Consider the following 281,650-nt stretch of genomic DNA (forward strand, 5'->3'; position numbering starts at 1 on the left):
TACACAAAAACTTGTTCATAATGTGACTAACAGCATTATTCATAATAGCCAAATGGCAGAAGGAACCCAATATCTATGAATTAATGAATGAATAAACAAAAGGGGTCAAGCCATACAATGGAATATTACTCAGCCATTAAAAGGAGAGTAGTATTGATGCCAGCCTACAACATGGATGAACCTTGAAAACATTATGCTAAAAGAAAGAAGCCAGTCACAAAAGACCACATATTACATGATTTCATTTATATGAAATGTCCAGATTAGGCAAATCTGTAAAGAAATCTATAAATGAGAAAGTAGATTAGTGGTTATCTAGGGCTTGCCAGGATGGTATGGAGGGCTCTGGGGTAACAGAGGGTCTGGGGTTTTTTTGGGGGGGTGATAAAAGTGTTCTAAAATTGATTGTGATGATTGCACAGGTGTTTAAAATTATTGTATTATACACTGTTTAAATGGGTGAATCATACGGTTTGTAAATTATATTTCAATAAGCTGATACAAAAATAAGAAAAAATAAAGATCTACGGAGTGAATGTGCCAAAAGAAGTGTACAAGTTACTAACAAAATGCCAAGTGTGGTTAACTGAGTGGTGGAAGGAAGGAACATTTGATTTTCTTTTTGCTTATCTGTCCGTTTTACAAATTTTTCTATAAGTGAACTTAACCGAGTAACGAGAGGCAGGGGAGAAACAGTGCTGAAAGGCACCCTGTCTGGAGTCAGACTGCCTGGGTCCGGCCTCTGCTAGCCCTTACCAGCTACAAATACTGCAGCAATCCCCTTACCTCCTTCCTGCCCCAGCTGTCCCACTTGTAAATTCAGGACTGGAGTGCTTCAGGGGATGGTCCTGAAGGCTGAGTCAACCATCTCTACCTGCCCAGAACATGGAATAGAGCCTGGCACACAGTACAGAAAAGGCACCACTTATCATTATTAAGACTGAATCGATAAAATGGATAAATGTTCATAAAAATGACACATAGATTCCCTCTACCAAGTCCCTGGAAAGCACTGTTCCAGGGGCTGAGAGTTCCACCAGGTTGCTCTCCATCTCCTTGGAGATTACAGCCTGCACCTGCCTAAACTTCCCACTCCTGCTTCTGTATCTTCTGCCCTTTGATGCTTCCTTCTGGGCTGCAGCTTCCCCATCAGCCTGAAAGCTCACAGAGGAAGCGGCTGACTTCACTTATTTGCCGTCTGCAAGGAGACACCGCTGCCCTCTTCCCAGTTTTCTAGCCAGAATCTTGGAGTCACTCGGGACACGGCCATCCTCGTCCCCCCACTTCCCATTTCCCATGGCCGGTCAATCCCATCTCCTGAACAGCTCCTGAGTGCACCTGTGTCCCCTCAGCCTCTCTCTCCCAGAGAAGCAGCCAGCCCGCCTCTCACATGGACTTGTACACCTGCTGCTGACTGACTGCTGTCCTGCCTCCTCTGCACTCACTTTGGAAGTGATGTCTTTCCAAACGCACTCGGGAGACAAGGGTGCCAGCCCTCAAAGGGAAACCGGCCGTGTTTCCAGAGCAGCCAGGCCCACCACGGCCCAGCCCTTTAGCTGCCTGCTACCTAGACCCACGTGTATTCTTCACAAAAGAGGACCTGCTTTTTCATAACAAAGCCCCTCCCCGTTGTCCCGGTGGAGACATCCCATCTCACCCAGTTAAAACATCCTGTTCAGTTCAGGAGCTCTGGGAGCTGCCGGGGAGGCTGGCAGCCCATGACTGAGTGACAAATACGACATTCAGTATAGAGGAGAAAAAGCGAATGGGAAAACCACAACCAATATTCAAGTTTTCAAAAGCAGAGCAGGGAAAATGAGGCACACTTATCCCTCAGAGGAGCCGAGATTTCCTGCCCAGACTTGGAAGGAGTGCCTTGGTGACCCACCCTCACGAGCCACGCCTCCTCTACGGGGTCTGTCCATTCCTGCCTCCGTGGCCACCTGAGCCATCCACGGTGCAGGGCACCCCTCCCCGGGCCAGGTCTCAGCAGCCCTGTGACTATCCACTTGATGAGGGGTGAGACTCAAGGATTTCCTCGGGGTTGAACGCCTACATCCCTTGTTTCCTAGGCTTGAAGTGAAGGTGGTGGTGTGATTCTCTAATAAACTCAGCCGAGTTTCAAAATTTAATGTTCTATCAGTTCTGGCTAGTAATCAAAACCAGCCAGTCAACAACAACAAACTGTCACTGGGTAGTATGCTTGGATCCAGAACTGAGCTTTCTGTTGCCTAGCAACAGAATTCAGGGCTCTGCTCATCCCCATCCGCAGTTTCCATCTCGGTCTCTCACGGGGCCTCCAGGAACCACCGGTGTCTGCCCCTGCCTCTGGGCTGCACCCTAGCTGTGCCACTGTGATCAGATCAGGATCATCGGCCTCTGGGCAGGAGGCCCCAGTCTTGTCTCTTTTCCCACCTCCTTACCCCTTCCGGCCTCACTGTGTTTCCGACTCTCCATGTCCCTGGATTCTGAGTCATAAGCACCAAGGACTCCATTATTCTTCCTCTCTCTGGTAAAAGTTTTCAGTACACGGCATGAACTAGTCGATCCACTCCGACTTCCTAAAGTTTTCCACCTGACAAAGATTCTTTGCTCGAGCAATCTTTAGTCAGGCTCCAGAACCTTCTCTAGGCCCTACTTCCTTGTAGGATCCACTTTTAGCAAGAACGCTGCTAAGTCTGTTTATTCAGAACCACCGCCCCCATACCTGACCAGGCTCCTTACCCTCCCCCCGCTCCCCCAGGTGACCTCTGACCACCTGGCCTGCCTGCAGCAAGAATCCTGTTGGGTCGGCTTTGCCAGAAGCACCACCGCCCCCTCCCCCCCACCCCCGCCAACCCCTGATGTTTCCTCTTAGTCATTTTGCATCCACTGACTCTCACCTGCTCCTTGGCCATAAATGTCCACTCACCCATGCGGCAGGCAGGGTAGAGCCCTGTCTGTTTCCCCCACTGCAACATCCTATCCCAGTGGTCCCTGTACACATCATGATGGTCCTGAATAAAGTCTGCCTTACCGTCTTCAACAAGTGTCACTGGATTTTCTTTTTTTTAATACATGTCAAGCTCCTGACATTGCGGCCACAAAAGTCTCCTGGCCTGAGTTTCAGGATGAAGGAGACTCTTTCATTTCAGCGTGTCCCCTCCCTCTGCTCAGAGCACCCTCCCCAACCATCCACCGTCACCATCTCCTGCATGCTTCGCAGGACAGCCCCGATTTATCCTCCCAAGCTCAACACAGACCACATGTCTCTATAGAACAGTGTTTGTCAAGCAAAGAAAATTACAGTAAACAAAATTATTGGGTGGGCAACCAGCGCTTTATGAAATGAATTAGGATAGAATCGAACATATCAGAGAGTATTGAGGGTGTAAGTATTGTTCTGTGAAATTTTCAAGTGTTTGTGTGCCTGTGTGTGTGTGTGTGTGTGTGTGTGTCTTAAGGATGGCACCAAAAATGTTTGAAGACCACTGGAAGCTTCCCTGGGACGCCCTTATGGAACCCCACAACCTGATTTGGGCCAACTCTCCTCTCCTCTGCCCCAGCGGGCTCTCTAACGGCCCTCCCCCCTTCACAGCACTGGCCACACTGCCCTGTAGTGGCTGGTTTCCTAAATAAGCCACACATCTCCAGGGGACAGAAAGTGCATGCCTGGTCCACTTTCCCTCTTCCAGCACCTGGCATCTCGTAGGTGCTCAGTAAATTGACGTTGAGTAAATGAATGTCCAGAGCAGGAGTTCAGAATGCACAGGATGAAATGCAAGGTGTAACATTTTTACAAGGTACATCCTTTTAACAGGATGAAAGGCTGAAATCAAATGAATGAATTGTGAAGGTGATGCAGGCATCCACGGTGGCTCCATGTACTCCGGTTGAGGGGCCCCTCCCTGAGCCAGAGGCAGAGGAGACAAGGGGTCCTGCCCTCGTGCCCGCCCACCCCCGCCCCGGTTTTCAGGGGCCCAGGTTCTGCAGCACCTCCCTGCCAGCCAAGGGAGACGGGCAGCTGCAGTTGGGAAGACACTGAGACGGGAAGTCAGAGGATTGTAATTAAACAGGACCAGAAAATTTATGAAGAAAATCAGCCTGGATACAACCATATTACAACACCAGCCCTGCCCAAGCCCCTGGCCAAGGCGCCCACGGAGCCGACCCCTGGGTCCAGACGGACCACCTGGCCTGAGTCTTCTGCTCTCTGCGTGCTCGGCTCCCGCACTGTGTGTGTGTGTGTGCGTATATGCACGTATGTTGTGTGTGTGGTGTAAATGTGTGTATATGCTGTGTGCACGTGTGTTGTGATGTGCACGTGTGCGTGCTCCTGGGAGAGCCGTCCCCTCACGGCAGGCTCCCTGGTCCCTCAGGGGCCTCCCCAGCCAGGACTCAGGCGAAAGGAGGGGCGTGAGTGACCTTCTTCCATCTCTGCTTCTCCCAGCTATTCAATCAGCGCCCAGGCCCTCTAGTGGCTCCTGAGAAAGGGTCCCCAGCTCCAACAGGACCTCATGGGTCCCCAGCTCCCCTTCCTCATGCAGAACCCGGAAGACCCCCTGAATTGGGAAGGATGCGTTTCTATGGCGTGTCCACGAATCGGCAGGGAGGCAGTGCTCAGGTGGACGGTGCGTCTGGGCACCGCAGGGTCAGAGCCTCCCTGGCCCCCGGGTAGCTGGACCATCAGGTCAGCACCTGGACTTGGGAGCTTGTCTTGCTGAGGGGACAGGAGAGGGAGGAGTGGGGATGGGGAAAGTGACCTCAAAGGATGCATCTTCTCCATCCTCGGCATTAACACAGGAGACCAGTCCCGGGTGGGGAATTTAGAGACACAAGACTGGAGCCTTGTGAATGGTGCGCACGGAGAGGCTCACCAAGGCCAGGACAGTAGGCAGAGGTGGAGGCGCTGCAGAGGGGCCGAGGACAGGGCTCCAGGGACGTGTTTCCTGGCCTGGCAGTGCCCGGCCTGGGGAAAGGAGCAGCCTTTCCTGGGTGTTCAGCTGACTCTGCGCGGGTCCAAGGCTGTGCCCTCCAGGGGTTTGAGGATGCCAACAAAAAACCCAGAACAGGGATGACAAGGCCCATCCGGGGAAAGGGTCTAAAGCCCCCTATACTTGGAATAAACTCCGGTACCCCCAGCCCAGGCAAGGTCTGGGACCCAGCGTTGCAGGCAGGGGCGGGGAAAGGATGTGGGCGCCGAGGGCCTGCGGGCCACACGGCCCCAGTCCACAAACTTCACGCTGGCCGGCCCGTCCTCCCCGAGAGGTGCCCAGGCCGCGGGCGCGCCGGGCCGTCTCTGTCGCCATCCAGAGGCGCGGTTCCGGCGCTTCGTCCGCTCCGCCGCCGGCCTCCCCAGCCAGCACCGGGGCCCCCGCGGGGCCCCCGCGGCGCCGGGCACGCGCATCGGGCGCGCGCCGAGCCCGGGCGCGCAGCGACGCCCAGAGCGGCAGGGCCGGCGTCCCCGGGCTCGGCGGGCGCGGGCGCGGGCGCGGGAGCGGCGCGGGGCGGGCCGGCGCAGGGCGCAGTGGGCCGGAGCCCGGGCGCGGCGGCGGCGGCGGCGGCGGCGGCGGCGGCGGAGGATGGCGCGCGCGGGGCCCGCACGTGGAGGCCGGCGCGGGGGCGCGGGCAGGGCCGGCTGCTGAGACGCGCTGCTGCCCCCCGCGCGGGCGCCGCGGCTTCAATGGCGCCATCGCCCAGGACCAGCAGCCGGCAAGATGCGACCGCCCTGCCCAGCATGTCCTCAACTTTTTGGGCGTTCATGATCCTGGCCAGCCTGCTCATCGCCTACTGCAGTGAGTACCGCGCGGCCCGGGTCCTCGGCCGGCCCTCCGGTCCCGGCCCCGGCCCCCGTTCCCCGTTTCCGGGCCGCGGCTCCGGCGGGGGCGCCCCGCGGGCCGCCCGTAGTCCGTGCGGAGTTGCGAGCTCGGGGCGCGCCGTCACCCGGGTCCCCGCCGGCCCTGCGCTGGGCCGGGAGGGCGAGGGGCCGGCACTTCGGAGGCCGGCGCCACCGCTGAGCCTCCCTTCTCCGACTCCGGGGCAGGGCCCGGGCGCCAGGCCCCGGGTGGCGCGGCGCGTCCCTGCGCGGCGATGCCCGCGGCTGCCCGGCGTGCCGCCGCCACTCCCGGCCCAGGCCCGCGATCCGAGCCGAGCCGGCGGCTTCCCGGCCGAGCCGAGCCGCGCGCTCCGGAGGCGGCGGCAGGTCCGGGGCGGGCGGGCAGCGCTGCCTGGGCTGTCGGTGGAGCGCCTTGCCCTGAGCTTTCCGCTGGCGACACTCCGGCGGGGGACGTGCGGGGGGACGCGGCGGCCGAGTGCGGAGCGGGGCGCGTGGGGCAGGAGCGGGGCTCGGGCTAGGACGCGCGGCTGGAGCTTCTGCCTTCCCGGGAAGCAGGCTCGCCGGCGCTTTCCTAAAAAAGAGAAGTGAGGGCTGGGGTGCCCGGAGAGGACTCGCCGCTTCCGCCGGCATTTCGCGAGTAGGGTCCGGGGACCCGAGCCGGTGAACCAGTGGGTCTGGCGCGGGGCCACGGGCTCGGGGCTGGGGTGGCGCGGGCTGGTGGGCGCCCGGGGCACAGGCTGGGGGCTGGGGGACCGGGAGCAGGTCGGGGTCTGCCTGGGTGTGTCGGGGTGGGCTGCGCCCGGGGCACAGGCTGGGGGCTGGGGGAATGGAGGCTGGTGGGACGCTGGGCACAGCCTAGGGACTGCGGTGGGGGTGGATGGTCAATGCTCCGGACACGGGTTCGCGGCTGGTTGTGTGGGTGGGGAGTGGTCAGCGTCCCGGGCACAGGCTCCGGGCCGGGATGGCGCGGGCTGGTGGGCTCCCCCGCCGACCGCCTGGCACAGGGTTCGGGTCCCTTCCCATCCCAGCGGGAGGAAAGGACGGGCGCTGAGGAACACCTGTCATGGAGAATTGCCATGGGCGATGGAAAAATATGGATTCTTTACAAAAAAAAAAAAAAGAGCGAGAGAGAGAGGGAGAGAGAGGCCGGCGCGGAGCCTCTCTCCTCGCAGCCCTCGGCCTCCTAGCTCCCAGCCCGAGAGCCTTCGCTCTCTCCAAAATGGGACCGCGGCGGGCCATGGAGACGCGGGGCGCGCGCGGTCGCGGAGTCCTGGGACAGCCCAGCACCCCGCATCCTCCCGGAACGGCGGGGGAAACCCGGTGCTCAGAGCAGGAGTCGGGCTGCTGGTCTCAGCCGGGTTGTGCACTTCGCTGCAGTTGCTGGCGACGCGTGGGGACGCGTGGGGAGGGGTCTCCGAGCGGGAAGATTCCCCGTGGGGCCGGGCTCACCCAGGAGGTGTCATTTAAATGCACTTCCTGGTGGCAGCACGGGAGGGGGGCTCATCCAGCAGTGTGTGGTAAGGGGATTGTTGTGCCCCAAGTCCCCAGGCTGCTGTCCCTCCCCGCCTCTGGCGACAACATCCTTGGCGCCAAGGTGAGAACCCGGCAACAACAGGCTGGCTAGGGAGGCAGCCCTCCGGGTACAGAGAGGAGTAACTGCTAATTGTTGTTAAGTACATGACACCTCCGCCCTGCCCCGTGGCTTCAACACTTCCCACCCCAGGTGCGCCAGCCAGGGCCTTCCTCTCTCACCTTCTGTGTGCAGTCTCTGCTCACTCCACACCCCCCCCCGCCCCCCCCCCCCCACCACCCAGCACCTCCTGAACATGAAGGGGGACCCGCTGTGTCTGTCCTGACACTCACACCTTTGCCAGACTGCTGCCTGCTCCCACTGGCGGTCCGGGCCTGCTCGCTGCTCAGACACTTGGTGAGACCCGAGATCCCACTGGACACTCAGGCTGCTTTGCGGAGGCCTCCCTGGCATTCTGGAAACAGCTCTCCCACCAGGACGAGGACATTTGGTAAAAAAAAAACAAAAAACGTCTTATCCAGAATGGCAGAAATCATTAATAGCAGAAGCTTGGGTTGACCACATTTTTATGGTTGTTTCCATCTCCATGGAATGGAATAACTGACAATAAGATAACGTTTCTGGACACACCCCGTTACACCAGAAAGGCACTTGGAGAAATTAAAACATTTCACTAAAATACAAAATAGACATTTGCTCTTGGAGGAATTAAAACACTGCACTAAGATACGAAATAGACATAATAATAATTGATAGCTTGGAACATCAGTCCTAGAGAAAAAAACACTTCTTTTTTTTAGAATTGATAAAGCAAATAAAATGCAAATGGAACAGTTCCTGTGATTTCATTCTCTTTTCCAATATATCTGGGATGAAGAAGAATAGTTAACATCCGTGTCTGTAAATTGTTTTTGTTATCAGTAAGGATTTTTATAACCCAAAATGTTTTTGTGTTTTGGAGCAGATCTATTCGTATCATTAGTTAGGGAGACTGATAAGCGTCATACAGGATTCAGTTATCCTGCCTATTAAATCTGTGCATTTCTCTGCAGCACAAAAGGTGTTCACTTACTGGCGCTGCTAGAAGAAGACTGGAATCTTTCTTGGCCTCGTTTTCGGTTAGGGGCGTTCTACTGTTCTTGGCCCCCTGAAAGCCCTCCCTTCTTTGCCGCCTGCTGAGATTCATATTTAAGGAGATGGGCTCCACCCTCTGGCTGGAGAAAGACCTGCAGTCCACCAATTAAGTTAGTTGCTATAGTGACACAGCCTTGTCATTTTTCTCCTATTGGGGAACAATTGTCAGGAGAAACAGAAAGAGGAAGGGGGCCCTTGATGGCTTTCTTTAGAGATGCAGACTCCACCTCTGTGTACGTTCCCATTACAGCAGGGATGGACGCTTGGTAAAGACTTATCCTGGGGAGGTGATGAGCTCCGATGAGAAAATTGAAACTCTCCTTCTTTCTGGTCTGGGGAAACCTCTGTCCTCATGGCTTGGAAAACGCTGATTTAGATCGTCTTCCCCTTAGCATATCTGGAGAGGAGAGTTCTGCCTCGACCTGGTTCTTGGATGGAGTGGGACAGCTCTGGCGAAACCAGAGTGATTTGCCTGTGTGCTGTGCTCAGCCCCGAGACCCCGAAGATGCAGTCTATTGTGCTGGCTTACAACATACTGGCTGTAATAACTGTGAGGGAGGTGGAGAGAATGATGAGCTAGTGGCTGCCTTAGGACACTAAGCCTTGACTTGACACTTGTGCGCGGTGTTTAATTCGAAGTCGGAGAAGGCTACGCTTTCACGTAGATTGCACGTCTCCTATTTGGACGGTCTTGGTGGTCAGGTGCTCCTGGCATGTAAACGGTGGGTGGGAGGAAAGTCTTATATTTTAAAGTACCAGGGAGCAGGGTGCGAGAGGCAATGTGACTCTGTTTTTGACTTTTTTTTTTTTCAAATAAATCTCATCAAAAGTGAATGGTAGCTTTCAGTTAAATCTCATGTAATAGTCCTCATGCAACTACGAGAAGAAATTACAAACAACTTCTGAATTGTTTTTTTAATCCATTAGAATACTAAAGAAGCGTAGGCTTTCTGATGCTGCATTTTCCTTATAAATACAATTTATTGCATATTTAAGAGAGATTAGAATATGCCACTTTCCTGCTGTTCAAATTTGATTTCTGGGGTTTTCCAGGAGGTGAAATTGGAAATACTGGAAACTTAATGAAGTGATGACATTCAGAAGTTTATATCTCATCCTTTTTTTCTTTTTTCTCCTACTGTGTTTTTTATTTGATGAATTTCTGGCCGGAGAAGATGTGCTGTGTGTTTCTTTCAACTACATAAAGATAGGTTGCCTGTTCGTGGGATTTGTATTAGTGGAACTCCGCGCCCAGGGATCGGCGAGCTGGGGGAGGTTATGCCCCTGGAAGCCAGCCAGACTGATTGGTGCTCCCCCCAGCCCCCGACACCACCAGGAGGGGCCACGCCCTCCAGGACTCCCCTGGCACCTCACTCTTTGCAGCGAGGCCAGAGGACAGCGCCCCCCAAACAGGGGCTGTGTGCCACAACTCAGCTGGCCGAGTCTTCGGCACCAGGCGTCTGGGCTGAATTCCGCCCTGGAATTTCTCGCTCAGGACCTGCCACTTGACATCCCCGGGAGGAAATATGGAGATCAGCTTTTGTGGCATGAAGTATTTTCAGGTGACTTTTATGGGCGTGATTACGGGAAAATGTTATGATAATGTGGCGCGAGAAATGGGAAGAAAAGCAAAACATTAAAATCCGCATTTCTTTATATAGCTTCGCAGCTGCGCTGATTTACACGGGCTCATTTTTGCATTAAAATGTGGTGCTCTGGAGTTAATGACCTCTACAGAACGCCACCTGTCACCCAGAGCCGTGGGTGCCGGCCGAGTGCTGGGGAGGAGGTTGGTTGAGGAGGAGGATGTGGGTCAGGGTTCCTGCGTGAGAGGGATCGATCAGATGCTGGTCGCAGAGGGGGCTGGCCGCTGGATCTGCTGGATTTTATTTGTTTGGGGGATTGTCACTGGCTGTCCTCTCTGGCCGGGGCTGGCACATGGGGCTGAGAGTGCCTGGTGCTGTCCCCTTCTGCAGGCAGCCTTGCACGCCATCCGTGAACCCCAGAGCCGAGCTCGGGCTGCCCCAGGGCTCCCACGGCTTCTGGGACGCGTCCAGCAATGGCCTGCTCCCCCTTCCATGTCCCCCTCCCCACGGTTTCCAGATCTGGGCCCTGGAGTGGCGCTAACTGAAGCTCCCAGCAGGCAGCACAAGCTGTCTGATGGCTGGGCTTTCCAGAAACGGCTCGGCAGCTGGCAGCAGATCTGGGCAAGCCGCCCCATCTCTCCTTCACCCCGCAGACGTGGTGGAGGGCTCCCGCAGGCTTTGTAACGTTTACTTATTTATTCCAATGGCTGGCAGGAGTCGAGTGTGGAATCACTTTTGTCTCCAACTAGGCCGGCGGGACTCCTCCGGCATCCCCTGGTCCTCGTGGCTCTCGGGAGGCCCAGCTCCAAGTTGGCGTGCCTGCGGCGTCCTTGGGAATGGTGGGTCTAGGCCTGGTGGGACAGTGGCCGCTTGGTGAGATGTCCCCTGGGGAAGACCCCACTCACTTCACAATGTTCCCGCCTCCCGGTCCTGGGCCCTGGTGTGTCACCTGCTGTGCAGTCGGCCTCCCCCGTGGAGGGGCTGGCCTCTGTGGGGTCCCACCTGGGGACCTGGCCCTCCTTCTAAGTGTGCTGGAGGCAAGAGCGGTGGAGAGCCGGCCCCTGGCGTCGTGCCTCAGCTTGTTCGTATGATGAGGAATTAGGAAGCGTGGGGACACAGAGATGGGCAAGACCGTGGCCTCCTGGGCTTGCGTCCCAGTGGGGGGCTGGACGGTCAGCACAAAGCAAAGGCAGTAGAGGACGGGGCACCCAGCTGGGCCCGGCACCCTGTTCTGCTGGGGTCCTTGCCTGCCTTCTCTCAGGTCACCGCCTGCCCCAAACTCTCGGCCCAGGGTCTGGCCCTGAATCCCCTTCCACCCCTGGAGCCTCCTCTTGCCCTGCCTGGCCTTCGCCAGGGCCTCTGCATTGCAGGGCAGCCTCCAGCTCTCTCCCTGTGCCCAGCCTCCTGTGATTCCTTCTCCAGAACACACCTAGCCATCCTCCAGGTCTGTCTTCCCCACCGTCACCCGAGTCCCTCCTGCATACATCAGCATTGTCCTCGGTGGCCCCTCTGCCTCCAGGCTGGCCGACGGGAGATCCCCACGCACGGCTTCCCTTAGAATGGAGCCGGCACCAGTCCTCTCCTCCCCATCTCGCCACCTCCCCGCTCACGTCACTCTGGGCCTCACAAAGCCGATCTTTCCTGCCCCAGTGGCCCTCTCCATCCCTCTGTGCTGGCCTGGCAGAGTTCAGCCTGGGGCCGGCACCCCAGGGCTCCCTTCGTGGGAATGTGATGTGTGTGCCCGTTCTCTTGTGCATGCCCTGGTCTTACTCACTTCGATAGCCCGCTGTCCGCGGTGTCCCTCGCACGGTAACTCACCACAGTGCTGCTGAATGCAGCGAGGGAACCCTGAGCTGGACTGGTCTCCAGAACATGCCCTGACCCCAGTGTTGGAGAACTCCTCTTCCAGGAAGCCTCCCCTGAATACACTGCTTCCTTTCCCTCTCCAGCGCTCTGTGTGTTCATCTGGATGCCGGCTGTCATGGCTCTGGGCCTTCGGGCATCGACTGCCCCATTCTCTGAGAAAACACTCCTTGATCCTGGCGCCCTGGGCAGTGAGCTGTGACCGGGGCGGGGCTGAAGGTCTGGGGCCTAAGGACTTGGGGCGCCCCGAAGGTCTGGGGGCAAGGCCTAAGGGCTAGGGGTGGGGCTGAGGGTCTGGGTGTGGCCAAAGGACTGGGGGCAGGGCCGGAGAGATGTATTCTGAAAATTGAAGTTGTTGGATCCAGAGCATAAAATCTGGTTCTAACACCATCTGATTGAAAAGGAGAAAAAAGAAAAATGTGTGGGATCTCAGTGAAACGTTCACTGTTTTCAAAGTGTCCTTGGTAGGCTTTCACACTGCCAGAGTGGAGAGCTCTCCAGACCCTCCCGTCAGCCTCACCTCCTTTCCTTAGCTTCTACTTCATCCTTATTTTCCTTGAATACTTACTTTCTCATGACATCCCTGGGGTTTCTTCCCCGTAGCACCGTGGACGTTTGGCCCGGGTTGCTCTCCAGGGTGGACTTTCCTCATGGTGGGGTGTTGGGCAACCTCCGTGGCCACCACCCGCTCGGTGCCAGTAGTCTCCACCCCCCCCCGGGGTGATAACCAAGCCCTTGCTGTGTGTCCCCTGGGGGTAGAATCACCCCCATCCTTGGGACCTCTGATTTAGTTTGTGGGTCCGCAGTCCACAGGCTTATTCTGGCGTTTCCTGGTTTTGTTGAATCGGGACTCTGGTCCTAGGGCTCAGTGCCAGCAGCGTGACAACCTCATGACCGCATCTGTAGCCGAACAGCCAGCACAGGGGTGTGAGGACATTCAGCCGGTCGCCTTCTCCGGCAGGTGCATCTCCCCGGTCGTGCCCAGACGGGCTGGGCCGTGGGAAAGGCTGTCTGCTGGGAGGGGACAGTGTCTCCCCACGCTTCTGTCTCCAGAGCTTGGAACCAGCCTTAGGGCTTGAGGTTGGTCTCAGACTCTTCTCCACATCCTGATTTCTCCATATCTCACATGTAACTTTATTGCTGATGGTGATAAAGCCATTTAGAGGCAATAAAACATTCCTGATCCACGGGGACAGGGGAGCCCACTACCTGTCTGCCATCTACCCACTGGCTTGACGATACTCGCCTTTTCAAGAGGCGTGATTTCGGAGATTTCTGTCTAGAGCCCATTGGAACAAATTCATAAACGCCATTCCCTCCAAAAGTTCTGCTGCGCTTGGCGGGACCTTGGCTGCCTGGAAGCTGCCTTTACTCAGTCCTTTTTGGGGGACGCCAGGGCCTGCTGCCTGTATCCCTGATGGGGCTCCGCCAGGCTCTTTCTGTTCCAGCCTGTGCCCGCCAGCCTTGTCACTGGGCCCTGGCTGGGCCCTAGGAGCCCCTGCATGGTGCCCGGGGTCAGCAGGCCCGTGCTGGCAGGGGGAGCATGCAGAGCCCCTATGCCTCAGGATGTGCCCCTGCCCACCCCCCTCCCCAACAGGCAGTGTGTTCTAGTCCCCAGGCAGCCGGTTGCCGCCTTCCTTCGGGAGCCCTACCCCATCGCCATCCTCATGCCATCTGTGACCGTGGGGCGGCAGGGAGCAGCCCCCCAGCGCACGGGCACGGCACGTGCTGCTGTGTATGTGGGTGCAGCGCGTGAAGATGCACATCCCACTGTATCAGGCAGCACTCCTGCACACGCACACCTGTGCGGGTCTCCCCGCAGCCCCCAGCCCCGGCCTGCATGTTGCTTTTCAGTCTCAGACTCGCGTGTCATGAGCCAAAGCCATTGATGGCCCCGCCGGAGTCCTAGGCCCGGGAGACCCCAGGTGGTGAGGCCAGGGTGGGGCGGGGATGGGGGTGGTTGGAGACTTGACTCTCCCTAGAGCTTTTCCTCGCCGGTTCCTTTTTAACCAGGAAGTGGGATGCACAGATGTGGCCTGGCGGCTTCCTTGGAGGATACAGGCCTGGGGACCACGCACTGAAGAGCGGGAGGGGACAGAGCTCAGGGCTCCCCTCCCAGTGCCAGCTGCTTCCGCTTCCCTGTCCCTTCGTGCCGTGTCCCTGTTTTTGTGCACGCACGTGTGTACACACGCCACAGACACGTATCCCTTCTGATTTGGGGCCTCAGTCTCTGCACCTGAGAGACTCCCTCAGCGTGGGCCTCTGCAGGGCAGGGCCCCCAGCACGGCACCCCTGGTTTACTGATGGCTCCAGAATGGTTTTCCAAAAGAACAGACAGAATTGAGTCCCTGCAGAGACGGGAGTGGGGTGGCCAGGGCCCTGAACTTTTCAGGACACCCCCGTCCCCAAGTTGTCCCCACCTGCCTTGTCTTGGTGTCTTGAATGTCCAGCAAGAGGGGCTGATTAATGCAGCTGGGCAGGCTCTCCCGGTGTCCTTGCTGACGGCCTCTGATGGGCCGCTTTCTCCTAAGTTCTGTTCGGAGGGTTTCACCTGATGTTTAGGAAAGTCAATACCAGCATTACGAACGTCTCTGAGCTTACCTCCTTGTTACTAAAATCCACCGATGATGAGGTGACAGCGGAGTCTTCCTGGCCTGCTTGACCGGACCGTGAACAAGTCGGCTGGAGCCGGGCTAGGCCATGGTCTCCTGCTGTCAGGTATCCGGGTGACATCGGGGGGCAGGGCGTTGCTAGTTTTCCAAGACCTGACTCGCATCTGATTTTAACTGAGCGTTGAGGAAGGCAGTTTTAAAGCACACCCATTGCCTGAAGCCTTGTGGTTCGGGGAGGGGTATCTGGACAGTTCTCTGGAGGGCTTTCCTATCAGGACGTCGCACGCTTAAAATGCTAATGTCTCCACGCCGCCCTGAATGCCATTGGTTGCAGGGGAGAGGCCTCTCTCTGGCTCTCTTTCTAAATTATTTTTCTCCATAGCAGTTCCATTACCTAACAGCACTTCCCCGGGTATAGCTGAATGCCATTAATGGGTTGATAGGACTCGTGTTAATCAATTGATGCTAATTTATGGTCTGCGCTGCAGTGGCTGAAGGAGGCCAGCCACGGAGCCACGCTGGGTCTTCCGTGCATTTCCCTGTGTCTCTTTTCTTCCCCGGCTCGTGTTGGGCCCTGTGGCCGTAGGAGTGAACCCTGCAGGGAGGCAGAGGCTGGCCCTCTGGGCTGTGTGTCGGAGGACCTGTCGCATCCATGTTTGCAAGCTGGAGAGGAGAGGTCTCTCTGCTCCCTCAGCGTGGGAGAGCAGGGCCGTCTAGGGAGACGTTCACCTTGAGATGACTGCGGGGGTGGCACGTGTTTCCAGAACTCACTGGGCTCTGGAAACACGCGACTGAGTCGGGCCAGCTGTGTCGGGAGCCACTGCATTGTGACCCCCGGAGACCTTTGCTCTGGCGTCCTGGTCGGCCCAAACAACATGCATTCCACACATGAAAAATTGTCAGGACCCAGACCTCGAAGCAGGTGTGTGTTAATGAACTTGGGGAGGTTTCTGAACCCCCCACCACAGTGAGACATGAGCTCTCAAGCTAAGGAAACAGCAAAACTTCTCACCATCAGCATCTGGGACACTGGACGTGGGCACCAAGGGCTTCTGAAACCTTCTGGCAGGCTTAGGCCTTGTGGGACACAGGCCACTGTGGCAACCCACGTGCTTCTTTACAAGGACTTTGATTTAGTCAAAATCAGTGTCCGTGGTCAACAGAAATGCGTTTGCTGGATGTGGTCAGAGTTCAGTCTGTTTGAGCTCCGGCTTCATCTTAAGGTTCCAGCATGAAAAAGGAACAGATTTTAAAGACAGGAGCAGCAGAAGCCCACGCGGTACAGCCGGGTGGCCGAGCGCCCCCTCCAGCTCCGAAGCCCAGTGCGTGTGGGAAGGATGCAGACTTCACTGGACGCTGTCGTCGTGGAGATCTTGCAAGATGCTCCCGTCACCCTCACTGTCTCAGGTGGTCAGGAGGTTTCTGTCTGTTAGACCCTGGGAAGTGGGCAGGATACCCAGAGGCCTCTGGCCACTCAGCATGTCAGCCCCACCCCTGTGACCTGGAGGATGTGGGGTGGTGAGCCTGCGGGCGGGGCCGGGACCCTCGGGGAAGAGGCTTCCTGCACACAGGCCGGGCCTGGGACCTTCCTCCCAGTGTCACGCCAGGCCTGGGTTTGCCCCCTCAAACCTGATACCCGGTTTGCTCAAGCTCTATTCTTGAGGCCAGCAATGGGGTGGGACACTTCTGAGAAACAGGGGAGCCGATTCTGTGCCATGGAGCAGACGTGACACATACTGGAGTGTCCCTAGTGGGAGTCTGCGGGGCCTGGAAGGTTCCCTGGGGCGGGCCAGGCCACCTGTGACTACGGACACTCCACACAGCCTTGTCCACGGCCGGAGCCAGGCGGGACGCCGCTCTGGCTTTGGATGCCCAGAGCCTTCACCGGTCAGGTTCCCATCAGGGCGGCCGAAGCCTTAGCACATCCTCTGCTGGGACTCAGGTGGACGCCGTGTGGGAGGGTCAGGAGCCAGCCCAGGCCCTGCAGGGCTTCGTGGCCTTGGACTCAGGGCCCTCCAGGCCAGCGTTTGCTGAGCGTGGCCACATGTGGGAGGGCCCAGGCCTTGTTCCTGTGACGTGTGCGCACCTGGAAGGTGGGGACGTCTCCATTCACAGGAGCTCCCCCAGAATTGGGGGGCTGTGGGCCTGCCAGCTCCACGCCGTGTGGCCCTGCGTTCACCCAGGGATGGGAGCCCCTCTGGGGCAGGACCTGGGCCTCCCGTTGTCAGCTTGGCCCCGTCGGCTGGGTCAGGGCTGTGAGTAGCAGGTGCCGCGGATGGGTTAACCCAGGATTACTGCTGCTGTCAGCCATTTACACATGTGTATGAAAAAGGCTCTGATGCTGATTTGGCTGACAGGGTGGGGTGGATACGGGGTGGCCTGCCCGTTCGACCCTGACTTGGAAGACTACCTCTGGCAAGTGTTTTTACCTGGGTGGTGGAAGGGCCTTTAGCAACTTTCGAATCCACTAAGGTTCCAAAAGGAGACAGATCGTCCAGGCCACGGGGTCCTTGTGGCCAGCGCCTTGTTTTCCTGCCCAACTATAACCCAGACGAAGGCCTTGTTTGCCCCAGGAGTCTCCCCTCTGCGGCGCCTCTCGCTCCTGTTCCACCACGAGCCCCCACGTCGTTCTGGAATCCTGCCTCCAGGGTCCCGATTGAAGCCCCCATATTCCCCAGCCCTGGCAGACTGCCCCTCTCGGGGCTTCGGTGACCGCAGCTGGATCTGCTGCCCAGACAGGCATGTGCTGTCACCCCGGGGCCTGTCCACGCAGTGATGCTTCCCTGTCCTTGCGGACCATCCTTGGAGAGGTGGGCGCTGGCCCTGCTATGTCGCTCAGCTACAGTCCTGGTGGATGGACATCCTGCCAGGCGCCCAGCAAACTGTCCCGCTTGCTCCTAGATCTTCACGGCAACCCTCCCAACTCAGTGTTTGTTTTCTCTTCATTGTAGAGGGAAGTGAGGCTCAGGGAAGGCCGGGGACGCGCCCAGGGTTCCTGGTGGGAGAGGTGGCAACAAAGCCGGGCTGTCTTCTGGGGCCCCAGCCTGGTCCTGAGGGGTTTGGGAGGCTTGGAGAGGAGACCCGTGATGGAACTTGCAGCCAGCCTTGGGGGCAGCAGGGGATGGTCCAGACACCACGCCAAGAGGGGCAGGTGGGTCTTGGACTTCAGGGTCTGGACAAGTTGGGGGAGCCTACGGATGACATATCTGCTGTTTCCAAGTTAAGTTCCAATCGCAGCTTTAAAAAGAGAGGGGAGAGAGAGGGGACGGGGGAGGGAAGGAGGAGAGGAGGAGGGGGGAGGGAAGGAGGTGGGGAAGGGAAGGAGGGGACGGGGGAGAGAAAGAGGTACCGTCACAGGGTGGGGCTCCCGAATGGAATCTCAGAGGCCACTGCAGGGGTCCCTTCAGCTGGCAGGGTGCGGCCAAGGGTCTGCACTGGGGAGACTTTGGGTGCTTGGGTGCCTTCCATACCCCACCCCACCCAAGCCTCCTTGTGAGCTCTCTGGGCAGGGTGCTTGTGGACACTGTCCCCCACTGTGGGCGTGTCTGCCTGCAGGTGGGGCTCACATTATTTGCCTTTGGGATTGAACCAGTTGCATCCAGAATGCTCCAGTGCTCAGGAACCCACACAAAAGCCTGTAGCCCTCCCAGAGAGGACGTTTCTTTTTTTTTTTTTTTTAAGTTTTGTTTCAGTGACTTATTCTTTTTTTTAATCTTTCTTTTTTTTTTTTGACTGCATTGGGTCTTCACTGCTGCACGCGGGCTTTCTCCAGTTGCAGCGAACGAGCAGGGGCTACTCTTCATTATGGTGCACGGGCTTCTCATTGCGGTGGCTTCTCTTGCTGTGGAGCGCAGGCTCTAGGCCCACGGGCTTCAGCAGTTGTGGTTTGTGGGCTCTAGAGTGCAGGCTCAGTAGTTGTGGCACACGGGCTTAGTTGCTCTGCGGCATGTGGGATCTTCCCGGACCAGGGCTCGAACCCATGTCCCCTGCATTGGCAGGCGGATTCTTAACCACTGCGCCACAGGGAAGTCCCCGAGAGGACATTTCTTGAACCACTGCTGGGTGCCAGTCAGGTGCCAGGCACTTCTCGTACTTTGTGACATTGAGTCTTCTCAGCAGGAGATGGGATATATGATTCCCTTTTTATAGAAGAAGAAACTGAGGGTCTCAGAGGCCCACAGTGTCTCCCTGTCTTCCCCAAGTCTGATGAGCTGGGATTTGAACATGGCTGCTGGCCTCTTCAGCTCTGGATCTTGCCATTAACCTTGTGAAACACGTCCTGCCCCATGGGGGTGTGGAATCGGGTGGTCACCATCTGGCTGACCAGGGCTGTGCCATGCAGAGCACTGCCAGCAGGCTACAGTGATGTCTGTCTGGGGACTGAGGAAGAACATTTACCCAAAGGCATCCAGACAGCCTTGGCAGTTGGCACTATGTCTACAGAAACGTCATCCTAAGCACACCCAGTGCAGACCGTTGCCACTGCCCATGGGTCAGGGTCCGTGAGACCACTGTCAGATTCAGAAAAGCTGTGACAGTCTCGGGGATGGTTTGTTAGACTGAAAGGAGATTAAATTGGCAAAAGGGAAAGGTTCACGGAGACACAGTCTCCAGGAGACACCAGGCATGAGCTCCAGGCCCCAGGGGGTGGCACAGATGGCACTTAGTTCCCCAGTGAGGACATGTGACTGCCTGTGGAGTGTCACCGAGCAGGGGCGCACTCCCAAGCCCTGGGGCCCAAGGTGGTTATTGGGGGTCACTTGGTGGGTAGGCTCCAGTCCCCTAGACCCAAACCAGGAAGAAATAGAAAATATGAACTGACCAATTGCCAGTAATGAAATTGAATAAGTAATTTTAAAACTTCCAACAAACAAAAGTCCAGGACCAGATGGCTCCACAGGTAAATTCTACCAAACATTTAGAGAAGAGTTAACACCTATCCTTCTGAAGCTATTCCAAAAATTTGCAGAGGAAGGAACACTTTCCGAACTCATTCTGTGAGGCCAGCATCACCCTGATACCAAAACCAGACAAAGATATCACACACAAAAGAGAAAATTACAGGCCAATATGATGAACATATTTGCAAAAATCCTCAACAAAATACTAGCAAACCAACTCCAACAATACAATAAAAGGATCATACACCACGGTCAAGTGGGATTTATTCCAGGGATGCAAACATTTTTCAATATCCACAAATCGATCAATGTGATACACCACATTAACAAATTGAATAAATAAAAACCATATGGTCATCTCAATAGATGTAGAAAAAGCTTTTGATAAAATTTAACATCTATTTATGATAAAAACTCTCCAGAAAGCAGGCTTAGAGGGAACTTACCTCAACATAATAAAGGCCATAAATGACAAACCCACAGCCAAAATCATACTCAATGGTGAAAAGCTGAAAGCACTTCCTCTAAGATCAGGAATAAGACAAGAATGCCCACACTCACCACTTTTATTCAACATAGTTTTGGAGGTCCTAGCCACAGCAATCAGAGAAGAAAAAGAAAAGGAATCCAAATTGGAAAAGAAGTTAAACTGTCACTGTTTGCAGATGGCACAATACATAGAAAATCCTAAAGATGCTACCAGAAAATGACTAGAGCTCATCAATGAATTTGGTAAAGTTTCAGGTTACAAAATTAATATACAGAAATCCGTTGCATTTCTATACACTAACAATTAAGTACCAGAAAAAGAAATTAAGGAAGCAATCCCATTTACCATTGAACCAAAAAGAATAAAATACCTAGGAATAAACCTACCTAAGGAGGCAAAAGACCTGTGCTGGGAAAACTATAAGATGCTGATGAAAGAAATTGAAGATGACACAAACAGATGGAAAGATATACTGTGTTCTTGGATTGGAAGAATTAATATTGTTAAGATGACCATACTACTCAAGGCAGCCTCCAGATTCAGTGCAATCCCTCTCAAATTACCAATGGAAGTTTTCACAGAACTAGAACAAATAATTTTAAAATTTGTATGGAAACACAAAAGACCCCAAATAGCCAAAACAATCTTGAGAAAAAAGAACAGAGCTGGAGGAATCACCCTCCCTGACTTCAGACTACAGTCAAAGCTACAGTCATCAAAACAGCATGGTACTCGCACAAAAACAGACACATAGATCAGTGGAACAGGATAGAGAGCCCAGAAATAAACCCACATACTTATGGTCAACTTATGACAAAGGAGGCAAGAATATACAGTGGAGAAAAGATAGTCTCTTCAATAAGTGGTGCTGAGAACACTGGACAGCTACATGTAAAAAAAATGAAACTAGAACGTTCTCTACATCATATACAAATGTAAACTCAAAAAGGATCGAACACCTAAATGTAAGACTGGATACTGTAAAACTCCTAGAGGAAAACATAGGCAGAACACTGTGACATAAATCACAGCAAGATCTCTTTGGATCCGTCTCCTAAAGTAAAGGAAATAAAAGCAAAAATAAACAAATGGGACCTAATTAAACCTAAAAGCTTTTGTACAGCAAAGGAAACCATTGACAAAATGAAAAAGCAACCTACTGACAGGGAGAAAATATTTGCAAATGATATGATCAATAAGGGATTAATATCCAACATATATAAACAGCTCCTACAACTCAACATCAAAAAAACAACTTGATTAAAAAATGGGAAGAAGAACTGAATAGACATTTTTCCAAAGAGGAAATGCAGACGGTCAACAGGCAAATGAAAAGATACTCAACATCACTAATCATCAGGGAAACTCAAATCAAAACCAAAATGAGATATCACCTCACACCTGTCAGAATGGCTAACATCAAAAAGAACACAAATAACAGTTGTTGGCGAGGATGTGAAGAAAAGGGAACCCTGGTACACTGTTGGTGTGAATGTAAATTTGTGCAGCCACTATGCAAAACGGTGTGGAGGTTTCTCAAAAAACTAAAAATAGAACTACCATATGACCCAGCAATCCCAATCCTGGGTATATATCTGAAAAAAAAAAAAAAAACAACACACTTATTCAAAAAGATACATGTACCCTAATATTCATAGGAGCATTATTTACAATTGCCAAGGTATGGAAGCATCTTAAGTGTCTATCAATAGACCAAGGGATAAAGAAGATGTGGTATATTTATACATAATGAAATACTACTCAGCCATAAAAATGAATGAAATGTTGTCATTTGCAGCAACATGGATGGACTTGGAGGGTACTATGTTAAGTGAAATAAGTCAGACGGAGAAAGACAAATACTGTATTATATCACTTTTATGTGGAGTCTAAAAAAAACCCAACATATAGAGAATATAAAGAACAAACTAATGGTTACCAATGGGGTGAGGGAAGGGGGAGGGGGCACTACAGTGCTGGGGGGTGTGGGAGGTACAAACCATTGGGTATAAGATAAGCTCAAGGACGTATTGTGCAACACGGGGAATAGAGCCAATGTTTTGTAATAACTGTAAATGGAATGTAACCCTTAAAATTGTATAAACAAAGAAGAAAATCCTCAGTCCGTAGGGACCATCCTCCCCTGACCTGGGTGTAGGGGGTGTTGCCATGTGTGTCCTGGCCAGCACAGGGACTGCTGTCATCTGTTGTGGGGTGACACGCAGCACTTTTAAGGGTAGCCAGGACCCTAAAATTCACAGGGCAGGGCTGATCTGGGAGCCAGAGGTGCAGAGTCTTGGGAACTGGGGGCAGCCGGGGCCACCCCAGAGGGGGCGAGCTGGTCAGCAGGTAGCCTCGGGGCTTGTGCTGTGCTTGGTGCTACACGGGGCCCCATCACCCCTCTGGGTGCTTTTGTTTTGCACCTGTGGAGGGCCTGGCCTCTCGGGCCAACCTGGCCGGGGGTGGCTCAGGCTTCCAGGAGGTGGGATGGTTCTCCTCGCTGGTGCCTTCCAGGGTCCAGCCCTCCTGGGCTCCTTTAGCCACCAGAGACCTGCCCACCCTGGGAGGCAGTTGACAAAGCCCTGAGCACCTTCCTTTTGGAAAATGCCCTTCATTCAGCAACACCTGGATCTGCAGAGAAGCCATTTCATTGTCAATTTTGATTTTACAAAACACACTTGCAGAGACTGAGTCAAACGCAGTGCTTGCCTCCCGGGACAGAGGGAGCTCTGCCCTTCCAGCCCCTTCGCTGGTCCAGCCGGACCCCTGAAGCTCCGAAGGGCCCTTGCCTGAGGCTGGCTCGTGCAGGCCTGCGTGTGGGTGTTGCGGACTCCTCACGTGGCCGGTGGGGACGGCCCCTCCCCGTGCACACATCCAGGGGCTGGTCTGCTGGGTGGGGGGGGGGAAGGGGAAGCCTGCTTCTGTGTGCCCTCTCCTCCAGGGCTCTGTGGGGTCTCCCCAAGCTGGGTGGGTCCCCTCACTCCTTGAATGCTGCTCAGGGCAGGGAGAGGGGCGTCTGCTGGGCGTCCCCAGGCTGCAGCTGGTGATGGATGTGACGGGTCCCCGGGGCACAGCGTGGCAGGCAGGCAGCGAGGAGCCAGCCCAGGGATGCTGGCCACGGCGCAGGTGGGACGTGGAGAAGGTGACTGGGGGCCCACGTTGCACACATGCCTGCATCTGTTGGCCAAGGAGGCAAGGTGACTAGAGCCCCCTCCCCTCAACTCCCTCTCACTGTCACAGCCTCACTCCAGCCAGGAAATAACCCCCTTCTGCTCTGCTCCCGGAGACAGGTGGTAATTTTAAAGGAAGACTTTAACAAAAAATTAAAGGAAAATAACAAAGTCCGAAATGAGGACAATACCAACACCTAGACGGTTCGTAGAGAGTGTGTGTGTGTGTGTGTGTGTGTGTGCGTGCGTGGGTACGCGCACAAGTGTACGTTCGAACATAACTCCTCTCAATGTGCTTTTCTTCCCTCGTGGTGGGTCATCAGGGCTCAGCATCCATTACAGACACGAGGACCAGAGGCTTCCCGAGGCCAGACATCAGCTTGGGGCCTCAGAGCAGAGCTCGGCCGAGAGAGGCCGAGGCCCTGACCGGGCCTGACTCTGGAGCCACGTTCACGCTGTCGCTGTGCTGGGGCATCTGGCTTTGGCCGGTCTCTGCAATCTCTGGCGCCGCCTCTGCCCCGGGGGCCACGTGTGTCCTATGCGTGGCGCCCTTTAGTCTTGTTGGGGACTCGCTGTGCAGACAGTTTCCGTCTGTCTACTGGCTTCCTCCCCAGGGACGCTAGGGAGGTGTCAGGCGGGGATGCTTGGTCCAGGCGGCCTTGGTGTGGACACGGGCTCACGGCTGCCGGGTGGGACGGGACAGAGGGAAGACCCAGCCCTCCTTCCTTTCCCTTCCCTTTTGTGAGGCTCAGGTCTCCTGTGGGAACCTGCTGCATCTTGGACGCTCCTTGTTGGCCGGTGGTTACAGCCGGCCTCAGCGTCTTCCCTGCGTCCCAGGAGTGGAATCCAGTGCGGACCACCAAGTCGCTGCCTGTCTGTGCGCACAGGCTCCAGACGGAACGAACACATGCCCTTCTGAAGTTCCAAATTGCAGAATTTTCATCTCAATTAATGTAACAATAAGTTTGGAAAGGTGGCAGTCGTTATTGGAAAATTAAATGACACCTTCTTGGCGTCTCACGTTGGTGAGAAGGCCAACTGATTATTTTTATATTACAATCCCCAGGCATTGTCAAATTGATTAATAAATACGCTAAAATCCCGTTACCTCTTAATACGTTTAATTTGGGTAGTTGGGGATAACTTTCCTATGACTCTTGAGTGTGGGCTCTCTGGGCGTCAACGGTGTGCACGTGAGCTGGCGTGGCAGCCATCTGTCGTCTCGCAGAAACGCACTGGAGCCGAGGGGACAGTTCTGTCAGTTACCTTTCCGTGGACATGGCTCAGGGTCTCGAGGCTGCCTGGGGAGGGCCTCTTGGATCTCCCCAGGTCGTTTCTGTGCTGGGCAGAGCTAGAGCCTGCAGGGCCAGTCCCCTCACCTGTCAGCCAGGTGACTCATTCCAGCTGAGAATCACCGGCCCAGACAGGGGAGCTCCTGAAATTGAGCACAGAGCTTAGCTCTGAGCTTCCTGGCAGACAAGGCAAAAAGGGAAAATCCACTGGGTGTAAGGCTCTCAGTGTCCATTAAGGGCTCATCTCAGAAGGTTGAAATGACACCAACAGGACTACTGACTCTGGGCCGTCACTCTGGCTGTCCTGGCATCTCGACGAATCACCTTCAACCTCCAAAACCAGGCAAGGTAGGCACCGTCATTTCCATTTTTAGGGTGGAACCCGAGAGGCCCAGACCTCCCACGCGGCAGGGTGGACATGACCCTGAGAGAGGGGCCGGGCCCTCCCAGGGTGGGGAGCAGTGGTGCAGAGCTGCTCTGGGTCGGTGAGACCCCAGCACAGGGCCAGCAGTGGGAACTTCGTGGGGCTGGACCTGCCAGGCTGCAGCTTCGTGTCCTGCAAAGTGGGGCTTTGGGGTGCTGGTCTTGCCTGAGCCCTGCCCGCTGACCCCTTCCCCGGTCATCTCCACCTCTCCCTCCTCTGGCACCTTGGCCTCGGACCAGTGGACCTCAGCTCCCCCCACCCGTCCTCTCCCGCCTTCTCGTGCAGGCGTCACGCCCGCTTTCCCGTGGCTCTGTTCCCTCCTTTCCCAGGATCGCACTTGTCAAAGTCGCCATCACAGTTGCCAACGGTGAGGTCTTCTGAGGCCTCGTGGCGCCGGGGGCCCTGCTCATGTAGCCCCTCCCCGTCTCCTCGCCCCCAGGCTGGTCCTGGCCTGTGTCCTGCCCGCCTCATTCCTCTGGGGATGGTCTCTCTGTCGTCTGTTCAGGGAGCGCTGCTCACCCCCTGCCAGGCACTGGCTTCCGGCCTGACGGGAGAAGCGAATCCGGGGCCACCTGAGGCCTCCATCAGCCTGTGGGCAGGAGTCCATCCTCCAGGGGTCTGAACGCAGAGACCCCTCCCTGCCCAGGGCGACCCTGGCAGCCGTCCTGCCAGCGCCCAGCCTCACACGCCCAGTCCCCCTCCAGGCCCACCACCCGCACCCCCCGCCGCGTCCTCGGCCACCAGAGCCTTGACCCCCGCCATCGGGTCGAGGAGAGAGGACGAGGTGAGATGCGGCCCCAGCAGCTGCCGCAATCAGCCCGGCGAGTTCCGTCATTAACTCGGCGGCACGCTACCCGAGGACTAATTAAACCAGATGGCGGTAAAACCCGAGCGGAGGCACAGAGACGTTTTTACATTTAAGTTGATCAAAATTAGGTGGAACGGCATATGCTGGTGGAGATGAAGAATGTTTTAAGTACATATTAACGGCTCTTCTGAACGCCCTTCCTGGTGATCTCAGCACAGATCTCTCCTCTCGCGCCGCTTAGTTCTGGCTGCTCCCGTTCTCCTGGTGCCGAAACCTCGGGGCCCCTTGGTTTGGGTTTCATTTAAGCCAGCAGCGTATATGGTGCAGACGTCACCGCTGTGGGTGGCATTCTGGCTGAGGGGACGGACACCGACCCCCAACCCTCATCGGGAGCCGGTGGGCATTTCCCGGCCGGGGCCCAGGGACCCCGCAGATGACCATCTCCATGGCGACGTGCTGACCACTTGGACCGCGTGTCGGGCATCCCTGTGCACTTACGTTGCCCTGTTTTGTGCCCTGGCTGGGGGCCTTTGGGCTCAGGCACTGCTGATGCCCGGCCAAGGATGGAGGGGAGGCCGCCCCCCGCCGGAGGCTAGTGCTGTCTGGGGGGATGGTGGCTGCAGCCCCGGCCAGGCCCCTGCTGAGCCCCCCGCCCAGTGCAGCCCCAGGGATTGCGCCCCGGTGCGCAGGGGGTGTGGTGGGCGGGGCCTTGGGGGCTCCGGGGAAGTGCGCACTCCTTGTCCAGACCTGATCTCCGGGCCGGGGCGCCTCACTCCTGCTTTTTCAGGGAGAGCCTGTCTGCTCCGACAGCCCTTCTAAAAGTTTTCTTGTTTTATTTTTTTTTTGAGGTGAAACTCACATAACAAAACTAACCATTTTTAAGTGTGCCTTTTGTCGGCATTTAGCAGGTTCACAGTGTCCTACAACCGCTGTCACCATCACGTTCTCATCTTCATCACCCCAAGAGGAAACCCCAGATGCATTAAAGCATCACTGCCTGTCACCCCCTCCGCCCACCCCAGAAACCCCCAGACTCACAACCTTTGTGAAGCAAAGGCCCAGAGACCCCTCAGTTCCTCTCAGGTAGAGGTTCACGGGAAGGAAAACAAAGATCCTGGCTTCGTCCCGGCTGCCGGGCTCCCCAGACGTGCCTGACCTTGGGAGAAACTCCTGGGCACGGTGGTGCTGGGGACATTCAACAGGCCGGTGTCACATCGGCGTGGCAGCCCCCCCCGGGGGGGTGAGCACGGGCTGCCCGCGGGCGGCAGGCGCGCGGTAGAAGCATCCCTCCACTGTACCCGCCCCTGGGCCCCGGAGCTGGCACGGAGGCTCTGCCTGGCTGGCGAGCCCAGCACACTGACATCCGGGCCTTCTGCCCGAGGGCTTGGCTCTGCGCCACCTGGGGGCCCTGAATTGTGTCCTGGTGGAAAGCAGCCCCTCGCCAGGGAGCAGCAGACCCTGGGCTCCCGCTGCCTGGACACCTGGCTCCCTTCACCTGGTGGCAGCAGTGTGACCGGAGACGTGATTCCCGGGACCAGGGTCCTCTGCCGCAGCCAGCCTGGGGGGGCCAGGCCGGCCTCCCTCCCCGGCCTCTCCTCCCTGCCCATCTTCTCTGGGCAGGCACGGTGGGGGTGAAGTCCTGGCAAAGCCCACTCTGTTTTCCAGTCCAGTGGTGCCCACATGTGACAGCCCAGGGGACAGTGCCCATGAAAAGCCCCTTTGTCTGGTCGGGCTAATTAAGAAATAGCAGCAGGCCTCAAAAGGGGCCCAGGCCCAGGTCCTCTCTGGACATCAGCCAGGGTCCCGAGGGGCTGGACAGGCACGTCCAGGAGTTGAGTGGGATTCAAGGAAGACCTTCCAGGCCCAGCCGAGCGTCCTACCACCCCCGGGGGGCCTCTAGGCCGCAGTCAGCATGCTGCCCCTCTGAGTCTGGGAAGCTGACGTGGTCCTGGGAACAGGCCCAGGATCTGAGGCTGCTGCTTCGTCTGTGCTGGGAGCCCAGGCAGGGCACGGCGTCTGAGGCTCCACTCTCTTCTCTGTGAAACAGGGCAGACTCACTGCTGAGTCCACAGGGCAGAGGCTGCAGAGGCCGAGGCTGCTTCCAGGCCCTGGCTGAGCACACCAAGGCCCGGGTCCCCAAACGGGGACGCCATCTCCGCACCGGCTGCAGGGTCGTCTGAAGTGGCACCTGGCGTGCCGTCCCCCTGCCCACCTGGGCGTCCTTCACGCTCCCGTCTGCACAGCCAGTGTGCCCCCAGGGACAGGGACCGGAGACTCCATGCAAGGCTCACACGGGATCCGTGACGGTTGCTGGGCTCCCACCTCCTGCCGTGTCGTTTGGGAGCAGCAGGGCGGTGCCCAGCACGGAGGGCCGGCCCAGGGAGCCCCACTGTGCTCGCCCCGCTCCAATCATGGCCAAAGCTGAGGATGAGCTGACAGGTTCTGATTTGCTTCAAGACGAAAGACTTCCAACCTCAGAGAATCCGACGGATGCCGCACGGGCTCTGGCGTTTGGGCCCCATGACCCACAGACTCACGGAAGCTGGTCCAGGTCTTGGCGTGGACATGCAGTGATGGGACCAGGCGAGCTGCTCGGCCTCTGGGGCCTCGGTTTACTGGTCTGTGTAATGGGAGCAGGAACCCCGGAACACCCACCCCCGAGGCTCGTTGCCTGGCCTCAGCAGGTTGACGTAGGTGAGTGAGGGCCTCACAACGCCCCCTCCCACCTGAATGGCAGCTCAGCCGTATCCCCATCAACTCCATCACCACCAGTAACGGTACCAGACACGGGTTCCCGGTGGGGATGCCTGGCTGTGGACGGGATGGCCCTGGGACCCCTCCTGCCCGACAGGCATCCTGCATGTCCCCACGAGGTCCCGCCTGGGAACTCCTACACCTTCGAGGGTCCTCCGGAGGCTGGCTGAGCTGGGCGAGGGTGGCCAGTGTGTAGATGAATGAGAAGACCGAGGCTCCCAGTAGAAAATGATTACCCCGGGGCACCATAATGCTGAGGGGTGTCCTGCCCAGTGTCCCCCAAGCGCTGTGTGGACGGTCACTCTGAGTCGGGCAGGGGTCCTCACCTCCTTCCCTGGAGCAGTTTTCCCCCGCACGGAAGCCGAACCTGTTCCCACGTCTGCAAGGCAGGCCAGGAGGGTGCCCGTGACGGCCCGGACCTTGTGCACGCAACAGGCTCTTAGGGGCTGACCCCAAGCACAGAGCTTTAGGGTAGTTTAAATTTGAAAATTAACATGAAATCAAAAGAGACAGAGTAATTTTTCATTCTGCTTGAAAGGTTATTTGCTTTCTCAACCGATGCTTAGTGCACCGATACATGATGTCAAAAGGTAAATGATTTTAAACCAGATTCAATTTAAATTTCATTACATATTTGTAGGAGATAGAGGCTCCAAGCATCCCTCGCCTTCTCTTGGAGGATCTTTCACTTTTAATAACTGTGGTGCCTAATGCCCTAATCTGTTTATTATGCAATCACGTAGCAGGGGTGATTCTTCTCATGCTCCCCAGAAACCCCCTCGAGTGTCTGTGAAACAGGCCTGCGTCTCGAAGGGCAGCTGTGCAGGGGACTGAGCACAGCCTGGCAGTCCCAGGGGAGGCAGGCTGGAGACCCCTGTCCCAGGAGCCGCTCGACCCAAACATGGTGTGACCACAGGCAAGCAGCACCCTTCTAAGCTCTGTCTCCCCGTCTGCAACGTGGACCGTTGAGTGGCTGAACTCCCGTGACAGTAAGGACAAGGGCCAGGCTCCAAGTGTCCTGCCAGGGTCTGGTCTTGGCTCGACCACGTAGCAGCTGTGCAACCTTGGACCAGTTGCTCAGCCTGTCTGGGCATGCTCTCCTCCCTGACACAGAGATTACCACTCTTATAGGCGGAGTAGCATGCTCTAAAAAATTCACATCTACCCGGGACCTCAAAACGTGACCGTATTTGGAAATAGGGTGTTTGCAGATGGAGTTGTTAAGATGCAGTCATACTGGAGAAGGGTGGCCCTAAACCCAGTGACTGGGGTCCTTAGAAAAAGCGGAGTGGACACAGAGACACAGGGAGAAGCCACATGACAGCTGAGGCAGAGATGAGAGTGATGCCTTTACAAGCCATGGGACGCCAAGGATGCTGGCAAACACCACAAGCCAGGGGAGAGGCCGCAGGAGGAACCAGCTTTGCCGACCCCCTGATCTCACGTGAGAGGGTGAACGTCCGCTGTGTCGTCTGGGGCACCCGTGGCAGCTGCCCCAGGGGCAGATGCACACGCCTGGGGCCGGTGTGAGGGTGCCCTGAGCACGTGCTACTGCGCGTGTGGCCGGGAGACCAGGCCTGGCCCCAGGCAGCATCATGGATGCTTTGGCTGCATCCGTGTTCCGTTTTCCCGACTCACCATCTCCATCCCCTCCTGCGCACGGCCACGGCCGGTCACAGCTCTGCTCTGAGTGCCTGCCCCACATCTGAATGCCGGGCAGCAGGACACGGGGCAGGGCATGCCAGCAAGCACAGTTCGTGTTCTGGTCGGTGGAGTGACCGCCCGCACCGCGTCCTGGAGGGTGAGACGGCACGTCATGAGGACGTGTCTGGGATGGGACACCAGCATGGCTGGGAAAGAGGGAACCAGAGCCAGAGCGTCTACCTCTGGGAGTGCTGCTTATCCCTGGAGATGAAACTGTGATTTGAGGCTGATCCCGCGGGCGGACCTGAAGCGACACAGGGCTTCACTGCCGGATGTGGGTGGCTGGACAGGCTCGGGAGGGCGCCTGGGCTGGAGCACGGAGATGGGAGAGCCTGGTGGGCTGGGGTGTGCCAACATGTCCGGGCCCCACTGACCACCCTGGCCTCAGCCAGCCGGGGGCCCCGCCCTGAGCTTCGTCTGGGGAGTGAGCTGCGGGAATGGTCTCTTCAGATGGCCCAGGGCTGCTGAGTGACCGCAGGGGGAGGCCCAGCTGCAGGGCTGCACAGAGCTTTCTGGGCGGCCAGGGAGAAGTGGGCAGGACGCAGCTCAAAGGAGCATACAGACGCCCTGGGTCTGGACGTTTCCCTCAGCACCGGCCTGCCTTTGCTGCATCGGATCCCAAAGGCCAGGGCAGACCCCAGGGCGGGGCTGGGCTGGGCCTGCAGAGCGGTGTGGGAGGAGCGGTCCACACTCTCAGCATGCAGCCCCGCCCCCAGTGCTGGAAGAACCCGGCGGGGTTGGGGGTTGAGGACCCTACACTCACATCTGTTTGTGGGGGAACGTGAGTGTGGATGGAATTTTCTTTGGAAATTAATTGCCTGCTGAACTCTCCCCGCCTCGGCTGCAACAGTGCAGGATCCAGGGCGTGGAAACAAGGGCTGTAGATGGGTTTTCTTTGGCCCATTCCACCGATTCCTGCCTTCTCGCCATCCTCTGGCTTTATTTACCTGGGCACTTTTAGAAAGTAATGTTAGTGCGTCTCAGGAACTCTTTTCCCTGATTTGGGCTTGTTTTATTTTGCAACATCAAACAGTGAGGAATAGGAATGGAAGGTTCCAGATCAAGGCCTGCGGGGCCCCCCGGGGTTAAGCGTGCAGACTCCCCCCGAGCTTGTCTTCACCCGACGCCAGACTCCATTCCCTCTGCCTCTGTCTCCTGTTTTCTCTCCTGTTCTGCGGTGCTAATGGTATCGTTTGTTCCCGGTGCCACGTAAAAAAAGCACAAGATAATCACCCAGGCATTAGTCATCATTAAGTTGAAGATAAAAACAAAGCTATTCTGAAGCTCTGTTTCCAGGATGGGTGTTGTGTCTTCGATGAACGGAGTTTATTTGTTACACACGTGGGGTTTCGGGGATCCAGGGCGGCCCCGCGGGGTCGAGGGGGAGCCAGTGTGGCTGCGTGGCCCTGGACCGTCCGGCCTGGAGGTAGACGGGTGAGGAGGTAAAATTGCCGCTTGGAACTGCCCCGGCGGTATTGGGTTTGTCGTTAAGCGGCGCATTCATTGCTGGGTGGCCTTGGCCTGCATCTGTGAACTCGGGATGGCGTTAGAGGCCCCTCCTCGACAGCTGCTGGGAAGAGGGTCCATGTTTGCTCCACCCTCTGTCCTTGTGCTCCGAGCAAAGCGGGGCCGTGAGCTTGGCCTCAGAGGGGACTGGGACCCATCTGGAGGGAAACTCGGTTCCAGAAACGGGGCCCAGGCTGCGCAGGGGCAGGGGCCGATCTGAGTCTTCCTTGGCGCCTGTCACTGGCTGCCGCCTTCCTTAGGAAGGAGCAGGCATCTGACCAGCATTGGTGTCAACGCCGGAGTTTAGGCTTTCGCACGAAGAAACGGGGGTGAGCAGCCCAGAGCCGACGCGGGGCTGACGGGGTTAAGAAGACAAGACCCGACCGTCCCTCACGTCTGTCTCGGGGTCGGTCGGTGCAGGCAGCCCCCCCTACCCCCCAGGCCACTGGAGCCGCTCCGTCCTTGAGCCGTCTGGGTTTCCAGTTCCCTGTCTTGGTGGTCAGCTTCCAACAGCACGGGCTCTGGCCGATGACACTCCACAGTCCCTTCTCCATTTGCTGAAATGATGCTTCTGGGGCTTGTGGGGGACCTGGGGGGCGGGTAGGGCCCAGCCACGCCAGGCGGGTGAGCCCACATCTGCCTGGGCGCGTCACCCCTCCAAGTCCCAGGGAAGGTGAGATGCTCGGGGACGCTCAGAGGTGCACAGAGGGCAGGAGGGCGCCCTGGAAACCAAGTCCGTCCTGCTGGGCTGTCCTGCCTTGGACTCCGTGTCCACTCATTGTGGGTGACCTGGTGGAGTTCAGGGGGCATCTTCTAGTCACCCCAGGTGGTTTCGTGGCAGTGAGACCAGAGCAAGCAGGGGGGCCGGTGAGGCAGGAAGTGCCCTTCAGTGACCCCTGGGGCCCGCCTGGCGTCCAGCCTGTCCTAGGGGATGGACAGCAGGGCTGTCTCGGGCCACCAGGAGCAGCCTGAGGTGGCTCAGGTGCCAGAGACCCCCGGAGGGGCTGGAGGACACGGGTCACTTCCTTCCAGAAGGAGACCTAGAGCTGGCAGGTCCTCACAGAGGATGGCTGGGGCTGGACGTGACAGCCTAGGGGCAGCGCTTCAGCCCCTGAACCGCAGGTCTCCCCAGAGCTGAGATCCCCAGCTCGAGGGTCTCCGTCTAGTTCTCTGAAGCTCATGCTCCGGAACTCCTCTGGGCCTGGTTGACCCAACACAGGCCCGGGGTCCAGTTGTCCTGGGACAACAGTGGCCGTGGCCAGGGGTCTCCTATGAGCCGCAGGCCAGCACAGCCGGGAAAGTGACTGCGGCCTAGGGCAACGGGTGGGCTCATTCAGGGTGGGGCTTAGAGCCTGCAGGTTTCAGGTAGGAGGGGTCTGAGCACCTCCGCAGGGAGCACCGATGGCTTTAGGCCCGTTTCCGGCCCTGTGCTCAGGCAGTGGTGTCTGGAAGGCAGTCACTGAAGACTCACCAGCTGACAACGCACTAGCGCTGTGGTGGGGATGAAGGAACCTGTGACTTAGTGAGTTAAAACGGCTCGTGTTGAAGGCGGGGCTGGCGAGGGGTCCGGATGGAGAGGGTGATGGAGCACCTGGGCCCAGGCCGGGCTTGCATGGTGGACCCCGGTTGGGGACTCACTCACCCCGGCCGGGCCGTGATGCCCACGTGTGGTCCCGTGGCCCAGCCCTCAGCCGTCCCCCGGGGGAGTCTCAGGGGTGCAGCCCCTGCCCCCTTCCCCAGCCCACCTGTGGGAGGCACAGGGCATCAGCCTTTGCACCGAACATCTTTCCGTAGATGAAAAGATGGCCTCTCTCCCTGTCTCTCTCCCCCTCTCTGTCTCTCTGTCCCTCTGTCTCTCTCATCATCATCACCATTGTCACCCACAGCACCCAGAGTCTTTCCGTCCAGGGATCTTGGCCCGTAGACTTCAGGAGAACCCGACAAATTCAGTCCCTCCCTCCCCCTCCCAGGAGTCCCTCCTCTGCAGGCTCTAGGAGCCGCTCAGCCCAGCATTTCTCAAACTGTGGCTCATGACCCTCTCTTGATGTTGAATCAACCTGGTGGGCCGGGATCATCTTTAATAATGTAAAATATTTACCCAGAATCAGACTCCCTCTTGTGGCCTGCAGCTCTGTGAGGTTTGGCCCACGCATAGGTCTTTGTGGAGACCACGAACGGGACACAGAGGGCGCCCCCCCACCCCAGAGCATTCCCCGGGGAGGCCTCTGCGCAGGTGCACTGACCACTGATCTGTCCTTGGTTCCCACGGCTTGCCTTTTCCGTGACCCACGTCATGCCATCTGCGCGGCCGCTGCCCCACTGAGCGTAACTGTGGGAGGTCAGTGCACCTGCGCAGAGGGCACGCCTCTCTCTGCCCAAGGAGGTTCCGCGTGGGTGCCTGGACTGTTCGCCCACCGCAGGGCATCTAGCTGCCTCCACTCGGGGCGATTGGAATGAGCTGCTGCGAACCTTCGTGTGCAGGGTTTTGCGGGCACACACACTGCCGTTTCTCCAGGGGTCCGGCTCTCTGCTGTGCACTGGCCTCGGGCGGGGGCGGGGCACAGGGCTGCAAGTACAGGGCCCAGAAGGGCCGGGGGCGCCAGCTCTCAGGGTTTCCCTGGACACCCGGAATATGGCCGCTTCCCGTGTTTGAGCCGCCGTGTTCCTTCAAACCTGGTTTCCTTTGAGACGTGGATGCTGTAGGGTCTGCCTGGGAGGGAGGACAGAGTTTGTGCGCTTGAGTCGTGAGCGGGGAGCTGGGGGGGGGGGGCGGCGAGTGGGATCACAGCTCCCTAATAAACAAGATACGAGCGGGAACTCAAGGGGGGCCGAGTCCCATGTGACCTGAGGCTCTCCTGGGACTGGGCCACGTTGTCCATGGAGATGCTCGTTCCACAGATGATTCTGGAGCTCTGTCCGCGTGCCCGCCCGGGGGTCCAGGGGTAATCACAGATTAGAGGTGGGCAGCTCATGGGTGTCCTGGGCCGGGCATCGCCGTGACCTGCCTCTGCCCTTCCCCTCTGAACCCCTCTCCTTCTTCCTGCTTCTCTGTACCCGGCACCCTCTAGCCTGGGGTCCCCTCTGCCCTCCGCCGTGGACCGCCCCCTTATGCCCTCCTTCCAGCACTCGGATCCCCCCACCCCGCCCACCAGGACTCCCAGCTGCTTCCTGCCGCCCTGCCCTCACCATGCTTCTCCTCCCCAGAACTGCTCACACGCTCACATCTGGAATCGGGCACCGCACGCGCTTTCTCTGAAGATCAGAAATACGTGAAAGCTTTGAGGGCCCCACAGTGTCTGGCACAGCTTCTCCGCTCGGCCGCATAGCTGAGGGGTCGCCCAGCAGATGAGCCTCGCTGCTGTTAGGCACGGAGTCGTGGCCCCAGAGCTCAGGGTGGGACCTTATTTGGCAGGAGGGCCCTGGCAGGTGTGACTGGTCAAGATGAGGCCACGGTGGAGCCGGCGGGGCCCTCATCCAGGGCGACCGGTGTCCTTATGAGAACTCCGTGTGGCAGGGCTGTCACTCCCACGGGCCGGTGTCGGGGGACGTGAAGGTAGAGGCTGGTCGGGAACAGCCAGATGGCCAGCGAGCCCCGGAGCTGGGAGAGGGGTCTGGAAAATATGCTCCCTCACAGCCTCGGAAGGAGCCAGCTGGCCGACACCTTGATCTCGGGTTTCCAGAACTGGGACAGGGCACACGCCTGTTGATTAAGCTGCACGGTCTGTGGGGCGGGGTTAGGGCGACCGCAGGAAACGAGTACCTCCTGCATTTGAGATCAGCTGCCGCGGGATCCCCTCTGATCGGAGAGCAGAGCACCCAGTCTCTCGAGCGTGGCCCTGGACAAGCTGCCTTCCGCTGGCCTCCGTCCACCCGTCCATCCAGCCCCACAGACCGGGAAACCGCAGCCCCCACACCTGGGCCCTGCCGGGCGCCCTGACACCTCCACGGGTTGTTTCCGGTGGGTGACTCTGCCCCGTCTGCCCTGCTGTGGGAAGGGCTGACCCTGACCCTCCACCCGGAGCCCCCCCCGGCAGTGGGCTTGGTGCCAGTCTGCAGGGGTGAGTGGAGAAGGGCTCGGGGCACAGGGATGCAATCCGAGTCAGCACCCCGAGAGCCACGAGGCAGGGCCTGGGGAGCAGAGACAGGGCTGGGGGTCAGCACAGACCGAGGACCGGGGGGGGCACGTAGAGCAGAGGGGTCACGGGCGGAAGGCAGGAGGCGGCCAGAGCCACTCCCTGACCGGCCAGAAATCAGCAAGACAGGAGGGACATTCACGCCTGCAACGCACGACACGGTGCACACCCGTGCGGGCACAGACACGACGCACGTGCACGCGCCATGCACGTACCCATCCTGACCTTTACCCTCCACACACACACACACACACGGGAGGTGAAGCTGGCAGTGGAGACCTGGCATCCAGCCACCTTGGCCAGAGGCACAGCCGCCAGCTGCCACCTGTTTTGTTTGTCCACTTGACCTGCAAGCCCCCGGCAGCCTCCCGACGTTGGTGGATGGAGAGCTGCCTTTCAGCTTTTGGAGGTTCCCACACACCTTTCCTCAGGTGGGGGGGACTGTCTTTTGGGGGCTCCTTGCCCCCTGAGGTCTCAGCGGGTGACCCGGCCTCAGAAGCAGAAACCTTCCCGCTCGGGGTGGATGCAGACATTTTAAAACCACAACTCGTTTTCCTTTACTGTGCTTGTGGCGCGCCGCGTCCTTGGGTTAATGACACGGCATTCCGTAAGTTTTCCTGCCTCCTGAGCCCATGCCGGCCGTCAGCTAGGTCCTCCTGAGGGTGCGTGTTCTGGCTGAGTTCAGATCACAGTCGGACGGACGAGGGCACCAGGCCACCCCAGTGGAGCCCTGGGGCAGGCACGCCTGGCTGCCGGCCTTGGAGGTTTTCGGGGACCCCTGCACCGGCCTTCCTGTGGCTTCCCAGGTGACCGGGACACCGGCTGTGTGTGCACCAGTGGGGAGGTCCCTGCACCCTTGCCAGGATCCTAGGGCAGCTCCCGCCGCAGGGCCCTTGTATGTAGGGACGACTGACTCCAAAGTCCTCCGTGGGCAGAGTGGAAGGAGGTGCAGCGGCCAAGCCTTCTGAGAGCTGCCGCTTGCAGCCCCACCTGGGGGTGGCTGTGCAGAGCCCGTGAGCCCCCGGACCCCGATCCCTGAGCTTTTGTCCCAAGGAAAGGAACGGGCCTCTGAGCGCCACTCGCTCCCATTAACCCTGTGCGTGCCAGCTTTGCACAGCGGACTGTGTAGGGCGCCCGCTGCGCGGGAGCTCCCGGGGAGTATCTCCCATTGTTCCTCCTTCCTGGTCCCCGCGGGAGGAGACGATGTCCCGTGAATGCATTTGCATGTTGATCATGCTGCCATTATGTATCTCAGAGTTTTTATCGTGAGAAGAATGAGATAAATCATGTTGGTATATACTGAATAGACTTTAAAAGATTGCAAGATGGCACTTTCATTGGAAGAGGGGAATTCGTTTAAAACTATGCTGTCAAAATATGTTGTTCTAAATGCTGAGTTGATGGTTCTTTTGTGTTGCTTTGTCTCTTGAATGTGTCATCAGAAAAAATTAACAACGACATCAACTGGGAGATGGGCTGCGCGCCACTGAAAGGGGGACGTTGAGTTGTCCTTGTAATTTTTTTAAAACGGTTTCTTTGCCTTTAAATATTATATGTCACGTGATGAAGGCCCATCATAACTTTGGTGTTCATTTTGTGAAAGTCAGGTGTGTGTGTTTGGAGAACTCAGAGGTGAGATGCTGCGAAGGGGCAGGCGGGCCCCAGGGCCCCTCCCAGCCTCCGCGCCAGCCTCCCTCCTGCTCCGCAGCGTGGGCCCGGGTCCAGCCCTGGGGGAACCTGGGCCCCGGGCTGGGCTGTGCTGCCGACTTGCCCTGCTGACTCTCATCCGAGAGCCCTGTGTTTCGGAGCCCAGCCAAGTCCTACCTCTGAGGACACAAGCGCGGACGAGTGGATGCGTGTGTGTTACGTGGAGACAGATGTGTGTCTGCATCAGTTGGTGAACCGGCGAATGGATGAATGGATGAATGAATCAGTGAAGGTGGGGCCGCCGGGGGAGCTGTGGCCTCCGGCCTGGGGGTCCCCAGGAGCCGTTGTGGGCAGACATATTCTTTCCGAAAAAGCTCCATGGAGCGCCCGCTCTTCCAGTGTCGGGCTCCACAGCAGAGGACAGAGCTCCCTGCTCCATCCCATCGTGGCTGCTTTCACCCAGAATCTTCTCCTGGGAAGATCCCAGGATCCCAGAGGCCGAGGGGGTCCCAGAGCAGGGAGGGCGGCGCGCAGACCCGGGCCGGGGCTCCAAGCAGAGGTGGGATGGCTGCTCCCAGCAGCCCACAGGCCATCCCTTCTGCCTGGAGGATTGGCCACCCTGGCCTTGGACCCCAGAACCTTCCAGAAGGCAGACCAGGGCCTGGCTCAGGGAAGAGGGGCAGGCAGAGATGGTGTCCAGGCAGGAGGTGAGGGCCTTCCACCAGGCTGGACCATGTGAGTTGGGATTCTCAATCCCAGTGCAGCCACGGGTTGGGTGAGGGGTGCGGGGCAGAGCCGTGGGTGAGGCCAGGGTGATGGCCCACCTCACGGTGAGACTGCACGGGGCGCATGGGGGAGGACCCTGGAAGGAAGCGCGGCCAGGGTGAGCGGGCGTCTAGGACGAACTGGGCCGGCTTCCACGCGTGGCTGGCCACCAGGCAGGGGAGCCACAGCCCCCTCTGGTGTCGGTGGCCCTGCCGCCACCTCGGTCGCCGTGGAGACCTGAGGGGGAGGCGGGGCTGCGCCCGCACTCCTGCAGCGGCAGCAGTGCCGCGAGGCTCCTCTGCCCGTGCCGTCCACGTGCACGCGGCCCGCCTGAGCAGCACGCGGTGGAGAGCCGTGTGCACGCCCCGCGCTGTGCCCTCCTGAGGAGACGTGGGCCCGGGCGTCACCTGGTCCAACCTGCTGCCGTATTACAGAGAGAAGCTGAGGACCAGGGCAGGCTCCGGGGCGGCAGGGGCCTCCCGTCTCCTCCCCCTGCTCACAGGTGGGGCGGGAAACCCACAGGGCCCTCGGCTGGCGCCTCTTCTCCAGCCGGCGTGCTGCTCCTGGGACGGGGTGACCTTGGAGGTCCTGAGCAGGTGCACTCACGGGACAGTTGCTCGGGTCCCATCACTGCGTCAGGTGCCCTGGACCTGCGGCTTCTCCCCTGTCCCCAGGGGTCAGAGCGGGACTTCCCGCCGGCCGCTGTGCAGGGGCAAGGGGACGAGCCTGCCGAGGGCCCGGACGCTAAGCCCTCGACTTTGCACTTGAGCGCACCAGGCTGCCAGGAACACTTGGGCACAGAAGGGGGTGAGCACCCCCAGGCTGTCCAGGCCTGCCCGAGGACTCATGTCCCCTGGGGAGACCCGGGGGCGACGGAGCCTGCAGAAGAGGAGACCAGGGGCCCCCAGTCCCGGGAAGGAGCCCGTCCGTCTGCCGGGCAGGCAGAGCAAGGCCGCACAGCGGCGGGCCGGCCGGTGGCCTGTGGCGGGCAGCCCTCTGGTCCTGCGAGCCTGCAGGCCAGGCTCCACAGCTGTCGCTGTCCCCCAGGCGGAGTGGATGCCCCTCCCCTGGAGGCCGGCCCAGGCCTGCCTGCACCCCTCCCCTCCTGCCTGTCCCCTGAGGCCCCTCCTGTCATGCCCTCTGCTCCCTATGAAGAGGAGGGTCCCAGAAAGGCTGTAAGCTCGGCCCCGCGGGGCTTTTCCACGAGGAGCTGCTGCCAGCGCCCCAGCCTGGGCACTGGGGGCAGAGCTCCAGGAGGCTCGCAGGATAGAAACCAAATCCTCAAGTACTTACATCCCTTTGCCTCGTGGCCCCTTTCGGGCCGTGGGCTGTCCCGGCGGCTCCTGTGGGGGGCTCGTCTCTGGGTAGGGCTTCCCCTGGGAAACAGGTGCTGCGTTTTCTCAGGAGACCATGTCTCTCTCTCCAGCCCCACGCTGGGCACATGCTCACAGGCACTGCTTGTGTTTTCCAGGACAGTCTCTTTGGGGTTTCAGTTTCCGGGGTTAAAGGGATGACTTTGGGGCCAAGGCGACGATTATGCATGAAGTGCCACTGGCTGGTGCAGGGAAGGGGGGCCGGAGACTGCGCTCTGCCCTGAAGGAGCGTGAGTGGCAGACAATAAAATCTACATCCTCATTCACAGGCTGGCGGTCACAGGGGCCCCCCGCTCAGTGGCTCAGCCTGATGCCAGCGGGTTTCAGTTCCCTTCCCAGCCCAGAGAGGGTCACAGGGCCCATGGCCAAGGCAGCCCCAGGGACCCTCTCATGCCGTCTGGTGAGGCTGTGAGGCCGCCATCCAACGTGGTCCCCGCAGAAGGGGGCGGAGCCAAGGAGGACGCGTGGGCGAGGAGGGGCAGCGGGCAGAGCCACATGCCCTCTACTCACACTCCTTCCCCCAGAATGACTCCCAGGTCCAGCTCCGCTCAAGGCTGGCTGGGAAACGTGGTTGTCCCGTGCGTCCAGAGGAAGCTGTCTGACCTTGGAGAAGGCGGTGCTGTTTCTCCACCTGCCAGGGAGGAGGGGGAGGCAGGCGCGAAGATGCTGACCCCGCCCTTCGGTCTGTGAGTCTCCCCTCCCCCATCCCAGGCAGCCCCTCCCCCGCCCCTGGGCTGCTGGGTGTGGGGCTCCCACCCCCTGAGCGTGTGTCCCGGGCAGAGACACCGCTGGCCAGTCTCCAGGGCCTGGTGGAGCTGATGGGGGGGGGTGGGTAAGGGCAGAAGAACCTTTCTCATGGAATGTTCTGGTTCTGATTGTGCGTGTGTGTGTATGTGCATAACTCCTGAGAAGATGGGACGTTTCTATAGGATCGTGTGACAATGACAGGCCTACTCTACCTGCATATGACTCAGAAAAGTGTCTTCTACACACACATACATATTCCGCGTTATCTAACATGTGCGTATGGGGGTGGGTGGGTGTAGAAGATACACATTTATGGGTCCTGTGCACGTATAATAAGAGCAAAGCGCATGGGGCCACCTTTGTGTGCAGATGAACCCTCTGACCTCGGTGCCACCTGGGTGTGTGTACATCACAGACGTGTGTCAGAGACACACACGCAAAGGCTGCTTGATTGCATCGTGTGTGAGTGCGTGCTGACCCCCACACACACACACAGCAGGGGCCACACGTGTGCACACACGTGCACACACCCTGCTGGGGAGGGAGGCCCCCTGCTCTCTGATCCACGCCACGAGGCTGACCCTGGACCGGCAGCGTTTTGCAGCATCCGGTGGTGTTTTCTCTTGACACTCGGCAGAGGCAGTGTCCATAGGTGGGTGCAGGCCTGTGTCTGTGTATCCGCCACACCCCTGTGCACACACACCCGCGCACGGACCTGGACCCCCCGGCTCAGGGCAGGCGGGCAGCCCAGGCTTTGTTGGGACGCACAGAGGAGCCTTGTCCATCCCAGGGCTTTCCCTTCCTCGAGCCAGGAAACAAGCGGTTTCCTTTGTTCGCCTGCAAGTTCAGGTCCACGACAGGGTAGCCTGCCCAGCAGCTGTCCTCGTGGCGCTGACGGCGTGTCAGCCCAGGGAGCCCCCGGTGACGGCGCGCCTGCCCGCGAACAGACACAGAGCCCGCGTGCACCAGCGTGACACGCTGGCAGGGATCTGTGGCCGGGCTTGCTGCGCCCAGCACTTTACTGGAGGAACATGACTCCAGCCTGGTTATCAACATGTGACCTTTTGAAAACCTGCCGAGGAGTTGTTAACTTTGGGTTTCCATGGCAACAGCGTCCTGTCCTCAGTGACGGCCGCTGCCTGAGTGGGTGAACGTGGCCAGGGGAGCGGGGAGCAGAGCCGGGGGCTTGCTGGTTCTGAGAAGTTCCTCATGCCAGTGTCAAGGCTGGGGAGTCAGGACAGGGTGGCAGAGGCTTGGCGCCCTTCCACATCCCAAACGATAGATCATTCGGTGAGTCTTGGGCACAGTGGGCGAGGCCCACGAGGGCAGGCTTGCTGGGGGCAGGGAGCGGAGATGAGGACGGTCACAGCGGCGTCTTTGTGGACGCCCCGTGGTTTCCGGGCAGCACACAGATGTCATTGTCACCTACTGCGTGGCACTTCTGCCTGTGGCCAGCTTTTATATTTCCAGGGAGCTAAGAATGGACTTTACAGTCTCTTTTTCAAATATTTATTTATTTATTTATTTATTTATTTATTTATGGCTGCGTTGGGTCTTCTTTGCTGCACGCGGGCTTTCTCTAATTGCGGCAAGCGGGGGCTACTCTTTGTTGCGGTGCGCGGGCTTCTCATTGCGGTGGCTTCTCTTGTTGTGGCTCACGGGCTCTAGAGTGCAGGCTCAGTAGTTGTGGCGCATGGGCTTAGTTGCTCCACGGCATGTGGGATCTTCCCAGACCTGGGCTCGAACTCGTGTCCCCTGCATTGGCAGACGTATTCTTAACCACTGTGCCACCAGGGAAGTCCAGGTTTTACATTCTTAAAGGGTTATTACCACAACAAAAAAGAAAAATGTGTGAAGCAACAGGGACGGTGTGTGGCCTGCACAGCCTGACTCCTGGTTTTAGGGTGGCCTCTAGGTGCCATGGAGACTAGCCAGTGGGGTCCACAAAGAGAGTTCCTTCATGTTTATCTCCTCCTTTTTTATGTCTCTTTTTTTAGTGTATGTTCCGTGAAGTGTGCAGTAGACTCAAATGCTCAGGCATGTATAAATACACATTTTGGGGGACACACTCATTTTGGGAAACTGATCAGATGCCAGTGCCCAGAGGTTTGGAGAGTCCTGGGCTGAAGCAGCAGCTCCGATCAGGCCAGGCCGGATTCCACTGAGATAAGCACCCCGGGGCCTTCTGTAACCTGCCAAGTAATTGCTGTTTTCAGACGCTGCTTTCTTGGTGCGTAATGACATTTCTCTGTCTCACGGCGGATGCCGGCTCTATGGTAATGAAGGCAAGGCCTTGGAGAGGTGGCCAGAAAGACCCCAGTGGGCCCCCAAATTGGTTTATTTGCCAGGTAATCAGAGGCAACTAGGCGCCATAATAGGACACGGGCTCTTGTGTAGACTGTGCGCGGTCGGGCCCCCACGGGACGGGCCTGGCGGGACGAGCAAGGGCGCGTGGCCTCCCTCCAAAGTGCTGCTGCAGTTTCCCAGGCAAGAAAAGCTATTTGATTTCCCTTTGGGCACCTGGTCTGAAACAAAGAGAATTATTATGCTGACTTTTCCTAAAGACAGAGTTACGTTGAGATGGGTGTAGTTTGTCAATGCAGCTTTTCTTTCCCATCTTCTGCTTTTTCGTTTCGAGCCAGCACAGCGTTTATGAAGGATGCGAGCGCGTTAGGCAGCAGTAAGGAATGAAGGGTGACGAGCATTCTGGGGAGGCGGCACAGCGCGTGGTTCCGTGCCGACTGCCAGGCTGTCTGGGCCTGGTCTCGCCATCCCTGTCGCCGTGACATTGGCAGAGGTTCCCTGTCGGTGCCAGTGCTCCTGTAAAGCCTGGGGCACCAGCACCCATGGCCTCACCAGCCAGCACTGGAGCCCCTGGTCCATGGAGGGGAAGCCAGAAGCAAATAAATTACGGGGCAGATACATCCGGCGGCTGCATCCCTTCAAAGAATTGCGACAGTGGAGCTTGACGATGGCAGGGGAGCTGCAGAGGGCGGGTGGTCAGGGAGGGCCGCTCCCCGTAGGTGACAGTTTAGTGAGCACTGGATGACGAGAAGCCAGGAGTGGGCTTCCATGGGGACACGGCGAAGTCCTAAACACTCAGTGAGCCCGGGAGCAAGTTCATGGAGAGAGGCAGCTTCCGAGGTCCCAGATCCTGCATCTTCCGGCCAGAAAAACACACGGACATCAAGCAAAATTCTGGGTCCCTGCACACAGCCCCGTAGAGCACGGGGCATTGGATCTCTGGGTCCCTGTGCACACATCCCAGGAGGAGATGGGCAGGGACCCCCTGTCACTGTGTAGCCAGGGGTGCGGGCAGGCAGTCCTGGGGCCAAGGGGGCAAGAGAGGGCTTTGGTTTGGTTCCATGGGTGACGGAACCTCTGGAGGAACACAGTCTGATTCAGCCCACTGAAGGCTCCCGTGGCTGCTGGCGATCGTGGATTGGGGGGTGGGGAGTGGAACGTGGGCCACTGGGGAGGCAGAGGAAACAGGGCAGATGGCGGTGTTTGGGTTGGGGAGAAGGGGGCCCTGCTGGGTCCGTGCCACCTCATCCCAACCCTGCTTAGGGCAGTGTGATGCCCGTTGGAGCTGAACCCTAGGAGGTCGTAGCATCTGAGACGTTATGGGTCACAGGTGACAACGAGCTTAACTCAAACCGGCTTAAACAGCAAAGGGGCCATTGGCTCCTGGCATGGGGGGAGCGTCCAAGTCCAGAGGCAGATGGGCTGCTGGTACCCCTGCCCCTCTCAGGTGACTCTCTCGTGGCTCCAACGAGCTTGCCAGACGCAGCCAGGGCTGTGCCTTCCCTCCCAGCACTGGGCCCGGACCTGGGGAGGCCGGGGTGTGTCCTGGCTGGACCAGCGAGGGACACAAACCCAGTCCTGAACCTCGGACTGAGGGTGGGAAATGGAGGAGGCTGATGGGCTGAAGATGGTAGGGCCGCCCCCGGGGATGGACCAGCTGCCCTGGACCATGGCTGCCCGGGCAGGGGGATGGCCGCAGTGGGAAACCTGTAGACACCAGGAGGGGCTGGGGAGGTAGACGCTGCCTGACAGAGTCCCTTTCCTGGGGTGCCCCATGTGGCCTCAAACATGCCCTTTTTTCTTTCCATGAATCCAAGCCTTGATGTGCTTGCTTTCAGCTCTCTCTCAAGTTACTGTGCTAAAATAATCTCATAATTCACCAATTATTCCTTCTTTACAAAATGGTGTTATTCAGAATTTAGTCACTAATGTCTGTGAACACGTGGCCTTGGTTCCAGCTTCCCTCCGACGTTTGGACGAAGATTTGTGGCACTCGGGGTATGGGTTTGCTCGGTGTTTGCTGTCGGACCATTTTTCATCACCAGTAATAAAAGCAGCCATTTATTAAAGGCCGGCCAGGTAGTGCCGGGCCGGACGGGTGATTTATCTGTGGATGTGAAGCTCTGGTCCTCAAAAGAACCCTGGAGAGCATCTCCCATGGGGAAAGAGGGACCTAGAGCTGAGGGATGTGCCCAAGGACCCTCAGCCAGGGAGACGCGGGGGCACTGGTCAGGCCCCAGCGTATGCGGCCCATCTGCACCCCTTCCCCCGCCGGCGCTTCCTGGGGTGGGTGCACAGGGACACGGACCCTGCCCGTGCTTCCTGGGGTGTGTGCAGGGACCCAGGGATCCCATTACCCTGTGCCTTATGGGTGTATATGCAGAGACCCAGAATTTTGCTTGAGGTCTTTGTGTTTTTCTGGCCTGAAGATGCAGGATCCGGGACCTTGGAGGCTGCGTTTGTCCATGAAGACACCCCATGTTTGATCCAGGCCTGTCCCGTCTCTGGCCCAGGTGTAAAGTCTGGCAGATTGTCTGGTCCACATGGTCACACTTACCTGTCGGCCACAGGGACTGTGGGTGGCTCCCCTCTGTGCTGTGAGGATGGAGGGTCCCTGGAGGCGGCCTGTGCTGGGGGCTCAGCTCGCCCCTCGTCCTGGCCCCGGGCTCTGGACCCTTCACGGTGGGGCTCTGCTCCAAGCCTAGGGACAAGTGGCCGGCCAGGCCTGCAGCCCTGCCAGCTCTGGGCTTAGGGAGCTGCTCCCTGTGCCTTGGGCAGCCCGGTGGGGCCCACGGCCCCGGGTTCACAGGCTGCGAAGCGTCCCCCGGCTCAGCCCTGCTTGTTCAGGTTGCCTGAGTGTCCGTCCCGTCCCCACTGTCTCCAGCTGTCTCCGGTGGTCTTGGGCGCTGTGTGGGCTTCCCGGGGCCTCTGTAACAGAGCACCGCAAACGGGGTGGCTTCAGACAGCAGACGTTTACTGCCCCACTGTCAGAGAAGAGGCCAGAAGCCTGAGAGGCAGGGCTGGTTTCCCCGAGGAGGAGTCGGTTCTCTCCCAGCTTCTGGGGGCTCCTTGGCCTGTGGCTGCATTGCTCCCACCTCTGCCGCCGTCCTCACAGGGGCAGCTCTGCCTCTGCGTCTCTCAGTGGATCCGGGTCCCAGCCCGCTCTGCGGAGGCTTCATCTTCACTGATTATGTCTGCAACAGCCTGATATCCAAATAAGGACATTTGGGCTCTGGAGGTTTCTGAGGGTCCGGACTTGAACATCTCTCTTGTAGGGGATACAGTTCAACCCATAAAGGTAGGCTGACGTCTCTGCACCCCAGTTTCCTCATCCAGCACCGCCCTTTCTGGCTGTTGGGAGGTGACGTAGGTGCATTTTGGAAGGTGGCATCTATTATTTTCAGACAAAGCTGACCCGCCTGGTGGTTAATATCAACCCAGTGTGACCGGGGGACGGTGTCTGGGCCCTGCTTCCCACCCCCGCAGGGTGCGGGGTGTCCCTATGCGCAGACCAGGGAAGCAGCTGCTTTCCCAGCAACCCCACTGCCAGGAACTCAGTGGGACCCTGGCCTCAGGGCATGGAGGTGAGGGTGGTCCTGGGGGGGTCTGTGATGCTCTGGGCCAGGAGGGGAGGAGAGAGGTCAGGACGGCCTCGGGAGGGGAAAGGGCCTGGAGGGACACGGAGGGGGGAGGCTCGGCCTTGCTCCAGGGAGGGTGGACGTTCCCTTCCTCCAGTCCCTTCCCCTCTAGGAGAGGACAGCCCCACCACATGGAGCTAGGCTCGCGTGCAAGGGCTAGATGGAGGGGCTGCGGGAACTACGGGCCGGGAGCAGGGAGGGGGCAGAGCCCCACCCTGACCTCTGACGTGGGGCTGCTGGGAGCGCTGTGTGGACGGCACGTCTCCGTCCTGCTTTGCAGGGCGCACAGGAGTGACCCTGTGCCCGCCACCGTGCATCCCTGCCTGGGAGGCAAGCAGGTGGCGGCGCGTCCGCAGACCCAGCGCCCGCGAGCCTCCGGTGAGCGGCTCCACCTCTCAAGCCCAGGCCTGGCCCTGGCACCCACCCGTGTCTACTCTTTCCAGGGAAGCGATCGGGGTCACGTCTACCTGTTTTTGATCCCTCCTTCGGCTCTACTGCACGTTAGGATTTTGAACGGTGTTAACTCTGATTACCAAATACCAAATACCAAATTTCATCAGTCAAGACACGCACCCTCCCCAGAGCGGGAGGTCGGGCCCGAGTCATTTTTTGCAATAACATTTGTGGAACGTAAAGACAAAATGTTCATAAAAGGATCATAAAATGTAATCCTGGCTGTGAAGCCGGCCTGAGTGGACGGGAGGTGACCTTTCCAGTTACTCTGGAGGAAATGTCACCCAGGAGAGCGGGCGGTGGGGTCTGATGTCCGAGGAGAGACTTCCTGCCGGGCGAGCCCCGACCTGAGGCCACCCTGCCAGACGCTGCCTCTGTGACTGAGAGACGTCTGGACGAGGACAGAATCTGTGCTACGAACAGGGAGTCTGGCACTCCGGGTGCAGCCCGCCCGCCTCTCTGCCCTTCCCATCACTGGCCGGCTGTGTTCCTGCCTTCCTGGGGGGACGGTGGCCCCGTCTGGGCAGAGCCCCTGACTCCAAGGTCTGGGCCAGGCGGGGTTTACTCAGACCCTGCCCTCGGTTGGGGGCTAGACAGGCAGGATCTGGGCCAGGAGGGTGGCTTCCCTCCAGACGTGTCCTGGCTAATGAGACCACCCCCCCCCCCGCACCGCCAGGAGAGGTTGGAGTGGCCCCCGGGACTCCAGCCGACCTGGAGCTGCAGGGAAACGGGGCCGAATGTCACAGTGGGAGCCGCTCCCTTAGCAACTAGGCAGGGCTCACCTGAGATGCCAGGACCTGACACTTGAGAGGGCTGGGATCTGGCCAGCCGTGGCCTGTGGACACTGGGAGGCCCTGCCCAGGTGGCCCACACCAGGGGACATCCGACGGTGGTGGCGTGGCCAGTAAGGGGGAGTCTCCTACAGGAAGGGCTCCCCGAGGGTCCCGAGACGTACCTAGCACCTCCGGGTCCCCGACTTTCCCCAGACCTCCGGCCCTGGCCCCGACAGCCGCTTCCATACTTCACCCTGGGGGACCCGTCAGGGCTGGGGGGGCACCCCCCGCACCCCCGCCCACTTTTCTGGAGGGTTTGCCGGGGACTCCATCGGCCCTCAGAGGAGGTGACATCTGAGCGGGCAGCGTTTCATTGAAATACGCAGACCTCTGCGCCGACTGCTGATGCGGGCTTTGCGCGAACGAGCGGCAGCGCAGGGGTGAGGGTGCACTCGGCGTTCATCGCGTTAGCAGCGCACCAGCTTCCTCCAGGGCTGCAGAGAGCGGGCCCAGCTGTGCTTCCGCCATGGCTGCATCTCTACCCACTTCCCTTAGAGCTCTGACTGGCACGAAGCCCCCGCGTGGAGGATTCGCCACGTCCGTGTGCGTCCCACACTTTGGGTTGTCGCGTGCCTTGTGCAGATGAGAAGGCCCGTGGCCCCGTCGCCCCTCCGGGCCTTGGGGAGGCCTGCGCGTCCAAAGCCCTGGGTTCCCGCTTTTATGGCCACCGGGGCGGCATCGAGCAGCCCAGACGGGGCGAGTCTGGGGTCTCAGGTTGAAATCCAGGTGAGAGAGGGCTCTGGGGGTGTCTGGGAGGAGGTCAGGCACAGAGCTGATAGCCCAAAGCTCCCCCCACCCTCCCCCCGGCCCTAAAGGGTTCATGAGCGGAGTGAACGGATGGAGGTTAGAGGCTCACTTTCAACTGGCACCAGCTGCCCCGACCGTGACATCTCCTCTGAGTGGGTGCAGCCCGCCCAGCCCCCAGCGGGTCAGACGGCAGAGAAAAGACTCCCAGAAGCGATGACTCGCCACCTCCAGACTTATTCCTGAACACTTGGGTTCCACAAGAGTTTTCAAGTCCTAAGGATCTGTTATGTTTTCCGGACGTGCCATCCTTTCTCTCTCCACCCTCGTCCCCGCCTTTCCATCTGCGCGCTGACCCCCATCACCCTACACACAACCACAGCCATGGCCACGGCCACCACTTTGCTTAAGGCCTGTGGGTTGCAGGGTTCTCAGGGATGGTACTCTTGATCTCCCCCTGCCCTCCTGTGCAAGCGTCCTGGCAGCCCTGCCTCGGCGCCTGCAGATTCCTCCCTGGCTCACTGCGGTTTATTCTCACTGGTGTCACTTAACTCCGTGACTAGAGTGGGACACCCGAGAGGACAGCAGCCCTGAGTCCCTGAGGCCCAGTGGTCAGCCCAGTGGCCAGAGCACAGCGCACAGTAGGTGCTCAATGCGTGTTGGTGGAGCTGCAGGGCTCGGGCAGCCCCGGCCGTGCCTCTCAGTCTCTGGAGCCAGCTTGGGTATCACGGACGCCCCTGTGCTGACGCTGGCAGAGGGTCAGGGGTTCACAGTCTCCCCCGCTCCCCAGAGGTCTCCCGGAGACACAGGGCCGACACCCAGGACTGATCACGCACCGGAACCGGGGGGGGCTGCTAGGGACGCAGGGGGCCAGGCAGGTAGCTGTGCAGAGAGCTGCCACTGGGCGAGGAGATCTGGCTGGGCCTGCAGAGGAGCGGGGGGAGCTGCAGGGGCCAGAGCCCCACCCAGGCTGCTGTGCTGGCCCCCGAAAGAGCCCAGAGCACCATCCTCGCTGCCTGTCCCTGTTAGAGGTGCTTTGTCCCGGGATGCCAGCCCAAATCCGGCCGGGCCGAGGCCCGCAGTGTCTGCTGAACGGGTGGGTGAGTGGGTGCCCCGTGTCATGTGCTGAATTGGGGGAGGGTGGCTCCTGGTCTGTGGGCCAGCAGGTCCTACCCTAGGGAGCCGTTCCCGAGGCTCCTGGAAGCCTGGCCAGTGTGAGGGTGGGGAGAGCATGTGCCACCCTGGGGCACCAGGGCAGACCTGGGCCCTCTGTCAGTCCCTGGAGCAGCCCAGGTGGGCACCTGGAGGAGCCAGGGCTGCAGATGCAGCAGGGAGGGAGGAGGGCTGGCCCGGGCAGCCTGGGGAGGACTGTCCACACCCCATGGGCCAGTGGGCCGGGCTCCCTCCTGCCTCTCCCCCTCTGGCCTCAGCGCTTCCTCTGCACCTGTGTATCCTCTGCTCAGGCGTCCGTCCTTGGTCCTCACTGACAGCCCCTCTGCTCAGCATCAGGGTGCTTTCTTTCCTCATTCTGTGCTCACCTGTCCCAGGTTGTGGGTGCTCCAGCCAGGCGTGCAAAGTGGTTCACTCACAACCCCTTGTGGTGCACATGGACGGCCCCTGGAGACCCCTCTGCACCCACCGCCCACCCTCGGAGCTCTCGGAGGAAGAGGCACCTGGGATGAGATCCTTCCCGCCTGGGGCATCCTACAGGCCCGGGAGGGGAAGGGGAGCCACGCGGTCTCTTGTTCTGGTTCCTTAGGCCCGTCCGTGGGCCGCAGGGCCATGCTCATTGCCCAAAGCCCGGCGAGCAGCGTGCCCATCCCCCAACCGGAGGCTTCTCTGTGGTTCTGAAAGACCCCCCAGCAGTGCCGGTGTCAGGCTGGCTGGTTCCAGAACCCTGCGGCCCTGGAGGCTCCCAGGAAGCCCCCAGCCTCATGGGGGAGGGCTGGGGCTGCCTGCAGCGGGCTGTTCCAACCAACAGCTCACGAAGGCTACAAATAGCCAGTTGGCCAGACTCAATCTTCGTCTTGTTTCAGAAGTTTGTTTTTCCAGACTCTGTCCAAGTCTGTTTTAATCCACCAAAAGAGGAGCTAAGTTTGATAAATAAAAGAAGATTAAAAATGGTAGAGAAAAATGTGTTTTTCCCCCAGCTCCCAGGAGAGGACTGCCAAAATTGAGGCGTAGAAACAAAAACAGAAATGATCAAAGCGTCTGATGGTATCTCTATCTTCAAATGAAAAGGCAGTGAGTCCCCCAGCCGAGCCCCTTGCGGCCTGGGAGCCACCTCGCCTCCTGCACTTCGTGCCGGTCGGGATGGGGTCCCCCTTCCTCTGCTGGGCGGGACTTGAGGGGTCCCCGAGATGTTCGTGGGAGGTTGGGCGCCATGGTTTGGACCTGTCAGGGGAGACCTTGGGTTTGGGGTCCCCCATGTCCCAGCCCTCCCCTTGGTGTCCCAGGTCTTTGCCTTTTGAGACATGCCCGTGACATTCAGGGTGCTGAGATGTCAGCCCTGGACAGAAGTGCAATGGTAGGGGGGGGGCGGGTGGGCAGAGGGGACGTTGAACTTGGCCCTGGTCACTCAGCTGCACCTGGGTGGTGCGGAGAACTTTGCTTCAGTGATCACAGTGGAGGTGGCAGCAACCTTCCTCCGGAGGCTCAGTGTCACCTGGCAGCCCCGCCTGCCACTTCACAGTACCACCTCCTAGAACCTTCATGACCTCTTCTAAGCGGGTGGTTCTCACAGTGGGGCCTTGGCCTCGCCTGGGAGCCAGTTAGAAAAGCAGATTCTGGGCCCATCCCAGACCCCCTGAATCGGAGACTCCCAGGTGGGACTCGTTCCATCTTTCTCCAGGGGGTCTGATGCACGTGCACGTTTGAAAGCCGCTGCTCGGCAGTGGATAATGTGCCCCCCACCCCGTTTTCTAAGTGGGGAGAATTGAGGACGTTGATATTTGACGTCTAACTCACTTGCCTGACATCTGACGTCTCGTCAGTGACAGAAACAGGAGTGAGATCTGTCTGCTGGTCCAGAGCCGAACCAGACGCCCCTCGCTATGGGCCACACCCACACCACGTGCTCTCCCTTCTGGATCCTTCCATGTCCTAGGACAGGTGGGGACCCTGAAGTCCCCAGTCCCAGGGATGACGTGGCCACTGGGGCTGCGACTGGAAGGGCGGCTTCCAAGTTGAGGAGGTGTCAATAGCGGCCACTGGAGGTTTCCCCGAACCCACCGGCGCTCCTGGGATGTTGATCCCTGGCAGGCGTGCTCTTGCTTTTAGTCAAAAGTATTGAGGAAGATGTTGGGGATTTAGCTAAGTCTCTGGAGAAGATGTGAAACGCCACTTGCTTCCCCACTCTCCCTGCCTCCCTCCCTCCCCCACCTCCCGCCATGGACAGTAAGCTGACCATTCTTCAGGTCAGCCGAGTTCGATGCTCAGCCAGCCTACTTTCGAAATGAAGGGCCTGCTCCAGTTAGCTGCTGCCATGCAGTGCTGTGTAACAAGCCGGCCGCTCAGTGGCTCCGTGTGGCAGGCAGGGGTCCGTGGGTCAGCTGGGTAGCTCTGGCTATGGGTCTGGGGCCAGCTACAGCAGGGCTAGCCTAGACCCAGACCCGGGCTTCAAGACAGGGCTGTGGATCCCCTGGGGTTCTGCTGGTCTCAGCAGGTTGGGCCCAGGGTTCTGGGCTGCTCTGCGCGTGAAGCACCAGGGCCCAACCTCGGAGGCCCACGCCGGGCCCCTGGTCACTCCTGCCCCTGCCCGTCACTACATCCCACTGGCTAAAGCAGGCCACGCAGGGTGCGGGTGTTCCCCCCACCATCCCTCACTGTCCTCATGTCCTTGCTCCTCTGTCCAGTACCCCGGAAGGCCTGTTGTACAGCAGGTGTTTAATGCAGGTCTGGCTGCTTGCTGGCCTGCAGTCAGTTGTTTTCACTGAATTCATTGTCTTTCTGGGAATGTGATTATATGATGCCATCACACCCAGGCTGAGGCTTTTGGCCAAAGAGACCTTCTTTATAGAAATCAAATTGACCCAAAGAAGAGTTTTGAAATGTAAAATGTAAATTCATTGGCATGAAATGGCACTGTCTGTCTCGTCGTAAATTGTCTCCGAAATGGAAATACGAAGAGCAGACACGCAGCCCTCCTTTCCCGACTAGAACTGGTCTAACTCTTTCAGACAAATGCAGGATCCATCATCCATTCCTCTCCCTCTGAGACTCACTGCTGAGTTGTCTGGGATTGGCGGAGGTTCCGCCCTTGCAGCCGGGCCTGATATCGAAGCCCACACGCCAGCATGTGGGCACCCCGGGGACCATCAGTGATGCCGGGAACAGTGTGAACCTTGGGTGGGTGCGTCCCTCCTTGTCCCAGAGCTTGAGGTGGACTTCTAGTTCCAGATGCACGCTAATCCTGAACTTGTGGTGCCGCAGTGATTCTGCATGCATTTCAGAGAGGGGCCCTCATTTGAATTTAAATCTTATTCATCGTATTCACGCGGTGGCATTTGGAGAAGGGGACCCGCAGCCATACCAAGCAGGCTACAGGAACTCAACCAACATGGTGCCACCGAGGGCTCGGGCTGGCTCTTGTCCAGTGTGTCCTCTCTTCTGGAAGTGACAGCCTCTGACCGGGCATTCCTGGGGAGGGATGTGGCAGGAGCAGGGCCAGGCACGGGCAGCTCTGGGGCCACTGCCTGGTATCGGGATCTGTCTCTGGCCCTCACTGCCCATGTGGCCTTGAGAAGTGGACCAGCTGCAGGTCCCCTGCCCAGGTGTAAGAACTGGACTCAACCGCAGACTGGCAGGGCCAAGCCCACTGCTGGCCGCTCAGGCTCTGACCTGGACGCTCCCTGGCGGCTCAGTCTGCACCAGGCGCGGGTCCAAGTGGCTTACGTGCAGTGACTCATTCATGGCTGCAACGCCCCATGAGGTGCTATCATGGTCCCGTTTCTCCCAAGGAGGAACGGAGCCACAGAGTGTTGAAATACCCCGAGCACTTGGCCCACTGATCTCAGAAGCCGGGCACTTCGGTGCCAACGCTGTGAGGTTGCCCACGGGGCCCACTGCTGCTGGGGCAGCGACTTCTCTGGACCTCCCTGCCTTCCCTGTCACCACACACACAGCAGTGGGAACCACACGCTTGGAGTTATGTGCCAGCCTCATGTCCTCTTCCGAACGGCTCAAGGGCCTCCCCAAGCAAGGCTGCGTCCCCAGGGCCAGCATAGGACCTGGCACTTAGTAGGGGCTCGGCCAGCCTGGGGTGAGTGAAAGACCCGGGTGCTTCCTGATGTCAGGAGTGGATGCTTCTCCACGTGGTGTCCTGTGGTCCAAGCCCCAGGAGGCCAGAACCCCCCAGAGAACTGTTGGAATAAAGGAGAGCCATCTCAGCCCGAGGAGACCTCCCCGAGTGTCCGCTCCCCCTCCGGGTAGGCTGCAGGAACGGAACCCTCAGAAAACTCACGCTGTCTCTCACTAGCCTGGGAGTCCCGGAATCAGGACTTCAGACTTTCCAGTCCAAGCTGTCAGAAAAGCTCTGGCCTGAGTGTGCCCTAGCGGACAGAAGCAGACGCCTCTGTGGGCTGCTCCAATCGCAGGCAGCGACCGTGGGGCCAGAGCAGCCTCAACTGCCATTTCTGGATTGACTGATGGCCAGCCCGCCCATGCTGAATGGGAGGATGCCAGGCCGTGCCAAGGGAGGGCATGATCGATTTTGGCTTTTTGTAGCAGGGCACACACACACACACATACCATGGGGCAAGGGGTGGGGGGAGAGGAAGTGGTAGACAAGAGGGCCACGGTGGGTTGGTGATGGTGTCCAGGGATGGCGCACGTTTATCTCGTGCAGCCACCAATCGTCTCGTCTTAGATGCCTGATAGGCTCTCTTGAGAAGGGTTCTGGAATCTTCTGGGCCTGGTAGGAGATGGATTAGCGATGTCTGCCGTGGGCACAGGCCGGGGGAATCACCTGGGAGCCTTTGCTCTTTCAGGGCAGCAGGCAGGTGGGTCCAGGATCCAGGACAGCACCCTGGAGTCAGGATGAGGTTGGCAAGGCCGCGTGGCGTGCAGGTTTTGACCTCTGAGAGCTGGGAGCTGCCCAGTGGCCCAGCCGAGTGGAGGGATCAGGTCTGGGGCGAAAGTCACGGGAAGGTTGAGCGTCAGCCCTGGCTCTTTCCCCACCATCCGCAGTGCTGAGGCCAGGCGGTGTTGGGTGTTGGGTGTTTTCCATCTGTCCACGCTCTTCCTCGTCCTGGACTGAGGGGAACGACGTGGGTGCGGCGCTAGCCCGTCTGCCCTGGTGGGATAAGGGGGCCTTGGCGGGGAGGCCTTGGGGAGGACGCGGGGCGCCACCAGTCCCTTCCCGCTTTCTGCTGAGCTCCGGGTCAGCAGCTGAGGTCTGGGCTCTCCCGTCCTCCTGCTCTAGTGGAAGGAGAAATGCATCTGATGAAGTGACCCACCGGGGAGACTTCCCCTTCTGACTTACACACTCAGCTGGAAAGGAGGGTCTTACCCCAAGGAGACCCACCCCGATCGTCCCTCACAGTCCCAACACCTTTTGGACTTGGATGCCTCGGGCCCTCCGTGTGGATGGAGGCCTTGACGGGGCCCTGGAGCCTGGACCACTGGGTCCTGGTCCAGGGCCCTCTGCTTTGATGGGAACACCTTCTCTGGCTTTCTCCCTCCTGGGACTGAAGCAGGATCTTCCAGACCAATGTGTGTCCAGAACCGGCAGACTCACTTCTGTTTGTGCAGAAAATTGCTGTTGTTGAAAACGGTCCCTCAAGTCTTAGCCGGTGTTCCTGCCTCGGGCCTTCGTGAGGTGGGTCCCCACGTGCATTGCTGGCCTACTGTCCCCTGCGGCCACTGGTGCTGCTCTGGGTCCCTGTACAGTGTCATTCTAAGCCCTCCACACCCCGGATGCAGGGGTCTCGGCGAGTAGAAGTTGCCCCCTCTGGCTTGAGGGCCTCCCAGTGGAAGGACAGCCTTCCCCTCTCCTCTCAGCCCCAGGGACAGGCAGGGGACAGTCCAGTGTGGGGTTTCCCAGATGGAGGAGCAGCTGAAGGCCGCCCCCCCAAGAGGTGGGGCAGGTGACAGCAAACTCACTGGTTTTCTAAGCACGCGCTGGGTGGACGAGCCCATCAAGAATTCCGTTCCAGAACTCCTTGATATTTGACTTAAAGTTCAGCTCTAAATATAGACCCACTGGGCTACGTCACCACGTGTTGTCTCTGGGCGTGTGTGTGTGATCACGTGCGTGGTGTAGTAGCAGGCAGGCAGTGCTCGTGCATCTTTCTTACATGCGTTCTGCAGCATCTTACACGGAGAGAGACACCCGCGTCAGAGGCCCCAGGGACAGGACCCTCCCCCGTGTGCGTGTGGCCCTTCTGAAGATGCTGGTCCAGCAGAGCCAGGCCACTGCCCTGCCGGCTCCCCAGGCTGGAGCGACCCCGCCCCAGCCGACCCCACCCACCTCTGCTCAGGTGGAAGCTGTCGGGGCAGAGTTGCAGGATCAGGGGCTTCTGGGCCAGTCGAGGACATTGGAGTGGACGGTGAGTGGACCGTAGTTAAGAACACGAGGCCCCTGTGGGAAGGCGGCGCCACTTGAGGAAACTTCGGAGGAAACAAAACCCTCTGACTGTCTAGCTGACCGCCGAATGGGGTCATCGGGGCAGGGAGGGTTCTCGTGGCCGAAGCCCTCAAGGGCCGTGTGTCCGGGGGCTGCGTGCCGGACGCCGTGCCAAGAGTGCCCGCTCGTCTCTGTCCCATCCTGGGAGGGTCCCCGAGAGGGCCAGCCCACGCTTCCTCCATCCATCGAGGGGCCTCCGGCTCACAGGCCTCCCCAGGGCCACGGCTAGGACCCTGCACTGCCCGGGGCACCTGGCCTGTGCTCTGTGCATCTGAGGTTGGTCTGGGCCGGTGGGGGGCCCGGAGCCCTGTGGGCTGCTCCCCAAGTTCCCGCAGCTGGGAACCGGGGGCTCCAGGGGTTCACCGGCTCTTCGTGACTCTTCTCGCCACCTTCAGGTCCCAGCGGGGCCACCTGGGATGCTCTCTGCCACCAGGTGGGGGACGCAGAGGCCAGCCAGGCCAGTGCAGCCTCCTGCGGTGGGGGGGGGCAGTGTCCTGGCAGGGCTGGGCTGGTACTGGGGGCCACCAGCTGCCCTGAGGGCTGAGTTGAGGCCAGGTCATTCTCTGCCCTCACGGCCATCTTGGTGTCCAGGACAGTCCACCTGGGGACACTGGGGGACACTGCCTGGTGCCGCAGGGGCGGGGGTGTGAAGTGGGCCCTGCTGTTGAAGTGGAGGCGTGGTCCCGGAAACGGGGCCTGGCTGTCCCCCCTGTTCAGGACCTGAGGCTTTACCGCGTGAGGTCTCAGTCGCTGGAGGCCCAGCTCAGGGGGTGGGGGCAGGTTGAGAGGGTCGGCTTGCTTCAGCTTCAGGACCGTGCTGGGGGCCGGGAGAGACATCGGTGGGTGTGAGCTGCCTCGTGGTGCTCCTTGTGTCCACCCAGGGCTGGGACGCACCAGGAACCCCCTCTCCTGGGACAGCGGTGTCTGGAGAGCGGCCACGTACAGGCTGGCCAGTCTCGGGGTGCTCTGACCTCGACTCCTCAGAAGTCCGTGTCCTCCCTGCTCTCCGCCCCCGACGAAGGCTGGACTTCCCGGGCCCCTCAGCTCCACGTCTGGCACTGGGGGACCCCTCCGTGCTGGGTCTCAGTGCCCCACTCTGTCGCCCCAGGTCAGGGCAAGGCCTTAACACCCCTTCGGCTCCTAGGACAGATTTGGGCGCACACGGCGTCCCCTTTAATGTTTGCCGCCTGCCAAGGGCTCCTCGGGCCCCGCGGTGCTGATGGTCAGAGACCCTGCAGGGAGGCACAGTGCCCGGCCTCTGCTCCCGGGAAGGCCCGCTTGGGGCTCCTGCGTCATCGTGGGCCGCTGGGGTCACAGGTCCCCACCCCAGAGACCCCCCATTAGGCCAGGCTCTCGAACAGCTCAGGATCCCGAGTTCTGGCTGGGTGCTGGGGCTGGGGGCTGGGCACAGGGACCTGCTGGCCCCAGGCCTGGGAGACGGTGGCACAGAGCTGAGGGCCCTTCGGGGATGGAGGGGCCCGGGGTGCAGCCGGCGGGTCAGCCGCCCTTCCTGTCCAGCCAGATGGGAAACAGTTTTGGCTTGGCAGTCCACAGCCCCCATCCAGCTGCTTCCCTCTGCCGGAAGGGAGCTGGAGCTTCCCAGTACCCGTTAACCTTTATTTACAAGAACCGGCCGTGGCCCAGTGGGGGGCGGGAGGGGACGGGTGCATTAAATTCCGGTACAGAAGCACCTGAGGGGCCGGTGTGGCCGCAGGGAGGGGCCAGTCAGCTCATTCCAGGGGCTGCCGGGGGTTCCACCGAGGTGACCGCATCGCTGGGTCTGGAGAAGGGAATGCAATGGGGAGATTTTTTAAAATCTGAAAATCAGATCGCATGGTTTTCCACCGAACTGTGTTGATTTAACTGAGTCGGTTGGAAATTAACTGAACTCAGCTTGGCCTTCTACAGAGGAAGGCAGGTGTAGGTGAGCTTTGGGCCCCAAACTCAGCCCCTGCCCAGGGGTGCCTTCATGGACAAGCCTACCGGGGTCTTCCTGATTCTGCGTCTATATGACCGCAGCCCTGATGCCCCAGGGCTCTCTCTGTCCCACCCGGCCAGCCTGGGATCAGCTGGTCCTTTGCAAGGCGTCACCCTGTGACCGGAATCTCTCCATTCCTGAACACCTGTTCACAGTGGACCCCGTCCTGGGCCCTGTCCCTTTGCCTGGTCCTTGCCCTGTATGGGGACTTGCCTCTCAGCCTGGTGCCTGGAGCCCGCGGTGCCCGGCTCAGGGCATAATCGGGAAGCTCACTTTCACCTCTTCTCTGTGCTCTGAGTGGCGGGCAGAGTGGGACACGCCCTCAGGAGGGTCTCCTGTAGATTAACTCGGCTTACTTGATTCATTGATTTTGTCAAGGGTCCGTTTACCACGCTGACAACTGGAAAAACCTTAAATAAATATTTAGTGTGCACAGTGGGGTCTGCCGGGCTCCTGGGGAAGAGATGGAGTAGCCACAAGGCACCCTCTTGGGTCCACCCCCCGGGCTCGGCCCTGAGGGAAGAGGCTGAGAACTGGGGTCCTGGGGCCTGGTGCCCAAGGTCGGCCCGCGCCCCCTGCCGCGGGGAGGCTGCCGGTCCTGCGTTGCTGCTCAGGGCTGCCCTTCATGCCTCCTTCACTCATTCACGTGTTCACTTAACATCCCCGAGAACCTAGTCTGCCAGGCCCTGTGCTGGGACAGGAGAGATGTGCAGAGCCGCTATGGGTGGAGACCGCCAGGCTGCAGGTGTGTCAGGGGGGGACAGTAGTCAGGCAGACGGGGAGAGGAGACCCCGAGGGGACTGGCCTGGACCGCAGTGCATCCTTCTCTGCTCAGGCATCCTGGATCAGAGGCATCTCAGGGTCATGGCACCTGGCCGAGAGCTTGGCGCTTAGCAGGTGGCAGTGCCTGTAGGTGGACACACGTAACCTGCCCGGCTCCCGGTTCCTTTCCTGCCGGGTGGGGACAGTCATGTTCTCCAGGCCTCTGTCCTCCGAACGTGAGCATTGGGGGGGATGGGGAAAAAGCCCCAATATGGGGCACGCAGTGTGCTCCCCTTGTTTGGTGCCCCAGAGCTGGTCCTTATCCTCCGGGCGCTGCTCAGAGGTACCCCCGGGGGGCTGGGAGGGACCTTTGAAGAGTCGGGAAGAGGCTCATCTTCCAGATATTCTGAAAGGGCCGCCCGCCAGGTCTCGTCTCTGGGGAAGGTGCCCGGGAGCGTGGGCTACGTCTTTGAAGGGGCAGAAGTTTGACGAGTTTAGTTTAGTTCATCACTTTTTCCATTAATAAAAATTAGGATAGGAAAGAAATTATCGTAATCCAACATTGACAATGAAGCTTTCCCATTTACTTCTCTTTCTGGGAGGGTTTTTTTTTTTAATCAAAATGATTTATGATGAATACAGTGCATATTAAAACTTTTAACCTGGTACCTTCCTAAGTTAAAAATGTTCCCTACGTATTACATTTTTAATCACATGAGTTAATTACTCTTTAGGGAGGCTTTGGCAATTCTGGGAAGGAGAGTATTACGGAATTCAAAGAATGAGACTGAAACTGTCATTTTAATGAGAATGCAAATGAGAATTGTTAAGGTTCAGTGAAGGTCACAGCGGCTTAATCATCAAATTATTATGGCCATTTATTGCCAGTAACAAATGAATATTAAAAGCTATTGTCTTAACAGATTAGACCTCCAAATTATTGTTATTTCAAACTTTCCCAGGTGTTTGGGGTATGATTTAAGAATTATTAAATGCTGGGATCCCCTTCACACCTAGAAACCCCTCCGGCATGTGTTCATTTTCACAAAGAGGTGGGCGCATCTGTCCCCAAATGTCAGAGTTTTCGGGATGGGCTCAGCGGAGACGCTGCGGGCAGGCGTGTCATCCACCGGTGGTCCTGCCGCCTCTCAGGGGTGGCTCCTCTGTGTCCGAGGAGGCTGCTGGACAGTGCTGTTGGGGAGTGGGCCCCAGGGGGGCCATGTGGCAGTCGAGGCCAGGACTCAGGGTCAGCGGGTGTGGAGGCAGGGGGACGCTCAGGTAGCCGCCAGCATCAGAGGGAGCGGGAGGGGATGGGGGACCCCCCGTCGTGGGACCCGAGCCCTTGGGCAGCCTGTCGCCTTCCGCTCACTGCTGGCACAGCCCAGGGCGTGGCGCCTGGCACATGGCGGGCGGGGTGGGGCCTCTGTGAGTGTCTGAGGGTGGAATGCAGGCTGGTGGCACGGGGTGACTGTGGGGTCAGTACTGTTCGTGGCCCTGCGGTGTGGCTGGCTTCCTGGGCACCTGCCCCTTCTCATCCCGCCCGCATAGGTGGTTCACCCCTGCTGTGAGGTCAGAGCAGCCCCCTCTGCTCCAGCAGTGCCAGGGGCCCAGACCCTCTCCTTCTGGGGCCTTGGGGTATTGCTCCGAGGCAGGGGGCATCACCTCTAGCTCACCCCCATGGCCTTGTCTCGCATATTTACCTTCATGCAGCGGAAGTTCGAGGGCATCTGTGTCTTCAGAAGGACGGAGGGAGGAAAGGAGACAGGCAGAAGGGAATAGTTAACCCCGGAAGTGCCCGGGGGCCCTGGAGCACCCCCAGGCTGTGGGCACCCAGTGGACTGAGGCCTCCTGCAGCCAGGTGACCCCCTCTCCAAAGGGCTTTGAGGAGGGGTGACCTTTGCTGGGGGCACCTTGTCTGAGCCCCTCCCCCGTAGCTGAGGAGGCAGGGGTTGGGGCTGCAGGAGACCTGCCCGAGGGCCCAAGGCTGAGGGCCCGGGGTGATGTCCATCTCTCCAGGAGCAGCGCACCCAGACCGAGGCCTCTGGACGGCCAGTGGGGCTGGTCTGAGACGCCTCCCCCACCCCCAGACCGGACCTGCACGCTCCTTGCCCGAGAGCTCTTCAAGCTGGGTGTCCCGCTGCCTGGGACTCGTGTCCTGGCTAAGACCTCAATCTCTGAAGGAGGCCCCTGGACGGCCAGTGGGGCTGGTCTGAGACGCCTCCCCCACCCCCAGACCGGACCTCCACGCTCCTTGCCCGAGAGCTCTCCAAGCTGGGTGTCCCGGTGCCTGGGACTCGTGTCCTGGCTAAGACCTCAATCTCTGAAGGAGGCCCCTGGACGGCCAGTGGGGCTGGTCTGAGACGCCTCCCCCACCCCCAGACCGGACCTCCACTCTCCTTGCCCGAGAGCTCTCCAAGCTGGGTGTCCCGCTGCCTGGGACTCGTGTCCCGCTGCCTGGGACTCGTGTCCTGGCTAAGACCTCAATCTCTGAAGGAGGCCCCTGGACGGCCAGTGGGGCTGGTCTGAGACGCCTCCCCCACCCCCAGACCGGACCTCCACGCTCCTTGCCCGAGAGCTCTCCAAGCTGGGTGTCCCGCTGCCTGGGACTCGTGTCCTGGCTAAGACCTCAATCTCTGAAGGAGGCCCCTGGACGGCCAGTGGGGCTGGTCTGAGACGCCTCCCCCACCCCCAGACCGGACCTCCACTCTCCTTGCCCGAGAGCTCTCCAAGCTGGGTGTCCCGCTGCCTGGGACTCGTGTCCTGGCTAAGACCTCAATCTCTGAAGGAGGCCCCTGGACGGCCAGTGGGGCTGGTCTGAGACGCCCCTCACCTACCCCCAGACCGGACCTCCACTCTCCTTGCCCGAGAGCTCTCCAAGCTGGGTGTCCCGCTGCCTGGGACTCGTGTCCTGGCTAAGACCTCAATCTCTGAAGGAGGCCCCTGGACGGCCAGTGGGGCTGGTCTGAGACGCCTCCCCCACCCCCAGACCGGACCTGCACGCTCCTTGCCCGAGAGCTCTTCAAGCTGGGTGTCCCGCTGCCTGGGACTCGTGTCCTGGCTAAGACCTCAATCTCTGAAGGAGGCCCCTGGACGGCCAGTGGGGCTGGTCTGAGACGCCTCCCCCACCCCCAGACCGGACCTCCACTCTCCTTGCCCGAGAGCTCTCCAAGCTGGGTGTCCCGGTGCCTGGGACTCGTGTCCTGGCTAAGACCTCAATCTCTGAAGGAGGCCCCTGGACGGCCAGTGGGGCTGGTCTGAGACGCCTCCCCCACCCCCAGACCGGACCTCCACTCTCCTTGCCCGAGAGCTCTCCAAGCTGGGTGTCCCGCTGCCTGGGACTCGTGTCCCGCTGCCTGGGACTCGTGTCCTGGCTAAGACCTCAATCTCTGAAGGAGGCCCCTGGACGGCCAGTGGGGCTGGTCTGAGACGCCCCTCACCTACCCCCAGACCGGACCTCCACTCTCCTTGCCCGAGAGCTCTCCAAGCTGGGTGTCCCGCTGCCTGGGACTCGTGTCCTGGCTAAGACCTCAATCTCTGAAGGAGGCCCCTGGACGGCCAGTGGGGCTGGTCTGAGACGCCTCCCCCACCCCCAGACCGGACCTCCACGCTCCTTGCCCGAGAGCTCTCCAAGCTGGGTGTCCCGGTGCCTGGGACTCGTGTCCTGGCTAAGACCTCAATCTCTGAAGGAGGCCCCTGGACGGCCAGTGGGGCTGGTCTGAGACGCCTCCCCCACCCCCAGACCGGACCTCCACTCTCCTTGCCCGAGAGCTCTCCAAGCTGGGTGTCCCGCTGCCTGGGACTCGTGTCCCGCTGCCTGGGACTCGTGTCCTGGCTAAGACCTCAATCTCTGAAGGAGGCCCCTGGACGGCCAGTGGGGCTGGTCTGAGACGCCTCCCCCACCCCCAGACCGGACCTCCACGCTCCTTGCCCGAGAGCTCTCCAAGCTGGGTGTCCCGCTGCCTGGGACTCGTGTCCTGGCTAAGACCTCAATCTCTGAAGGAGGCCCCTGGACGGCCAGTGGGGCTGGTCTGAGACGCCTCCCCCACCCCCAGACCGGACCTCCACTCTCCTTGCCCGAGAGCTCTCCAAGCTGGGTGTCCCGCTGCCTGGGACTCGTGTCCTGGCTAAGACCTCAATCTCTGAAGGAGGCCCCTGGACGGCCAGTGGGGCTGGTCTGAGACGCCCCTCACCTACCCCCAGACCGGACCTCCACTCTCCTTGCCCGAGAGCTCTCCAAGCTGGGTGTCCCGCTGCCTGGGACTCGTGTCCCGCTGCCTGGGACTCGTGTCCTGGCTAAGACCTCAATCTCTGAAGGAGGCCCCTGGACGGCCAGTGGGGCTGGTCTGAGACGCCTCCCCCACCCCCAGACCGGACCTCCACTCTCCTTGCCCGAGAGCTCTCCAAGCTGGGTGTCCCGCTGCCTGGGACTCGTGTCCTGGCTAAGACCTCAATCTCTGAAGGAGGCCCCTGGACGGCCAGTGGGGCTGGTCTGAGACGCCCCTCACCTACCCCCAGACCGGACCTCCACTCTCCTTGCCCGAGAGCTCTCCAAGCTGGGTGTCCCGCTGCCTGGGACTCGTGTCCCGCTGCCTGGGACTCGTGTCCTGGCTAAGACCTCAATCTCTGAAGGAGGCCCCTGGACGGCCAGTGGGGCTGGTCTGAGACGCCTCCCCCACCCCCAGACCGGACCTCCACTCTCCTTGCCCGAGAGCTCTCCAAGCTGGGTGTCCCGCTGCCTGGGACTCGTGTCCTGGCTAAGACCTCAATCTCTGAAGGAGGCCCCTGGACGGCCAGTGGGGCTGGTCTGAGACGCCCCTCACCTACCCCCAGACCGGACCTCCACTCTCCTTGCCCGAGAGCTCTCCAAGCTGGGTGTCCCGCTGCCTGGGACTCGTGTCCTGGCTAAGACCTCAATCTCTGAAGGCTGTCCCTCGGGGCAATCAGATGTGTTGGTAGTTTAGAAAGGGTGACCTAGGGGACCTCCCATGGGAACCTGGGAGTGGCACAGAGGGAAGTCTTGGGCAGAGGAAATGAGTCTATCTTGGCCAGTGGGGGAGCTTCAAGGGGCCTGGGGGAAGAGGTGGGGTCCCTCGGAGGACGTGCTCCCCAGCCCTTGCCCCCAGACCCCCGTCCCTTGGCTGCATGGAGGTTGGTGGGAGCCGGCCAGCCCCTCCCACGGAGCAGCCCCCTGGGGTTTGGTGGGGCAGCGTGGCTATCTGTGCGTCTCGCGTCTCGATCCCGCGTACCACAGGGAGAAGTAATTAAATGTAATAGATGCTGAGGCTTCCGAAATTACATTATTTAGGAGCTGCAGCTTGCACACATACACACACATGCTAAGCTGCGGATAATTTATAGATTTATTTAAATCGGCCTCTGCCATCTGTATTCATCCGGGGAGGGATGCGTCCCAGGCAGGCCCACGCTGGGACACCTTTGGTTTGTGAGCGGAAAGCTGGGAATCCTGAGAGGGGCCAGGGCAGCAGGGCATGCGGGGACCACAGGGCTGGATCCCCAGCGGGTGTGATGGGGCTGTGACCCTGGACCCCTGGGTGCTGCTCCCTCAGATGGCCAGGAGGGGTGCAGCGGGTGGACAGGGACGCAGGTCCCTCGGAGGTGCTCCCGGTGGGGGTGGATCCCCAGTGAGAAGAGCCACAGGGGCACGGGGGCACCTGCCCTCTCCTGGTCGGGCTGCAGCCGGGCCCCTTGCTGGTCCCGGCTCCGTGTGCAGCCGCAGGGGCCTCGCGTTAGGATCTGACAGGAAGCATCTCGGGCAGCTGGTTCTCAGCCTCCGTCCTCTGCCCACATCCCACCTCTGGGTGCTGGTCACTGCCCGGAAGCAGCCACAGGCCCTAAAAGGACGCACCCAGCTTCCTGCGGCCCAGACACCGGTTAGCTTCCAAACCTGGCATGTGGGTCTCCCTTCTGAGCAGCCAGCCCAGGCACGTGCGGCTAATGGGGGTGCAGCCACGGCCTCCCCTGGACCTCACAGCTGGCCCTGGACCACAATATCAGTCTGTGCTGCCGGAGACCTCTCCTGGCGCCAGGCAGACAGCGTCTGAGTCTGAGGGTCCTGCCCAGCTTTGAAGTAGGGGGGTCTTTGCTGCGAAGGCCGTGGTCATCCCTCTCTGTTGATGGGGGCCTGGGGGTGAGGGCAGCGTGGGCCGGGGGCTCGGTACCCCCTTTGGCCCCATGGCTGGTTGCTCACAGGCAGTTTCTGGGCTCCTATTATGCCTGCTTGCTCCCCAGAACGTGCTAAAAGGATGCAGTGCCAGCAGCCCCGCCCCCCGGGGGGGGCGTCTCCATCTCCTGCCCCTCCTCCCCTGCTCGCCCTCTGCCAGCTGTGTGGGGTCAGCACCTCATCTCACCCCATGGCACCTGCCATCTCTTCCCTAAGCCCTGATGCTGGACGGAGCCTTGGGCCCTGCCGTGCCGCCTGTTAGATCACGAGCTCTTTCCTCGGGGGCCGGATCAGCTGTGTCCCCACCCAGCCGCTGCAGCCATCAGGTGCTCTGTAGGCATGGGGGAAGGGCTGAGCAGTGCAGAGAAGCCGGGGAGCTCCCGGGCCAGCCTGCAGGGCGTGGGGTGCAGGGTGTGGGGTACTGGAAGGAACCCTGCATGCCTGGAGCCTGGGGCTTCTTTGAGAACCAGATCCTCTGGACAAAAAGGCTGGTGCGTGTTTGCTGTAACGTCCCCATTCTGAGGGTCTCTAGATGGGGAGACTGGTGTGAGAGAGACCCCTGATGCCTCGGGAGAAACCTGGGGTCCCAGACTCAAGTTGTGACTTAAAATCTCATAAAACAGCCAAAACCCGTTAGGAGTGTCTCCCTCTGGAGGTGGCCATGGGGAATTCTGCACATGCTGTCAGCAGCAGAAGGGGAGAGGGGAGTGTCTGTGGGGGGCTGTCGTGTGGCGCTGGCCCCCTGGGTCGTCCCTGTGCATCCCACATGGGCCCTGGGAAGCGGGGCCCAGTTTATCTGGAGGCCTTTTACCCGGTGAGGGCGGAGCTGGCCCAGAGCCTGTTCTGACTGTCCCCCTGGGGAGCGCCATTCTGAGGACTCTGCCTGGCCACCTCCTGACCCCGCTCTGTCCTGCGCACCTGCCTTATGGGGGAACAGTCAGCGGGGAGGCCAGGCCTGGACCCACATCCTCCTGTTGAATCCTCACTGTGACCTTGCAGAGCGACCTTTCCCGCCCGTGGGCACTAGGGGAGCTCTGAGCACGGCCAGCGCCTTCCTGGAGCGAGTCCTGGGGATGGAGGGGCTCTCTCATGGGCCTGAGGAAGGCCACGGGGACCAGAAAACTGGGACGGAGTTAGGGAGGCCCAGCGGGCTTGGAGGGAGCCGTCAGTCCCACCTGTCCTGGGGGAGCGGGTCTGGGAGAGGCTTCCTTCCACCGAGCATGCGACACCGGCTCACAGGGTCATGCACGCACTCCCTGCTCTGTCCTGGGGAAAAGCAGAGGATGACACAGTGAACCGGTTCTCTGACGGAGGGAGACAGCACATGCAGAGCCGGTGTGGCACCTGCACCCACGGTCACAGGGACCAGGGGCGAGCGCCCAGGTGTGGGGTCCGGGCCAGGTGACGACAGCAGAAGTGACATGGGAGGTGTGTCGCGGGCTGACTCTGTCCCCCAGACTCATGCGTGGAAGCCCTAATCCCCCAGCACCTCAGTTGGAGATGGGTCTTTACAGAGGCGATTAAGGTAAAATGAGGTCACAGGGGTGACCTCAGTCCCACAGGACTGGTGTCCTTATTAGAGGAGATTAGGGCACAGACTCACACACAGGGATGACCATGTGAGGACACGGGGAGAGGACGGCGTCTACAGCCCAGGAGAGAGGCCTTGGGAGAAACCAGCCCTGAGACACCTGGATCTCAGATTCTAGCCTCTACAACTGGGAGACAGTAAGTGTCTGTGGTTTATGCCACCCCATCTGGCCCGTGGCGCCCGAATGGGAGAGTCGCCCCCCACGCCCCCAGCAGAGGTGCCCCTCCTCTAACCTGCCCAGGGCAGAGGGCGGAGGGAGGGCCACCTGCCCATCGGAAGGATCAGCACAAGATCCTGGGGGACGGGGAAGGCGACGGGAACGCCCAGACGGACGGTGGCCGGGCGGCGCCAGTTCATTCTCGCCTCGCGCCACCTTCCCACCATCCCAATAAGGTCATTATTGCGTTTTCGCTTTCTGTGGCTGCATTGTAATGTGAGCTTATGTTCACTTTGCTGGGAGCTGGCAAACCGTCGTCTGCTTCTCCGCAGCACGCACTCATTTGCTACTTGCCCTGGGTGTTTCTTAAAGTCGCGCATTTTCCACCCAGACAAATTAAATCTCCGTTTGAAGGCGTCCGTCTCCGGAGCTGACATCATGTGAGTTAATAGCCATTGCATCTCTCAGGGTGCTGGAGCTGGGATCATCTGCATCTTCAAGCAGCCGATTACTTACAGGGACGCAGCCTCAAAGCCAATAATGAAGTTATCAGGTGGAGTCAGGGCCCATATGGGTTTTTTGCCACTGTCCTGCCAGGGCCAGTTTGAGGGTACCCTTTGGGAGCAGTGGCGGCTGGGGAGAAGTCTCTCTTGGTTCCTGTGTGTCTTAATCCATGTGGCCGACCAGGACATGTGTCCTGAGCGTGGTCAGCATGCAGCCACTGGGAGACAGGAACTTGGAGATGGGGTCCAGGAGCCGCAGGCAGGCGAGCCCCAGCGGGCATGCGGACTGGACACTGACGACCGAGGTGTGAGCAGGTGCATTTGGAGGGCTGGCCACTCAGGAGGCCCAGAGAGACCCTGAATGCCTTGTGAGCCAGAGTGACGGGAGAAGCGTGGTCCACCTGCGGGCATCCACTCGCGGCCACCAGGGCTCCAAGGGAGGGCGTGTGAATAGATGCTCAGTGCTGAGTATACAATTAGCAGGTGTTGTATATGGACTGAATCATGTCCCCAAATTCATAGGCTGCAGCCCTAACCCCCAGTGTGATGGCGCTGGGAGGTGATTAGGTCACAAAGTGGGGCCCCCACAGGAGGACTAAGGGAGAAAGAAGACGGCCGTCTGCAGCCGCAGGAGACCCAGGAGGAGAACTGTCTCCAGAAACGGAGCCAGCAGTGCCTGGATCTTGGATGTCCTGTCTCCAGAGCTGTGAGAAATGAAGGTCTGCTGCTTCAGCCTCTGTCTGTGCTATTTGTCCCGCAGCCCGGCTAACCAGGGCAGCGGAAACTCTGTTACCCGACGTGGGCCCCCAGCAGCGGGTCTGCTCTGAAGCCGATGAGGATGGAGGGCTGCCGGGGAGGCTTTGAGGAGGGTTGTCCTGATAGCCCGCGGGCGAGCGGGTGACCGGCCCTCAGAGCCTCTGCGACCCCTCCCCCCCAGCCCCTCCTGACCGTGGCCTTCCCATGGCCTTGTGGTGTCTGCCCCCGTCTCTGTGGCAGGACGGAGCCGTGCCAGGAGTGGGGGCCCAAGGAAGGCGCTGTCCTCTTCTCACTCCCAGGTCCTCAGGGCCTCTTGCTGTGGCCCCCGCAGACCACAGATGGGTCTTCTGGGGCCGACAACTTGGGGAAGGCTGACTTGTCCAGGGAACCGGGGCTGGTCTGAGCTGAGCCTTCAGGAGGAGTAAGGAGCCCCGGGCAGGGTCCGGGCGAGGGCCCAGCGTGAGCAGGGCTGTGGATGTGTGTGTGGGTGCGGTGCGACCAGAGCCCTGGGGGTGACAGAAGCGAGGTCCCGAGGAGGGGGCTGGCTGGAGGGGGCACAGTGCCTCGGGGCTTCAGGAGGTACGCAGCGTCTCAGCCTCGCAGAGGAGCGTCTGGGCAGCAGCCGACGGCCACCGTCTTCTTTCCTGGGACGCTGAGGCTTCCAGGCCACAGTGCCTTTGCAGTCAAGATGCAGGAACTGTGTCCCCGTGGGAGGGGCGTCCCCATCGTCTCAGCAGGAAGCCATGTCTGTAATCCTGACCCCGTCGCTTCCTGGGGCCGTGTCGCCGTGAGCCTCTGGGCTGGTGCCAGGCCGGCTTCTCAGCATCTGACCCGTGGGGACCCCGACAGAGCACCTGTGTTCTCATCCACAGCCCCCAGTCCCCGGAGGCCACGGCCGGGTGCCCAGGAGCCCAGAGGGACGGGCGCATCAGCAGAGCAGGGGCGGAGGCCTAGGGGAGAGTCGGAGCCTGGCATGGACACCAGGCCCTCATCATGCAGCAGAAAGCACACCTGAGACCCGAGGTGGCCGTGGAAGCCGTGCTGGCAGCTGGCCGTTCCCAGTGGTTCCTGGGTGCACAGATTCCATGCTGTGCCTGCCCCTGCGTCCCCAGGGGAAGGTCCGTGTTGTGGGGAAAACTGGGCTCCTGTGGGCGTGGCCATCGCAGGGCCCTGCTTCTCAAGCTTGGAATGGCCGTCGGGTGTGGGGTCCTGGGGTCCCGGGGACGGGAGGAGGGGACGGGAGGAGCGCGTGTGATGATGACAGGGGACACCTCGCCCGCCTGTCGCATCAGGAAAGCCGTCCTGCCAGCGTGGCCCCAGGGCTGCCGGCCTGACCGGGTCACGAGGGTCCGCCTTCTCCTGCTCTGTGCTTCTACGGGCAGTTTGTGCCGCTCGGTGCCTGGCCGGGCGCACCCGCCACGGGCGCGCAGAGCATCCGTCCCCTTTTAAAGGCGGGAACGACACAACACTCGGAGAGCGGAGCCCTTCCCTTCTGTGTGGCTGCGGCAGCTTCCTCCCCTGGATCCCTGTGGTCAGACAGCCGGCTGGATCCCTGTGGCCCCGAGGCCGGATGCGGGAATCTTCTCTCTGCTCTGTGGACCGTGAGGCTGATCCGGAAGTGAGCTGGGGCTGCTGGTGTCAGCACCCAGCGGGCAGCAGTGGGTGGGTTTCTACTGCATTTAGGTGAAAAATGCACCCTAACTCTTGGTGCCTTGTCTGCCCAGGCCCTCAAGGGCACCCATGTTGTCATTTATGGCCTTGTTCTGGTTCATGACCACGGTTTTCAAGGCCCACCTTGGGTCTCAGGTGTGCTTTCCGCTGTGTGAAGAGGTCCCGGTGTCCGTGCCGGAGGGCTCTCCGCTGGGCCTCCGCCGCCGCTCTGCTGATGTGCCGCCCCTCTGGGCTCCTGGGCACCCGGCCGTGGCCTCCGGGGACTGGGGGCCGTGGATGAGAACATGTGAGCTTTGTCGGTTTATAAACCTGACGCTTTATAAAAAGTTTACACCCACTTTCTTTTTCACTCCTGTCAGTAGCTTGCAGGTTGGCCGGGCCGAGATGATGGACTTTTGTTATTACCGAGGTGACACCAAGGCCCAGCGTTCCTGCTGGGGGCCTGGGAGGACCTCAGGCTGGGCTTCAGTGAACGGCCTCTGGGGGTCCCGCCCTGAACAGCCTCCGTTTCTTTTCATCAGGGATTAGTGATAGTAACTACCTCTTAGGGCCGAGGCAGGGACTGGATCAGCTCCGGGCACACAGGAAGCGCCCAGTAAAGGTCAGCAAGTCACTCACGCTGCCACTATTGTTAATATCCCCAAATCCTCACTCCCAAGTCCCTTTCTGGAAAGTGGGGTGCGTGGGATACTCCCCAGCAGCACTGTGGACCCCACAGGGTGGCCCGTGCCTCTGGTGGGGTGGCCACATCTCAGTGGGAAGCCTGGCCTCCCCCAAAGGGCGGGCATCACACCCGAGGAGGGGTGGCCTGCACCCTGGATGGGGAACCCCAGGGCCAGGTCAGAGCCTCGAGGACCATGGTGCCCCCATTTCCGGTTCTTCCCCAGCAGGCGTGTGTCTGGTCACTGGCGGTCAGCACAGGGCCTGACCCCTTCTCCACAGGGAGAGGGGTCACTCGCAAGATTTGCAGAATTCCCCAAACCCACTGGGGCCACGCCCAAGGGCGGATGCTGCCTTTCTCTTCCTCTCCTGACCCGGGGGCCCCTCTGTATAGGGAGTGGTGCCGGGGGTGGGGCCCTGGGTGGACCCCAGGCCAGCACCTGGGACAGCTCCATGCCCAGCTCCATGCCCACCTCCAGGCCCGATGCTGGGCTGGATCTGGCCTCCTGCTCCCCTGAAGCCAACCCACAGCCCCTGACCTTCAGCACTTTCTCTGACATTTAGCAAACAGTGCCAGCTGCCACCTCCTTCTCGGATTCTCAGCCGGGCCTTTGCGTGGACCCCGTGAGGATTCCTGCAGAAGAGTGGCCGATCCTCGCCCTGGGGCTCATTTGTGCATTTCTCCAGAGGGAATGGCCTTGGGCATTTAGGCTGGAAGGACAAAGGGATAGTGTCCTGAGTCTTGAACGGTCTGTCTGGCCTCGCCAGCAGCTTGGGGGGGTGAGCACCGAACTCTTGAGGGGACGGGAGAAGCTGGCCCAGACATCTGAGTCCCTGGATGCAGGACGGTGGGCGGTGATGCTCCCAGCGTCTCCTTCTGGGAGGTCTGGTCCCCGGAGGCAGCCTGCACCTCTGCTCAGGTGAGGAGCTCTTGCTGCCCTGGCGGGTCAGCGCATGCCCGGAAGGAGCTGCTCCCGGGAGTGAGGGATGCCTGGCTCCCTCCACCTCTTGCCCCCACTACTGGAGCGGGCCTCACCCACAGCAGGAGTGGCCGCCCTCCAAGGAGCAGTGGTCACGGCGCATTTGGTCTTGCTTCCAGCTCACCGAGCAGGGTTGCGTCAGTATCGGCTCTTGGATGGACAGCTTCTGCAGGTCCGGGAGGCTGAGATCAGGAGGCCCGGGGGGAGGTGCTGGGTGGCGTCCTGACTGCCCTGCCGTGAGCGAAGGCTGCTCTCCCACCCACCTGTCTAAGGCAGTGCCCCCAGGACCACGTCGGGCTCCTTCCCTAGGACTGTCCCTCCTGAGCCCAGCCACTCTGGGAGGGCGGCGCAGACTGCTCCCCAGCTGTTCTCTTTAGAAGTGGTGCCCTGGATGGCAAGGGTGCCTCGGCCTGGGCTCCCCAAAGCAGCCCGAGACGAGGCCGGGCCTGCAGGTGGTGTTTGGGAGCGAGCGGAGGGAATGGCTGTGAGGACGGGATTCGGGAGTCGGGAGGGCGGGCAGTGAATGGTGCGGGGAGGGTGGTCTCAAGTCCCCGCTGTGGGCAGCTGGGCTCTGCCCTGGTGCGAGCAGAGGAAGGCTGCCCACAGGAGAATAAGCAGAGACTGTTACCCAGAGACTGGGGCATGGCGGGGGGCTGGGGAGGCAGCTGTACCGGAGAACAGAGGCCGGGTTCCAGGTGCCTGGCAGAGGCTGGGCCTGGGGAGGCTGGGCCGCCGACCAGAGCGAGGCGTCCCTGTGACTCGTTAAGGGCATGTTTGGCTCCTCCCGGGTGGTCCTACTTTGGGATCAGGGAAAGAAACAAGGGAAGCTGGGGGGTCACTGCCCACATGCTGAGCGTCTGGGCTGATAGCTGTAGGGTGGGCTGGGGGTCAGAGTTCCGTCGTCACATGTGGTCTGGCTAGTGTCCGTACAATGCCACCTGCCTCCTAGTGGCTGGGGCAGGACGGATGACAGGGGTTGGGGCCTGTGGTGGCGAGATGGGGGTGGAGCAGGAACCACAGCCTGCCAGCCTGGAGCTTCCCTGGGGGACGCTGGCCATGGTCAGGGGCGGGTGGGAGGCTGGCTGGAGCCCCTGGAGGGCCCACAGCCTCAGGCTTGGGGTGGGCCTGGGAACATGTGAGGGCCCACTCAAGGCCAAGTGCTGGGCAGGGGCTTGGGGCCCGAGAACACACAGTGGGCATGGCCCTCCTCGGGTGCCGGCGCGGGGGACAGGCGAGCTCTCCCAGATGTGGATGGTAGAACAGGAAACACAGATGTCCCCAGATCCGGTTCCTATTACAACAGCAGCTGTGGGGAAGCCTCCGGTTCTAGCTTGAAAAGCACAAGATGCTCAATCCTAGCGGCATTTACAGAAATGTTCAAAAGGCTGGGGCGCCAGTCTTTCACCGTTTCTGGCTCTGCTTGGCTCAACCTGGCTTTCTTTGCCTGCTTCGAGCAGAATCTGGCATTTTTCTCCCTCAGATGGAGGCCTTGCAATGTCTGCATAGAAGGCTCGTTATTCTCAGGTCTTAGCTTTGGGAAGTCCTCTGCCACGTTAGACCTCCATCTTGCCACCCACCCAGCCCCCTGTTCAGCCATCAGGAAGCCCCTGTTGGCCCCAATCACAGCATGTGCCTCATGGGGCTGGGATTGCCCAGGAACAGCGTCCGTTCCCTCCAGGCACAGGCTTAGAAGAATGGGTCTGGGTCTTTTTCCCTCCTGAATGCTCCTTGCCTGGACCAGAGCTAGGCATGGGTAGGGGATGGATGTATGTACAACTGGGTGGATAGAAGGATGGAAAGATATATCGATGGATGGATGGGTGGACGGGTAGATGGATGGATGGATGAATAGATGTATGATGGATGTACAGATGGATGAATAGATGATGGATGGATGTACAGTTGGGTAGATAGAGGGAAAGATGGATAGGTGGATGGATGGATAATGAATGAAGGATGGATGGATGGATAATGAATCATGGATGGGTAGATGGATAGATAGACGGATGAATACATGTGTGGATGGATGGATGGATGTACAAATGGGTAGTTAGAAGGAAAGATGGATAGGTGGATGGATGGATGGATGGATAATGAATCATGGATGGGTGGATGGATAGATAGACAGATGAATACACGTGTGGATGGATGGATGGATGTACAAATGGGGAGTTAGAAGGAAAGATGGATAGGTGGATGGATGGATGGATGGATGGATGGATGGATGGATGGATGGATAATGAATGAAGGATGGATGGATGGATAATGAATCATGGATGGGTGGATGGATAGATAGACAGATGAATACATGTGTGGATGGATGGATGGATGTACAAATGGGTAGTTAGAAGGAAAGATGGATAGGTAGATGGATAGATGTGTGGACGGATGGATGGATGGATGGGTGGGTGGGTGGATGGATAATGAATGATGTATGGGTGGGTGGATGGCTGCATGGACAAATGGATGGACGGATGGATGGATGGGTGGGAGGACAGGTGGAGGGATCATGAGTGGATAAAGAGATGGATGATGGATGGTGGACTAATGGATGTACAGATGGATGATGGATGGGTGAAGAGATGAAGTAGCTCTGAGAATGGTATAGCCTCTTTGGGTAGCGAGGACTGGCAGGTGGACCCAGCCCTTCCTTGCCTGACTCTAGGCAGACCCTGCGCTCCCTGAGCCTCCGTTTCCTCAGAAGCAAGTGGGAGCCTCTGCCTCAGGAGGTCTCTGTGAGGACCACCTGTGACGAGCAGTGCAGGGCAGGGCTCCAGCCATGATCACAGCCCGGTGCTTGTGCCCAGGGGCCGCCCTGCCTGCTCTACTGCTCACCGCAGTGGTCTGGGGGCTCATGCTTGATGACACAGTGGGTCTAGTTCCTTCTTTTCCCTCTGCCCCACGGTGTCCCCTCCCATGGTTCGGCGGCAGCCATCACCCTGCCCCGTAGGAAGGGGCTCCCGTTGTCTCGAAGGTTTTGCTACAAAGAAGCTGCTCTGAGTCACGTGTGAAGGGCTTTGTTCTACGCCTGCAACCTGCTCTGGGCATATTCTGAGGACGTGACTTTCAGATTTAGGGTTGGGACATCTTGAATTTGACTATATTTCCTCAAGGACTCTTCAACAGGAAATCACTGTTTTTAAACAACACCAGAATCACCATGTTTGCTTCGCAGAGGGGCAGGTGAACCGTCACTTGGGTGATATGAGCCGGCTGCACGCATCCTGCCCTTCGCTGCCCCCGAGGCCCGCAGGAGGGCAGCGTGTACACAGCTGTTTCAGGGACTGGGGGCACCAGGAGCCCACCGCGGGCAGTGGTTCCCTCCCAGGCTCCTTAGGAGACACTCCGAGCAAATGGGAGGTATCAAGTTCACCTAAAGTGCGAGCGTGTGATTTACTGCTTGATTTCACAGGGGAGGGCAGGGCAGCCGCGGTTGGGGCAGAGAGCTGCACAGGTGCTGCTGCGCGGGTGGGCTGGCGGAGCAGGCGAGCTGGCCAGGTGAGGGGGAGCCGCCAGCCCCCAGGAGGCCGGCCTGGGGCGGCATGTGTGCTCCTCCATGAAGCCCTCGCTCCCCTTCCCCACCCCTCACTCAGTCCTCACCCGGGCGTCACACCCTCTGGGCGGGCGAGGTCCTCAGGGTGCAAAGCTCCCAGACGCAGCCCTGCTCCCTTGGAGGCCCGGGCCATGGCTGTCGGGGTACGGGCGGGGACGGGGTGCCAGGAGGTGGGTTCAGCACGTGGCTCCTGCCTGAACCTGACCGGATGGCGAGCTCCAGAAACCGGCAAGGTGGTCCCAGAGCAGGGAGACGAGGGCTCAGCATGGGCAGCTGTGAGTGCCAGGCAGGGCGGTTCGGCACCGGCTGGTGGGTTTTGCTGAGATCATCACCTTTCTTTTCTGGGGGTGCTGGAGGGGCCCGCAGGAGAAGTGAGAGCGAAAGAGCAAACGCTCCCTGCCGTGCGGGTCTGTCTGCGTCTGAGGCTGACCCTCCCTCTGGCCTCAGACTTCCTGAAGCACAGCTGGTGGCGAGAGAATCTGACCCGCACTCCCACCCCCAGCCCCAGCCTCAGCGTTCCGGTCCCCCTCCCTCCACTAGCGGCCTTCCCGTACACCGCCTCCTCCATCTCCTCCCGGGCATCTGCCCTGCTCCCTCCTTCTGCTCTAGAGAGAGGAGAGAGACGGTCTGGAGCTCACTCCCCCGACCCCAGCTCTGGGTGTAAAGGGCTAATGGCGGAGTGAGCCCTGCCAGGGAATCTGCCTGTACCCTTTACACAGAATCAAAACTTGAGCGCAAAGATTCCGTTGTGGGGGTGACTCCGGACAAGGGCTGCCTGGCACGTCTTGCTAGGGCTGCCACACGATGAGCCCCACCCCCAGACCTCCCTGCCCCTTCCATGCGTGCAGAGGGAACGGAGGGAAGAAGACGTTGCTGGGGGCCACCTCTGTGCAGTGCCCGCTGCCTGATTAGCTCCGGTTCAAGTCCTGAGCTCTCATGAGGGATCGAGGGACACAGGGGCTAACAGCTGGCCAGCAGTCACACTGCCGGCCAGGGCTGAGTTGGGCCTGGGGTTGTGGCCCTCCCAGCCAGAGCCCTAGCCCTTTTCTTAACCTCAGGCCACTGCTGGCTGCTGGTTGGACCCCTTCCCCTGGCCCCATCGCCCTCTCTGATCTCCTTCAACCGTGCAGCAGTGCTAGGGACCCACCCTCCTGCTCTCGGGGATGGGGCCAGGGGTGGCTCCGTGTATCCTGAACCCCCAGTCAGCCTGAAGGAGAGGCAGCCTGGGCGCGCGGTCCATCCCCGCTTGACCCCCGGGTGCATGACTAAGTGGGCACTGATAACAGACAGCCCTGCCCTCAGCGCTCAGCTTTCCCACCTGTGGGATGGGGACCCTTGCTGCTGTGTGCAGAGCACTTAGCGCAGTCCGAGGACATGGTGGTGAGGACTCAGGGCGGGGCAGCTACTCAGGGAGGGGTCGTCGTGGGAGATCAGCGGGCCTGTGGCCGAGCTCCGTGGATGCACGGACATCTGCTCAGAGGATTGTGGGGACTTGCAGTCCTAGGCGTTCCTGGCAACCACAGGCCCTGGCCCAGCCCGATGCCTGAAGTGATGCCTGTGGGTGATGGGGGCCTGCAGTCACGGGCGGGGGGGCACAAGCGCGACGCAAGCAGGACCCCACCTCGGGCACACATGGACCCGGCTTCCGCGCAGGATCTAGAGCTCCAGGAGGTGGGCTCAGACCGGGCTGCAGGATGACAGAGCTGGCTGTCCTGTCAATTCTCAGGTGCTGGGAGAGTGGCCTGGGAGCTGCCAGCACCCGCCAGGGTGGCCGGGGGGGCGTCCTTTCCTCGTTGACCCTCTGCCCGGTAAGCCCTCTGCTGAGGTCTCCCCTCCCTCCCTGGCACCTCCTGGAACCCACCCCAGATCTTTTCTCAACCGACCCTCTCTGGACCCAAGAGATGTCGTCTGGTGTCTCAGCCTCAAAAGTCCCCATAGGGAGGCCCTCACGTTGTCCCCCCCCCTCCCCGGTCTCCTCCATCAATTCCAGACCCTGCCTCTGCCCACTCCCATCTCCCCTTAGATTCCTATAGTTGGCCCCAAACTGAGCTTGTCTGAAACCAAACACTCCACCCGGTCCCGACAGCCAGCCCCTCACACGTCTGCTCCCCAGTATCCAGGCCTCCTGTGGATCTTTCCGTAACCATCTCTAAACCACTGCCCGTGTGTGACCACTTCCGAGTGACTCCCCCATGGGATCCCCGCTCGTCTGGATTATCGGTGACCTGAGCGGCCTCCCTGCATCCTCCCTGGTGAGCCGATGGCCTCTTCTCTTTAGGACACCCACCCTGGTCCCATTCGAGCTTTGCTGTGGTTCAGCCGTGAGCACAGAGGCCTGTGGATTCGGCAGCACGATGGCCGAGCCTGGGATTCCTGAGAGTGGCCCTTCCTCTGCGCCCTATCCTTGCTAACCTTCCCCATTTCACCCCTTGCCCCTTCTATGGGCTCTTGGCCAATTCAGGTAACCATGCAATTTGAGCATCACAGTGTGGTCTGGGTGCCCTTCTGTTTTGTGGCCTCTGGGATGGCTTGTCTGGGGGTGAAGCTGGAACCTTCCAAGGACACTAGGACCATGGCGGGGAGGCAATCAAGCTCAGGGTTTCCTTTGTGAGCAGGCTGGCCCAGCCCTCCTGTCCTGGGTACGTGTCTGCAGCTCCCAGGGAACCTCTCCTCTGTGTTTCCCAGTGTCAGGCCCTGCTTACTTGTCACATTAATTAATTGTTCTTGCTGACGGGGGGCCAGGTCCTCTAAAGTGACCTGCACATGCAGGCTCATCCATGTAAATGGTGGTGGTCACTTTCCAGCCGCCCCCACAGCCCTTGCTTTGATCCCAGTGAGGGTGAGGCCCGCAGCTCTGGGGGCTGCCCTCCAGGCCTGTTCTCCTCGCCCGTACCCAGGAAGAGGCAGAGCTATGGCCCAGTGTTCTGGTCTTTCCCAGGGCATCTGCAGCCCCCAAGGCTGCACTGGATTTGCCCCAGGTCTGGATCCCCAACTCCTCCCCCTCGTGGCTTCCTGTGCCTGAGGCCTCCACGAGGCTGCAGTTTCCTTGTCTGGCATGCTCACCAGCAAATCGGTCCTCTCTGAGAACCCTAGACTCAAGTCCCCTGGCCCCTAATCCTGCCAGCTGGGTCCCCACCTGCTGCATCTTCCTGGTCCTCCCCCATCCTGGGACACACCACTGATTCTCTTCCACTTGGGTGACTTCTCCCTATCAGCCAAGGCCAACACTCCTACCCCTTCTGCTGTCATGGCCTTTGGTTGTTAGAATGTGACACTTATTTAAAAGCATAGCTGTGACAGTCTTAATTTTGTTTGTATCTTTATCTTTCTAGATAAATATCACTGCCTCATTCTCTTCAACAAGTGCAGACTATTACATTATATGGACAAAACACAATTTATTTACAGTATTTTTATGATACTAGGTTTTCTCAAATCACAGAGCTTAAATGACACATGTTAGAAAAAAAATCAAATAACAAATGAGGGTTCAAAATGAAAAGCAAGATTCTGCCTCTGTCTTCCCCACACCCTGACCTTTTCCCCAGAGACAAAACTGTTCATCATCTGGTCCTTCCTACTGTAAATTTTATTTATTTATTTTTACCCAGTGTTGTGGCTGTAAGTGCTGACTTAAATGTTTATTCCTTGACCCACCACCTCTGATCAGCCTGGTCAGGGCCTCAGCACCCCTCACTCTGAGCTGGAAGAAAGCAGAAGGCCTTCTTCAACACCATACCTTCCTTTGTTCCACATAATTTTTAAAAAAAATCAAGGTTTAAGAATGTATATTTATCTTTCTACTATAAACACTTTTCTGCGCTTTGTCTACTTGTGGATTTAAAAAACTTATAAAGAAATCAATGGCATTTACAATACTACTGCATAAATATTGTTCAGCAAAGATACTGGATTTGTGACCAGAACTCTGAAGAAAGAGATATAACATTTTACAGTGAAGGTTTTACCGGTGGAAGATTCTTCCAAGTGTGAGGGCCTAATGTGTTTTTAAGCACATTCTTTACAGCTTATTTCATTTCTGAAGAGTCAAAGATGCTAGATTTTCTTTTATCCCATATTCCCACATCTGATTCCTTGATTCCTTTCTCTGCTGGAGTGTCACTCCAGGTCAACTTTTGTCTCGGGTGCATGGCCAGTCAACTGAACTCTTGTGTGCCCTTAAATGGGAAACTGTGTTGGCAGTCTAGCTGGGTATAAAATTCTAGATGCTGAAACTTTTCCCTTTAGCACCCAGTGACCTGCTCCAGTGTCTTCTAGAAGCCGTGTTGCTAATGGAAACCCTGGCGTCTCTATCTGTTTCTGACTTCACAAAACACACCATATTGGTTCTTTTTATTCTGCCAGCTTCTCAGAGTTTCTTGCATTTCTTGGGTCTCGGTCTGTCTGTTCAACCTACTCTGAGTCTGGGGGCTGCAATCCGAGTATGTGTGTTCAGTTGTCTGAGTTTTCTCCTCTGTGTTGCATTTTTCCTCCTCCTTTAGAATTTCTATAAGTGAAAGTTCGACACCCAGGATATGCCCTGCATGTTTCAATTTTTACCAACCTTCCCATCTCTCTCTCCATGTGCTCTCTGCCTGGGAAGTGTCCTTTACTTTCCACACACCCCTGTTTCCAGTCATGCCCATTTTACTCCTCAGGGCATCCCCTGGAGCCTAAAATCGGTTAGTCCTGTTGATTCCCAAGACTTTCTTCTTGTTCTCCTGTTTCCCTTTTTTTTTCATGGTACCTTATTTTTTTTTACTGGTGCCACATTCTCTCAAATTTCTTTGAGAAAGATGTTATTTAGAATTATTATTATTACTTTACTTTTCCCTGAGTCATTACTGATTTCTGCCTCCTAAGGGTTAAGTGTTAGAGTATACCTGTCCTGGGTCTTCCTTCTCTTCCTGTAAACACCTGGTGGCCCTGCCTGCCAGGTCCTCTCTGTACAGGAATAAAGGTTGATGTGAGTACAGGCACTGGTCAGTGTGAGTCACCCTTGTCCTGGGTAGCAGCAGGCTTCTTGCTTAACCAGGAGAGTTGACCGTAGGTTCTCTGGGAACAGGCAGGGTGTATGGACAGATGGGCATCCCTGGAAGAAACAGGGGAGCTGGTGGAGAAGCAAGGTCCCAGGCTACCCTGATGCTGGCTGGCTATAACCTGGGGATATTTGTCCACCTCCCCCCTGGGGGACGGTCCTGCCTCTGACCTCCGTCCCTGCCTCTGACCTCCGTCCCTGCTTTCTGTGGATGGCCAAAGATCTCCACTCTGCCCTGCTCTGTCTCTCTCCTGCTCTCACTTTCTCAGGAGACCAGGAGACTCCAGGCCTTGTTTGTGCCAGAGGCCTTTTTGGCAATCTGGTGAGGCCTGTGAAACATTTCTCAGAACACCATAAAAATATATAAGATTACTAAGGAAACCAATTATATCGAAATGTAATTTCAAATGTTGGGAAACCTATTTTGATACAGTAATATGTTTGCTTCTTTATTAAAACATTACATAAAAATGTCTGGCGGTGGGACAACCATAATTTGAAGTCAGGGTGATATTTCAAGCTGTCTGCAAGAGCTGTAATGTGGTATGAAGATTCCTGCAATTTCTGGTAGTGACAAAATCACAGTTACACCTAAACTCTTGTGAGCCTGCATGCTCACTTGGAGGGAGTGTCAAACTTCAGTTAAAGACACATTAAACAAAAGGCACATTTGCCCCATCTGGTCCTTACTTCCAGCCCTCTGGGGACTGTCCCCAGGCAGAAGACCCCTCTCTTTTTGGACAGCATTCTTCTGGCTCTAGCCTCAGCTAAACCTGCCTGACAGCAGCTGTCTCCACGATGCCCCCCGTGAGCACCTGGCCTGTACCTCTTGGAGGCATTGCCTTCCCTCTGGAGTCACAGGTGCTGATGCTGGAGGACCTGGACCTCCTTCCAACATCTCCGGCTGCAGCCCCTCCTCTTCTCTCCAGCAACTGGCCCCAAGACTCCCCACCCTTCCTGGCCTGCAGATTGTCCTCATTTTGATTCCCGACACCATTATGGCTTTATTATTTTTTTTAAGCATCTCTCTAATCAGACCCTGGGTGTCCCCTCCCGAGGTATGTGCGGTACTCACTCTGCCATCTTAAACTCACTTCCCAGCGGCACCGTGGGCCTCCATGGTGTGCACAGTTAACCCACTCCTGTGGGCACCGACCACGGGGCCCCCCGGTTGTCACCTGTTACCTCTTCTAAGGGCACAAGCTATGCCACACACGTTTCCTTGCAGAAGGTCTCAGAGCCGGAGGAGGACGCTCGGGTCCCCACGGCACAGCACCTCCTGCTGCACTTGTTGAAAATAAATTTACACCACGTTTCTCCTTACAAACTTTCTTTTCTTAATTCCCTTTCTAGAAGGCTCCTCCAAATGGTTAGTTTGTTTGTAAAAGTTCCCCTGGGGAATTTAGAATACTTTAAATTTTCAAAATTTCAAGTCATAGGCACCGGATCAGGGCCCAGTGGATGTCAGAGGCTGGCCTTGTTTCCTGCTTGAGGCCCCTTTGGGGTCCTGGATATGCGTGTGTCATAAGCACTGGGTGACCCTTAAGCCTTCTGAGGAGGAGAGCTCTGCACCAGGTGAGGACTGAACGCCAGTGACCTTGGTGGAGGTCAGGCTCTGTTGCGTCAGGAAGGGGGGCTCTTCAGAGGCTGCTGCAGGTGGGGTTTCCTACAAAGTGGCTGGGGGTGAAGGCCAAGGACCAGGGTCAGGCTGTTACAGGACATGGGGCTCTGAGGGGCTGTGCAAGGGGAGAGAGCCCCCCACCAGGGCAGGGCCTGAGCTGCACGGCCTGTCTGAGGCTACGGCCCCTTCTCCAGGTGGGGTCTCAGACCCGGCGTTCCCGTCTCGCGGACTTGATGCAGCTGGAGTGTGGGATTGCTTCTGGGGTGGCCTCCCCTCTGAGCTGGGGCTGGCACAGCACCTCAGGCCAGGCAAGCTTGGAACTGGTCCTGGAGGACTTGGTGTCAGTGTCCCCAGGTGTACACGGAGGGCCTTGACCTGTCTGACCTCTAGGAGCCCTCCCAGGACCGGCCTCTTTCCCTTCCTGGCACGGAAATGTCTGTGCAGGAAGGAAGCAGCTTTCATGTGCACCCCTGGGCCTGCTCTCCAGGCCTGACGCTCACCAGGACCCTCTGAGGGTGGGTCCCGTCCTGTCCTTGTCCTCCACCCACCCCACACGGTGGGGTTAGGTTCACCCAGAGGCTCCCACCCTCACCCCCAGCCAAAGCTCTTTGCTGGGCATTTGGAATTGAATTGGAAATTCAATGCAGGAAAAAACTGCCTTGAGGCCTAGATACTGGCCTCTGGGGCGACTCTAAACAGGACCCAGATGCCCCAGCTCTGGGGCTCAGGGATGGTGAGGAAAGTCGGCTGCAAGCGAATACCGGACCTTCCCAGAGGCCGGAGGAGGCCGGGCCAGGAAGGGGCCCGCTGTTGCACGGGGAGGCGCCCCGGGCACTGACTGTGCGCCCACGCACGCGGGGCGGGCCGCTGGCCTGGAGGATGGCACAGACTAGGGCCGGCATGTGGAGCGAGCGTGTTTCCAGGCCGAGGTGCCGTTTTTTTCAGAAGCCCCCGCGGGTCAGTCCCGGGCAGTGGCGACGCCTGGGCCGGGTTCCCCTGCCTCCTGGGGCCGTAGGGCGCGGGGGGCTGGGCGCACCGGAGGCCGCGCGATACCCGCTCCGGCCCCCGCCGCGGCCGCCTCTGCAGTGAGGCCCCTGCGCGCCTAGGTGGAGCCCGACCCGCGGTTTTCGGCCGGACCGGCCTCGCCTGACCCGCCGGCGCGCCAGGCGGGGGCGCTGCAGGGCGGCGGGGGTCCCCCGGGTCCCCTCCGCGGCCCAGTACGCATCGGCGGCTCGGCGGGCCGGGCGGAGCGCAGAGGGCGGCGGGCGCGGGCCGGAGTCCGAGCGCCGCGCTGCCCCTCCCGCCGCCTCCCCAGAAGGGCCGAGCTGAGAGGGCAGTGGGCACGCGCCGAGGGCCGGAGCGGCGGCATCCCGTGGGCGAGGCGCGCATTCTCGCCGGCCCCACCTGTCGGCGCGGGCGCCACCGGTCCCGGCCCCGGCCCCCGGCAACGCCAGCCGGGCGGGCGGCCCGCGGGAGCGCCGGCCCGGTCTCAACCGGCCACCGCGGCGGAGGCGCGAGCTCCCGGAGCGCGGAGGCCGGCACCGTCCGAGGGCGACCGGGCCGCGCAAGTTCCCTCCCTGCGGGCTGGGCCCGGCCGCGCGGGCCCCGGCGGCGGCGATGGTGCGGCGGCCCCGCGCCCTGCGCGCAGCCCTGGCCCCGCGCCCGGTTTTCCGAGGCGGCGGCGCGGCCCCCTGAGCCCCGGGCCGGAGCGAGCGCGGCGGCGGCGGCTTTGGAGAGGAAGGCGACGCCGGGCAGCGGCGGGAGGCGACAGGCGGCCAGCGGCCGGGCCGTTGCGCAATCTGCGGCCCGCCGTCCGGGCCCTGCCGGCGGCGCGGCTCCGGGGGCGACGGCGGGGCTGATTCATGGGGCCGCGGCGGCCGTCCCCCCGCGCCCGGGCCCCCGGCTCCCCGCAGCCCGCGATGGTGGCCGGGCGGCCGCCGCGGCCAGAGCCTCGGTGCTAACCTCCCCGCCCCGCGCCCCCGCCCGCCCCCTCCCCGCGCCCCCGCCCGCTCCCCTCCCCGCGCCCCCGCCCGCTCCCCTCCCCCTGCCCAAAAAGACACAGCCCGGCTCCCGGAGCGGCGCCTCCAGTCGCGGCGGAGCGCGGCGTTGGCGCGGATGGAGGGCGCGAGCGGGCGGCCGCGGCGGCTGCACCCAGCGGGGCGCTGATGCGGCGCCTGGACCTTCGCTGCTCGACTAGGGGGGCGTCGGCCGAGTGGGCACTCCGCGATGCAGCTCTTGAAGGCGCTCTGGGCACTCGCGGGGGCCGCGCTCTGCTGCTTCCTCGTCCTGGTGATCCACGCGCAGTTCCTGAAAGAAGGTAATTGTCCCCCGCGCGCCTGGCTTCCAGCACGTTCCGCCGCCACCGCCGCCGCTCTCGGCCCGGCCAGCCTGGCGCTACTGCGGGGCCCGGGCGGCCGGCCGGCGCGGATCCCGCCGCTCCGCTCACATCGGGGGTCCGAGGTGGCGCGCGGCGGGGTTTTGGCGCGGCGGCCTCGGTGGCTCTCGCGCCGCCGGGGCTCCGGCCCGTTCCCGGGCTGCTGTGCCGTCCCCTGCCCCGCACGGCTCGTTGGCAGCGGCGCCCGGCCGCTCTCCGCGGGCCTTCGGTAGATGGCACCCGCGCTCCACGCTGGCGTGCCTGACTCGGGGCCCGGGCGCCGGGAGCCCAGGGCGAGGCCTGCGCGCCCGCATCCCGCTCTCCACGCCGCCTTCCGGACGAGTCCAGGACCCGCGGCCTCTGGGAGCAGGGACTTTACAGCCAGAGCGCCTGGCCCCGCACCAAGTCCGGCCCCCCCTGTCCTCCCGGTGCCTGCTTGAGAGCGGGGCTCTCTTTAGGATCCCGTTCTTGGGACTTGGTTGAGTCGTGCAAGTTAATAGTGGGACCAGCGTAGCTGGAGGAATCTGTGGGAGGGGTAGCCCTGCCCCAGGGTTCCAGGGCAGGAATACACGGGCTGGTATGGTCGTGGTCGGTGGGTGCCCGAGTACCCAGGGCACTCCTGGAAACCTCCTGGCTCTAAGGCCAGCTCTCCTGGAGGAGGGCTACCCTGGTGCACTGTGGGCTCAGCCTGGCTGGCCTTTGTGGAACAGCCGACCTAGGCACTCACGGCCCAGGCAACACCCACTGCCTGCCTGCAGCTAGCAGTGCCCTTGCCCGCAGGCACCTCGCCCCCAGCGCTGCCTAGTGCTGCCTCTGGCCGTCAGGGAACACCAGCCGAGCTCAGAGCTGGTGTGGCCCGTAGTGTGGGCAGATGCTCATTAGCTTGGGGCTCTTACAAAGGAAGGGCTTGCAACATTCAGCTGCTTCTCTGACTAGTTAATGAGCTGCCTCTGGCTTCCTGGGGAAGCAGGTAGGTGTAGGAGGCCAGCCTTGGTCCGTCACCTGCTCTGTTGGCCTGGTGTCCTTTTCCTTCCCTTGATTTTGACTCAAGGCCCTGAAGGGAGAGGGGACTGTCCCAGGGGCTGCTGCAGGCCTGGCCTACCCTGAGAGGGCCTGGTGAGTTTCCGCTGAGCTGGAGGCCAGCCGTCCACCACCGACCGGCTTGCTGACTTGCCTCAGGAGAGGGCAGTTCTGCTGGGGGTGGGTGGTCCCCCGGGGCTGGAAGGCCTCCCAAGGGCTGATCTTGGCTGTGTCCTCTGCCAAGTGGCCGGGGGTCCCTGCACAGCTGGGCCTTCTTGGGCCACAGTCCCTCACCCTTCCCTCCCACTGATCTTTCCTCTCGGGGGGAATTCATTTTGAAAGGGGGACTCCTGTTTTCACTGCTTCTAAGGTCGAAAGGGCCTGGCTCTGTGGGAGTTCCTGTGATGAGGGGGATCTTCCATGATTTTAAAGCTGCCTTCGTAAGAGAGTGAAGCTCTGATAGCCTGGGGCTGGGCCGTTCCCTTCTGCTTGCCTGCTGGGAGCTGACAGGTCCTGCTGTCTTTACAGGGCACTGCCGTCCTCCTGAGGCCCCGCGTCTTAAGGTCAAGACGAACGTTTTGTTGAAGAGAAAAGAGTGTTTATCTCTTGGATTCGAAGAATCTGGGTGTGGGGCGGGTCGGTGTTTTAGAGACTGGGCTTGCTGTGAGAGGGTGGTGTTTTCTGTGGATGGGTTACTGGAGAGCCCTGCACCGAAACCTCAGCGTTTACTCTGGAGGGGCCAGAGGCTTATCAATGTTCTTGAAGACGGTGTGGAGACAGGAAGGTGGGGCATGGGGCCAGGAGCAGATACGCGTTCTGGAGGTGCTCAGGGGAAGTTTGAGGGTTTGCACAACCTTCTAGGATTCTTGGAAGTGCCGTTTGTCCACCCTGAAATGTCACGTCCTTGCTTCCCGGGATGGGGTCCACCCTGCAACGTCACGTACTTGCTTTCTGGGATGGAGTGCCCTTTGCTCCATCCCTCTGAAAGGTCATCCCTGTCCTCTCTGAGCTGCCCTTCCCGCCCTTTGGGGTCAGGAGCCCCGGGCAGGCGCTGGGAGGGTGGCGGGCCCACCCTGGATGCAGGGGAGACACAGGCCCTTCCCAGCTGGAGGCTGCAGGTTCCAGGCCACTTCCTTCCAGTGGTGTGCTGGCCAGCGGGAGGGAGGGAGGGAGGGAGGGAGCGAGGCGGGCGGACGGACAATTGTGACTTGTTGTCTGTGGATGAGTGGGAAAGTGCTGTTTAAATAGCCATTTCCCTGAATCAGGTTTTTTCAGAGGTGAAGAATGAGGGACCCAGGGAACCGTTTATCCACACTTTGCCTTTTGTGCGGAGATGCGGGTCACCCCGTGGCTAATCCGTCCCCCTCTGGCCAGTCTGTCTCCCAGTGTTGGTGAAGATGAATAGGGCTGTGGATGAGAGAGAGGCGTATTGTGGTCCCTAGTTGCAGCCTTGGCTGGGCCGGTCTTTGTGAGAGCATCCTGCCCGCCGCATCGGGCCTGGCCTGGGCGGCTGGAGGGCTGGTGAGAAAGGCCCCGGTCATGGCCACGACCACGGCGTGGGGTGTGGGAGCTCAGGGACCAGGGTAGCTCCTTCTCCTGCTCGCCGCTCGGGACACCCTGACCCTCCTCTGGAAAGCCAGAGCCGTCTTTTGCTTCTGGATGTAGCCTGACATGCCCTGTGCTTGTGAACTACAGTCAAGGTGGTGGGGGGAGGTGCAGTCTGGGGAACCGGATTTCAAATAGCCTCTTAATCGCGTTTGGGGGCAGAGCATCGGCGTGGTGGTGCACTGGGAGAGGGCAGAGGGGAGACACCCTTTTCTCTCCCTAATGACACTTGGTCTCAGAACATAGCCTTAAGGAAACGGCCAGAATTAGAAAAAATATTTTCCATCTCCCTCTACCAAAGACTTTAAGATATTTTTCTCCCAGCCTTTCAGTTACTGCATAGATTAAAGCTTTCACATTGCTGCTGATGTAACAAGAGCAGTAGCTAGCTACTCTACAGAGAGGCAGGGAGATGGGCCATTTGGCTTTTTCCTGGAGGTGAGGACCTGAGGTCTGTCTGCCTCCTTCACTCCTTTTGGGGGCAGGGGAGCCTGGGAGGTGGGTGGGTGTGTTATTCACAGCCTTCGCGTGTTCCTATTGGGAACGTGTTTCGGGAGACGAGCATGTGTGTCTGGCTGCCCTTGCAGGGGACCCGGCCTCGATTCCAGAGGTCCTTTCTCAGTCGCCACTGCTTTCTGAATTGGACAGCTGCTCTGAGGGCCAACTGTTGAGCAAACAGGATTCGACTTTTATTTAGTTAGTTAGCTCTTCATTCTGGAAGTGAAGCGGAATTCTGGGACCCGGCGGCTGGGAAGGAGCACGCTTAACCAAGTAAAGTCCCTTCACGGTCTTCTGTTAATTGTCACGGCTCTGCGCGCTGGTCATTAATTGCTGTAGTCGTTACGAGATCAGTAGTTAGTACAGTGTTACTGTGTACTGTGTCTGTTACAGCTGTGAGTTTACTTTAAGACGTGGACAGAGGTCTTAGGACTGACATAGCAGAGTTCCTGGCACCTTGGAGTCCATCGGAAATATTTGTTGGATCCAAAGATCATCCCAGTTGTAACACGTATGGGGGTCCCAGGGGCACAAGCGGGCAGGTGCGTGCGGGCCGCCCACTGTGGGTTGGGAAGGGCTGTGGACGCCACGTCAAGCTTCTGAGAATGGGAGCAGTTTTGGGGCCCAGGCTGCACCCAGATCGTTCTCAGAAGCTGTGAGAGCGGAGGAGGGTCGGGGACAGATGCTTGGGGCCTGCGTTCCGGATGCTTCCGGCCACCCACCCAGACCTCCCTGCCGGCTGTGGGGTGCCCAGCCTGAGTCTCTGGGCCGCGTGCGGAGGGACCTGATCAGGCTTCCTCCCCTGCCCCCCAGCAGGGTTTATTTGCGAGGCCAGGTGAGTGGGGCTGGCTGCCGGGGAGGCGGGGTGGCATCGAAAAGGCGTGGAAAATAGCCCAGCTCCTTTATCATCGTTTACTCCCGTTTCCGTGTGACGAAGGATCTACATAAAACCCACACTCACCGTAATGGGAGCCTCGTTGCTGAGTGCCTGACAGCCGCAAAAGTGAAAGCAGAAAGGGGCTGGACACAGAGGTGACTGTTCAGGCGTGAGGGGACCCTGCGGCGTGGCCCGGCTGCTGTCACACTCCCCAGGGCCTGGGCACACGCGTGCACACTCAGGAGGGCCGCTGTTAGCCTGACGCCCCCGCCGCAGCTCTGGAAGTTCCTCAGGCCCCGCCTGGCTTCCGTCCCGAGGGCGCTGGGGAGCCGTGCAGGGGACCACGTGAGTACCAGCTCGGGGGTCTGACACCAGGGTGTCTGCGCGTCCTGGGGACGCAGCCCTGTGCAGGGCACCAGCAGAGAGGGGGCAGTGGGGCGGCCAGGTCCCCTCCCTGGTGGAGAGCCGCCAGGGCCTGGAGGAGGCGGGTCGTGGTGGGTCTCTGGCGATGCATGGAACACTGCTGACGTTTCCTATGTGTGAGTGTGTGCGTGGATATGGTGACGTTCGCTAAACTCTCACGTGCGTTATACGTGATGCCCTTCGGCACGTGAAGTAGGTGAGATACGTTGGGAACTTGATCTAGAATCGATCCAGTGAACTTGATCTAGAATCAGGGAGCCGTCCCTGTATCCCTGCACTTACACGTCAGTAAATAGTTACAGGAAATGCATGGAGTATAATATGAACCTATGTAATGTATAATGTAAAGTATGTAATTATGCATCTGTGTGTAACACGTGCTGTTGTTCACACACACATTTAATAAGTGGATTCAGGGCTCCTTTGAGATGCATGTTGATGACTCCTGCAGTCACTGCCCTACTGTAGTGGTGACCAGCTTGCCCTCCTGTGACTTTTTCCTTTAATCTTTCCTTTCATCAAGTCTGTTCCTGTGTGCACACACAGGCACACACACGTGTAACATACAGACATGTAAACACACGCACACATGGACAGGCACACAGGCGTGAATGGACACACACACACGCACACAGACACACGCACCCCCGTGTGATGCAGCCCCCAGCCTGGAGGCGGGCAGCAGAGGGTGAGGCCTCCACCTCCGCTTCTTGGCCCCTGCTGTCCTGTCCCTGCACCCGACACCCTGTGGGGTGCCTTCCAGAGCGGCCACGTGCTGTTCTGTATTTTCACAGATGAAGCAAGCGAGGCCCGGCGAAGTCCAAGGACAGGCCCAGGTCACAGAGGTCAAGGGGACATGGGCCGATGTGTGGGCTCACTTTTTCTCTGCTTGGACCCGGGGGCAAGTGGCAGCCCGGTCTCACATCCATCTCCCTTCACACATCCTGATGCCTGCCTCGCCGACTCAGCGCCTGGCCTGTGGCTCACACGTACTTGTGCAGATGGCCTGTGGAATTAGGAAGCCGGTGGTAGTGTGATATCAGGCAAGTCACTGGGCCACCAGGACCCTCAGTCGCCTCCTCGGCAGGATGGAAAGAATCGTAGAAACTGATGCTCTGGGTGGTCGTGACGTGGACGGACGGGCCACTCCACCCAGACTCGCTTAGCTGAGAAGGACGTTCGCTGATCTCGGGTGGAATCTCCGCCAGGGTCTCAAGCCTCGGCCTGGGTCCACCCGCCACTCCCTGCCCCTCGGAGATGCCTCCTCCAGCTGACTCAGCCTGGGAGGCCTCGGCTGTGGCCGCCAGCGCTTTCTGGGACGCTGGGTCCTGGCTCCAGGGAGTCCCAGGGGAAGGGCAGGGCCCTCCGGCCGTCCCTCCCCACCGAGGGCTCTGACTGCCGGCCTAGCCTGTGCTCTCTCTCTGAGCGGAGTGGCGGGCTCTTCAGAGCCATCTCCGCAGAGAGGGCCTCCCAAAAAGGAAGGGGAGCACAGGACAGCTGGAGGGGTGGGGGACAAGCCCAGCTGCTGCAGGGCCCCTCTGGGACCCATCAGACTGAGGGTCTGGGCCGTGTTCCTGGGGGAGATGGCCCAGGAAAGAGACAGAAGCAGGCCTGGGCCCTGAGAGCCCGGTGGGTGGGGGTGGCCGGGGGCCTGCGGGGGTTTGGAGGGCCCTGACCAGGCTTGACTGGAGCCCTGCCCTCCCTGCGGATTTCCCATCTCCAGGTGGCCCTGGAGAGTCAGGGGCAGGAAGGCTGGGACCTGGCCACTTCCTCTGCGTTACCTAGGCCTGAGGGCGGGATGACTGCAGTGCCGGCGTGGGGCTGAGGCGCTGTCCGCACGGGTGGCCCACAGCTGCGGGGAGCGGGGGCTCACCGGGCCTCCGCTGAGCTGGCAGCAGAGGGGCTGGCGGTGGAGGGATGTTGCTCTCGGCCGACCCCGTTCCCCAGCCGTGACCCGGGTGGCAAGAAGGACCAGCCCCTTCCTTCCAGGCACTGGTGTGTCTTTGTGTGGGTGAAGGGCTGGGGGGCTGGACGCGGGACCAGCCCTCTGGAGGGGCTTGGGCACGCGTTTGCAGGTGGGGAGCAGGGTGGGTATCCCCCAGAAAAGCCTGGCTTTGCTGGATTGTCCTCTTCCTGCAGTCCACACGGCGGGCGGGTGCTTCTGCCACTGGCTGCCCACGATGCCCAGACAGCCCAGGGCGGAAGCCGGGCCACGTGCTCGGTTGCCCTGTCCGGCGGTGTCTCCGAGGCCGCCCTGCGTGCACCCTGCCATGCCCAGCTTGTGTGACCTTGACGGTGTCCACGGTGATTTCCATACGGTCCTCCGTGGATCACGTCTCCCCTTTGTCCAGACACAACTTTTCAGGGAGCGGGAGGGAGGCCGGCCCTGTGCCCCAGCCCCTCTGGCCCCCGGGGGAGCTCAGGGGGCACTGCCCAGACTACCTCCATGTTCCGTTTCAGCATGAATGTCCCACATGTCCTTTGGAGAAAGCAGGTCACAGACTCAGATCACTGCTCCGGGGACCTGAGTGGGGCATCATGGCTGAGACCCCAGCCCCGTGGATGGAGTCACATGGCTGGCCAGGCCAGCCCTCGGGGTGTGGGTGCATCTGGTGGTCCTCACGACCCACCCTTGGGGGTGGGCAACCCCGGGTCCGGCCTTTCCCGTCCACAGGTCCATGTTTATTTGCTCCCCTTCCCTCATCCCAGTGGCACGTGCGAGTCTAATTCTCCTGAGAAGGTGGAGCCTGATGGGTCGAATGAAAATCCTGCAGGTGGGATGTGACCTTTGGCGTCCAGGCCAAGATGCTCTCGGTGGCTGAGACTGGGGCTGGGAGAAGCTGGACAGTCTCGGGCCTTCCCAGGGGCAGGATGGGACGGTCAGGGCGGTGCCTCTCCAGCCGCGTGCTGGCCGCCTCGAGGGCAGCTGTGACCCAGGGACACTCAAGTGGCGCCTCGGGCAGGCTTTGGGGGAGCACAGCCGGTGCTGGAAGGGCCACTGTGGCCTTCACTGCACTGACCTCCGTGGACTTCTGGTCAGTGATGGCTTGGGCCTTGGAGGGCCTGGGGTGGTCACCCCGAGGGCAGCCCCGGAGGCCTTGGTCCATCAGCTCATGGCCCTGGTGGGTACCTCGGGCACCGGCTCCCTGGCTTGGGGGGCAATCCAAGGTCTCGGGCAGGGTGGGTGCCATCCTCAACATTGACCGTCGGCCCCTGTGTTCCCCACCCTGCATTGGACTTGGGGTGAGACCACAGGGATTGAGCTGTGACCTCTGGGTGCCAGTGGCTGGCTCTGGGCTCTGGTCTCCTGGTGTGACAGCAGGGGCCTGCAGGGGCCTGAGGCTGGACCTGCCGAGGGCGGCCCCCTCTGCCGCCAGCCCCCTGCCCCCAGGGCCCCTGGTTTGGGCATGAGGCTGTGTTCTGGAAGGCTCCAGGCTCAGGCAAGCATGCTGCCCTCTGGGACTCTCCCCGAGGACCCTGCCGAAGCCCCAGGCCGAACACACACGTCCACCCTTGGCCCTGTGTTCTCCCCCACGATTCGGAGGAGGGTGTGCAGCCTTTAAAACACACACTCTTTTCAAAGTCAGCTTGTGCCTAGAGAAGGTGGATTTTATTAGCCAATTACCTCTCTTCTTCTCTGATCACAGGAGCAGCCGAGCAGGCCCTCTGATGCGCTTCACTGACGTAGTAGCCCAGACCTCCCTGATAAATAGCCGTGCTTTGCAAACCCACACGCTCCTCCTGAGCCCTCCTTCCCCAGGGAGCTCCTGCGCAGCAACAGCTCCTGGGGCCAGTTACCTGGGTGACAACCTTGCTAGACACACCCACACAGTGGGGTGCACGTATTGAGCGCCTGCTGTATGCCAGGCACAGGCTGTGTGCTGGGGCTGGCGGGTCCGGTGGGACCATAATATGTGACGAGCAGAGCAGAAGCTCCAGTGTGTGCCCTTTGAGAAATCCACAGCTGAGGGGTCGAGTGGTGGCCCCCTAAGGACAGGTCCACGCAGAACCTGTGGACGTGGCCAAATTCAGAAGCAGGGTCTTTGCAGGTGTAATGAAGGTCAGATTCTCCAGATGAGATTGTCCTGGATCCAGGTCTGCCCTCTATCCAAGGACAAGTGTCCTTAGAAGAGATGCAGGGAGAGGCCACGTGAAGATGGAGGCAGAGACAGGTGATGTGGCCACAAGCCCAGGGAGGCTCGCAGCCTCCAGAGGCTGCAGGAAGTGGGCAGAGCCCTCCCCCAGAGCCTCCAGAGAGAGCATGACCCTGCCCACACCTTGACCTTGAACCTCTGGCTTCCAGGACTGGGGAGAATGAATTTCTGTGGTTTGCGATCATTTTTACGGTGACCACAGGAAACCGACAGGCCACACAGGGGTGATGGAGGGAGCACCGGCCAGGAGGAGCTGAATCACGTGTGCCAGGGGTGCAGGGGGTCTCACCTCCACCTTCTGTCCCAAGGAGGCCTGGACGGGCAGGTGCTCCATCAGCGTTCCAGCAAAGATACGGTTTCCCACCTGGCACCTGGACCCACGGGTGTGATGGCCACTGAGTTTCAGGTTGAAGCAGAAGCCGAGTCCCCCGGCAGTGGGGCTGGGGGGGGGTGGCCCGGAAGTTCTCAATGCGCCTCCGTCCATAAATCAGCGTTTCCCAAAGCCAGGGCACGTACGTTGTGCATACGAGATGGCTTTATTTGGGCTTGGTGGGCATTTTTCATTTTCATGGTCGTGCGTATCTTTTTATGGTTACCTTCTATTTACGGCCGTGGCTCTGGCTTCCCACGTACAGGAGAAGGACAGTTCCCTTCCAGCTGCACGGGGACATTCTGTGTGGTGGGTTGCGGTGGAGATGCTGAGCTGCTAGGATGCATGTTTATTGAGCACCTACTGAGTGCCTGCCCCGGCGAACAGGCTGAGCCAAGGAGCAGGGCGCGGGAGGCTGGGGCACGGGTCTGAGGCTGTGCAGGCAGCAGGGGCTCCGGAATGTTGTGCAGGCACGTGGGGGTCATCGCAGGCCTGCGCTCCAGGAATGGCGGTCACTTCCTCGGTGTCCAGGCCAGCTGAGGACGAAGGGGCCTCCCTCAGATGCGGGACGTGGACTCCACGGTGGACCCGGTAATGGAGAGGTGGGAGGTCAGCTTCCTGGGGCTGCCGTTACAAAGGACCGTGACCAGGGGCGGGGGGTGGGGCTTGAAGAACAGACATGTATTGTCTTCTCCTTCTGGAGGCCAGAAGTCCAGGTCAGGACGTTGCAGGGTGGGTTCCTTCCAGGCCTCTTTCCTGCCTTTGGTGGCTCCAAACAACCCTGACTTTCCTGGGCTTGTGGCCCCATCACTCTGGTCCCTGCCTGCTGTCACGTGTCGTTCTCCCTCTGTCTCAAATCTTCCTCTCTTTTATCAGGACACTGGTCCTTGGATTTAGGCCCCACCCAGATCCAGATGATTTCATCTTGAGAGCCTTCACTATATCTGCAAGGACATTTATTCCAGATAAAACCACGTTCTGAGGTTCTGGGTAGACCCATCTTTGGGGTCCACTGTTCCCGCTCACCCCGTGGTGGGGTGGAAGAGGATGCGCCCCTGTGCCTGGGCACTAACACCATCACCAGGGCCAGAGATCTTGCAGATCTTAGAGCAACAAGCACCAGCCGCCTTCCAGTCTGGGTCTTGCCTGTGTTTTGGGTTCTCCCGGGGGCTGGGGGCCAGTTCAGTTTGTAGGAGTGTGGGGTGGAGCAGGGCTTCCTCCCCCCTGAACCCTGTTGCTCCCTGATGGAAGGGGCAGCCCTGGGAGACCCCTGCATCCTGCATTTGGAGGTCCTGTTGTCCCACCCACACTGTCCCGGCTGTCTGCAGGCTGAGCTAACTGCACAGGTCCAGGACGCTGCCTCTGCTTGTGGACGGCACGTGTCCATCTGAAAGTTATTTGTTTTTTTCTTTTCTGTCTTTCTTTTTGTAAAGAAATTTGTGAAAGCCACTTTGGCATTTGTGTCTGGCCTCCCCCAAGGCCTGTTGGATTCCAGTTGGAATAGTCTGTTGCCAACTTAACGGTTACCCAGCTCGTTATCAGAAATGTGTTTGTAACGTTTATTCTTTTTATTCCCAAGTCATCCTAATGTGTTGACTCACGTTGGTTGAACCTCACGTATTTCTTCTTTTCGTGAAGTGTGTGGCTTGACGATGAGAGCAAAATGCAAGATTCTGGGTATTGAGTTAATTTCCCACTGTGGCTGGGAAGGTGTAGGCAGGAAAGAGGGGGTGCTTTCCCTGAGGAACCTTCTAGAATGGAAGGCGGTTCCTCTTGGGTGGAAAGCACCGTTAGAGCCAGAGATTCGGGGAGCAGGAGAGCGGCCCCCAGGCCCCATTGCAGGCCTGCTCCCCTGGCCTCTCGTCGGAGGGCATCTGACGCGGCCACCCACCTGGAGGGTGGCCCGTGACGCCTCGAGGTTTGGCCGTGCGGCGGGGGAGGGCGCAGAGGTGTTGCGAGGTCCTGAGGGCGGCCTCGCTGTGGACAGAGGCCTCTTGCTGGTTTGGGGAGGGGACAGGGACACAAGAGGTGGCCATGGGGAGGTCCAGGTGAGGGGGAGCCAGCGTGGTCCCAGGCGCTGGAATCAGAAGGCGGGGGACAGACCAAGAGCGCCTGGAGGTGGCCTGCTGGGCCAGGGGCCTCCCTGTGCCCTTGGCGGACATGGCAGCTCCCACGCCTGTGCTGCAAGGTGAGGGGTCGTCTCCCTGGGTGCTGGAGCCTTGCCCACTCGCATGAGGCTCCCCAGAGGTCAGAGGTGAAGAGGGCGAGGCGGCTGAAGGGGGCTGGGGGCTTGGTGAAGCCGTGAGTGGGCGTTGTCCCCCGCAGGCGTGTTTCTCGCTGGCAGGATGGCCCGGGACATGCCACCCTCGGTCTCAAAAAGGACACCCTTTCCCCGGGAGCACAGCCGAGCCTCAGTGGCCGGTAGCTCCCTTCAGCTGCTGGAGAAGTGACCGGCGGTGTGGCGCTGCACGTGGTCCGGGAATAGCTGGTGTCTGCCTGCACACGTGGCGGGGGCTCCCTGGGAGGTGGGGGTGCTGCCCGGGGAGTCTGTGAGTCCTGAGCCGACATCCTTCCAGGGACCAGCTCATCCCGTCCCATCAGCCACTGGCCCCCTCCCCCCATCCTAGGTGACAGTCCTGGGAGCCCGTGGTCTCTCGGTGCAGTCTGGGCTCTCCTCCTCACCGTCTATGACCTTGAGACTTGTGTTCTTCGTGCCTGGACCGGAGGGCGGCGGGGGGCAGTGGTGGGGGGCGGGGGGGGCGGTTAGGACAGCAGGTGCCGCTAGAGCATCCCTTGGCTTTCGGACAGCGCGTGTGGGTGAGGCTGCCCTTCCATCCTGCCCGGGCCCGGGGTCATGCCTCCTGCCTCCCAGCCGCTGACTTGGGCTGAAGGTCCTCGACACAGCTGTGGGCAGGCGGGCTGGTCTCTGGGCAGCTTCTTCCCGCCTTCCCGTCCTGTCCTCGTGTGGATGCACTTCGGGTGCCGAAAGGCCGGGCTCGGCCCCCGGGGCTCGGGGGCGTGGGAGCGCCAGTGTCAACAGAATTTCCTGGAAAACTTAGCGGTCGACACAGCGAAGGGAGCATTCGTGGTGCTCCCCCGACGCCCATATGTTTTCTGGGACTGAACTTGGGAGGTTCCAGGGGAGGCCGTGGGACTCGCTGGGCGGGGCCCCTGGGGCTGATCACGTGTGAAGTCTGGTCCATGTGTATGGAGATCCAGCCCTTGACGTCCTGGACGCAGGGGCTTCCTCGGAGCTTGCTGAGTGAGGGGAGACGGGACAGTCGAGTTGCCTGCAGCCGCGGGAGGGGGAGTCCACATGGACCCAGGTAGGAGCCAGAGTGGGCCCAGGTGGCTGGTCCCCAGAGCGTGCAGATCGTCACCGGCGGAATTTCCCGGAGTGACTCCGTGTGCACAGGCCGCCGGCCTGGGCCCACACTCGTGTCACGGGCAGGCCTTGGGGTTTGTTTGTAAAAGGAGACTCAGACTCAGAACTGCTGGAGATGGAGGTGCTGGGAAAGCGGCTGGTGTGACCACTTCCTTGTACGGGGGGGACACTGAGGCCCGGTGGGAGAGAGACTTGCCCAAGGCCGCGTGGGGCTCAGTGAATGACGTCGGCAGAGGTCAGGGAAATGGATTTCAGGTGGGGAGATGGGTCTGGCCGAAGGCTTACAGGGGCCATCCCTCCACAGAACGGGTGCGGGCTCTGAGCCGAGCAGGCTGGTGGCCTGCGCAGGTGGGCTGATGGGGCTGGTGGGGGGCCTGGGGCCTGCAGGGCTGAGTCTGGCTAGTTATTAAGTCGAGAGAAACATTCCATCTGACCCTCTGATCAGCCTCCCAAGTGACCATGTGGGACCAACTGCTGGAAGCGGCACTTTTATTCCCAGACCTCCCCCCTCCCCGCCGCCCCGCACCATCTCCAGGGCGGCGTGCTCTGCAAGCTGGGGGTCTGACCACAGGGCGCCATGGAATCCTCGCCACCAGCCAGCCCAGCACTGGCCAGCTGTGGCCGTGGCCTTGCCCTCCTGGGCCTCCCCTTACCAGTCTGTAAAGTCGGGGTGCTCCTGGCCGCCCTGTCCCCGGCTGCGATACGGTGATGAAGGGCCCCAAGGTTGTGAGGAGGGGGCGTGGGCAGCACATAGCACGGTGCCCGCACCTCAGTAGCCCTCTGTCCACGAGGCTATTATTTTTAGCTATTTTTGTTATTTTTCTTGTCTACTCAAGACATGGCTCTTTTAAAGAGCCATGATTTCCTAGGAGGCTGATTATGACAAATGCCAGAAAACAGAGGCATCTTACCAACCACTGTGCGGGGGCCTGCAGACCCTCCCAGGCCCTCGAAGCTGTGCTTTCTCCATCCAGGGAGTGATGTCTGTGTCTCTCGGGGACTCACAGGGACGACCCTGGGGGTCTGGGGGCTGCTCTTGGCCGGCAGAGCTGCCCCAGCCTCGGGGTGCAGCCAGGACCCGGCCAGGCTTGGGGCCGTGGGTTGCCCAGGAGCTGGCAGACCTCTGTGTGTCTGACCCCCTCAAGAGGGCTGATGAGATGGGCTGGGAGCACCCGAGGGGGCCTTGCGGGCCGTACACACGCGGGCAACCTCTTGGTTTGCTCCCAGAGCCGAGCACGTGTCGATCTGAATACACGCCGGTGCCTGGGGTCACGTGGCTCCTCACGGTAGTCAGGGGCTCCTGTGTGGGTCCCCCATTCCCATCAGCCACCTGCTGATGGGCAGTGTAGTGTAGGTGGCGGACAGTGCAGCGTGGATGGCCAGGCAGACGGAGCCCTCGGCCTGGAGCTCTGGCCCCTGAGACCGTGGAAACGTGCTCCAGCTGGTCACCGAGCCTCGGGGTGGAGCTGGCGTGTGGGCCGAGTCCCCTCCCGTGCGCGTCTGTGTTCTGCACACAGGAGCCCTTTGGACCCCGGCCTGAGGGTGATCGCTCGTCCGTAGGAGACTCTCGGCTGGAAGACTGTCCGGATTAGCTGTCCCCACGGCCCTGGGCGCACAAAGCCACACATCAGCGAGTCTGGAATTAAGTGTTCCTTGAGCCCCGTGACCCAGTGAGCGGTGAGCCCGAGTCGCACTCGGAGTTGGGGCTCCGAGCGTATTTGCAGCTGTGCAACCGCGTCTCCAGGCTTCACTGCCCCGCCCACAGAGGGGTCCTCCTTCCGCCTTCCTGTCTGGGGGGTGTGGTACAACCCTGGGGTCTTGCAAGGAGACCGGCTCCAACTCAGGGGGGCTCCCTGTCCCCCAAGCGGTTGCCCCCAGGCTCCTCTGTTTCTCCGGCCCCCAGGGTAGCGGTGGTCACAGTCGTGCTAACAGCTCCAGCTGGCATATGCCGGGAGCGAGGGCAGCTGATGGCGCGGGGCCGACCGGCCGCACAGAAGAAGCTGGGGAGATGGATGCATTTTGTTCTGAGGATCAAGAGGTCCCCGCTGGCAGGAATGAGGTCCTCCAGGGCAGGGGAGCTGGAAGCTGCTCTCCAGGCCAAATCCAGACAAGCAGGGGCCGCAGAGACCGCGGCAGTGTGTCCTGGGCAAGAGGAGCCGGGCGGGGGGCTCCGCATCGCTGCCATGGACCCCTGGGAGCCCAGCGAGAACCCCCCCCACCCCTTGTTGGTTAATTAGTGTCTGCAGGGCCCCTAACCTCGCCAGACACTAATCCTTTAAGAACAGAGACCATCCTCAACAACAGCTGAGTTCCAAGCCGAATACATTAAAACTTCTCCTGCGCGCTATCTGTAGCCTTACTAAGTGGCAAGATTATGCCAAAAAAAAAATCGTTAAGTTTGATAATGCAACTTTCCGTGAGGTTCCTACAGAACGTTCATTATCTCCCATTCGGCTCTGTTTAAGCTCGATTGCAGGGGAATTAATGGTATTACTGTTTAAATCTTAACTTTCGTGTTAAGAAAGCATCTTCCAAAGCTTTTGAAATGTATCTTGAAAGCAGTGCCTGGTTTCCTGGGTTTAACAAGGGAGTGAGTGCGAGGGGTTTCAAAGCCCGCTAATCTGTAGATATTTTGGTCGTGTGCCAGTAGATTTTTTTCATCTCATTAAAAAAAAAAAAAAAAGGTGTTGTTTTCCTGAAAGTTACTGAGATAAAGTTGTTTCAGAGGCCAGGGGATGTGGAGACGACATGGCGGGATGTGGAGACGACATGGCCTCAGAGGGCCCAGGCCTGCCTTCCTAGCTGGTCACCGAGGGCCAGGTCTGGCACTGGGCTGTGGGGACACAGCCGGGGAGGAGGGGACAGCAGCCTCGCTGGCTCCCTTCAAAGGCGTGTTCCAGATGTGCATGCACAGATGAATGCCTAAACGAGATCTCTACTTAGGAGGGGGCATTACTCAGCTTTCAAGAGGAAGGAAATCCTGACGCCTGGTACAACACAGATGAACCTTGAGAACATGATGCTCAGTGAAACAAGCCAGACACAAAAGAACTAATTCTGTCTGATTCCACCGACACTGGGTCCCCAGAGACGTCAAATCCCTAGAGACAGACAGTAGATGGTGAGGGCCACGGGCTGAGGGGGTGGGGAGGAGGGTTTGATGGGGACAGAGTCAGTTTGGGAAGATGAGAAAGTTCTGGAGATGGATGGTGAGGATGGTTGTACAGCAATGTGAAGGGACTTCCTGCCGGTGACCTGTGCACTTAAAAATGGTTAAAATGGTAAATTTTATGTCAGGTGTATTTTACCACGATAAAAAAATTAAAGCACGTTCTTCATTGTGTCAAAGGGTAAGAACCATGTAGTTTTATTGCCACTTTAAAAAATTACGTGTCTGCTTTTTAAAAGGGCAGTTTTAGGGTTGGTGGAGATTTGAGCAGATAGCGTGGGACCCCCATACACCCCTTGCCACCCCAGTGTCCCCGTTTCTCACCTCACGTGGGGGGGGGGTGCCTGTCACAGGTGATGAGCTAACATCCATGCATTATGCTTTTTTTTTTAAATTTATTTATTTTATTTATTTATTTTTGGCTGCATTGGGTCTTCGCTGCTGCGTGTGGGCTTCCTCTAGTCGTGGTGAGCGGGGGCTACTCTTCGTTGCGGTGCACTGGCTTCTCATTGCAGCGGCTTCTCTTGTTGCGGAGCACGGGCTCTAGGCACGCGGGCTTCGGTAGTTGTGGCTCGTTGGCTCAGTAGTTGTGGCTCATGGGCTCTAGAGCGCAGGCTCAGTAGTTGTGGAGCACGGGCTTAGTTGTTCCACGGCATGTGGGATCTTCCCGGACCAGGACGTGAACCTGTGTCCCCTGCATTGGCAGGCGGATTCTTAACCACTGCGCCACCAGGGAAGCCCCCATGCATTATTCTTAACCAGAGACTGCAGTTCTCATCGGGGTTCCGTCTTGCTGGCATACATTCTGTGGTCCTGACAGGTGTACAGTGACCTGCATCCACTGCTGTGTGTCATCCAGGGCAGTTTCCCCTGCGCTTGTCAGCTGTCATCTTCTCATTCTGACCACGAGCCGTCAGGCCGCAGCCCTGCGTGCCCAGGGCTCCCCACGCCTCCCGTGCAGCCATGGTTACAGATGCACCACCAGCCTGGACCGGGAAGCCGGGGTCCTGCTTCAGCCTTGGATCTGATATGACCGAGAGCAGGTTACCCCAAAAAGCTGCTGCCACGTTGGCGACCAAGTGCCTCGGGGACTGAGCGTGGGCTCCCCTTGCCCTGGCACTGGCCATGAGCCTGGGGTCCCCTGGGGTGGGGACAGGAGGGGACTCCCGGCCGCACCTCTTCGGTCCCCAGACTGTGGTCTCCGTTGCCCTGCTTTGCGGTGTGGCTTTTATGACACAGAACAAGATACAACTGAGATGCCAGCATGTTATTTTATAATCTTTTTTTTTCTTTAACACCAAAAAGTGGTGCTCACGTAACTTTGTCCCCTTGTGAAGCACCAGTAACAGACCCACCTCTCTCGGAAGGAGAGGATGCCCCTCCCCTCCCCTCTGCTTCTCCACCCAGAGCTTCTCCCACCGCCTGCTGGTCCCCAGCCCCGTGCCCCCCCATCGCTGCCTCCGTCCCCTGGGCTGGTGGAGGCTCTGCCCCGCTTTCTCTGTGGTCCACATAGGAGGGAAAGCCACCAGGTGGCTCATTCGGCCCCTGGACCCCCAGCATCCTTGCTCGAAAACCCCTCTCCCCATCACAGATCAGGCAGAGTGAGGCGGGGCCCACCCTCCGCCCTTGTGGGTGAGTCAGGGGTCTCCAGGGAGCAGAGCCAGCTGGGCGTGTGCAGAGAGAGAGGGGTCATGTGACAGTGGAGACTTGGTAAACCCAAATCTGATGGGGGAGGCCGGCAGGCTGGAGGCCCCAGGAAGAGCCAATGCTGCCATGGAGTCTGACGGCGTCTGGAGACAGAGCCCCCTCGTAGCCGGAGGAGGTCACGCTCTGTTCTGCTCCGGCCTTCAGCCAACTGGGTGAGGCCCACCCACATGATGGAGAGTAATCTGCTTTACTCCTTAACCTGTTGGAATGTTCACCTCATCCCCAGGACACTCTCACAGAACCATGGGCACTCCTGTTTGATCAGATCTCTGGGCACAGTGGCCCAGCCAGGTTGACACTAAAATCCACCATTGTGGGACGTTACGTTCAAGGTGGCAGTGGGGAGGGGTGTGTGTGACAGCACCAGTTGTGCAAATGGTTTGGGGCTGAGGGTGGCCATCCCTGAAGGAGCACCTCTTCCTGGTGCTGGAGGGTTCAGTCAGCACCTGGAGCAGTGGCCATCCCGGCGACCTGGTGGCAGGCTTGTCCTTGGGCAGGTGTGCAGGATGCCGTCAGGGCAGGCTAGCAGGTGTCAGGGGTCAGCAGGTGTCAGGGGTCAGCAGGTGTCAGGGCCCGGCAGGGCTCAGGGACAGGTGATCCTGGGCTTCTGGGCACTGCTGATGACACCCAGCCTGTGGACTGAGAGTTTGATGGCTGGGTGCCCCTTGAAAGCCCAGGAGAGGGGAGTGGTCTGGCGGGCGGCTCTAGACCCTGCACCCGCCAGGACGGCATGCTCAGCAGGTGGTCCCCGGAGGTGTCCGTCTTCCAGGGGACGGAGCCCCCGCGGCCGCCTGGTGTAGATGCACCGTGTCTGCTCCTTCTCGGGGCTGTTGTTCTTTCGGGGGGGCCATCCTGTCATCGAGGCTGAGCAGCCCTAGCCCCGACCCTCAGGGCCGGTGGCAGCCTCTCACCAATCTTCAGGCGTTGCCTGAGCTGCCCTGCTCACCTCTCCAGGCTAAGAACCTCTGCCTGTGTGTGCAGGGAGCCCACGGTCCAGAGCGCAGGTGGGACGCTCGCCCGCTGGCCATCAGGCCTTGCTCTCCTGCGGCCCGCGCTGGAGGCTCTCCCTCTGTCGCCTGATCTTCCTCGTTTTGGGGTGGCCCTGTTGTGCCCCGTTTCTGCCGGAACTCGAGACTCCAGCTAAGATAAAACAGCAGTGGACACGTGCCCCACCTTGGTAACTATGCGACACCCCTGGGGAGTGAGCGGGGGACCAGGGGGCCTGGTGAGGGCAGTCTTCGGACAGCCCAGAGCCGGGGGAGCCGGTGGGCTGTGTGTAGGGTCATGGGGCCCCCGGGGAGGTGGTGGCCCAGGGTGGGGTCCCAGCAGGACCAGCAAGTGGGGCCCCGGGCACTCACCACCGAGCTTCAGAGCAGAGGCCGCTCGAAGGCTCTGGGAGGTGAACGGGGCTGTTGGCAGCCGTGTGGCCACGTTTGTCCTGCCCAGCGAGGCACGTTCACTCTTGGTTTTAACCTTTTTAAAGTGCACGTGTGTGTGTGTGTGTGTACACGTGTGCATGCATCTCTTTACTGTGGTGTGTGTATACACATGTACATGCATCTCTTTACTATGGTGTGTGTGTGCATGTGTGTGTGTACACGTGTGCATGCATCTCTTTACTATGGTGTGTGTGCGTGTGCGTGTGTGTACACGTGTGCATGCATCTCTTTACTATGGTGTGTGTGTGCATGTGTGTGTGTACACGTGTGCATGCATCTCTTTACTATGGTGTGTGCATGTGTGTGTGTACACGTGTGCATGCATCTCTTTCCTATGGGGTGTGTGTGTGTGTGTGTGTGTGTGTGTGTGTGTGAGAGCAGGTGATTTACTGGTGTAGGTAACGCCTTCACGTCGCACAGGGTTCGGAGGAAGGGCTGCCAGGCTGTGCCCTCGAGGTGCCCAAGCTTGATGCAGGGTGCACCGGGACGGAAGGCACAGAGCTGACCCATACCAGCTCGCAGGCGTGCTGGCCTCTCTGTTCTCCTGGGTGGGAGGTTTCGTTTCCTAAAAAATAGCTTTTATGACAGTTTTCGTTCTTGGCTCCGGCCTCTCTCGCGGTTCTTCCTGTAGCCGGGCGGCCTGCCTGAGCAGCAGCAGGGGAGACCCGGAGGGGCTCGGGGCATGGAGGACCCCGGCTCCGTGTCTGGCGTCTCAGGACATGGCGGGGCATGGGGGCGCCCAGGCAGATGGCCGCAGTCTCACCAGTTGTTGCCTCTTCCAACAAGCGATTTTTACCGTAATGACTCAGCTTCCCAGATGGTCAGCGATGGGCTCGCCTGCCAGGAAGTGGGGCCCTCGGCCATAGTGATGGACGGTCTACAGATGTCACTTTGGGAGAATGCGTTGTGGGGCGGGATATCTCAAGGCCAGGCCCCTCTGCCTCTGGGCTGCTGGGGTCACAGAAGTCCAGAGGTCACCCAGCTTTGGGGGTCCTTGGCTGAGTAGGGGATCTGCTGTCAGTCAGGGTCATGATACAGTGTGGATGTGCCCAAGGGCATCCCTGGGGTGCACAGGAAAGTCCCGGCACCTTCCATCTGTCTTCTCAGTGAAGGCACCGGGACACTGACCTGCTGTGGCACCTGGTCCTGTAGGTTGAGGCCCTGGGGACTGGGCACCTGTCTGGCACCAACAGCCGTCCACATCCGTGTGGTGCCCGCTGGGCGCTCCTCGGTGGCGAGCTGCTCAGGGTTGTCATGGAGACTGCATCTGGGGCCGGAGGAGGATTTGGCTGTGGAGCCTTGGGGCCTGGGATGGGTGGCTTCCAGGCAGAGGTCCCCTTCTTCTCCCCTCCTGCTCCCCTCTGTGCTGACAGCATGCCGGGCACAGCACTGTGAGCTGGGGCCTGTCCAGCGGGGACACTGTGAGCCCCCTGCCCTAGGGTGGCACGCGAGTGAAGCGTGGAGGGAAGGCCGGGTGGGGAAGCGGTACACCTGTGAGGAGACAGGTGGGGCTACAGGCAAGGGTGGAGGCAGGCCATTTGGGGGAGAGAGGGGCAGAGAGCAGACCCGTGAGGGAGGAGAGACCCAGTGGCACCCGGCTAAGCCAGTAAGTGCATGTCTGTGGTGGTGGTGGTGGTGATGGTGGTGGTGATGATGGTGGAGGTGGTGATTGTGATGACAGTGATGGTGGAGGTGATGGTTGTGGTGGTGATGGTGATGATGGTGATGGTGGTGATGGTGATGATGGTGATGGTGGTGATGATGATGATGGTGATGATGGTGATGATGATGGTGGTGATGATATGATGGTGATGATGATGATGGTGGTGGTGATGGTGGTGATGATGGTGATGATGATGATGATGATGGTGATGGTGGTGATGATGGTGGTGATGATGATGGTGATGATGGTGATGATGATGATGGTGATGATGATATTGATGATGACAGTGATGGTGGAGGTAATGGTTGTGGTGGTGATGGTGATGATGATGATGATGACGATGGTGATGATGATACTGATGATGACAATGATGGTGATGGTGGTGGTAACGATGACAGAGGTGGTGATTGTGATGACAATGGTGGTAGTGATGGTGATGATGATGGTGGTGGGAACCAATCTCTGTTTCGGTGTCTTACATCCACCACCTCCTCTAGCCCTAACAGCCCTCGTAGGTTGAAGGCAGGTATTACCTCCATTTTACACGTGAGATTTTTGAGATTTTAGAGGTGACCCAACACAAGTGACCTGGCAGACCTCAAATGTAAACTCGAGACTGACTGATTCCAGAAATGGGCCCTGCCTTTCTCACTCCAAGGCACACAATGGAAATAATTACAATCTGTTTGTTTAGTTGACCTGAGTAGCAAGAGAGGCTGCTGGCGTCTGGAGCCCTGAGGGCTGAGGGGTCAGTATCCAGGCATGGCTCTTCTGGCCCCTGCCCACAGCTGGGGGTGAGCATTGCTAACCCAGGGCTGAAGGTGCCCATGGGGTCAGGCCTAGGGAGCCCCGAGTCCCACATGGCTCGGGTTCTGGGTTCACAGCCCTGGGCAGTGTGACAGGGTGGCCTCCCTCCAAAGGAGGATGTTGGGCTCTGCATATGGAGGACAGGACAAGGTGGTGATTGGGGGGGACTCAGCCCTGTGAGCCCAGTGAGTCTTTACAAGGTCAGACCTTAGGAGACCTCAGAGCTCCTGCCCTGCTGGGTGACGTCTGGGCCGCCCCAGATCACCCAGGTGGTGACTGGGGGGGACTCAGCCCTGTGAGCCCAGCGAGTCTTTACAGGGTCAGACCTTAGGAGGCCTCAGAGCTCTTGCCCTGCTGGGTGACGTCTGGGTGGCCTCAGATCACCCTTTGCAGACTCAGCTGCAGATCCCCGGGCTCAGCTTCTGGGACATGTGTGCCCTCTGGTCTCGAGGGTACTTGCACCCAGAAATCCCACCTCAGGGAATTTGTCCTGGGACACACGGAGAGCTATCCTGGGATCTGACGAAATTGTGTGGGGAGGGACTGGGGAGCTTGTCCCGGGGCAGATGGAGAGGGTCGCCCGACATCTCCAATGTGGAGAGTACCCCCAGCCACCGAGGTGGGAACATCAGTGATACTTTCAAAAATGAAGAAAAGCAGGCTTACACTGTACGTACAATGCTCCCACAGTTACCCTGGAGTTCCGTGTTTATAAACATAGGTGTTTATGTGAGACAGACAGAGAGGAAACACCGGGGTGAGCATGTGCTGGAGAGCTCACCTTGGCGGCTTCCCTGGGTGGTGCGGTTTTCCATGAAATTTGTTTTCTCTTTTCTCCGATGTTCTTGTTTTCATATAAAAATCCCATTTACTTTTATGTGCAAAAGCACATCATTAAAAAGCACATCAGCTGCTGCCTGTGCTCTGGGGTTGGCCATCGAGTTCCCAAGGGGAGGGTCACCCCTCCGCCCTGCCTCTTACCTGTGCACCTGAGCGGATGCAGACACATGTGGGGGCACGGCGATTATTTACTGCTCTGGACCGATGCTGGGCTCGTGCATGAGCCCTGGCTGTGACCCAGGCGTCCCCGTGGCCTGAGGCACACGCAGTCCCCACTGGTGGCGTCTCCCCAGGCAGACAGAACCCAGGTCCTGCATCCCTTCTACGGAGGTTGTTTGATGCCACCCCTGTGCCCTGAGGGTGCCAGGATGTGGATGCAAGCTTGGGGACCCACACGGTGGCCCCTCGCCCAGGCACGCTGGTCCAGGTGCACACTGAGGTGGGATGTGGTGTCAGGCGTGGAGCAAGTGGCTGTGTCATGGGGGCAGGTGTCCACACGGGGCCTGCCCATCTCGGAGGCCAGACCACCTGTTCGGCTGCTGCACTCCATGTCCTGAGCGCCCCAGGGCCAGCTCGGCCCCCATCGGGCAGCTCTGCCTTCCACCCGCCTTCCCCACAGGCTGCCTGCTCCAGTGCCCCAGCCAGGCCGGCGCGTCCTTCCAGATCCCCTGCCATCCTCCTCCTCTCCTCCGGACCTGGGCTCTGTCATCTCCCGCGGCAAGGGCAGCCTCTCCCCAGCCCACCCGTCCTGGCCCTTTTAGATGTAAGGGTCCCTTGAGAGTCTGATGCAGGAGGGCCCCTTCTTCAACACAGTGTGGGCCATCTGTAGAGCCCATCATTAGTGGGTCTTAAAACGGGAGGAAATTCTGACACGTGGTTGAGCCTGGAGGACAGCACGCGCAGGGAATAAGCCAGACACAGAAGGACAGATACTGTGATTCCACTCGTGTGAGGTCCCTGGAGCCGTCAGAGCCACAGACACAGAAGGTAGACAGCGGGGCCGGGGTCTGGGGGAGGGGGAGGGGGAGTCAGTGTGTAATGGGGGCAGGGTTTCCGCTTGGGAGGATGAGAAAGTTCTGGGGGTGATGGTGAATGGTCTCAGTGCTGCTGAGCCGTGTACTTAACATGGTTGAGAAAGTGGCGTTTGTTACGGGCATTTTACCAGAATAAAAACTAACCAACTAGCTAGAGGAGGGGCCTCTCCCCAGAGAGGCACGCCCGTGTGCCCGCAGACCCATGGGTGCACGGGGTCCCCTCAGCCCCCCAAGCCTTCCTCCCGCTAGTGGGGTACAGCAGGCCCCTCTCAGCTTCGGGGGGGCCCTGGGTGGCTGTGGGGTGACGGTGGGTCCTCCCTGCCTGTGAACCCGGAGGCTCCCCGTGGGGTCTGCGTGCCCCGGTGACCCAGCCTCCCCGCACCTCGGCGGGCGCCACCGTGAGGCCCACGGGCCCGAGTCCTAGATGCTGGCCTGAGGTGATGCTGCCTGGACGGCAGGTGCCCCGGGCTGGGGTGAGGGGGGCGGAGAGCCCCAGACGCACTCCCAGCCCCGGGGGGCTGCGTCTAGGGGTCCTGGGGGCGCTAGTTAGTTGTGTTCTTTGCCGGGAGCAGATGCTGGGCAGGAACGTCGTGAGCCTTGTAGTCCGTCCTGATTCACCCGTGCCCTGCAGAGGACGAGGCGGGCGCATTTTAGAGCAGCGTTCTCTGGGGGGCCTGTCCTGGGACGGGGCCCTTTCCTGCGTGTGTGTGTGTGTGTGTTTGTGTGGAGGGGGGCCGATGGCGCTGCTGTGAGTTGTGTGACAGAGCGCAGGGCAGGGCTCCCTCTCCAGAAGCCCTCCAGCCTTTCCGTGCTCGTGTGACTCAAGGCGGGACCTCCCTCGGGCAGATGGAAGGCGCCCAGCGCCCAGGGCTCTGGGCCTGACAGCCCAGCTTCCCGCGCTCTGGGTGCGGGGGCCCAGAGCCACAGCTGCGTGAGTATCACAGCCTCTGAGCCTGGACCTGGTTTCAACGCTCCTTGGAGTGGCGCTGGCAGGCACTTGTTGTCCTGGGGAGAGTGGATTCAGATCCCTGGGGATGCTGGAGAGCGCTGGTAAGCCCCCAGCTGCTGTCACCGGTGTCAGGTCCTCTCCTCTTGAAGCAGCACTTACAGAGCGCAGTGATGGGTATGGGGCTGCAGGCAGCTAATGCCTCCTGCGCGGGAGGTGCCTTCCCGTGCGGAGGCCAAGGCTGTGAGGGTGGATGCTCTGCCCCTCCCCCTCGCAACACGGGCACCGTGGGAGGGCCTCCTGCCCGGCACACCCAGGGGCCCCAGGAAGGGTGGCCCCGGCCAGGGCATTTCCGGGCTGGACACGGAGGCCCCGCTGGGTCAAGGGAACATGAATACACGTCCTCGCTTGCCCCGCGGTGAGCACAGGTGCCCGCCGCCCATCCCCGTCCTTGGGTGGCAGCAGGTGCAGGTCAGGGCTCCCGGGTGCCTCCCGCCCTCCTGGACTTTGGAGGCCTCCTGGGGCAGCCCCACGTGCCGCTCACCACTGCAGTGGTCACTTCTTCTCTGTCCAATAAAAACGCAGCTTCTCCAGCAAAAGCCTGAGGTCTTCTTCTCAGACTCTGGGTTTGAGTCATAGATGGATGGCAGGTACCTCCTCCACGGAGACCCTCTCCCCAGGGGCTGGACCTTTGCACATCTGGTTTTACAGATCGCTGAAGCAGGAACACAGGCGCTAGCAGCACAGAGCTGATCTGGGTTTGGGGCCGGGATGGCGGGCTTCCTGGTGGAGGTGACGTCCAAGCTGATCCAGAAAGAGGAGCAGAGAACCAATAGGCCCAATGCAGTGAGGCCACGAGGCAGAGGGTCTAGCTGACATCAGGGCAGCGTCGCTTCCAAACAGGTGGGCACTGGAGACCTGCTGGGGTTGGGTAGCCCCTTGAGCAGCGAACTTGACGGCGCCCCCCCGCCGTCCTTCAGAAAAAAACAAGGTGTCCGGCGGGGGTTCCTGGAAAGAGGGGCACTTGTTGATGGCTCGTGTGTGACCCCCAGCACAGACAAGACTTCGAGTGCCGTTGTCGGAAAATTATAAACCCACCACCAGGAATGCGGAAGCGCCCTCAGTAAATCCTGCTGCGTTGAGGGGCGTCGGCTTGACGGGCATCGGAGGCAAGGGCATCCCTGAAAGGGAGCAGGAGCTGCAGGCCGCCCCCCTGCCCCCCAGGAGCGCGGCCAAGGCCGCGAGGGTGGACCCTCCATGCGGGGCTCCTGAGATAAGAACTGTTGTTTACACCTTGAAATGTTTGAACACACTTAAAGAGAATAGCTCATGAAATTCAAATCACAGCGTCCATAAATGAAGCTCTGGGTGGGGGGGCACCCCACATCCGTCTGTCTGTGATTTTTCTGGGCCGCACGGTCTGCAGGGAGCAGCTGCCAGGGGGGCCCGTGGCTGCAGGGTCAAGGACCTTTGCCATCTTTGCTCCAGGAAAGGCCTTCGGGTCCCCAAGCCAAGGTGGTGATGACTCAACGTGCGGAAAGGGACGTCACTGAAGGGAGGACGGCCTCAGCATCATCAGCCACCTTGGAGCCTGCGTTTGCGGAGTCTGGGGAGGGCCGAGCGGCACTCGCTCTGTAATGCAGGCACAGGTGTCGGTCCGTCTGATACCCAAGAGCACAGCTGGCTGCAGCCATGACGAGGCCAGGGGGCCTGGCAGGGGGACGGGGAGCGAGGCCAGCTCTGGTCCTGTGCTGATCCGTGACGCCCGCCCCGTGACCTTGGCCAGCTGCCCCACCCCTGGGTCCCCCGTGTGGGTCCTTATGAGGGGGTCAGGGAGGTCAGAGAGAAAGTAGGAGGCGTGATGGCAGAGGCAGAGGTCTGACTTTAGTGAGGAAGGGGCGGGAGCCTCCAGAAGCTGGGAAGCCAGGGGCACGACCCCCGGAAGCTGCCCACCCTGACCTGAGCCCCGCAGGCCCCCGTCAGTGTCTGGGGCTGGGCGCTGCTCTCTGCGTTGCTGGAGACCAGCCCGTCGGAGGTGACGTCTGTTGCAGGAGCCGCAGGCAGTTCCTAAGAGGCCTGCAGGTGCGCCCGACCTGGGCCCGCACCCGCCCTGCCAGCTCACTGCCGTCGCCCCTCAGGCTGAGTGACCGTGAGAGCAGCTGGGGGACGGCACTGTGCAGCATGGCGGCCCCCCCCCGACCTCAGAAGGGAGGCTGGCGTTCAGGGAACACCCCCCAGGACGGGCTGCGTGGTCAGAGCCCGCCCCATTCCCTGCTGAGCGTCTGCGGTGCGTGTCCATCGACACCGTACCTGGGGTCATGCGGGCCTGTGGGAAGGGCACGTCCTGGGCCGGCCCACTCAAGGGGGGGGTGCCCTGCCCTGAGCACCTGGTGAGTGATCACCTCGCCCCAGTGTCCTGAGAGCCCCACCCCGTGGGTGCTGTTTCTGCCCATTTCTCAGGTAGGGAAACCGAGGCAGAGCCAGGATTCGAACCCAGGGAGTCTGGCCTGCACGCATAACCTCCAGGCTGCGTGGAAGCAGACGTGGCGGAGGGAGCCTCGGTGTTTCTTCTGACAGGGGGCTCAGAGTGGGAGTGGGCTTCCTCTGCCGGCCTCGGCACTACCCCCACCACATGGGCCCAGAGCAGCTTTCCCAGGCCTGAGACGCACTTTGCGAGCGGGCACCGTGTCCACGCGTGGCGCTCCGTGTCGCGTTCCCGTTCGCATGTCTTCACATTTACTTCTGCAGCGTCGATTGAATTAGAAAAGGCCATCCGTGTACTTTTGAGACAAGAGGCCTCGTAAATACTTTATTGGAACAAGCTCAGGATTTACTTGCTCATAAAGATACCCTGGACGGCTCTGCCCGGTGCTGGGTAATTGATCGGCCGGCTTAATGTTCGTCGTTGGCAATCAGACTGCTCGGGCGCGTGGCAGCGTGGGGAGCTGGACCACGTGGGCTCTGAGGCCCATCCAGAGCCCTGGTTGGCGAGGGGGGCGTCCTGGCCCCTTTGCTTGCGAAGCTCCTTCACACCCGTCCTGTCCCCCGGCCCCTGCCCGTGAGGGCGGTGGGCTTGGAGTTGCCCAGTGAGCTGCTGTGCTGATCTTTGCGGAGCAAAGGAGTGATGGATGGGATGGACGAACACGTGAGCTGCTCGACTTCCCGAGGCAGTGATCTTCCTTCGGCCTCAGCATCCTCACCCCTAGTGAGAGCTGGGACTTTCTGGCCCATGTTCTTCCTAGATCCAGCCCTGGCACGAGCCCTGGGAGCCCCGGACTCTGTGTTGGAGGCACCGTCTCTCCCACAGTTGCTGGCCAGGTGCACCCAGGGGTGCAGGACGCAGCTGGACCCCAGAGGCCTAGGCCCCCCATTCAGGGAGGACTTTGGTGACCTAGGCTGACCCTCACTTTACAATTCGGGGGCTGATGGTTGCACAGGGGCCGGCAGCCCCAGCGTCCACCTGAGCGGTCGCACCAGGACGGAGATACGGCCTCAGCACCAGCCCGGCTGCACACTGCGGGGGGGGCGCCCTCTGTCTCCGAGGTCAAAATGCACTTCCCGTGTCTCTGAGCTGCACACACCCAAGTCCCAGGCTCTGGGCACTACAACCTGGGTGTTTGTGGGGTGCAGAGCTGCAGGCGTCTTATTGAAATGCCAATGTCAAATCCAACAGGAAAGGAAGAAAGGAAAGGAAGGGACGTGAGCCTGAGTTGGGGGCGGCCAGGCTGGAGGATGGAAGGAGAGAAGCTTCCCGTCCCATCTCCGACCGCAGCATTGCTGCCCTTGACTGCTTCCTCTTCTCTTGCCCTGTGCCTGCACCCAGCCCTGGAGACTGGATCTCGTCCCATGACTGATGGCTCAGGCTACCCGAAGAGCCGGACATCTGGGGCCTGAGCCCAGCGCCCAGGTTCCAGAAGGTTCTGTCCAGTGGGTCCAGATCAGCCTTCCAGGCCCTGCCGCAAGCTCCACCCTTGCTTTTCTGAAGTGCCGCCCGGCCCCTGCTGCAGGGGTTCTCGGCCACCGATGCTCCTCACCCGGCACTGCAGGGGGTCAGTGCACGTAGGTTGGCGGCTCCTCTGGCGAGTGCCCACAGTGGACCTTGGGCTCCCTAGGGTGTGGGAGCCGAGGGTGCCAGAAGGAGCACTAGAAAAGGTCTGGACCATGGCACCTTCACGCAGTCATTCAACAAACCCTCATCAGCCCTGTGTCCGGAGCTGGGATGGAGAATCATGGCCTCTGCTGAGGGCAGGGCCTTGCGGGCAGACCTCCCAACCTCCCCATACTGCTTACCACATGGAGCCCCACAACGGAGCCTGGGTGAGCAGGGTAGGCCTTCTTCTGATTGACTGATGAGCCGTCCAGGGGTCCTGCCTCTGCAGGGCTGGGGCCCCCTGGCCACCTGAGCTATGACCGCTGATGGCCACGTGGTCCTGGCAGCCTGTGGGTCTTCTCTGAGGAGCGGTGCTGGGTAGTGGGGATGGGGGGCGCCCCTGCCCCACATCCCCCCTTTACTCCCAGACCCCCCCAGCCAAATGCGGCCCCCACCCTTGGTGGCCTCGCAGGGAGCCAGCCCATCCTCTGCCCGTACGGCCCCAGGCCTCCAGCCCATGACGCTCATGAGCCCTTGTTATAAAGGGTGAGGAAGTCTTTATTTGGGACTATTGTAACAGGGGAGCGTGAACTCAGGTCCTGTGCAGTGAGGAGGGAGTGGGAGGGAGTGGGTGGAAACTCGCTAAGAGGAACAGTTAGGTACCAGGGGTGGGGAGGAGTCCAGATAAACTGGCTTAGCAGGATTCTTTGCCCAAACTGGGCTCAGCAGGCCAAGGCCAAGGTCTGGAGCAGAAGAGGTCTCAGTGGAACCTGACCTAAGTTTGGGCAAGGAAGGAGTCATCGCATGCCGTGGTGCCTGCGAGGCTGTGGATGCTTGGGGAAGGATGCAGTCCTAGGAGGCTTCCTGGAGGAGGTGGTATGAATGCAGGGCAGCTGCTGCAAGGTGGCTGGGGGAACTCCCACTAGAGCTGTCCCCTTTGACCTTGACAGAAGCCCTGATGGAGGTGGGCAGGATCCGCACGCTGTTCACCTGCTCCCTCGGGGCCTGTCACTCTCACTTAGTCGTGGCATGTATCTCATGGGTGCCATGCTTTGACCAGAAGGTGCATGAATCACGTCGCCGGGGGTGGCTGGGTAAAGAGAACAAGGTTGTTCTCGCTGAGTGAAAGGCTGACCTCAAAATCCCAGGACTCAGCATATTCCTCAGGAAGCCTGGAGACAGGTGTGTGTGTCGGGGGTGGGGACAGACCAGCAAGGCCAGCATGACCCATTTCCCACATCAGATGCCGGCCCGGCCTCCGAGAGCGTCTGAGGGCTCCTCAGCATACGCGCCATAGGGGCTTAATGTCCTTCGTCATTTCCATAGGTATTTTAATAGAACTCGTTTTTTAAGTATTAGATTTACGGAAGAGTTGTGGAGATAGTTCAGAAAGTTCCCATGTATCTTGTGTGCACTTTTCTCTGTTATTAACATCTTAGGATAGTTTGGGGCATTTGTTACAGTGAAGGAACCACTATCGTATGTCATCATTAGCCAAAGTCCACATGTGCTCAGACTTCCTTAGCCTTTACCTCGCATCCCTTTGCTGTCCAGGACCCCACTTCACAGTTTGACATCCTGTCTCCTTGGGCTCCTCCCAGCTGACAGTTTCGCGGCTTTTGATGATCTTGACAGTTTGGGGGAGCGGGTCACATGTTTTGTAGAAGGCCTTCTATTAGGTTTTGTCTGATGTTTTCCTCACGATTAGACTGGGTTGTGGGTTTGGGGGAAGGTGAGGTAACAGTCCTGTCCCATCACATCAGGGCTCACGCTGTCGGCGTGACTGATCGCTGTGACGCTGACCTTGGTCACCTGGCTGAGGCTTCTCCCTCTGAGGTTCCTCTTTTTCCTCCCCGTCTTCCTGTTCTCTTTGGGAGGAAGTCACTCTGCACAGCCCAGGACTCAGGAGTGGGGAGTCACGCCCACCCCCTCGAGGTCGGGCAGTGCACCTACGTTCATTATAGGGGATTCTTCAGCCCTGGAAATGTGCACCTGCTCCCCAGATGTTAACTGACCCTGTCACCTCCGTGTGTCAGCGTGGGCTCACAGGCTCTCATACCTGGTTTTGCGTCATGTACCTGGTTATTCACCTGTTTAGCTTTGGCCCCTGGGAGCTCTTGTGTGCCTTTGACACCCCCTCCCCAACCGGTGATTTTGTTTGTCTTTTGAGCACTTTCTTCCTTCTTGGCAGTACAAGATGCTCCAGGCTATATCTTTCCTGCCCAATCCTGAAATAAGCCATTTCTCCAAGGAGTCCTGGTTCCTTTAGGGGACAGTGGAGTTAGAGAACAAAATCGGGGTGCTGGGTGCCCTTGTTGCTCCTGGGCCCTCTCCACTGACAGCCAGGAAATACCTGTGTGCACTCACCTGTGTACATGCACATCTGTAGGTAACCACCTGCCTCTGCCTTAGGCTGAGCGTGCCTTCAGCTCTGAGCCGTCACCATCTGGACCATCCCGGCCTCCTCCCCTTGCGGGTCTAACCCCGCTAACCCGAGGCAACACCGAGGGCCTGGCTCCATCATCCACCTTTACCTAATCGTTGGTTCAGGGGTAGATGTGTGGCAGAGTCACAGTTGTCCTTCTGTATCCCACGGGAATGACTCCAACAGCCGGGGACAGAGCTATGTGCACCCCCCCTGGTGCCTTTGTTCCCCCAGACTCCACCATTTCCATGGTGACATAGGGCAGCGCCTTCCCCCCACCTCTTCCACTGAGGTGGGGTCACACATTTCCAACAGGTTAGATGCTCCTGATGCCGTCTGAACACCTTCTGGAGATCCCCCCAGCCTCCTAAATGACTTGCTTGTGTACATTAAGGGTCACTCTGTGTTGTGAAGTGATGCTGGTTCTGAGAAATGCATAATGCTATGTATTCTCCTTCACAGTATCACCCAGAAGAGTTTTACTGGCCCGAAGTTCCCCTGTGCTCTCCTCTCCCTCCCTCCCTCCCTCCCTCCCTTCTCCTGCTCTCCTGTCCCCTCCTGTTTCCTGTCCTCTCTTCCCCAAACCCCTGGCAACCACTGATCTTTTAACTGTCTCTGTGGCGTTGTCTTTTCCAGAATGTCCCATAGTTGGAACCATACAGAATGTAGCCTTCTCACATTGGGTGTCTTTGCTAGGTAATATGCATTTAGGGCTCCTCCATGTGGTTTTGAGTTCAGTAGCTCATTTCTTTCCAGTACCAAGTAATATTCCATTGTCTTGATGGACCAGTTTGTTTATTTACTCACTGCTAAAGGACATCTTGGTTGCTTCCAGTTTGGGGTGATTATGAGTAAAAAGCTACTGTAAACATTCCTGTGTAGTTTGTGTGTGTGTGTGTGTGTACATAAGCTTTCAAATAAATAAGGGTAAATACCTAGAAGCATGATTTCTGGCTCGTAAGAGTATGTTTAGTTTTGTAAGAAACTGACAGTCTTCCAAAGTGGCTGCACCATCCTGCATCCCTACCTGTAATGGGTGAGAGTTCCTGCCGCTCTACGTCCTCACCAGCATTTGGCGTAATGTTTGTGTCTCAGATTTTGGCCTTTCTATTAGGTGTGCATGGTATCTCATTGTTGCTTTAATTTGAAATTTCTTGATGAGAAGTGATGTTGAGTATTTTTTCATATCTTATTTGCCATTTTGGGGGAGGAGTCTATTCAGATCGTTTCCCCATTTTTCAGTTGGGTTGTTTGTTTCCTTAGTGTGGAATTTTCAGTGTTCGTGTACAGTTTGGATGCAAGTCCTTTGTCAGATGTGTGGTTTGTAAATATTTTCTCCTATCTGTGGCTTGTGCATTCATTCTCTCTTTTGAGAATGGAAGTTTTTAGTGTTACCAGTGCCAAGTTTATCAATTTTTGTCTTTCCTGGATCGTGCTTTCCGTGTCCAATCTATCTAACAACTCAGGTCCCATAGATTCTCCTGTTTTCTTCCAGAAGTTTTACATTGTTGTGTTTATTTGGATCCCATTTAAGCTTGTTTTCGTGGAGGGTGGAAAGTCCGAGTCCGGATGCACTTTTCACGTGTGGGATTCCAGTTTTTCCAGCAGTTTTTGTGGGAAGACGATCTTTCCTCCACAGGGTCACCTTTGCTCCTTCATCGGGGACTGGTGGCCCCTGGGGGCTCCTGTCTGCCTTGTACGGCGTGGGGCTAAGCTCCTTCAGCGCAGACAGCACCAGCCAGCCCTCTGAGGCAGTGACCCCACCAACCCCGTGCTTCCTGCAATCCACAACGATGCACCTTGAAACAGGGAAACAGGACTTTGCAGTCAGCACCTTGGCCTGGGCTCCACCGCGCCTGCCTAAAAAAGCGCACCAGAGCAAGTCAGACTGTGGTTGGGCTCTTCTGAACCACCCTGGGTCTCCCGAGCCTGGGGCCTCCCAGGATGGGGTCGTGGGCGGCAGGACTGTCAGGACAGCTTCTCCATCACCCGGTCCTGCAGGGGGCTCATGCCGGGCAGCTGGCAGTCCCAGGCAGAGGCGGCTTCCGTGTGCCCCAGGGGTGGTGAAATGGCCTTTGTCTACCTGTGTCAGCGCGGGCGGGGCCAGAGGCTGCCCTGTGTCCCCGTGGTACTGCTGACGGTGTCCCCTGAGATGGTTAGGACATCCGGCCCGCTGGGTATCCCACCCCACTTTCCACGAGCTCACAGAGGTGCCATATTACCCTCGGGAGTAAGCTGCAGAATCAGAATTCCATCTTTGTTGTCTGAGACCCTCTGTCTGGGCTTATCCCACCTGGGAGGACTACACCCTGGGTCTTGCTGAGGCAGGACCCCAGAGGCCAGCCCTGTCCCACTCTAACTGGCGAGGAGGCTGCAGGTGAGGGAGGGGGTGCCCAAGGGAGCCCATGGGGTACAGGGTAGGGAGGCTGCCCAGGCCGAGCCCAGGCCGGGAAACCGAGGCTCTTGAGACGGTGGGCACCTCGGCCGGGCCGGAGCCTATGGTCCCTGGAGGCTGGGCTGGGATGGGCACGGGGGCAGGAAGTGACTGCCACCGGGCTCGGTCCGGCCTGAAGGTCCTGGCGGGGTCAGAGGGGTCAAGGTCGGCCTGGGAGGTGACACCCAGCTGGGACGACGGGGAGGGGACACTTGTCAGCACAGGTTACCACGTTCTACTTCACATCCACCCAGGCGAGGCTCATCGGGATGCCAGGCAGGCTGGTCGCTGCCCCACTGGACCCCCGTCTGCTGGGGTGTCAGCGGGGAACCCCCAGCCCAGCAGGCCCCCCTCGGCCTGCAGCCCTTCCCCCCACTGCGTGGGTCCTCGCCCTGACCCTGCCCACCCGGCCCCCGTCCAGGGGACGGCTCCTTGCCCACAGCCACCAAGGCCATCAGCCTCCTCCAGGTGCCCTGGCCAGCCAGGGAGGGCGGGATGGTGCCTGGTCCCCTCTGCAGCCCCAGGAAAGCTCCCCAGGCCTTCTGCCGATGCAGGTGAGAGGTCTGTCCCCAGATGTCCCGTCCAAGCCGGACGAGCTGCAGATGCCAGCCCTGTGTCCTCCCTGGTAGGCGGGCGAAGGGTGTGGGGACAGATACCCCCCAGGCTGCCCCCTCTGGAGGGCTGGGCCCACTGGAGGCCAAGCCACTGTCCCCACGCCCTTCCTGGGCCACCTTCTGTCCCCCAGGTGCTGGAGGCCAGGGAAGGCAGAGGGCTCCCCGTGCCCAGCTGACGGCCACACGTGTCCTTGTCCATCGGGGACACGACCGAGGGGCGCCCTCTCCTGAGATAAGGTGCAGGGAAGCGGCAGCCGAGGGTCTGCACAGGACTCCCAGCCCCTCAGGAACGGGGGCTCGTCCCTGCCAGCCTGGCCCGCAGGTGCCCCTCCTGGAAGAGGAAAGACTCGGGACTGGTGGCCACGGGGGGTTTACGGGGTCCCGGGCTGGCTCTCCCCACAGTGGCCTCCCCCTCAGCTGTCCCTGCCGAGGGCTGGAGGAGGGGCCCGGGCTCTGCCCTGACGCCCTCAGCCTCAGGGCACTCAGCCCCAACCCCGGGACACTGAAGCCTTTGAGTCCACTCGTGAAGGGAAAGCAGGTTTTCTCCACCATCACTGTCATCCTTCGGGGGTCATTTCCTGCACATCCTGCAAGGCAGAGGGGAGCGAGGGCTTGGCAGGTCTCTGGTGAGACCGCAGGGAGCACCTCGCCTCTCGGCCCCCTCTTCCAGCTCGGGAAGGACGTGGAGCCTGGTCCCAACGGTTGAGGCCGGGGAACACGGCCTGGCTCCCTGTCCCACCCCCCTCCTGCCGGCACCCGGCCCCTTGGCCCTGGCTCATCCTGCATCCCCAGGGCCCAGTAATGGTCTGAAAGACAGATGAACTCACTTCAGATTGAAATGAGTGTCTTTGAAACAGCAGCGTCATAGTTTGGTTCCAAGTCGGGTTCTCATCGGTGGTTCTGGCCCCGGGGAACCTGGCTGGTCTTGGAGTCATGTCTGGTCTCCACGTCTCGGGGGAGCCTGGGGGTGCCGGACACTCTTCAGAGCACAGGACCGCCCCCCCAAACATCCACCTTGCCCCGGGCAGAAGCCCTGGGTTCAAGCCACCCAATGGGAGGGGGCAGACAGCCCTTCGGGGACGTCATGGCCCAAACGGCCCCTCCTCCCATCGCCTGCCAGGGACATTTTTGGTCACCAGGGCTGTCACTGCTAACAGTGATGCTGGGTCACGAGACTGAGAACTGGGCCAGGAGTGTCCCAGACGTGCAGGGCGGGGGTGGCCCCTACTCACAAGTGATGGTCTGGACTGGCCCCGCGTGGACACCATGCCCCATCCGGGAGATCGCCCACCACCACCCGGTGACTCCTCTGGGCTCCAGGTGCCTGGGGGTCCTGGGTGGGGATGGAGGCCGACCCAGGGTCTTCTCTGTGCTGCTGACACAGCAGATGCCAGATCCTCTGATAGGGGCTCAGCTGGCAGAACGGCGCTGGGCTCCTTCTAGCTGAGGGAGGCTGCTGTCCAGTGCCCGTCTCCAGGCCGTGGCTCTGACCAGCACAGGGTGCCATGCGGGCTGGAGTGGGCAAGGTCTGGGGCGCATGGGGCCCAGAGGCAAGGATCTGTCCGGTTTTCTGGCATCTCTGGCGAGGGCCAGCCGGGCGCGGGCTGCTCCATCCCGCGGAGCAGAGTGACGCTGGCTTGCCTTTTATTGACTTTTGCAAAGTTGTGAACTGCAGCATAATTACCCCGTGTTCACAGAGTTGTGCTAACAGCGTTCAAGTCCAGCTTGGGCCAGGCCCCGGGACCGCGGAGACCCGCCAGCCACGCTCACCGCATTCACAGATGCATTCGCGGGGTAGTTGACAGGGAGCCAGCTGGACAGGCCAGGCGCTTCGTGACGGACGTTTCGGGGCAGCACTTGCTGCCTCAAGGAGAACAAGAAAAGCGTTCTGTCCCCTTTACTGTCGCTCCGTAAACGCCGGCGCATCAGCGCAGGAGCAGGGCCCTGGGCCCGGGCGAAACCCTGCCCTGAACCTCTCCCGGGGCCCAGCACCCAGGAAGGGGCAGAAAGTGCCGTCTGCCGGGGAGGGGGCGCCCGGCTCCTTGTTCTTCAACCCGAAGCCAGGCAGCCAGGCCCGAGGACCAGCTTCCCTTCCCCCTCGCTGGGAGAACGAGGCACCGCAGGGCGGCAGGCTGTGGGAGGGGTCGGGGAGGGCGGGGAGCCCTGCGGTGGCCGGGGCCTGTGCTCGGGATACCAAGGGGTCTTGCGCTCGCCTTCAGGGACATCCGGGGAGGGTCTGCACCCCGCTTTGCTCCCCGACAGGGCTCCCGGAGGCTCAGCCCCTCCTGAAGGTCAGGTGAGCCCGGCTGCTGTGGACGAGACCTGCCAGGGCGCCCTCGGCCACCTCTGGGGTCTTGGCCCCTCTGCCGCCAGGGCGGGGGTGAAGCCGCAGCCTCAGGCGCCTGGCAGGGCGGCACCCAGCACAGGGGTGTGGCTCCGGCGGGCAGCAACATCCGGACACCTGTCCTCCTTGTGGGCGGGGCTGGCCATCCCCCCCACCCCCTGCGTTTCCAGGAGGGAGCTGGCCTGGAAAGGCCGCCTAGACAGGGAGGGAGCCCTCCAGCACCCAGACGTGGGGTCCCTGTTCCTCTGACGCCCCCAACAAAACCCAGAGTGGGAGCCGTGTGGGCTGTGTTGACTGGCCAGCTGTCCCCGGGCTCCCTTGCCTGGCACTATCCTTGCGACCACGCCGGGACCCTGAGCCGTGCGGTCAGACCAAGCTCCGCAGATCAGAGCCCCGTACGGCCTCGTTGCCCAGCCCTGTCCGGCTCCTTGGAGCTGCGTTCACCGCACGGTGAATGGACTGGACTCTGTGCGGGGACCCAGGTGACAGTCGCTCTCGTGGGACCCGAGCCTCTTTCCCGCTCCCACAGTGAGAGGCCCCAGGGAAATCTCACACCTTCAGGCTTTCCTGGCGTGTGGTGGAGATGTCACAGAGCACGCAGCGACGTGCAGAGGGACAGTGGCCGGCGCCCCGAGTCTGGGTGCAGCCTCTCCGCGCCCAGCACTCTGTGCCATCCTGGGGGCGGCTGCACCTGGGGTGTGTGGTGGATCCCGCTCTGGAGCCCTCACCCTGTGCTGGGTGCTGGCAGAGCCTGGCGAGTCCTCTGGTCAGGAGGGCCCTGGGCACCCGCTGCCGGGGGATCTGCCCTGGCTCGGTGGCAGGTACGGGGTTGGCTGCAGTGGTGAATCTGCTCTCCCTGTGACCACAGCAGAGAGGACACGGCCTCTGGGATGCTGGCCGCGCAGCTCCAGGCAGAGGTGGGCCCGGGTGGAGTCACCGACTGGGACTCTGGAGGCCTGGGTTGGTTCTGCAGAGCAGGGGGGCCTTGACTGACAAGGCTGGTGACCCCGCCTGGGCCCTGCAGGCTCGCAGGGGAGCACGGAGTGGAGGGGTCGGGGTCTGCCAGGCTCAGTGTGCAGACCAGGGGACAGAGGACGAGGACCCGCCTGAGGCGCCCAGGGTCCCCGACGGCCAGGCCAGGCCGCTGTGGTCCAGGCTCGGATGGTCCCCTCCAGATGGAGGGGTCACAGGGCCTCCCGGGCGGAGCTGCCCAGCCCTGACCCTGCAGGCCTCGCCCCTCTGTGGAGTCTGGGGAGGCAGCGGGACCGCGCTGACGTGCGGGGTGATCCGCGTGGCCACCAGCGTCCTCACTGCCCCCTGTCCCTCCCAGCTAGAGGAAGAGGACTGAAAGGTGTGTGGCCTGGTGCACCCCAACAGGTGTCCCTTCAGCGGGGGCCTGAGGGCATGAGTGGGGAGGGGCCCTGGTGGACCTGAGCGGGGGAGGGGGCACAGCCCAGGGTAGCCGGGCTCTGACAGCAGGTACCGGGGAGGACAGGCCAGGGGCCCAGGGACGGTGGGTGATGCCGGGCAGGTGGAGGGGCAGCGCTGGGCCTGTGTGTCCTGCGGGATCTGTCCCCGTCCAGCCTTCTCCAGGGCGGAGCACAGCCCCACAAGGTCACACACAACCCCAGAGCCCTCTGCCCTCTGCAGGCCTGGCCTGGGCCGCCTCTAATGACCCTCCCCTCCCCAGACTGAGGGCCCAGAACCGGCCACAAACAGCTGCTCCTCGCGGGGGGCGCCTGTCTCCCCAGGTGCTGGCGGCGGAGGGTGTCTCAGGGGCCCTTGATCCGTCCCTGCGTTTCCATCTTGAAGCTCAGTTGGCAGCCGGCGCTGAAATCTCACATCTCAAGGACGAGCGTCCCGCCTCTGGGCACTGCCCTGTCCTCCGTGGGTTGATGGCAGTGGCAGTGACAGCAGGGGGAGGTCCCCGACCGCCACGTGGTGGTTTCTGCTAGCCCAGGTCACCTGGCATCTCTGTGGCCCACCCTGCAGCTTTCTCTGTGCAGCCTGGCTGCGCCTGGGGAGGGGGGGAAAGGGGCGCTCGGCCAAGGGGGCGGGACACTGATTTGATGTTAAGGCTTCAGTGGAGCCGCTGGAGGGAACTTAACTAGAGAGGCTTTGATCTCGGTTCCAAGAGGCCCTGGAAAGCCTGCTCCGTTGCCGTAATCACAGCCATTATTCTTTTCCTTTTTATCACAGTTCCCTCCACCTGCTCTTATCCAGATGAAAAAGCCAGGCTCTCAGAGAGCCCGGGTGAGCCTCTCTCGGGAGGGCCTGCCGGGCGGGCGTCTCTAAGCAGAGGCCTCTCGCTGAGCTGGTGGCCACAGGCGGACTCTCTCCTCTCTGCCCCATGCTTTCCCGGGGGCCCGTCCCACGTCTGCAGACTTACAGGAGGCTGCGGGACGGGCCAGGCAGCGGGCAGGGGCTCTGGGCATCCGCGGCAGCCAGCAGAAGGTTCCAGAGGGGGGCACCCGGCTGTGGCAGGGGGCTGCCCCCTGCCCCTCTCGTCCCAGCTCATCCTGCTTCTGGGCGTGGGAGGAGGACGTGGCCCGGGTGGGAGGACGGGACAGCCCAGGGTAGGAGAGGGCGCGGCCGTGGACAGGAGTGGCGGTGACGGGGCAGGAGCGGGCTGGGACCGGCCGGCTGGATCCTGGGAGGTTTGCATGAGAAGATCTGTGACTCTGCTGGGCAGGCCATAATTCTGTTTCACAGTTGTGTCGTTGGGGACAGCCAGGGGCTAACTTACGGGGCAGGTTGGGTTCAAAGGCTTGTCTTTAAGTTGGGAGAAGGCGGGTGCTGTGCTCTGAGCCGTGAGGATCATCTGTCTGCGAAGGTGACCTGTCCCTCGATTATCCCAAGTTCAGCTCCCCTCCCCCATCCTTCCGGACAGGTCGCCTGCGAAGCATCACCAGGCAGGGTCGCTGTTGGGGGGACCTCGACTCCAGGGACCCAGTCCTACCACCCAAAAGGTCAGGGACGGCCCCACAGCTTAACGGGTCGGGCCACCGCCCCGTCGAGGCCTGAGCTGCAGAGCGGCCTGGGCTGTTCCCCTGTGCCGGGCCACGGGAGGGGCCCTTCTGTAAGGCGCCGGTTTCCCTTGATTTCTTTGTCTCCCTCACACCCCCAGCCCATGCAGAGGTCATCCTTGGCTGGTCCCCACACCCTTCCACAGGGACCTGGACTTGGGGACCGGCCACACGTGTTTAAGTGGAAGTTGAACGGCGATCCGGAACGCCATGCTCGGCTTTCACCACAAACTTGATTTCAGTGTAACACAAATATCAAGACTGTGATACTCCATCTGATCGTAAGGTGTTCTTTTCCGGTTTTTTTAACCCTCACGCTAGTGTCTACATAATTAGGGGTGGAACTAAACGTGGGTCCCTTAGTTTAAGAGGCCAGGGTCCCGGCAGTTGGCTTCAGTTTGGAAGTGGCTCTTGCTTTGTCCAGGAGGGGCGGGCTGTGGATTAGGAAGCCGGGGCTTCTGCTTTCCGCACGGCCTCCTGCTGATGTCGGGGCCCTGGCCCCCCATCACCCCGGGCTGGAGACGGAGGGCCGCGGCCTGTGGTTTGGGGGCAGGACTAGCGTGGGTGGGGGCTGGAGCCGGGTTCCAAGGGCAGCAGGAGAGGGGCGTGCTGGGCCGGGGCAGCGGGCAGTGGCGCGCGTCCCCTGATGGGAGCCAAGCTGCTTGCGGTCCAATCGGAGTCCCAGCCGGAGGTGGGGGGCTCGTGGCTGAGGGGCAAGTGAAGAAAGCCCTTTGCACACGGGAGCTGCAGGTGCAGCTGCAGCCGCCTTGCAGGGTCCCTGGGGTGTCTGCGCTCAACCCGCCCTGAAGTCCTTCTAAGGAAATGGGGGCGGGGCTCCACAGGGGGTGTCCTGAGCAGGTTGGGGCGAGCGCACCCCTGCGGGTGTCCTGACCGCAGAGACACAGAGCCGGGCGTGGGGGCTCTCCCAGCCTACCCCTCCCTCCGAGGCCTTCAGCCTGGGAGCCGCTCCTGCCGCCCCTCCCCCGTCCGCCTCCCCCTTACCTTGTCTCTTGGCCTCGGGCCACACTGGCTGGTGAGTTTAACCCACAGTAAAGGCAGTAACGATAGTCATCTCCTAATGGATGCTCAGAGTCTGCGAGCGCCTTAGGGCGGCACAGCGCCTTTGCCTGGGTTACCGGAGCTGCCTCGCTCCCTCCTTGAGCTCTGTTTTCCTCCAGTGCTGTTTAAATGCATGGTGACATGTTCCACGTACGCTGGAGAGCGTGAGGTGAGGGGCCCCTCCCACCACCGTCCCCACCCAGCGGCAGTGATGGCGGCATCCACACTGCTGCCCGCTCCCCGCCGTCACCAGGGCCCCCACCCCCCCCCCGTTACCCCTAGTGATTCCTCAGCTCTTTCCTCCTCCCGATGGCGCTAATAGTATTTTCTCATTGTGTAACACTTTGGCAGTGAGCCAAGCGCAGATTCGGGGACGTGCGTCCTGAGGATGCCCGTTCGGGGTGACCATGGACGAAGTGGTGGCCCGAGGACATGGTGAGGCTGCTGACCCGTGAGCACCATGAGGGCGCAGCACAGGGGGGCCCTGCGTGCAGAATGGAAACCCCACACCGCGGAGGGACGCGTCCCGGGGCGTGAGAGGCCATCCACACCACGATTTCCAGTGGCCCAGGCCACGTCCCCGTGTGCCAGGCGGGGCCCTCCATGTTCTCTGCTTTGTCGCGGCAACGCGCGGTGACACGCCGATTGCTGGCGTCTTCCTCTCCCGCCTAGGCAGACCCCTACAGGTCCACTCCGAGGGCGAAGGCAGGTGGCCTTTCAGGGTCTCGGCACTGAGCGCCCCTCGCCCCACACAGGTCCCACCGAGGGCTGCGTGCTCCTCAGTCGCTGGCGGGACTGGTGAGACTGGAGAGTCTGCCCTGTCCTCACTGGTGTCTGATTTCTCCTGCGAGGAGCCGCCTGCCCCTGGCCTCTCGGGGGGGAGGAGGTGCCCTGCCCGTCTTAACGGGGGAAGGCGTCTGCCGAGGCGGGGGGCCAGCCCAGGACCAACCCAGCAGCCCTTCTCTGCGGCCCGGGGGGCGTGGGAACTGAAGCTCCCAGCTCAGGAGTGCAGCAGCTCCATGTCCTGTGTGTGTCTGTGAGGTTCAGGGCGTCACCCCGAATCAAAGCAGGCCCTGCCGGTGGGACCTGGTCCCTCGAGGGAGAGGGGTGGGGAGCAGTCTTGCACCCCGACCTACACCCAACATCCCAGGAAGTCGTGTTGAGGCCAGTGGGGAGAGGTTTGCTGGATGGGATTAGGTGCCGGCCACTTGGCTCCAGACTTGGGACACCCCCCCACCGCCGCCCCATCCCCCCAGCTGGCAGCCCTCCGTGTACTCAGGACACACGTGGAAAGACCGTCTGAGACCTTCTCGAGGCCAGTGGGCCACCCCCCCCCCCCCGCCCAGAAAACAAGGGCCCCTGCCTACCCCGGGGGCGATTTGAGTGTGTCTACCACGTGGACCCGCTGGACCTCTTGGATGTGTTGCCTTCACTGGTGTGGCCTCACCTGCAGGAACAGCAGGGCCAGTCCGGGCTGGACCACGGGGCCGCGGGAGGAGGAGGAGGCTCAAGGTCGTTTAGGCTGGTGGGTTTCAACGTCCTGGACCATAAATCTTGGTTAAAAGCAATTGTACGCAGCAGCCGGGAGCACACAGCTGCCATCCTGTGCTGTGTCCCCCCGACCAAGTCCTGCAGCCCCCGGGCTCCTGTCCTGAAAGCTGACCGGTGGTGGCTTACACCAGGGGCGCAGAAATCAGCAGCGGAGGGCGTGCGGGACTTTCTGGGAGACGGGAGACTCTGCAGGTCGGGGGTGTAGGTTTGCCTGGGTGGGCGCCTGAGGACTCACGGCCTGCGCGCTCACAGCGGGCGCGTTCTACAGCACGTGTACTGTGCCTGGGACTTGACTTCATAAAGTGCCGTCCTTGGGTTTCACAAGGATTGGCAGGTCCTGACGCAGGATTTCATAACCGCGCATCTCACCGCCCTCCGTGCCTTGCAGGACGAGGCCTGCTCTCGTTCAGAGGCATCCTGGGTGTCCTTAGCTGGGAGCAGCTCGTTCTGGATCCAGAGGTGATGAGGATGAGGGTTTGATTTAGGTTACTGCTGTCATCATGAGTTCTCCTTGAGCTTTAACTGAAACCTGCTTCCCTGTAACCACTTACCATCGCCCATCTCCCAAAGGGCCCTGTGAGGCCCAGGACACTCACGGCAAGGCCCTGACCCACCTCTCTGAGTATCTGTCACAGTCGTTCTGAACCTTTATTCTGTCAGATATCCTCCCAGACTGATGTCGGCACAGACTGGATTAAATGGCTGTGGTGCCTTCCCGGGAACGGGGCGGGGGCTGCCTGAGGGCCAGGCCCAGCTGAGTCGCCCCAGGGCCTCTTCCCACCCGGCAGGCCACGGGGCACCGGCTACCCAGAGCCGTCCTTTGGTATCCCGTCCATCTGGAGCCGGGGGCCTGGACCGCGCCCTCCTGAAACCTACACCCGGGTTACAGACCGTTCTCTTCACTGAGAAATGACGCCTGAGCAGGAGTCTGGACCCCCTCAGCCCTTCCAGTGACTGGGCTCGGGGTCTGGGTGGTGGCCCCCCTGCTCTGGGGCCCGTGCTGGGGGTGCTGAGGTGCTGGTACCCGGCCATCCTGCCTGGTCCGGCTCAGGGAATAACTGAAACTCGGCAAAGCTTGACTCAGCCAAAACGTAGCAGCAGGGACCATGCCGGTGAGTACTCGGGAGGCAGCGGCCCTCCGCTCACAACCTGCGGGGTCCCGGGGACCAGGAGGCCCCCAAGGGCTGGGTGCGTGTTCCACAGAAACTTTCCACAGGGTCCCTTCCCCGAGCCCCAGGCCCCCAGTCAGGATCTCTTGGGCATGGGAGCAAACTCTGTGAGCTGCTTCTGGAAAATCTGTAGAAACAGGGACAGTAGTAGTACTTGCCTTGATGGGGGAGCGTCGAGGGCGTGGTGTGGCCCCCCACCAGGTCTGGTCCGGCCCCTCAGGGACCAGTGCTGTCGCTGGGGGCAGCTCTGCACTCCTAGCCTCTGCGTGGGTGGTAGGAGCCCCCGGCCCCTGGTCCTGGGGCACATTCAGCGGCCTGGATCACTAAGGCACCGAGGCAGTGAGCCCCTTCGGGGTCCGCTCCCAAGCCGGGCTCCCCTCCTCGGGCTCAGCCATCACCAGCCGGGCAGGCGTGGCACGCGCCCTCCCCCGTCCCAGCAGCAGGGACGGGTCCCTGCAGATCCCAGCCCTGTAGGTCCCGGTACGTCTGAACCCCAGGCTGGGCAAGGCTGCCTCCTAATGGGTGCCCAGGATGGGGGTGAGCGGTGACGGACCTGACCTCTCCTGGGGGGGTGTTTCCTGCTCTCCCGCGGGACCCCCAGCTGCAGGCAGAGGTGACAGCGTCCAGGGGGAGCGTGGCCAGCTGTTTACGTGGCATGACGTTCCCACGAGTGTCAGGGGACAGAATCGGGCCATAGAACTGGGGGTTTGCGTGACCACCCACACGCACCCTGACCTCCGCCGTCTAGTGAGAAGCTGCAGGCCTGTCTCTGGGGGAAGGTGAGCGTCTCTTTCTTTTTTTACACGTCTCTCTACGGCATCTGGCTTTTGTTAAGTGCTTATGGTGCTGCCTTTCTCCTCAGAAGACTCCCTGGAGTTTTGTTTCTTTCCGTCTTCACGGCAGCCGCCCATCACCCCTCAGGCACACGCGTGTGCACGCATGGATACTCTCCTCCCGGGGCCCCGGCAGGGCCTGTGGGTCCAGGCGCCAGGCTGGGCTGGGGGGGGCAGCTGCGGGGAGGCCCGGCCTGTGTCCCCCCTGCAGAGGAGGACGTGGTCAGGTGTAGGCTGCGTGCATGGTGGGAGCAGCTGTTGGGGAAGGAATTGTGATTTCTTGTTTGTTTTATTTTTGAAGCATTTTTTTTCTTTCTGGTTTTAAAAGTAATGCAAGTTCTTTGTAACAGAAATACCTGGGAGAAGACAGAAAGAATTATAATCCCACCCCCCCACCCCCCCAGAGAAAACGCCGACCACGTCTTGTGTGTTGGTGTGCGTGTCTGTGTGTGTGACAGAGAGAGAGCAGAGGTGAGATGAGGGAAGGAGGGAAGGGGGATCCCAGACTCTAGAATCTTCCTGGCTGCCCCCTCCCAGAGGAGGAGGGCCCACCGGGAGGCGTGTGGGGACTGGCCTAGCCCATTGCAGGCCTCCCCACTCCTCTCGGAGGCCCGTGTCCCACGTGTGCCCCCGGCTGTAACCACGGTGCTGTCCCAGACCCTGGGGTCCCTGGTTCCTTGAGCTTCAGGAGCAGGGGGTGAAGGGCGGTCACGGCGGGACCTGGGGAGGGTCATTCCTGGGGGCAGTCGGCTCCCAGGGGGTCCTGGCCGGCCTTCAGGTGCATGGGTCAGGCCCTGTGGCTGAGATGCCCATCGTCACGAAGCCGCTGGCCTGGTCAGAGGACACCGGGGCTGAAGTGCGAGGCGGTGACATTTTCACAACAAACCAGAAATCTGAGTGGAACAGAGAGGTTTCCAAGTGCAGGGTGGGCGCCTGCCTGGAGCTGGCTTGAGAAGACCCCCAGAGTGCCACAGGGGGTGTCCTGGACCTCAGCCCTGGTTAAGGTGGCCGGTGTGGTCCTCTGGGGGCCCAGGGCCAGCTGGCTGCCTGTCCTCCCCCTGCCCTGTGCCCCGCACTTGGATGCAGGTTGAATGAGGTGCTGTGGGTTCCTGGGCAGCTGGGTGGGGGGCCTGGGAGCTCCAGGTCAGGTGTAGGCAGACAGGGAGGGACCAGCGCCTTGGAGGAGGGCTCCGCTGAATCCATGGCGAGTCCGGTGAGTTCCGACCACGTGGTCAAGTTCTAAGTACTGTGAGCAATGAGGTACCACCCGTATGTTAACTGTGCAGCCCACGCTCACTGTCGGCCCCCAGAGCAGAACCGACAGCGTGGGCAGGGCCGGGCAGTCTTCTCCTCGACACCAGGCGACCTCATGGTGTGGGTGGACCACCCCTCTCATACCTGAACTCCGTGTTCAGCTGTGTGAGCTGCAGGGAGAGCCACCTGGTGTCTCAGGACGCCGCCTCTTCTGAGCTCCCCGAGCGCCTCGGGTTTCTCTTTTTTTTTTGTACATATTTTATTTTATTTATTTATTATTTTTTAAAATTTTATTTATTTATTTATTTATTTTTGGCTGTGTTGGGTCTTCATTTCTGTGCGAGGGCTTTCTCTAGTTGCGGCAAGTGGGGGCCACTCTTCATCGCGGTGCACGGGCCTCTCACTATCGCGGCCTCTGTTGTTGCAGAGCACAGGCTCCAGACGCGCAGGCTCAGTAGTTGTGGCTCACGGGCCTTGTTGCTCCGCGGCATGTGGGATCTTCCCAGACCAGGGATGGAACCCATGTCCCCTGCATTAGCAGGTGGATTCTCAACCACTGCGCCACCAGGGAAGCCCTCAGGTTTCTCTTGAGCCTCTATTCTGAGCCCCTGTGCTGATGCGCTGCCACCCGATTCCTGTCCCCTTGCCCTTCCCCTGGGCTGCTTGCTTCCAGGAGCCCTGGACCTGCCCGTGGGGGCCGTTCACGTACTGCTGTTTGCCAGCATTGTCAGAGGTGCGGGGCACCTGACCTGAGGACAGCGCGGTGGAGCCCGGGGGCGAGGCAGCCGGGGATGGGAGCGGTTTATCCGTGAGCTCCTCCAGGGGTCGGGGACAACATCCGAGACCCAGCCCAGCCCGGGGAAGATGGTCACGGCACAGGGCGAGGACCACGTGAAGGCCCTGGGATGAAAGCCCGGGAGGAGACCCGAGTCTGCAGACAGCCAACCCCCAACACGGAATTGAGGGCTGGAGACCCCAGAAGGGGCGGCCAGGGCAGCCGAGGAAACGCGGGTGTGGAGGGATGGAGAGGGGCCGGGCTGGGTGCCCTGGCTGTGAGCTGGTAATAACTTCATAAACCGGGACTCATGGTGTCCCGAAGGCACGCAGAGCCATGCGTGGCCTGCGCCCATGCACCCCGGTGCTGGCTCGTTCCCTGTTGGGCTTTTCCACACTCTCAGAGGTGAGTTTTCTTCCTTTCATAGATTGATGGTGTCCCCAAAAGATACATTCAGGTCCTAACCCTGTTACCTGTGACGATGGCCTTATTTGGAAATAGGGTCTTTGCGGCTGCGGTCAAGTTAAGATGAAGTCATTAAGTGAACCCTAATCAACGTGACCAGTGACCTTGTGAGAAGAGGAGAGACACCAGGAGGTCTGTGACGATGGCACTGATGTGACTGCAAGGCGAGAAACGGCCACCAGGACCCACGAGAGGCAGGAAGGTCCCCCCTCCACGGCCACCCTGAGAGAGCCGGCCCTGCCGAGGCCTCGATTTCAGACTTGCAGCCCCCAGGCTACGGGGGAAAATTCTGGGGGTTAGGCCCCCAGTCTGTGACTCCTCTTTACGGCAGCCCCTGGGCACTGGCTACTGTCCAGGACACCTGCTGTCAGCCGCATCTCCACGTGGGTGCACGTGCAGAGGAACTGGGGGGCCCTTGGAGGCCTTGTCCTTTCCTACCCCAGCGCCACTGGTCCACGGGGTGTGGTCCAGAATCATGGCACCTGGGGGGGGGGCGCTGATGGCGTTAGGCTGACGGCTGCCATGTGAGAGGTGCACTGGACGTAGAAGCTCTCTCAGTCCCCCGGCGGGGACCTGGCCCGGCCACCCCCTTACAAACGAGGGTCCAGGCTCCGGAGGCGCGATGAGCCTGGGTCAGGGGTTTCCCGTGGCTGGTCGGTCAGTTGCTTTGTTAGTTACTGACCAGGGCTCAGGTTCCGAGGAGACGGGCCTCTGCCGGCCACTGACGTCAGCCAGAGGTGTCTGGGGTCAGAGTGGGCGGCAGCGAGGACCGGGAGCGCCCGAGCAGCCCCACGGCAACACGCAGAGCTTAAAATAACAGCCGGGACAGAACCCACGCAGCTGCCCGACCGCACGTCGCAGAGTCAGACCAGCCCACAAGTCTCAGCATCTTTGCCGTGAGCTCCTGGGCCCCCTCAGATGCACGGTTGCCCGTGATCACGTCTGTCTTTGAGGCTCTAACCACTGTTGTCACCAGAAACGCACACCTCGTCATCCACGACACTCTTCCCTCTGCTGCATTTGTTCATCTACTTATTTATTTACGCGTCTGTTTGTTTATTTTTGCCTGGTCCTTATTAGTGCAGTATATAATTCTGCGTGTAATTAGTTAGTGGATGTTCAAGTTCAAGCCTTCAGGGAGGCGGCACTGGGGTGTTGGCCATGGAACAGGCTCTGCTCAGCAAGGGGAGGGGTCCCAGCAGGTGGAGGAGGAGGGGCCCGGGGCCCACATCCTTCCTCCTGCACCTGTGTGGGTCTCCCGTGAGCCGTCCATGACGGGCTCTGGGCGGCTGGCTTGGGGTCCCTGTGCACAGCTCCCTTCAAGCCCTGGGCCAGGCGTGTCTGGTACCCACTGCAGACACCGCCTTGCCTCTTCGGTCAGGTCACACCCAGACGTGGCTTCCCCCGGGTCAAGGTGGCCTGGGCAGCCCTGGGCTGATGGAGCCAGTGACTACTCCACGCACTTTGTCCTGCCAGCCTGGCCCCAGGCCGGGCTGGGCACGCGGAGGTGACATCAGTGACAAAAAGGCAGGGCAGTCCTGTGCAGTGAGCCGCCTGGAGGACCCGGGGGCTGCCTGGAGGAGGGGGCCAGGGGTGACAGCAGTGTATGAGGAAGGACACCCAGGGCTGAAGAAACGGCTGCCTGGGAGCCCCAGGGAGCTGCCAGCTTTTCGTCTGTGGGGTGGACACTGCCACCCTCCTCCTCTGCACGTGGGGACCGTCTCCTGGGTGTCACCTCCTCGTCGTTCCCTTGTTTGGAGCTGCAGCATGCACCCCCATCCTCTCTCCCTGCCGACCCCCTGCATAGCGGTGGGCTGGGATCTGTACGGGGCCGTATCCTCGAGCTGGGAGGGACCTTCAGGGGCAGAGTACCGTCCGCTTCCTCACACTGTGGTCCCAGGGCCCAACACAGAGGGCGGCATACAGTGGCGCTTATTGTTTGCTGAGGGAATGAAAGTGAGGCAGCGAGTGGACGTCCCGGTGGAGGCTGTGGCCGTGTGCCCACACCGAGGGGCCACCCGGTGTCACCAAGAGGTCTAGGCTCACAGGTCGGGGATGACCGGGGGGACACCAGCCAGGCCCGGGGAGGACCTGCAGGCTCCCTGGGGCCAGCGGCCAGGCTTCCCTCGTCGGCAGCCTCCGTCCAGCGCCGGCGCTGCCTCTCTGGTCAGTGTCACTCTTCAGAGCACCTTGGTTTACGGGCAGGCGTGTCCCTCTGCTGCGACGCTGGCCCCCTCGGCTCCTCAGAGCAGTGGGTGCCCTCCCTGGATTTAGGAGTCACGTCGGGGGGTGAGGAAGCCAGTGAAACCCATGGAGTCGTCACCTGCAAACGAGACGGGTCCCTTCTCTGCAGGTTGGGCCGGTCCAGACACAGCCCGAGGCCACTCCAGGCCAGCCTGGCCTCCCATCGCGGAGCCTTGTGCAGCCCAGGGCCTGACTCGTGACCGGGGGCCCTTCCCCTGTGACTCAGCCCTTCATTTCCAGGCGTGGATGAGACGGGGCCACGTTTAACGTCCTGTCGCCCAGGCAAGGCTGCCAAAACCATGCTGTACAAGCGTGGAGGTCGCTGGCCTGACCCGGTGCATTGGCTTTTATAGGGCCGGTCTGACAGCGTCGTCTGGGGGTTCAGCTGTCCCTCTGGGTCCCTCGGCAGGCGGGCGCCGGGTGGGCACTCGGTGTGGTGCCGGGACGGCTGGTCTCCAGGCGCATCCACTCAGCCCCATCTGCGCCTCTCTTGCAGGTCAGCTGGCGGCCGGCACCTGTGAGATTGTGACGCTGGACCGCGACAGCAGCCAGCCGCGGAGGACGATCGCCCGGCAGACGGCTCGCTGCGCCTGCAGGAAGGGGCAGATCGCGGGCACCACCAGAGCCAGGCCCGCCTGCGTGGACGGTAAGAGCCCCGGCCCGGGCGGCCGTCGGGGGCCGCAGGAGGCTGCGTGCCCAGGGTCCACGAGATGCCCTCAGCCCCCAGGACATTCCGCGAGGCGCCCTGCTCGCTGGGCAAGGCCTCGGGCTGCACGGGGCCGCCACCCCCCGCGGTGCCGGTTGTGCACCTGAGCGCTGCCTGCTGGCCGTGGGCGTGGAGTGCGGGCTGGCGGGGAGCCGGGTGCCCACGGGGCCAGAGGGCATTTCTTGTCCAGTCGGGGTTGCTGCGGGCAGAGGGGGCGGAGGCGGTGCCACCAGCGAGATGGCCCTGATGCCCGTGTGGTCTCTGTCTGAGGTGCCAGCGGGGCTCTTCGCCCTGCGGGTCTGGCAGGTGGCAGGTGCCCCAGGCTTCGTGACGTGCAGCGGGGCCACCACAGGCTCCCAGGATAGCCAACGCGATGCGCCCATTGGGTAGGCTGGGGGACAAGACACGTCCTGTTAACGTTCTTGCTGAGTTAATGCTCAGGCATCTTGCGGGAGGTGGTACCTTTGGGGACCGTCCTCAGAAACAGACCCACAAGCCGTCTTTACAAAGCAGGGAGGAGTCCTCGCAGCTTCCGTCAGGGCACCAACGTGGGTGCGTCCCCTGGTGCAGGAGACGCCGTGGGTGCTCTGCAGGGGACCTGGGCGTCCCAAGGCCGGACGCAGCAGGGCCCAGCAGGGGTCTGGGGCGGGGCCGGCGGGCGAGTGTGGGAGGCGGCGTCGGAGCCGGGCCGGAGCCCTGCCCAGCCCCAGGGCTAGAGCCGGGGGGACACCCCTCTTCTGGGCGGCCTGGGGGCTCCCGTGGGCCTGGCTGGCAGCTGTCTGTGTTGGTCCACGCTCCTTGGGGTGGATGGCCCCATGCAGGGGTGTGGGGCGGCTGGAGGAGACGCGGTCACAGCGGTCAAGGTGGAGGGTCCAAGGTATCAGCCAGTCCATCCCGTGGGGGCGGCAGGGATGCACAGGGTCGCCCAGAGCTGGACTTGGACCCTGGCTCTTCTGGTCGGTCCCTCCCCTCCGCTACAGCCTCTGCACGGGCTCTGGGGGCCCAGCTCCCTGGTTCAACCTGCTGCCTCCCCCCGGGAGTCCCACCAGCTCCCCTGCTCTGACCTAGGATGTGGAGGGAACCACCTTGCCTGCTGCAGGTGGTGCTGGCGAAGGTCACGGGAGAGGTGACGGGCGTGCTGAGCACGGGGCCGGGGCATCGTGAGCTCCTGGCCACTCTGAGAGGTTCACCAGCAGTGCGGGTAGGGCTGCATCAGGAGCGAGGACACATCATCCCCGAGGGGGAGGGTTTCTGACAAGCCGGGTGGGTCCCAGTGCGGCCCCCAAAGGGAGAAAGGCCCCCAAGGAAGGGCCCCCGGGGGTGGGGCTGATTCAGGGGTCCTGGTCAGTGTCACCAGTGACCCTGTTCGGGACTGTCCGGGGACCTGGCCGGGGCAATGAGTCTGCTCGGGGTCCGGGGCCTGGAGCTCAGGCCCCACATGGCCTCCAGCAGGGCAGGGAAGGAGTCGGGGAGGGGCCTGGGCTCTTGGCCCGAGGGAGCAGGCCCGGCCCTCACCACTCCAGGCCCCGACGTCCTGTGCACCTTTGGGGCTGAGCTGGCTGCGGGAGCCTCGCCCACGGGGCCTGGGGTGCCCAGAAGCACCCTGGAGGTGCACGGGGCTCCGAGACCCCCCACCCGCCCCCGGGACCCGCCTTGCTTCCCTCAGGCCCCTCAGCCACCTGCCACCTGCCTTGTGCTGCCAGCCCGGAAGGGCTCTCTGGGAATGTCGGGGGCACCTGGGAGATGGTGGGAAATGACTCTGCCGTGTGGGGGGCCGGAGGCGAGTGGAAGGGTGCTGAGGCAGCTGGTGCCTTTTGAGGATCTGGAACAAGGAAGCACCCGTGCTGGCATCAGTTTTGTTTCTAAGAAGCTGTTGTCTGTCCTTGTTAAGAGCATCTAGCCATCGGCATCCCACAGACGGGGTGTGATTGAACCGCCAGATGTTCACGCACAGTGCTAACATCCTTGCCTTTGGGGACCGTCCTCAGAAACAATCACAGGCGGTCTTTACAGAGAGGAAAGGCCTAGCTACTCCAAGGCCGCTCCACTGACCCTAGACTCTGTCTGCCCAGTGGGTCACCGGTGGACCGCCTTGACCCCCGGTGAGCTGGGCTAAGTCACCGCATCCCTGTCTGCAGCTCCTGTAACTAGAAGCGGCTAGAGCGCCTTCTGGGCTGACATTGATGGATTCTTCCCAGCCAGGAGGGGGGGAGGGGGAGGTGCAGGCCCGCTCCCCTCCCCTCTGCTCATTAGCTCTGGGAGCCTTCGGGAGAGTCAGGTCAGAACTGATTACTAATTGAATCTGGGTCTGCTCATCCGAAACCGCGTTCTCACCCCTCTCCCGTGAGCCTTCCCGTGCCGCAGGAGCTGGGTCCCAGAGACCCAAATTAAAACCCAGCCGTTTTCAAGGGAGGCCACACAAATCAGTTAGCTGGCATTTTTTGCACAGTGGGCATTTCCAGGCTGCCATCTAATTTAATTTTTGCTTTTCTATTTTCTTGCTCTGTGCACATAATGTTTCCTCAAGTGTGAATTGTGCCTGTTAAAGAGAAAACTTGGGCTGCACGGGGTTGCTTGGAATTCGGTATGAACCGGGGTTTAAATTGAGATGGTTTGTGCTGACCCTGTCATGTTTGGTAAATACGTGGGCTTGAAATACTAGAGCCCAGCTGCATCTGTTCACGTGTTTATTCATTTATTTATTAACTTATCATTCATTCATTTGCCCACTCACTCATTCATTTGATCAAATAAGGTGTTTGCTCCTGGGTGGAGGAGAGCTGGAAGGGGAGATTGACTCTTAGGGTACCTAGTACCTAGAACATGCAGTGCTGGGGGCCTGGGGTCCAGACTGTGGGGCAGGGGCTGGGGGACCCCAGAGTACAGCCATCACTTCCTGTCCAGGACCTTAGCAAAGCTGCATCTTCAAGGGAGCATTTGAGCAGGGTACCAAAGGATGAATAGGAGCTCACCAAGAAAGTATCTCTTTGTAAAAGGAGGGGGCTGGTGGTGAGAGGGGAGCTCCTGGCCGTGTTTCTGGGTAAACTGCAATCCCCCCCAGCCTGGATGCAGGTAACCCAGTGTACCTGCCTAGGGTCTTTCCAACTCATGGAACCATCAGCGAAAGAGTTTCTCAAACAAACCCCACTATCCCTGCAAGGCTCCACGTCCTTACACACAAATACAGAACGGCACCTACCCTCGGGGCTGCCCCTGGTCGTGGACACCTCGGTTAAAAGCCTCCTCCACCGGCACTGCTGCTCTGGAAGGCTCTGAGGGCCCCTCTCCACCGGTGGAAATGCGCGTGGTCCCGACGCCCCTGCAGCACCGCTGAGAGGACCGAGGCCCAGCCCCCAAGCCACGCCCCGCCCAGTGCACAGCAGGTCACCCACAGGCAGCTCCACTCTCCCTGAAGTGGCCTCTTTCTTTATAAAGATAGGTTCTTCCTCCCATCAGCTGAATTCTCATGAAACTCTCTTGGCAGAGACCAAAGTAAAGAAAGCAGCGTGGTGCCCAGGGGCCGGGCAGGGGCAGTCGGGCGGGAGAAGAGAGGGTTGTTTCTGGGGCAGCACTGCCCCAGCCATGGTTGGGGGGGTGGGGGTGAGGGCAGGAGTCTTAGGCCGGGCCCGGCAGGGTTCCTGGGAGCCATGGGGGGTGGTGGGCAGGCGGAGTTCCGCACAGGCCTGTTGTGAGGGCCGCTGCAGCCCTGAGAAGGAGGTCGTAGCCTAAGCTGGCACAGTCCAGTCTGGAGAGGGTCCTCCCTGTGTACGGCCTGCCAGCCTCTCCAAAGTCCCTGCCAGGACCCCCTGGCTGATGCTATTGACCACTGGCACCTGCTGCGAGCCGGCCTGTCTTCTAGCCAACATGCCTTTGTATTCCTGAGCAGGGAACAGATGCATCCAGGTCACATGCCTGAACATTAGCGTCAGATCTTGTAATATACCTTTCCTTAACAGGGGATCCTGGGATGCAAACAGGGCCCAGGGTGTTGGGTGGAAAGCCATGGCCCCAGGCCTCCGGGGTGCTCACCAGCTGTGCGCACAGATTGGGTAACAACTGAGCACCATCTCGCTCTTCTTAGAGTGAGAGGAGGTGTGATGCTCAGGGGGCCCTCTCTGAACTGACGTGCCAGCCTAGGGAACCACCTGCCCCCCGTTTACATTCCTCCCAGCCATGCATGAGACATGCGTGTTCCAGACGTGGCCTTTGAGGGATTCTGCCGAGGAAGCCGGAGCAGGGATGGCTGTTTGAGAGGGGTCTGTGTGAGATGGCTGCTGTGGTCTGGGATGAGTCTGGGTCCCTGCCAGGGAGGAGGTGAAGACCCAGAAGAGACATCTCATTAGTACATGCAAGGAGTTGAGGGTGCAGAAATAAACCCTTGCATCGCATCAGCTGATCTTCATCAAGGGCGCCAAGACCAGTGGGGAAACAGTAGTCTTTTCAACAAGTGGCACTGGGACATCTGGATTTCCATGTGCAAAAGAACGAAGTTGGATCCCTGCCTCACGCCATATATATACCAGCAACCTCAACATGGATCAAAGACCTAAATGTTAAGGGCTAAAATGATGAAACTTGTAGCAGAAGACAGGGTTAACTCTTTATGACCTTGGATTTGGCAAAGGATTCTTACATATGACACCAAAGGCACAAGCAACAAGAGAAAAATAGATAAATGGGACTTCATCAAAATGAAAAACTTTGGTGCCTCAGAAGACACCATCAAGAAAGTGAAAAGACAGCCCACAGAATGGGAGAAAATATTTGCAAATTGTGGATCGGATAAGGGACCTTTATCTAGAATATATAAAGAACTCCTCCAACTCAAAAATGAGAAGAGAATTAACACAATTTTAAAATTGTCAAAGGATCTGAGTAGACATTTCTTGAAAGAAGATAGACGTGCATAACCAGATGCCAGCTCTCATGAGTCAGCAGGAAAATGCAAATCAAGCACACAATAAGATACCGCTTCACACCCCAAAGCGTGGCTAGAATCAAAAATTCAGATGATAACAAGTGTTCCCGAGGGTGTGGAAAAATCGGAACCCTCCTACACTGCTGGTGGGAATGTAAAAGGGAGCAGCTGTTTTGGAAAAATGGTCTCGATTAAACAAGAGTTACCCTGTGATCTGACAGTCCCACTCCTAGCGGAATCCTAGGTATTCCCCAGGAGAAATGAAAACATACATCCACTCTGTCGGCTGAAAAAAATGGCACATGTGAGGTTTGTGAGTTAAGTTTTATTTGGGGCACAGTGAGGACTATAGCCCAGGAGACAGCCTCTCAGATAGCTCTGAGAAACTGCTCCTAAGAGGCAGGGGGAAGGTCAGTATATATGAGACTTTGGTGAAGGGGGAGTACATGCAATCGAGCACATATTTTTTGCAGAAGGTTTCTGCTAGTCGTGAGGAGCAGACATCACCACGAAGGATTTTAGTGCTTTTCTACATAAGAGGAGATGCAAGAATCTTCTCCTGAAAATATCTATCTATCTGAAGACCTGTTCTGCCAGTTTTTCCCAGAGCACAGAGGGCCTCCTTCCTGATTGCCACCCTGAACTCCTTTCAGGGGGGTTGAAGGTCAGCAGCTGCAGCGGCTCAGGACTTAATCCTCGTAGACGTAGATGACAAGTGCCAATTTGTAGTTGGCAACCCAAAAACTTGTCCACACACATTCACAGCAGCATCTGCCCTAACAGACAAAAGGTGGAAACAGCCCAGACGTCCATCAGTGGACAAATGGGTAAACTGAGCGTAGTGTGTCCATATAATGGAACGTTATTGAGCTGTAAAAAAGAACGAGGATTGACACACATTCAACGTGGATGAACCTGGAAAACATGACGCTCAGGGAAGAAGCCAGACCCAAAGGGCACATGGTATGTGATTCTGTTTACGTGGAATAGGCAGATCCAGAGAGACGGAGAGCAGATTAGTGGCTACCAGGGGCTGGGGAGAGATAGGTAGGGGAACGAGGTTTCTTTTGGGGGGATGAAGAGGCCCTAAAACGGGTGCGATGGATGCACGGCTCTGGACGCACTGAAACCACTGAACGATGCACTTTTAAGTCGTGAATTGTAAGGTGTGTGAATCAAGGCAAAGCCCTTGCCCCCCACACACATGCACAGAGCTGATGAGGAGGGTGAACTAGGAAGGCGGGGTGGGGGGGGGCTTGCACGAGGCAGGGGGCGGGGGAGATGTGATGGGGTCGGGGCCGGCACTCCAATCCCCCCTCAGTGGTAGGACCAGGGGTTAGGACGCGGGCTGTTCTGCAGCCTGGTTGGGTTGGAGCTCAGGTTGGAGAAGGTCTGACAGGGGAGGCGAGTGTAGACCGCCGTTCCTTAAACTCTGATGGCAGGGCCCGGCGTCTGTTTTGTAGGATAGGGTAAAAATCACATAACTGGGGAACAAAATTTCAGAGAGCATTTGAGTCGAAGTCTGCTTTGTGTTCGATCCGGCAGAGCCTGGACGGCCCCCTGTGTCACAGCGGCCTCGTGGCATAAGGAGCAGAGCGGGCCGCGGCCTCAGCAGCCCCGCCCAAGGTCCTCTGCAGGGGCAGGGAGGCTGGGACCTGGCTTTGAGGCTCAGAAGCAAAAGGGAAGGAAACGTGACGCCTTTAGATGCTGGTGGAGAGAACAGGGCAACTGAGAGGAACGGAGAAGCTGGGAGTGGCTGGAAATTCCCAGAAGGGTGTTAGGGGTTGGGGGCCCTGGGCTGCCTCGGGGGAGGGGGCAGCTCCCCGCTGTGAGGACTGGACAGAGCCCGGAGGCCCACGCCTGGGAGGCTGGGGTGGCCCTTAGTTCTCCATCAGGTGGGGGCCTTGGTGTTTCAGCACCTGGCTCTGCGGCCTCACCTGGATCTCCCTGATTCTCCCCAGGGCCATTGCAGCAGCGCTAGGGTGGGTGCAGAGGCAGAAGCGTGAGATGAGAGGAGGAGGCCTTCACAGACAGCACAAACCTGATGGGGGCTGAACCGGGCAGATGCGGTAGCAAAAACCCTGGAAGGCTTCCTGGAGGAGCTGAGCCCCGTGTCCCAGGGAGTTGGCCACGCCCACCTGCGTTGCTCTGTGGCCCTGGTTGTGCCCTAGACTCCCAGAGTGTCCTTTAGCATCAAGCTTGAATGAGTGGTCACCCCACGTCCACGTCCAGCCCTGTCCAGACCCCATTCTTTGAGAGGAAAGGGGACAAGATGCAGAGTGGACAGCGGCCTCAGTCGTTTGGGGCAAAAGCTTTTAGGTGTTTTAATACTTGGAAAAGTGAGTGTGCGTATTTCAAAACCCGTGTATGCCCTTTATGCAGCTGAGTGGCCTCCAGCAGTTCGGCTGAGCTCTGCGAGCTGCGGGTAGAGGAGCAGCAGAGGTGTGAGGGTCCAGCCCTGCCTGGCCTCCTGCACTACCCAGTGCTTCCTTTATCCGTGTCACCTGCTCTCTGGAGTCTGCTAGACCTGCCCCCGTGGTGGGCCGAGCAGGCTTGCAGTGACTTGCAAGAGTCGTGTTAAATTTTCAGAAATTTTGTGATCTGACTGCTATATACAGCCGTTATTAAAAAGTAAGTCATTTAACCTTACCTGTACATAAATTATATTAAAAAGAAAGATATCCACCTTAAGGCTCTGAAAAAAGAACAAGCTAAACCCAAATCGAGTAGAAGGAAGAAAATAACAAAAATTAGAATGGAAATAAATAAAACAGAGACTAGAAAAAAACAGTGGACATCAACTAAACCAAAAGTTAATTATTGGAAAGATAAACAAAAATATCGAAACTTTATTTTTAACTAGACTGATCAGAGAAAGAGAGAGAAAAGGCTCAAATTACTAAATCAGAAACTAAAGGGAGGACCACCCTCTTTATTTTTACTATCCTTCACAGAAACACAAAGGGTGGAAAGGAATACTATGAACCGCTGTGTGCCAACACATTAGGTAACTTGGATGAAATGGACACCTTCCTAGAAACACACAGACTGACTTAAGAAGAAATAGAAAGTCAGAGTAGACCCATGACAAGTCAAGACAGTGAGTTAATAATCTAATAGCATCCTAGCAAGAAAAGCCCAGGACCAGATGGTTCCACTGGTGAATTCTACCAAAGTTAGAGAAGAATTAATGTCAATTCTTCTCAAACTCTTCCAAAAAATACACTTCTTGACTCACTCCATGAGGCTGGGTTTGCCCCAATACCAAAAGTATCAGGAAAAGACATTACAAGGAAACTACAGACCTTATAAATACAGATGCAGAAATCCTCCACAAAACACTAACAAACTGAGTCCAGGAGAACATGAAAAGGATTGTACATCATGACCAAGGAGGATTTATCTCAAGGATGCAAGAGTGGGTCAACGTAAGAAAATCAGTAGCTGTGATATATGGTATTAATAGAATAAAGATCAAAAGTCACATGATCTTGTCAATAGTTACAGAAGAAGCATTCAACAAAATCCAGCATCCTTTCAAGATAAAAACACTCAGCAAACTAGAAACAAAAGGGAACTTCTCAACATGACAAAGGGCATCTATGAAAAGCCACCAGGCAGCATCGTACTCAGTGGGTAGACTGGATGCTTTCGCCCTAAGATCAGGAGTTAAGACAAGGATGTCTTCTCTGGCCACTCTATTCAGCATTGTCCTGGAAGCATGGCCAGGGCAGCTGGGCAAGAAATGTAAATAAAAGTCATCCTGATGGGAAAGGAAGAAGTAAAGCTATCTATTCACAGATGACCTGATCTTTTGCAAAGAAAATCTGAAGGAATCCACGTACACACTTAAAAGTAATAAAGGAGTTTGGCAAGGTTGCAGGATACAAGGTCAGTATACAAAACTCAATGGAATTTCTCCACAATGGTAGGGAACAATCTGAAAATGATCTCAAGAAAATAATTCCACTTGCAATAGCTTCAGAAAGAATGAAATACTCAAAAATAAATTTAACGGAAGTGCCAGACTCCTGCACTGAAAGCTATAAAACAGAAAGCTAATAACATTGCCTCCCTCATCTTATACATTTTAATCAGCATTTGAGGATAATCAGCGTGTAGAGAAGAAATATCTGTGCAATATCTTGGAGGAGATTCTCTCCAGGAACCAGGAGCTAATGTGCCCCAGCGTGTGGTGGGAACCCTCGTGCTCTGATTGCAGCCGTTAGCAGGGACACTTGTGACATTATTCGGAGGAGGGTACGGGGGTCTCTGCACTGATCATCAGACAGATCTGCAGGCCGCCTGCCTCTCGTCCCCCTCCTGTAGCCCAGGGACATCGCAGACACTCATCGTGGCGGGGGCGTGCGTGAGACCCTGTTACACAGGGCTCTGCCCAGGGTCCCCTGGGCGTCCCCAGGCTCTGTCCAGGCCGATGCAGGCAGGTCCCCCTCCCTGAGATTGCTGATCTTCTGTCTCCTTCAGGAAGGAGGGCAAAGGGGGCACTCAGCTCCGGAGCCCCCGACCATGGGCGGAGTTTAAATTTGGATGTTTTTCAGGACCCCCAAAGCAAAGCTGCAGTTGACGTGGGCGTGACAGAGCTTTGTGAACAGTTCCTAAAGGCCAGCATGTGCAGGTTTACACGGTCACCAGGGCCTTGCTGAAGGCTTTAAATGAATCACTGGTTTTATTTCCACAGACGCCCATTGAGGGAAGCACTCTTATCTGCCCCCCTTTAAAGACTGGAGACTGGTCCACATGTGGGATGGAGCTTGCCCCAAGCGGTCAGCTGCAGCCTGGAGGCCCCTGGGTTTCAGTGCTACCCAGGAAGCCACAGTGCCCTCTGGGAAACACCCGGCAGTGCTGAGAGGCCCAGACCTGGGTGCAGAATGAGAACAGCCCAGGCTGTTGGCCTCAGCGAGGACCCCGGGGAAGACGGGACAAAAGGTCCTGACTGTGTCCTGAGATGTGTGGGGGAGTGGAGGAAGCACGAGACCCCAGGGGAGGAAACTGTGGACTCCGGCCGCGGCGACCTGGGAAGACTTCCTGTAAGAGGTGACACCAGCGCTCGTCACTGGGCCACGGTTGTCAGGAGCAGGTGGGCATCAGCGGGCAGCACACCCAGGGTGCTTGCTGGCTGCTGGGCAGTGGGTACCGTCATGGGCAAAGTCTCTGAGAGCTGTTCCGAGGACACAGTGCCCGTCAGAACCCGTGGTTGAGTCCCTCTTCCTTCCTGGGCTGGCGGCTGCAGAGGAGGGAGGCAGCGGCCCCTCTCTCTCGTCGACACCTTGCCCACGTGCACACGTGCCAGCACAGGGTCACACCGGTGCTCAGCCTGGTGGCGGGGTCGTCCTTGGCCCCAGTCCATCGCCGGGCTCTGGGCCCACAGAGGGAGATACCCCAGCCGCCGCGGTCTAGCGCCAGGGGGCTCTGCCTGGGGGTCGACCTTGTGGAGGGAGAGAGTGGGTGCAGCCCGCCTGCCATGCTGGTCACGTCCACGCCCGAGGGTGGAGGTCACAGGAGCTGGACACCACGGGTCCCGTCGCTCCCAGCGAGTCCAGCCCCTTTTCAGGGAGTCCAGCTTCTGTGGAGCAGACGGACCCTGGCACCGTTAGTTTCAGGGCAGGCCCAGGAAGTGGGGTGTGGTAGGGACCCCTCTGGGAGGAGGGTGGGGCCCGGCATCCTTTACTAGCCTCTCCTTCCCGCCGAAATTGCCGGCCTCGTTAGGGGAGGCCCCCGCGGCTTTCCTCTGCACTCTGGAGCGGCTACGCTCACCCGGGGCTGGGAAGGCATCCCTCCCGGGCCTCCTGGCGAGGAGCGGCTTACCTGGGCGCTGAGCGCGGGCCTGGGGCTCTGCACCTCCCAAGGAGGCCCTTCTTTGAGGGAACCTCATGCTGTTTCATGTCATTTGAAATTTCAAACTCAGTTCAATAGCGTGGTAAAAAACCAAATCAAAGCCAGGGAAATTGTCGACAAAACAATTGCATTTTGATCTTGGAAGATGATTTGATCACGGGACAGTGGGGTTCCAGGGAGCGGGCCTGCCCTCATGTCCTGCTCGCTTCGGGCATGGACGCAGGGGCAGCTCTGGTCGCTTTCAGGACCCGCGTGGAGGGAGCGCCCGCGCAGCCTTCCAGGTAGGGCTTGGGGAGGCGGGAGAGGCCGGGGTGGGGGGCAGGGGCTGATCCCCACCTGCTGGGGGCACGGGTGGTGTCTGACGGCCCTTTGGAAGATCTCTGCCCTGCTCTCTGGACGGTAAAGTCAGGGCACTGGGTGGTGGGAGAGGTCAGGCTGGTGACGGAAGCGGCAGTGACGGTGGACGGGCGAATCAGGAGGCCAGGTGGTGGCACTCGCCGTGGGGTTGTTGAGAAACTGGAGGGAGAAGCCCTGAGCCCGGCCCTGGGCGCGGCCTGAGCGCAGTGCAGGGAGGTGTCTGTGCCGACCGAGGGGGCCCTGGGCGCGGCCTGAGCGCTGTCCCCCGGCAGGTGTGGCTCACCTGTGGGCCAGGGAGCAGGTGCCCAGCAGGGGCCTGGAGGCAGGTCCAGGGGCTCCCCTGGGCGGTGTGAAGGGGAGTGAGGTGAGCAGGGAGGCAGCTCAGGACAGGGTTACGGCTCCTGGCCAGGCGGCCGGGCTCCAGGCCGCGACCGCCGCTCAGAGCCCGGGCTGGGGGAGGGGCGGCAGTGTCCAGCAGGGCGGCGATGTCAGCGTCCCCTTCCTTGCTCTCCAAGGCTGTACTGGGGGGGGGGAGGGAAGGAAGGAGGCCCCCGCAGCAGGGAGCTGGAGAGGTGAATGAAAGTGTCCCTTTAATTGTTCAGATGCCTGGCAGGATCGGGCAGAGCCTGCCTGCCTGGTGGGCGAGAAGCAGCCGCGTTTGCCGCCGGAGCCCGGGGCCTGGGGGTCGGAGGAGTCTCGGGAGGGGCGTGGGCCCTTCGGGTCAGCGCGACCCGGTGAGGATGGTTCTCTGCATCAGCCGGAAGGGCCCTCCTCACCTGTGCCTTAGCTGCTTTTTGTTCAGCTTTACTGTCGTCATTTTTTTTTTTTAACTTTTGGGTTTATTTATTTATTTACTTATTTATTTATTGCTGTGTTGGGTCTTCGTTTCTGTGCGAGGGCTTTCTCCAGTTGCGGCAAGTGGGGGCCACTCTTCATCGCGGTGCCCGGGCCTCTCACTATCGCGGCCTCTCTCGTTGCGGAGCACAGGCTCCAGACGCGCAGGCTCAGTAATTGTGGCTCACAGGCCCAGGCTCCGTGGCATGTGGGATCTTCCTAGACCAGGGCTCGAACCCATGTCCCCTGCATTGGCAGGCAGATTCTCAACCACTGCGCCACCAGCGAAGCCCACTGTCGTCATTTTAAGTGACCTCGGCTGGTAGTCGAGCAGCTGATCGAACGCGGATTTTACCTGTACCTGGGGAAGGTGTGGTGTTCACGTCCTGGGTCCACAGCTTCGGGAGCGGGGTGCCGCCCCTGAATGTCAGAGTCAGGGCCCCCACCCGGGGGTTACGTACCCGCGTCCTTGCAGGTCCAGTGCCCAGCTGCCCACATGACCATGGCCGTCACCTCCACCCTGAGCACCAAGGGTCCCTCCAGTGTGGACGTCAGGGCAAAGGGCAAACTGCAGGACCCTGGACCCAGCGATGCGTGTTTCCTAGGCGACTGCGCTGCACGACCTCCTGGGCAGCAAACCAAAGATGCAGGTGTGTTTTTAAAGAGATGCATCAGCGCCTTTGAATGTGAATGTGCCTCTGACACCTGAACAGCAACACCAGGGAGAAGAAAACAAATGCAGCCCTTCCTCCCGAAAGGCTTTCCCTCCAGCGTCAGGCATCCCCGGTGACCGTGGGAATCCAAGTCTATACAGTTACAGATTCATAACGATGCCCGTGTAGGCAAGTTCAGAAACGAATTCATGACCTTGCCTAGGATGTGGAAGTCCAAAATAAGTGTTTATTCTTTTAAAAAATACTTTAATTGAGATGTAACACACACAGGCTTGCAATGCTTGCCCGCCGGAGCCTGGATGCTTCACCCCCCCACCCCAGTCATACCCTCCCCCTCTCGTTACTAGTGCCCCGTCTTCTGGAACCTCGCATTAATGGAATCAGACAGTACATAGACTTTTGTGTCTGGCTTCTCTCACTCACCGTGTCTGTGAGATCAACCTTGTGTGTGAACCGACATCTTGTTATTTTTATTGCTGTGTAGAATTCCATTGCTTGGCTGTACCATAATTTATCTGTCTGTTCTAAAGAGGATGGGTGTTTGGGTTATTTTGAATTTTCAGTTATTATGAGTGCTGTGGCTGTGAACATGTGTGTGTGTGTCTTTTCGTAGACATGCACACTCATTAATTGTGGGCATATATATACCCAGCAGTGGCACAGATGCAAATCAGCTACGGTAGGTCCGCCCGAAGCGATTCTCAAAGTTCTTGTACCATTGGAGCTGCCCCCAGCAGTGTATGGCGGTGCCATTTGCTCTGTGTTCTAATCAGCACTTGTTGTTGTTGGTCTTTTTAGTTTAGCCATCCTATGGGTGTAGGGTGGCACCTTGTTTGGGTGTTGACGTGCATCTCTCTGTTAAGCGGTTAGTAACAAGTGTGATTCCCCAGGCTTATTGGGCAGGTGGAAATCATCTCTCGTGAAGCATCTGTCAAAGTACTGGACCGTTTGTTCAGTGATTCCCAGGAGCGCTTTCTTTATTCTGAGTCTGAGTCCTGCACTGGGGGCTTGTACTGCTAACGTCTTCTCCCAGGCTGGTGTGGTCACTGGCTTACTGGTGTGTTTGGATGAACAGAAATTCCCAGTTTTAACTAGGTCTCATTTACCGGTCTCTCCTCTTAGGTCATGCGTTTTGCTGGTCGGGGGCTGGTCCCTCGTGTCCTCCCACGAGCTCTGTCGTCCACGTCACACGTGCGGGTCTGTGATCCAATTCTTATTGATATTTTACGTGGTCTCAGACGGATCTCAGATCTCATTTCCAGCATCACTATTGAAAAGTTCTAACCTTTCAAGCTCATAACAATTGTAGGTAAAGTTCTAAAACATGATTTTGAAGCAGAATGGAAGAGCTGGGTCTTTTCCCTGATTATGTTATACCTAATTAGCTAATTATGTCTTACTGTCTAATCAGCTGAGAGCTGGGGCTGAGATCACCCGTGGATTACTATATATACTTAACCCCCCCCAACCCCCACCCCGGCCCGGAATGCTAACAAAGTCATGGAATCTCTGTTTTCCTGTTTCCTTTTCCACCTTCCTGAACGACTCAGGCTGGAGTTGGCAGGAGGAAGTGACAGGTGCTGCCCCCCACATTCCCCCCGATCCCCCCGCTCTGCGTCCAGCCCAGCCCTGGCCCTGTGGGTCCTCCCACGTGGGTGCAGGGCCGGGCTCCACAGGGTGAGGATGCTGGTCTTGCACTCTTGCCGTGAGGGCAGGACAGACGGACAGGCAGAAGAGGGGTCTGGCCTGCTCCTCCATCCGGAGCTGTCGGCCCGGGGTGGGGGGTCCTTTTGCCTGATGATGGGCCACGCTGCACCCACAGACGGTGGGGGGATCTCTTCTCTCCGGCGTGGTCCGGCAGCTGGCAGAGGACCCCGCGTCCCTGTTCTCCCAGCTCTGTGCTCTGGGGAGACAGGCCGATCTCTTGTCCTGACGAAGCCTGGGCCACATGTCTTCTTCCACATTGTCTGGCCGGAGTGGGTGTTTTTCCTTCATCTGTTTGTTTTTAATTAGTAGGCTTTATTTTTAGAGGAGTTTTCGGTTCACAGAAAAACAGAGCAGAAAGTACAGAGTGTTCCCACATGCCCCCCTTGTTCCCATTGTTAGCATTAAGGATGGCTTTATTAGTGCATTTGTTACAAGTGAGGAGCCCACAGAGATACACTGTTATTAACCAGGAGCCGACAGTGATACACTGTTATTAACCGAAGTCCGCCGTTCACATCAGGTTCCATCTCTGTGTTGCGTGGGGTCTGGCTTTTGCCAAATACATCGTGTCAGGGACGGTATCACACAGAACAGTTGCACTGCCCTAGAGCCTGCTGTTGGAGCTACTGGCACTCCACAACGCTCGGGGGCCGTTCCCCGAGATGGGGGGTTCCCTGTGGCAGGTGAGAGGGAGCTGGTACCTGGGGTATGCCTGCCCCTGCTCCGTGGCCGGACCCCGAGGCTTGGCTCCGTGCAGGGCAGCCCCGAGGCCGGCATCGTGCCCCTGGAGGTCAGCAGGGAGGCCGGAATGAGGCCGCTTCTTCCCCTTCGTGCCAGGAAGCCAGTCTGATGGTGAGCTGGGAGGTGAGGGGCTGAGCCAAGCCTGTGCCCCCCCAGGGCAGCCCACCCTGCCAGAGCCCGGCCCCGTGGAGGAGCCAGCACTGGTGGGGAGGGGGGGCAGCCGTAGGGGGGGCCTGGATCTGTGCTGTCACCGGGCCAGAGTTGGAGCAGGACGCCCATGGAAGGGGGGCCCAGTGCGTCCAGAGACCCGGCGGAGCACCTGCCAGCCATGGCGGGGGTGGGGTGAGATTGAACCCCGAAGATGGAGCCTGGGCTTCCCGCTCCCCTCCCCCAGAGCACCCACTCTTTCCTGTGCCCACCTCCTGCCCGGCTGGAGAGGCTTCTGTGCTTCCAAGCTGCAGAGATCCCTGGGCCGGCCGCTCCCAGAGAGGCTTCCGTCCACACTGGCGGCCCTGTCTGTCTGGGGAAACCCAGAGGACTGGGGGGCAGAGTGCAGCAGGGCACGGTCCCTGTTCTTGCCCAGAAGAGCTAGGGCTTCTGGAAGGCAGGTGCTGGGTGCCCCGCGGGGAGATTGGAGGAGGGAGCCCAGAGCCGGCACCCTGTGCAGCCAGGCCCAGTGCCCTGGGGCCTAGGAGGGCCAGCCTGGGAGCCGGAATCGCCCCTTCCCAGCCTGGTGACCGCCGCCTAACGGCGGAGTCATCCATCTGCCTCGTGCCTTCCACCCAGGAGATGAGCGCATACTGCAGTAAGAGGGGCCGCAGCCCCCCAGAGCCAGGAGGCAGAAGAAGAGGGGAGAGGCTGGAAAACGTCTAATAAAATTGCATTTCCTGAAATAGCCGTGACCGTGATGGTGATGTGCCTGCCGCCATATTGGTTCTGACACGGGTACCGCACATTAGCGACATCTCCCACGTTCATCCTCCGCCCGGGTCCCGGGCTGCTCTCTCCTGTTGATGTTTATTTATCTCGCGGGCTTTGCTGGAATAGCGGTGCTCCTCAGCATGCCAGCACTACATTATAACCCGCCGCCCGCTTAATTCAATTTCTCTTATGTTCTGACTCCGCTGACAAAAGTAATCGGCTTCTGGCTGCCAGGGCTGCAGAGTTTCCAGCGAGAGCTGAGTCTCCAGGTGTCCCCGACGTCCCCAGCCTGAGAGGGCTGCACGCCTCGTTCTCGGGATGGGCAGAGCCCCCAACACCCCCTGCTGCCCTGATTCCCAGCCCAACGAGGCAAAGGAGATCCTGTCTTCAACTTTAATGGATTAATCGAGATGACAGCAAAAGCCCAAGTGACCTAACTGGGCATGGGTTCACCTCCAAAAGCCTGAAAAAAGGAGCGTGGGGCCCACGGAGACCCATTCAGGCTAAAGGCACCTCTGGGTCCCTGATTCAAGCCTAGGCACTTGCATTCCTCCATCAAGACAAGTCGTGTCGGGAAGGACAGTGTGCGTCTGTCTCCCTCCTGGTGGACCTTCACGCTGGCGCCACCCCCAGTAGGGGAGGGAGCCCGTCCTCAACCTGACCTGGGTCACTAGCCGCCCGTGAGCTTCAGGTCACCTCTGAGGAGTGAGCATTACTGACCTGCCCCAGGCCAGCAGGGATTCCCAAGGCTCCAGGTGGCAGGTTCCTTGGAGAAGAATCTACGAGAAAGGGTCCTTTTGGAGTCCCTCCCAGGTGCAGTTTAGCACCGTGGCCTCTCTTTCTGAACAAGGGCAGTTTAAACAGTCCAGAACTGGGCACCGTGGGCTGTGGCAGGTGAAGCACCTGCCCTCGGGCACCTCCCCAGCCCTGTCCCTCCTGGACTTTGCACAAGAGGAGCCCATGCTCACTGGTGGCCGAATAACAGGACATCACAGAGCCCAGATCCCGCAGACCCCCACGCGGGGCTACCTCCTGCCTGAGCTCGCCTCAGCTCGGCTCGTCGGGAATGGAAAATCGGGGCCTCCGGCCCCTCCTCCGCCTGGCAGGCTGCCCTGGTCAGCTGTCCAAGCCTGTGCGAATCACGGAAAGATGAAGGATGGCCTTTAGGAGCCAGATAACCCGGTCTTGGGTTGTGCGTTTAAATCCTCTCGGAGGGGGCGGCTCTGGGCTGTGAATGCGCCGCGGGGCTGGCGCCTGCGGCCCCTAACCCCATAATTGGCGGCTAATCGCTGTGCGCTTCTCGGGATGGCCTTCCTTAATTGTGGCTTTCGTGGTAAATAAATGCAGTATCTGTCACTCCTCCTTTATGGAGGGCGTCCTTGCCCTGCAGAGGTCGTTATGATTTGGCACACGGAAAGCTTTGGAGCTCTCTTTAATGGAGGGCCTCACTGGAACAAGGCTCTGTGGACAGACCACTTAGAAGGTGCTGGGAAGCCCATCCAGTGCACACTCGATAAACGCGCCCGCATGCACTCTGTTTAACTTACGTGGCCACGCCTGTGGCCGCTGTCAGCTCAGACCCAAGAGAGCCCCGGCTCAGGTCAGCCCCCCACCCGGCCTGACCCCGCAGAGGAGGCTCGAGGGCCGAGGATGGAGGGGAGTCTGCTGGGGGCGGCCGGGGCAGAACGGAGCCCAAGGTCAAAGCTCCCAGCAGGACGGAGCCGATTCGGAGCCCCTGGGTAACGACCCTGTAAACTTGCCGGCTCATCAGGATGTAGGAGATGCTGGGTCGAGGCATTTTGTCACGGCCCTGACGGCGAGGAGGCACCTCCCGTGTTGGATGAGGGCGATTTTACATGATGGAGACGACGATTAACAGCGGCTTCTCCGCAGCAGGCTTTACGGGCCTCTGGTGACTATATTCTGTGTAATAAATACGGCAGGGAAGCGCCGTCTCCAAAGGCTGGGACAGTCAGTCCTGACTGACCTGTTTGAATGAAAACCCTAAACCTCCTGGAGTCAAACCGTCATCACTCGTTACCCATCACTTAGGGGGCCGGGGGGACATCACCCAACGTGTATCTACCAGGAAGCACTAGAGATTTTCGTATTCCAGGGATGCGGTAAGCCCAGGAGGGCCAGAGCGCGCCACTTGGACACACTTCTTAAATCACGAGGTTGGTTTCTTGTCGCAGCGCAGAAGCCGGGAGAGCCATGACCTCGGTGACGGCAGCTGCAGTCAAGGGCTCCCCAGGAACGGGCCAGAGCGGGAGGAAACTCAACGGGGTGACAGCTCCTGACAGGGGGCTCCTGCCCGCCATCCACCCAGCGCTGCAGGACCAAGGCCTTCTCCCGAACTGGAGACCCCAACTACCCAGTGTATCTCTGGAGAGGCTGCCTTGCTCCCCGACCTGAGGTGTTCCACTGCGAAGCGCAGAAATCCTCAGCGGGATGGGGAGGGGCCTGCTGGGGCTCGTGGCCGGGGAGGGCCTCCACTCCTACAGGGAAGTCAGAATATTCAGCCCAACTGAACCAGTAGTGCGAGGCCTTTGGTGTCTCCTGCTAGCCCTGCTGTCAGGGCAGAGCAGTGTCCAAGGGGGCCTGCCATCCGCAGAATGTCCCTGCAGCGCACCCCACACGAGCAGGCAGGTTTGTCAGGGGATCGCCCAGGCCCCGCAAGCCCCGTGAGACCCATGAGCACCCTGGACACGCAGGCAAGACTGTGGCCCCTCCCCCAAAATAGCTGGAGGGAGCCTCACCTGCGACTCAGCCGCGGCTCCAGCTGCAGCCCAGGCCAGGCTCGCAGGAAGAAGGAAGCTGCCTGTTTCCAAGACTCGAATGATGTCCGACGACTGGGGAGTGAGCCCAGGGCGTGGATCTGGTTACTTGGGTTCCATTCATGAGTCTTCCACTGAGTAACTGTGTGTCTTTGAAGAAACCCCGTAGCCTCCCCGAGTCTGCTTTCTCATCTGTAAAATGGGTACAATGCTGGCTTCAAGGACCAGAGCTAACATGAGTAGGGGGTAGCGATTATTGCGTTATGTTTATCCGTCTCAGCTCATGTGACGTCTTTCATCCCATGAGTTTCCCTCTCCTGGACCTTGACTGTAGACACTTATAGTCTTCCCTTGTATTTCAGCACCGGTTATTAGGCTGTAACTGATGGACTCTGGGAGGGTCGGTTTGTGGGAACTTCTGCTGCCTGCCTTGGCCTGTGATACAATCGTCCCCTTTAACACTTATCTTTGAAACTAGCCCTAAGTATTAATTATCTGTGGTAGGTAGTTCGGACAGGAGGGAAAAACATAATGTAAGAAGAAGATGGAAATATTTTTTCCATAGCTTTTTTGAAAGTACTCATTTTTCTCTTGTGTATCAGGGAACAAAAGCCCATGGGTGGAAGACATGGCTGAAGGTCAGGTGCACATTTCCTGCGAACGTGGTTCGTGCCGTGTGATCTCTCGGCTGGGTATAGAATGGCAGCTCACGTTCACTTCCCGTCAGGGCTTCCAAGGTGTCGCTCACATTCACGTGGCCTCTTAACGCCCCTGATGGCTGTGTGTCCTGACATCAGTGACCTCCCGTGCCCTGGACACCCTTCTTCCCCTCCCACCCCAGAGCCTTTTGAAACTTTCTTTGGAACGTCCATGTTCAGAAGCATCCATGGGTTATAGCCAGGTGTGTTGACATTCGGTGGGCACTTGGAATGGAGACTCCAGTTTTGCTGGGAATGTGTCCATATGATCTCTGATCGCCTCCCCCCAACCTGTGCTCTTTCCTGATAGAACATTTGCTCTCAGTGGGGAGCAGAACCCGGACAGCCAGGCCCGGGGGTGTTGGGGACGGTCGTAGGGACCAGGGCACTAGCGGCAGTCCGTGCTGAGTCCCTTCTGTCCTTCCTTCCTCTGTCCCCACAGTCCCGCTTCCAACTCCTGGGAGTTCTACTGCTGTCACCTTGCTTCCTTCCCCGTCGCCAAAATCCACTCTCGTTTCACATAAGCCGAGTCCAGGTGACTCTCTGAGGGGACCCTTGAGGTGGGCTGACCGTGGTCTCTGCTGTCTCCGGGGCCAGTTTCCCGTCTGCTCCTCTCTGCGCTGCGCCCAGGGCTGTGGCTTCCCTCCCAGGCCACCCCTGGGTGCTCTGCCTCTTCCTGAAGCAGGAGAACTGGGTGACCGAGCAGGTGGGCAGCTTGGGGTCCTCTGCTTCTGCAGCAGCCTCTGTCCTACAGTGGGGAGTAGGACGGGCCTCGGGTACCAGGCTGGGGAGTCAGGGCCCGGTCACTGCCCGGTCAGGGCGGCCTCCTCCTTGTCTGTAGCCCCTGAGCCGAAGGGCTGTGCTTGTATGTGAGACGGTGGGGAGGGGGTGCGGAAAGATGGGCTTACCGAGGGCCCGCGTCATTTCAGGCTCTGATGACCGCTTTTGGGAATTCTCCACCAGACGTGCCGCCACCTCCCCCAGCCTGTGTGGGCAGCCCACAGGTCATTTGAGGACGCATCTTCCTGGCTTGACCTGGAGCTCACTGTTACAGCGGATGCTCTGTGGGTACCAGGCACGGGTTGGAGGACTGGCCACTGTCAAGTGAATGGGCCATCATGATGTTCCAGGACAGCATGGGAAGGCAGCTCTTAGCCCTCGGCGTGGACTTGGGGGCATGGCTCCCTCTGTTCTCGCTTCCCGGGACGCCAGCCCAGCTGCTGTGAGCACCAGGGAGCAAATAAAATGGTGCCTCTCAGGTATTTATTAATGGTCTGTTGCCTCTCCTGCCCCAGCCGGGACGGAGCGCCCTGCCCACCGCGCTCTCCCCGGTCCGCGGCCGAGGCACGTGGGGGCGGATTTCAGGCCCACGTGTGACCTTGCAGTGCATCCTTCCTCAGAGCCTGATTCAGGTCCCACAAAGGCTGTCGTGGCTTTATGGACGGAAGGGCGTGCTTTGCACGCTACACTCGGTCAGCATCCATGTTGGGGCTGATCCAGGTTAATGCAGTTAAGACACTGCATCCCGGGCCTCAATCGCGGTCTGCCTGAGCGGGCGCCTGGCCCAGGGGGCGGGAGGACCTGGAGCACGGGGAAGCGGGGCTGCAGGGGGCAGGGGCCTCGATGCTGCCCTCCCCAGGGCCCTGGCCCATCCCAGACCTGACCCTCCCAGCAGAGCTTCCCTAGAAGCCCAGCTGGGGGCCTGACCAGGTGCCTGATGTTGGAAAACTCCTCCCACCCATCATGGGGGGCTTCGTGGGGTGCGTGCTCTCGATGAGACTCGTGCACAGACTGTGGGGAGCAGAGCCAGGACGCCAGGGTTCCCGTGTCACCTGCCAGCGACAGGCCTCCAGAGCTGGACCCTGCATCTTTGCCTGCCGTGCGTCCCCTGACCTCGCTCCACCCCAGCTCCCGGTTCAGGGACAGGCTGGGGGTCTCCTGTCAGCTGGCTTCCCTGCAGAGCCCCCCATGCAGCAGAGAAAGGCTGCAGGAGGAGGGCCTCCACACCCCTCCTCCCCATGCCCGCTGGGCAGTGGCCCTGAGCCCGAGGGGAGTTTGGCTCAGTGAAGGCATCTGCCCCGTTCAGAGCAGGCCCGGCTTTGCAGAGTTTCATGGGGTCACCTCCACACCCAGCATTCGGGAGGCATCAGGGCCGCGTTTGGGCCTCAGCTGTGAGACGGCCTGCCCAGCCGCAAAGCTGGAAGACTTTCTGGCCTTTTAAGGAAAAGTTTGCTGATGACCAAGCCTGCGATAAAATTTTGTTTTATTCCTATAAAGATGAAAATGGGTCTTTCCCCATTTTGCTGGCCTGGGATCCCCCATGCCTTGCAGGAGCTGCTGTGTAGCTGGGGAGGGCAGGCGGCTTCTGGGCTGGGCCTGGAAAGGGCCTCTCGGCTTCCCTGAGGTCCGCTGGCTGGGCCACCACCTCCTTGCAGGATCCTGGGAAGTTCGTTCTAGTTACATGTGCAGAAAAAGGAGGAAATGGGTTTGGGGAACTTTGTCCCAAGTCAGTGGACCCCACAACCGGGGCATCTCAGAGTGACGCCATCGGGGGTTTGGGGGCGGATTAACCCAGAACCTTCAGAAACCCAAGAAGAGTGTAGGGTCCATGGGCCCGTCCCTTGGGAGGGAATCTGGCCCCTTCTCTTTGACGCTGTTGGGAGCACGGAGCCGGGCCGTCCTCCCCGGGCTCTGAGCCGGTGTCCTGGGAGCCCTGGCCCTGCAACCCGAGGCCCGACACCTGCCCTCCTCCACCCGCACCACCTGCCCTCAGCACAGGCTCGAGGACGTGCAGGTGCCCTGGTCCGCAGATGTCCCTGGAGGGGCAGACCAGTGCCCGGTGGGCTTTCCTCCACGTTCCTGGGGCACTGGGGGCAGGAAAGGCATCGCCCACCTGACGTGGTGGGAAGATTGCCCCCGCCTTGAGTCCAGTCTAATCCCAGAAACTTCCCAAACATCCTGCTGACCCTCCTGGCGGCAGTGACCCCAGGCATGGCAGGCTGACCCCATGCCCGCCCTGTGGCCACAGCTCGCTCTTGCCCACGACCGGAAGCTGGCTCTGCCTCTGCGCACCGAAGGCGGCTGCCTGACGGGGCGGCGATGGGGCGGGGCGGCGATGGGGCCGCGGAAGCCGGACACATTCTTAGAAGCTTGGCAACGAGATAACAGGCCAGGCTCATAAACTCGACTCACGGGGCCACAGCAGCCAGGCTCGATGAGCAGGCCCTGTCCATGCCTGGTGATAGAAGGAAATGGGAAGTTCTGAAAGAGCAGGGAGCCTGGAGCGGCTCCCCTCCCGCACCCCGGCCTCAGCTCCGGGAGGAGGGAGGGACCTGCCGTGTCCCGCCTGTTAGGGGTCGGGGTGCGGGGTGACAGGAGATGATTCAGGGGCTCCGGGGGCGAGGAGGGTGGGCAGCGTCCTGGGGGAGGGGCTGGGTGGCAGAGGTACCTCTGGGGGCTCGCTGGGGACATTGGAGGATGGACTGGAGTGGCTGAATCCCATCCCTGCTGCCTCTTCCCTGTGGTCACCCCCCACCCCAGGAGCACCCAAAGCCAGCCTCTTCACTGCCGTGCATTTTTCTCCAGGGCTGGTTGCGTGACGGTCCAGGAGCCGAGTGCTGGGGCCCTCCGGGCACATCCGCTCCCACCCGGGGTGTGCGTGAACCCCACACGGGGAAGGGCGCTGGACCCGGGTGCCAGCTGCACAAGCTGGAGTGACTAGAGGGGCCCTCGTTCCAGCCTTGCTTTACTGGTGTGGACGCTGCGGCTGGGACCGTGTGTGCCGGTCATCACTGGGGCTGAGGGACGAACCCGAGCTCCAGGCTTTGTCTTTCCACCCCAGGCTGCTGACCTGGAGGGCGTCAGGGGGGGTTCTCTGAGCCGGTGTCATCTTTGGACGGAGGGGATGCTGCAGCGCCAGCCCCCAGGGCTGTGGAGCAAGAGATGCTTAGACAGAGTGTGTGTGCCTGGGAGGCCTCGGTCACCCCCGACGGCTTTCGTCACCAGTGGCGCCTGGGGCGGCACCCAGGGCAGGGCCCCCGGCCAGGGCTCCGAGGCTCGCAGGAAGCTCCCCTCATCCCCGTGGAGGGACGCCCACCTGGCGCTCAGCCGGAAGGCACTTCTCAGCGTCCTCGCTGCCCACGGCGGTGTCAGCAAACCCGTATTAAGACACATCTGTCCGACTTCTCTCCTGTGTCCTGGACAGAAAGCAGTGGCCAGTACAATCCGGCCGCCCTGGATGCAGCCGCTCCCCAGCCTCCAGCGGGAAGGCTGATGGACCGAAGGACCTCACTGTCCTGCTGCCAGCCCGGGCCTGGCTCCTCGCGTCACACCCTCCTCGGGACCGAACAGGGGCCGGCACAGACTGTCCTCACGAGCTGGTCCCGTGCTGGCCTCGGGAGCGCGGTTCTGGAGACGGGCATGCCAGGGCTCAGGGGGGCGGCGAGGGTGACCAGGACCACTTGCGCGTGATGGGGATCCTGGTCCGTGTAGCAGCGCCGCTGCCGATATCGAGGGGCTGCGCCCAGAGCCCCCGTCTCTCTGCTGCTGCCCTGCAACCCCGTCTGATGGCACGGAACCCGCACCTCCCGCAGGGCCTGGTCCTGCCCGGCGCCCAGGTGCGTGTATGGCGGGTGACCCAGGGCTAAGGCTCCTCCTGCTGCCCCACCGCGGGGGTCCGCCTGCTGGGTGTTTGCTGAACTGCCCAGGTGGGGTGGCAGAGGGGCTGGGTGCCAGGCTGGGCCTCCTCCGGACGCACCAAGCGGGGCAGACGAGGCAGCGGCTTGCGATGGCCCAGACCCCGGTCTCCTCCTGTCCCCTTCCCTCCCACTCCCCAGCGATGCCTGCCCACCCTCTGAGCTGCGAGGGTTCAGGGGGCACAGAGCCCTGGTTGGCAAAGACCCTCATGAGGAAACTGGAAGACGACGTCGGGGCAGGGGCTTCTCACGCTTGGCAGCTGGCAGCCCGAGCCCAGCCGGGGGCGCAGAGCTGCCTGTCTCTATCTGTCCCTCCCTCCCTCCCCCCTCTAGTGGATATTTCCAGAACCTTCTATGCGCAAGATGCTGTGCCGGGTATACAGCAGGGGACAGAGCAGGCCGGGCCCCACTCTCACGGAGCTGACATTTTGTGGGGCTCAGACTCCCCAAATCCACACTCAAATTCATGTGTCACTGGCCTCGTGAAGGGTCAGGGCGCCGAGGGAGACCCTGGGGCCTGTGGTCAGTGGAAGGGGCAGGAGAGACCTCCATCGGGGGGGAGGTCTGGGTCAGGCCTGAGAGGCGTGGAGAAGGCCGTTGGGACAGTGGACCCCCTGCAGCGGGGGCGAGGGTGGGGGAAGGGCTGCAGGCAGGCGGCCAGTGGGCATGGGCAGGGTGGTCTTGGTCCACAGTCAGAAAGGGTCTCCGGCATGGCCCACGGGATGGAATCCTGTGCTCAGTGACAAGATGCTGGAGACAGATGTGACGACACGGAAACAACACTCAAGTTTGAATTAAAAAGAAAAGAAGCAACAGGACAAAAAACCACGTGTAGGTTTATGTAGCTCGATGTCATGGGGCAGATGGAAAGAGCAGAGGATGCCCCTCAAGGGTCAGAGGTTGGCTCCGAACACCTGGCTCCAACCTTAGCTCTCCGCGGTCCCCGCAAGGCCTTGGGCTGACTCCCTGGGACCTTGGCTCCCCCTTGTAAGCGGGGAGAACGCCTGTGTCCCCAGGAGTCACGGGGGCCGCAGGAAGCCCAGACAGAGCCCTCTGGCCAGCTCCCAGCCCTGAGCCGGCCTTGCCTCTGTAGCCGGTTTGGTGCTGCCTTTGCCCCAGAGGGAGTCTTTGTCCAGCCGGGCCGTGGATGGGACTTCGTTTCGAAAGCTATAGGCCCACAGGCTCCATTCCCCAGACCCTGAGCCTGGCTCTAGCCTGTGCTTTTAGTGGAGACAGAGCTATAAATAACTCCCAATTTGCGGCTCTGTGGACACCAGGCAGGGGAGCCATTCATCCTGCTGCCCAGGTGGCCACCAGCTGTTGCTGGATTCTTGGAGCCGAAAAAGGGAGAGATTCAGAGAGAGGGCTTAGCTTCCAGCCCACCGCAGCCTGGAACCTCCCTCCTGTGGCCCTGGGCACTTCCTCCCCTTCAAGCTGTGTGTGCCCCGAGGAGGCAAGGGTGCCCCCTGCACTGATTGAGGCCGGGCAGCCCCCCGGCAGCGAAGGAAAGCAGCCCCGAGAACAGGGAGCACAGGGCACGAGGGGTACAGGTAAGCCAAGGGCTGGTGGCTTTCCCAAACTGCTGGGAGACCCCCGGACCCATCCTGCATCCAGCAGCAGCCCCACGAGCATGAGGCGTGGGGACCCCCAGGCACCGGGACTGCATCAGCCCCACCTCCCCAGTAGGAAGGGCTGGGGATCCCTGGGCGGGGCACCGAGCCCATTTCAGTGTGCCACCCGCAGTGCTTCCAGAAGACTCCAGCCCGTGAACTGAGGGTCTTAGATTCCTGTATCTCCAGTGGGCGTTTCACTCCCCAGGGCCCTTTCGTTCTGATTCAGCAGCTTCACTCGGGTGGTTGGCAGGTCCTTGCCGTTACCCTGGCACAACATCCAGCCTTTGGGGATTTCAGCAAGAAGATTAGTGATGCCGGGCAGGGCCCTGTGCTTGGATCTAACCTGAGCTCAGAGTTATGGGGAGACTTGGGGATGCAGATCAAGGCAGTAACCAAGGAAACCGGATCCGAATGTCCAGACCCAATTTGCCCCATTTTGGAGCCTCTCAGAACATGAGGGGCTCAAACCATCGAGCAAATAAACAGACCATCAGGAAAGACTTCCTTCCCGTTACTTTAAATCAAGCTTCGTAAATCTTACAACACAGGCGAGAGGCTTCCATTAGAGACACCTTTCCCAGATTGTAAGATAAAACACGCGTGCAAAACTATTTGATTGGTTGGAAGCAGTCTATCCTTCTTGCAAACACGATAGGTTCTGGTGTGGTGTCCAAACACAGCTTCTCCCTGGTACTTGATCAAACACCCGCGCCCCTCATTTCCCAGGCTCCGTGCTGAGTTCACGTGACCTTGGATTCTGGGCAATCTGCCCACAGTTCAGTCCACTTCCCAGGGGCCAGGGGGCCTTGTGCTAGTCAATCCTGAGTGTGGGACATGGAACGTGGGATGTGGCCTGTCCCATGACCTGTACCCTGTTTTCTGTGCCCCAGAGAGGGCATCTGTGGTGGGTTGGATTCAACAGAGAGATGCGTTGATGTTCTAATCCGTGTGCCTGTGAATGTGGCCATAGGTGGAAATGTAATCACATATAATCAGGTTAAGATGAGGTCATCAAGGTGGGCTCTGACCCACTGACTGGGGTCCTTATAGGAGGAGGAAATACCACGTGAAGACAGAGGCACCTGGGGAGCAGGCCATGTGATGATGGAGGTGGAGACTGGAGTGATGTGTCCACCTTCATCCCCGGGAGGCACCAGCCTCCTCCTGGGCCAGCATCTCCCTATCGATGCCTTTCCACAGGCCTCACAACCTCCCTTCCTGCAGGGGCAAGGGGTTGGGGTCTCTGAGGCCGTCAAGGCCAACTGGCAGGTGCCCGTGTCAGGGAGGAGAGAGCAGAGCTGCTGGAGGATGGGGAGGTTGGTCTGGAGAACACCCTCCAAGAGCCGCTGGCACCTCTAGTTCCGTGGGTGGAAACTGATGGTTCCCCACTTACAATGGTGACCCCAAGCCCCCACGTCCGCCCGTCTGCCCCACTGTTTACTTCTCGAGAGGTGGTCACAGGTTGCTTCTTTACAGTTCCTCTCTGGGCCAGTCAGTAAAAGCCTGGGCAGAGGCCTTGGAGCCCATGGGCTGTCCCTGGCTTCTTCCAGCACTACCGGCTGACCTTCCCCGTGGACGCAGGAGAGGCTCAGAGGAGGGGAGAGGTGGGAAGCCTAGAATGCCTCTTGTTGACTATGCATTGGCCATGCATGCCTCAGGAGTCAGAGGGAGGCAGGGTGGGGTCAGCACAGCCACCGATGCCACCCCTTCCCTCCCTCCTCCTTCTGAAGTTTGCTCCGGGGGGAGGAGGACAGAGGGGTCCCTGAGCAGTGGGTTCCTTGGCCCTTCCCAGTACGCGTGGCACTGTGTGATGCTACCAGGCTTCTCTGACCATTGGGGGAAGGAAGTCAAGTTCAGGGTTTCACGGTGCTCTGAACGCCAAAGCTTTGAGTGGATGGATGGATGAGTGGATGGATGGATAAGTGGGTGGATGGATGAGTAGATAGATGGGTGGGTGGGTGGATGGATGGATGGATGGATGGATGGATGGATGGATGGATGGATGGGTGGATGGATGGATGGATGGATGGATGGATGGATGGATGGATGAGTGGATGGGTGGATGGATGGATGGATGGATGGATGAGTGGGTGGATGGATGAGTGGGTGGATGGCTGGATGGGTGGATGGATGGATGGATGGATGGATGGATGGATGGGTGTGTGGATGGATGGATGAGTGGGTGGATGGATGGATAGTTGGGTGGATGGATAGTTGGATAGATGGGTGGATAGATGAATGGAGGGGTGGATGACTGGATGAATGGACAGGTGAACAGAAGGACAAATGAGTGGACAGAGGATGGTTTTCTGAATATTTCATGGGCCTCACAGTGAAACTTTCTGTGAGAGCTGATAGGTCTGAGGCCTAGTGGGGGCCTGGATTCCCTGAAAGCAGCTAGTGTTCTCAGCCTCCGTGCCCCTCTGTCATGCCCAGTATCTCCCCCATGCAGGCAAGACCACACCCCTGGACCATGGCCCTCATCACTTCCTGGGAGACTGACCCACAACACAGCCCCCACCCCCATGGGCGCCCGGCTGCCACAAGTGGCCTCCCTAAATGAAAGTGTGTCCCAGCTCTCTACGAAGGGATGTGCAGGGTCTCCACACAGTGAGGCCGTGGCGCTCCCCTGCTGCCCCCCAGGAGCCCTGCAGCCTCCTGGGACCAGGGAGATGCTTTCCTGCCTCAGATTAAAATGAAAAGCCGATTGCATCTCCTGTCTGCCCTCTCAAGGGGCTTCTGTCAATTCATGGGAATTTGCCCAAGAAAAATGATTGGAGTGTTTTTCTTTTCCCCTCTACTTACATTTCTTAATCCTAGTGAAATAACGAGACAGGTAGCTCATGACAACTGTGGTTTTTCTCTCTCAATCCAATATGATTACCCAAATCTGGAGTGTTTTCCACGGGCGCAGGACGCTAACTTATCGTACAGGGACACTTCTCCACTCTCGAGCTCTGGTGGGGACAGGTCCCAGGCAGCTAATGAGTCACACTAATCAGAGAGCCGTCTCAAAAATTAATCCATTCTACTGTAACTATTTAAAGAAAAAATAATTATCGAGACTGTTCTCGCTAAATTATGCTGTCTAGAAGTGGTCGAAAGAAAATTTTGTCTAATTTTAAAATGTAATCTGGGTTTTGCAGATTTTTCTTTTCTGAGTGGTTAAAGGATTCAGCATGAATGACCAGGAGAAGAATGTGCCTTTTCTTCCCGAATTGTCAGGTCTTGGGTGTGACATGTGCCAGCCTGGTATGGCCCACGGCCTTGGCCTCCATCACAGACCCCACCCGGGAGCGTGCATGGCCTTGGGGCCACTGGAGCCCAGGCTTCTCCAGGGAAAGTGGGTCTCCCCACCTGCCCCTTGGTCCTGAGAACAGGCCCACATCCTTGAGCTGGGCGTGCCCCATGGCTTGGGGTGAGTGCAGCCTGAGTGAGTGACCCTGGCCCTCTTTGCCTGGGAGGTAGAGGTTGACAGGCCCCTTGAGCCCAGGGGTCCCAGCGGCAGAGCTGTGCCCACTCCCATCCCACTCGCTTCCCTGATGGGTTAATCCCGGTGCCAGGGGCGGGCGGGGGCCTCCCGTGCTTGGCCCCAAAGTGTTCAGAACATCTGAGAAGACTCCAGAAAAGTGACAGCTTCCTTGCCTGCGAAGGAGGAAGGTGTGACTCACTGAGGTTTTGCAGTTTGGGCTGGCTCACCGACGTCTGTCCATCCCAAGTGACCAAGGAGACCAGAGCAGTTCAGGGAGCCCGGAGCCAGAGCCCTGGGGTGGCCCCCCTCAAAGAGGAGGCGGGCTGCTCCCAAGAAGTCCCCGAGCCTCGGGCTCCCCGGCCAGGCTGGGCACAGAGGCCACCCCTGGACCACAGAGTCAGGCCCCGGCTGGCTCGGGGGCGGTGCAGGGGTGCGGGGGGCTGCCCCTCGGAGCCCGTCCCTAGTCTGCTGGCTGGGACCTTCCTTCCTGCTCTGGCCTGGTGAGGATGGAATGGGATGGGGTCCTCGGGACCCTGTACTGATGCAGCTCTTCCTGTTGGCATTTTGGCCTTACCGTCCTGCCCGTCCTGAGTGAGGGTGGGGGTGGGGGAGGGGGGATGACCAAACCAGTGAGGGGGGACAGGTACGTGACCCGCACACGGTGCTGAGTGTCAGGCCCCGTGACCCCAGGAATAGCGGGGGCTGTGGTAGCGATGACAAGTCACCCACCCCAGCCTAGGAGCAGAAACCGGGCAGGGTCAGAGAAGGTTCCGGAAAGCCGGGATAGGGAGGGCTCTTCGTCCCTGGCACCCTTCTCCTGACCCGACGCTCACCTGTGTATCCAGGACCACCTGGTCCATCCCCCCAGCATCCTTGTGGACCCCCTTCCGTGCACTACCCGTGCGCTGCAGCACAGCGAGCTTTTAAACCATCACCTGGACCAGTGCTGTCCAGTAAGGACGTAGGGTCAGTGGCCACGTGTGGCTGCCCAGGACGCTCTGTTAGTCCTGCGTCTCCTCACACCTTTTCCAACTGAACCCACTAAACCTCCCCAACAGGTCCACAGACGATGGACCCTATGTCCCTCCATCCTGGGGCTGAAGTCCACCTGTCACCAAGTGGGCCTCAGAGCTGGGAGCTGGAGCCGGTGTGTGCACAGGGCCAGCCCTGCATGGGGGCTTCTCTGCACGGAGGCCCCTCCCTCCCTCCCTCACCTCTACCCGGGCAGCTCCTTTCCGTGACTTCAGGGTCTCAGGTTCCTTCAGGCTGTGTGTTCCTTCTCCCCACGGCCCTGTGCCCTTCCGAGGCCGCTGTGAGGACCCACACCACGCTCTCAGCTGGGACGTCTGGGGCCCCCAGAACACAGGTGGGTAGCCGGGAGCTGCTGTGATTCAAGGCCCTGCTGCCATCACGGACCCCCCTTCCTGGCTGTCAGCTGTAATCAGCATGGCAAAGACCCGAAGCATATTTGGGGAGCACTGGAGGCAATTCTATGTACCCAGTTCCTACAAGAGGAATCGGCACAGCCTGGCACGGGGGAAGGTTGAGGGAATGAAGCTATAACCCTATAAACTGATGAATGTCAGCACAGCCCACCCTGAAATCGCACGTAGGGCAGACACGTGCGTGCGGCGTACTCTAATTATTGGGAACCAAGCAAAATGTGTGAGCACGTAGAAGCTCCTAATACACGCGTGTATAGACGTATACCTGTGTATATGTTAGAAAGCCTTGTGGGGGGTGGCAGGGGGCTGTAGGTGGAGCACAGCCCCAGGCGGGTCAGAATGGGAAGCAGCTCCCTGTCCTCGGGCTGCTGACCACAGACCCAGCCGGTCCCAGGCCAGAGCACCCCAGAGCTGGCAGCCAGGCCTCTGGAGCCAGCCTGGAGGCCCCTCGGGGCTGGGATGCTGCTGGGTGGTCTTGTGGGTCCAGCACAGTGGGAGCCCCAGGACCCTGTCCATCCTCTAACCCCCAGATGCTTCTGGGGACAGAGAGGGGCTGGGACAAGCCACCACCCAGGCCTCCTGGAGTCTCCTGTGACCCCTGCCGAGACCACCCCTCCTCCAGAGCCCTGTGACCCCGGCCTGGGGCGTCTCGGGGACAGAGCAGCTTCTCCAGGGAGGACAGGAAATGCCATTTCTACCTGCAGCTCTCAGAACACAGGCTCGCTGGCCTAACGTGCACAGAATAAATGTCTGTGGGAGAGAGTTATTCAGGCCCAAGGCCGTCGGAAAGCTGCCCTCTGACCCTCCTCCTACTGATGGTCACAGAGTCGCCTGCAGGACGGGACTCGGTGCCAGCCCTGGGGACAGATGCGAGGACACATGATTGCCGTGGTCAGGGTCTGATCCACTTGGCGGGCAGCCTGGCGGGACGCGTCCAGGGCCGTGGAGCCGCTCAGACCCTCTGTCCCCATAATTCCTCTCCCGGAAATATGTCCCGAGAAGATAATTCAAAAGAAGAGGAAAGGCGTGTTGATAGCAGAGCTAAGCTGGAAAGCGCAAACAGCAGAGATGCCCGTCTCGGGACAGCGTGGTGGACCACAGGAAGGGGCCTGAGTTGGTCCCGTGCAGCTGGGGGTGTAGCTGTGGAGCAGCGTGGAGGGCCTAGCGGACCCGGAGATGGAGACGGACGGGACAGGCGGCGGCTACTCAAGGGCCCTTTAACAGAGTCTGGGGGGTGGGGCTGCCCCAGGGGAGGGTCACCTCCCTGTGCCCTCAGTGGCCCTGGCACTGGTCCTCGGTGGGGCTGTGCTGTCCCTTGCTGGCCTCCAGAGCTCAGGATGCTGGCACGGAAGGCCTCTGCCCCACACCAACTGCAGGGCCAGCCACCCGCCTGCAGCAGAGCAGCCTGGTGCTGGGGGGGCACGCGCGTGTCACGCCACAGCTTCCCTTGCGCTGTCCTAGCCCATAATGATGCTGAGAGAATGAACAGTGGTGGGGCGGGGGGCTTTGCCTCAGCCGCGGCCGTTCTGACTGGCTCTTACACCAGCTGTGTCCTTGCATCAGCCCCCTACCCTGCCCCGACACAGCGGCCTTCATCCCATCCACAGGTGAGAAAGCTGAGGCACAGAGAGGGCAGGCGCCTGACCTGAGGGCCCAGCTGTGAGCAGCCCTGGGACTCGGACCCCAAGGGGTCGAGCTCCGAACGCCCCCCTGGCCGCCTCTCCCTCCCTGGTCGAGTCACGGTTTCTCCTGCTGGCCGGGCCCTTCCTGCTCATCCTCTTGCTGCCTCTGGGAGCCCGTTCCTGCGCACGGCCGCATGGAATCAGGGAGCATGGGGGACCCTGGTCAGGCTGACCTGGCTCAAGCCCTCGCATCGTCGCCTCCCGGCAGCTGTGTGAATGTGGAAATCTCCGAACCTCTCTGAGCTTCCTTGTCCCCATGTGTGATGTGAAGATCAGGCGAATTGATTCCTCATAAGTAATAACCAATAATCAGTGTATCGATGAAGGAGCACGTGACTCCCCGTGAGAACTAGCAAGCCAGTCCCCACGGTCAGCAGCTGCCTGCGCGGCCCAGCAGCTTGCTTCAGAGCCCCCAGGAGCCACCTGGCCTGCTCCATCCCGCCCGGTGTGCTCACCTGGTGTGTTTGGGCATTGACGTTTCAAATGGGAGTTTGTAAAATGCAGAAGCTGCCCTGGGTGTGTAAGGGCAAAATGGATTTCTCCCGGAATCGTGGGGGTGTCCCAGCAGATGCTCTGGTTGTTTGCGTTTTCCCAAGCCCAAGGCCACCGATCCCCTGGTGGGGTCAGGGGGAGACCAGAGCCCGCCAGGGAGGCCCAGGTGTGCCAGGTCATTTCCACACAGCTGCCGGCCCTCCTCAGGCCGGGCGGGGCCTCCCGTGGGCTCACCTGTCCTTCCACCATTGCTGTGCCCTCCTCCAGAGCGCTACTCCTCTGATTCCTCCCGTCTCCAGGGCCAGGCTGCCAGGGAGGGACGGCCTGAGAGTGGCTATTGCCGGGAAGGTCCTCTAAGGATAGCTCGGGGGCTACCCAGGGTGCCTTCTGACCTCCCAGCCCCACAGGCCTTCCTGCCCCTGCTGGTAACTGCTCCCAGGGGGGGCCTCAACGTGCCGTCCTGAGGAGCACAGAGATGGGAGCCCAGGGCCCTCCTGGGGTCCTCGAAACGTTCCCTGCAGCAGTAGCTTCTGGATTACATCCTCAGGGCCTGTGTCAGCTCTTCATGCGGTAGATTCTTCCAGAACCCTTGATACATCCCAGTTATACTTGACTCCCGTGTGTGTGTGTAATTAATATCTATATGCTTCCTCATGGGTGTGGATGTGACCTCACCCCTCTGTCACCAGCAAGATCCGGGGGACTTTGGGGACAGATACTTCTGGGTTAGATGCTGCCGGAGACAGCGGCCTCCCCGTCTCAGACGGACAAGGTCCATTTATGACTGTATCTGAGAATGTGGCCAGAGATTTCTGGAATCCCACTGGTTTTGTTCTGGATGATTCATTTTTTCCAAGCTGTTGAGTAAAGTAAGCAGATTCACGTGTTAATGGAAATGAAGGAACAGTTTATTCCGAAGGGAACAATGCAGTTTACGAGCAGCAAAGGGTGCGGGCGTTGAGCGGAGCGGTGTGGCCTCCGCGATCCCCGTGCATCTGTCCAGACTCAAGCGAGCAGCGCGCTGGTCACCGCAGTTGCTGTCTGAGTAGGCATGCTGTCCACCAGACCCCGGATGGCTTCAAGGTCGTCCTGGTTGTCCAATCCTTAGGTTTGGGGGTGGCGAGGGCATCTCGTTGGGGTGCGTTTCTGAGCTTCCACATCTTTGGAGCTTGTTTGTGCTGGTAAACAAAGAGGGGGTCCCAGCATCACGTGCATCACGGTGGGGAGAGGGGTGTTGCTGGCGGCAGCGTCCCACATACGTGCAGCTCAGTCACTAGAACAGAATTTCAGATGTCACACAGGGACACACACACCCACACACAAATACTTGTGCGTGCACGTGCGCACACAACATACAGGTGTGTGCACACACACGCACACATATACACAAACACACACACAGGATCAACAGCTGGGCACACAGGCTCTTGGCCATAGGAGGCTCCCGTGGCTGGTGAGCTGATTGAACTGGGGTCCACTCAGACCCTCTGTACCTCCTCGGGACGCTGATCAGGAAGGTTGAAAGGAATCAAATAGGGGTGCTTAGCCCGGTCGAGGAGAGCACTGGGGAGAAGCCACAGCGCTGTGTGCCCTGTGAACAGGGCGAGTCTGGACTCTGAAGCCCGCCAGCTTCTGCCTTCAGTCCTGGCCCTTCCTGCGTTTTTCCTGCCTCACGTGGGTCGTCTTTTTTCCGAGATGGAAAATTCCAGAGCATTGGCCCTGGTGGGTGGACCCTGCAGCTCCAGGGCTAAGCCAGCCAGAGGCCCTCACGGGGCCTGGTGAGGGCAAGGGCTCAGGAAATGTGAGCAGATAAGAAAAAAAGCTTTGTCTCATGGGCCTTCCGAAGAAAGATGCTGCTGGTCTCTGCTGTTTGAGACCAACTCTGAATGTTTTGCAGGTTCCTGAGAAATTGCATATGTAAAGCACCATTGGCTTTTTGGGGCGTAAATGAGCTCAACCAAGGGCCCCTCTCTCCGCTGGCTGTCAGATCTGAGTGAATTTAGCCCCGAATCCCTCTGATCCCAGGTGGCAGATCTTCAGAGCGGGGACCACAGGGGCTGGGCTCCTTCTGTCTCTTAAGGAGGAAGGAGCTCGTCCCCCAGGCAGGGCCCCAAGGCAGATGAGCTGTGTCCCCGTTAGGACCCCTGGGGAGCGCACCTGTCCTGAGGGTCCTCCCTCGGGTTCTTCATGGGCTGCAGTGCCCAGGGCTTGGGAAAAGCCATCCTGTCCCTTGAATGCACATCACTCCGTCTCCTCTTGGCTGTGTCCCCGCAGCCCCCTCTGTGGCCCTTGTCACCCTGCAGCTGCCAGGATGTGTCTTTGACTCCAGGCACAGTTTGCCCCACAGTTTTGGCAAATTGGCCCTTCAGCCGATTGACCCAGACCCACCTGAACCAGTCCGTTCGTGTCCAGGACCTGCACCCCAGCCGGGTCCCCGCTTCTCAGCCCCCTGGACGCCCTGGGCCCTGCCCTGCTCCCCTCCCAGCCGCCAGGCCCCTCCCTGCCTGAGAGGTTGGCCCGGCGCTCTCTGTGTCCCGAGAGGCCTTCTGTTCTGTCCTTCACGAGCAACTGGGCTGCAGGGGCGGCTTCCTTCTGGGGAGGCGGCAGCTGGGAATGAGCCTCTCCGGGCCTGGAATCACCCGGGTGTCCTCGCAGAGGGGGATTCGGAGAGAAGGGACCCAGCCTCTGCATCCCAAGGCCCCAGCACTGGCCGCTGGAGAGACGGGTGACCCTGCAGGCCGACGTCCACACGTGCACACAGTGGATGTGTGTGCGCGTGGGCGTGTGTACGTGCGAGGTGGAGGGAGAGGCGTGTGGGCTGGGCCGGGTGCCGGGGCTTCCGCTTCCTCTCAAAGGCTCGAGCTGGCAGAGCTGGTCCACGCTGGGCCCCGAGGCCCGGGACAGGCACTGAGCGCGTGGCCATCGGGATATCCACGCCCCTGGCCTGCACGGGCCGAGGGCCCTGTGGTTGTGACACAGATGCAGGCTGGACCGCTCCCTCAGCACCCCCAGCCCTGGGCGACGCTCTCCCCCGCTGGGAGCTGCCACGACACTGGGGCCAGAGGAGAGGAGGTGGTGACGTGTGGGCACGAAAGGCCCCTTTGTCCCTGGGACGTAGTGGCCCAGCCCTGTGCCTCTGTCCGCCCCCAGCAGGAAGTGGGCCGGGGCTGGGTGAGCCGAGCTCCTGCGGCCAACAAAAGGCGCTGTGTGATCAGCCTGGCTGGCCAGTGACCTCCGCAGGGCCGGCACCCGCCCGCCCAGGCCACCGCGCCAGGTGGGGACAGGACGGTGGCCAGGCAGCAGGTATGCCTGTTTGTTTTGCAGACACACCCGCGTGCCTGCTGTGTGCCAGGCCAGCCCGTGAAGTGGTCCCACAAGTATGGCAGTGAGTGTGCCTGTGAACGAGTGCACATATCTGTGTGTATGTCCGTGGTGTACACGTGTGTGCTGTTCCACACGTGTAGGTGTGGTGTGCATGCCTTTGTGGGTGTTTACGTATGTGCATGTGCCTGCACGTGGGCATTTGTGTGACCTCTGCCTTCCTGTGCATGTGCGCACGTGTGTACGTGTGTGTGAACGTGTGTGGCCAGACTCTGTGGCTGCAGCGTGGGCAGGACCTACGCCCCTCCCCTTATTGAAGGCACTTGGGACCCTGCCCCTCAAGCTTTCCTCCCTCTTCCTGATTGACTCTCAAATGTTGTCCCATGATGTTTGTGGGGCTCCCCCCAGGAGAATGGGGGCTGCATGTTCCCCCACCGCCGTCGCCCCGCCTCTTAGAACTGCGTGTGGGACAGAGCAGAGGGGATGAAGGCTTGGTGACACCCCCTGTGCTTTGGGGAAGGGGCACAGGGCCCGAGTCCTCGACCGAGGGCCTGGAGCCGAGCTGAGATGCGGCCTGGGGGGAGGAGCCTCAGGAGACCAGCGGGCGCCCCAGCCCCTTGGATGCTTGGAGGCTGGCTCGGTCTCTGCCAGTGTCCGTCTACCGTCTCCAGCCCCACGGTCAGCGGCCAAGAGTGGCTTCTGTCCTCACCTGACCATGAAGGATGTGTGTTTTACACATGGACTGGCCAAGCCCTGGGTCAGGTACTCCACCTGCAGCTTCTCCTCTGTCCCCTTGGTCACCAAGCTTCCCGGGGAGGATGGAGCCCACGGGCAGCACTGCTGGCTCGAGGTCCCCTGCTGGCACAGCAGTGCAGGATTGAACCCAACCCTCCTCTATTGTCTGGTCCTGCAGACTAGCCAGGGAGGGGTGGGTATCAGAACCAGGCCTCTGACGTTGCCCATGCTGCCCTGCCCCGCTGGTCTGGGCCAGCGGCCTTCTGGGTGGCTCCAGTCTCTCTGTGTGGGGCCTCGCCTCGGCCTCCCTGCCTCCAGAGCTGCATTTCCCTCTTGCAGCGGAGGGCAGGTCTGTCACCTGAGAAGGCCCCGTTCCTGCTCTTGTCTCTGCTCCCTGGGCACAGCTGGGGTCTGGGTCCCCCGCCTCCGTGGTGACAGGCACAGTACACTGACAGCATTTCCCTGGGTGCAGCCCAGGAGACAGACAGGAGCACAGATCCAGATTTTTTTTTAGCCACTCTTGAGCCCCCTCCCATGCCGTCTGTCTTGGTTGATCCCAGAGAAACCCTCCCTTCTTTCTTTAATTCATCACGACCGTCTCTAAGCCGTGCACATAGGGTTTCCGGGGATTGGCAGGGTGTGTATTTCAATCCTGTTGCTTCCTCATGGGTTTACAGTTTGCATTTGTCGGTGTGCGACGAGCTTTTTGTGTTGTCATTTACTGTCACCAAAATTGTGCACCAGGGACGGCGGGGCTGCTGCGGGGACTTCTGCGGGGACGAGGAGCGGATGAGGAAGAGGCCCGAGGGGATGTGCCGGGGATGCAGCCGCCTGTGGCCCGCGGGTCCTGGGAGGGCCGCGTGGAGCACAGGTGCGGCTTGAGCCGGGCCTGCCGTGGCCTAGAGACGTTTCTGGGCGGCGAGACGGCCCGTCCCCCACGCCTGCCGTGAGAGCAGAGCCGCGTCTCCTCTTCCGTGGGAACCGCGCTGACGCTCAGCTGGAGTGTTTTTCCACTCTGACTTCAGTTGGATGCGGGGCATTTCCGCGCCGTGAGGTTTCCCGGGCCATCTTAGCTCAGGCTGCGGTGACAAAGCACCATAGGCTGTAGGTCTTGAACAGCAGAAATTCATTTTCTCGAAGTCCAGAGGCGAGGCAGGTGCGATGCAGGTGCGGCTGACTCGCCCCTGGTGGGGACCCCCTCCTGGCCCACAGATGGCCGCCTGTGCTGTGTCCCACGTGGGAGAGGCTGAGCTCTCTGAGGTCAGTTCCTATAAGGGCACCAATGCTGTGGGGTGAGGCCCCACCCTTATGACCTCATTTAACCTCAGGTACTTCTGTAAAGGCCCTGTTTCCAAGTCCAGCCACTCTGGGGTCAGGACTTCATCCTACGACTGCAGGGGGTGGGGGTCACAGTTCCGTCCGTAGCTCGGCCTAGAAAGGAGCCGGTCTCAGGATGACCAGCTGGCTGTGGGTAGAGAGATGCTTGGTGTGGGTCCAGGTGAGCAGCACACTACCCACAGGGCCCTCTGCTGTGCCCTTGGCAGGCACCACCAATCGATCACAGGACACTCCCCGCTGTGCTCAGGCAGCTCCTGCTTGTTTGTCAGAATTGGCATCAAGAGGTCACCTGGGATGCCATCCTTGTCTATTTTCCAGACCACCTCCCAGTTCACCCTTTGTTAAGACTCACCGAGCCACCCTCCCCTGCAGGGGCCCCAAGGCCCAGGCCCCCATGGGGTGAGGCCCCTCCCAGGTCCCCTATCGCCTTTGTAGAGACAGTCAACTGCCTGCAGGGCTGGTGGCATGATGGGCGGCCCCCCTGCAAAGTGGAAATGCTGGGATCCTTGAAAAGTTATTAAGAAGTTCAAGATGTAGGAAGAGCAGGGTGGGGCCATGGGGGCCGCTGCAGCCACCAAAGCAGTTGAACCTGCCTTGAAAAGGACGCACATCACTCTGTCCTAATTCAAAACGACCCGTAGTTCCCAGGTTCCTTGAACAGTTCCATGCATACAGTCGGTGTTCTCTCCATCACAAAGTCCCTCCTTCCACGGCCTCCGTCACTGATGGGTTCCCAGGCTTTCCCACCACTGCCACAGAAAGGTGGTGGGTTTCCCAGGAAGAGAGAGACGCAGCCCCCTTCTGCCTGGAAGCGTGGGTTTGGAGTCATCAGTGCTTAGCGGCCACGGGGTCTACCTTCCCCACCCCACCTGACAATGACAAGGACTCGAGTCCTGATGTCACCAGCCCTGGGACGTCCTCGGGGAGGGGGTTCCCCTTTGTGGATGAGGCCCCGGGAGGGCCGTGGCCTCCGTACGATCTGCCAGGAGTCCCCACTGTCCCCCTGCCCACCTCCCTCCCAGCACCCACCCAGGCCCCAGGATTCTGGCCTGCAGACGGGCAGTCCCCACTGCATCTGAGGGGGGTCCTGATTGGGAGACCTCCCCCGCCGCCCCCCGCCCACCGCTGTCTTTCCTGGCTCTCACGTGGATTCCAGACAAAGGAGAGAAGTACATTGTTGCCTCCAGGAAGGGAGGTCCTTGAAACTGTCCCCAACGCCCTCAGTCACTACTTACTGAGTGGCCAATGGCAGAGCTGGTGGTGGGCAGTGAGCGATTGACTGCGAGGCCAGGGAGGGGGCAGCAGTCTGGCCAGGCCACCCTGATTGACACCAGGCGCTGCCCACTGGACCGTCCCATCCCTGAATTCCGGTGCCGGGAAGTGGGCTACGTAGGAACCGCTCATGCCCCAGGCCAGCGCTGACAGCTCTCTCTTCTCTCCGCAGCACGAATTATCCGAACAAAGCAGTGGTGTGACATGCTCCCTTGTCTGGAGGGGGAAGGCTGTGACTTATTGATCAACCGGTCAGGCTGGACGTGCACGCAGCCCGGCGGGCGGATAAAGACCACCACGGTACGTACGCGGCCCCCTGGCTGTACTGGGGGTGCGGGAGCCTTAGGCACCAGAGCACACTGGGGCGGGGGTACACCCCACACCGGCAATGACAGGACAGACAGACAGGCTGCCAGCCCCTCCTCCTCCAGAACCTCCCTGCTCTGCGGCCGGATCAGTCTGTCCCCGGGCTGCTCAGACCCATCACACGGTCACTGAGGGCCCAGCGGCCCGAGAGGCTGGACAGAACCCCCTCCAGGCCGGTCAGCCCACACGAGATTGCTGGTGAAGTTGTCCTGTTTCTGGGCGATGTACTCCCAGCTCCAGGCTGGAGGGAAGGTTAGAACCCACAGAAGGGCTTCAGAACGAAGGGCCTTTAAAAAAAAGGATTGGGGAGGGGCCGTGGGCCTCATCCAGGCCATCCCCTACCCCCCAGGCAGGCATGGTGTCTATTTGGAGCAGAGACCCCGAGAGCCCCTGAGGGTGCCTTTGTCCCTCCTGGATCCCACCGAGGGGGACAGTTGTGGACTCTGGGCTCCCCAGGCTGGTCTCCCGCAGGCTGGGAGGCAGAGGGTGGCAAAGTGGCTCTGGGGCTGTTTACTCTGAGATTCCTTTCCCAAAGGAAAACTCATTAAGCGCAGGCTGGGATGGTGTGGGCCAGGGGAGCGGGGCTGCCCGGCCGGGGCCAGGGGCGGCTCTGGTGCTCCGTAGGCTGGGCCCGCACAGTGTTGGACTCGACCAGCCAATTGTCACCCCTCATCCGGGCTCTTCCTCGCGAGGCTGACGTAGACAGCTGAGGACTGGGGTGGGCTATGGCTCCTGGCCAAAATTCCCGCCTCGATGCTGGGGGATGTTTTGTCAGGGAGGTCTGGGGTCTCGTGGAAGGATCTGGAAATTCTCCCTTGGCATCCACGGCAGAGAGGCGGGGGCCACGGCCCCTCAGGAATTAGTCTAGAGGAAAACCCACCCCTTCCTGCCCTTGCAGCCTCCGCTGCAGAAGTCAGATGGACTGTTTCAGCAACGTCCTTAAGAGGCCAATTAGGTGTAGCTGCTCCGAGATGAGACACGGATGCCCCGGTCCCATCGCCGGCAGGGAGGTCGGGTGGGGACAAGCCAGGCCTCTGGGGGCACATTCTGGGGACGGGGCTGTCAAGCGGAGACACGGGCCCCCGGCTGCACCCAGGCAGCCCATCAGATGTCTCGGAGGCCTCTTGTGTTGGCGGGAGTTCAGGCAGGGGGGCCTTGGCTGCAGCCTCCCCTCGCAGGCCTGGGGGCCCGTCCCGAGCGGGGCCGCCCACGAGGAGCGTTGGGCTGGGCTGCAGCGCACGCCCCCATGTCTCCAGCCGTTGAAGCCGCAGCTGTGCGCTTGTCTGAGCGTCGGCCATGCTTGTTCATCCACGTGCAGCACGGAAGCGAGGGACCTGTCCTCACACCTGGCAGGTGTGCAGGTGTGCCAGCTCATTACCTGCCACCTGCCTCCCTGCTCCGGGAGCAGAAGGGCCTCTGAGGTGGGGCCGCTGCCTCCCCGACCGTCTAGGAAGCAGCTGACCTTTCCAGGTTTCCCGAAAGGTGGAGACTGGGGGACAAGCAGACCCCTGGACCCCCGGGGCCACCGTCCCCAGATCCGTGGGGCCCGGGGTCAGCGTGTGGGTGCCCAGGGGGCCTGGGCCAGCCCTGGTGCAGGAGGCGCTGCACCGGGGGTCTTTTGAATGAACACCCACAGGAGGTGCGGCTTGGAGGGGGCTCCGGGCCACCCACCCTCCGTGGCGGGCCTGGCTGTGCATGGCTGCGGGGTCAGGCCTGCCCTCCAGGCCGCGGGGCCCCAGGCAGCACCCCTCAGTCTCCTCACGGTGAATCGGGGCGTCTCCTCCCATCAAGCCCCCGAGCCCTTCCCGGCTCCCGGTGCCCTGCGCCCCCGCCCCTCGGAGGTTCTGGGGGGCCTCTACGTGCAAAGGGCGCACCTTCGGCAGCCCTAGCGCCCTCTCCCTGCAAGCACAGCCTCAGGTCCTTAAGTTGCTCTAAGACCTTGGTTAGAAGGTGCAGACAGTAGTTCCCTTCGGGCTCACAGGTCTCAGAGCTCAGAACCATCACCTCGGGTTTCCAGCCGTGAAAACTGCAGCTGGGGTGGCTGAGGGAGGCCACGGCCGGGGGTCAGTGGGCCGTGGAGGTGGGGCTTGAATCTGCCGGGTCTGCCCAACTCAGACGCGGCCTTGGCGCTGCAGAAGGCCCACGTGTCTTCCGGGTGAGAAGACAGTCTCTGATGCGCACATCCTGAGATCAGCCCGCCCTGGAGAGCGCCTGGTTCTGGAATAGGTGCGTCAGGAGAAGCCCACGGTCCAGGCAGGAAGGCCCCGCCACACCTGGGGCAGGTCAGGGAGGGGTGCACCCGCTCAGGGCCCCTTCACTCCCCCGGCGGGAGGCGCTCACACTCGGAGACAGGGCTGAGCGGCCGGACGTGTTCGGTGACAGTGACCTCCTGCCTGTGTGCTGGCCCGCAGGGTCACACCCCCACCGGGGAAGTGGGCCCCGGGTGCTTGGGTTGGCAGATCCCACTGAGATGACCCTAGGGGACCAGAGAGCTCTGTCATCGTCCCAAGTGTCTGCAGAGGTGACCCTGGCCTGCGGAGACCTATTTTCAAAGCTTTCTTAAAAGCTTACTTGAGCTCTTGACCCAAACACCTTATAATTGGAGCACGTAATCCCCTTCCACGATTGCATCTCGGGCCTCTTACAGATGGCAGATTGGCACTGTGGGCTTTCACATTTTGGCATAAATTGGTTTTCCATGAGGGGGGCTGTAAGACACCTCAGGATTGCTTGGCCACGTGACTGCTAATTCATCCCAGATGCCAGGGTCTCAGCCCAGCGCCCCTGCAGCCAGGGCCACGTCCGGAAGTGGCTGTCACCCCGCCCCTGCCTGGTCACGCCCCACCCTCTTCTCTGCGTGGGCCGCGGCTGCTCCCTTCTTTGTGTCCCCAGCAAACCATGAGCTGCCTGAGGGCAGGCGCAGGCCTTGTGGTCCCGCCAGCCCCGTTCCCTCATTCGGGGCTCCCGTACATCCATGTGATAAATTGATTAACTGATAAGCAGAACCCAGACCCCAGGCACATGCTGACGTTTGCATTTCCTAGATCACCTCTTTTCAAAGTGCAGGTCGTCACTCCATTAGTGGGTCGTGAAATTACTTTAGTGGCTCATGATCGGCATTTCAAAGGAGGAAGAAGCAGAATAAAAACATTCGGGCGCATCTGTGTCTTGAGGGTGAAAGCCGCCTCGTGAGGTGCACACAGGCTCACAAGGTGAGGTCACGCGGGTACCAGGACAGGTCGCAGTGAAGAGCTGGGCACCCGGCATCCCGGAGGTACTCGGGGCTCGGGGGGGGGGGACCTGGCGTCTGTGGCTCCCGCAATCCCTGTTCCAAGGGCTGCCTGTGACGTTGGTCTGCGCCGGGCAAGTTGAGCAGGTGGACCTCACGGGCCCTCCCCAAGGTCGCATCCAGCGTCCCCTCCTTGGCCCCCTCGCGGCCCCTTAGAGCAGGGCTGACTGGGCAGGCAGAAGGGGAAGGAAAAGGCCAGGCCCCAGGTAGGCGTGAGGCCCCCGCCAGTGGAGTGCCGTCCTGCCCACCCTCGGCTTCTGTCGAGACGTGAGCAGCTGGGGCGGCGCCCGGGCTTTAGCGGCACTCAGGACAGGCGGGTACATGCTCCACTGCCACGTGCGGTGCTTCTGTGTTAAACATGCTCCACAGTGGCTGCTATAATGCACACCTAGACCAGACCAGCTGGTTGAATCCGTCTCTCAAATGAACAGTTAAGTCCCACGTTTTAATTCTGTGCTGCGTGGACACACCGCTGTGGGGGGCGAGGGGTATTCTGGGGGGTGTCTGTACAATCTACTCCAGGACCTCGGATGTCATGGAAATTCATGACAACAGAGGCGCTTTCCCAGGAGCTGCCTCTGATCACCTTTGCCCCTGGAAGTCCAAATTCTGCCCAGGCCCAGGTGTCCTGGACCTGGGAGTGCACAGCAGCGAGGTGTGGACGGGCACCCGGGGGGCTCCCTTAGGCCCCGGAGGGACAGAGGCCTGCCCAGCTCTGCCTGAAGCCTGGAGGCCTGCGGCTAGTCACCCCTGCCTCCCTCATCGTGTCTTGAACTGGCTGTGCTGGGGCCGGGCAGCCCGGCACTTAGGCCGGCGTGTGCTGCGCACACTGACCCACGTGGCATCCAGGCCCAGGCGGCTCTTGCTGTCACTCATCCGTGCCGAGCGTCCGTCCTCCACGTGGCTGGTCCAGGATTGAAGAGCCAGCCCGGTACGGAGCAGGGGGTGGGCAGGGTGCAGTGCCCCTTCTGGTTGTCCGTCCTCACCGCCCCAGGGACGGCCGGCCTCATCCAGGCTGCCCCCGCAGACCCAGCACCGCCCCACCCAGGAAGCTTGGAGCTTCAGTTGGGAGCAGTCCTAGGTCCTACCTGGAGGCCTCTGCGTTCCCGGATTCAAAATGTACTACCCGAGGGCCTCGCGTGTGTCCGGTGTGAGCCCCTCCCACCGAGATTCCTGAGAAAGACTGGCCGGGGCCTTCTGTCCAAGGAGTTCTCCCAGCACGTCGCCCATGCTTCAGCCAGGGTCCTTGTGCCAGGTACCCACCCAGGGCTGGACACGCAGAAGGAGGAGACTCGGGGGCCCCGAGCGCTGGACCCCTCACGCTGGGGCTCAGGTTCTCGAAGGGCAGTCAGGGGGCACTTCGCAGGTGCTTGTGCCAGGCCCCCAGCTGTAAAGAACAGAATACACGCTTCCCACTTCTGCCCCCTGGAAACCCCTGGACGTGGCGGGGACGTGCGGGGAGTGAACGGAAGAGGAGGCAACAGCAAAGCCAAACAGGAGAGGCAGCTGCACTCGGCAGGTCACAGGGAGCTGAACCCCAGGGGAGCGGCAGGGTCATGCTCAGACCCCAGGACTCAGGAGTCGGGGCGCAGGCCCCCTGCGTGTGGAGTGGAGGCGGAGCTGACACAGGGGGCCGGTGCAAAGGCCGCAGGAGGGCTCCCAGGTCCTCCCTACCCAGACCGTAGCTGGGGCCCCCTGTGTGCCCTGCAGGAGCCTGGAGCCCCCAGAGGCTCACACCGGGGAGGACTCACACCTGCACAACTCTGGACCCCATAAAGCCAACGCCAAGTGTGGGGGAGCTTCCTGAAAACCCGGAGATGGAGAGAAACCCAAGTCCCAAGATGTGAGACCCACCCACTCCCAGAGGGTGCAGTCAAGACAGGGGGTGTTCTTTACCAAGAAACTTAGGCTCTGAGCTTCCCACGGCTGCTGTAACAAGTGACCGCACGCTGGGTGACTTCCAGCAACAAAAACCACCCCCTCGCAGTGTGGAGGCCAGAGGTCCAAGATCAAGGGGTCAGTGCGGCCGCGCTCCCTCTGCATCCTCGGAGAGGGTCCTTCCTGCCTCTTCCAGCCTCTGGGGTTTGCCTGCCGTCCTGGGGGCTCCTGGGCTGTGGCTGCGTCCCACCAGGCTCGGCCTCCGGCTTCCTCCCTGGGCATCTGAACTTCCCTCTTTCCTCTTACGGAGATGCCAGCATCTCATTTAGGGCCCGCCCTGCATGAGGGATGATTTCATCTCAAGGTCCTTAACTAATTGCATCTTCAAAGACCCAATTCCGAAGAAGGTCATAGTCTGAGGTTTCGGGTGGACAAGAATTTGGGGTGGGGGTATCCCGCTAGCCTACCAACCAAGCCTGATGCAGAACCTGGGCGCTGTGAGCTGGGGTCTGAGGCCCCTCTGTGAAGCCCCCCATCCCCCCGCCGGGCTTCTAGCATCAGGATCCTTGTCTGCTAGGAGGAGAGAGATGACAAACAAACACAAACCTAAGGAAAGGGGTTAGGAGCTTGGAGGGGACAGAACAGCGGAGGCAGCAGAGAGGAGGTGGCACAGACGCGGAAACGCACGGCGAGCCCGCCAGGCTCGCTGGCCAAGGTCACTTTCACCCCCAGCTCCCACCCAGAGTCGGGTGCTGCTTGTCACACGGCAGTAGCTTCCTTGAAGGAAGACTTATTTCAAGAGCTGTAAGAAGACAAGAAAGCACTTCTGGAAATTACACACATGCACACATACGTGATGTGTGTATATGTCTTCGCAGACTTAATACATACCTGTATGAGTATGTGTGCGTGTAACAGAATTTGTTGAAACTCCAGCTAATGTTTGGGACATAAAATTGAGGAAATCTCAAAAAGCCAGGAACAGAATTTTTTTAAAAAAGTAGGAAGTAGGAAAGGAAAAGAAAAAGCAGATTAGAAGATCGATTCAGGAGATCTAAAGAATATAAGATCCAAAAATAGAGACCAATGAAGAAGGAATTATCAAAGGCATATTTTCTAAAGAAATTCCCAGGACTCAAAGCCCGGGTTTCCTGTGTGCAAGGACTCACCACGGGCCAGAAATGAATGAAGAAAGACCCATCCTGAGGCGTATCAGCATGAAATTTCAGGCCACTGGAGATGAAAACAACATTGTAAAAACTCAGAGGGAAAAAATAGGTCACATACAAAGGCTCAGACATCACAGTGTATCTGGCTTCTCAGCTGAAGCGCTCCAAGCCAGAAAACAGCAGCCCTGGCCCTTCAGAGTTGGGATGCGTTGGAATTCAACGCCAGCCCAACAGTCCATGGGGGTAGGGGCCCACCCGTCTAAAATCAGTAACTGGGACGGTCCTCCCGGGGTCAGGCAGCCGTGGCCCTGCCCCCACTCTGGGCGCCCCATCCTCAGGAGGCTGTGCATGAGGTGGTCCAGAGGGATGAGGATGAAGTGAGCCCGGGAAGCCGAGCGGCCCCCAGTGCAGCCCCCGGCACAGCCCCCTGTGGCAGGACGGGCTCCAAAGAGGGCTCCTCGAGGGAGGGGCAGTGAGGGGCTCCTGATGGATGCTCCCCGAAAGTTGTGGGTAAACCCCAAATGCAGAGGAGTCAGGCAGTGGGATACCCTGAAGCTTCCCCAGGAAAACAAAAAGGGAACTCATCCCAGGATACTACAGGGAATGTGTGGGAGCCATGCGGCTGTATCAAGATCTGACGCCCTGGCACCTGTTGGGCACTGCGGCTGCCCTCGGGGACGTCTGGCCACTCGCGTGATGGACACACACCCTTCCTTGCAGAGCTCACGTGGGTCATCAGTACCACTTCCCAGGGAGCTGACCGCTGAGCTGACCTAGCCGGAAGTCAGGACCTGTCTACGGCCAGCTCCCCAGGCGCCAGCCCTTACGAGTTCAGGGGCCGAGGCGTCACCAGCAGTGTGTGAGGCGGGACCCAGGGGCCGTACGAGGTGTGAGTGCATCCTGAGCGGCTTCTGAGTGACTCTCGAGGCACCGGGATGGGCTTGGGCGTGGAGTTCAGGTCACTCTCTGAGGCTGGGCGGGGCTGCAGGTGAGATGCTGAGGTCTCAGCAGGAACGGAGGGACCCTGACATGTCTGCAGTACCAGGGAGGGGACACGGCTGCACACGGTGGGTGCAGGGGCGTGAGGAGAGGCGGGGGTCAGGAGGACTGGTGACCCCGGCCTGACCCCTCCTGGCCCACACGCAGCAGGCCAGGGCCGCACCCAGGTCGGAAGGACCAGGGACCCGCTGAGGACAAAGGGGGGCCGCGTGGCGGGCCCCCAGCATCCGTGTGGAGGCAGTTTGTGTGGGTCCCCAAGCAGGGCGGGTAGGGGCTGTGGTCCTGGAGGGGAGCTCAGAGATGTCCTGGTGGGTGAGATCTGCTGCTGGGTGGCCAGCGCCGCGTGGCCGATGAAGGGGGGGTGCAGCTTAGGTCCGGCGGGGGCCACTGTGCGCCCTTTGCCCCCTTCCCAGCCTCACCGGGGAGCCCGTGCTTTCTCTTTCTCCCAGAGCTTGGCCCGGCCGGCTCTGGGTTCCCCTCTGCTCTGCAGGGTGCCCCCTGACCCTGCCAGGCTCCCTCCCAGGCCTGCGGTCACCCAGGAGCTCCTGCAGCCTTTCTGGTGCTCTGCGGTGTCTGGGGTGACACGTCCCCACTTTGCTGTCCCTCGTGGGAGTCCTTCTGTCTCTCTCTGGGAACGTGGCTCCTTCCACGGCCAAGGTGGCAGGGCCTCCTCCCCCAGGGCCAGCACTTCGGGGGGCCTTTGGTGCGGTTTGTCACTCCGCCTGACCAGCGTCCTCCAGGCCTCACTCCCGTCACAGCTGAAGGCCTTCCCTCCTCCACCATCTGGCCGTCCGTCCACTTTTGGCTCCGGCCGGCCCTCCCCTGGGCCCTGGGAACCGTGGGCTCCGGCCCCAGTGTGGAGGAACACACGCTCAGTCCATTTCATGACCCAGGGCTTCGGGGGTCCCCAGCCTCCCTGCCGAGTGTGAGTTCCCACAGACAGGACTATCCCAACACCGGGTGGGGGGAAGGCCAGGGCTCCTTGGGGACAGTTGGAGGGTGTTTGGTTCCTCTCTGCTCCCAAACGAAGGAGCCATCCCAGCAATCAGAAGGGTTTATTACAGACACTTACCACTTCTTGCTCTGAAAACCAACAAAAGAAAACTGATTCTGAGCCGGGATGAGGTGGTGTGCGGCCCTAGTGATCAGAGGCCACGGCCGGCTGCCTTCTGGCCGGTCTTTCCTGTTTCCTTTGGGAAGAGGAGATGGACAGTCCTGAGGACCTGCTGGGATCTCCTGCCCTGAGAGGGTCCACGGGGTCCGTGCTTCCGGCCGCTGCCCAGGCCTTTCCCCTCCGACAGATGATGCCCAGTGGGACCCTGGCGGGAGGCTGCAGGAATGGCCCAGGGCGAGGCCACAGCCTCCTGTCATCTGCTAAGCTCTCCGCCCGGCGGGGAGCAACAGGGGCTCAGCCCAGTCCTTCTCTCCAGGGAGAGTCCTTGACTTACGTGGTCCCTCCTGGTTCTGGGTGCCGGCTCTACGCTGGGTATCTGGCTCGGGGCCACGTCTGCCCCTTGAGGGGACGGGAGGGACAGAGGAGGAGCTGGCCGAACTGTGAGGTCTGGGGCTGAGTCGCCCCCAAGGCAGAGCTTGGAGGCTGCCGTCTGTCTTCTGGAATTTGATCGGATGGTGTTTATGGCGGGTTTTGCTGGAGCCCACACGGTGCTCGGAGCCTGAACTGGGGGCAGAGAGCAGGGCCCTGGAGCCCAGGGCTGAGCTCAGCAGGAGGGCTGGGGAGAGGAAAAGCCTGGAAGGAGCACTGTGGGTGGGAGGACCGCCCCCTCTCACCGCTGAAGGGGGCTGAAATGGGTGGACCCCAACCCAAGCCAGCCCCTCCGTTGTCTTCCAAGGACCACCCGGGAGGGATCTGGATGATCTGTGTCCACGACGTCCTCCCAAGGGCGAGAGGCTTTTGTGCAGGAGGTTCTACGGGTAGAGGAATCTCCGGATGGTGGGTCCTCCTCCAGGAGAAACTCGGTACCTGCCACTCACCGATTCTTTCTTCCTCACAATGAAAAATACCCCGTCATGACTCTGATCCCTGTCTGCAATCCATGTTGTGTTCTTTTGAATCACTGCTATTCATCACGGCGGTAATAGCTGGACATTTTAATAGATTCTGTGTGTAAACACAGACGTAGATGGCCGGCCTGGCACCAACGCATCACGAGCACTGACATTCTTCATTTTCTCGGCAGAAGTGAGCCTGGAAACAAAAAACGGGTTTGACCAAACCCACAATATTTCCATTGGCACTTTTGGCCAGTTTCGTTATAGGAGGCCTGACACGCGGACAGCTGTTTACAGTAATTGTGCTGCATGAGTCTCGATTTTCCTTAAAGCAGTTGTTCTTTGAATCATTTTAAATGGCAAGGGTTGAAACAGGAGGAAAGGGGTCCAGTGGAGAAAGCCAGTGGGCACTGGACGGGCCACCACGGTGGGGTCGGGTGTTCCTGACACCACAGAAGTGACAGGCAGCCTGCCAAGAGGACCAGGTCAGGGTAAGGGTCAGGGTCAGGGTCAGCTGAGTTCTGACCTGCTTTTCCGTACCTAGGGGTGGCCTTCCCCTTGGCCCTGCACGGGCAGCTGGGTCACATGATTAGTACATCAGTATTGCCAGCTCCCCCTTCCCTCCGCTTCCCCCTGCTTCCCTGCCCTCCATCCTTTTTGGCTCCATGTGGGATGCTGGGATGCAGGGATGAAGCACTCATGGCCTCCAGATCTGAGGGAGGCAGCAGGCATGCCTTAAGAGTCCCTGGAGGGGCCGCTTTGGGGGCTGCAAGGATGGCTATTACTTAACACATGAGGTCAAGTAGTTGCTGACCAAATAGAAGAGAATGCTTTCTGCAGGACCTGGGTGAGGGGGATGCTGGCCAGGTACCCAAGTCCTACAGCTCAGCCTGCTGGGGGTGCCTGGGATCCAAGTATTCCAAATAGTCCCAGATCTCAGCAATCCTAAGGGAAGCCTGGGGCCCCACCTTCGATGGGGTACGTGTCCCCACAGGGGAACCCTCAGAGAACACCGTTGTTGATCCGTACAGCCGTTCTAGAGCGAGCAGACATTGCTACCACCATGCTGTCCATTTCAGCCAGCCCGCCATGCCGGCCAGGGCTGTCCGGGGCCTGCCACCTCCCCCCGGCCCTGTGCCACGGCCAGGAGTGCCCCTGTGGTCCTGCAGGCATGCAGTGTGTTCTCATCTTGTCAACGTGAGCCTTCGCTAAGGATGTGCAAAGTTCAGAGTCATCCCCGGTTTCCAGCAGAGCTGTTTGAATTGATGCTATTTGCTGATTCCATGTTTCATGAACTAATTGGGCAGAACTACTGGCAAAGCTGTTGAAAACACGGTTTTGTTCTGTTGGTTTACTATATCCTTGTAATCTTACACATGACACTTCATTACCTAGACATTTATTTTTTCATGAAAGACAAAGGTAAATCTGATCCTTCTTAACTGTACTGTGAAAAGGCAGATCGTATATTTGAGATGGAAGTTAAGTCAGCATGAGCATGGCAGAAATCGTCAGGGCAGTGATGTTCTTCCTAACCCAGCGCGGTTCTGGCTCTGACTCAGAACAACGGGCCCCTGGCATCTCTCCACCCACCCTGCCCTGCCCCTCACGCCCCAGGGTCTGGTCACCCAAATCTCTCTCTGTGGTTGTGTCTTGCTGCTCGGCCCTCTTGCTGCGGTCCAGGTGTGACCCACGGTCCCCAGCCCAGCCCCTCCACCCACAGAGCAGCACTGATGGCTTCTGGGCGCTGCAGAGGGTGTGAAATACGGCATTTGGCGTAGACATTTGTTAAAGATCAGTCTTGAAAAATGAAATAGAAGGATTTGTGTCTCAATCTAAATCACTTTAAATGTCAACTCCCCATTAAACTGAGATATACCCGGTGATGTAAGTGCCGGGATGGTACCAAGGCCGGCATTGTCAGCTCTGCAGTTCTGCCCCTGGGTCCCCTTCTCCCCCAACCAGAGCGTCATCTCAGGCTCACCTGGACCCGTGTGGGATCGCACCTCCCCACACTGCCCTGTTCTGTCAAGCCTTGTTCTCTGGGGCTGCTGCCCGGACGGGCCGCCCCCTGCCCCCCGCCGCCCCCCCGCCTGCAGGCTTGACAGGTGTAATGCACACTTGGGTGGCTGGCCTTGAGGGAGTCACTTTCACCTCTCAGAGCCTCAGTTTCTTCATCTGTGGAAGGGGTAAGCGTGACCCCAGGCTGACCTCACAGGTCCTTGGGGTTTGGGGAAAGGGAAATAGTGGATGAGAAGCATTTCTAAAACCCCAGGGGAGTCTCTGTAGGTGAAAGGCTGGTGATTTTCCTCCTGTGGCACCTTCCAGAATATTCTGGAGTGCTCATGTTCCCAATGGCTGCATCAGAATGAAGCCACACCCTCGCTCCCTCCTGAGACCCTCCTGCCCTTCTGGTCTTCGGTGCCTTGTAGCAGGGACGCCCAGGCCCCGGGGATGTCTCTCCACTCTGCGTGTCCGGGCTGCACCTGGCCTTGTGCAGTCATGGCCGTGTGGCTTCAGGGTTTCACAGGACAGATGGGTGTGTGATGGACGAGGAACAGACAAGTGGAGAACTGCATTTTCCCTCTTCCCCGTGACCTTTGCCATCCACGCCACGAGGATGGCACGCATCCCGGACCTTTGGAAGAGAGAGGAAGAGTCTGGTCCTCGTGCCAAGTCTGTGGGGAAGTGGCCGTGGCTTTCTGGGTTGCTATGGTGACAGACCCATCGCACTGGCTGAACAGCCTCTGCCCAGCTTCCGGTTTCAAAAGATTTTGAAAATAAGGGCAACTGGCAATAGCACCATGCCTTGGAGAAAAGGGAAGTGTGCACTGAGGTCAGGTGAAGCCCCGCTGGGGGCTTTGCCAGAGTGGACGGTAGAAACCTTAGGATGCCCCTGCTTTTTTATCCTCTGAGCCCCTGCTCTGACTAAGGCCTCCTGTGATGCACAAAGAGCCCAGGGCCTCCTCCTGGTGCCTAGACCTAACCTTCAGACCTAGAGACACCTGCGGTGGTCAGAAAACCAACAGGCAGAGGTGGAGCCTCCCTGCACCGCGGTTCCCCCTTCACTCTGTGAATACGCGGCTCTAGCAGGACCAGGAAAAGATGCCAGCGCAGAGGTGAGCTCCACTGGAAGGGGCAGAGTTAGCAGGAAGAGCCTCTCACCTGGGGCAGGAGAAGCCAGATGACGGGCTCACCAAGGCCATGTTGTCCCCCCCTCAGTCTTCCGTTCTCAAAACTCTGCAGCTCAGACAGAAAACCTGACCTCCCCGGTGGGATCAGACCCCACTGGGGGCTGCCTTTTGGGTCCCATGAAGATCGAGGGTCTCTGCAAATCACCCCAAACTTCTGGGCCAGCCTGGGTAAGGCGGAGCCTCCCACAGCCCCTGGAACTGAGAGGAAGGATGCAGACTCCCTCCCCCTGAGCTTGCTGGCTCATTCCTGGCCGAGATTGGCCTCTGCCTGTATAAAGGGGAATAAAAAAAGCATCACAGCCAAAATATAAGCAGGAGCCTGTGAAAGAATGCACACTCTCTATGGAAAGGAACACTTTCTGAAGACCTAAAGACAGGGTTAGCTCTGGAAATAACCCCTGTAGTAAACGTGAGTCTTCTGGTCAGTGTCTGCTTGTTGGCATCAAAGAGATAAAAGAGGCTGTGACCTCTGTGACCCAAGAGCAAGAAGCCTGAAGGAAGGGCAGCCTGGGATGAAATGTAGGCAAACGTCCAAAGTTTTGCAGGGCCAAATAGAGGCTGAACTCAATGGGACCCAAAACATCAGAGTGGATTGAGATGTGTACAGAAGCTGCAGATAATGGACATGTAACTGCAGAGAATCAACACAGGGATGTGAACCAATCTTAAACCAAGAGGCAGTTCATAGGAGACCCAGGAAATGAAGCCAAAGAGAGAGAAGTTATACATACAGAAGACAGAGGACAGAAATCCAACCTGGGAAAGTGGACACCGCGGCGGGGAGCCACGTGGCAAGAACAAAGAATAACCATGTTAAGGTGAAAAGAGGGAGTTGCCAAGAAGCTTTCCTGAGCCAAGGAAAACCCCCAATTAAAGCAGAATAAAAGCATCCGGGACCCAAGCATCCATGGCAATATCTGTGAATTGGAAGAGTGAAGGAAAACTCTCTAATCATCCAGGTTGTATTGGAGAAAAAAATTAAGGCAGGAGGACAAGTCCATAGACTTGCGAAGGCACAGACAAGCTGCTTCTGAACCCAGGAGACCCAGAACCAGAGTGAAGGACAGAACCATCCCCAGGGATTTGTCAAAAAATACTTTTACTTGTGAGTTCAGTCCTATTTCTGGTTGTTGTTTTGGACACAGGAAGTAAACGGGATGGCTTTAAATTTGCAAGGATTTAGAAAGTGTACCACCCACATACCTTTCCTGAAAGAGTCAATGAAAGATGCCCTGGAGCCAATCAAAGAAATACGAATGAGTGGCTGATGACCTCAGAAAGGTCATAGGTCATATGTAAGAAGATCAGTGGTGACTAGATACCAATTAACTACATGGAGCTTAGATATAAATTATTCCTGTAACTTTGGTTATGCAGTTGAACACAAAATTGGCAACACTATTATTTAATGTACTCTGTATGTTGTGAAGAACATTTTTGTGTAAACTGATTTGTAACTTCTGGTTAAATTGACAACAGCTGCAGGGGGGCAGCTGCAGATGAAGAAAAGAGTCACTTAATGTCTCTTCATGGAAGGAAGGAACTTACATCACTAGGGAAATGGCTTAATCATTAAAAGTGCATTTGATTAACATAAAGGCCACCACTAATAGAAACAAGAACATGATTTCTCCTAAACTACAGTGGAAGAAAATGCAAGTAAAACTGTGTGTAAGAAAATGAACCATGAAAGGAGCAGAACCAGAAATCAGTGTGGAACATGCTGATCAAGACAGAAATGCAGCCTCAGTGGTGACAATAAATGTAAATGGGTTAGGCTTCTCTTCTAAAAGGCAGAGACTATCAAATCAGGTTTTTTAAATAGTCAAATATGTGTTGCCTTCTAAGGGCACTCCTACAAACAAACTATAAAGTTTAAAAGCAAATAATAAACAAAGATACTAGGCAAATGAACTGGAAAGGAAATCAGTAGGTAAAGTGATTAAATTGGAACAATATGGTGGCATATATTGATAAATTTAAGATGTGTATATAATTATTGATACATACTGATCCATTACAGTTCAAACCAGTAGAAGTACCACAGAAACGTTTATGTACTGATTAGCATAAGTTTACAGGAAGCAAACCCAAATACAAATAAACAAATTGATCAGAAACACAATTTTTAGTTGGAATTTAAACAGCTCTTAAATCTGTGTTAAGGTCAAGTAAACACCACTGATAACAACAATAAAAAGAACCAGGGTATAGATCTTTTGAAAAATGAAATTACCAAGGTTGAATTTGCAGCAACATAGTGAACATTATAACATACAAATAGGCTGCTTCTAATTTTCTATTATTTATGAAATTTACAAAAATATCCATAATCCAGGTTACTAATTAAACCTAAGAGGAGGCATGTGCCAACTTTCTTTTCCAACCACAATGCGATATATTTAAAACTATACCCAAAATAATACCTTAACCCTAGCAACCAGGACCTTCCTGTAGTTTGTTGGTTGAAGGATGAAATAAAACATGTAGACTCACCCACGAGTCACATGCAGGTGTGAGGTCAGTCTTTCCAGCTCCGTTCCCGGGCAAAGCAATTGTGATCTGCTTAACTCAGAACACATGACCTTGCTCTCTGTGCCTCCGTCTCCACATCTATAAAATGGACAAAATGCTATTCCCCACTTCCTAGGGCTGCTGTAAGGTTGACGGAGTTAGAACGTTAACACCATCATGCAGGCCAGCACTTACCGGACGATACAGTGTACACATCTGAGTGACCGTTAAATCTCATTTAAAATGTGACGAGAATAAGATAGTGCACCTGTGGGTACAGGGAAGGATGGACTCGTCGGTATACTTGTGTCTTAAATAACTTTATTATTTAACTCAGAAAGAACGAAAATGAAGAACCCAAGCTATGGAAAAAGCCACCTTCAAAAAGATTGGAGAAAACATGTAAAAATGAAAAAGAAATATTAACGATTTTTTTAAAGGCATGGAATTAATCGTTGCATCTCTGGCAAAACTATAAAAATGCATTTTTACTTCTGTCATGTGTAGATTTTTTTTATGTTAGAAAATAGTTCTGAAAGGAAGAAGGGAAAATCAGCCTGCATTGGGGCCTCAAATTATTCAAGAGTGCATACATAGCTAGCCCACTGATCACTACATATGGAAATTTGATTAAAGATATGATTTTCTGGGGAAGGGGGATTACCAAAAATAAAGGTGTAGAAAAATGTAAATATTCTCCAGTAAAATTCCAGACGGAGATGTTTTAACTGGCATGTTCTTGAAAGCATTCAGTGTACAGGTGTCTCTTCCCCGCCGACTGGAAAATGTGGAAAACGACCCGGTTCATTTTAGGAACTAGTGAAACCCTGATGCTGGAAAGGTCCTCAAAATTAGAAAAATACTCAGAAAGTCATTTTGTTCAATAAAGACTTTTGAGTCTGTGCTGTGGGCTGGGAGCCCTGCCAGGCACAGAAATCCTTCAGCAAAGCGCCCCGAGGCCCTCCAGGACCTGGCATTGTTTTCAGGACGCAGATAAATCTCTGGGGTCCCTGCCCCTGGTGGGAGTAGTGATTGGGATATATGTCTCCTGCACCTGCATAAAATAACAGCAGACTGATTTCTGCAGTCCTTTAAAAGAACCCCCAAAAAAGGCCACCACACAGTAGCTCTATATAAGAAATGTAAATACACTTTAATATTTCAGAATCAGGTTGAACGAAAAGCCCTATAAGGAGATCAAATAAAAAGTGTGTTCTGATTCAGAAGATGCTGAAAAAGGCACCAGGCAGACCCTGTATTTATTCCTCAGAAAAATATCAAAAGAACGATGGTCACAGACCTCCAGGCTAACCTGGAAGAGAAGGTGGGCCCTCCCTGGAACCCAGGGTCCCCCCGAAACCAAAGCTGCCATTGCACTGAAGATGGACCCCGCCCTGTCCATACCGGGGCTGAGGCCCAGGCTGGCTGTCGTGAGGCTAGCCTGCAGTCACCCGGGAACTTGTTACTTTTTGGAAGTTCTGGCAAATGAACTCACACAACTATTTGATATGAAAAAATGCAATCATTATTACTTACAGAAGGTAAATAAACAGGTATTTCCAAAACTCTGGAGAATCACCTGAAATGCCTTGAAAACTAATTAGAGAATTTATTAAATTGGACCAGTTATGAACATAGAAGTTTCTCTACTTGTGTTCAACTGTAAGCTTTCATAGACACAAACAAGCTCTGGTCTAGATCAGAGGTCAGACGACCACCGCCTGCTCACCAAATCTGGCCCCCCACCTATTTTTTAAATAAAGTTTTATTGGCACACAGCCTTGCTTATTCACTCACATATTGTCTAGGCATACATTCACACTGCAATGGCAGAGTTGAGTCTTTGCAGAAAGACTTTTATGGCCCGCAAAGCTGAAAATATACACTACCCGGCCCTTGGTAGCACAAGTTTGCCAACCCCAGACTAGATTAATAAAGGCTTATCAACCCTAAGGGCCAGGGCACGGAGTCAGCAGTAGCTTGAACACAAGTGTCATTTAGGAGGTGAAAACGGGAGGTGAAATTTGTAGGCAGCTTTAAGGAAGAAACATGCCCGCTGGCATATGGAAGAGAGACTGGACAAAAGCCTGTGTGTTCTCACCTCCAAGCAAGTATGTGTAATGATTTAATTACAATAAAAAAGTGAAATAAAAGAAAGAGAGTGGGGAGAGCTCTGTTAATAGCAGGAGAAAACATAAAATAACTCGGAATAACTTTGGTAAGAAAAGGCACCTATGAAGATAATGGCAAAACCTCCCCATGGGAGACTTAAAAAGACTTGAATAAATGAATAGAAAGATGTCACATACTTTGATAAGGTGAGGGATTGTCTAAATGTTATGAGGTTGTCTATTCTTTCAAATTTGATGTTTAGATTTAATACAGTTTCAATCAAATCTCCAGTGAGTTTTTCTGGAACATTACAAAATGATTTCACATTTTATATCGGGTGGGACTCATCCACGGTGTGTAGGAAGGCTTTGGGACATGCCCCAGTGTCCACCTCCTGCTGGGGATGGACAAGGGGGTAAGAGAGCTTTGTGAGCAGCTCAGCAGTGGGCGGTGCAGCCGCTGCTTGCTTCTGCCCCTCACCCCCCTCCTGAGTTAACAGCGGACCCTGTCTGGCAAAGTCCCCAGGATACAATTAAAACCGGAGAAGATGTTGGCTCTTCTGCTGCTCTTTCTGACCCATGAACCAGACCACGTGGTCCTGCGATGAACCTGGATGTTGGTGAGCATGGGCTGGGGGTACAGTGCGGAAGGGGCAGCCCCCAACAGCAGATGCTGGGAAAACCGGCTTCATACTTGGGGGAAATTCAGCTTGGATCCCTACTTCATACCATGTTCCAAATTAAATTCCCTAGGGATTACAGACTAAAATACGACACATGAAACTATGCGATGGTTAAGGACAAGTCCGGGTGGACATTTGAGTTCAGGGGGAGGAAGGATGCTGAAACGGTCCATCAGCCTGAAAATAGTAAGAATCAGTGATGATTGCAGACACTCGCCTATGCTGTTCTGAGCACCTGCACAGGTCGACCTGCTCAGGTTGATGGCCACCGTGGGCCATGCACTGTTACCACCCCATTTTACAGATGAGGGCACTGAGGCCTTCTGCGGGCCACCCAGTGACCGAGAGACCCACGCTAGGCCCGCCTTCAAGGGGCAGCCCTGCCTTGCCTTGATATCCCAAACTTCTGAAAGTCCAGCTCACCTTCCCGAGAACAGAGGCAGATGGCAAGGTGGGCGTCGGGGGACCCGCCCGGCAGGAGCTGGTTTCTAACCCCGGGGCTGGGGGCAGCAGGCAGACGAAAAGGCACACAGCCCAGGGGTGGAAAGTTCCTAAAACATGAAGCGGGGACAAAGTGTGACGAGCGATTCTCCGTCGGGTATCAGCAGCTGAAACACGAATGGGCGCTTCTCCTCAGGACTCACTGTGGTGGGTGTTAATTTCCTTTAACTTCACTTTGAGGCCTCGTGAAGGATGCTGGTTATAAGCATGTGAATTTGCCAGTCTTTCTGGAAAGTGCTGGGCAGTGTGTCATCAGGAGAATCAGAAATGCATGTTTCAGACCCTTTGGAAAACAGTCTGGCATTTGCTCAAAAAGTGAGACACGGAGCTACCGCGTGACTCAGAATCCCTCTCCTGGGGGAACTCCCGGGATGGGATGGGGGCATCACTGCTGGTGAGTGTAGTTTGGGGGGATAGAAATGTTCTAAGTTGACTGTGGTGATGGTTGCACAGCTCTGAAGAGAGCAAAACCACTGACTTGACCCTGAAGAAGGGCACATGGTCTGGGCTGGGAGCTATCCCTCCGTGAAGCCGCTATTAGCAGATGGATGTGGATGGATATTTGAGCAAGAAAGGGTTTGTCCTCGGCCTGGTCTTGGGACTCCTCTGACTGACAGCGGCCTGGCGGGGCCACCGCCCCCTCTGCCGACGTGTGGCACCGCGAGGAGCCTGCCTGGGCCCAGCAGGTGACCTCCCCAGCCCCTGAAAGTGGACACAGGAGGCAGCGCAGGGAAGGGGTTTGACGCTGAGCTTCCCGGGCACGCGGGGCCTCCCTCGCCGCTGTGGACGGCCAGGTGTTGGGGACAGCGTGTCTGATGGCACCTCTGAGAACACACCTCCACCCCCCACCCCAACCCCGTCGTCGCCAGGCATCGCCTGTGAACTTGGGGCGGTGGGTCGGCCGCGAGCTGCGGTGGCCGAGGCCATCATCCTCCGATGCCGGCCGGGCTCTAGTTGCTGGGGTTGGCGGAGAGGGTGGATGGGACGTCAAAGGCTGGCTCTGCCAGGAGACAAAGCAGACAGGGATCCGAGGCCGGCCTGCACTATCCACACTCCCTTTAGAAAAGCCGCCTGGCAAGCCGGCCATTCCCAGGGCAGCTGAGCCCGTGGGGAGGTCGAGGGCAGCCCCCTGCAGAGCTGGAGGTGGCCTGGGCTGAGGCTGGCCCACCGGGGAGACGTGACCCTGGCAGCATCAAGGTCATGAGTGGAGCTGGACTGGACCAAGTGTGAACCGTGAGGGGAACGGGCTGGTCTCAGCCTGGGGGCCCGTCCAGTGGAGGCACCTCCCCGCAGGAGCTGGGCAACACCTGGACAGGATGCTGCAGGGATGCCACCCTCCCTCGGGCCGAGTGGGGCTCTCAGCCGCTTCCCTCACCCGGGACTCAGGCACCCACCCGCCTTCGGGGTAGATGGAGCTGGATGCCCCTATGTGGGACTGGGGCCCGGGAGCCTGGCTCGGGGTGGGTGAATTTTTTGTGCTGCTGCGCATTTAGTGACGGAGAGCCTTTGCCATCTCACAGCTCAGCAGTCAGACATCCAGCACCGCGTGGCCAGGATCTCGGCCCAGGTCCCACAGGGCAGAAACCCAGGTGTGGGCCGGGCTGCGTCTCACCTGAGGCTCCGGGAAAGAGCCTCGCCCAGGTTCACTCGGCTGATGGCAGAATTCAGGTCCCTGATGCTATAGGGCTGAGGCCCGTTTGCTTTCGGCTGTCCTTGGAGGTCGCTCGCCGTCCCTAGAGGTCACCTCACTCCTCGCCAGGCCGTGCCCTGACCCCGGGTGGTGGGTGGGTTCAGAGGGTGGCCTGTGGCCTCTGTCCCCGGTGTCAGCTCGTGTCTGTGCTGCATTTCATTAGCGTGGCTCCCCTGGTGGGGTCCCCCCTGATATTCTTGCATTGGCACCACCTCTGAGTTCTGCTTCCATTTTTAGAAAGTGGAGTAAGAACTTGTAGGTACTTAGGAGATGGCGTGAATGCAGAGTCCTTCCAGGCCTGGCGAGTCGTCTGTCTCTGCATCCTTTATCTCATCTTGCTTGCCCATCCTCACATGGCGTGGGGTTTATTTCCATAATCTTGCTAGCTGCCCTGTGCGGTGTGGGCATGCTGCTCGGCCAGGGGACAAACCCACGGCTGCTCGAGGGGGGCCCTGGGCTGTGTAGGGTGTTTTCCTGAGAGAAGGAGGCCTGGGCTGCAGCGGGGCTTTGCAATACCTAGCGGATGCCCTCAGTAAGCCTCCATTCTCAGTGAAATCCTATTACAAGCATCATCCCTTTATTTAGGTCTAGGAGACCAGTATCCCTTTATTTGTTCAGCGGCCTTATAAACCCAGAGGAGCCTAGACAAAGCATCGTCAGGCCCCAGTTCTGCAGACATGCAGGCGTCGTGCAGAAAAAGATGCAGTGGACCTAGGTGAGGTTGTCGGACGGCAGCCGTGCTCTGCTCACATCCTCTACTCCTGTGAAAAGGGGGAAACTGTGCCCCTGGGTGGTCCCGTTTCAGGCTCCCATTTAGTGGATGTGGAAACTGAGGCTGTGGCAGCCAAGCCCATTTCCTGAGGCCGCAGGACAGGAAGAGCCGAGCTGAGATTCAAACCCAGACCTGTCTCAATGGGGTCCTTCCTAAGACCCCAAATCTCACCAGTGACAGACCCCAGGCTGTAGGGAGGGGGCAATGGTGGGGCAGGAAATGCACACTGGGGTGACTCCAGGGAGGCAGCTGCTGCCAGGGTCCTGGACCACAGCCCTCCGCCCTCTCTGAGACCCGAGTCAGAACGGCCCTCCACAGGCCTCCAGGGCCGGGCAGGGAGTTGTCCAGCAGGTACACACGTGTACACACATGTACACACACACACGCACACAATTCCACACACCTGCACACACATCCACATAAATGCACATACACTCACATGCACACATCTCCACACACGTGCACACACTTGCATCGACGTTCTTTTTCAAATGCCCATGGAGGCTGTTGTCAGTTTTGTTGGGACCCTTGTATCACTGGGCATTTATTCAACCCCCGGCATCTCTGAGGCCTTTGTAACTCTTTTTTAAATATGGCTCCTCCTCACAGAAAAGCTGGGATAAGGCCCTTGGAGTTGGTAAAGCCCCTGATGAAGGGTGTGCTGGGCGGTCACTCACCACAGAACCATCCAGTAAACAGGTTCTGGATCATTGCGTTAATGGCTACTTGCTGATCACCCTTCAGAGCCAGGGGTGAATTTGCCATCACGGGAGGGACAGCCCAGCATGGCCCCTGATCTGCCGCTGTTCGGAATTCGAGGCTCAGGGGTGATTTTGCTTTGGTGGCATGAATTCTCAGTCAGCCCTCCTCCTTTTACAGGGGCCTTATAACCTGAGCCATCCCTTGTATCAGGATTGGACCTGGATCCTAGCATTCCTGATCCAAAACCAGAGGCTCCAGAATGCTTTCTTCCCTCCCGGAGGAGGAAACAACACAGCTTGTCCGTAATGAGGCAGCTCAACAGAAATAGAAACTGTGGTCCACTAGGACCCAGCCCCCCTCAGAACCCCACCATGCTGGGACCCAGCCTGGTGCAGACTTTCTAGAAACTTCTCTCAGAAGACAGACTCCAAGAACGAGTCATGAGCCAAAGAAAATAAATAAATGGTTGTAAAGATAGATATATAATTTTCCCACATCAGATTCAAGAAACAGTTTTTTTTTCTTTTAGAAAGAGAAGCTAGACCATTTAGCTAAACAATAAATATGTATTATTACAGCTATCAGCTTGCCTAAAGTAAGGACACTCCAGTCTGATTGTGTATAAAAGCTAAATAGAAAAGCACAGACCTTCCCCCAGAGGGCCCTGGCAGCTCCCCCCCATCCTCCTCCCGCAGCTCTCTGCCTCATGGCACAGAAGGGCTGCACTGTCTGTGCCAGCCCACATCACTTGATGCCCTGGTTAGAGCAATCTTCTGCCTGGCCCCTGGTCTCTGACGTCCAGGTGCTGCGTCCTCGCGGTGACTGAGTGGCGGATGTTTTAATGGTGAAGACAGGTGAGAAGCCTAGAGCAGCCCCGCTGCACCCAGAGCTGATATCTCATCTTCGGGGTCCCTGCTCAGATCCATAAAGGCCAAGAAGCAGCTTACGACAGGTGCGGGGTGAGGGGCTTGTGGTGGTTCTGGCCGTCCCCGGATTGATCCTAAGCTCTTGCTCTCATGTCTTCTCCCTCTCGTTCTGCTGGGACCCCCGTGTCAGCGCTCAGCCCCTGCCTGGCACTTGCTGCGCCCTTGTCCCTTCATCCCCTGGGGTTCAGTCACCCTATGGTCTGTGGCAGCAGGCTCGCCCCGGGTGAGCGGGCACTGAACCCGCTCCTGTCCTCGGACCCGCAGGGTCCGCTGTGCGAGGGGGAGGTCAGTGAGCACCCAGACATGCCGACTCTACGGTTCGCTCCAGACGGCCCTCCCAGCCTTTGCTGGCTCTCCATCAGCCCAGCGAGGGCTGGGGTCTGTCTCCTCAGGCCCTGGGAGATGAGTGGCTTAGGGTGATTGAAGCCAAGCGGAGGCTTTGTTAGCCAGAGACCCCAGGAGGAGAGACCCACTCCAGCCGGTGCTGAGGCTGGCAGGGCAGATGTGGTCACCCGAGCCCTCACCAAGGGCTGTGGTGTGAGGATGGCAGGAGGTGGGGCCCGGGGTCAGACCCGGCGCCTCCCCGTTGGCTGTGCCGCCCTGGGGTTTCCAGACTCGGGCCCTGGCGGGGCCATGAGAATAATGGTGCACAGAGGTGCCTGTCTGCTCTGCCTGGTGCAGGGCCGGGGTGGCCACTTCACGCTGCTTCACAAGCACAAGGGGACGTGTCCTGAGGCCACAGGGCAGGGACAGACTGCCCCTCCGGCTGAGAGGGCCCTCAGCACCCCACCCAGGCTTCCCCTGTCCCCCTGCCCCGCTCCATCCCCTCCCCGGCTTCTCTCCTACGTGGCCCCGTCGTGGCCTGGCCCTTCAGAGCTGGCTCAGCAAGGTCCCGCCAGGCACTGCCCGCAGCCTGCAGCCCTGCAGATTCCCCAGAGCGTCACGGGCCATGCATGTCACATGTCATCAGGGGTGTGCTCCCTGTTTGGGGGCAGTTCACGTGACCTTGCTGTGCTGTGGGCTCCAGGAGACGAGGCCCTCCACTCCTTGCCTACTAAGGGCCCCTAAATATCAGGAGATGGCATAGTTGTCACTCTTCTTGGCGTTTAGCAGCCCCTAGATGGGGGCAGAGAAGTGATGGAGATTGGGTGGGGGACAGAGGTCCTTAGAAGCAGCCGCAGTGACAAGACACAGGTGCGTCCGGGGCAGCTGGGCTGGTGCTCGAGGGGTGGGGGAGGGGCTGGGGCCCTGCTGTCTCGTGCTGGGCATCCTCAGCCCAGGCCTTGGCCCTCGTGCTGCACCCCCCCCCCCACTTTGTCACCGGCCCCGCCGTTCGAGGTGCCGCATCTCTCTGTCCCGTCTCCCCGCTGCGTGCTGGACGCCAGTGCGAGTTTTCACAGGGCCTTGGGTCTCCAAGTGGTCGATTGTCTCCTCCCTCACAGCAGGGCAGAGGGGGACGTGTCTGAGCGGCCAGGGCCCCTCTGTGGATGATCGTGTCCCCTCCCTCCTCGGGTGTCTGGGACACCCCAGGCTCAGGAGTCAGTTAACCGCACTCCTCAGGTGTGAACTGGCCAGATAAGGTCAGGAAATGGTCCCAGAAACTCAATCACATGGCTGGCTGGGCATGGATGGGACGATGCACAGCCTTTCCAGAAGCTTCTCCCCAGGTTGTTTCTACTCTCTCCGTGGTAGCAGCCTTCATGGTCAAGCTCTCTCGTGCAGGCCGTGGTCATCTCGCTGCCCCGCAGTTGCCGCGTCTCCGCTGTCCGTTAGAGCCTTTCGTTCAGGGCTTTCAGTCCAGAATATTGTGCCCTTTAAACAGAATACTCATCCTGGCCCTAAAGGCAAATGGAAGCTTTCAGAGGAAGAGGGAATATCACTCAGGGGGCTCACAGGGCTGGCAAGTTTCCTTTTGTTTCATCAATGATGCTTTATAGCGTCCAAATACCAAGAAAAACCTCCTGGTCACCTCGGAAGATGTGCTTTCCTTGGCCGGCGGGAAGGGCTGCCCTGGACGGGAGCCCCGGGCGTGTCCACAGCTCAGTCCTCAGACCACACACTCCCGGGGCTCTCGCCACTGACTGAGAGACTATGTCCACTGAACCTGGTGACCGCAGGGGACGTGGGCAGTGCTGGGCCGGCTCCTGTGTCAGCTTGTCGTGTGTCCAGCGTGCAAGGCGAGGTGACCCTGGGGCCAGCTCTGTGCACCTCGGGGGCGGAGTCCCAGAGAAATAGCCGCAGACCCCGAGGACGCAGCCCATGACCTTGGGGTGTTGGACGGCCATGCGCAGAGCTGGAGCCTGCTGGGTGCCGGCTGCTTTCCGGGCCCAGGGACACCAGGGGGTCACACAGAGGCTGCGACCCCAGGACACTCTGGATCTTCACACACCAGGAGAGCAGCCGCACCGACCACCGGGATTCAGGAAGCTGGGTGCAGCTGGGTGCAGAAAGCCCCTCCGGGGAGGAGAGGAGAGTTGAGGACAGCTCCCTGGCAGCAAAAGCGGGGTGTGGAGGCTTGTCAGTCACCTGGGACCGGCCGCTTTGCCTCCCTGGGCCTCTGTTCCCGTTGGGGTAGAAGGTCCTAAAGCCAGGTGGTCAAAGGGTGTCTGGGTGATGTCACACATCAAGCCATGGTCAGCAGGACTGGGGCTCAGAGTGGGTGTCACTGCCCAGTTCAGAGGGGAGGGAGGTGACCCCGGCCCTGAAGGAACCCACGGGGGTTTGGGGAGGCCCCCAGTGCAGTGACAGATTCGACCCGTAAGAAATGTATAGCCAGGCTGAGCAGGTGCCCCCCAGGAGGTCAGCTCTGGAAAAGCTCAGGGCCCTCCGAGGAGCTGGGGCCCACGTCGAGTTTCTTGATCAAGCTCAGCTCGCGGTTGGAGTCGCAGGGCTGCTTAGTGGGACCGTCCAGGGCGGCAGGCAGGTCTGGGAGGATCCTCCTGGGGCCAGTGGAGCAGGGAAACCCTTACACGGGAGCCTTCACCAGGGAGGGGGAGGACGTGGCCACAAGGACGCCACCTGCTGACCTGGGGCAGCGTCCTGGGCCCTCAGGTGCACGGATGGGGAGGGGACCCCAGGTTGGATGCCCTCTCCAGAGACAGGGATACAGCAGGGCCCTCATGACACAGCCCAAGCTTCCGGCCAGGTGGCTGTCATGGTCCCGCCAGGCCCGGGGCCCTGGTCACTGGCCCTGCGTGTCCCTGAGCAGGTGGGAGGTAAGGGCCACATGGATGAGACATGACTCACTTCTCATTGGTCATCCCTGGGGCTCAGGATCCCAGGCGGGGGGGCAGCCTGCAAGAGAGCAGGGGCTGCTTCCTCGGTGTCCCTGGGGTTCTGGCCGGTTGTCTTGAGAAGACGCTCCCTGGGGAAGGGCGCCGGAGACCAGTGGGCCGATTCCCAGCACGGGAACATCCCGCCGCCTGCAGGGACCAGCCCAGCGCTGGTTTTCCAATGAGCTGTGAGGACCAGCACAGGGCCCTGAGCGGGGACCCCCGTGAGGCCCGAGATGGGCCTCGGCCGTGTGATTCCCCAACGGGAAACCCTTCTCTGGGGCCAGAAGGGCTCTGCTGGCTTCTCCAAAGCCTGTGTGGCTCTGCTGGAGCTTGTCCTTGCCGTTCTGACTACTTTTCTGGGCTGCAAACCCGACTTCCAGGCCTCTTTTCTGGGCTGCAAACCCGACTTCCAGGCCTCTTTTCTGGGCTGCAAACCCGACTTCCAGGCCTCTTTTCTGGTCACGAGGCCTGGGGGCGAGCTGGCAGCCATCACTCAGCTGCTGGCTGCGTCGGGACTTCTGTCCCATCCGAGCACAGCCTCTGCGGACATCAGGCTGCCCGTCCGTTCCTGACGGTCAGGCAGGTGCCGGGGGGCAGCCAGGCCCAGGGTCTGGCAACAAAGGCCTCAGAGAGTGTCTGAGCTCTGGCCTGGGGGGTCCGGTGACAGCCCACCCTCTCCGGGCAGCTCTGGGCCTGCCTCCCTCCCCACTTAGCCTGGGCCTAGCAGGAGAAGGAAGCGGACATCCAGGGCTCGGAAGTTAGCTGGTACGGGCCTCTGTGTCCCTCCAGACCCTCTGGGCTCAGGGGTTCTGTCTCTAGGCTGGCCTGATTGGGGGTACTGGCCAGAGCAGACAGGGGCCTGTGTCCATCCCTCCCCACCCACCCACCAGGGGCAGGAAGCGCCAGAGGCCAGGGTGTGTGGAGGAAAGTGGAGACCCCCCCAAGGATGGGGGACCTATAGGGACAAACACCTGTGACTGTAAGAAATCACTAGAACGTATGTAGTGACTGCATTGCTTCAAGTCGTGAGGGCATCCTAATGAAACATCAGCCGTGCTTACTTCCCCCAAACGAAAACCTCCATGTGTGTGATGTACCATGAATGAAAGCTAAGGGTGGACCAAGCTGGGAGACAGGCCTATAGTAAACATGCCCGGGACTCTCCCTGGCCTGTACACATGGGCGCAGCTGAGATTATACACGCGGTCTTGTTCAGATCAGTAAGAAATACAAGACCTGAGCAGATGAACTGACAAGACGGGCTGGTGCGAGTGGCTGGGGACCACGTTGGCAAGATTATTCTACTCCTCTGGTCGTCAGGAGAAGTGAAGATGAGCCCTCAACCAAATCCTCCTTCTCTTCTATCGAATTAAGGCGGACATGAAGCCTCTGCCATCTCAGCTCGCAGACGACGAGAAGCAGCCCCCCAGGTGGGGCGCGTGGGGCACTGAGAAAGCCCGGGTCCCTGGGAGTCCATCCCATAGGAGCCCTGTGAGCACGTGTGCAGCCCAGGAATTGCCGATCGCCCAGAACAGGCTGCCGACCTGCTCTCACAAACAATGCAAACGTTCATGCGGAACCCAGCCCTCATCGTACGCATGTATACGTTTTAAAGGGTGTGAAGGAAATACACTAAATTTATCCAAATATCTTCTGATATGGAAACGTGGATGGATTTTTATTTTCTTTTTATACTCATATGTTTTCCCGTTTCTCTACAAATAAGAATTTATACAATTTTCTAGGTAGAAAAAGTAGAATCAGTGCATCCTTTCTTGGTTAACCCCTCAGGTGCCAGTGAGTAACTGTGCTGGACGGTCTCCGTCATGGACGTGGCTGGACAGGTCGGGGAGGGGACGGCTGCCACGTGCTATGGTCAGCTATGGCGATGGACCTGGACGGGCGGGCCTGCAAGGTCCGGGTGAGGCGAGGGTCACCACCACTCCTGGACTCCTGGGTCGAGCATGGCATGCAAGGAGGCCTTTGCCAAACTCGGGAAGGCTGGGGCTGGAGGCGTCCACTGGGGTCAGGGTCAGGGTCCCTGGGCCGAGATCAGGCAGCTGGCCACATGTGGAGAGAGATCTGCAGCTAGGACCCTGCGGTGCTCTGAATGGTGATCCCCCCTCCAAAGCTACCTCGTGCCCTGGCTCTGCTCCCCGTGCCCTCCCGCTTCTGGGCTGGGCTTCAGTCAACAGAGACAGAGAGAGGGCTGAGCCCACGCACGCCCTCAACTGCACGTGGAGGTTCTCTCGGGCCCCCGTCACTTCCGGACATGTGCTCGCGGCCTTGGGGTCCCACAGCAGCCCTGCTTCCACAGCCCCGTGGGGGGCCTAGTCCTGCCGAGTGGGTGGGCACCTGCCAACCTGGAGCCTCAGGCAGCCTTGAGTCCCTTGGGGCTGGGGGCAGAGAGCTCTGACCCTCCCTGGACACCCTCAGCTCTGGTCCAGCTCTGCCATCAACCTGCTAGGTGTCCTTGGGCCTGAAACACCTAAATCCAGTTAACACCCCCTCACCGCTGATGCGTTCGGGGCGCCCGCGTGTGCGGGCTCCACACAGAGCTGGGGATGAGACGGCACGGTCCGGCGGGGGCCTCAGGGAAAACTGAGGTCCACAAAGCTGCTCCTTGGAACCCTGTGCCGGCCTCGGGGTTCCAGGGCCACGGGCTTGGAGGAGGGGAGGGCACGCTGAGTCCTGTCCGGCAGGTGCTCTTCCTCCTGGCTCCTGGCTGCCGTCTGGGAGCTGCAGCTAGAGAGCAGGGTCCCTGCAGCGGCTCTGCATGCAGTGCCGAGGCCCTGTCAGAGCTGGGGTGGGATGTGCCGCCCAGCCCCCTGGGGAGGGGCCTTGTCTGTCCTGGAGGAGGGCAGGCCAGAGGCAGTCGGTCCACATTCCCCCCAAGCCGGTCACTGAGGGAAGACCGTGAAGATGTCAACAGCGCTCGCCCGGCTCACGGCCCCCGACGGCTAATTGCAGGGCAGGACGGGACAGACGGGCAGGGTGAGGCCCTCAGGGTGGGGCCTGGGGAGAGGGTCCGTGCGAGCGGGACAGCCTGCACACAGCCTGGCGGCTGAGGACTCGGGAGGAGCCAGGAGGCCGTGGCGTGGTCCGCGTGACAGGGACAGGGGCCTGCGCCGTGGGCGGGGCCTGGTGGGAGTGTGACCGGGGCCGCAGGCAGGTGGGAAAGGGCCGGGGCTCAGGCGGGATGGGGTAGACGTGGGACCAGCCCGGAGGCGGAGGAGCAACTGCAGCGAGAGGGGAGGGGGTTTCTGGGGGAGGTATCCCCCAGCACATCTGGAGGGGCCCCTCCCGGGCCATCACACCCGCTGTGTCCCATCCCCATGGCGTGTGTGGGGACCCCAGATCACCGTCCACTCCCTGCAGAGCTGGGCCTGCCAGGAGATGGTACAGGGAGGGCAGCCCCATGCGCCTGACCCAGGCCCGGGGTCCTAAAAGGCAGTGGCCACCAGGATACTGTCTATGGGACCCCAGGCCTTGGGGTCCCTGCCTCAAATTGGGGCCACCCTAGGGGACGAGGGAGCCAGTGGTCCAGCGGGGACATGGGACGGGAGGCTGCTGGACACGGGTCCCACCACCTGAGGCTGTGACGCTCTGTGGGAACCACACTCCCTGCTTTCCTGTCTCCGTCACTTTCCACATCATATCTCCGCTGCCCCAGAGCAGAGGCTGGAACCCTCACATCACTTCACGGCTGCGAGCTGGCCTGTTGTGTCGCATCTCCTGGGACTCTGGGGTGCTGGGTGTGGGTGCTTGGGGCCTCATCAACCAGCACGAACACCCCAGCTCTGCAGCCTCCCAGGGGCTCTGTAGGGGTGAGACACACGTGTTTCCATTACTCTGCTCTGTGCAGTTATGCAGTACCTGCTGTGTACAGGGCACAGTGCAAGACACGGTTAGGGAAACAGCCGGATGCAGCCCAGAGCCGAGGCCCTGGCCAGCACGGGGCGGAGGACACGCAGCTCACACTGGCGGCTGACGGAGCTCCAGTGCGGGCCCCCCATCAGGGCCAAGGGCGGGGTCCCACCCACAGCCCAGAGGAAGGGGGTGCCCCCGGGCCGCCCTCTGTGACGAGCATAGGGTTCTCCTCCAGCACTGGGGTCCGAGACCTAGTTTTTGTCCTCGAGCAAGTCTGCTGGCATCTTTTAAGTGTGCTGTCCGGGCGGGGCCAGCCTCGTGGACGATCTCTGGGTTCCTGCCATTCCCGACGGGAACCCTTGGTGTCTGCGGAGGCTGACGGCTCTCTTCTCTGCTCCTCAGGTCTCCTGACAAACGCAGCCCCAGAGGGGCCCCAGGAGTGACTTTGGCTCCCTGGAGAGGCCACAATCCTCAGTCCGTCGTGGATGCCACCCACCCTCCGCCACCCGCCCACCCTCCGTTTCTCTAGCCTGTCAAGGACAGCCTGCTTCCTCGGCCGCCTGAGCTGAGTCTGTCCGGCCGCCCCGAGGAGTCAGTCCTGGGACATACAGCAGGGCTGCGTCACCGGGCGTCCCTGGAACCTGGCCTGGCCACCCTCCCGGCCGCAGAAGAGGAGGAGGAGGAGGCAGCTGCAGCCCAGCCAGCCCGAGAGAGGAGGACAGCGCTGGGCCCGGGGAGGACTGAGTCTCGGGCGCAGCAGTGGCCTCTCCTTGTGTCCCAGACTGTCCGAATCGCTTTTATTTTCTTATCCTTTCAGTATATTCAATAGACCAAAGAGCAAAATCTATTTTAACGTGGACTCGTCCTTACCATCCGAGTCCCTGGGTTCGATTGGGGGGCACGGGGGCAGAGACACGCTGGAGAGGCACCCACCCCACGGACACTGCGGGGCCCCCTGAGCAGCCGGAGGATGTGGCCGGAGGACACACGGCCGGCGATGTCCCCACGTGGACCCCGCGGGCGCGCCTGGCTGGGAGCACGGCCCGCTGTGCGCACCTGCTCCCCTGTACTTAGATGGACTTTCTCGTACTAAAATCACTTTCTGTTTTAACCAGTTAAACGCGCCTCTCTGCAGCTCCATTCTGATAGTGGGATAATCCAGGATTCGCCAAGAGCATGTCGGGTCTCCCATGACTGCTGTCTCATCCAATCACCATTTAGCTCCAGAAAGCAAATTAAAGAAAGCGAAAGTAACACTTGTTTGAAAGAGATCATTAAACGTATTTTGCAAAGCCGAAAGTTATATATTTAACAGTTTTTATATGTTGTATATTTGTAGAAAATCCTATTTAACAATTCATGTGGTAGCCCTAGCCGTCCTGAAACGTGGGCCGGGGCTGGGGGTTCGCAAAGTCTCTGGGGTGGGCGGGAGGGGGACCGGCATCCCCGGACGTAGGCGCACCCGGCACCGCCGAGGGGCAGGACTCTGCGGGCCGCGAGCTGAGGACCAGGTCTGGGGTGGCACAGGCATGCTGGCCGGTGCCAGTGGAAAGGCCCCTTGCCTTTTACTGGGTTTGGGTTGGTTGGTCCCTGCCCCCTGGGGCTCTGTTGTGGGAGTGTCCAGTCCTTTGATCACGCTTCTGCCAACGGATTTTGTTTCCCTTTTTCTCACCCCTCTCACGTTCATACAGCTTGAGGGCAGTTTGCGGCCGACCTCGTCTTCTCAAGCGGACACCCTGCTCTTTCTCAGTCTTCATGTCAGAGGGTGGAGACAGCGGGGGATGGGCTGAACCCCCATCTTCCCACTTCCCTCCTGCAAGGCGGGGTCACCAGGCCCCACGGATAAGGGACAGTTACGTTTTACCTTCCCCTGTCCACCCTCTGCCAGGTCCCTTTATTTTCCTGAGTTTCAGCTGAAGTATGCTACCTAAGAGTCCAATTAACAGGAGTATTACGCTAGGTCTATGCTACTAAAAAAAAAAAAAGGAAAAAAAACAAACAAACTATATAGAAGCTGTTCCAGCCACCCATAGACTAAAGACAGGAGAGAAAATCCATTTATTTAAGACCCATTTCAATGTCCACGAGTATATAATTTACCTTCAGTCACCACAAATTTATGGGTATGTGTATCCTGGGGTAAAAGGACTGGCTGAGGTTTGGGTTTGTCATCACAGAGGAGGCGGCCTGCACAGCGTGCTGTCCCGAGCTGGCCAGCCCCGAGCTCCACGGCCTGGGCTCACCCCAGGGGCAGCGAGGGAGGCCCCGGGAGGGCCACCCGGCCCAGCACACCCCTGCGCTGCCCGCCAGCGTCCCCACCACCACCCCCCTCGCCTGTTCCTTTTGACAGTGGGTGTAGACACCTTCCGAGGACAGAGGTTGGGAGATTTGATATGTTACAGCATTTTTTTTCCTTGTTTTACACTATTCAGTTTTGTGTTGATTCAGCTAAATTATGAAAATAAAGAAAAACTCCTTTGATAAGCATGGCTTTTGTTCGCTGGCCGCGGCGTCCTGGGACAGGGCTGTCGCCGGCGCGGCTGGTGGAGACAGAGCCCAGGGCACAAGTGGTGACAGGGCCTCTTCCCGGGAGGCAGGCCCGCCGTGATGATGCTGTCAGGGGCCCTCCAGGTTCTCCTGGACCCCCAAGGATGCTCCCTGAAGCCCGGCCCCCGGCGCGTAGACAGCGTCTGGCCCGCAACTACCATCCCCTGGGACGCCGTGCTCCTGGCCAAGCCAGTGGGAAGTTGACAGCCCCATCTGTTCAGCCCTCCCCCAGGGTATGTGAGCCAGGCCCTCCCCGCACATGCCCCCGGTTCCAGGAGCAGAACCCCACTCAAGGGCTCCAGAAGGAGACCTTCTGGTCTAAAGGGCCCCCTTCCCCGGGAACTCCGCTCGGATCTCCAAAGAGCACTCTTAGGCATGTTCGGAATCCATCACCTACAGGCGTGCGTGAATTGGGGCAGGCCTTGCCTGCCTGTTTCCAACTGCTCTTGATAAAATGTCAACCCTGGGACCTGTGGCCTGGGGGGCGGGCCGTGGGCCATTCGAGTTCTGCGCTTGATTTAAGGAGACTTCACTGGCCTTTGGAGCTGTTACAGGGAGTAAGGAGACCCCCGCCCTCTGGCACAGAGCCGGGCTTGTCCTGGGAGGTAGGGAAAGGGACAGAATGCAGACCTAGCTGCTGCCACAGGGACCCCCAGGTGGGCCCTTCCCCTCTCGAGGGGGCCTGGGTGCCCTTGCCAGGAAGGGCCTTCCCCAGGGGCTATACCTCAGGGAGCAGCTTGGGGGCTTTGCCATGGAGCCCAAACAGGGCAGGGCAGCTTGATGGGGAGAGGGGCCCACCCTCACCTCCTCCCTCTGTCCACACGGATAAATGAGCTGGAAGGGGCGGGGGTTCATGTGCAGGAGGAGAAGCAGCCCACCGGAGAGCTACACACACAGCCACTACTCCGGAGACTTCTGGGCATAGCAGGGGGAAAAACAAAATCGTGAAGCTAGAGAAAAGAAAAGAGCTTCTGGGCCACCAGGGCTCGTAAAAGCGGACACCGTCTCCGACCGGATCCAAGGGTGTGTACCGGTCAGGTGGCGCTGCAGGAACAAACAGTCCGCCTGTCCAAGTCCAACCTTCCCGTAAATAGGGCTCTCCCCTCCTGCCCCAAGCCCTTAGAGAATAGGAGGCGTGTTTATTTAGGGGCGATTCTGTGATTAGTGCCACCGGTGCGCCGCTCCGTCTCTCAGAACCTGGTCCTGAGGCCACCTTTAGCGGCTAGTCTCCATGGCCACCTGTTGGCCTGCATCCTGGCTCTGCCTCTTAGAGGGTGTTAACGTGAACCCAGGCTGCAGGCACTGGCTGTGGGGCAAGTGCAGCTCCGGGTCAGGGTCCGAGCAGGGCTTGCTCGTGGGCCCCACCATCACCGTTGCTACAGTGACCAGGCGCCGCCTCCGTAGTCAGTTCCCGGACTGGCCAGCCGGGATGTGTGTACAAGCCCGTGTAGGTGGTGTGTGCATGTGTGCGTGCACGTGCCTCTTTTCACGGTCACCCTCATGTTCTGGGCACCTTCTAAGTCAGAGGTCCGAGGAGGAGCCTCCAGGAGCTCCAGGTCATGCCCAGAGGCGTCGCGTCGGTCCAGAGGGCGCCTGGGGTGGCTTGACCCCAGTGGACGCTGCAGCCCACATGTTGCTGAGGCCTCTCCTGCTGGTGTCCCACGTGCCACAGTAACTTGTCACGTTGGCATTTGGGAGGGGACCCCTGTGCCGTCCTTGTCCTGAGCTGACCATCGCCCAGAGAGGCGGGCGCCCATAGAAAGTGTGCTTCTCTGGAAACGCCCTGGTGGAATGTGAGGGCCGAGAGGCTCCCGAAGATTCCCAGGGCGCTGGGCTCAGCGAGAAGACGTGGTGGCCTCTGCCAGTTCTGCCCATCGTGCCGATCTGACTGATGGTGGGCACCGTGCCCCCCACAGAACCAGCGACAGTGTCCTGGGTGTGTGGAGAGCACCCACTTCAGGGCTGAGAAAGGTTCCCGGCACGCTGGCCCTGCTCCCTTAGTGGCCTGGGTCGGCCCAGCCCAGGGAAAGGTCATAGTGGGGTGCAGGAGGGGCCCCTGTCTGCTCCTGCAGAGGGTGGGGCAGGGGAGCCCCGGGGGAAGGGCTACAGAAGGCAGATGGGGGGGTGGGGAGGAAGTGGGCTCAGAGGCCCAGGGCGGGGGCGATGAGGAGTGGGGCTGGAACGGGCGTCTGGGCTGCTCAGAACAGGTGCAGGACCTCAGGACAGCTGGGGACAGCAGCCACCCCCAACAGACACGTCCCCGCATGTGCCCACCCGGCAATCTCCTCTCCCCACCCGAACCTGCTGACCATCCCCACACACACTAAGATGAAGGTTCACAGGCACCCACTCCACGGGGGTTGCTCACGCCCTCCGCCCTGCCCCCGGGGGCCACTGCCACGTGGAGACGGGACTCAGCTGCTCCCAGACAAGGGTCAGCGTGCAGGCCTTTGCAGGTGCCGCGGTGACGGTGGTGAGTCAGCGCTGCACCGTGTTCCCCGCTGCTCCTGGCGGGTGAGTGCTCAGAGCCCCTGGTCTGTTTCCAGCGGTCTGTGTGTCTTTCTGTCTCTCAGCCGCCCCCCAGGCCTCAAAGGCAGGGCCTGATCACCCAGCACACGAGCCGCCACCTCTCCACTCAGGCTGGGGTCCCAGCCTGGGGCATTGGGCGTCCCTGCTAAACATGGGGGTGGCCTCCCCAGTCTCATTGCCCCGAAGGACGCGTGTGCCGCCTTTCCGGCTGGCTGTCTAGTTTCCTGGTCGTATATATTTTCTCCATTTAGTCGCTGTCATCTTTAGGGGCCACACTGCATCTGAAATATCTGTTATTTCTTCCTTCTGTGCCCAGGGTCATGGAAATGCTTTAAAATAATATTAATTTTCCGCTTTTACGGATGTCACCTCATTTATTCCTTCCACCAGGGCTGCAGGGATGAAATCCGTCTCTTTCCTTGGTGGGGCTGGCGGGCAGGGGACCCTTGCAGCTGGAACAGCACACAATGGACCTGCATGTGACGTCGCCCTTCGTCCCTGGGGCAATAGGAGCCTGAAAGGCGCCCATCTAGGCCAGCTGCACTATCCAGTCCCGTCGCAAAGGTGGGACGTGAGCGTGGGAAGCGGCATAGGTGCCGTCCAAGGGGGTGCCCCCACCTTACAGTTCACCGGCTCTGCAGAGGGTGAGCGTTAAGGAAAAGTTACTCTGACGCGTAGGAAAACGGTCAGGAAGATTTCATGGAGGACTAGGGCAACAGGCGAGGTCAGGCTCGCCTCCCAACGCAGCAGACGGCTGGGGATTTACAGCCAAGGAGCGGAGTGGACGGGAGACCAGGACCGGAGACGGCGGGGGCAGGGGGTTCTTGCTGTAGGCACGTCGGCGAAGGTGGGGGTCCCTCTAGGCTCACTCAGTAGGACTCTAGCTAAGATGGGGCCCATCGAGAAAGCACACGGGATCCCAAGGCCAGGTCTGGCGGAGTGCAGGACTCCGGGGGCCTGATAAAATTTGGTCAAGGGGAGCGTTTCGGTCACGAGCTCTCTCTAAACGTAGAAATGGTAGCCTTCCACACAAACCTCACAACTTGACCCTCCCATTTGAGCCCAGCCTCACTTCTGGGAAGACCAAGGAAGGAAAAGCTCCCATTGCCATGGAGACACCGAGACTCATGCTGAGCCCATGGTCACCGCCGGGGTTCTGACGCTCCTTGGAGAGGGGAGAGGAGAGTCATTCTCGGAAGCTCCTTTGGGAGCTTGGTCTGACGCTGCCCAGGCTTTGGCAGGGTCAGCCCTCAGTCAGAGGTTGGCCGTAAACCCTGGAGCAAAGCCCTCCCCTCCCTGTCCGGGGAGCGCAGGTGCACTGCCCTGAGTGGCGGGCTGCAGCCCAGCGGGCATGTCCAGGCCCAGGCCCCCCTATTCCAAGGATGGGCCCTGCTGCCCCTGCAGTTCTGGGGCCCCATTGCCGGGGCTTCCCAGGACCTTTCCCGAGGCATAAGCCCTCACCAAGCCGGGCAGACAGGCGGCCTGGACTCCCTCCCGAGAGAGGTGGACGGGCTTTCCATGACCACGTGCAGAATCCTGGCCCCACGTGCCTGCTCAGTCTCGCCCCAGAAAAGCCACGTCAGCTAACACGCTCAGGCACACGGCCCACTGGGAGACAGTCTAACGGGGCCGAGGCGGGAGGGGCCGCGTCGGGGCCGAAAGCCCAGGGCCCAGGGCTCCCGCTGACACGGACAGTAGCGGGAGCCCCGTCAGCCCTTTGCGGCCTCCCTTCAGCCCCATGGTTGGAGGGAGGAGGGCAGAGCAGCCTCAGGGCTTAGGGGTCAGGGGCGTGAACGCGGGACACAAGTCCCCAGAACCCACATCGTCCAGGAGTTGCTTCAATATGCAGTATGCGTGGGGAGGACGCTGGAGCCCCTACAGGGAAAGTCCTCTGACGCTCAGGGGCCCAGCGACTCACCCGCCCTGAGCAGGTGCCCTGGGTCCTCCAGATGCCTCCACGGTCTCTGGGCCGCTGCGCGCAGGAGGACAAGAGCAACCCCAGGGGACGCAGGGACAGCGGGCGGACGCCGCGGGGGGGGGCTGGTCCCAGCAGCAGGACCGTCAACGTGCGTGGCTGCCAGCTCGATGGACTCTCCCCCCTGCCCCGTTTCCCAAGGGCTGCTGTCACTTCCTGGTGCCGAGCTCCCATCATGAGCTGCGATCATGACAGATCCATTAATGAAATCGATTTGGTCACGTTATCCGTTTAATACCTAAATCGGAGCCCGATCTCACCCCCAAGGCTGGAGGCTGACTGTCCTAAGCCGCCCGGAGAGAATGAGCTTCTGATGTTCAAATAATTAAACTTAGTTTTCTGCTTGGGGCTCGTAAAATTCCCCTGAATTATGACTGTGAGAGCCCCTCAGTCATCTGGGGGGGTGAGTTGAGGCCGGAGGTGGCCCATCCCTTTGGGGAAATAGCCTGCGTAATGGGTGTGGGAGGGTTCATGGTGGGGGTGGGGGGTTGGTCAGCCAGGCTCAGATGCCCTGAGGCTCCGCCGTGTGGGGATGGTGTGAGGTCCTGAGCGAAGCTCCCAGAGCCCGGCACCGGGGCCTCTCCTCGCTTTGCTTGGTCAGTGCTGTTCTGGAGGCCCTTCCAGTGAGGCTCCAGGGAAATACCTGCCGGGGAAGCAATAAAAATGCAAATGTTCCAGAGCAGTGGGTGAAAATTGTGTTCAGACACTAAATTGGGGTGTATGTAAGCAGGATCCTGCCCTGCCAGATTGTCAGGGAAATTTTTGTTTTCAAAATTAGCTTTCCCGTAGTTGTTTGACCCTCGGAGGTGCCTGCGTGTGTCTGTGCATGTGTGAATGTGTGTGTGTGTGTCTGTACATGTCTGTGCATCTGTGTGTGCGTGTGTCTGTGCATGTGTGAATGTCTGGGTGTGTGTGTGTCTGTGACAGTGTCCATGATGTGTGGCAGTGTCCCGGTGTCTGTGTCAGGCCCCATCTGGTGTCCACAGGAGGAGGCGTCCTGGGCCCAGACCCTGAGCTTGGCCTGTCTTGGGGGAGGAGGGCTTCCCTGGGGGCTCAGTGACATAGAAGTGCTCCTGGCCTGGCACAGTGGGTGGCAGAGACAAGCCCAGCGTCCCTCTGCAGGGACACACCTTCCACTCGCCCGCTCAGGACCCTCCTGAGATGTCCCCCAACCATGAGTCCCACGGACCAGAAGACAAAGAGCGGGGTGACCCAGGAGCCCGGATCCCAGAAACGTCCGGCGACAGAATCAGTCCCGGAGCGCGGACGGCAGTGTCAGAGGTGGACTTCCAGAGAAACTACGGTTTTTCCAAAAAGGAAAAGAAAATGTGAGAAGGGGGAAAGATGCTGTAGGGAAGAGGCACAGGGGACCCAAACGCAGTGGCCATCGCTCCCCAAGGGGCCATCCCTGCTCCCAGACGCTCCCCTGGGTGCCGCCTCTGGTGGGCCTGCCCCTTCTCACCGGCATTCCCTGCACTCGCCTCCCCGATGACAGGAATCCCTCACTCACCCGCTCACCTGTGCTTTCACCGCAGCCCACCCAGCGTGGATGAGCCCTGGCGCTGGGGGACGGTGGGGAACAGAGCAGATGAAATGTCGGCCCTGCTGGGTCCAGACTCTGCTGCAGGGTAGGGGGAGGCCCGGGGAAGGCAGCCCCCCACCAAGCAGATGGGTAAATGTCATCTCCATCAGGGTCAGCACGGGGAGGGGAGGGGAGCCCACTGCTGGATGCGGGGGTCAGGGCCCATCACGACGTAAGTTGTCCTTATCTGATTGAGACAAAGCCTTGAAACCCAGAATAGCCTTCTTTTAGGATTGGTTGAAATTCGAAGTTTGGGTCTCTGCTTTGCTTTCCTTCCCACTCAAGCTTTTTGAGAATCCGGTCTAGACCTGCACTCTGCTTCTTTGAGGCTCATGGCACAGCCTCCAGACCGGGCCCTGAGTGATGTCCTGTCCTATGGTGACATGCCAGGCGTGACTTGATGTGACCTCTTCGGGGCACGGACCCTGGTCGCTTCCCCACCCGCGCAGAGCACAGGCAGGATACGTGGCAGGCCTTCCATGGCCACACCCCCAGGATCACCACCACGCGCTGTGCTGTAGACGCCCAGCACAACCTGGCAGAAACAAGAGGCCCATTCAAAGCATCAGCTCCTGGGCTCTGTTCAACCCTTTCCTTCTTCATAAAGTGAACGGCAACCTGCCTGCACGAGGAATTCTAAGAGAAGACCATCCTCCCAGCCACCAAGAGACGGGCCCAAGCAGATCACCAGCTGGGTGGTGGGCCTGTGAGCATCAGGGTGGCCACGGACCCCCGAGCACCCAAGGCCGAGGACCCACTCCCTGGTGCAGGCATGCAGAGCACAGAGACTGTGTGGGTCAACCTTCATCCTGTGGGTTCAAAGCCACACCGGAGCATCTGAACAAGAAGCAGGAGAGGCGTGGAGACAGCATCAAGGCCAGAACGCAGCCTCAGCTGAGACTCAGGACACGGAGCCCCCGTGGAGGGAAGCTGCCTACAGCCCCACGTGTGTCAGCTTCCTTACCCGCTTCCCCTCACGTGTCTCAGATTGACGCCCTCTTTAAACTCTGCCTTCGCTCTCCTGGTCAGATTCCATTTTTGGCTTTTCAGGGAATCAGATTCTTCCCACCTTGAAACGTGGACTCCCCAAGGGTCCTCCCCCCCCCGCTCTCTGCCCAGCCCAAGGGTCACATGCGTCTCCCCAGTCTCCTGGACATGAAGACCCACGGGAAGGGGCTGCATCTTTTCTTGCGTCTCCAGAGCCTGGTGACCATCAGCTCTCACCACACCTGTTAAGTGAATGTTCAAATGTTTGTGGAATAAACTGAGTGTCTGCACGCAGGGCCTTGGGGGATCTCAGTGTGGATGTGAGCGTGGCCTGCTGGGATGCTTCTGAAGATCCTATTTAAAAGGGGAGGTGACAGTCATCTGAGGCTCCAAGGGAGGGTACAACAGTCCCTGGCCAGGCCCTGGGTGAAGGAGAGGTAGCCCTGTGAGCAACGTGGATTGACTCCTCTGTACTTAAGTTTCCCAGCCAGCTTGTGGGTTCTGGAAGGTTCCATGGCATGTGCATCACAGCCGTTAGCATCAAGAGTGGAGCCGTACAGCATGCCCTGCCCTGGACACATGTAGACGAACAATCAACCAGGCGCACTAGGGGACAGAGAGTGACCCCAGACCAGGAGCTGGAGCCCTAAAGGAAGGAGACTTTGGGGATGGGAATCATGGAGCCACCATGGTGGATCATTTCCATGACAGCCACCTTGGCTCACACCCCCGTGTCCCCACAGTGATGCTGAGCTTGGTCATGTGACACCCTTTGGTCAGTCGAACAACAGCAAATGTGATGCAGGCAGACGTTTAAAAGGCACTGGCTTCTTAGAATTTTCCCACTCTTGATGCTGTCACATCCTATTACCATGTGACCCAGTCTAGGTGATGCCACAGGAGGACGAAATAACACATGAGGCCATCCAAGCCCAGCTGACAACCATCGTGAGCCCAGCCGAGATCAGCAGAGGAAACATCAGACAGAACATGTGCTGGACACACGAGGGCCGTGGATAAACAAGACCGTGTAAACCAGACAGCAGTGGGTTACTTTGGAAGTTCTGGGGGAGAAAAATCAACCGTTCCAACTTAAAATTCTATGTCTAGCAGAGGTACACTTTGAAAACGATGGCAAATAAAGATACTTGAAGAAAAATTAAAACTGAGAGAATGCACTGCTAAAAGACTCTTATTCCAGGAAATACTAAAGGATGAGACAGGAAAGAAAGTACCCCAGGTGGAAGCTTGGAGGTTCAGGAAGGAACAAGGTCTACGGGAGGTGGGATGCTGGTAATGGTAGGATGGTGAGGTTCGGCAACTCTTCCCAAGAAAACAACTACACAACCTGAGTTCAATTCCCCAGCACAACCCTTTGAAAGCACTGAATAAAGGCAGGAAGAAATGACGAAGAATTTACTTTTGAAAGAATGCTGCTGATAAGGTAAGAACTGCATTTTTGTGGCTTCCTTCCTGGGGCTGCTCCCCAAACCCCAGGTTTGGTGATAGAAAACACAGCTTTGGCACGTGAGGCAGCAGGTGACATAGCTCGGGGCAGCAGGGCAGCAGGGAATGTAAGGAGGACCTTTGTGAGCAAAGAGCACCAATGGGTCCAGATCCAAAGCTGAGCATCAGGTTTGCCCGAGCCCCTGGCTGACCACTAAGCAACACAGGACCATGGGGCAGAAACTGGAGACATTATTTGTGATGATGTGTTTAGGAAGGCCATGACTTTGACTGAGGACATTCCCCAACCTGCACGGTCCAGGCCACCGAGAGAGGAGCGTCTCCGGCTTGAGGCGTCAGAAGGAGGAACACAGGGTGGCCAAGGAAGACAGACACCAGAGACCCAGAAAGTGGGCAAGCCCCCAAACCTGAGTATGAACTCTGCCCAAATCCTCAGGTGAGCGCTAGACCACATAGGTGTAGGATGCACACATGGAGTCAGGAGAAAAATAAGCACAGCTGGAAACCAAAACAACACAAAACAAAGCCCTAAGCAGAAACATCAGCTGCTCCACACTTTGGGGAAGACAGATTTCACAGCTTCTGAGGGCAAGCAAAATAATTGCCAACTGTAACAAAAACCAACAACCCTCAGAAAAACAGCAGACATTTCAGAGTGCCCACAACATACTATTTACGACAAGCTTTCCACCAAGATTTATCAGGCATGCAAAGGAGCAGGAATGTGTGATGTGTACTCAGGAAAAAATTCAGATGTAGAAACCAACTCGGAGCCAGCCCTGCTGCTGGATTTAGCAAGACTTCCAAGTAACTCTTATAAAGATGTCCAAATAATTAAAAGACAATGTGGTATTAATGAGTAAATAGATAGAGAATTTCAACAAAGAAATTAAGACAACAGAATAGCAGTTCTACAGGAGGAAAGTACAATATCAGGAAATAAATCAAAAAATTGACCAGATAGGCTCAACAGAAGACTGCAGCCAGCAGAGGAGAAAGCTGGTGAGTCTGAAGAGAGACCGGTAAAATGACCCAACCTGAAAAATGGACAGAAATGATGGAAGAAAGTTGTAAAAGCTTCAGAGACCTTTTGGGACAATATGAACCTGCCCAGTATCGGTGGAAATTAGGTCCCTGGAATGAGAGAAGAGAAAATGTGGAGTAGAAACAGCATTTGTAGGAACGATGGCCCAGACTTCCCAAATCTGGTGAAAACATTAACATACAGATCCATCAGATCAACAACCCAAAGTGGAATAAACACAAGAAACCACAGCAAGGCATATGGTATTCAAACCTCTGAAAGACAAAGACAAAGAGACATCCTTGAAAACAGTAAGAGAAAATGGCGCATTTCATGGAGAGTACAGTGATGTGACTAATGGCTGATGTCTCAACAGAAACCAGTGAGGCCATCGACAGAGGAATGGATAAAGAAGTTGTGGTATATATATACAATGGAATACTACTCAGCCATGAAAAAGAATGAAATAATGTCATTTGCAGCATCATGGATGCACCTAGAGATGATCATACTAAGTGAAGTAAGTCAGACACAGACGAATATCATATGATATCACTTATAGGTGCAATATAAAAAGTGATACAAATGAACTTATTTACAAAACAGAAATAGACCCACAGACATAGAAAACAAACTTATGGTTACCAAAGGGAAAAGGGGGGAGGAATAAATTAGGAGTTTGGGATTAATATATACACACTACTATATATAAAATAGATAACCTACAAGGACCTACTGTATAGCACAGGGAACTATACTCAATATTTTATAATAACCTATAAGGGAAAATAATCTGAAAAACTCCCCCTCCCCATATATATATATACAATTGACTCAATTTGCTGTATACTTGAAACTAACACAACATTGTAAATCAACTATACTTCAATTAAAAAAAAAAAAACAACAAAAAACAGAGATGCCAGACACTGCAGAGACAATCTGAAGTGTCCAAGGGAAAAAATGTCTGCCAACTAAAGATTCTATTTCCAGAAAAACTATTCCTCAAAATAGAATGTGAAATAAAGACATTTCCAGTAAAACAAAGCTGAGAAAATTCCCTGCCAGTAGTAGTACTGCAGTGCAAGAAATGCTAAAGTATTCTATAAATAAAAACAAATATGAGTGTGTACACAATCTCATAATTTCTTTAGAATACATATTATTGGGTGTAAAATGTACAGAGGTTTTATTTATCTCTGTATAAAGGTATATAGCCCAAAGATTGTGGTACAAACAGAAAATATGGCAAGGTTCCTATTTTTTTTTCCAGAAATCGCTTAATATTAACCTTAAATTGAGTGTGATAACATAATATAACCCATAGTGAAACCTCTAGAAAATAATGCAGTTTTACCTAGAAAGCTGAAAGTGGAATTGAAGTGGTATGCTAAAAATATGTGATGACCCCAGAGTAGGCAGGAAAGAGAGGCTATAGAAACAAACATGAGATAAGAGCATGGAAAAGAAAGAGTGAGGTGGCCCCAAAATCCAAACACCTCAACAGTTATATTAAATACAAATAGAAGAAACTCCAACCAAAAGTCAAGAGTTGACAGATGGGATAAAATAGCAAGAACAAAATATGTGCTTTACCCAGACAAACCCTAACACAAAGACACACACAGTAAAAGAATGGACAACATATACCGTGCAGACAATAGGCATGAGAAATTGGGAGGGGATGTGTTGGTAATAATAGTCGAGATGGACTTTCTGACAAGGAAGAGTACCACAAAAAGGAATATTTACTAATAATAAAGTGTCAATATAGCAGGAAAATATAGCAATACAGCAGGAAAATAAAAGAATAATAGATGTATATGTGCCTGAAAATAAATGCAAAGTACATGAAACAAAATGGACAGCACTGAAAGGAAAATCAGAGACCATAACCGTTAGAAATGAAGATTCCATTACTCTGCCATCAGTAACTGATAAAACAGAGACAAAATCAGTAAGTCCATGGAGGACCCAGACAAGATCAGCCAATACCTAATCACATTTCTAGAATATTCCACCAACCAAGAGTGGACCCCTAGTAGCTCTGGAACGCATGGTAGGGCTGCGTGCTTATATTTTCTAAAATTGCTAAACTCTATTCAAAAGTGGCCATACCTATCTGATCAGTCTTTATTAATTTTAGCCATACTATAGAACTAATTTTGCACATACTCTTTTCAAGACACATGGAAGATGAACCAAGACAGACCAAGTGCTGGACAAAAAGCAAATCTCAAAAAGTTTCAAGGAATGAAAATCATATAATATATGTTCTCTGACCACAACTGAATTAAATTAGAAATCAACAAGAAAACGATATCTGGAAAATTCCTGAATATTTGCAAATACCTTCTAAACAATCCATGAGGCAAGAAGAAAAAAAAAAAAAAGAAATTTAAGTTTTACAGATTTAATTAAATTAACTTAAATATTTTGACTTGAATGAGAATTAAAACACACTATAGTGAAAATTTCTTCAATGTAGCTAGTGCAGTGCTTTAGAAGCTTATATTAGGAAGGGAAAACGGTCTGAAGTGATCGACATAAGCTTCCTCCTTAAGAAACTAGAAAAAGGAGCAGAGTAAACTCAATGTAAATAGGAGGAAGGAAATAACACAGAGAAGAGCAGATATCAGTGAAGTAAGAAGTGAATAAGTAATAAAAGCAATGAAACCAAGAGCTTGATTTTTAAAAAGCGGCTTTACAGAATTACAATTGAGGTGTAATTAACCGCACATATTTAAAGCACACTATTGTCAAACACATCAGAATTCTGACATGTACACACACCCTTGAAACCATCACCACTGTCTTAGTCTGCTCTGGCTGCTGTAACAACATACCACGGACAGAGTGGCTTTAATAAGGGGGATTTATTTCTCACAGTCCTGGAGGCTGGAAAGTCCAAGATCAAGGTGCTGGTTGATTGGGTTCCTGGGGAGGGCTCTCCTCTGGGGTTACAGGTGGTCGCCTGCCCCTCACTGTGAACTCACGGGGTGGGGAGACAGAAGGAGGGAGCGAGGGAGGGAAAGAGGGAGAGACAGGTAGAGAGAGAGAGGGAGACAGGGAAAGAGCACTCTGGTGTCTCTTCCTAAGGGCACCAATCCCAGAGGACAAGGGCCCCACCCTCATGACCTCATCCAACCCTAAATACCTCCCAAAGTACCATCGCATTGGAGGTAGGGGCTTCAACGTAGGAATTTCGAGGGGGCACAATTCAGCTCCTAATACCCACAGTCAAGATAAAGAAGATGCCCATCAGCCCCAAAGCAGCCTCTGGTCCCTCCTTGCCTACCTGGTCTGTTTTCTGCTCCACTGATCTGTGCTCTTGTCTTTCTCATTTTCTTCCTCCTGCTCTGGGTTTACTCTCCTCCTGTTCTCTGCCTTATTAACATGAAAGTCTGCATGTCTCATTTTAGATTTTCTTCTTTTCTAACATAAACATTTAAAGCTGTAAATCTCCCTCCAAGCATTGGTTCTGCTGCATCGCACACACTTGGGTCTGTTGTATTTTCATTATCATCCTGTTCAAAGTATTTCTCTAACTTGCTTGGTTATTTCTTTTTGATCCATGGATTGTTCAGAAATGTGTTATGTAACTTCTAAATAATATTTGGGGATTTTCTAGATATTTTAGTGTTACTGATGTCTAAATTAGTTGCATTGTGGCCAAAGAAAGTATTCTGTATGATTTCAACCCTTTTAAATTTATTGAGCCTTGTTTTATGGCTCATTGTATGATCTATCATGGTGAATGTACTATATTAATTCGAATAAATGTGTATCTGGTAAATGTTGCATTTGTGTCTTGTAAATATCAACTGTTTATAAATACCACATATCTAAACATATACGTTTTAATTTCAGTTTGTCTAGCTCTACCAAAAACCTTATTAGAATTTTGATGAGATGTGTACTGAATTTATGGAATAATGTGGGAAAACGGACATTTTTCAGGTATTGAGACTTTACGTAAATGAACATAACAGATCTCTTCATTTATTTGGTTCTTCTGATTGTCTTTTACTATCATTGCATTATTTTCTGCTTGACAGATTTTTATGTATTAAGGCTTTATTCCTATGTTTTTACACTTATTATTTTGAATAATATGTCTGTTGATACCACAAAATTGTCTGGCAATAGTGTTAAATTTTTCCTTTTTAATCTTTATATATTTTACTATTTATCTTGTCTTACTCTGCCAAATCAAAGTGTCCTTAACTTGTCCCAGATTTTAAAGAGAGTGTGTCCGGAATCTTTATACCGAAGCATGATGTTTGTGGTCATTTTTCCTAGATAACCTATATCAACTTAAGGAAGTACTCTCCTATTCATAGTTTTTTAAGAGCTTTTATCAAGAATGGAGTTAAATTTTTTTTAATGCACTTTCTTGCCTCTATTCGAATAATTGTATGTTTTTTAAGTGGTGAATTATACATGCCGTATTAATGCATCCTTTTACTTATAAGAAAACCCAATTTGATCATGAATAATTTTTAATGGATTACTGCCTTTGAATTGTTAATATCGTGATGGATTTTTAGATCTATGCTCATGAATTATATTGACCTACACTTTTCTTTTCTTATAGTGTCCTTGACTGGCTTGGGATCAAGATTATACTCATCTCATAAAATGAGTCTTTTCATTTTTTATTGTGTGGAAAATTTTTATGAAATTGGAATGATCTGTTCATTGACTATTTGGTAGAAGTCACCCGTAAAACTATCCGTACCTCTTTTAAAATTGAAAATATAGCATGGGTGGCCTTTATAATACTGATCCAGTAGGTCTATTTAGGCTTGCTATTTCTTTTGGGGTCATTTTTTGGAAGTTATGCTTTTCCAGGCACTTTTCAAGTTTACTTAAATTTGCACATTTATCAGGACAGATTTGTTTATAGAGTTCTCTCATCTTTGATGTCTTTACTATGAAATGCATCGTGCATTCAAAGATGCGTGTGAACAGTTCCAACAACAGTAACAGACGAAACACACATCCTTCCAGCATCTCTGTGAAGAGTCAGAGCCTCACCAGCCCTGCTGAAGCCCTCACAACTTCACCCTCTACCACCCTCTTCCCAGAGTAATCATCTATTTGACTTTGTGAAAATCATATTCGCACATTTTTAAGAGTTGATAGTCTAAGAATGAATCCTTACATTCTATCATTGGGTTTACAGTGGGAGTAATAGACACAAAACGAGGTTTATGAGGTCAGAGTACTGTGGCCACCACCTAGGGAAGGCACCCACGGAAAACAAGCTCAAGAGAGTGTGTGGGGAAGCCTGGTTTCAGCATCTTGGAGAGTTTACAGGAGCCTCCTGCAGAATTCCCTGAGCAGGTCACGTGTGAGGCGGGGACCCAAGGGCTCGCCCTGGCTGGGGCCCCTTCAGGGACTGTCGTGCGGACTGGGAGCTAGGCTGCTCTGTCTGCACGTCCTCCTCCAGTTCCTGGGTTACAGCAGCCCCATCTGTGCGGTGGGATGCATGCCCTCAGCCGGCCCAGGATCGCAGCATGGAGAGGAGCACACAGCCAAGGTAAGCCACAGAGAAGAACCCTGGCCAGCACCCCAGGTGCGCAGAGCTTGGGTCAAACAGCTGATGCAGTGGGGGTGAGGCCCCGGGTTAAACTCCACATGCATCAGTGGGGATGCACTCCAATCTGGGCGGGGTAACCTCTGCGTCCTGTGGACGGCTGTCCACAGAGGGGCCTCCACCAGCCTCCTGAGGGTGGTGGTCCTGCCCCCTGCATCACATCTCCAGTGTCCTGAGCCCCCTCTGTGGGCTCCTGCTCTCAGCTGGGTGGGCACAGCCTCCCGAGCTTCTTGAGAAGGAGTTCAAGGCAAGCAATGTTTTTGGACCCTGCCTATCCAGAGTGGTTTTTATTTTATTCTACATATTTTACTTTATTGTTGAATATTAAAACATATCGAAGGGTTTGGCTGGGTAAAGAATTTTGGTTGGAAACCATTTTCCTTCTGACTTGAAGGAAGCCCATCACTGTCTTCTGGATTCCTCTGTTGCTATTGAGAAACCCGAAGCCTTGTTGATTCTCCATCCTTTTAGCCAAATTTTTCTGCAAACAAGATTATAGCATAGTCTTCATTCTGTTGTGCAGTTTCATAATGAGGAGCCTTGGTGTGCATCTATTTTCATTCCTGTTCTAGATGTTTACAGGGCTTTTTTAACCCATCAGCCCTTTATTTCTGAGAAATTTTCTTGATTTTTTTGATGATTTAATCTCTTCTATTTATTTAATTTTTTTTTAGTTCTCTCTTCTACAACATCTATTATTTGGGTGTTAGACCTTCTGAACTGGTCTTCTAATTTTATTTCTCTGTTTTTCATCACTTCACCTTTATCTCTGCTAACTTTTTGTAAGATTGTCTCACTGTGAGATTGTTTCAATTTTATCTTGCAGACTTTCTATAGAGTTTTTCATTTTGATCACCATGTTTTTAATTTCCAGTCGCTACTTTGTTATTTTTCTCTGAATTTCCTGTTGTGTTATAGATAACATCTTGTTCTTTTTTATTATTGCAATATTTTTCTTATTTCTCTGGGGTATTCAATAACTTTTTGGAAAGTTTCTGCTCTCTGAAAAGCCCTTGTTCCCTCCAAGTGGCACTGCTCTGTTTATAGCTCTGACCTCTTATCTCCCACGTTGGAAACTTTCCCTATACTTGACAATCCTGAGCCAATGGCTCACGGTGGAGTATGTTTGCAAGCTTTATGTGGGTCAACTCACTTTGAATTTTGCTATGAGAACATTTGGATGGGTCCTTTTGTGGGAACTCCTCACCTTGGAGACACAAGGTGTCTTTAGGTGTTTTCTTTTTGGTTGGCCTGATTCCCCAGAAAACTTCTCGTTTCTTGCCTAAAAGGTGAGGTTTGCCTGCCAGGTTATGTCTCAGTCTTTTGCATATGGTACCCACATCTCAGTTTTGCCAAATGTAGAAAATACATCTCCAGACTCCAGCAGGGGTAGAGGAGGGGCTGTGAGGTGGGGGAGAAAAGCTAGAAACACACTCACTCTCCAACAGCAGTTGGGGCTCTTGTTGCCAGGTCCTGGGCATCTTTCTTCCCTCCCTCCCTCCCTCCTTCCCTCCCTCCCTCCCTCATTCCTTTTGAATTCTCTAGGATAAATCAGCTTTGTTCTCCACATTCCTGCTTGCTGCTTGGAATTCCGATTTCTCAGACTCACTCTATTAGCTGTTTTTCATTGGTTTGTTTCTCAGCTTCAGAATTTTTATTCCTCCCCCCTCCCATCTTTTTAGAACTTCTGAAAAGATTTTCAGTTTCAAAAAAAATTCTCTCTTTTATTAATGGAGTTTTGGGGAACTTGCAAAATCTTAATCTAGAAATTGTCTTATCTTTGGAGATAATACGACCATGATAGATTTATACTTACAGTCCTCTTTTACATCCCTAATGTTGGTTTATTTGTCCTCCAAGTGCAATGAACTTTTAGTTTTTGGAAGTTTTTTCTAGACAAATTTCTTGGAGGTTGTCAATTTTAATCATTTTTATTTCCCCACCAAAGTCTAACTTTTAGTTTTGGGGGTGTTCACTAGTTGTAGTTTGGTTTCAATTTTATTAATTTCTACTCTTTTCTTTTTATTACCTTCATTCTAATTTTTTGGTATTTACATTATGGTTTTTGTTTTTCTTATTTTTCCTAACTTCTTAAGTTACCTGCCAAGCCCTTTATTTTCAGTCATTCTTCTTCTCAAATGAAAGTATTTAAGGATGTAAACTTTTCTCTAGTTTTGCATCAGCTGTGTCCAACATGTTTTGATGCATAGAATTTTTTTATTATTTAGAAGTAACTGTAGTATAGTTAAGATTACTATTTATTCTTTAAACCCCAACTAATTTTAAAGTTTTTTAATATAAAGGTTTTTTAATTGAAAGTTTTCTTGAGATAATTGGAGATTCACATGCAGGTATAAGAAATAATATAGAGAGAATTCCATGCACGTTTCACCCTGTTTTCCCCAATGCAAACATCACATAAAATTATAGTACGGTATTACACCGAAGTGGCACAATTCACTGATCTTATCCAGATTGCCCCGTTTTTACTTGGACTCGTGTGTGTGTGTGTGTGTGTGTGTGTGTGTGTGTGGTAAGGCAGGTGTATGTATGTTTCTGTGCATGCATTAAGTTCTGTACAATGTTATCCCCATGAATCCAACAGCAGTTATGATACCAAACAGTTCCCACACCCATCACCCTCTCACCTCCCCACCCCCACCCTCTGGCAAACACTAATCCATCTTCCATTCCTAAAACTTTGTCATTTAAAAATGTTATATAAGGAGAATCACACACCATGTAGCCTTGGGCATTGTGTCTCTGCCCCACATAATTCCCTGGGGCTGCATGCAAGGGCACAGTTAGTTTATCTCATTGCTGACTCCTATTCCATGGTGTGGGTGGGCCAGTTTGCTTAACCATTCTAAACGTATGGGTTTTTAAGTTATTTTCTTGTCATTAATTTGCAATATAATTATGTTCACAAAGTATATTTTGTTTCGTGGTAAAATTGGTTTTGGTATTGAAACGCATTGAGATTTGACTTATAGTCTAATCCAGGTCAATTTCCATAAGTCTTCTGCGTATACTTAGAAAGTCGATCCTGCAATTTTGAGGTGTAGACTTCTACAGTCTGTATTTTCATGTGATCTATTTGTTAATTGTGTTGTTTCAATCTTTCATATACTTATAAATAGTTTTGCTTTCTTGATCCCCTTTGAAAGCTCTATTACAATCTTCCAGATTGGTGATGGATTTGTCTGTTTCTGCTTGCGGTTTTATTAACTTCGGCATGCTAAGATTTGGAGCTATGCTATGTGCATACATATTTGGACTTTTGAATGTGCCCCTGATGAATGTGGCTTTTCATCGTCAAGTCACCCTCCTTGTCTCCAGTAACTCATACTCCACGTTTAACATTAGCTGCTCCAAGACGCTGTCGTTTCATCTGCTTCCAAGTCTTCGTCCCTTCCTTTGCTTGCAAAGTGTCTCCTTATGTTGTAGGCATGTCTCTTGTGTTTGTCATATGACTGCTTTTCTTAAATCCTTCATTTCCTATACTTAATTATATTGGAATATTTTCACGTGTGTACAGCTTGGTGGTGTGCTATTTTTTCTGCCTTATCTGAATTTATTTACTTTTCTCCCCTCTCTTTTCTTTCTCCTGAAAGCAGGCTGTGGGTGTACCTTTCATGTAGGAAGAGTCAGCTCTATACCCCAAAGCACCAGGAGAAGGAGAGTTTGCCAGAATGTGGAAAGAGTATCCTGGAATGTGGGTAACGCCGGCCACGTGGAGGGAACAGCGACCTCCTGTCAAAGGACACAGCAACTCCAAGGGACCTGGGGGAGGACACTGAGGAAGAAACCCCCTGAGCCCATTCTCCTTGCTCTCTTGTTGGGTCTCCCTATTGACCAAATTCAACTTCAAGCCAGACGGGACTTGGGAGCCAGATGGGCAAGATAAGTTAGCAACACTTCTGGCTTCACAATTATTCTTATTTATTTTGGTAGTCAACTTTATACACTTTAATAGAATCATACTTCAATTATTTGATTTATGAGCGTTAAACCACGTCTGTTGACCTGTACTGAGAAGGATAAGATCCTTGTTTACCCAACGCCCGGCATGCTTCCCCACCCACCTGCTCTTTAGTTCGTTATGTCATTATTTCCACAGTGTTATAGTCTATAATATTTATTGCTCGCTCCATAACCATCATTTCTACCCTTGGTTCAGCCTGAGTATTAAATTTATGAGGTTTCATAATGAGCTCCCTGCCAGTTCACTTGTTATAGCTTTTTTATTAAGCTCGGAGCTGACTGGCTTTCGTCCTCTAGGAAATTCTTCAAGAAGGTGATGGGTGTTCTCACATACGAAAAAAGATCTGTCTTTTTGTTTTGTACTCAAATAATAGTTTACCTAGGTATAAAACTATTGAGTGGCATTTTCTTCCCGTGAATCTTTATGAACATCACTCTACGTTCTTCCGACATTGAAGGTTCCTACAGAAATTCCTGAGATGGACCAACATCTCCCCCTAATATTTGAGTAAGTTTGGGGGAAAGAGGTGGATTCTCACAGTATTATTTCTTTATCTTTCAAGTCCAGGAATTTCACCTCCTCTTCTTTAGAGCAAACAATCATATACATGCAGAAATCTTTTTCTTTTATGGCTGTCACATTCTTTCTTGTATTTGAAAACTTAACCAAATTTTTCATTTTGTTCAAAGTTTCCACATGCCACCACCCCCGCCTATGGCTGTCCATCCTCATGATGCTTCCAATGGGGACTTTTCTGTGACAACTTTGTTGCCCTCTGGCATTCCCTTCCAAGTCTAGCAATTTATTTTCATCTCTTTTTTTTTTTCTGTTTTATCATTGCCTCATGGTTCTCTTGTGTCTTGGCTCTAAGCTCCTGGTTCACTAAAACTTTTTTTTAAATGAGGACCTTCAGGTCTGTGAGATATTATTTTTTTCTGGATACTATTTTTTATTAATGGCTCCCTGGTCAAGTCTTTCTGTTGTATATTTTTAATCTCCTCCTCTACATCATTCCGATTTTTTCCTGTTACGTTTATTTTTATTTCAATGAGAAGGGCTCATTCCTGATCAGGTATTTGTAGAGACAATGTGAGGAATGCACTTATGTGCCCCTGGCTAGTACCTCGTCTTCTCCCTCTGACTCAGAGTTAAGCTCTGTGTGATGCAGGGTGTGTGTGTATGTGTGTGTGTGTGTGTGTACATGCAGGTATGCGTGTGGCCTATTGTCTGACGTTGGTCTACACTAAGCTTCCACCCAGGAGGTCGGTGGTTCCAAAGCTGCTTCTTATGGTCAGGGTTCCTTTCTTCAATCATGTGTTGGTCTAACCGTCTCCTGCAAAGATGGCAGACTGTGCTTTTCCTTGTTCGCCCCAATTGTTTGACCCTTTGCGGTGTTAGGAGTTTCAAGGAAGCCTGTGTAACCAGCCCAGGCACCTCTTTGTCCCATGTCAGGGGGGCAGGTGTCCCGCAGAGAGCGCCGGCTGCTTGCGCAAAGGTGTGCGCTGTGTGGCTTCCCCGAGGTCTGCAGAAGTGGGAGGGCCTGGCCTGGCTTGCTACACCTCCCAGTGATTAGATTTTATAGAGTAATGAAAGCAGGAGGCTACGTTCCCACTTCTACCCCTCCTCCTAGTTTTCATCTGCATCGTGAGAGAAGTCAGCCCACTGTTATGGCGACTCACAGCCAGGTCGTTTTGTGTCTCAGGGGACTGGGCCTGAGCAGAACCTCCCAGAACTCGCCCGAGAGGTGAGAGCTCAGTGCTGCTCTGTCCACCGTATCCTCGGCTCTGAGGAAGCAGCCCGATTGCAGGGACCAGAGCCCACTCCCCACTGAAGCTGACATTTTTGTCAGGTGGCAAAGGCGTGTGGGGAACAGAGCAGACGAGGGGGTGGGGAGGGCCTCCCAGGGGAGGTGAGGGTGTTTATGCAAAGACCTGAGGGGCTTGGGGAGGAGACCTGGGGGATACAGGGTGAGGAGCGCAGACACGACATGGAGGCCTCGGCGAGGGGGAGCCCTCTGTGCCCCCGAGCACAGCCGGGAGATGGAATGGAGGGATGTGGGGATCATGGGATGGGGGGCGTCGAGGCCAGGGAGCCACAGAGCTGTATCCTGCGGCCTGGGGACCCCTGGGGACTCTGGCTGTTCCCCCGAATCAGGGCAGGGCTCTCAGCAGAGAAGCAGCAGCTCTGACTTGGGGTCCACAGGCCCACTGGCCTCTGTGGGACGTCAGATGTGGGGAGACCAGGGCAGAAGCAGGGCACTGCGTGGTGGGGTCCAGGGTGGGACGGCACAGCCGAGCGGGGGAGCTGGGGTGGGCACACATGTGGGGAAGGCCCCGAAGACTGTTCCCTGTTCCCTGAGCCAGGCCCTTGCTCTCACTGACCAGTGTCCCGACACCAGCCCCCACCAGGGATGAAGGGCCCAGGAAAGGCAAAGGACAGGGAGCTGGTCCCCGAGCCAGGACAGCGTGGATGCAGGGGCATTATCCATCTGTCTCTCTGGTGAGGTGCCCACTTGCCATGCGATGGAGGCTGATGTAAAATCATAAAATGGGCCATTTGCCTTTATTTTCTTGTAACCTTGGACATTGCAAAACTCTCTGAGCAACTTTCTTGAAATTTAACTGAACATCCGCCAAATGTCTGTGTCAGTGATGCTTCTGGCCCCACTGGGTCTCCCTCCTCTCACCCCTGGAGCCGTTGCCATTGGACGGGCAGGGTGTGCGCCCCGACACAAGCTGATGCAGGGCATCCCGGGCTTCCCTCCTTACCCACAAGATGCCAGAGGGGGCCGGTCTCACCAGAGGAGAGGGAGGGAGGAAGGGATGGAGGAAGGGCACCGGCCGCTGTGGGCGGTGTGGCCGACTGGACCCTCATCTTGTTTAATCCGAGTAACAGCCTCCCAGGCAGCTCCCTGTTTGCACAGGAGACACAGAGAGAGCTGCCGACCCACGAAGGCCACGCAGCTGGCTGGGCGCCATGGGTGTCACCCGGTCAGGGGACTGTGGGGAGTTTCCAGCAGAGGCTGGAACCCATGCCTTCCCCTCCTGGCAAAACTCTACCTGGGCCTCGCTGGGTATATCAGTCAGGAGTCATCAGAGAAACAGAACCAATGGGATACAGAGCAATAAACAGAAGAGGATATTTATTGTAGGAATCAGCTCCCATGGTGATGGAGGCTGAGAAGCCCCGAGAGGAGCCTCTTGCAGGCTGGGGCCCCAGGACGGCCAGTGGGCAGCTCCCGCCCTAGTCTGAAGGCCTGAGAATGGGAGGGTTAGTCCCAGTGTGAATCTCAAAGCCCGAGAACCAGGAGCTCTGATGTCCCCGATGTCTCTGGGCAGGAGAAGATGGATGTCTCAGCTCGCAGAGAGAGAGTTTGCCCCTCCTCTCCTTTCTGTGCTATCCCGGCCTCGAGGGAGTGGATGACACCCTCACCCCCAACACACACACACACACACACACACACACACACACACACACACGGGGGAGGGGACCTGCTTTACTCCGTCCACTGGTTCAAATGCCCATCTCTGCCAGAGCCACCCACACAGTCACGCCCAGATTAGCATTCAGTCAGCTGTCAGGGCCCCCATGGCCAGTTGAGCTGACACATAAAACTAACCATGACCGCGACAAGGTGGCCGGGGACACACTTGAGGGGAAGAGAAGGAAAGAGAAACGTAGAGAAGAAGATGGAAAGGATGGACCATTTTTGGAACCACTGTGGAGACAGTTTCCTAAGAATCAGGCTGAGCTTGAAAGGGAGAGATGGTACAGATGTATCAGTTTCCTAGAGCTGTGTAACAAACACCCCAGCCTGGGCGGCTTGAACATCAGATCTTTACTTCCGCACATCCTGGAGGCTGGAAGTCCAAGGTCAAGGTGTGGGCAGGGCTGGTTCCTCCTGAGGCCTCTCTCCTTGGCTTGTAGACGCTGTCTTCTCCCCGTGTCCTCACGTGGTTGTCCCTCTGTGTGTGTCTGCATCCTGGTCTCTTCTTATAAGGACCCCAGTCACGTTGGATGAGGGGCCACCTGTGTGACCTCATTTTACCATCATCACCTCTTTAAAGACCTATCTCCACATACAGTCACGTTCTGAGGTCCTGGGGGTGGGGACTTCAACACATGAAGCTCTGGGGGACACAGTTCAGCCCCATAGCAGGTCAGTGTGAAGGGCAGGCCCAAGTGCAGACACTGCTGTCTTGAGGTGTGTGGGGGACCCAGGAGCCAAGTCCCCTTACTAAACCTTGAGCTAAAATCTGGCTCCAAATCTTCAGACGCTGGCCCTTGACCCTGACCTGTGGCTTCACAGTCTAACTCACGGGGCAGGGCTGTCCCTGGAGGCACGAGGCCCCTAGAGGGCAGAGTCCCCCCCACAGTGTGGTTGGGACAGAGCAGGACGCGGATCCCCTGGAGCCTGGGGGGGAGGCTCCTCGTCACCCGGCCGTGGCACTGTGGGTGGCCCTACAAGGAACGTCGGCTCCATGCATGGGGCTGTCTGTTCATCTGCTCTCTGTGTGGCTTTATCATTTTCCAAAATGAAAATGGTTTTGTCTCTCTGATAATAGCAATCCTAGCAAACCCATCTGGCAGTGATTTCTTCAATCCCCCTCTGCCCAACGAGGCAACGCTGTGAAGACCCAAGGCCCAGAGAGGTGGCGATGTTCGCCCAGCGTCGTTCAGGGACACACGGTGGGTGGCCGTCCCACTGCCTGCAGAGTCCAAGCTTTCAACACAACTCTACACAATGCCTTACGCTTTCTCTTTCTTAACATTATTCCAGAATAATTTAATTATTCAAACAGTAAATGTTTAGAAATGTAAGCGATCTCTAAAATACAGAAGAGAAAATGAAGACCGACCTAGTCCAGCCCCACCGGGAGCCAGGCTGACCTTTCCAAGGGCAGCGGAGGCCGCGTCCGGCGTGTGAGCCTGGAGACCCCCAGGCAGCCCTGCTCACGTCGGGGACCCTCGCTGCAGGGGCTCAGCACTGCATCTCACTGCTCCTTACAGCCTCGAGGGACAAGCCAGAGGCACTTAACAGCAAAATGAATCCATAACTCGTGGTGAAAAGGAATTAAACACAAATCTGGGAAAAGCAGGGATTAGTCCTAAGACCGCCATGCTGCATGGAAGACACAGGGCACTGAAAGAACGCATGCATACGCTTCTACTTTTATAAAGTTCCCAAAAAAAGCAATACTTTTATAAAGTTCCCAAAAAAGGCAAAACCGCACTTGTGTTTCAGGGCTGTAGACACGGGCGGTGAAACCATAAAGAAAAACAAGGAAGTTATGTCCATGACACTAAGGAGACTGGTTGACCCGAGATCAGGAAGGCGCCCAGCCCAGAGAGGGAGGGGGCACTTGTGATGGGGGCTTCCCGGGGCTGTCGCAGCTCTGCTCTGGGGCCCCCCGGGGATGGGGACGGAGGGTGAGTTAGAACACTGACCCACCCTCCACATCGGCTCTGCGACCCTGGGCGAGCTCCTGGTCTCCTGGCTGAGCATCCCCATTGGTAAAGCGGGCTGCTCAGCGTTGTCGTGACAACCAGAGGAGATGCTGGATTCGGAAGTGGACGATTATGATCTGCTGTGGATTGAACTATGTCCCCCAGAAAGATGCACTGAAGTTCTGACCTCCCTGCCCATGAATGCAGCCTTATTTGGTCTTTGCAGCCGTGGGCAAGTGAAGATCTGGTCATGCTGGAGTAGAGTGGGCGCTGCATGCAGTGACTGGCTGGGGTCCTCATGGGAGATGTGGAGAAACAGACTCAGGGAGACGCCGCACGTACAGAAGCAGGGATGGGTGATGTAGCCACAAGCCCAGGGGCGAAAGGCTCCTCCCCTGGAACCTCTTGAGGAAGCAGGGCCCTGCCCACACCTTGAGCCCTCTGGCCTCCAGAACCTTGAGCCGATTCACCCCCGTGGTCATAAGCCACCCAGTGTGTGATCATTTACTCAGCAGCCCTTGGAGACTAATACCCCCTCGTCTTTCTGTATTTGCTCCTCATGGGCAAACCTTTGTCTTGCTGTCTTCTGTAAGCTCATCCCCAGCTTTGTCCAGGCTGCAAACTACACATCGGCACTCGCCATCCACCTCTACAAGGATGAAATCCTGAGGCGCTGCAGCTGCTGACCTTCCACCCCCCCTGAAAGGAGTTCTGGGTGGAGAGCAGGAGTGAGGCCCTCTGTGCTCCGCGAAAAACTGGCAGAGCAGGTCTTCCGATAGATATTTTCAGGAGACGGTTTTATGAGCCCAATTCTTGCATCTCCTCGTATCTAGGAAAGCACTAAAACCCTTCACGGTGACTCCTGCTCCTTGTGGCTAGCGGGAACCTTCATGAGAGTAGCAGAAACATTCTGCAAAAATGTGTGCTGGGCTGCAGGTACTCCCCCGTCACCAAAATCGCTTATATACTGACCTCTCCTCCCCTGTTTGGAGCCGTCCCTCAGAGCTTTCTGAGATGCCGTCTCCCTGGCTATAGTCCTCATTTTGCCCCAAATAAAACTTAACTCACAGCTCTCACGGTGTGCATTTTTTTTTTTTTTCGGTCGACGAAGCACCTAGTAGGCGCTTGATCAGTGTTTGCTGGATGAATGGATGGGCGCCATACGTCGTGTTTTATCCGCGGTTTTCCTCAGTCACCTCGGTGGGATCAAGCCTTGTTCCGTGTCCGTAAATAGAAACGCGTCCTGGTATTTAAAATGTGGGCCCCGGAGTCCCTCCAGGGATGGCAGCCCCTCTGCAGTCACACTGACCCGGCCCGCTTTCTGCTTTCTGTTGTGAGGATTGATGCCGCCGCGAACATATTCATGTAAAACCCCTGCAACTCATTTAATAATTCGTTACCCTAAACGTTAGGAAATCGTTAGGTGAAGGGTAGAAAAGCCCTGCGAGTTTTCACATTTGCTGCACACGGCAGGATCACACTCTGCACATCGGAACGCCTTCAGAAGCCCACTGACCCGGGAGAGGGCCGCCCACACCAGGAATTATCTTCTCTTTAATCTCTGCCAATTTGCTAAACACAGAAAGGTATCAATGGCTTTGTTGTTTGGATTCGCATGTCTTTGATGACTGTTGAGTTTGAATAGCTTTTCACATGTTTATTGGCCATGTATGTAAATAAGTCCTTAACATTCCTGAAGCCTTCAAAAATGCCAGGCTGAATCCTCCATCAGGGGCTCTAGGACTGGGGCCCTGGGCAAGAGGAGGGCAGGGGAGGCCCCCCCCAGCAGGGCTAGTCGCCCTGCTTCAGAGGGCGTCCAGCCGCCCCCAAGGATGCCCTTGCCGCGCTCCACTCCCTCCACGCGCCCTGAGCAGTCTCCCCCTGGGCTCCACGGTCCTGTGGATGGATGACAGCAGCTTGGCAAGGCCTCAGCTCAGAGAGATTTGCACGTTAACAGGGAACTCTGCTCCAGGCTAAAGATTTGAAAACCCAACCTGGGCTCTGGGGGCCTCAGCTCTAGAGCCTTTAAAAACTAAATCGACAATAAACACACACATGGTGGCCAGCACTTTCCAACACGCCTGCCTGGTCTGCTCCATGGGGGAGGGTGGAGCGGACCAGTGAAGGAGTGGTTCCTGGGCAAGGAAGTCACAGCCCCGTCCTGCCCACAGAGGTGCCCAGGATCAGGGGGACCCGTCCCCCGCGTCCTAGAGGTGGGCCGTGTGTGGGACCGGGACCCAGGCCAGCTCCTGCCCAGCGGAACCACTCCCCGCCCCTGGCCTCTGCAAAGCCTCCCTTGGAAGGACACCCCCATCCTAAACCGTCCCCAAGGTCAACTCTGCCCCAGGTAGCCCTCCTAAACTTAATCTGCTACCCTTTGTTCTCCATTCCACCAGCGAAATCATCCTACAGTTTACATTTTATTTTCTGATTAGTTGCATCGAGCTCATTAAATGGGAGATAGAACTTTTCATAAAATATGTAGCCGGGTGTTGGATGATTAATTCCAAAATTTAGAAAATAATAATCAGGCGATGAAATGCATTGTCTGCTCATAAAACTCATCTGGTATCTGAGGATGGTGGGTTTACAGTCGCAGGGTCCGGAGGGCAGGGTCCGGTCTGGCTATGGAGATGGCCTCACCCGTCCGGTTGAGCCTGAGGCCATCCCGGAGGACCTGCTCCTGGAGAAGACTGCCTGGTGGTCCCTGTGGGTGAGGGGCCATGACCCTCTGCGGTGGACCCAGCTCCGTGGGGAGCTTGCAGCTTCTAGGGGTTCTCCCCTACCTGTTCCATCAATACGTCCTGGGGACCCCCTGTTATCTATTCCCAGCCATAGACCACAGTGAGTGCCAAGGAGGTGGCTCTCCAACCAACAGGGGGTCGATAAGGTAGAGCTCCCCAGACCCCAGCCCAGACACCCCCATTTCCCAGCTCTGCTGGGCTGGGGCTCTGCATGAGCGGCAGCCTTCTGGGCGACATACACGCAGGGGCCCGGGGCCTGAGACTGTCGGAAGAGATGGGGCCCGATGTGCTGGTTTACTGTAAATTAAGGTCTTAGGAAAACCGCCAGAAAACGACATGATGGGGAGACCACAGGAAGAGGAGGGGCAGGTACAAGGAGGGGGTCGGGCGGGCCTGGGTCTTCTGGCCCCCTCCCCCAGTGATGACCTCGGTCCACCTGGGAGGTCTGTGGATCAGAAAAGAGCTTTGGTGTCACTGTGGGGTGTCCCCAAGTGGCTAATTGTGCCCTGTTTCCTGATCTCAGGAAATGCACGCTGAAGAACGGAAGGGCAAAGAAGCCCATGGATGTGCAGGGGAGGTGCAGGCTGGGGGCTCATGTCCTAACCTGGGGCGGGGGCGGGGGGATGCCCTGCACTGACTTCTGCTGTCGGTGCAGCTCTTCTATAAACTTGAAATTATTTCAGATACAAAGTCAACAATAAAATCAACCTGGCAGGCACACCTGGTGCTGGGAAGGGGTGGGTGTGTGGCATCCACTCGGCTAGGTACCAGCCCCACGACTTGACTTCCAGGGTTGGGGTTCTCGGGGGGCAGGGCTGAAGCCCCTAGACTCTTCCAACGCCCCCTCTCTGACTGAGACCTTCCCTCCTGGCGTTCAGTCTGCAGCCCCCATCTCCTCCGCCTGGCCCTCCTGCCTGTTATGTACCCCCCTCCCCACAAAGCCACACACTGGGGCCCTGACCCCTAGGGTGACAATTAAGATGAAACGGGGTTGTGGGGTAGGGCTCCGGTCCTATAGGATGGTGTCCATATAAGAGAGACCAGAGCTTGCTCTTTGCCAGGAAAAGGCACAGCGAGAAGCCTGCCGTCTGCAAGCCAGGAGGACAGTCCTCCCCAGACACCAGCCCTGCCGACACCTTGATTTTGGACTTCTGGCCTCCAGGACTGAGAGGTAGGTGCCTGAGCTTGAAGCCGCCTGGGCTGTGCTGTTTGGTCCGGTGGCCTGAGCTGATCAAGGGACAGAAGCCACCCGCAGACTCCATCCTGGCCTCACTCTGCACCAGAACGCCCCACCCTGCAGACACAGACAGGAGCTGCCTGTGGGGCTGAGGATCCCCCGAAGTTGTCTACAGAATCGGGGGTGTGAGCTCACAGCATTTATCATATCCCCAGGCCTCCCCGCCCACAGGGGTAAGGCCAGGCCCCTCGCCCCTCCAGGTGACTTCCTCCTGCCCCACTCAGCCAAGACAGCTGGGCGCTCCCCAGACCACCTGCCAGGGGGCCCGCCCCCTCAATCCTAAGCCCAGTGTCACCTCCCCCAAACCTGCTCTGCCCTCTGCAGCCCCCTTTCCGTGAATGACACCCGTCCACCCAGGAACCCAGGCCAGACGCTGTGAGCCAGCCTGAATTTCCCAGCTGGAGGAGTCCTGTGTGTCTGCCTTCCCGAAATGGTCCTCAGGGACGGGCAGGTTCCTGCCTTCTTTCCTTCCTCCTGGATTCACTGGGGGTCCCAGGCACTGTGGTCGCGTGAGAAATTTGCAAAGTCACAGGGAAGCATAACCAGGCAACAGGGGGAGCCCAGGATCTGGGTGGGGGGTTGGGCTTCGGGGAAGGGCTGGGCCACCTGACCCACGGGTTGGGGGAAGGTGTTGGTCCGGAAGGACCCCCTCCCGGGGGGGCAGAAGTCCAGCTGGAGGGGAAGGGGCTGAGCCAGCAGGAGGGCAGCCTGGGGCAGGGCAGCCCCTCTGCCCACATGTGTGGAGGGCGCAGCGGATCCCCTGGAGGGACGAGCAGTTCCTTTACCAGGAGTCACACATTTGTCCCTAAACAGCAGCTCTCGCCACAAATTCCAGGCTTGCGCTTCCCCCAGCAGATGCACGGCCTGGGGTGTCGAGGCCTCAGTCGAGCCCATGGGCACTCATCCATCAGGGTTAGTTCCTGCAGGAGGGACCGGTCAGCTGGTCACGTGTTCCGACCCCTAGTTCTGGGGGAGCCCATCAGGTCAGCGACCCCTGCCCCCAGGACCCCCGACCCCACTCGGGGCAACCTCGTCAGCGTCCAGCCAGCGTCCCTTCCTGCTGGAGGCTCTCGGGCAGGGCTGTGCCTTCGTCCCCTGGCCCCTGAAGCCCGGCCGGGCTCTGCAGGAGCTGGGATTTCAGGAGGCCTCCAGTCCCAGGAGGCAGGGCTGGGCAGCTGGACGCTTGAGCCCAGAAGGGACGGAGCAGCCTGCTAGCCAGTGCTGAGGGAGCTCTGCCGGGCTTGGGGTTTCTGTCCAGCAGGAGGAGGGTGGCGCTGGTGGCAGCGCCCGGCCGTCCAGCTTGGGTAACTGTGGCCAGGAGCGGGTCTCAGCTCATTATTTACAAGGACAGGAGACGCGCTCTCGGAAGAAAAGTGCCAGATAAGGATTTTCCGTAATCGCACGTTGGCCGGCCTGGCCTCCCCTGCAGAGCTGAAGGTGAGCTGCTTAGGGAGAGCTCTCCAGGCGCCGGCAGGAGAGCAGAGGCTCCCCGCACGGCGTGTGCCTCCAGGAGGGGATCCGTCTTCTCTGTCCCCTGTCTCTGAGGTCCATCTCACAACCTGAGTGGCCGGTGTAAATTAGCGATACTTAGTAGCTTCCCAGCTCCAGCGGGCGCCTGACCTGCAGGACGGAGGGGACGCGAGTGGGGATATGCAGCAGGAGGAGGGCTGCCAGCTGGCCTGGGGGCAGGTGACCCCGAGGCTCAGGCTGGGTCCGGGGAAGCCACAGGCCAGCTCCACCGGTCAGAATGAGGCTCAGGCCGCAAGGTGCTCGAGGCCTCCCCCGTCTCGGGGGCAGGGGCCTCCCAAAGGCCTGTGGGTCCAGGTATGCAGGCGGCCCCAGGAGCCGAGAGCTGGTGGGCGTGGGGTCTCTTGGCTCAGACACAGATGAGGGGACACACCTGGGGCCACTGAGGCAGATGGGAACCTCCCCCCCCGTCCTCAGAACGCAGGTGCATGCCCCCGTGGGGGTCGTGCTGGTCCCCTCCCTGGCCTTTGCCGGCTCAGGTGGGGTCTGTGAGATGGCCCAGACCACTGTTGGCTGGTCAGGTGGGCTGCAGTTCTTCCTGCAGGGGGCACTGCTTCTGGAGTTGGTCTGAGGACGCAGTGGCGAGCGTTCTTCTTAGGACAGCAGGAGGGCGTCCTGCCAACACCCGTGACCACTGCCTGTCCGAGCTGCACAGGTACCTGAGCCAGGGGTCAGGCAGAGGCAGCAGCCGTTCAAAGGCCCTGCGGCAGGGACTGGGCACTCGGGAACAGGGGCCTGGGTGTCGGGGGTGGGGACACTGGGCGGGAAGTGCCGGGAGGGGCGGGCAACAGGTGACTTACCCTCCCCCACGATGTTAGCGTGCATTTAGGGGGCTCCTGACACCATCCTGGCAGGGGGGTCGTGCTGGGCCTGGGAGGAGGCCAGGAGAAGGAGCAGGGCAGCATTTAGGAGAAATGGCAGAGGTCCTGGAGGGCTTTGGTGGGGGGGTGTGGAGGATCTCCAGTGGACCCTGGTTTTCTGCACCCTGAGCCAGGCCAGGCTTCCAGCGGGAGGCCAGGGCTTCACTTGTTAACCCGGAGCCCCGGGTGGTCGGGGTCAGGGGTGGGGTGGGGTGCTGAGCTGCAGTTCCCTGGGATTTGCAGACAGGATGGAGTGTACAGCCGTCTCTGTGGACGAGATCGACCTCACAAGGCAGCCTCATTCCAGATACAGACACAGTGGGGAGGGGCCCGCAGGGTCTCTGGAGACGTGCCGCTCTGATTGCTCTTCCTGACACCCTGTGGGTGGGCTCCGTGTCCCTCACTTCCCGGTCCAGGACACCTGGTGAGACCTCCAGCCCCCGAGTGGGCCCTCTGTCCCAAGCCCCCGTGTCACCCTTGCTGGGCGGCAGCCTCGCCCCAGGGTCCTATTCCCGGTCCCTCCCTTGGTCATTTCTCTCTGAAAGGGATGCCTGCATGTGGGTTCTGTGATCCCCATGGGTCCCAGAGACCCCAGGTGACCAGTCCGCCCTCTCCTGGCGTGGCGAGCTCGGGGCAGGTTTTCCAAGGTGGGGAGGCACTGGAGTGTGAGGAGGGGTTCGCCCCTGGGCAGGAAGGGGACAGAGTCCTAGGTGGGTGGGACGTTGTGATCAAAGTGCACTGAAACCAGGAAACCACAGAATGCGCTACCCCAGGGAGTAACGTGGGAGCTGAGGACAGAGGACGGGGAGCAGCCCGGATCTCGTGGTCAGCAGCTCAGAAGTGACACCAGGGGAAACTAGGATCTGTGACAAGGTTTGCAACAGAGATGGGATGGGAAAGCTCCGACGTTTCAGAGACGTGGTCTGGCTGCAGGGGGACAGGCTGGAAGGGGCTAGACGGGGCAGGGAGGCCAGAGGGGGCCGGTGAGGTCCAGAGGCTAGCGCCAGGGCTGCCACGACGGGCGTGGGGTGGTCTGCAGACCGTGGTGCTGTTCTATCAGAGCTTTGCTTTAATTTTCAAAAGTAGACTTCATTTTTCACACCTGTTTTAGATTTGCAGAAAAACTGTGAAGATTGTTCAGAGTTCCCATTCCCCCACCCGCCATGGTCTCTGGTTAACCTCCACCTTAGTGTATTTGTTACAACGAATAGAGCAGTAGCGATATATTAGCTATATAATTATGAGATGAAGTCCATGCATTACTCAAAATGCCTTAGCTTTTATCTAAATTCCTCAGTTTTTATCCAATGCCCTTTTTCTGCCCAGGACCCTGTCCAGGACCCCACGTGACATGTAGTCGTCCGGTCTCCTTGGGCTTCTCCTCCGGCTGTGACAGTCTCTCCAACTTTCCTTGCCTCTGTGACCTTGACCGTCTGGGAGGAGGGGCAGGTGTTTTGCAGAAGGCTCCTCTATTGGAACTTGTCTGGTGTTTCCCTTGTTGCCGTTATGGTTATTTTGGAAGGAGACGTACCAAGGGTACATCCTGTCACCATGATGGATCACGCTGATGCCGGCCTCGTCACCTGGCTGAGGTGTGCTGTCAGGCTCTCTGCTGTATGGTCCTGTTTCCCCCCCTCCCTCTGCCCTCCTTGGATGGAAGCCACAGTCCCGGGGTGGGGGCCATGCCCCAGCTTCTAGGGGCAGAGGGTCTACAAACACTATTTGTGATGGTTTTGCACAGACTTGTCTCTTTTCTCTTGTTTATATATCTAGTCAATGATTAATTTATATCAGTATGAATTCATGGAGATTTATTTCAGACTTTGGGTGTAGTCCTAGACCACTGCTTCATAATGCTCAAATGGTTCCAGCTTTGACCTTGGGGGCTCTTGCAGGTGCCCTGTGTCCCTTGACCTGTTCTCACCATGTGGCCCCTCCCTCCCTCCCTCCCTCCCTCCTTCCTTTCTTCCTTCCTCCCTTCCTTCTCTCCTCCTTTAAGGAGTGTCCCCTTTGTTTCTCCTTCACCCTCACTCCTTCTGAGATCTCATGAACTGCTGGCCGGGTGGCTTCCCTTGGCCCCTTTTCCATGGAAGCCCCGAAACCCTCAGTTTTTACCTCCCTGTCCTGTGAGGCTTGCTGAAGTGACACTTACCTTTCCAGTTGTCCCAGCTGTTGAATTCTGTTTGTTTTCCCAGCCTCTCATCTGGGCGGGCACGTAGCTTGGGAATCAGTCCGTGCCTTGAGGGGACCTTGTGTGCAGAATTTCGGGCTCGCTTCCCTCCCTGCTCTTGCTTCTGGGATTTTTGGAGCCTCAGGTCCTGGCATCTCGACAGCCCCGAATTCCCGCTTTCTCTTCCCAGCCCAGGGAGACCCGTTTACGGTCTGCTTTCTGCTCCACGTGCCGGCACGCCAGCTGCCCCGAGGAGGGAGATCAGGGACAAATTCAGGGTCACCCAAGGTGTGTCCCTTTTTTGGGGAACTCTTAGCTCCTCAAATCCTGGCTGCCTTGGTCGTTCTAACAGCCTTTTTTTTTTTTTTTTTTTTAACTTCATCAAGCTGTTACAGTTGCCCTGGGTGGGAGGGTCAGTCTAATAGAAGCTACTTCAACACAGCTCGGTGTGCAAGTCAGGCTTCTAGCTTTTTATGTCTCTTGTTTACCGCATCCCCAGAGTCTAGAACAGTACCTGGTAAACAGTAGAAGGTTGGTAAATACTTGTTTAGTGTTTGGTGAGTGGATCGGTGAACAAAGAGAGCCCTCGACAGGTGACAATAGTTGAAGCAGAGGGCACAGAATGTGCAGGCGACAGTTCTGCTGAGTGCGAGGATGTGAAGGCCCTGACACACCTGAGGGAGAGGTCCGCAGGTAACTGAAGACATTTCCTGGAGCTTGAGAGAGAGGATGGAAGAGGCAGCACCAGAAATGCCAGCATCCCCCTACCTGTGTGGACCCCAGACAGAAGACCTCTCTCAGGTAGATCTGAGCAACGTCGTGTAAATGTTCATCTCCCCTCTCTCATGCCCAGAGAGGGGGGGTAATGCTGGATGTGGAGGAATCATACTTTCGCGGGGGGACCGGGCGGGCGGGCGGGGGGGACCTTCCCTAGGTCCTCCAGTGCTTCCACGGGGTCCCCTCTTGTCTCTCCCCTTCCCTGAAGGCCTATGTGAGGCCACCTCTCTTTTCAGCCAGAATGACACCACAGTTTGGCTCTGTTATTCACTTCTTGCAAACGTTCCCCTGGAAAGGTATTCTTATGGAAACAAATTCTGGTTTGGGAGATGCGTTTCTCCAGATGATGCCTCAGAGCCTGCGTGCATCCTATGCAGGGATGGGGTTCCTCCCATGCAGGGATGGGGTTCCTCCCATTCAGCGTGTCTGCTCTTCAGCTGGGGTTGTAGCTGGCAGGAACCGTCATCTGCAGGCCCTGCTCCCATCCCCGTGCATCAGAATCCCTGGGGGCGCTTATGAAAAATGGAATCACCTCGTCTGCATCCCAGACTCAGGACCAGCACCTCAGCATTAGGCTGCGGAGGGGGACCACGTGGGCATCGTGTTCTAAAATCTTCCCAGGAGATTCTGAGGCTCAGCTCTGTTGGCTGGTGAAGTTGGTGTATTCTGAGAACTGACCATCATGTTGTTGTGTTTGTTTATTTTATCCCTTTAAGTTATGTATTGTATCTGTTTAATTCTATTTTACCTCATATCCATTTATCTATTTTATCTATCATCTGTCTCTCATCCTTTCTATTAATTGCCTATTTTAATAGAGTTCCTGTCTGAGTACCTGGCCCTGGTCTTCGAGCTCCAGTGCCCCTGCGGCCACTGGGACAGGGACAGATGGGGCAGCTGAGAGTCTCAGGGGAGGGGGGCAGCGGCCTTGAGCAGGTGGTGGGGGGTCTGGTGGCTTGGTGGTTCTGTGTTCCGGAAGCTCACCTACAGCAGGGTTGCAAGCCTTGGCAGAGGGACGCTTTGCACTGAAGGGAAGCCCTCTTTATAAGGAGAGTATGACCTCTCTAAGCTGAGCTGGATGCTCGGACACCCCTCTGCCATCTGGGGAGAGATTTGGTCCATCACTTTCCTCTGGCTGTCGTAACAAAGCACCCAAATCCAGGAGGCTTAAGCAGCAGAAACCTCACAGTTTGGAAGCCAGAAGTCAGAGATGAAGGTGTTGGCAGGGCTGGTTTCTTCTGAGCCTGTGAGGGAAAGATCTGTTCCAGGACTTTCTCTGCTTCTGGTGGTTTGCTGCCATCTTTGGCGTCCTTGGCTTGTAGACGCAGCTCCCGATCTCTGCCTTCATCTCCACAGTCCTTCTCCCTGTGTGTCTGTCTCTGTGTCCACATTCCCCCTTTGTATGAGGACACCAGTCACATTGGATGAGGGGGTCCACCCTATCCCTGTGTGACCTCATCTTAACTGAACTAATTGCATCTTCAATGACCCTATTTCCAAATAAGGTCACATTCTTAGGTCAAGGGGGTTAGACCTTGAACATACGAATTTGGGGGGATACAATTCAACCCATAACATTTGAAATCAGGGAAAAACTCTCAGGAGGTATCCCCAGTCCCGAGAGTCTCAGGAAGGACAGTCTTTGATTCAGTGGGTCCCCCAGGGATAAAGTGGAGGCCCTGGTCAAATTATGCACCAGGGGATGTGGTTTTCCAGGGGAGACTGTGAGTTTATCTGGGAGGAGCTCTCGGCGGGACTCGGTGGAGAGGGTTGGGTGAACTGGGGTTCTGGGTTCCAGGGGCCGAGCTGGAGGAAACCATTGCCTCTGACGGAGAGAAGCCCCCTCCCCTCCCTCTGACCTCAAGGAGCTGGAGTCTATCTTCACGGGACAAGATGAGGAGGACGGTGTGTCTCTCCTCCGTGTCCAGGGCCGGTCAGCGTCCGGGGAGCAGGGTTACAAGGGGCAGTCGGCCTGGTCACCGAGCCCACGAGTGGAAGCCTGAGCAGCTGCGTATTAACGGGGTAAAACACACTGAAGTCTGTGCCTGCCAAGAGCATCCGGTCTATTGTCGCCTTAGACGAAAGCTCCGTGAAGTCAGGCAAGTGGTTCTTCTTCCCTTCAGGAAACACGGTGACACATTCGGGGGATTCTGATTATGGGTAATTAGCTGTGACGGAGCCGCCTGGAGATGCCAACTTCCTGTGCATCACACAGACATGCACACGCAACCTCCACCCCTGCGCTGGCCTCGCCCGCTGTCTGTGGGTCTCTCGGTCCGCAGCAGGGCCCGTGAGTCTGTCCATCCACGTTTCAGTCTTTGTGTCTGTCTGCCCTGCAGGTGGAGTCACGTGTCCAAGGGGAAGGGAAGACTGTGGTCCCTGGAGAGCGCTGTCTGGCCTGATGGGAGGTCCCTGGGGGCCCCGATTTAGGCTTCTGTGTCCCCCACCCTCGCTGCCCCTGTGAACCCTCCACGTTGGGCTTTGAAGACTAAATCAAAGGCCGTGCATCACTGCCTGGCAGCTGCCACACCATTTCCTTAAACTCCTGGTGAATTGGCCGTGAGCAGGGTCCTGGGATTGGGACCCTGGCCCGCGAATTCCTCCTCAGTGGAAACACAATGCAGGGTCCCAGGACCGCCCAGCTGGCTGATCATCATTCCAAGGCCATGTGACCAGTGCCACCCAGCACTGTGTCCGGAGGAAGCTCTGGGCACAGTCAATGAGGGCAACATTATGATTGCCCAGTGATGACTGGGGAAGAAGGATGCTTCCTTCATGGCTCTTGCCTAAGAAAAGCCGGTCTCTCCAGGCTGGAAGCCGTACTTTCCGAGGGCTGGTGGGAGGGGGCTTTGTCAGGCCCCGCCCACTGTCTGCAAAGAGAGGAAGTCACATGGCCCGCTTGTCGAATCTGCGCCAACTGGTAGGGGCAGCGGTGGAGCTGGGTGGGGGAGTGCGAGTTCAGAGGCTCCGAGGAGACCCTGGCCCCCTGGGGAGCTGGTCACTACCCCCCACCCTCCGTCAGCCCGAGGTCCATGCCCCCAGGCCACACCACGTTTTCCACCCACTGCTGTCCAGACACATGGTCTGTCAGGAGAGACCTCTGGCCGACCAGATTCCTGGCCCCGAGTTCTGAATTTGGCCACGAGGAAGGGGCCAGGGGCCATGGGAGCCAAGCTGGACGTCACGTGGGCTGTGTGGTGACCAGGCTCTGCCGGACACCTGCCCAGATCCCGAGGCTCTGAGTCCTGGCCATGGGCCTCAGCCAGGCACTCATGTCTACTGTCTGGACCGCTGCGTTAATTTCGCCATGTGTGTGGGTTTCCACTCTTCTCACAGAGGAGCCGCATCTGGGACTCAGGGCCGGGGACTCTTCTTGTCGGCTTCCCACCTGAGAATTTCCCAAGGGACCTTCCGCGCATCTCCTGTCCTCTGTCCTCCTGCCCGAGACCTGCAGCATTTGTCACTGCCTCCTGCAGTGACAACCTGGCTGTAGGTTGTCACTGGGCTGTAAATGTGCGCTCATCCCTCCTATGGGCAGAACTGTTCACTTACACTAAGTTCAAGAACACAGAGGCTCCCCTTGGTGACAGAGGACAGTTATCGGTCACCTGAGGGGAGGCAGGGCCGGGAAGAGGGACGGGCCTCACAGACACCTGCTCTCCTGCGATGCTTGGGGTGGACACTGGTGTCTGGGGTAGTTTACTCTGCGGAAGTGGTACCCGAGGGCCACGTGAAACCCGTGTAGATAAGCACTAATACACAGAAGTGGGATACTTCGTCCCCTCGCCCCAGCGGGCTGTCCTGCAGGTACAGAGCGCCCTGGGTGAGGCCACCTGGCGGCCGGTTCTCCCCACCCCCACTCCTCTGTCCAGTCCTACCGGCCACCCCACCTGTTCCCCCCTCTCAGGTGAGCCCCTCCTCCTGCTCGGTGTCAGAGACACCGTGGCATGGCGGGGCGTGATGAGCTCTGGGGCAGGCGGGTCAGCTCCCGGTGGGGCTGGAATGCAGGATGTGGGGCAGGGCGTGGAAGGGCTTAGCCAGGGGGTGCGTTTATCAGACTTACATTGTGGTGTTCAAAAGGGTTTGTTCTCGTGGGAAGATGGGCTGCAGCGCCCAGAGAGGGAGTAGGGGGTGAGTGGGGGCCAGAGCAGCGCCCAGACAAGAGCCAGCAGGGGCGTGAGGAGGGAGGAGGTGGGATGAAGGGAAGAGAGGGGCTCTGAGTGTTTTCGGAGGAAGTGTCCCCAGGGCTTCTGGGAGGATTGGATGCAGGTCAGGGGAAGGGGGGACCAACAGTGATCCCAGGCAGAGGCCACAGCACCATTAACTGAGCTGGAGAGATGGGAGGAACGCGTCCTGGGGGTGCCAGGAGGATCGGGAGCCTGTGCCCCCTTGTCTGGAAGGTCGCTGGACATGCACATGGAGAGGTATTATTGGGGGATAATGTATCGTCAGGGATGCAGGTCGGTGTCACCCCTTAGCACTGACGGCCTGGCCCTCCAGGTCACAGGGGACCCCCTGAGCAGGGCAGAAGCGGGGAGTGTGACCATGGAGCCTGCACTGCCCGTGGGACAGGAAGCATCTCTTTCCAGCGTCCCTAATACTATTAGGGAAAGCGCCGGGCTCTTTTCACTCTTGCTGGTCCCTGGTAATCGTTTCTTCACAGCTGCCAGCCACAAGTAGATGGCTGTGTTACGTCTGTGTGCAGGACTACTTGGGATTCGGGGGAGAGCACCGGGCGGACTAGGGGTTCTGGGTTCAGGCTGCCAGTGGGAGAAAACAACCGTCTCTGTCTGCATTCTGAGGTCAGAGAACCGTGGGAAGGGACTGTGGGGAGGTCGGCTTGGAATACTTATCAGAGTCTGCAGCTGAGGGCGGAGCCCAGGGGCGGCTGCGGGGGACAAAATGGAGAAGGGCCACCGCCACTGGGAGGAGCCCCCAGTCAGTACTGCGTCACCCCATGGGTGCCCCGGGGATGGAGAGCCATGGGGAGGGGCCCCGACTTCAGAGATGCAGGGAAACTGAGATGGGCAAGCGGGGCCCTGCCTGTGAGGAGAAGCCTTTGATGTAAGGGAGGGAAATGGCTGGTGTCCCGTGTGACTGGGGTGGAAGAACGATGGAGCACAGCTGCAGACCCCCAGCTGCCGGCAGGAGCGGGCCGTCCCCGCCAGAGCATGGACACCACCAGAGAACCGGGTGTCTGCCCACCCCTCCCCTCAAACTGCCAGACTGAAAGGCTGATGCAAGCTCAGCTGTGGGCAGTGCAGCAGCTGCTAAGAGAGGAGAGACCTTACGCCCAAGGAGCTGCAGGACCAGGGATGCATCCCGATGGGGCCAAGAGACGGTGTGGGATGGGTCCCGTGGTGAAGGATCGGCAGGAAATCGGAGTTAGGAAAGGAGAGTTTATGGCACTGAAGACACTCCTGCAATGCGGGGTTTAACAGGGACCGGGGTGCAAGGCTACCATGGTGCCAGGAAGACCCTTGGACACTTGGAAGAGTCAACATGGCATTCCAGGGAGGCCGAAGCATCCTCACGGACCCTGTTGGAGTCGGGAATTGGGGGCCAGCCTGGGACGACCTGGGCCAAGCCTCGCCCTGGGGGGAAGGAGGAGCGTCCCGCTCTGTGGATCCCAGGCCTCGGAGGACAGTTGAGCAAAGCCAGGACCCAACCCAGGTCTGTGCCCCTCCAGGCCACCCAGCGCCTCTGTGCAGTGGCTCGGCACACATGTGTTTCTTTTCATCCTGAATCCCCCCCTTTTTTGGCTCTGCTTGTGCTGCCCCACCTCCCCACTGCTGCCCCCGCCCAGGGATGGCCTGGCTGCCCTCAGGAAGGGAAGGAGTCGAGGGCAGGAGGGTTCCTGCACGGGACAGGCGGGGGCTGGGCAATGCGGGGCAGGGTCTTCCCTTGCCTACCCACCCCTGCTGCCAGCTGTGGGGAGGGCTCCTTCGGCTGTCACCACACCCCTTAGAAGTGCCTGGACCTTGCCTTCCCTTGCTTGCTCCGAGCCCACCGGCCCAGGGCCAGGTAGGGGCTCCCTGTAGAACCGCCTGGCAGGTGCCCGGCAGCCCTGCATTGAGGACCCTGGGGACAGAAGCCCTCACACAAGTGTCCCTGGGCTTTCACCTGCAGCTCGGGTGGCCCCTAGCCCAGACTCACTCACAGCTCAACGAGGGACACAGCCCTTCACCTGGGCTGACAGTTCAGCATCTCGGCACCCCAGGAGCTGGGCACTGAGGGGGTGACTGGGTCAGGGTGGGCACCCCACTCTGCCCTTTGGAAGCTTCTGGAGGAATCGAGGAGGCTGGATGGCGTCTCCAAGGTGCTCAGCTGTGGGGCAGCCCAGTGGGACCAAGGGGCCTCCTCTCACCCTGTCCCCTTAGGAGGGTCGGACCAGCCCCCAATCCATGGCTGGTAACCTGGCAACCAGGCAACTGTCCACATCTGTCCCAGACAGGTCAGCAAAGTCTTGGGCCAGGACAGCCAGGAATAGACTCTGTGCGGGGAGACGGCAGCTGCTCCTTCCCCCAGTGTCGGGAGAGTGTGACCACCAATCAGACCACACTGTTTCTGGACAAACGACCCAGCAGATCCTCACTGGGCAACTTCAGAAACCCTGTGGTCTACAGCAAGCTGAGGGGCCCAGACAGACCACTTTCCTTGGGTAACACAGCCTTGACTGAGCGCCCTGGACAGGCCTGCAAAGTGTCCCAACACCAGGGCCCAGTTGGCCCTCGTCCAGCAGGAAGAGACCGTTCACTAGGCGGGTGAACAATGCTGGCCCTCGCGTGACAAATGGGCTCATTAACGAGATGGATGGCCGTGGTCCACCGTCTCCACCCAGGCAGGGGCCAAGTGCACTTGAAGCTCCGGATCGGCTGCAGATGGGCCTCTGGGGGGCTGGAGAGAGGCGCTGTCAGGGGGAGGGAGCAGCCTGGGTCCCGGGACCGTGGGCACCAGGCCCTGTGGGGCAGCCGGGATGCTGTGAAGGGGCTCAGGGCAGTGGTTGGGCAGGTGTGGCAGGGGACAAGGCGGGGGCTCGGGGACAAAGAGAAATGCTGCAAGGTCCTCAGCGAGTTGGCGCTTCTGGATTAAAATCCAGCTCGGCTGGACTCCTCAACTCCCTCCTGCTTCCCGTTTCCTCCAGCCCCAGCTCGGGCCTGGCCACTTCCCTCTGCTGGATCCCCACTCGGTTGTCCTTAAATCCTCCCCGCGACCAGTCTGGGTGGGAGCCTGTCTGGACACCTGCACGCTGGGGGCCTCCACACGCCACAGTCCTGCCCGGAGAGCAAATGCAGGCGGGAAGGCGAGAGGAGGGGCGGGCTGCCCAAGAGCCCTCCGGCACCCTCCTCCAGCGGCACGGGCCCATCCCGTACTCCCCTCTACCCCCACCCCAAGCCGCCTCCTCCTGGAAGCTTCCCTCACCTGCATTTATCAGCTCACGTGGTTCGTCCCCTCACCTGGTCCTGTGAGGGCCTCACGGCCGTGCCCCCAACTTAGCTCAGAAACTCAGGTTCCCAGGAGCTAAAGGCACCTGGAGTGGGCGTCGGTGGGATGCCCAGACCGTGCCTGAACCTCTGAGGGTCCCGGTGACCAATGAGGGCCGTCTGCCTTCCGAGCCTGTGTCTTGGAGCCGGGCAGCCTGCAGTCTCGGAGCACAGGGCCAGGCTTGCAGCCCCGCCTGTCCAGGGCAGGTGGAAGGGACCAGCAGGGCCTGCTGAGATGCACCACGTTCCAGCTCCAGCTTGAGTGGGGGCCATGAACTCCTGGGACTCAGTTTCCCCATTCAGAGTCGGGGGAGAGACCGGCTGGGGGCGCGTCTGCCACGGGGTGCTCCAGCTGTCTTGTCCTTCCCGGAGGGACCCTTGCTGGGACCCAGAATCCCCACCTCCACTCCTGCAGGGCCAGGCCTGCGTCAGTCAGGACCCCAAGCACGGCCTGGGCTGCAGGGCCACTGGCCCCAAGCCAGGCCGGCCCCGTCCTCCTCCACCAAGAACCGGGTTTAGGCCTGCTGGGCCCCTGCTAGGGCCCGTCACAGACCCTTCTAATCAAACACTTTAAACCGAAGATAAGCAGGGGTTCGGCTCCTCAGGCGTGTGAATAAAGCACGGTTTCCAGGGCGGCCTCTTGGAGACCATTAAAAGATTATCTTTTCCTCGAGACATCCATTAACATCCATCCAAGCTCTTGGCCATAGCTTCAAGCCGGGAAGAGGTGTCTTGTTGAATCAGAGCAGGAAAATAAACCCTTGGATGCCCTGAATCGGCCGGTGAGTTCTTTGACAGGCTGGCAGGAACTGGATTCTGCAAACCCTTGATGGCAGCAGGCAGACCAACCTGCCCACTCGGGTTTCCTGTTCGCATTTGCCCCTGCTTTGCCCTGATTTCTATCTTTTGAGTCTTGGTGACCTCCAAAAGCTGGGTGAGACTGATCGTCACCATAACCCCAGGCGGCCCGCTGGCCAGCCCGACTGCCCTCCATGCCAGGTGGGACTGGACGGCCTCACTGGGTGTGGAGGCCTTGTGGGCATCTTCCCAGGTCGGGGAGGCCCCTCGCCCCGCGCCTGCACCCGGACAGTGGAACAGGCTGTGGTGTGAGTGTCTGTGTCGGCCAATGCGGCCGGGGCTTCCCTTAGGGACACAATCAGGCGCCTTTAGCTGTATTGGTTGAATGTGGGGCCTGGGAGGGTTGAGGGCGCAGTTTGCTCCTGCCGCCTGCAGCCCCGGGGCCACCAGGGCAGAGCTGGGAGGTCGGGGTCTGAGGGCCTGTTAGGTAAGCGGCCAAAGCGGGGGGTTGCCATCGCCGTGTGGATGGACCCGCTGCTGGGCAGGGCCACCTGAGGCCTCGGCCTCTGCTCTCAGCGAGGCCGGGAACCAGATCTAGACTCATCTAACCACTGCTTCAGTGCTGAGCACCTTCCGAGTCCAGGGGTGGAGCGAAGAACATTCTGGGAGCTGGAATCACACGGGGAGGGCGATGAGATCTGCTGCGGGGAGGGCCCAGCAGGGGCCCCAGAGCAAAGCAGAGGAGGGTCCAGGCCGGCCCCGTGGACATCGCCCGGCCCTGCTTCAGCTGGAGTCCGGACCCCAGGTGAGCCTGTGTCGGCCGTCTTCCTCGGGGAGCAGAGGGGCGAGGCTAGCACAGGTCCCTCTGGAATCTGGAGCCACGATGGGCGAGCAGCGAGGAGCACAGGGGTTTGGTTCTGCTCATTCGCGTCCGGGGCAGGTTTACTCAGGCCTGGAGGTGGTGGGGACAGCTGTGGTTGTCCCCAGACGGCGAGGCGTCAGGGATCCGGCTCAGGCCTCGCAGAGGTTTGGACAATGGCCGGTCTCAGGTCTGGCCCAGGTTCCCCTCACTTTCTCTTCTGCTTTCCAGCTCTCCTCTGGGAATTCGTCATCGCACCACAAGATGAGAGGGACACGATGTTGGCTGAGGCTCTTGCTCTGGCTGGAGCATGGGTGGGTGCGAGTTGGTCTCTGCCGGCGGCCTCTCCCCTGGGACCCGTGGGCCCAGGTGACCGGGGAGTCCCAGGCGCTTAGTGAGAAAGCCCAGGACCGGAACCCGAAGCCCCCATGACCTCAGACTCCAAACGCAGCGATGGCCAGAACTTTCATGGGTCTGGCATGGCATGGGGTGGGGTCTTTAACCAGCACCAGCCCAGGAACGCTTCCTCAGCTGGGTCTCTAGAGGTGTTCTCGATTTCTCTTCCCATTGTTATAATCTCATCTCTGCCTCTTGAGAAACCTTCTCCAGTCCGACCTTCCTCTCACTGGATGGACTTTATTCCACCTTCTTCATTTCTTATGGCTTCAATGCCCATTTGTAAACACGTGCATTTCTTGTACACACATGAGAGGGTGCACAGCACACATCCGTACACGTAAGATTTAGAATAAGGCTGATGTGTTAGGTGAAGGCGGGGCACCCCCCATGACCCCTCCTGGCTTCCAAGCCCCCCTCGCCCAGAGGAAGCAGTCTCCTGACTTCAGCGATGCCCATCTCTTATGTTTGCAGTTGTGCCACCTGCAAATACGACCCTAAATGATGAACTCGGACATTTCTCCAGTTTGAACTTTATAACATGGAGCCACACTGTTTATTTTCTAAAGGGAATGGCTTCTTTCCCTCAACATCTTGTTTGTAGGGCGTGTAGCTGTAATTCACACCCTTCCAGGGCCATAGGTTACTCTGTCACATTTCAAGAGCATTCTGCAGTCCTTTGCTTAGTACTCCATCCCACTTTTGTTCATCAGGGCAAGGGAGCTCCCAATCCCATCTTCAAATATCCTTTGCCATTTTGGTCTTTGTTTCTGCAAGACCATTTAAACCTCCAGCTCCCTGGTCGATCGGTCCGTCCTTCCTGTTTCCACCAAGTTCTGCCTGATCTATTTTGGTGCCATGTTGATAAAAGCATAAGAGTGTGAAAGTGCTAAAGCTTTCCGGGAATTTCCACTGCCAAACCTGGGCCTCACTTTGACCCAGGGATCCTGGAATCTGAACCTGCTGCCCTAACTGCACGTGACTTTGGGAGGTTTCAGGATGGGGGTGAATGCATGGTATATTAGGAGGGACGCAAAAAGAGGCAGACCCTGGAGGATTGATTCGTCAGTCCCACAGGGAGCTACGTTATGTCCCACCTACGACACACCTGCAGCCTGGAGCAGACCCTTCCTGAAGTCGGGGCAGCAGGGGTGCCTGTCCTTGCTGGCTTTCACTGCATCTTGTCCTCCTAAGGCAAAGCCACTCGTTCACGCAAAGACTTTCAATGCAAACGTCTGGTCATACTTAGGTCTTTTTACCGCAAACGCTGACCGTGTTGGTTTTCCCCACGACAGCACCCGTATCAGTTCAACATCACAAATCCACTACACTTTCCATAGTTTTCTTTGCCTGTCTGCATCACTAACTTGATGTACCGTCAGGTTTTCCTCTTTCAGTTTGTTTCCAAATTATCGGGGACTTTTCCCTTTTGAGATAATTTTGTTATCATATAACTTACGTGACTTATGTTATCATATAACTTATGTAAGTTATCATATAATTTATGTGACTTGTCATTTGCTGTTGGTTCTGCAGCTATATGCTCAGCACCAACCCTCATGCTGAAGCTTCTCCTGTGACTTCCTGGAAGGGCCGGGGGAGATAGACAGGCTGCTTGTGTTCTCACCTGTTCCTGAGTTTTGTCTGTGGTCGTGATACTTGAAGGTCAGTTAGCATAGAAAATCTCTGCTTGCATGTTGTTTCTTTGAGTACCTTAAATCTGATTTTCCATTTTCTTCTGCTGTCAAGGATCCTGGTGACGATCCCGTCCTTGTCTCAGGCGTATGGTCACCAGGTGTCCTGGTCTGTGCATATCGTCCACTAAGCACAATCTGTACAACATCCCTGCCTTCATCTCAGAAGCTGCCCTGATTGGATGATAATAAGATCATCACCCTACTTACAAATAGCTTTCTCTTTTGTCCACATTGCCCCCAGTAGATTGTCTTTAATCCGTAAAGACCAATATTTATTAGAACATTGCTCAGTAATGCTTGCTGATTGTCCCAGAATCACAATGCACCCTTTCCACAGCATTCTATATTTCAGGAAAGATTCCTTTCATGGGGATGGTTAACACCTGTTCTGTTCCACTGCTTCCCTCCCCAATTTGGGGGGATTCCATTCACACATTTCTTGGACCTTCTTTGCTTCTATTCTGTGACTGTATAACTGTCTTTAGAACCATTACTTTTTAGTTCACTTCTCCATTTTTCTCCTTTCTTTCTTGCACTGACCTGACTGCAGTATCAGTGGGGTCTGTTCACTCTTGTGTACGTACCAGCTGGATTCTCCTTTCTGAGGTGACATTGCTTTTACTTTAAACATTTGTTTCTAAACTCTTGCCGTCCTTTCTACCCCCTTGCTGCTTAGCCAGCTCATTCCTGAGCTTTTCTATTTTTTACTTACTGCGTTCTTTTTTTTTTTTTTTCCTCCTGACTTATTTATTTATTTACTTTATTTTTTTGGCTGTGTTGGGTCTTTGTTTCTGTGCGAGGGCTTTCTCTAGTTGTGGCAAGCGGGGGCCACTCTTCATTGCGGTGCACGGACCTTTTCACTGTCGCGGCCTCTCTTGTTGCGGAGCACAGGCTCCAGACGCGCAGGCTCAGTAATTGTGGCTCACGGGCCTAGTTGCTCCGCGGCATGTGGGATCCTCCCAGACCAGGGCTCGAACCCGTGTCCCCTGCATTGGCAGGCAGATTCCCAACCACTGCGCCACCAGGGAAGCCCTTACTTACTGCATTCTTTCATGGGCCAGTCATTTTATTAATTTCTTTAAGCTTCTCTGTTACATTAGGTTCCAGTCTGCACGTGCTCAGAGGCCAGTTTCCAGCGGGCGGTCCACACTGGCCCCTCCGTCAGCTCACTTTCAGTCTTGATTCTCACGGAGGTGTCTTTGTATGTATGGATTTTTTCACAATCCTTTTCTCTTGCTCATTTGAGATGAGCTCAAGGTTCCTGTGTTTTAGGGGAGGTGTCCCAGGATGGGGGGGGCAGGGTGGTGACCCCAGCCTCACACTAACAGATTCTTCCCCTGTTATTATTGAAAAGGGGCATCTCACTGAGGAAGAGGCTTAGGACGGTGCTGAAGGGGTGGATTTTCAGCCCACTGCCCAGCCCTTCTTGGCTCGGCCATCCTAGTTCTGTAACTCCGGGCAGCCCTTGTGTAAAGTTGGGCTGATAAATGTGAATTTCCCCTGGAGGGAGCACAGGATTGAATGGCTTCATTCCCAAAGCCGAAGACAGTCTCAGGCCCATAGAAAGTGCGGGGTCAGCACTGTTATCCCTCCTAGAGTCCTCCTGTTTCCCGGACTTGAATCCTGACCACCCGGGCGCACCCCTTGGAGCCTCGGGGGACACTGTGGTCCCCACATCTCAGTGAGTCCTCACTGCCCACACTGGTGGTTTTTTGCCTGGGTCCCAGTGGGGATCATCTGTGCAACGTCTTGCTTTGCCCACAGACCCAGGTGTGTATGGGGGTCTCAGTGCAGGTGGAGACCCCGCCTCAGATTGTCACATGGGGGTGGCCTCTGAGGGTGGGGGCAGAGGGCGAGGGAGGGGCGGGGTCACCGTGACCCTGTGCGCGGCGATGGCCTGCACCCCGGCGTGTGTGCGGGAGCCCAGCTCCTGGCGGGTCGGCGGGGCTCCCCGTGGTCAGTTTGCACTCTGCCTCCGGGCTCTGCCCTTCCACAGCCACGGGTCTGAGATGGGCTGCTGGCCTTGCTGACCTGCCTCTTGTAGGCTCCTTCCGGAAGTAAGATCGAGGACATGCTTTTTGGAATCATGCAGACCCGGGCTCGAATCCCGGCTGGTCACACGGCTGAGAGTCCAGTGCCCTTGGACAGGCTGCTTCTGTCTGAGTCTGTGTTTCCACCTGTGAGATGGGCTGATACCATCCTTCAGGGGTCCTGTGAGGTGAGAGGGGGCCATAGAAGTGCTGTGCTTGATGCATACCCTGGCTTCCCCTCCTCCTGGGCAGGGAGCACTCCTTGGAGCAACCCGGGGCCCTGGAGGTGGGGTCCGTGCACAGGACCTGCAGGGCCTCCCTTGCTCCACAGACCTAGCTCTGAGGGTCCCAGAAAGGCAATGGGTTCTGAGTTGTAAGATGTCCTTAGAGAAATACGGGACTGAAACTTCTGCGTACGAGGAAGCGTCCAGCTGGGAATTAGGACCCCAGACTCCTCTTCTTCAGATGGTTTTGCACTGTCTGTCCTGCAGGTGTGGCGGTCTCCTCCCATTGTGGACAGCACCACCAGGCCTGTTGGGGACAGCTCTGAGGGCTGCATCTGGGCCTCACCAGGAGGACACTCCCCAAACCCCCCTCACACCAATAATCTCATATTGATGGACAAAATTAGTCTCCAAATTCTAATGAGACTGTGCTCCCAGAGACAGACAACTCATCTGAAGATTAAATGAGAAAAATTGCCACTTTTGCTGGTCCCTTTAGAAACTCATTTGCATTCTGTCAGCTTCCATTACGAAGGGGCCCTGCAGATACTGAAGGGAGCATGGGTGGGAGCAGAGGCCCTCTGGCCCGGCCTGGCGGTGGTATGCTGCGGGGCGTGGGTGCTCTCTGCAGGGCCCCTGCCACCTCCCGGCTGGCTCTCCTCCCCTCCAGCCTCAGACACCCACCGCCCTCTCCACCCGCCCCCCAAAGCTCTGTGCAGAGTGGGGTGCAGCCTCCTTGCCCCCTGCCTTGCTGTCCTGGAGGGGAAGTCCAGGAGACCAGTCTTCTCACTGAAGGGTTTTCCTGCATGTAGCTGGGCAGAGGGGCAAAGCCCCCGTCCTGGGCTGTCACTCTAAGGCTCTCTCTATGGTCAGGAGACAAATCACCACAAACTCTGTGGCTTATCACAAGGGCAGTTTATCATTTCTCACAACCCTGGAGGTTGCCCGTGCTGTTCTCTGCTGGTCGGACCTTGTGGGACTCACTCGTTCCTGGAACTCATTCTACCCACAGCTGGGCCTTCCTGGAAAGTCCAGGAAGGGTCCCGCCATGTGCACTGGCCGGGGGTGGGGAGCACAGGAGGGTGGGGGGGGGAACGTCAGCGCCCACGGAGACAGCGTGAGCTGAGCTGCACGCACCAGACTTTCCACGAGGCATCCCCAGCCGATGCTTAAAATCACCTGGCTTAGAATCCACACCTCCTTTCCCAGTAAGCCCCACCCTCCCCGCCGCCTTGAATCTTGCACCGGAGGTGTAACGCAGGCAAATCATGAAGTCAGTCACCAAAGCCGACAGCTGACACTGGCACTAATTGTAATTAAAAATTAGCATAGCAATGTGCTTTTAGGAGATTGAAATTATTGGTAGGTCCCGACCCGTATATGTCACCCAAGTGATGGAGGACAAATACGCCTCGCATTAAATAAAGTACATCTAGTGGGCTTTTGAGAGAGAAAAGATGCAAATGCATCGACTTTCCCTTCTCCTTGATTTACAGATATGTCTCCTGCATAGACAAATATCCGTCGGGACTGTCAGCCGTCAGACTCGGCTCCCTCTGTCTCCCAAGCCAGAGCCTTCATCAATTTCCATTCAGGTCCGCGACCCCAAACAACAGCTTTGTACCGTAAGCACTTTCTATACTCTGTAAATTGCATTACATATTAGAAATATTATCTCCGTGCAGCAAACTATCGGTTAATGATTAGTTGAGTGGGTAAAACGCATGTCAGGGAGAGGATACAGATTCACGGAGCAATTACAGCACGGCATGGTGTTTGCATCCCTGGCAGTGCTTACACTGGGGGACACGTCGGGGCTGCTGTCGGCAAAGCAACATGAAGACAGATGTGTCACTAGGGGCACGGGGCAGCCTCGGACCGCAGAGCTTCTCACCCCCCTCACCCGGGTCCCCATGGCCTCCTGGGCCAGGCGTGCAGGGGTCAGCGTCTTCCAGACCCTTGGAGCCTTGCAGGTCTACCCGTAGACTCAGGGCAGTGCCTGCCTCAGCTTTCCTGGTGCGGTTTAATGAACTAGGGCGCCTGGTGTGGTCCAAGGCAAGTAGGGGCTCAGTTCACCCACTCAAAACTGTGTGGGCAGCTACCCCCCTGTAAAGGCTGCCGGTGAGGTGGGGAGTAGGGCAGATATGCCCATGCACTCCTGCAGCTTACAGGGCAGAAAGGGCGGCGGGTGGACCAGCAAGGAAGTGGATAAGCAAGGACTGGAAGGAGGCCAGGTGCTGGCAAGAAACAGAAATCAGGGGAGGGGCGGGGAGACAGAGGGGCTGGCTTAGATACTGCAGTCCTGGAGGGCCTCTTTGAGGAGGTGATTTTTGAGAAAAGTCCTGAAGGAGAGGCAAGAGCAAGTCACGTGGCTAGATGGGAGAAAAGAGCTCAGGACAAAGGGCACAGACGTGCAGAGTGCTGAGGCTTTGGCGAACGTGATCTTTCGCATGGATAACAAGAAGTCCGGGGTGGCTGGAGGGAGGTAGGGGGAGGGGGCGGTGACAGGTGCAGGCGGGTCCTGGGGCCGTGCTGTGATGATGTCCGGGGTCCCGGCGGGGCACGCCTGGTCTGACTGGCTTCTATGCAGAGAGTAGACAGGGGTTCCCTGCAGAAATCAGGGGGGCGACAGGGCAGGCTGGAGGAGACAGCTTGAGGAGGGCTGGATCCGGACGTGCCTTGAGGTCATTCAAATGGGCAGGATTTGGAGGTCAGAGACGGGCTGCAGGAGAAAGAAGAAACAGAGATCATGCACAGCTCTGGGTCCAGCAACCAGGTGTCTGATGGGATTGGAGGCAGGCCCCATGGGAGCTGGGACAGGGCAAGGAGCCACCTGTGGGGCGTGGGGAAGAGTGAGGTGCAGATGCCAACAAGTCTCCAGGTGGGGTGGGTAGGGGCTGTGGACCAGAGTGAGGACAGGTGTGGACCAGGGTGAGGACGAGGGTGTGGACCAGGGTGAGGACCAGAGTGAGGACAGGTGTGGACCAGGGTGTGGACCAGTGTGAAGACAGGTGTGGACCAGGGTGAAGACAGGTGTGGACCAGGGTGAGGACCAGGGTGTGGATCAGGATGAGGACCAGGGTGAGGACCAGGGTGTGGATCAGGGTGAGGACCAGGGTGAGGACCAGGGTGTGGAACAGGGTGAGGACCAGGGTGAGGACCAGGGTGTGGACCAGGGTGATGACTAGGGTCTGTCATAGGGTGTGGAGTAGGGTAGGAATATGGGCCCTGGGTTGCTTTCTGCTCCCGCGGTTTCCTCCTCATTCACTGGAGAGAGTTTTCCAGCTACCTAGCTGCGCAATGTCGGTTCTGAAGGCTTTAACCCCTGCCAGGCTGGCCCGGGCCCGTGAGGTGCGTGCTCTGCTCCGTGTGGCAGCCCTCTCTCTTGGTTTGTCCTCTTCTGGTCCGCGTCCAGCTCTGCCCACCCCACTCCCCGGCCCTGCTCTGGGGGTCCCGTTCCCACGGTCGGGCAGGTGTCCTGGCCGTCGCAGAAGCTGCTTCCCTTGCTGGCCCCGCACATCCCTGCCCTCTCCCCCCTCGCGTGCTCTTTCTCCAGCAGCCGTTGACCCTCCTCTGTGCCCGCCTGGCTCCGAGTGTCCCGTCAGGCCCTCTGTGCCCTGCAGACTGTCGGCCCTGCCCACTGGGTCCCCAGCCCCGGCGTAACCACTGCTTGGCCCAGTCTCGCTGAAGGAAGGAAGAGGCTGGAGGACGCAGAGGTTAGGGCCTGCGGACAGGTTGCCTGGGGGCCAAGCCCTGACCTCGTGCCGGGCACCCCGCAGGGAGGAAGCACAGATGCCAGGATCACCCAGGAGCCCCTGGGCAAGTCGGGAGTAACTCGGGATTATTTTTGCAGAGCTGCTGGAGGGTGTCCTGGGTTTCGGACTCCCGAGGCCAAGTTTCTACACCGTCTGCAGCAGCGGTTTCCACCCAGCGAGAACCAGCCTGGCTTGCAGCCGAAACCCCGCAAGACTGATGGAGAGAGCTTGGGCCTCACAATCAAAGAACGGGCCGGGGCCGGGGCACCCGAGGAAGGTTCGCTGGGGCTTTGTTGACCCTCTTTCCCCCCCACCCGCAGACGTTTCTTCCCCAGAAGGGCCCGCTGGCCGCGGCCGCAGTTGCCTGGGGTTTGGGGGCCGGAGGCTGGGATCTGGAGGAGGAACAGAGTCTCCCGGCCCAGCGGGTTCAGCCGCTGGTTGGTGTGGGTGGTGTCGCAGTGAATTATTTAATGTGGAATGAAATCCTGCCCTCTGAGTGCCTTTAAGAGCACAGAGGAGTTAGAAGGTACATTTGTTTTGCTTAATATCTGTCTTTGTTTTTCCTGGAAGAGTCCTGGGAGAGCCGGGCCTCTGCTCCACGCGGCCTCCCCTCGTCTGCCCCTCCCCAAGCTGGATGCCCCCCACCCCCGAGGCCATTTACGCGGCACCTGCTGCCTCTCCACCTTAGCCCATCCTCAGGCAACTCCGTCCTCATCCTGTGGCCAACACGCACTGGTCCTCGGCCCTCCCTGCCCTGGACTTCCCTGCAGACCTCAGAGCTGGGAGGAGGGCCCTGGCAGGCAGCCCATCTGTCCCCCACCTGCCTCTCCCTGCCCCTGCCCTGGCCACGGCCGTGCCCCAATACACCTGGCACCTCCCCCAGGTGAGAGCTTTGCACACAGCCAGGCGAACCCTCTGGCTGGAGCTGTTCTGTCAAAGGGGTGCCCGGTAAGAGCTCGAGGTGAGGGAGCGGGTCCCAGGGCCCCAGACTGCTTGTCAGGAGCGCAGGGGGCCTGCGCAGAGTCCCAGCATTGCCGCCTGGCACCCGGAGGTCAAAGGATGCGACCCCAGCTAGTGACGCAGAACCCTGGGTCAGGTGGCCCTGCCAGGTGGTGATGGAGTCAGTTCAGATGAACATCGTGAGAGGAAAGTGAGCCCCACTGGAGCCCAGCGTGTACCTGACACCCCCTTCCACCTGTCAAGTGTGGGTCCCTCCGAGGCTCTGCAGAGGCTGGGTCTGCCATGCGAGGATGGGGAGCTGCGGGCTGAGCAGGGGGACAGGGGTGCCTCCTGCCGAGGCCGCCGCGGGTCAGCCAGGCCTGGGGACCAGCCGCGGGAGGCCATCCTTCTACCCCCCACCCTCCCCGAGAGCCCCCAGGCCCCCCGGGCGTGGCCCGGCACAGCAGGTGCACCACCCGTGTGGGAGCCACAGGGCAGCTGGACCCCAGGCCCAGGGTGTGGTGGAGGGTGCGTGTCCTGGCGCTGCACGAGGGAGCCATGGAGGGTGGGGTCCTGCCCCCCACTACATCAGGACCAAGCTGGATGCGCCCGGGAGACCGGAGCTGTCGGCTGGCCGGGGTGACGGCGATGAAGGCTTTCCATTCCCGAGACCTCCCTGATTAAACCCACTTCCTGAGTCGCTGAACTAAGCTACTCCTCCACCAGGTAATTCCAGCCTCGCTTTATGCCAGATACCAGGCCGGTGCACAAGTACAGACCTGAATAAAATGGAGTCTGGCCGCTCTGGGACACAGATGCTTGTGTCTGGTGTGGCAGACAGAGGAACAGGTAGGTAAAGACCACATGACAAACGTTTTAACTGGAGAGACAGACACAGACCATGGCTGGGGCACTTAGGGCCGATTAACTCAGAACACGCTTTGCCAGTTATGGCGTTTATTTTCCTCTCCTTGTGTCCACAGCACCTGGGGAAGGCCTGGCACAGAGCAGGTGCTCAGTAGCCAGGTATCCCCAGGCCAAGAGCTCTGTTCGGGTGGGCCCCTCCCACCCAAACCCCTCCCCTCCTCACAGGTGCCCTTGGCTTTCTTCCCGGCCAGTGGAGGTTCTCCTGCCCCATCCTGGTGGGCGGTAACTGACTGTCTGTCGCGGGCAGCGTGTCCAGTTATGGGTCTGAGAGGGATCGTGAGAGCGTCCCCTTACAGCAACGGGTGGACTCACATACCCTGTCCTTCCAGAAACATAGAAAAGCTGCATATAGAAATTAAACATCCTTGTCAATGCACAGCTCAGCTCTAGAGAAAGTGGAGAAGGTCTCAGGAACAAGACCGAGAGGCTGCAGACAGGAACCCTGGGGTCCCGCGGCTGCTGTGAGGGCTGAAGGCTTGTTGGTCCATCTTGGCCCCCAAGACGCCTGGCTGGAGTCTTCAAGGTTGTGCGCCTGGGATGGGGGTAGGCAGCCCTGAACGAAGACCCCTCCCAAAGAAATGAAGAGTGGTCCTCCAAGGCTATGAAGGCAGTGAAGGATGAGGGGAACAAGGATTAGCCTGAGGGCAAAGAGAAAGGCAGCCCGACTCTGTCCTCAGCTGGGTTTGCATTAACTCGACCTGCATAGCTTGCAAACCTAAAAATGACCAAAAAAAGAGATTCAAGTACTTCTCCTAGTTGAGCAGATTCTCAGACAAAGCCCTGCTGAGCAGCTCACATCCCAAAGGACGAAACACTCAGGGTGCTCCAAGAGTGCTATGGGGACAGGAGACGCAGACACCCAGCACCTGGGACAGGGACGCAGACCCCCAGCACCTGGGGGGCTGAAATGCTGACCACAAAGCCCATTTGTTTTTGAATGTTTAATCAACAAAAAGGGAGATCAGAAACCTCAGCACAGATCAGAAAACTATTAAGAATACCAAGAATATCAGAAAAGTAAAAAAAAAAAAAAAAGGTAACCTTAAGAAGTGAAAAAAAATCATTATTTTTTAAAAGAGAGACAATTGGCAAAAATGGAAGGGAGAACTGAATAAGTTCCCAAAGAGGCAGGAAAGAACTTGAAGGACAAACACCAAAACCCATAAACACCATAGTTTAATTGTAGTTCCAGAAAAAGAGACCAGAGGAAGCTGGGGAGAGGCAATAGCCACAGAGAGACTGGCTGAGCCTTCTCTAAGATTGGTGACAGACGTGAATCCTCATACGGAAGACTTGTTATGAATACAAGAGTATAACAATAAGACTTTCACACTGAGAACGACCCTGAAAAGCAACCTGAAAGATACCAGATCAAAGGTAAGAATTTAAAAGTAGCCGGAGAGAAAAGACCTATCACCTCCAAAGATCACCGACTGTGCTAATAACAGAACCCTTGGCAGGAACAGCAGAGGCAAGAAAAAATAGTAGAATAATATCTCCGAAGGATGGAAGAAAAAATATGAGTCAATACTTTTACATCTAGTGTTTGAGAGAAAAGGAAGGAAAAAATATTTTTCAGACAAAAATGGGGACTTTACCACCAAAACCCTGGAAAAGGATTTCCCGAAGCAGAGATTCCCCAACTTGCGCTGTAAAGGGCCGGGTTGTAAGCATCTTAGGCTCGTTGGTCACATGCAGCCTCCATCACATGTGTTGTTGTTAGTAAGACCCTTTAAAAATCCATTTATAGGGGGTGGGTCATACAAAAAAAAAATCTAAACAGGCTGTAGGCTGTATCTGGCCCATAGACTGAAGTTTTCTGTTCTAAAACAATGGTCTTTAAACAAAAAGACAATTCAAATTATTGTTGATTTGGGGGGGCGGAAAGAGAGAGAATTTCCAATGACTGGGTAACAAATGATTTTTACAAATTCAGGTAAGTTTCAAATTCTTTCCTTTCAACTAAGCTCAGCCTCTCACATAACTTGTTAAAACTTAAGGTAATTCTAGTAACAGTTTAATTTGAATGATAATCATAAGTTGATTTTAATGCTTAAGTCATAATCATTTAAAATAATGTCTGATGCCAGATCCCTCGTGTGGGCGTGGCATGACCAGGTTACTGTGGAAGGAAACCCCTGAAATCTGGGGAAGCAGACAAGGACAGCCGTGTCCTTACCGTCCGTCACCGTTGACGGGCTGGGCAGGCGGCTGTATCTCAGGGATACTCAGGTGGAGGCAGTCCCCCTCCAAGGCATCCTAACTCCCGCACCTGCTGACTCATGCGGGCCTTGGGCTGGACCACAGCTGGGTCTGCAGTCTGAAGCCTCCACATTCTCCCCAAAACCTGTCTTTCTCTGGATTTTTGGTATCAGCCATCTTCGTGGTGGGGTATAGTACATACCCCCTTTGGGTCCAGCCTCAGAGTCCCAGGCCGCCAGCTTTTCCAGGGGAGGGAGCACGGACCCCTTGTCGACATCATGCAGTGAGTACAGCATCACGGCGGGGGACACGTGGGTACCACAGACAGTGGGCTCGCTGGCACACAGCTCAGTGTCCAACTTCAATGAAATGATGTACATCGAACGAAAACATTCCCTTCATTCTCACCTTATTTATATGAGCACGTTCTCAGTGCTTTAGATTAAATTTCTAAAATTAAAAGTAAGAATAAAATTGAATGCCGCTTCATTCCAGCAATTAGACCACCTAAGGGGGTGTGATTTAAATGTGGGGATGAGATGCATTTAAAAAACCTTTTTATGTTTCCTAAGCATTTGTCAAAATGTATACTACGTTCATGTGCTATTAATCTAGTGTTGCGAAAATAAGTGTAATCATAACTCAACCTAGAAGAAATTTTAGGATTTAAAACCCAGCGGCACCTGGATATTAAAAAAATATCAATTTATATACATATTTATCCATGTTATAATAGGAAATTATGATAGGATGATCAAAAACCCTGAAAACATAAAATATGTTAGGTTACAATTTAATGGAGGACTGGAATGAGTGTATGAAAGGAAGGTAAAAATTAAGTGCTTCCGTTTCAACTTAAACCCAGCACTTACTGAAGCCTTTAAAAAATAGATGCCTGGTATCCATTGCTGTATATTTAGATTCTGTTGCAAAAATGTGAAGTAATAACGTAATAGTTTTAACATCTGAAATACCATGAAAATCACATTTTTGCAACTATTTACAGTTAGGGTGATAAATTTTGGAGGTCACCATGTTTAAACATTCTAATATGAAGAATAATACCTGATGCATAAGGTGCATCTTAATTCAGTTTCATCAAATGAGTACCACGTAATCAACAGCAGGTCATACAGACCCTGTTTGCTCTCTGAAACCCTCCAGGCCCACTCACCAACCCCAGACTCTACTCTTGTCCTGCAGGTAACCACACTCTTGAATTACTTCTTAAAATTGAGTCATTTACCCCCTAAATATCAGCCCTGAACGCTGCCACACAGGGCATACGATTATGCAGCACGGGTTGTTTTGTGTTAAGCTTCTTTCTCTCAAAATTACGTTTGTGGTATGCGCCGGTGTGTGTGCCGTGAATAGATGTGGATTAAGGCACTACGTACCGCATTCAATTAGTTTAGTCTCCAATGTTTGTGGTTTTTGTATTTGTGGCCAAGAAATCTTTCTCCAAATCATGAAGCTTTTCTTCCCTATTATGTTCTAGGAGATTGATTCTTTTGTTTATCAATCCACCTGGATTCAATTTTATGTATGGTGTGATCAAGGGTTCGAGTTCGATTTTTTTTTTTTCCTCACAAATACTCAATTGTTCCAACATCATTTGATTTTATTTTTGTTTCTTTATTTTATTTTTTTATTGAAGTAGAGTTGATTTGCAATGTTGTGTTAACTTCTACTGTACAACAAAGTAATTCAGCTATACATATATATTCTTTTTTTTAATATTCTTTTCCATTATAATTTATCACTGGATATTGAATACAGTTCCCCGTGCTATACAGTAGGACCTTGTTGTTTATCCATCGTATATATAATACTTTGCATCTACTAATCCCAGCCTCCCACTCCATCCCTCTCCCAACCTCCTCCCCCTTGGCAACCACAAGTCTGCTCTCTGTCTGTAAGTCTGTTTCTGTTTCACAGGTAAGTTCATTTGTGTTGTATGTTAGATTCCACATATGAGTGATATCATATGATATTTGTCTTTCTCTTTCTGACTGACTTCACTTAGTGTGATCATCTCTAGCTGCATTTGTTGAAGGCATCCTCTCCCCACTGCTTCCTGGGAGTCTGTCATGAATCAATTTCCACGTATGCAAGGTCTACTTTTGGGTTCTACCTGACCATTCTTGCACCAGTACCACGCTTTTAATCACTGGAGCTTGTATTCAATAACGAGTCTTGATAGCCAATGGAGAAGTCTGGCCACTTTGCTCTTTTTCAAGATCGTCTTATTTATTGTGGACTCTGAATTTTTGTATACATTTTAGAATAATCTTTCAGCTTCTACAAAACTAAACCTGTTTTCTGTCTGATGTCCTTGCTCTTTGTTCTTATTTTTGTCTGAAACACTTTTTCTGCCTTTCGTGGTTTTAATTGCACATTTTATATAATCTCCTTTCTTAGTGTATCAGTTGTATTTCTTTTTTAACTTTGTTTTAAACTTATTGCCTAGAGTTTGCAGCTTACATTTACAACCAATCCGAATACACATTCAATTAATACTATACCACTTAACGGGTAGTTTAAGTGCCTCATAATAACCAGACAATCCTAATTCCTCCCTCTTGTCACTTGTATTATCCTGACATTCATTTTATTTATATATCAGCATAGATAGATGTACATAAGATACATACATAAGGATACATAATCAAATACATTGTCATTATTATCTTTAACTGTCATTTGTTAGATCAATTAAGAATAAGAAAATAAATGTTTACTGTACCTTCACTTAGTCCTCTCTAATGCTCTTTCTTTCTTTAAACAGAGTTTCTGAACTATATCATTTTCTGTCTCTCTAAAAAACTTGTTTTCACATTTCTCACAAGGCATGTATATTAGCACAAACTCCCTCAAACTTTGTTTATCTGAGAAAGGCTTTCTTTTTCCTTCACTTCTGAAGGATAATTACTCAGGTTTCAGAATTTTAGGGTTTTTTTGTTTTTCTCTCTCAACGCTTTGAATATTTCATGCCATTCCCTTTTTTGTTTGTTTGTTTGTTTGTTTGTTTGTTTGAAGGGAAGTCTTTATTCACAGATGACATGATCATTTATGGAGAATACCCATTGCAGCATACAAAGCTCTACTAGAACTAATAAGTGAGTTTAGCAAGGTTGCAGGACACACGGTAAGTGTAAAAAAATCAGTGATGTCTTGCCATTCCCTTCTTGTTTGCATGGTTTCCAAGGAGAAATCAGATGTAATTCTCGGTTGAACTGGGAACCAGTGGATGGCCTGGCCGCCCCATGCCCCATCAGGCTCTGATGAGTTACGGGGCGCTGGACAAGCCCACCCCTCATCTTATGGCTACAGGGGGTGAAAGCACTAATCAAAGTATCAATCCAAGGTCACGTGCAGGAAGCCCTTCCCCTGTGCCTAAGGTAGACTGGTCCCTACAGCCTGGCCTCAGGGAATCCCAGCATCCCCACACGGAGGGACCAGCATGGAGCCGGTTTATAGATGTGGGCACTGGGCACAGAGACGGGGAGGGAAGTCAGAGCTCTGACTTCGACCCCCTCGTCCCAACCTGGAGAACACAGAGCGGGTTTGTACACTGGGGTCAGAGATCAGTCATCCCGCCCAACCTGGAGTACATGCGTGCAAAGTCACCTGGAGGTCGTGCAGGGCGCCAGGGGCCCCCAGTTTGCAAGCAGGAACACACGTGAGACACGGATGTGCTCGTGGTCACATCGTCCACGTGATTAAGCTCCAGCCCAGAGCGCAGGTGAGGTGAACGGGCTGAACCTGGCAGTCACGTCCTTCCTGTGGCCTTGCGGAAGGCAGGTGTCCCTGCCTTGTGGGGACCCCAAGCCTGCTCAGAGGGGAGCTGGCCTCTTCCCTCTCTGCTCTCTCAGGGTCCCCGCATCTTTCTTGCTCCCTGGGCAGGTGGCTTTGGGGTCTCTGCTGCCCGCCACTCACAGCCTCAGTCCACAGGAACCTGTCCACAGCAAGATCCTGGGGTCCGTCTGTTCATCACCAAGTCCCGTGGCCCTTGTTGCTAATTCCTTAATAGAAGAGCGCCTTTATGGAATCTGACAACATCTGGGGAGATTTTTAAATGCTGTACATTAGGCTTTTCACAGGGAACAGTTAATGACAGGCAGGCTCGTTGGAATAGAGATTTCATCTAATCTCAGTTTCCGGAAAGTCAGTTGCAGGGTGATTTCTGCCGATTAAATTAACTCTATTTGGAGGTCGCCTCCTGCAGCTGGATTGAGAGAGACAGATACACAGTAGCAAATGCAATCAACGAGATATTACTTCCACTCCGCAAACAAGGATATTACTTTAAAGGAGAAGGTTTTTTTCTTTCTCAGCACCCTCCCGCACCCTCATGCCTTTGTTGAAGGACAAAACATATTGGCCAATTATCAGAACCCTCACATCATTCCAAGAACTTTTCCTAGGGATTATTCAAAACGAGGCGAGGAAGTGAATTTCTTTGCTGCTGCCTCGTTTCCTGTCTCCTCGCTGCGCTTTAGACATGGGCAGGAGAGACTTGGGATGTGGGATGCCTCAGGCGCCTCCAGAAAAAGCAAAGCTTGGACTGACTGCTCCTCTCTGCTCCTTGCTTCTGAGTTTAATTTATTTTTTCTTTCCTTGTTTCCTGTTTTCAGTGACCTGGAACTTGATTGGTTTGGGGGGTGAGCAAGTGAAGGGTTAGGGGCCATGCCAGGCCCCCCCCAGGGCAGCACCCGAGGTCACAGGGAGGGTACCTGCTCACCCAGCACTGTGCTCAGGTGCCCTGACCCTGCATGGTTCCTTGTGAGCCCGGGGTGACTTGGGGCCGGAGGAAGGGACAAGCTGTCCCCACCCTGGGGCATGTGCGGGGACCGGGGAGGGGAGTGAGGGGGAGCCTGCTTTCTGCTCAGGCTAACACGTGCTGGCCCCTACGTGCGGCCCACTCCCGCGTCCTCGGGAGGCCTGTGGGGTTGGGGGCTCAGAGCCCAGTGTGTGTAGAAGGGTCTCATGGCTGGAAGCAAGCCCTGGGTGGACCGGGGCTGGCGGATCGGGTTGGCCAAGGTCCAGGGCTCAGCCTGGGAGGCGCCCGAACCCCTGTTCTGCTTCCCACTCATGGCCCAGAGTGGACTTCCTGCCTCGGCCCCCTCCCCGGCTCCATCCAGTGGGGCACCAGCCAGGCCCTGGGCGTCCGAGCTCTCCATCAGCCCAACGGGGCTTTGCCTGTGGGAGTTTTCCATCTCTGGGGTCCTGGCCGCCTCTATCCCCAAACCACAGCATCCCTCACATCACCCCTTCCTGCCCAGGAGCCCCAAACTCCCAGGGCCCTGTCGGTCCATTCCCCAAATTCCTCCTGCGGACAAAGTAGTGTGAGGAGCTCACTTAGGTATAATCCCGCAAGGACTAGCTCGTCCATCTCTGCTCCTTGTGGGCTCAGCTCTGCGGTACTTACGGGGACAGACATCACAGGAGGGGGTGGGCCCCTGCTCTGCGGCCGGCTGAACGGGTTCAACGTTGTCTGTTTCAGCTCCTCCCCAAAGGCCATGTTGCTGCCTGTCACAGGGTTGCACGGCTCTGAGACCTTCCCACAGGGGAAGGTCATACATAGGCACACACGCACGCACCTCTGTGCACACGGACACACACACACACACAAGGCTACGTGCGGCTTGGGGGACACTTCTGGTGCCTCTCCTGGTCTCGGCCATCCCCATCCCACCCAGCTCTGTTGGTCTGTTTCTGCACTTCCCACTCTGTTCCTCTGTCTGTCTGTCTGTCCCCTCACTCCAGGGCCACGCTGATTGCGGTGGAGGCTTCATGGTTCCTTTAATGTCACCAGAGCTAGCCAACCCTCCCTCCCATATGTCTTTCCCAGGTGCTTCTGCTTGTATATTCCCATACGATGTTTAAACATCCCTGGCTAATCCCAGATAAAGCCATAAAGAAACCCATTAGTATTTTTTGAGTGTGTGATTGTACTGAATTTATAAAGGACCTTTGTGATACTAAGTTCATTTCCATTTGCGCAGATTTACTTTGTTTTTTCCGTGAATGTCTTAAAGTTGTTCTCACACAGGTCTCGCATATTTCCTGTTACATTTAATCATGGGCATTTCATCTCTTTTGCCTCCTTATAAATGAGCCTTGGCCACCGCTGTGCCCCCAACTGGCGGGTGGGCTTTATCCTGCCATCCTCCCCACTGGGCTTCAAGACTAGATTTCTTCAAGAGGCTCCTTCCTCTCGTATCCTCCTGGTGTCCGGCTGCAGCCCCTCTTAACAGGGAGAAACGCTTCTGGACGTGGTCCAGGACTTAGATGCAGCAGACTTGCACCCCCCTTCTCCTGGCTTCGTGCTCTGTGAGCTGAGGTCACAGAACTGTGCTCTCCACACGCACTTTCCGCCTGCCACCTGGTACCCACATGGGGCTCACGGTACATCAGGCTTGACATGGGTCCAGTGAGGGGGGACCAGCCAAGAAACACAGTCACTGAGGTGCTGCAGGAGGCTGGTGTCCTGTGGTCAGCGTTGGCACCAGCTTCACCCACCACTGGAAAGACAAGGGGAGAAGGGCTGGCGCCCTGGGGGCTGGACGGAGCCTTGGGGGCTCCCCACGGTGATGTCCCAGGGCCCCCGGCACGTGTGTGGCCCTTCTCAAGCAAACTCCTCGCACCTCCAGACCGGGGGCCTCCGTCTTCACCCTCTGATGACAAAGGTCCCACCTGGGAGCAGTTGCAGACACACTGGCTTTGGCACCTCCCTCCCCTGTCACAGCCAGTGCTCCCCTGGCCCCTGAGCAGCCCCGGAGGCGGGTCTGGCTTCCCCAGGGGAGGTGAGCGGTTGCCAAGGTCACACGACCTCTGCTGCAGATGCCCAGTGACTGGGGCCTGGGGCCTTGGCTCTGTCTCCAGGGACCGAGCCCCCTAGGGGGCAGGGGTCTTGATGGTCAGCGAGGGGAAGGCCACTTCCTGCCACCCCCCTGGGTGGAGGAGGGTGTGCCATGGGCGGATTTGCATCCCTGTCTGATTCCCCTCGGGTGGTGATAGGGTGACTGGGAGAAAGTGGTTAGTATTTCCCTGAACCGGCGATGTGATGTGCATGATTCACCCGCTTCCTCGCTGGTACAGCCTGTCGTGTGTTCTCAACAGCTTGCCTCCTTCTCAGAAGTCAGCACAACCAGAAAATCCAATTCCAGCCCATTCCCCTTGCAGCCCTCCCCTCGGCAACCCCCTCCTTCCTGGGAGACTGATGGTGCTGGGGACCCATCTGTCACCACCCCATGCTTGTCCCTGCCGGGTGGTGGCTACACTTTTCCATTCCTCTGGGGCTTTGGAGAGGCCTGAGCGTTTGGCTCCCTTTCCATTGGGTCCTGCTCTGAGCCGTCTTCCCTCCCCTCCAGCCCCCATTCTGCCCCTGTCCCCGCTGTCCCAGCCACCCGGCTCACCCGCCATTCCTGAAGGTGCCCGGAGCAGAGCCCTGGGGAACATCTGTCCACTCCCCGAGGGCACATCATTCAGGTCACTTCCGCTGGAAGGTCAGGTCTGAGCAGGGGTGGGGGAAAGGGCTGGACAGGCTGGGAGCAGGTCACGGGTGTCCTAACAGCTGGGGCTGCTCCTTCCTTCTCTTCCACCAGCAAAGCCTCTCTGGGGGATGTCACCTCCCTGGTGGTAGAGACACTAAGTAGTGCAATGTCTCATTTGAAGCCATCTGGTTTGGGCAATGCAAACTCTCTGGGGCAAATTCTTAGGCTTTGAGATGTGTTTCCCTCTGCTCTCCTCATGAGGTGACGAGTGGGTGTTTGGGGACACCCCACGGTGCAATGTGACTTGTGTGGTCTTGTGGCTTCTGGCCATTGAACTCCAAAGGACTGGCCTGGTGCGTGTCCTGCTGGCTGTTTGGCGGGTAGTGGCATCGGTAGACCCTCTCTTACCCACCACCCATGTCACTGTCCTCACTGACCCCTGTCCCCAGCCCTGGATTCTGGCCTGTGTCGGGTTTGGGCCCTCTGTATCCTCCCAAGGAGAAGAGCACCTGGGCTCTCATAAGACTGGGGGCTTATAAACAACAGAAACTTATTTCCCACAGCTCTGGAGGCTGGAAACCCCAGATCAAGGTGCCAGAATGGTGGGTTTCTGGGAAGAAACCTCCTTCCGGTTCACAGCCAGCATCTTCCTGCTGTGTCCTCAGGTGGTGGACGGGGAGAGGGAGCTCTCTGGGGTCTCTGTAATAAGGACGCTAATCCCTTCCATGGGCACCCCACACTCCTGACCTCATCACCTCCCAATACCATCACATTGGGGTTAGGATTTCAACATATACATTTTGGAGGGACTCAAGCATTCAGACCACAGCTCTGGAGTCGACCAAATTTGAATGAACGAACAAATGCAGGAGTGGAAAAGGGAGTGGGTTCTGAAGGGACAAACTCAAATCCGATAGAGACTGAATCTCCGTCCCTCCCTGGAGGCTGTGAGGGGGCGGCTGCCGAGTGTTCGTGCAGAGGGGGGCCTGGCATACGCACACCCAGATTCACCTGTCCAGGTCTCGGTGGCGCCGGGCCAGTTCTTGCCCCTCCAGGATGAGACAGGAGCACTTGCCCTCTCACAAGCCACCTTCCCTCCGAGCTGCAGTGCCACTGAATCAGGGCACTTAGCGCTGCAGGTGGCAACAGCCCTACAGATGCTGCTCTCGGCCCCCAGGCCTTTCACTCACCTGAATAGAGCCCAGAATCCCTGCCAGCTGCACCGCTTCTGTGCACACCAGTTGATTATGCAAAATTAAGGGTTTTTTCCTTAAATAAAAGTAGATAATCTCTAAATCCGTTTTCTCTCCACTTTCTGCATCCTGTCTGTGCAGGAAAGGCTCTAAAAGAAAACGTCTTCTGAACGCTGCCCCAAGCTGAGCTTTCCTCCCCCCAGGAAGGTGGTCCCTCCACAGAGCTGTCACCAGGGCTGGGGTGGCCCTGCCTGACACAGCCTGGCCCCGCTGCAGGGGTGCTCTGAGTCACATGCCTCTATCTCCAGTGGGACGTCCACAGGGGAGCCCCATCCAGGGTTGAAGGAACTGGGAGTTTAAAGCCGCTCTTAAGACTTGAAGGATGTGAAATTGTCGATTAGAACTACACAAAGTATCAGCATTGGCAGTGACGGGTGCTCGGATCGTCTGACTCTGATCCTTGGTGGTTTTCTCCCTGCTCATGCGTGCTGGTTCTCATCAAACAGTGGTGATGACAGCTGCAGACACGTGTCGCGGGGGCAGCCTTGCCTGCTCTCCCAGGAGGCGGAGGTGAGCCCTGCTCTGACCCCACCGGCAGGTAAGGAAGCTGCTGCCTGGTCCTGGGCCCCGTGTCCTCACCTGCCACCCGGCCCAGGCCCCGAGTCACTGCTGGCTCACGTTTAAAATAGGACTTAGGAGTCACTCCTGGGGACACTTAGGGGTTTGTCTAGAAACAATTTGGGGGGGATCATGGTGCGTGTAAGGACGGGGACTGAGGGTGGCCTGGCTCAGGGGTGCCTGCCTGGGTCACTGTGCTCCTGGACAGCGGTCACAGCGGTTGGCTGTTGGGCCCAAGCTCATATGGTGGCCCCTCCGCGTTTCCCCACACATGGTCCTAGGTCCTTGGGAATCCTGTTCTCGGGGCGGGCGGATTTTAGCTGAGACAATAGGATTAAAGAGAAGATGTGATAGCTAAGTAGACCTGGTTGTTGCATTTCTGCAACAAAGTGTGAGTGACACACAACAAACACACAGTAAACACAATAGACACAAGCTTGACGCATCAGAGCTTCTGCCTTTTGGAAACAAACGGAAGTGCTGAGGAAAGCACCCTGCTCTTAGGGTGCTGAGGGACCCCTGAGCATCCGAGGGCCCAGGCTGGGGCTCAGCCCTCCACCAGTGGGGACCTGCGTCCGGCTGTCCCGAGGGCATCTTGGGCCTGCAGGGCAGGCTCTGGGCGGGACGGGGTTTTGCTGGGGGCAGGCACCACCCCACCCGTACCTGAAAGAGCAGGAAAGGACGGCAGAGGATGCAGGGGCCCAGGCAGGCGGGCCTCCCCACCCCCGCGGTGTCTGCAGGGCTGGGCGGTCATTTTGTGGGACCCACAGAGGGGCTGCCCCGGGGCTCGGGCCAACAGGACTGGCCCCTCCTAGCTCTGAGTGTGGATCAGTCCATGCTTTTCTAAAATGCAGAGAACCCAACCCCCTGCCTTCTCTTCTACCGCGGGCTCTCAGCAGCTCTTGCTGTCTTCAGTCCAGCCCGGCTGTAACATCTTCCAGTCCAGAGGCCCCTAGCTGTCTGCTCCACTCAGGTCTGTGCAGTGGCACCTACGGGCGGCCCTCGGGCAGAGCAGGTGCAGCCCAAGGGGGCCCCCGAGCCTTGGCTGCTGCGGAGAAGGGCACCCCAGGGATGCTCCCTGCCCCATGGCCATCACACCAGGACGGGCAGGCTCCAGGAGGGACCAGCAGATTCCCCGCAGGCTGAGAGCTGCCCAGGGCATTTGGCTGTCCGCCGGGCACCGCCTTCCTGCCCTCTTGTGGGAGCGTCTTGTGGCCTGGCATCCCTGGGCCGGCGCGGGTGAGCATTTCCAGGAGATCCTGACTCAGAAAGCCCGCGGCAGGGCCCAGAACTGCATTTGAAGCCAGCACAGCAGGTGCTGTAGGCCCCAGCATTTGGCAAACGTCCACCTGCAGACTCGGAGCCCCAGGTTGCCTGGGAGAACTCAGCCATCAGAGGCCAGAGGTGCCCAAGAACCCACGGAGCCCCTCACTTGCTCACTCATTTGGCACGTCGTCCTGGCAACTCTCTGCCGAGCTGGGCAGCCCCCTCCTGGGCTTCCAGGGTCCAGCGGGGCAGACACAAGTGACTCCAGAGGAGAGCAGGCAGTGAAGCCTGGGATTCCCACCCTCCCCTAACCCCAACCACCTCCCACCCTCCTTTTGGGGCCACCATCTCAGGGAGCTGCTCAGTGAGGAGGTGACTCTGGAGGGCCCCCTCCCTTGACTGTTTCTGATTTGGGGCTGTGGAATAGCCCCGGGGGGAGGCCCCCAGGTGGGAGAGTCAGCCCCTCCCTGGGAGCCTTGTCTGATGAGAGCAGGTGGGTCCCTGATGGGCTGGGTCCTGGTCTTGTGACTAAACGTCTTTGGGCACGGGGTGGGGGGGGGGAACTTCTGGACTCACAACGCTTAGTGTGCCCCGATCCCTGAGGGTCACTTGGGCTGGACACCGGGAGTGGTCCTGGTCTGCGTCCCTGGGGACTTAGCATAGAGGGGCGGGGGACTTGCTTCCCTGGCCCTGGACCCCTCGTGTCCCTGTGGGCAAAGCAGCAGTCAGCTGGACTTGCTCCGGCAGGAATGAGAGAGCAGGGCCCCTGCCCACTGCGGGCCTTCGTTCTAGTGGAGGGCAGGGATGGGAAACAGGAAACACAGGTTCCAGGGAACAGGGGCCTGGAGCAGACGCCAGAACAGTGCGGACACCACCTGCCTCTGGGTGGGGACAGAGGAGGCCCCTCTCACTCAGCGACTCTCCTCCAGGCCGGGTCCGCCTCTCACGGTCTCCCCCATGTCACTGTGGAAGCCACAGCCTCTGCCAGGCCAGGCCAGGCCAGCCTGCTGGGTGCCAACTCCGGAGGGATTTACAGCAGCCCCAGGAAAACCGGCCTCTGCCCAGGATGGGGCTTGGGACCCTGGGGCCAGAGCTTCTGCAAACGGGCCAATGGAGCACAGATTCTGTCTCTTCCACCTAAACCCGAGTCCCCCACAGAAGGACGGATCCCCTGGCCCTGAGGAGGCGGGGCGGGAACAGGGCAAGCAGGACCGTCCAGCCACACCGGCCCTCGCAGGGCGGGAGGCTGACCCTCTGGACCCGCACAGCTCATGAGCGTCTGAAACGCCCACAGTGAGATATGCGGGAGGTGAAACACGCACCAGACTTCAGACCGAGTGTGAAAAAAGTGAGCTGTCCCAATGCTTTCCCCTCCTGATGACATGTTGAAATGATAAAGTGTACACTATATTAGTTTAAAACGATATCAGTAAAGTCTGTTTCACCTGTTTCTGTTTTAATTTTGCTTAACTTGGCTCCTAGAACATTGAGAATCACAGGAGTGTCTGAACGTGTGGCCCTCACTACAGCTCTGGGGGATGGGGCGGCTCTGAGGGGCCCGTGGGGGGTGCAGCAGGGCTTGGGGGATACGGGAGACCCCCACCCACCACTCCCTCCCTTCCTCCAGAGCTGGGGGCCAGGCACACACCTGGGCACACTCACTGGGGCAACAGACCATCAGACCGAGATACAGAGGAAGTGACCTTGTGGGAATTCCAGGTGGGGGGAGGGGGCTGTCCTCCACGCCCCCAAGCAGTGTCGGGGTTTGGATTTGAAGGACGACTGGGCAGGTGGATGTCGGGGGGCATCCAGGGAGGGTCCCCAGTAGGAACAAGAGAAAAGCAAAACAAAATCCAGGCAAAGCATGGCGATGCCGGGTTGCCGTGGTGGGACCGAGTGGGGAGCGCCCCCTTAGAATCAGGGACCCTCACATGCTGTCGGCCAAATCCATGCCTGCCGGCCTCCCCTGACCAGTTTCTGCTGAGCCTGGTTTCTGCCTGCGGGGAAAGCCTCTTCCTGCTGGTGCTGGTATGCTCGCGGATCCTGAGATGGAGGTGTCCTCTCTCCTGTAACAGACTTTTGCATAACGTCTCTCCCCATTCACGTCCGGATTTGTTCTTTTTTTTTTTTTTTTGATATAATTAATTATTCATTTTTTTGAATTTTATGTTATTTTATTTTTATACAGCAGGTTCTTATTAGTTATCTGTTTTATACATATTAGTGTATACATGTCAATCCCAATCTCCCACTCTCCACCCACGGGGAGGAGAGATGGGGCTGAGGGATGCAGGGTGGGAGTGGCCTGGGGGGCTCCCGCCCCAGGGGAGGGGAGCAGGAGTGGGTATGAAGCCCCAAGGACCTCGTTAGCAAACGAGCTGATCTCGCAGCCCTCCGGCCTGCCGGCGATTTGTATTTTTGTTATTATTTTATCAAGCTTTATAACTAGATAATTGACGAATAAAACTGCAATAGATTTAGCGCGTGCGAAGTGATGCCCTGATCTACCTGCACGTTGTCGTGAAGGGACCCACACGATCGAGTTCATGACCCTCTCGTGGTTGCTCCTGTGTGGGGGGAGAACATTTAAGATCCGTGCTGTCAGCCGCTGTCAAGTCTGTGCACAGAAATGTGAACCACCGTCCCCAGGCTGCACTAGGGCCCAGAACTCCCCTTATAACTGGGAGCTGGTGCCCTGACCCCTCCCAGACGCCCTGACCCCCGCCCCTGCTGACCGTGGCTCCTCTCTGTTCCTCTGAGTCGGCAGGTAGTTTCTTCTCAGTGCAGCGGGGACGAGGGGGACCGGGTGGGAGCTGGGCCATGGGCCCTTGACCTGCCCCTGGGCGTCAGCCTTCCTGGGGGTGATGAACCTGTGCTGCCCATCCCCTCTTCTCAGGGACACAGCCTCCCTCGGCCTGTGGGGGGCGCGGGAGTCGGGACTGGCCCTGAGCCTCTGTGCTCCTGGCCTCGCCCACTCTGTCTCCGAGTCACTAGGGGAGGGAGTTTAACAGAGTATTCATTTACTGAAAAGCAGTGGCTGATAAATATTAAATGGCAGTTTTTCACAAATATGCCAATTATCTCCCAGAAAGCGGGAATCAGTGTGCAGAGCCATGTGTGACAGAATGTCACTCCGCTAATTGAATTTCCTGATGACTCAAATACTCCCAGTTCCGAAATTTAGTCAGAAGATGGAGAGGTTACCATGACTACAGCTCTTCCCCTGAGGTCCGGGTGGGAGGAGCTGGTCCTTGGAGACCCCGAGGGGTTCAGCTGTGTGCCTCCCGGTGGACAGGTCGGGCAGGGGCCACACTGCGTCCAGGTTCTCCCTTCCTGGCCCGTCCTCCATATGGACGCTGGGTGGCCTCTCCCCACCAGTCTCCAGCCACACTGCCCATCCTGGACACGACCCGGGAGGGAGAGGTCGTCTCAGTGACCCCAGGCCTGTGGGCCAGCTGTCCTGCAGCCTCGGTGCCCTGAGCTTTCCTTGACGTTTGTGACTCCCACTCACCTCTCCATACAAAGTGTGTCTGATTCCCCAAGAGGCATTTGCAAATTGCTGAAGCAGAAGTAGCCCCTTCCTTCCCTCAAAGCCAGGGCACATTGAACAAAGCTCCATTTACCAAGGGTCTCCTTCCCCCTCCCCCCTCCCCCCTCCCTCTCCCCTCCCCCTCCCCTCCCCTCCCTCTCCCCCTCTCCCCTCCCTCTCCCCTCCGCCCTCCCCCTCCCCCTCCCTCCCTCTCTCCCCCTCCCCTTTCCCCTCCCCCTCTCCCCCTCTCCTCCCCCTACTATCCCTAAGCATCTGCGGGCCTTGCTGCACCAGGCCTGTGGCTCGCATGCCTGGTTTCCCACCCACCACCCGCCAGAGCTAGATTACGCGCTGTCCGGGCGCCCAGGGCCTACCCATGCGTGGAGGCTGCCCTCCCAGGAAGGACGAGTCCAGGGCACAGCCTTGGCCCCTCTCCTGTCCTGTCTCCTGGGGTCGTTCCTCAGTCTTCTAATCTACGTCTTCAAGCCGACCCCTCTGGTGCCTCGTGCCTCCAAGCCGTTGAGCCGACGTGCGTCTCTTCCACCTTCAAGACCAAACCAACAAACGGGCACCTTCCTCTGTGTACACCAGCCCCTCCGCTTTCCACACGGCCCAGCCCCTTGCCGCGATGTCTCTGTCTCTCCCACCCCGACACCAGCCCAGTTGCTCCCGGGACTTGCTGGGCCACCATCGCCCATCACTCTCATCTCCAGCCCCCATGACGCTGGCTTCTTGAGTGCCTACCGGGGCCAGGCAGCCCCTCCCAAGTCCCCCCAACCAGGCTGGGTGCCGGGAGGGGCAGGACACACAGTGAGCGCGTGGGTCAGAAACTGCAGAGCAGAGGCGGGTAGAAATGGTGGGTGGGGTTAAAGTAGCGCGTTTGATGCGTAAGAATGTGTATCTGGTCTGTGAATTCTCACATCTCTGCTCTCGGCCAAGGTGAGCCCGTCTCTGCAAGGATTTCGCTCATGCATGTTTATGGAGCTCCTGCAGGATCCCACCCCCCGTGTCCTGCGGCCAGGCACCCTCAGCAACCCTGCAGCCTTGCCTGCCTGGCCTCATGGGCTGGGTTCTCCTCCGTTGTTACTACGGCCTGAGATGCGCTGTGAGCTGTCACCAGGCCACAGGGAGAGCGCGGTTACTATCGTGTCATGGGGACATCTTCCTTCCCTCCATGCCCTGGTCCATCTGCCATCCAGATGGCTCTGTGGAGAACGCCGCAGTGAAACGCGGTTCATCCGGGGAATGCGGTCTCTGGGCACGTTAATACACTTTGAGGGTGTGTGGGGTCACTGCACCCCAGATGCGCCCGTCTGAGACCTGGGGACATGGCAGGGTGTTCAGGGCTGACCTCTGCTCCCGTCCGGTCAAGCGCTGTCTGTCCAGAGGGGTGGCAGGGGGACGGCAGGGGACGGCATGGCTGTCCGTGGGCCACCAGGGCTCCCTGCACTGGCCCTTCACCTGGGCTCGTTGCCCCGGGGAGAGTTCGAGACAAGCACGGAGGTGGTGGAAGACCTGGGGTCAGAGGACCACAGTCTTTCAATCGGGACCCCCGTGTCTGCTTTCCAGGAGGGAGCTCATGGGGTGAAAGGGCCCCTCCGCTTCTACCTGGGAATTGGCACGGCCCCTGTGCAAACCCCAGCCTGGGGTGGCTGAGCCGCGATCTCATCTGAAGTTTCGCCTGGAGGGCGGACCCGGTTCCAAACTCACTGCCAGCTATAGGCCCGGGGCTCCCTCTGGCCCTGGACACCCAGCCGACCCCAGGGGCGAGCCTAGCAGAAGCCCCCGTCCTGGTGTGACCTTGGCTCGGTGGTGACGTCCACGTCTTCTTCTGGCTCCTTAGGTCAGGAGAGGTCCTGGGGTCCCTGCCACACTCCAGGGCAGGTCACAGGTGGGTGTGAGTATTGGGAGGTGGGCTCACTGGGGGTGCAGCCATCCATAAAGACCCTGATCAACCGCCAGTCCCGGGAAGGGCTTGGGTCCCTGCACCCGAACCCCCCCATAGCCCGTGTGAGGGAGGGTGCAGCCCATGGTCCCGGGGAGGGGGCGCGGAGGGGGCAGCCCAGGCCAGCGCTGAGAAGGAGGGCGGGGGCCGGGACCTGGCTGTGCATCGTGCCCTTGGGGGCCCCCATAAGAGGCGGCCCACATGCTCGGGGAGGGCAGCGGTGAGCAGACATGGTCAGCAGCTCCGTCAGGCAGGAGGAGCCCCCGTGGTGGGGGGAGGGTGGCCAAGGGGCCCCGGTGGGGGAGCCTGGGGGCCGCTCGGGAGGGGACAGCAGGGTCTGTAGGAGGCACAGGGCAGAGCGGGGGCAGGAGGCTCTGTGTGACGGGGGGGCCCTGGGGGTGAAGTGCCAGGGGGGCTGACAGGGGATGTGGACCGTGTGGGGGGAACGTGGACGGGGGGAGAATTATAGGCAGACGAGCAAAGAGAAGGGACTCTGACGTTCAGGCCCCGAAGCTGGGGGGAGCCGGAGACCCAGATACTCCCCCCTCCACCCAAAGGCATCCCTGTGCCCACCTGGCCTCACTGGCTCCCAGGTCCCCAGGGCTCGGCTCCGAGCAGCCGCGGCCGGCAGGGTTTTCTGTGCAATCTGGCCCGTTTGTTCTGGCCAGCAGCGCCCACCCCAGGGTCGGGCCAGCTAACCCACTAAGCCCCCTCTAACTGACTCTCTGGGCTGGAGGGAGGGCCCGCAGGCGCGGCGCCAGAGGCTCTGACCCCACCACACGCTCCGGAGGGGACAGCACGGGGCGGGAGCCGGTCACGGGAAGGCGCTGGGGCACCCACTTCCTCTTCCCGGGGAGTTTTGTGCGCAGGCCGTGGGGGAAGGCTGGATCGTGTCAGCGGCAGAGCTGAGCGAGCGGGCAGCCACGCCAGGTCCTAGTTCACGGCCAGGAGGGCACACTGGCCGCCCTGGGCCCCAGGGCCGTCGTGCTGCGGAGCCTGTGCTGTCCAGGGGGCCCGAGGCGCGGGTGCGGGCGTGTCCCCGCCAGCCGGCTCAGGAGTTCAGTTCTGTGCCCACTGCAGCAAGGTGACCCCGAGCGGCCTCTCCAGGAGGGTGCCCAGGACTTCAGGAGGGCTACAGGGCGCTGGCCTTCACGAGTATCGGGCAGCAAAGAACATGGGGATCCCAAAGAAAGGAAGAGGGACGAATAGTTAGGGGCCTGAGAAAGTGGCTGGGATGTGGTGGGGGGAAGCCATTGAGAGACACAGAGAGAGAAGCAGGGAGGGAGGGAAGGGAGAGGAAGAGACAGAGAAGGAGACAGAGACAGAGACAGAGAGAGACAGAGAAGGGAGAACAGCAGCCCCGCGGTGGAGCCAGAGGAGAAGGCGGAAGGCAGCTCCTGGGTCCGTGGCTAAACAGGTGTGTGGGTGGAAGGGTGTTTACTGTGACAGGAAAGACAGAAGCAGAGCAGGTTAGGGGCAGAGGTGGAGAGATAATCTATAGACATGGGATGCTGAAGATGCGGGTGACACTTCCAAAGCAGACACCCTTGCCGGTTGCTAGGCTTGGGGAGAGAGGTGGGTTGGGTGAAAAGCCACAGGAGACAGTGAGCGGGGGCAGGGCTGTGGGACCCCCGTGTGTGAGTCAGGGGGAGGGGGCCCAAGAGCCCCAGGGCGAGGGGAGCAGGGCGGAGGGCCCCCTGGTCTTGGGGGGTGTCTGGCTAGACCTGCCGCAGGCTGCCTGGTCCCCATACTCGCTCCCAGTCTCCTTGTAGGCCCAGCCTCGGGCGCACCCTGGAGGGAGGGGGCTACTATTCCCTTGGGGTCTCTTGTTCCCCGGCGGAGAAAGGGGGGAGGAGTGGAAGTTTCTGAGGCCCTGCTGCCGCGCATCTACTGCCACGTTCCCGCCTCCTCTCATTTAACACTCAAGCATCCCAAGGGGTCCCCACTCTGGACCCCCCGTCGCGGGAGTGGTGGGAGTGGCAGAGGGAGGTGATGGCCACGTCTCCCCGACTTGGGTAGAAGAGCCCTGTGCCGGCCTCAGGGGGGCACGTGGGCATGAAGTCAGCCGTCGGAGTCGGCTGGGCTCTGTGGCCAGGCTGTGTGGTTCTGCGGCCATGGGGCCTGCTCAGCTGGTGGGCAGTGAGCGTAGGGCAACGGGGTAGGGACGTCTGGTTCACCAAAGGGGCTTCTCTGAGTTGAAGATGAAACATCAGCCGGGCCCAGAGCAGCTGCATCTGCCTTGGGCTGACCACCGGCACCAGGGCCCATGTGGCCTGTGCTCTTGGCTTTCGTGGCTATGGCTGCGGCTGTTTTGTTTTCTCACTGACGCCCCCCCTCAACCCCAGCCTTGTTGATTGGATTAACCTTGAGAATGGACAGTGGTGACAGCCTGAAAAGAGCAGATATTGACCCCAACCGCAGGCGAGGGGCTGATTTACCTCCTGGCAAGGGGTGGCCCACCCGACCCTGCTTCCCAGTGAATCAATGGAAACCTCCCCATCAATAGATCTTAATGTTCTTTCAGCAGAAATCAATGTCTCCTTGCCCTTGTTATGGCGGCCGGGACACCGGAGGGAGAGGGCATCAAGGGCCTCCGTGGGGTGGGCTTCCCCTCAAAGCTTCACAGGCCCCTGACCGAGATGACCGAAGACCCCTCAGATGGACCTGGCAGCCCCTGACCACTCATGGCCCCCCAGAACCCCCCATCTCGCTTCCCCAGGGGGACAGCACTGGGAGAGACCCCACCCTGTATCACCCAAGCCAGGCAGCGCCCTCCTGCCAGTCGTGCAGGTGTCCTGTGGCTTCTTTGAAGCACAGAGCGGAGAGGAGCTCGGGAATTAGACAAAGCACTCAAGGTGCGTGAGGAGGAAAGCAGGACGTGGTCTCCCCTCGGGACTCGCGCCCGGCTGGGCCTGCAGAGCCCTCCCCAGTCCAGTTCCGGCCACCGGAGGGCACCCAGGACCACACGGGGCCACCGCTCATGACCTCTTGGTGAGCCACGGAGCCCACCGCCCTCCTGGGCCTGGGGACCTGGGGGCCCTGGGGAGGGTGGAGGGGAGAGGGCAGAATTGCGTGGAGCTCGGCCCCTGCTGTGCATGGAGGGCGTGCCGAGCCCCGAGCCTGTACAGCAAAGGGCCCTGGCGTTGCTGGGCGCCTGGGCTCGTCCCCCAAAAGCATCCCTACCACCTGAAAACGCTCATTTCCCTCCCCAGCTCCTGTCCCAGACAGGGTCCAGATCTCGTGACCTGAGCGCTTCCTTTAGGCATTTCCTGAAGGAAAAGCCCTCCCCCAGCGCCGCCCCTGTAGCCCAAGGCGTCCATGTTGCACAGAGGTTTGCCCAGCAGGAACCAGACCCTCTAGGGCAGGTGGGGACGAGGCTGGCAGCTGCTGGGGCCATGGGGTCTCACCAAGCGCCTGTCTTCCCACCACGGCTGTGGCAGAGTAGGGGTGGGTCTCCTTGCACCCAGCAGAGCCCGGCCCTGCGGTGGGGGGCACCGGGGCCAGGTCCTGGGTCAGCCCAGAGAGAACCACACCCAGCTCCTTGAAAGGACCCGGCTGTCCGTGGCCAGTCGAGAAATGGGGTTCAGCCCTCAGCAGATGCCTGCTCTCAACGATGGTCTGGTGGTCCTGCCTGCGCTGCCCACTCCCTGAGAGCACACGACCCCTCGGGGCACCAGGAAGACAAGGGGGCCCTGGCCCAGCCGAGAGGACGCCTGGGTGTCCGGGCTGCCTGCCTCTCACCCCGTGAGACAATGCGCCGTGCGGTCTGGGGGAGGACGGGGTTTCTGTCCTCTGCTCAGGACGGGCGATTCGCGGCATCCTCAGGACCGAGTGCATTGGTGGGTGCGTGTGAGCCTGCAAGCCTGCCCGGGGCTTAAGCACCACCTCCCTCCCTGGATCTGAGCTGCGGGTGAACAGACATCAGGTGAAGATTGAGGGAAAGTGTCTGAGAGAAGGAAGCATCTGTAGGAACCGGGGCCTACGGACAGCAAAGGGGAGATGGCGGGGTCAGATCATTCGAGGCCTCAGCAGTCTTGCTGGGGAGGTTGGACTTGATCCAATGGTGAGTTGCAGCCCGCCAGGGGCTGCGTGGGGAGTGAGACGAGCACATCTTTATGAAAGACCCGTCTGGTGAGGGGAGACTCTGCCAGGCCAGGGCTTGGGTGGACACACTAGGGGGAAAGTGCAGGGGTTCAGGTGAGATGAGGCCACGGAGGGAGGGAGACGGGTGCCCAGCCTGCTCCGGGGCAGCAGGCCGGCACGTGGGCCATTGACCTGACCAGGGAGGGGAGGTCGTGGGAAGGTCGGCACGGTGCCGGGCATGCAATGGGGCTCCTGGTGGGGCCGTTCCCTGAAATGCAGAGCAGATCACGGCTGCCAGGGGGAAGGGGGGCTGTGGGCACTCGGGGCCTGTAGAGTGTGAGACGCGGAAGGGGCTGTGACTGCCCCCCCAGGTGACTGTACGTGGAGATGGGGCTTCAGGGAAGCAGCTCAGGTAGGAGGAGGTACTATGGGCGGGGCCGCATCCAACAGGACACGGGGGAGCCTTTATAAGGAGAGATGCCAGAGCCCTCTCCCTGCCAGGTGAGGACACAGAGGGAAGGCTCTCCCGGAAACTGGCCATTGGGCACCCCGACCTCGGACCCCCAGCCTCCAGGACTATTACAGAATGAGTGTCTGTTGGGTCAGCCGCCAGCCTGTGGCATTTTCTACAGCAGCCGGAAATGACCAAGACAGACACTGTGGGTGGTGGTGGCCACAGACATGCACACGGGACCCCAGCCCCGGGGCTATGACAGTAGAGGGCGTGTGTGGGCAGGAGGGTCCCGCTGATGGCAGGACCCCCCCCCCGGAAAGGGAAGCAGGCAGGATGGCCTCTTGGGCTACAGCTCAGCCTGGCGTCTCTGAGTCCCTCCCCCGTGCTTTCTCCCCTGGGAGCCTGTGTTGACCTTCATGGCATTGGGAGAGGCTTCAGGAGCTCCACGTGGGCACGGCAGGCCCCGACAGCCTGGTCCTGAGACCCCCGGGGCCCCGTGATTCTCCCCATCACTACCCTGCAGCCCCCGGCCTCTGCACCCCAGTCTGCACCTCCCCTGATCCTATCCTGGACCCTCTGCAGCGGGAGGAGGGAGCCTCATGGAAAGACCAAAGCCCCCTTCTCGTGGCAGTGACCACAGCCCGATCAGCCTCTGCAAGTGACTTAGAAACCGCGCTGGGTATATTAGGCGGGCACTTCTGACTGGGCTAAGTTCTATAAAATTACAGGGTTTTAATACCATAACACATCCAAATTATAGGCTTGGTGGCCATTAAGTGTATGCACTCCCATGGCAGAGTCCACGGCAGGCACAGAGCCATCTGGCCGTGACCTCCTTGCAGCCAGTGTGGCTGGGTTGGCGTCTTCCCATCCCCCTGCCCCCCCGTGGCCGGTCCCAACCCCACACCAGCCCCGCCAGATCTTCCCCTCTGCTGCTGCCCACCTGGGAGGGGTCCCTTCCAGCTCAGACATTCAGAAAGAAAAGGCTGTTCTGGCTGAATTGGGGCAAAACTTCCCTCCTTGAACACTGCTGGCGGTAGAGACGGGCCAGGCACAGATTCGACCCAGAAGCAGAAAGGGGGCAGCAGGTGCAGTTTGTGCTGGGGTGGCAGGAACGGGCAGGGGTTCCTCCTGCGAGCCTTGCAGAGCGTGCACCCCTGGAGCTCCGGCCCAGATGGGAACCGTGGGCCCAG

At 58.1% G+C, this 281,650-nt stretch overlaps 1 protein-coding gene across 1 annotated transcript; it reads left to right on the forward strand.

Moving 5' to 3' along the window:
- Positions 1 to 5,651: 5,651 nt before the first annotated feature.
- On the forward strand, positions 5,652 to 203,348 carry TAFA5 (TAFA chemokine like family member 5). Its single transcript, XM_068561139.1, has 4 exons — positions 5,652 to 5,774; positions 132,393 to 132,542; positions 172,322 to 172,449; positions 202,501 to 203,348. The coding sequence occupies exons 1-4, from the start codon at positions 5,663 to 5,665 to the stop codon at positions 202,507 to 202,509; spliced, it is 399 nt and encodes a 132-aa protein (XP_068417240.1). The 5' UTR covers positions 5,652 to 5,662; the 3' UTR covers positions 202,510 to 203,348.
- Positions 203,349 to 281,650: the final 78,302 nt, after the last annotated feature.

Source organism: Eschrichtius robustus, chromosome 13, assembly GCF_028021215.1.
Source record: "Eschrichtius robustus isolate mEscRob2 chromosome 13, mEscRob2.pri, whole genome shotgun sequence".
NCBI lineage: Eukaryota > Metazoa > Chordata > Mammalia > Artiodactyla > Eschrichtiidae > Eschrichtius > Eschrichtius robustus.

Excerpts from the sequence above, each read along its gene's own strand:
- TAFA5 (XM_068561139.1), top strand. The coding sequence starts at position 5,663 with ATGGCGCCATCGCCCAGGACCAGCAGCCGGCAAGATGCGACCGCCCTG. Across the intron at positions 5,775-132,392 it reads CCTGCTCATCGCCTACTGCA|GTCAGCTGGCGGCCGGCACC; the intron begins GTGAGTACCGCG and ends CCTCTCTTGCAG. Across the intron at positions 132,543-172,321 it reads CAGGCCCGCCTGCGTGGACG|CACGAATTATCCGAACAAAG; the intron begins GTAAGAGCCCCG and ends TTCTCTCCGCAG.